The following is a 288,358-nucleotide window of genomic DNA, read 5'->3' on the forward strand; positions in this document are numbered from 1 at the left end:
AGAAAAGCTGTGAGTGTGGGAAAGGAGAAGAAAGATTCAGAGACTGACGAATGAATGATGGAGAGGGTGAAACTATAAATCTACAGGGCTGAACAGATAAAGGCGGGCACAGTGCAGGAATCACTTTCATCAGTAAGCGCAATCTCAGTTGTGTATTTCAGTGCATGCCTCATGCACGCTAGGAATCGCATGTCACTGCCTCGCCTTTTGCCAGCTTTGCCTCGGGACGCACGCCTCCAGCGAGGCGTCCATGGTCAGAGAGAGCTGCGAGGGAGGAAGAGAGGGGGCCACAGTGAGCGTGAGAAATTGAAAGGGAGAAGAGAGGAGTCAAAGGGGAGCGGGATAGGCGGCGGCGGCGGCGGCGGCTTCCTTTGATCTACAGCCCTCCTCTTCCTCCTCGCCCCCTCCTCCCAGCAGATGCTGGGAAGGAGAGCCCAGCGGGGGTGCGTGGGGGGAGAGCTGATGCAGAGTACTCAGCCCAATAAGAGAGCAGCAGTGGCACGTGCTGTAGCCATGCATCTCTTCCACTGTTGCGGGTGCATCGGGGCTGCATGGCAGCTCAGGGCGGCCACAATGAGAGGGGCTGGAGATGCCCGCTTAATTGAAGCGAGACACCAAAATGAAAGAGCCTACAGACATGGAGCAGGGGCAGCGCCGAGTCCAGGCGCACGCAGACCTCAGACCCGAGGGTCGCTTGGGGGCTACCACCTAAACCCACAGTAAATAACAGCGTGGGCGTAATAAGCCTTAAAAAAGAGTGGGTGGGGGTGGGCGAAACTCTGGGTAAAACAGGTGGACTTCCTGCAGCTCTCGTCTGTAAACACGACTGAGCAAACTCAGCAGGTAAGCATTTATTACACGCATTTCCGTTCCTGTAGCACTAACAAGGCAGCTTCTGAGCGATTGAACTCGAAGAAAAAGTCGCTGATGAAAGTAGCAAGGGGGTAGAACAAGCGCTCGCCAGACAGAGACTTTTCTCTTTTAGAGCCATCCCACTTGGACGGACTCAGCCTGAGTTCCTGCTGGTGTAAAAGGTTTATAATCTTCTTTATGGGGCTATCTGTTTCGCCTCATAAAGAAGATAAGAAACCTTTTACGCCAGCAGTAAGTAGGGGCAGATAGTCCGAATGGGATGGCTTTAAAAGAGAAAAGAGTACGTCACTGTAACCTCTTTTCCAATGGCTGGCCACCGTTTAGCATGAACGGTGATGCCAGCCAATGGAAAAGAGGGACGGGGCTTAATCCCCGGCTGTTGATACGTACTCTAAAATATAAAATCTCGCCAGCGAGACTGTGCATGTGCGCAGCCGACGTTAGCCGAGACCTAAAAACTAAATGTTTTCAGTCAGGCTGTTGGGGCGACAGGCCAGTTTTTTGACAAATGTCTCAAAGTTGTGGTGGGGCAGGAAAAACGACTATTCGGGGTGTTTTTTTCTGGGTGGCTGAATGAGCACTTACCAGTTGTTAAATTCGGTGCCGTCAACCCATATCCATGGCTGGTTAATATCCCTCCTCCTCAAACCAATCCAGAGATCGGGATCCCGCTTGTGACGCAGGAGGACATCCTTTGAGCAAGCCAAGAACAGAAATTTATTGGAAAGGTTTCATTACAGCTGAGTAAAATAGTTCAATGGTTCATTATAGAAAGCTCCAGATTTGTGCACTATTACCCTTAAGGACAATGGAGAAGTAGGATGGGGGAGGGGAAGTGGGGGTGGGGGGGGGGGGGGAGAAAGAAATAAAATATCAGGCATAGAACGTGAATTTTTACATTACTTCTTTTGAAGTATTAATTTGGGCACTTAGATTCACAGAATATTAGTAAGTTACTGTAAATAACACAAGTAGCCAGTTTTATCGTAGTCAATTTATATCTACTCTGCAGTCCTTAACAGTTATCCAAAAAATGGAGAGCAACACATTCACTATGCACTTGCCATAAGAGATCCGTGGCGAAGGGGCGGTGACCTTATTTGTGGTTCAGCTATGCAAAACCACAAATAAGGTGACCGTATTGCTAGACACATGCTGAATAGAGGTCATAAATGTGGTCTTAAAAAGAGATCTTGGAGTGTCAAATAAAACTCCAGATTAACTACTTTACATTGTTGTTTTGAACCGATTTGTTTGAGGGGAATACAAAGCAAGACGGATAATTGCCTACAGTATACGTCTAAAAGAGGGCAAAATCAAGTATGACATTTATGTAAGGTGAATGTGAACTTTAAGTTAGCAAATAGGCTAGTTGGAACAAAGTAAAGGAGACGGCCTTACTTATTACCCATAAAAGCAGGCTCTCTGTTGCACATTTTTAGGTCTCACCTAAGCAGCGCACATGCAGGCGTTTAGCCATCGGTCTGCTCCTTTTCAAGCACACTCATGCTTGTTTTGGCATCCACCTTGCGGGAGCGAGCAGCAGCGCACTTTCTAATTGAAAACAAATGGCTTCGGCGCTGCCGCTGCTCGCTCCTGCAAGTCGGAGGCCAGCTAAAGCATGAGTGTGCTTTAAAACAGCTGCTGCTTGTTTGCGTTCCAGCATTAGTCATTCACAGTGATTAAACACAGCGTGGGGCGCGCTTTTTTTTTATTTTCCCTTACACTCTCTCTCCATTTCACCAGCACTCATTCATTCTCTCTCTTTATTGTCACAGGTCATATGTTGCACAGAGACAGCAATTTGTCTTACAATGTTCTTTGTAGCGACAATTAACAATAGCCTCAATGTAAGGCAGTCACTACTGAGCCATAAAATATCATATGATAAGTTTTCCCTCGTGGACGGCTCTCTCTGCAAAGTGTCCCATCACATTCCACTTTACTGCATTGCATTATGTTTGCAAGTCACTTTCCTACTACTGGCTGCGGGTCCTAAAATGCTTGAGTAACTCGAGTAGTGGCAGTACTTTATCTACTACGATTTCAAAATAACAATCAACATTGCTTCCATTTATGGAGGAAAGATACCATGCAGCCAACCTCAGAGAAATTAACAGGGCTCGTCCACATCCACCACCACCACGTCCACCACCACCATGTTCACCACCAACACTACTGCCACAATGTCCACCACCAAGTTTACCACCACCACGTCCACCGCCATGTTCGCCACCACAATGTCCACCACCACGTCCACCATCACCATGTCCACCACCACCATGTCCACCACCACCAGGTCCACCACTACCACCACCACCACCTCCACCACTACCACCACCACATCCACTACCGCCACGTCCACAACTACCAGCACAAAATTACAAGGGCTCGTACACGTCCACCACCACCATGTCCACCACCACGTCCACAACCACACCCCATCCACAACCACCACCACATCCATCGCCAACACGTCCACCGACAACCCAACCACCACCACCATATCTACTACCACCACATCCACCACCATGTCCACTACCACAATAAAACCTACCAGCAGATAATACTGAGATTAACTGAGTATTTTCGATATATTAATATATAATACATTTCTTTTGCAACTTTGAGCTAATTGCTTTTAAATAAATATCGGCTTAGGTCTACACTGACATTGATGTTGTATCAAAATATTTTCCCAAGTCTTTTTAATGGATGTCATAAAGTTTGCTAGCTCTGGTTTTGTTCTGTATATAGATAAAATGTTTTTATATGTATATAATTGTAAATAGCACTTTGTGATTGTGTGTATCCTTTTTTTTGTATTCTGTATAGCCCTGAAGAAGTCCGGTAACGGACGAAACGCGTTGGCTATTGGGCTATCTCCCTTTTTCTATTTAATAAAAAGAAGATTGAATAAAGAATTGAATTGAAGTTAAGAATCTTCGTTTGCTGCTTCTTGGGAAAACTATTACCTATCTTGTATTCAACATGATCACTATTGGATTTAAATAATGTTCTGAACTTTTGAAGGGTGCAGACCAGATTTTGTGTGTATTTTACCACATCAACCAGCACCACGTCCACTACCACCATCATCACGCCCACCACCACGATCCTCACGTCCACCACCACTACATTCACCACCATGTCCACCACCTTCACCACCATGTCCACCACAACCACCATGTCCACTGCCACCACCACATCCACCACCAGCACCACATCCACCACCACCACGTCCACGTCCACCACCACCACCACCAATTCCACCACCACCAATTCCACCACCACCACGTCTACCACCACCACGCCCACCACCACCACCACGTCCACCACCAACACATCCACCACCAACACATCGTCCACCACCACATCCACCAACACCACGTCCACAACATCACCACCATGTCCACCATCACCAACACATCGACCACCACCACAACACATCCACCACCAACACATCCACCAGCACGTCCACCACCATTACATCCTCCACCACCACCACGTCCACCACTACCCACATTCAGTACCATGTTCACCACCAACACCACGTCCACCGCCATCACCACATCCACCACCAGCACCACATCCACCACCACCACGTCCACTGCCAACACCACCACCACCAATATCACCACCACCAATTCCACCACCACCACGTCCACCACCACGTCCACCCCCACCAAGTCCACCACCACCACCACGTCCACCACCACATCCACCACCACCACGTCCATCACCACCATGTCAACCACCACTACCACGTCCACCACCACCATGTTCACCACCATCACCACGTCCACCAACAGCACAACCACCACATCAACCAGCACCACGTCCACCACATCCACCATCATCACGTCCACCACCAGGTCAACCACCACCATGTCCACCACCACATCTACCACGTCCACCACCTCCACCACCACCACCACCACATCCACCACCACCACATTCACCATCACCACGTCCACCACCACCAACACATCCACCACTACCTACACATCCACCAACACCACCAACACATCCACCACCAACACATCCACCACAACATCCACCACCGCTACATCCTCCACCTCCATGCCCACCACCACCATCATCACGTCCACCACCAGGTCAACCACCACCATGTCCACCACATCTACCACGTCCACCACCACCACATCCACCACCACCACGTCCACCACCACATCCACCACCACCACATCCACCAACACCACGTCCACATCACCACCATGTCCACCACCACCAACACATCGACCACCACCACCAACACATCCACCACCACCACTACATTCTCAACCACCATGCCCACCACCACAACCATGTCCACCGTCCACCACCATGTCCACCATGTCCACCACCATCACGTCCACCACCACCACCACATCCACCACCACCACGTCTACCAATCCATTCACCACATCCACCACCACATCCATCACCACCATGTCCACACCCACCACCATGTTCACCACCAACACGTCCACACCCACCACCGCTGACACGTTCATGACCAACACATCCACCACCAACACGTCCACCACCACATCCAACACCACACCCACCATGTCGACACCCACCACATCCAACGGCACCATGTCCACCACCACATCCACCACCACCACGTCCACCACCCCCACAACCACGTCCATCACCACCACTACATCCACCACCACCCGTGACAGGTTAAGTGTCAGTGGAGGGCAGGGGAATCAGAGTGTCAACCCCGGCTGTATATGGGACATTTAACGATGCATTGGGTGCGTGAAGACGCGAATAGGGGCTAGAAGTATTACAACATGAGCGTAAAATCCGTTCCGCTCGCGGATTTTGCGGATTTTCGGCAAATTCGCAATCCGCGAACTCTCGCGAATTTGCCGAAAATTCGCAAATTCGCACGTGGCGGATTTTTTTGCTTGGTGATACAATATTGCGGCGCGCGGCGTTCACTTACCGTCATTCAGCATTTGCCGAGTTGTTTTTCTCTATATTTTGCTAGTGCTGCGCCATTTTGGATCTTGCTGCGGGATCCCGCTGGAGTTTGGTGACCGCGATTACGTCATCGCGCCTTGCCACCTTGCACAGCGGCACGCATCGCGAGAGTTCGCAATTGCGAACACGTAGGTGCGGCGGGCAGCAAAAATCTCGCACTCGCAAAATACAGATTTTGCAATTTCGCACAAAAAATCCACCAGCAAACAGCATAAACCTTCAGAAAATGATGATTTTTATCAGAATCACTCCTCAGGTTGACATTTGCCTGCACTTTCTTTAGCAAGGAGTCCATTTTGGAAGGAAGTGCCCCACAGTCTCCAACTTCCTGTTCCTGTACAGCAGGCTCCTCCCAGTGCTTTCTTCATGTGCTGGTCACTTTCATTTGGACCTTGACCTGGAAGGATTACTCTTTGTGGATGCTGCTGGATATTTGGATTTAAGGCCTTTTTGACTTTCTTTGGATCACTTTTGGATTAGAAATCAACTTTCACAAGTAAGTTTGTTTTGGGCATTACAGTTGCTGCAACTACAATTTGGGAACTTTTTCAGAACATTAAATAAAATAGATTGTGGGTAGCCACAGTATCCAGTAGGACCAGGGTTAGTTATGGGTGTATGATACAACTGTTTTGTTGAATTTAAACATCATTGAGGCCATGGATGGGCTGGGATTGTGCTGAATTTTGTGTTTTTTGTCGATTTTTTTGGGGCTGCTGTTGTGACCTTTTGCCCAGGGGTAGTGAGTGGTGCATGGACTGAGTCTGCCTGTGGGGTCTCTTTAATGTAAACATCCTGGATGGCATTGGATTGTGGTGATTTTTGTGTGTTTTCAGGTTTTTTTTGGGTGTTCTGTTGATGTGGACTGGCCATGTGGGTGGTGGTGGCCATTTTGAGTGCTTGTACAGGCAGGCCCTCCACATGTGCTTGGGGTGCAAGGGGCCATTTTGAAGACAGGCAGTGTCTGAGGCCTGCACTCATTTTGCCTAGCTTTCATCCATTATGCCCAGGGGTAGTGAGTGGTGCATGGGCCTAGTCTTTCTGTGGGGTGTCTTCTTGAATTTAAACATCAATGAGGGCATGGGTGGGCTGGGATTGTGCTGAATTTTGTGGTTTTTGTCGATTTTTTGGGTTGTATAACTGATGTTCCTCTGTCTTCCATTGCTTTTAGGTGCACAATAGAACCACCAGTGCCAGGAAGAAGTCCTGCTGCGGTGTGTGCAGCACAACGTCACGTGTGGCCACAGACAACTCTGCAACTTGTGCAACTGCGGCCTGCTGTTCTGAGTGACATCTGAAGAAGATGGCCCCGAAAAAAGTTCCCCATAGCTCCTCTAGCAAGAAAGATGCCAGAAAGGAGCAGAAGAAGCAAGTTACCAAGCAAACTGGTGTGCCGCCCGCCACATTTTTTGGGAATAAAAAAAAAAATATGCCTGCAGCAGCAGCGGGATCTGCTGGGGACCAAGCTGGGAGCAGCACCCCCGCTCCATTGGGCTCAGTGCCACCACCCCCACGCCAACTTAAGTCCAAGCCCTTGAGTGCTTTAGAGGTAGCCAGTCTACTTGTTCAATCACCATCGACCAGTGATGTTGGCTCATCGCAAGAAAGTAGCAGCAATGTCCCTCAATCAACACAGGTTGTTGTAACTCATCTGACGAGTGTTGAACAACCACAGCCGCAACAACAACCACATGTGCAAGTACAAACCCAAGTACATGTGGAAGGAGAGGCGGCGCAAGGAGAGGAGCAAGCAGAGGTGCATGGAGCTGCACAAGTGCCCACAATAGTTGTTCCTCCCGAAGTAGGGGCACATCTGGAAATCGACAATCAAGCCGAGGTATCATTCGAGGAGGCCACTCCTCCTGATGATTCATTGTCTTCCAGATCCCTAGCAAGGAAAAGGTCAAGGATGGTGTCTACATCTTCTTCAAGCCCACCTCCTTCTGATGATATGGATCCAACTTGGGAACCAGCACCACTGCCGTCTGAGAGTGAGGCTGAGGCACACCATGATCTGACAAAGGTAGCTAAGCGTAAAAGGAAGGTCGTCGAAACTCTCATAGTTATGGAGTGTGATGACGCTCAACAAGAAGTGGCGTATACTCCTGCTGCTGAAGACTCTCACGACGACGACGATGCAGTCATCACTAACGTCACTGAAGCTCCAGCGGGCATGCAGCAAACAGACATTTTGACCCTAGCCCGACAAGCTGCTGAGCGTGATGATGAAGTCGACGAGGAGGCAATGGGCACACCACAATCATTGAAGTTAACTAGTACACCACCACCTACCGCTTCCATATTTCTTCCTCGCCAGAAGGGACCTCCATCCACCTCGACCTCAATTAGTGGTGGGCAAAGTGCACAACGTAGTAAAGTTCGTCAATCCACATCCTCCACTTCATCTGGCATTAGTAGCATGACCACCACCAGTATTGGCTCCTCTGGCCCCCCCAGACATTTCAAGTCCGCAGTTTGGGACTTCTTTAGTATTTGCACAAAAAAGGAAAACCGAGCCATTTGTAGCATTTGTAAGCTTGAGTTAGTCGTGGTAAGCTTGGTACCAACTATGGGACTGGAGGCCAGAGAGGTCATCTTGAGAGACAGCACACTGTCCAATGGTTTGCGCACCTAGAGGAGATCAAGAAAGCCCGAATTGCAAGTCGAGAAAACGTTGATGTTCCATCTGATGATGACGAGGAGGAAGAAGCGTCACACGCTTCACTTACACCCAGTACCCCTGTCAGCACACCCCCTGTGAGCCACACTAAGAGTGTGGGACAGAGTGAGACACCAATGCGAAAAAGTTCATCAGCGAGCGTAACTGGGTCGAAGAAGTCATCATCATCATCACGTAAAATGGTCCAAGCCAACATTAAAACCATGTTGTTTTCAGACGTGCCATATGAATGCAACCACCCAATGGTGCGTCTGTATAACAGTAAGCTGACTAAAATGCTAGCGCTGGATCTTCTCCCTTTTTCTTTTGTAGAAGGGGTTGGTTTTTTAGAATTAGTGGCAGCGCTCTGCCCTAAATGGAAGGTTCCTAGCCTGTTCTATTTTGCCCGAATTGCGGTTCCAGCACTACATGAAGATGTGCTGAAGGTGATTGGGGCAGCTTTGCAGAAGAGTGCTGTTCACACTATACATCTGACAACAGACATGTGGACCAGGGGCGCAGGCACTGATTACATGTGCATCACTGCACACTGGGTCTCTTTTTCAGGGGTTAAAGCAAAGCTAAACGCAGGTGCTGACCTGGACCAAGTTTATAAAGCTGCTCGGAAACATGCAACACTATCCATGTTTGGCTTGGAGGAACGTCATACAGCACAAAACATTTTGAATGAGTTTAACACAAAGGTCTTTGACTGGCTGTCCCCAAAAAAACGCGAGATTGGTTATGTTTCCACGGATAATGGCGCCAATGTAGTTAAGGCCATGGAGCTGGGTGACTATTTCAGAGTGCCGTGTTTGGCGCACTGTATCAACCTGGTTGTTAGAAAATTCTTGGATAAAGACAGTCCAGCATGCGAGTTAGTGGTCACCTGCCGAAAAATGTGCAACCATTTCAGCCATTCTTTTAAGGCCCGGAAGCATCTGAGGCGCCTGCTGCATGAACGTCGAATGCCAGTGAAAGCACTCATCCAGGAGGTGCCAACACGTTGGAACTCAACCTTCTACATGCTTGAGCGTCTGTATGAGCAGTTTACGGTACTAGATCAGTATTTCTTAAAACAGGGTACTGCTCAGAAGGACCTGAGGCTAGATGCGGAGCAATGGGAGCTAGTTAAAAGCCTGACAGACATGCTTCGTCCTTTTGAGGTCTTCACACGTGCAGTCAGCAGGGAGGACTGTAATTTGGGAAAAGCTATCCCATTGTTGCGCATGCTGGAGCACAAGCTGAAGGCGGTGTCTTCTAAGTTTCAAAAAGATGAAGAAAAGCAAGAAGCTTTTGTTTTGGCGGAGAAATTATTAGAGCGCCTACTTGGCGATGAACGTCTTCAAAATATCCACTCAGAACAGCATTACATTTGTGCTACTATTCTGCATCCGCGCTACAAAAAGGCGCTGGCAGGCAGTGCATTATTTCCTTTTGGTGATGAAGATGTTACAAAGTACAAACATTGGCTAGCCTTGTCAGCCATGAGGTTTGAAAGAGAACGGCAGAAAATTCAAGGAAGAGGCAGTACATCAGCATCAGCAGGCCATCCCCAGTCAAAAGACTCCACTTCTGCACCTGTGGCTGGTGCAGAAGTGACCTCTCAGCCGTTAAAGACACCGGCAACCGGATCATCTGCACCAGACACAACAGAAATATCGAGTGATGAAGAGGATTGGCTAGCTGAGCTTGGGTTTGGTTCTCAAAAGGTCCCAGCAAAAAGTAATCAAAGTGGAGGAAACGTGGAGAACCTTGAGTCGATGGTGCAGGACTATCTGAATGACTCAACAGAAGTCTATGTTAATGCTGACCCATTGGCGTATTGGCATGGGAAAAAAGAATTGTGGCCAGAGATCACCAACCTGGCTATACATTACTTGTCTTGCCCACTTGCAAGTGTGTCTTCTGAACATGTTTTCAGTGCTGCTGGTGGCATTGTAACTTGCAAACGGACCTGCCTCTCGCCCAAAAATGTGGAGAGGTTAACAATGATCAAGATGAATGAGCACCTCATACCACCAGATTACAGAGTACCAGATTGCAAGACGGAAGAAGACGAGGAAGACAGCAACTTAGATGAGGGAATTTCTTCTGTGTTAGGTGACACTGACCTACTCCTGTCTGAATTTGCAGAGTATGAGGACGAACTCTTATTCCCTGACACTGAGCCCTGAAAATGAGCCAATGATTCAGAAATTTTCTTTTTCGTACTTATTCACTTTTATTCCTGTGTTTCTGTCTTTCTTTGTTTTGCACAGTTAATATAATTAAAACTTTAATCACCTGTACTTTTGCTTTTTGGCTGTTTGGGGGTCTTCTACTTGTTTTCGCCTGGGTTGACGGCTCTGGGGCCATTGGTGGGAAGGTCTAATACCGGATAAAACTGGTTCGGACAACATCCATGAGGAAAAAGTTTTTGCATTTTCTGACTTTTCGCTCAATGTAGCGTTTTCGGGGGCCTGTTTGGGGGGCTTCCTGGTGTTTGTGGGTGGGTTTCGGGGTCTGGGAGCACTGCTGGGTATGAATACTGTTGATAGCAAGAGGTTTGAAGGAAATCCATGGAGGCAGAGGGGAGTTAGGGCCTAGCTGCAGAGCGCGCACTGAGTGATTTTGGAAATTTTCAGAAAAGTGACCAATTCCACATTTTTGTACTTTTGCTTTTTGACTGTTTGGGGGTCTTCTACTTGTTTTCGCCTGGGTTGACGGCTCTGGGGCCATTGCTGGGAAGGTCTAATACCGGATAAAACTATTTTGGACAACATCCATGCGGGAAAGCCTTTTGGCACTTTTTGTAACTTAGGGTTCGTTAGGGTTAGCCCTAGCAGCAGGATTGCATGTGTTTCGGGGTGTTCTTGATTTTTGCAACTGAGTTCTGGGGTCTTAGAGCACTCGTGGGAATGTGTAATTTTGGTTGCAAGTGATTTGAAGAAAATGCATTTACTCTGTGAGAGGCACTTACTCTGTGAGAGGCACTTAGTGTTGAAAACATTTAGCCATTTACACTTAAAGGAAGAAAATGACACAGACTTAACTTTCAGGAAAACAAACTTACTGTTAAACCAGACTCAAAAGCAGTAAAAAACATGTATGTTCAGATAGAGTTTCAAAAAGTATATTTGTATAGCCCTAACAAAATAATCTCCCGCAAGACCCTCCCTAACCCCAATGATTGTCCTTCAAAAGTCCCAAAAAGAACCCAACTCCCAAATCCCACCCCCCAAAAGTCTCTAAAAAAGGGGCAAGGGACACTACGGCAGGATGCTGTTCACTGTAGCGGCCAGGGCATCATACTCCTTGCGGAGGGTGGCATGGTCGAAGCTGAGGCCCTCCACCAAGTTCTTATAGGTATGCACCTCCTGCTCCAGGTAGGAGACTCTGAGGCATAAGCGGCGCTGGCGTGCCTTGCAACTCCTGTGGGGGGCAGCTGATGTCTTTGCTGCTCGGCGGTGGCGGTTGGCTTTGGTAGCCCGGCTCCGTACCGCTGGAGCACTGCGCTGGCTGGCTGCCCGTGTGGGCCCGGAGGAGGATGCAGCTGTCGCAGTAGATGTACTAGTAGACTGCGTGTCCTCCTCCTCCTCCAGGGCCAGCAGCCGCCGATATTCTGCAACAGTGGCATCCAGCCTCCATTGCCGGGCCATTCGAGCCTGCTCCTTCCATGATGGTTTGTTGGATTTGGAAGGAGCAACTATATAAAGAAAGAAAGACATAGTCTGTAACCAATGCTCTTAAGATTAACACAAAATGATTGAGCAGAAAGTTGTGTCACAGTACAAGTAGCAAATTGAAAGCACAGTACATAACTATTGAGGCCAGTATCTATCTAACCTCCCACTTCTTCATCCTTGCTCTAACATTAGTGGGAGTTTAAGGAACAAATTCTACGAGCACTATAGACTTCCATTACAGTCGACTATGACAGTACACCCGTCTTATTCTTCTTCTTCTCTCTTGTTTAGGAAAATTGGTACGTTATCTTCTGCAAGCCGGCATAATGCCAGCGCAGTGAACTTGCACCCAAGAAAAACAGACGCACACCATGATGAGTGACACAGACTTGCGTTACTGTACCGGTACAGTACATGCAGGTGGTGAAGCTCATATTTTTCTATTACAGGTTGCACTGAGAATACTCTGTTAAAAGGGCTACTGCTTAATTAATTTAACTTTCACCCTACAGTGCAAATGAGTACTAGAGAAGGAAAAAGAAATAATCTGATTATCTATCACTTCACATGGGATGTGTTTGATTACATATGGGATGACTTTAGGTGCTTTGCTTTTTATTGAGTGAACAGTGATACACCCACACATGAATGACGTACTACTACCAAATTAAATTTATTAAGAGAGGTAGGGAGTGTCCACCATAATAACCGGATATATGCTGTGCTTGGAGTTGCAATACAAACTACTGCTACTATTCATGGTAGTATTTGGACAAAATTCTAACTTCTTTTCCTTGCCTTTCCTACACTGGAACGGACGTGCGGGTGCGGTGTTACATGATCTTCAAAGTAACACTTTGTTCATCCAGTGACCATCTACTCTCTCTAGATACACATATGCTATCTAAGAGTCAGATAGTATCATGATCCAGGCATCCATCCATTCAAAGTATATGCACACATACAGTTTCTGTTTCACCCACCAAGGCTGTTCTCCTTCCACCCATCCTTGCTTCATCATTCACCCAGCCATGCACCATACCATATTCTTTCCTTCCCAGCCACCTCGGGGACCAAGCAAACACATATCATTCTTCTTTGCCAGTCATCATTAAATTTCTCGTCCTTCCACACTTACTTACACCCTTCTTCCGCTTTTCGTTCATCCCATCCATCAAGTTCATCTCAGATCTGATTGGGATTCTTCTCGCCAAAAACTTCACAGCTAAGTCGAAGTACATTTAGAGGAGGCTACTACCTGGTTGATTTATAATGCACCCATGCAGAAAGCACACTCTGCAGTCTTCAATCTCAATAAGTAAGGAATATATAGCTTACCTCTGCCCGCCACCACCGTGTGAACCCTCACAGGCACATTGGTGTTGTCCGGCACTTGCACCGCCTCCTCCCCAGAAGTGTCCTCCTCATCCACTACCACCACCTCCGCGCTGGCCCCGCCACCAGATGTTCCACCTACAAAGTACATTTAAGATTGTTAAAATACACCACTCACTACTATATAATATTTGGTCTAGGAATAAAGAAATGTGAAAAAAACAGAAAACAATGTAATAATTTGTGACTGTCTAATCTAAAGTAAAAATATTCCTTTTTCCAGGGAAGGCTCAGTGCATAGAGCTATTGCTGACTAGAATGGGAGTCCAATGGAATTGCCAAATGTGCAATCTTAGTTAGCTACATAGACAGACTAATAAGAATAATCTAGTAATACCACAGGGAGTCATAGTCGAGGCAGGATAAGAATTTAGATACAGTCTACAAGAAGAACAAAGACGATTTAGAAAAAATCGAATGAGGAACGCTAGGAAAAAATAGGTACTCTATATTAAAATGAAAACTTACTGGGGCCAGCAAAGGAGCCCTCGCCTGGCCGATCCTGCCCTTCTACAGCAGCAGCAGCAACCACCTCCTCCTCTGTCCTCTTGCCCCTGGGGGGAGCTGATGTACAACATGAAAGAAAGAAAGACACGAAAACATGGATGATTGTTGTCAACCAGATCAAACATTTCAAAAGAACTATAACAAAATATTTTGGCGAAATAGCAAATAGACAACTATTCCACGGGATATATTGACCGATCCCATGTGGTCTACTACGTTATTAGTATTGCTTGATTTGTGGATCGTCGACTTTGAAAGTTCTTATGTAACTCACTAAACAAACTACTAAAAAGGTTCGCCTAGGACTGGCAGGCAGCAGTCCGCAGCACGCAAAGTGACAGACAAAGTCCATTGTGATTGCAGATCAGCGACAACACTAAATAGTTTCCTACTACATTAACCAGTCATTAAAATACTCAAACTCTCAATCCTCCACCACTATTTCTTCTTATCGCCATGTGTACAAAAGAAGGACTAAACATGAGTCTGTAGGGGCTGATTTAGAAGCCCCTTGCGGCTCTTTTGCTCCATTGTTGCGTGACTTTTGTGACGCAGCGGCAGGACAAAAGAGGCGCCATGGTGCGGCGTATATTAACAGCGTGACGCATATGGGAGATGCATCACGTTGTAAAGCCCTGCGCCATCAGGGGGCGTTCCGGCGCAAGGGAGGGCGTTCCTGTGCAGGAACGCATCCTAAAAGTGGCTGAGTGACATCTACAAGATTTTAATCGGTCACTTTGAGGACAATGATGTGTGACTCAAACCCTGCCCCTGCTTGAAGCAGACGTACGGCTTGACGCAGCATTGGGGAGATAGAGCACCCCAGAGCATTGCTGGAGCTGCACCATCGTTGCGACGCAACTCCAGCAATGCGCCGCCTTTACGGCACAGAAGCGTAACGCTTCGTGACGTTTTGGGCACATGGTGCGCCGCATTGTAAATACGGTGCACCATGGGTGGTGGTGGCGTGGCGCACAATTACTGGCGCATCCCTGCTACTTTGCAGGGATGCGCTGGTAATTAAATATCTGACCCTTAGTGTCTAGCATTACACAGTTCTTTAAACTACACTCATGCATAATTTCACAGGCCAATGAAATGAACACAAAATCGAAAACAAATAAGCATAGTAGCAGCGCAACTGAGAAGGAGAGCAGTGCACCTGAAATGCACAGAAGATTTTGAAATATAATCTACCTACAATGTAATCAGCAGCATTATTGCTCTTGGTAAAAAACAAAAATTTGCAAGATAATAACACACAGAGCAGGGGAAAACAGAGTAGTAAAAAAATAGCTACTACTACTCGCCAAGCCCGGGGATCTCAAGGCCGAGCAGGTCCAGCAGATCGCGTTCCCGGTCCAGGAGATCCGTCCTACGGTGGGTGACTTGGTTGTAGGTGCGCCTGACCTGAGATTGTTGGTACATGGACCGGCACACCTTCTCCCACTGCTTCCGGCGCTCCCGGAGCCCGTAGCCGCTAGCGATCTTGCCGCCTGCCATGATGGTCCTGGGGAGGCGGCGCTGAACATAAAAAACTAGTGCGGCCACCTCCTCCGCGCTGAAGATGTCCAGGGGCGCGACATTCTCCCCCCTCAAACGCCCGCACGGGAGCCGGGCACGGGGTGCGGGACCCTTCCCCTTCGCGGGGTGCTTCCCGACTCCCTTTACCATGGTCTGGGCAGAAAGGAAGCTAAATAATAAAGAAGAAATAGAATAGGGAAGAAGAAAAGAAAAGAGTTTAAAAAAGTAGTTTAAAATTAACAAAAAGTAGCAGAAAGCACAAAAATATAGAGCTAGAAAAATAGAGGGATAGATAATAAGTAAAATAGATTAAAAAAAACTTCAAACAAGCAAAGGATGGCAGAGATTCAGAGAGGATACAGATTCAGAAAGCATGCCCAGAACCATATGAATGAATGAGAAACAAGATGGCCACGCCCGTTCACGACCGCGTGGGTAAGTTCGCGCGAGATTTTCCTCGCGAGCACACGCGAAATTGTACTAGCAAGCCGCACACTTTGCGAGATTACACATTGCGCCCGGAAACGGAATTACGTCACGCAAACAAGATGGCCGCGCCCATGTACGACCGCTAGGGTAACTTTGCAAACCTGTGATGATGAACCAGACGTAGAAACAACATAGTCGCGGCCGTTGCGAGCCGACAAGTAAGTTCGCAATTGCGAACTGGTACACAAATCTCGCAAACTGGCAGAAACCCTTGCGAACAAAAAAAACAAATCCGCAAATTCGCGGGAGTTCGCGGATTTTGCGGATTGCCAATCCGTAAATACGCAAGTTCGCGGATTGCCAATCCGCAAAATCCGCCCATGCTTACCCAAGATACATTTTGAAGAGACGCAGCTCCTGTAAAAGCACTTGCAGCATCTCTACCCCACAGTGGCATACCTGCACGAGCCACTCACTCAAAACAAGCATTGGCATAGCCAACATGTCTCGCCTTTGGGGCCTTATAAGTGTTTAGCCATGCAACACCTGATGTTGTTGCACCAAGGATATTGTGCTGGATATCTAAACACTTATAAGGCTTCAAACGCGAGACCTATTGGCTATGCCAATGCTGGTTTTCCATGTAAGAAGAAAGCATACAAACGTAGGTCTTTGCATTCTCCAGATAGTCTGTCTCCTTGCCTGTTACATTGGGTTTCACAAGCTTTGTTTTGAACTGGTTTCAATCCTACATCCCAAAAGATATCCACAAGTAAAAATTGGTAGCCTTTTCAAAACATACCTTCTCACCCACAAGAAGCAAATATAAAGATATTAAAACCAGAACAGGCATCACTAAACTGGCTGCATCTAGTGGTGTGTTGTACTTACAAGAGTTACATATGAATGCCCCAAATTAAAAGCCAGAGGTGGGATGGCTTCCTTGTAGTTGTTTACCAGGTGTGCAGATAAAAGACAGATGTGGTGAAGAAATGAGAAGAAATTGAGATGGAGTCAAATGTAGCCAAGACCTCCCTGAGGAACCAAGAGATGTTAGTGTGCAGTTAACTAAAAGTTAATTCTGTGCCATTACCAGAGATATGTAGAAGTTAAAAAAAACACACATGTTTATCCAAGCTGCTCTTGCCCACCAAATGAATCATTTAATATTTAACATCAATTAATGATTCCAAGTGACTGGTTGATAAACCGGTGTGGTGTCTGACCGTCTCTTAATCCATGGAAGCTAAACACATACGTAGTGCAGTTCTTTCAAGCTTTAATGAGAGTCCAGCATGGGAATATGTTAGAAATTGGGTCTCTAGTTGACAGAGGTATGCACCCTGTCCGAGTAGGGACCAAAATCCAAGTCAGGGTAAGTCAGTTACACACCATAAATTAACCAGTGTTCACCCTCTCGTAGCTTGGCACAGTTCAAGCAGGCTTAACTTAAGAGGCAATGTGTAAAATATTTGTGCAACACTTAAAACAGTACAATTGTGAAAACACCACACAGAAATATAGTTTCATTTATTGAACAACACAAGACCAAAATGACAAAAATCCAATAAGTAGTACCGGAGTTAAGAATTTTTAAAGAATATTTAGACATATACTGCTTAGCAACATAAGCACAAACCCGAGTTATCTTGTCGCGATTTACTGGGTCAAATCTGAAAATTCAGGCTGACCATGATGGAGCGTGGGTCGGATACAGGGACCAACTTTTTCCCGCTGAAAAATAACCTTGGATGGAGGATGCGTCAATGTCGAAGACCTGTTGTGGGGAGCAGAGGACGTGATCCGATGGGGTCCATGCAGACGGGTGTAGGCGATGCGTCAGATTCGATTTGCGCAACCAGACATGCGTTGTTGGTGATCCCTTTACGATTAAGGTGATGAGTTGTCATCGAGCAGCGCAGCTGGAGATGTGATGTCCTTGTCAGCAGTGGGCCAGCGTCGAGGGGAGATGTGCCGGTTCTGACCAGCTCAACAGTGATGATGATGGATTTTGCAGCAGACAGCTACAAAACCCACTCCCAAGGGCTCAGTACTGGACTGATACCACTTGGCAGGGCATACTCACATTTGGCAGAGCCCAGAGGCTGTAGCAGTGTTGTTGGAAGTCTTTGATGTCCCTGAGACTTCAGAACAAGAGTCAAGCCAGCAAGCACTTGGAGTCACTTTGGTTCTGGGGCTGTAGAGATGCAGGTCCAGTCCTTCTCACTCCCAGGCAAGCAGGACAGGCACAGTAAAGCAGGAGTCCATGGTCTACCTTAGGGGTGACAGATATATTAAAAAGGAAGGTTTGGGCCTGGCAAGAGGGTTAACTTGCCAGGTCGACATGGAGGTTTAAAACTGCACACACAGGCTCTGCAAAGGCAGGCCTGAGGCATACATAAAGGGCTCATTAAGTCGGTAGCACAATCAGTTAATGCTACCGCATTTTAAGCAGAGAAAAAGTGCACTTTACCACTGGTTAACAGACGTAAAGTGCCCAGAACTCTACACCCCCCCCAAAAAAAATTCTGGAAAAAGGGGAGGAGGAAAGCCAAATGTTTGGGGTGACCCTGCAGAAAGGGCCATATCTAACAGCATCTAGCCCTTTCAGGACATAGCAGCAATCATTGCAAAGTCTTTGCTTGACCTAAAGGTGGAATCAGTTATGTTTGACATCAGGCCAGAATGACGGTGTTGTTATGTACCTGAGCGCACAAATACGTTTTTGTTTTGTTTTTTTACATCTTGTGTCACACCTAATAGCATCGGCGGCTGGTGCCATTTGAAAATAGAGAGCATTAAAGTTGTGGATGAGAATGTCACAAGCGTGGTTTTGAGAGGCTTCTCTTCCCCAAGAAAAGTTTGAAAAAGGGAGTAGCAAATGGTGCAGTTTAAAGAAAATTTGAGAAAGAAGGTGGTTTATAAAGCAATTGTGAACGTATAGCCTAGAAAAACTGTCCCATATCTTAGTGCATTAAATATGTACAACAATTAGTGTAGTGGGAAATACAACCAGGATTGAATTTTCACTGCTCTTCCTCTCTATTCTGCCTGTATGCAGACAAAATAGCGTGCACTACTATGCAAAAATATGTTTCCACCAGTGGCATCCATTTAGCCTGTCTGTGCCTGGATTGGAAGAAACCTCCTGTGGTCCTTTCTCAACTAATATATCTTGTTAGGACCTCGCTCAGACTCTCACTGATTCTGGCGGTCGCAGAGAAGTACACTGCAATTTTAACATGCTGACAAATGACTTAAAAAGCATCAGCAGCTAGCCACTGAGTAATACCCTTCCATTTACTGCTTTAAAGGAGGTGCAGAGATGCCCATATAATCTGAAGGTAAGGAACTGGTCCACTCTTCTGCATTGTGAGGAATGGTCTGCAGAGTACTTACATTTATCGACTTAGTAATGTGACTGGTGTGGAGAAGTGTGGCTCACTGGTTAGAGGAGGCAGACCCAGAAGCAGAGGTCAGACCCGGGACCAGGGTTCAATTCCCGACGCGGCAGGGTCTTGAGCCCAAATGTCCACGGACTCGATAGTTCTCGCTTCGGTGCCCACTCGAATCATGGGTTCACACTCTGCTACTCTGGGCATTAGCTTGCTTAATCTCCACAACGGCCCCCCCGCGGCGGGATGCCTGGCTTTCACCTTGGGGATGCCCAGTACGGGTTATCTCACAGGGAAAAGCCAGGACGGGTTCCCAAGGCAAGCGCCGAGATGCCCTAGGGTAAGTCGAGCGCTATATGAGACCGTACAAAAAAAAAAAAACTGGTGGTTTGCACAGCGCTCTCCTTCACTGCCTTAGCTCCCAGTCTCAGGACCTTACAGTGCAAATTCATCCATTCCTATGAGTTTGCATTCTTAGGCCTCGTTAGAAATTATGTTACTGGTTGACTGGAGAAGGAGCCATGGTCAAGCAACAACCGCAATCCTAGTCAGGTTAACGCACAAACAAGCTCCAAATTAACCTGTGCTCAAGACCCTTAACTTAGAGGCAATGTGTAAAAGTATTTGTGCAACACTCCAAACTAAAAACCGTGAAAACATCACACAAAAAGATCCAATACCAGATTAGAACAATAGAACTTAATTCTATGAATAAAACAAGACCAAACCAACAAAACTCTGATCAGGAGAACTGAAGTCATGAATTTTTAAAGAATAAACTGCAATATAGTCCCTAAAAGCATAAAGCACGAATCACAGCCATCATGCCACACTTGACCAGGACCAAAGCAAAAGTTCAGGCTGACAGTGATGCTGTGCAGGTCAGAAACAGTCGTAGATAAGACCCCTTGAAAATTTACCTTCTCAGGTTTTGTGCCAAGAGTACCATTCGCATTGGAGGGGGTCATGAGGAGCATTGCGAGCATCGATGGTTGGCGGGGCATTAGGAGCAGACCAGGCATCACATCAGGCTGGTATTTTGTGTTGGTGGTCCTCTGCTGCAATCAAGGACTGCAGTGTGAGGAGACGGACTGGCGGTGGCTTGTGCTGATTTTCGTGTGCAACGGTTGTGATTTTGGTATGAACCGTCCTGCTTGCGGTTGCAAAGAGCTCAAAAGCTTGAAGGTAAAAGCTCAAGAGCTACACTAAGGGTCCAGGACCTGAGAGACAATGCTTAAGGGTCCTGAACTCACTGAAGATTGGTTCAGGAGCTGTTGGGGAGCCATTAGATCCCTGAGGCTAAGATCAGGAGGCCAGCAGATTAGCCTAGAGTCATTCTGGGGTCCTGGGTTTCAGATGGGATGCAGGTCCAGTTCTACCTCCCCAGGCAAAAGGGCAGCAGGTCAACAGAGCAAGGCAGCAGCTCCTTCGGAGTAGCAGTCCTGCAGAGTAGCACTCCTTTCAGTACAAGAGCAGTCCTTCACGGCATAGTACCCACCGGTCCAGATGTATACTGAAGAGGTGCGAGGTCCTTCATTTATACACTGGTGCCCAGGTTCTCAAAGGTGGAAGAAGATTCTAGACAGTGGCTTTGAAGTGCATGGAACTTTCTGCCTCCCCTGCCCTGGCTCCAAGCTTACTGAAGTGACAATGCAGGGTTTTTCGGCCATTTGGAGGCAGGGCATAGCCTACTGAACTGTAATTGGGGCTGTGCCCATTTCCTCCCTCCCATCCTGCAGTGATGGCTCATCCGGTCACACCCAAGCTCCCCATTGTGTGTGGCTGTCTAGGAGGAATGCACAAAGCCAAACTGCCAACTAAACCCAGTCATGTGACCAGGGACAGAATGCTGTGCAACCACAGAAGAGGGGGACACCTTTAAACATAAAAATACATCCTGGAAAATCGAGGCTTTTACGAATTGCAAATCCAGGTATGTTGTGTACGGAATTAAATGTCCATGTGATTTGCTGTATATTGGAAAAACCAACCAGGAGGTAATGACGAGAATAACCAAGCATAGGTCGAGAGTTAAGAAAAATGTCATCACGGCTCCCTTGGTCAATCACTGGCTAAGGATGAAACTGTAGCGCTACTGTCCTCGGGGGGTCGAAGCAGATACGCAATACGCAGGAACCACCATGGCACTACAACTCCCAGAAAGGCCTGGGTGCTAGCAAACAGGAAGTTGGTTGCGGGACCAGCGTTATAAGCAATCCTCCTGCGTCGCCCTGTGCTTATCAATCCTTCCATCGTTTCCGGAGAGAGAGAGCCTGTGACTCTTGTGTGAACAGAAGTGCGCGGACGCTTGCCTTCCCGCTAGGAGGACGCCGAACCCAGCGGAGCGCGGACGCTTGCCTTCCCGCTAGGAGGACGCCGAACCCAGCGGAGCGCGGACACTTGCCTTCCCGCTAGGAGGACGCCGAGCCCAGAAGTAAGCGGACGCTTGCCTTCCCGCTCGGAGGACTCCACATTTGCCTTCCCGAACATTTAGAGGTAGGAAACCATCTACGCACGGCCGTGCTAGAGAAACTGTTTATCTAACTCCATTCGTTCTTTGGAGGAGTCCCTACCCGCTGTTTTGAACTTCGTTTATTACCTCCAGTGACATTTAACTAGTGGGTTCTATCGAAGTAACTGATATAACTTTTGTGTTTCGAATGGTAGTAAAGGAACTATTGAGGGTCTAGCCTATCGACCCGCTACTACATCACCCAGAATCCTTTTGGGCACTTCCCCCGTAACTAATTCCTGTAAGTAAGGTTCTTTCCTTATGTACTTACAATATCAGACCTGTCCTCAGTGTGCTAATGGTCTGTCCGTTTGTGTTTTCCCAGTTGAGTTGTGACTTGAAGACCGCCTTACCTTGTGACCAGACCAAGAGGGGTATCTTCTTAACAACGTCCTCCTTCGTTGTTCTCTCCCTTTTTCCTGGAGTGCCGTCTGTCCCTTGCATGTGGTTCATGCGGGGAGAGTGGGCATTATTGGGAACTGGGATACTATTCCTCGAGCTGTGGTCCCCGCTGGCCAGTACCTGAAGGTTAGTGGCTTAACGTTTCTCTTCTTGGGATATCTGGGGGTTACTAACCACTACAGATTGATAAGCCCAAGTAGACAAGCCAAGCCTGGGCCATGGATCCGAGCGAGGTGTTAGCTTCGCTGGTCGAGAGTCTTAACGCACTTCAACATGAAGTGCACACATCTCGTGTAGAAAATCAAGAGATGAAGAAAGAAATGAATACCATGAGGAGAGAGGTAGCTGGCATGGTGCGTAAAGGTCCGGGAGCAGGATCTTATATTAGGGAAGCAACACTCCCTCCACCCGGACACACAGTATCGCAATCCCCTCCCCTTGGAGCATCAGGGGGTGGGTTATTTGTCCCCAATGCCATACCTCAGTCCTCCACCGACCACACCCCCACGGTGCACGTTATACAGAACACGGGCATCCCTCTTGCCCCACCTGAACGCTTTCATGGGGATCCCAAGAAATTTGAGACCTTTTTAAATCAATGCAGGCTCCACTTTTTGTGCAAGCCTGCAGTATTTCAGGACGACGCCTCCAAAACGTCATTTATGATGTCCTATATGAGTGGGAATGCGGCTAGCTGGACAATACCTTTAATGGAGAAGAATGATCCGGTATTACATCACTTCCTTGACTTTTGTTCTGCCCTCCGGAGGTTGTTTGACCGCAAGACTCATATGTTGTCCTTGGACAAAGAACTCATCACGCTACGTCAGGGGTCACAGGACCTATTGACCTATATCACCGCATTCAACAGACTAGTGGTTGAAACTGACTGGCCACAGGAAAAGCGTACCTCCTTGTTCTATCAAGGACTTCGAAGTGAGCTAAAGGACGTTTTGTCTCAAGTAGTACAAATGCCAGCCAACTGTGAAGAACTGATAGATTTAACCGTGCAACTCGACCATCGCTTACTGGAAAGACGGGGAGACCGGAATCGGAGCGAGGTGAAAGGATGGTATCCCAAACCAAAAGTATCGTCAGATGAAGGCACAAAGAATCCAGAGGGGGTTGAACCGATGCAGATCGGTGGGATACGAGGCCCTCTGACAACGGAAGAACGTGATCGCAGACGAAGGATGAAACTTTGTCTTCATTGTGGTAAAGGGGGGCACTTCATACGTGAATGTCGAGCGAGGGCCCAACAACCCGAGAGAAACTTCGGGCCAAGAAAACCCGCTATCTTGGGAACCAAAGAGACGTCGGAAAACTAAAATGTCCGGCCCAGACGGAGATCACTGGGTTGGACGTGAGACAGACATCGATCTCCTCTCTCCTTGCCAACACGATGATGCCTGCAGTGGCCCATATAAACATGCCGGTGACCTTGTTTATAGCAGGGAACAATGTCACTCACGTGGAAGCCCTGTTGGATTCAGGAGCCACAGGGAACTACATGGACCTCGAGTATGCTGCCTCCCTAGGAATTGCATGGGAGAGGAAGGAGGAGCCCGAAAATGTAAAAGCTGTCGATGGCTCTTCATTGACCTCAGGGCCAGTAACTAAACATACGGTGCCTCTTCGCATGCAGCACGAAGAACACCAAGAGTTCATCCAATTTGATTTGATTGCGGCGCCACAATTCCGCCTCATCCTAGGCATGCCCTGGCTGACACTCCATGATCCTGATGTGAGCTGGTCAGCTCGAACGGTGAAGCTGAACTCGGCCTACTGTAAGGAACATTGTTGCAGCAGTTTCCTGGTGGCATCAGAAGATGACGAGATCCCTTGTGCGCATCACTTGGCTATATCCTGCGCTGAAGCCCCGAAGAAGGCCAGCGCTTTACCCAAAGAATATGAAGAATATCGCGCGCTCTTTGACAAAAAACAGGCAACAAGGTTACCCCCGCATCGTGTATACGACTGCTGTATCAATCTTCTGCCTGGGGCGGCGATACCCTGCAGTAGAGTCTATGCTCTAGCAGAGAAGGAAAACCAATATTTGCGGAAATACATTGATGAAAACATGGCCTCTGGATTTATCCGCCATTCCACTTCCCCTGCATCATCCCCTTTGTTTTTTATTCCTAAAAAAGATTGTGACGAGTTGAGACCCTGCATCGATTACAGAGCGCTGAATAGTATCACAGTCAAAAATCGGTACCCCCTTCCGTTAATATCCGTTTTGATGGATCAAATCAAAGGGGCCCGCTATTTCACCAAGCTGGACCTTCGTGGGGCCTACCATCTAGTGCGCGTAAAACAAGGCGACGAGTGGAAGACCGCATTCCGCACCAAGTTTGGGCTCTTCGAGTATAGGGTAATGCCTTTCGGTCTATGCAACACCCATGCCGCCTTCCAATATTTCATGGATGAGGTGCTAAGGGGATTGTTAGATACCATATGCATGGTTTACATAGACGATATACTCATCTATTCAAGGACCCTACAAGATCACGTAAAACACGTCAAAGAGGTGCTAGAACGCCTACAACAAAATGAACTGTACGCTAAACTTGAAAAGTGCCTATTTCATGTCCCTGAGCTGTCCTTTCTAGGCTATGTGATCAACGCTAACGGCTTTCAAATGGAAAATGGAAAGGTGGAGGCCATCAAGAACTGGGCTAGGCCACGCAGCGTTAAATCGGTGCAGAGCTTTTTAGGATTTGCAAATTATTACAGGAGGTTCATAAAGGATTTTTCCAGGATTATCCATCCCATCTCCTGCCTGCTGCGGAAAAACGTGCCATTCCAGTGGGGGGAGGAAGCAGACCTGGCCTTTCGCACCCTCAAGGAGAGATTCACTTAAGCCCCCATTTTGCGTCATCCTGATGCCCAACTTCCGTTTATACTGGAAACAGATGCATCACAATACGCCCTTGGAGGGGTTCTATCACAAAGACATCCGACAACAGGACAAATACATCCCGTCGCCTATTACTCCAAGAAACTGAGTCCGAGCGAGATCAATTATTCCATCACGGATAAAGAATTACTCGCCATCAAAAGAGGGTGCGAGGAATGGAGACACTACTTGTGGGGAGCCAGGCATACCATTGAAATATTCACGGATCACAGGAACCTTTTGTTCTTGAAAACGGCGAAAGCCCTCACGCCAAGACAACTCTGATGGACCCTCTTTTTCTCGGACTACGATTTTGTGATCAAGTATCGTCCCGGCCCTCAAAATGGAAAGGCCGATGCCCTTTCCAGGAACCAGGATATCGCTGACCCAGAATCCACTGACCACAGTGAACCACCTTCTATCTTGTCTGAGGGTGCCTTTCCCGAAAGCACCATTGCCTTGATCACATCTACAGATTTCCTCGAGGACATTAGGGTGTCGTTGACTGACGTCGATATCCCAGCCTGGCTCCAGGAAGAACCCCTAGGGCGAACCCAAAACAACGACCTTTTGTATTATCACCATGCCTTGTATGTCCCGGACCCTGGCCTACAGATGCAAGTACTCACGTGGGCTCACGATTCTGTGCTTGGAGGACATTGGGGTGTGTATAAAACTATTGCCACCATAGAACGGTCTTATTGGTGGCCCAGCCTCAGGAATGACGTAAAGAAATACGTCCGGAATTGTTCAGTGTGTGCACAAAGTAAGGCGATACATAATCGGCCTGCTGGACTGCTCCGCCCGATACCCATTCCTCCCAATCCTTGGCACACCGTATCCATGGACTTCATAGTAGAAATGCCTTTGTGTCAAGGAAAGACTACGATCCTGGTCCTCGTTGACCATTTGACCAAAATGGGCCATTTCGTACCGTTGGAGAGACTACCAACTTCCGCAGAACTGGCACTCGTAATCCTGCAACATCTTGTGAGAGTTCATGGCATCCCAACCGTCTTCATCACCGATAGGGGTTCGCAGTTTACATCCCGTTTCTGGAAAGCCCTTTGTAAAATGCTAGCCATCGATGCCCGGCTCTCGACGAGTTACCACCCTCAAACAGACGGGAAAACGGAACGCCTCAACCAAACCATTGAGCAGTATCTACGTTGTTTTTCCCTGAAGAACTCTACAGACTGGGTCACCCTCCTTTGGATGGCAGAATTCACCTACAACAACACAGATCACTCCACCCTGGGCTGCTCTCCATTCTTTTGTCTTTTTGGATATCACCCGAACATTCTACCTTTCGAATGGCCTGTAACATCGCAACTGCCCAGCATCCAAGAACACCATGCTCATCTGCATGCGGTTAGAATCGACGCAATCCATCATCTGTCGGCTGCTCAAGCATCACAGAAAAGAGTTGCGGACAAGAAACGTAGTCCGGAGCCGGTGTACAAGGTGGGGGACAAGGTATGGCTTTCCACGAGATATATCCATCTCCGGGGTGTCAACAAGCTAAAGCCCAAATACATTGGTCCTTACAGCATCGAAGAGGTTATTAATCCGGTAGCCATGAGAGTGTCCATTCCCCGTACCTGGCATATCCACCCTGTTTTTCACGTATCCCTTCTCCAACCATGTCCCTTAGAGACAAGACTACCCGTTCAGCCCCTTCCAGTGCTAGTGGACGGGTTGGAGGAGTAGGAGGTGCAGGAACTGTTGGACTCTAGGCTCTACAGGGGTAGGGTTCAGTATCTAGTTCAGTGGAAAGGGTTTGGTGTTGAGGAAAGGACCTGGGAGCCTGAGCAGAATCTCCATTGTCCCGAGTTGGTGGATCGCTTCCACCGGGAGCATCCGGGTAAGCCGGGTCGACCGCCGAGTCGGCAGTCCTTAAGAGGGGGCTCTGTAGCGCTACTGTCCTCGGGGGGTCGAAGCAGATACGCAATACGCAGGAACCGCCATGGCACTACAACTCCCAGAAAGACCTGGGTGCTAGCAAACAGGAAGTTGGTTGCGGGACCAGCGTTATAAGCAATCCTCCTGCGTCGCCCTGTGCTTATCAATCCTTCCATCGTTTCCGGAGAGAGAGCCTGTGACTCTTGTGTGAACAGAAGTGCGCGGACGCTTGCCTTCCCGCTAGGAGGACGCCGAATCCAGCGGAGTGCGGACGCTTGCCTTCCCGCTAGGAGGACGCCGAACCCAGAGGAGCGCGGACGCTTGCCTTCCCGCTAGGAGGACGCCGAGCCCAGAAGTAAGCGGACGCTTGCCTTCCCGCTCGGAGGACTCCACATTTGCCTTCCCGAACATTTAGAGGTAGGAAACCATCTACGCACTGCCGTGCTAGAGAAACTGTTTATCTAACTCCATTCGTTCTTTGGAGGAGTCCCTACCCGCTGTTTTGAACTTCGTTTATTACCTCCAGTGACATTTAACTAGTGGGTTATATCGAAGTAACTGATATAACTTTTGTGTTTCGAATGGTAGTAAAGGAACTATTGAGGCTCTAGCCTATCGACCCGCTACTACATCACCCAGAATCCTTTTGGGCACTTCCCCCGTAACTAATTCCTGTAAGTAAGGTTCTTTCCTTATGTACTTACAATATCAGACCTGTCCTCAGTGTGCTAATGGTCTGTCCGTTTGTGTTTTCCCAGTTGAGTTGTGACTTGAAGACCGCCTTACCTTGTGACCAGACCAAGAGGGGTATCTTCTTAACAACGTCCTCCTTCGTTGTTCTCTCCCTTTTTCCTGGAGTGCCGTCTGTCCCTTGCATGTGGTTCATGCGGGGAGAGTGGGCATTATTGGGAACTGGGATACTATTCCTCGAGCTGTGGTCCCCGCTGGCCAGTACCTGAAGGTTAGTGGCTTAACGTTTCTCTTCTTGGGATATCTGGGGGTTACTAACCACTACAGAAACATACTGAAGCTGACCTTAAGTGGACGGTTATCTCAAAAGTGGAAAGTGATTTCAGAGGAGGCGACCTAGACACTGAATTAATCAGAAGGGAGGCAATGCTGATTGTCAAGTTCAATACAGCTATGGAAGGATTGAATGAAATGACAGAACTCTACAAGCTGAGATAACTAGTCAGTCGCTCATAAGGGACGCACTCTGGACACACATGCGTGAGACACACAGGCCACAACAAACCCACACTGGGGACCAACACCAGATTCACACTGTATTTATCAACAACGGCAAGGGACTGGACAGTGGGATGACTAGCCCTCGATGCATTTTCCATCCATGTTCAAATAATATTTCTGTTGTTTGGATTTGTTGACTTACATCCTTCAGCCCTAAAGGGGTATAGTACAGCAAGTGCTTTCCATTCCATTGCTGCTATTTGTTACTAGAGAACAATCTGACACACTCGTCTGCCAACCTGAAAACGCTAAGAATACTACAATTCCCAGCACCACTTGGGATGTTGTAGGTGAAATTTGTCGACTAATAATAGCCAGGATTTGGAGTCAAACTCCACAAGGAGCAACCTTCCGCGCCCTTCGAGGGGCCACACAATCATATTTCAAATTTGAAAAACAACCATTGAGCACATAATCGCTATGTGGTGCACACGCATCAGGGGCCGCCTAACTACAATTCCCATCTACACCGGGGTTTTTTAGGCACAACTCCCGTTTAATTCACGTGGCGCGCAGACGCGGTCCCAGCAGCTGTTTATGTCAGTGGCTTCCGCGTCGGAATGTAGAACGCCGGTAACTGCGCCTTAAAGGTAGGAATTTTATTTGGAACGTTTTAGGCGGAGATGGCGTTTCATAACGCGGTGTATGTTTTCCTGACACACTCCATGTTTGTGTATTGCAGGAAACAACACAAGCGTGATTTACTCAGACCCCCTTTTACATACGGTGCCTTGTGAAAAACCCAAGAGACTGCGATCAAGGTAAATCCAACACCTTGGTTTTGAATAATTGCTCGCTGGCAGACAGATAGACTGGTCCAACAGAGGGGCTCATAAGTAGCATTTATTTTGCTTTCACACAGGATCCTGTGATTTTTCACTCATTCAATCAAAGAACTGCTTTCGTTTCACCCGACCAGGGGCAATTGTGAGTATTCTCGCCCTGTGTGCAGCATGTGGCTTGTGAGAGAGGTGCTTGGGTGAACATTACGGTTAAATAATGGCGGCTTGTTTATTTTGCCACAGTGTCCCTCGTCGGATTGAGTTTTGAGACTCTTCTTCAAAAAGGAGGTAAGAGGTAGTAGCATTCTGTAGGGGGTGTCTAATGATTCATCATTAAGAGATGGTTGTAAACAGACTTTTCTGTTTTTTCCACAGTCATGAGGTCCTGATGAGAACTCCCAACCCATTTGGAGTTCGAAACGCGTAGACCGCTAGTTTATACGCCATATGATCTCAAAATATTCGCAATTTTTGTTCAAAATTACAAACATATAAAAAATATTGTTTATGGTGCTATGAATGTTTTATGTAAATGGTTAACAACTTTTCCACGAGTATGAAAGTGACTGGGTGAATGTGAAATGCTTGGATTGATTGGGAAATAATGTATGCTTTGTAATGTTTTTGAGTTGTATTTATTATTCATTGTATATAATGTTTCTGATCGCAGGGATGTAAAGATATGTAAAAATTGTATAAAATAATTGACATATGCATTTAAAGTGAATAAAACAAAATGATGATTTAATCAGACTGAACAATTAGTCTTAGAACCCACTTTGGCTTGATTCCATTGTGCTGTGACAAATAACAGGCAACAAGGAGAACAGTATTGGCAATTGTTTTGTTTATTAACTTTCTAAAAGTGGCAATTCAGAATTGCAATTTAAAATCAAACTTCACTGTAAGTTAAGATTTTAAATTAGGATTCCAGAGACACCAAACATGAACAAATTATCTCTTCACATTTGGAAAGTTCACTTATGAAATGTAATAAGGCAACTCCAAAGTTAATCTATGGGAGAGCTAGACCTTGCAGTAGTGAAAAACAAATTTAAGAGTATTTGACTACCAGGGGCCATAGTACCCCCGGGGCACTTTGGTATTATAGAAGGGGGTGCAGAAGCTTGTGTGTCCCCTTCACTAATACCGATAGCACTTGCACACTTAAAGAGCCAGCGCTACCTTCAGGGGGTGTTCCCTCATTTGCATAGCGGCGTGCCCCATGCAAATGAGGGTATTCCTTTGACTATGGGCCTGTGCCATATTACAGACGCAGATGCCGAGGCATAGAAGCCCTGAGGAGGCGTACTGACAGTGTGCCATTTACAAGGTGGCGCACTGTCAGTGCACCTCTTGAAAGCATCCCTCTGCAGGGGGTAAAAGGGGTCTCATGGACCCCCCCAGACACCCCACTTTCAGGCGGGTGCAGTTACTGAGTGCACCCTCCTGCAAGGGAATCTCTATTCCCCTGTAAAAGTGCAGGCAGGTGCCGCCTGCACTATAAAACACGGAGCGGATGCTCCATGTTTTCACCTGAATGCACTGCCCTGGGCCAGCACGCGTTTGCGGCTGCCCCCAGGGCAGCGACTACATCTTAATAGGGTGCATTGTCATTGTTTGCGCCCGGCACACCTTTTAAAAGGTGCCCTGGCTGCAAATAATGATAATGTGTAATACGGCCCTTGGATGAGTAACACTTGCAAGTATATGTTCTCATTTTTAAATACATTGCACCCCTCCCTCTAGACTGTACTTTAGCAGCTGGAGGTAAAGCTTGGTCCAGAAATAGACCTTTTTTTAAATTGTGTAAATCTGTTCAGTAGTTTTTGAGAAAATCAAAAAATAAGAGTAAAAAAATCAATTTCCCATAGGAAACTTTGTGCAAGGCTACAGTCGAAACTACTGAACGGAATTACACCAAATTTGGCAAAAAGGTAGTGCTTGGGTCAGAAAGCGACCTTTATTTAAATGATGTAAATCCGTTCAGTAGTTGCTGAGAAATCAGAAAATTAAAAGTTTTGATATCTGGGCGGAGCCTAAGTCTCGAGCAAGAGCTTCACTCTGATTGGCTGCCAACACTCCAAACCAGGAAGTGTTGGCAGCCATCTTGTGACTCAGTAGAAGCGAGTCACCAGAAAACAGAGAAACAAAGATATTGAACAAGAGAAGAGGGCAGAGTAGAAACACCCTGACCACCTAGGCCTGCTCAGGGGGTCCCAGAAGGCCCCCAGGGCCAAAAAAAGCATTTATTTTTTTTTTTAAAAAAAGGGCAATTCAGGCTGGGGTCGCGGGTTCTCACGTTTTATTTTAATGAGGCCCCTGGTTGGGCTAGGTTCCGGGGGCATTTCTTAATTATTAAAAAATAATAGCGGGGCTCGCCGGGGTCCGCTGGGCCCCCTGAAGCCCCGGGGCTTCACTTATGTTGGGAGGGAGATTGTGCAGCCCGGTTCCGGAGCCCTCCATGTGCTTATAACTTTGGCATCATTTGACGAATCTTTACGAAATGTACCAAAATGTTTCTTTTTTTGATCAGCTCTAATCTTGAAAGTTTGTGGGTGATTGGTCAAGGGGGGCCTGTGAAAAAAGGGGGTCCCAAAATGTGTTTTCTCAATGCGTTTTCCATAGGAAACTTTAGACAAGACTACAAATCAAACTGCTGAATGGAATTATGCCACATTTGGCAGGGTGAAAGGTCTATGTGTGTGTGTGTGTGTGTGTGTGTCTTGTAAATGTCCAGAAAGTACGCTTTTCTTTAAATGGTGTGAATCTGTTCAGTAGTTTTTGAGAAAAATCAAATTTGACAGATAGCCATATTTGGGAATTCTGACATGTGATTGGCTGAGGGGTTACGAGCACGAGCTTGTGGTTGAATGGCTGTGAACGGTTGAAACTAAAAAGTGGTGCTAGCCATTTTGTGATTCAGTCTGTCAGCTGGCATCTCTCCCTCTACAAGCCATCGGGCCGTAGTTCTACCTCTGTGAGGCAACAATGAAAATATACTCTGTCTGTGCGAGATACCCCTTTCACAGTGCCTCTCCCCACATCACCGGCTCGCGGCTCGTTCCACACGTCACAGGAAACCAGGAGCTCGGTATGTTGTGGTGTACCAAAAACACGCACAGAAACCCTTATTCGGCTAGCTATAGTATGTCATTTGTTCTCCGTACTACAGCGGAGCTACCAATGATTAGATATCCTAGAACAATGCGACTCAGGTCCTCTCAGAATTCGTGGACACAAGACACTCTTTCGCTTAGACACTCATACCTGTTCACAATGTGGGTAACCAGAGACTTTGTGTAGTTTAAAATGTTTATTTCAACTAACAAGCTCTGTAATGTAGTACACGTGCTAATGTGAGCAAAGAAATGCATGTAAGCAATACAATCAGCATAGTTACAACTGCATAAAGTACGAATGGGAAAGCATATTATAATGCCTGTGGATTAAGCCAAATAGTGCTGATCACCCACCCCATGCTATTAGCTAGGTTTATTATATCAGTGGAAGACCTCTAGCTCATTCGTTCTCCATACTACAGCGGAGATACCAATGATTAGATATCCTAGAATAATGCGACTCAGGTCCTCTCAGAATTTGTGGGAACAAGACACTCTTTTGCTTAGACACAAGGCGTTTTGTTCCATATTCAATCAATCAATCAATCAATCATAACACTTGTATAGCGCGCTACTCACCGGGAAGGGTCTCAAGGCGCTTGGGGGAAGGGGGCCGCTACTGCTCGAACAGCCAGGTCTTGAGTTGTCTCCTGAAGGCGAGGTTGTCCTGGGTCAGCTGAAGGTGGATGGGGAGGGAGTTCCAAGTCTTGGCCGCCAGGTAGGAGAAGGATCTGCCTCCGGCGGTGGCTCTTCGGATGCGTGGTACGGCGGCGAGGGCGAGGCTAGCGGACCGTAGTTGGCGGGTGGGCATGTGGAAGGTCAGGCGGTCGTTGAGGTACTTGGGGCCCAGGTTGTGGAGAGACTTGTGTGCGTGGGTGAGGAGCCTGAACGTGATCCTCTTGTTGACGGGGAGCCAGTGCAGGTTCCTCAGGTGGCCGGAGATGTGGCTGCTTCGAGGGATGTCCAGGATGAGTCGGGCAAAGGCGTTCTGGATGCGTTGTAGTCTTTTCTGTAGCTTGGCTGTGGTTCCGGTGTAGAGGGTGTTTCCATAGTCCAGCCGGCTGGTGACGAGGGCCTGGGTGACCGTCTTCCTGGTTTCGATCGGGATCCATCGGAAGATCTTGCAGAGCATGCGGAGGGTGTGAAAGCATGAAGAGGAGACGGCGTTGACTTGTCTGGTCATCGAGAGGGAGGAGTCCAGGATGAAGCCCAGGTTGCGTGTGTGGTCTGTCGGCTTGGGGGCGGTGCCCAGGGCTGGGGGCCACCAGGAGTCGTCCCAGACAGAAGGTGATGGTCCAAGGATGAGGACTTCCATCTTGTCTGAGTTCAGTTTCAAGCGGCTGTTCTTCATCCACTCGGCGACGTCTTTCATCCCTTCGTGGAGGCTGGTTCTGGCGATGTCGGGGTCTCTGGTGAGGGAGAGGATCAGCTGGGTGTCGTCGGTGTAGGAGATGATGTTGAGGTTGTGTTGGCGTGCGATGGCTGCAAGAGGTCTCATGTAGACGTTGAAGAGGGTGGGGCTGAGTGATGATCCTTGCGGGACGCCGCAGATTACTTCGGTGGCCTAGGAACGAAATGGGGGGAGGCGGACTCTCTGTGTTCTTTCAGCGAGGAACGAGATGATCCACTTCAATGCCTTCTCTTGGATGCCGGTGTTGCTGAGGCGTTGGACTAGGGTGCGGTGGCAGACAGTGTCGAACGCGGCGGAGTGGTCCAGGAGGATGAGTGCCGCTGTTTCCCCGTTGTCGAGAAGGGCTCGGAGGTCGTCGGTGGCTGCGATGAGGGCGGTCTCGGTGCTGTGGTTGGCTCTGAAACCGGACTGCGAGGGGTCGAGGGATCCGTTTGTCTCGAGGAAGGCGGCAAGCTGTCTGTTGGTGATCTTCTCGATGACTTTGGCAGGAAAAGGAAGGAGCGAGATGGGGTGGAAGTTTTTAAGGTCGATGGGGTCCGCTGTTGGTTTCTTCAGTAGGGCGCTGAGCTCGGCATGCTTCCAGCTCTCCGGGAAGGTGGCGGTGTCGAAGGAGGTGTTGATGACGTCTCGGAGTTGGGGTGCAATGGTGGAGTCGGCCTTGTTGAAGACGTGGTGGGGGCAGGGGTCAGTCGGAGATCCGGAGTGGATGGTGTTCATCGTGCGGGCTGTGTCTTCGGTGGTCACTGCGGTCCAGGTGCGGAGGGTCGTGGTGGGGTGCGTTGGTTCGACGGTTGGGTGCGAGGATGTTGTGCCGAAGCTGTTGTGGATGTCGGCAATCTTGCGGTGGAAGAACGAGGCGAGGGAGTTGCAGAGATCTTGTGAAGGGGTGATGTCGTTGTTGCCGGTGCTGGGGTTGGAGAACTCCTTGACGATGCTGAAGAGTTGCTTGCTGTCGTGGGCGTTGTTGTCCAGTCGATCCTTTAGTGATTTCTTCTTGGTGGCGCGGATGAGCTGGTGGTGCTTGCGGGTCGCTTGTTTGAGGGCGCTCATGTTGTCAGTGGTCCGGTCGAGGAGCCAGGCTTTCTCGAGGGTGCAGCAGGTCTTCTTGGAGTCCTTGAGTTCGTCGGTGAACCAGGGGGCCTTCTTGCTTCTGGGTTTGCTGGGAGGGTTCTTCAGTGGTGCGAGGTCGTCGGCGCAGGTTGTCAGCCACTGCGTGAAGTTGCGGGCTGCTTCGTTGGGGTCCAGAGTGCTGGCAGGTGGGTTCTGGCTGAGGGAGGTGGTGAGCTGGTCGGTGGTGATCTTGCTCCAGCTTCTGTGAGGAACCTGTTGCGGGTGGTGGTGGGTAGTGGTTTTTCTGAAGATGAAGTGGACGCAGCTGTGGTCGGTCCAGTGAAGTCCGGTGGAGTGGCTGAAGGCGATGTGCTTGCTGGATGAGAAGACGGGGTCAAGCGTGTGGCCGGCGTAGTGGGTGGGGGTGTTGACCAGTTGCTTGAGTCTGAGGTTGGTGAGGTTGTCCAGCAGGGTGATGGTGTTGCGGTCCTTGTTGTTCTCCAGGTGGAAGTTGAGGTCCCCTGGGAGGATGTAGTCGGCGGAGGGGAGGGCGTGTGGGCTGATGAAGTCCGTGATGTCTTCGCTGAATTGTGTGCGTGGTCCTGGGGGTCTGTAGGTGAGGGTGCCTCTGAGGGTCGTCTTTGGGTCGGTGTGAATCTGGAAGTGGAGGTGTTCGGCGGCGGTGAAGGTGTCGTCGGCGTCGGTCGTGATGCGGATGGTGTTCTTGTGGACGATGGCGATGCCTCCTCCGGTCTGGTTGACGCGGTCCCTCCTGATGATCTTGTATCCATCCGGGATGGCGATGGTGATGTCGGGGGCTGAGGAGGCGTTCATCCATGTTTCAGTGAGGAACGCGACGTCCGGTGATGTTGTGTCGAGCAGGTTCCAGAGTTCGACGGCGTGTCTGTGGACGGAGCGGGTGTTGAGCAGGATGCACTTGAGGTGGCAGCTGGGGTTTGGTTTTGCGGGCGCGGTGCATGTTCGAAGGCAGGTGAACTTGCAGGTTGTGCAGGTGAAGGGTCCGTGGAAGCGTTTCGAGGCGGCTTGGCAGCAGGCGGGGTTCCGGCCGGCATTGAGTGCGTTGAGGGCGGCGGCGTCGTAGGTCTGTCGGGTCGTCTTGCATCGTCGGTGGGGACCAGGGGTCCTGGTGCTGGGCGCGGTCCAGGCGCAGACGGGCTTACCGGCGCGCCCGCTGCGCGTCCGCGCGGTTGCCACTTATGGCGAAGTGGGAGGGAGGGAGGAGCAGCTGGGAGGCAGGAGAGGGGAGGGCACAGAAGGAAAAGGGGGCGTGGCTGCTAGCACGGCGGCGGGAAGCGGGGAGCGGGGCAGGCAATGACAATACAAACACAGCACTGGGAGAACAAAAATGCCAATGCAAATAACTAAGATGGAGAAGAAAGATTAAACAGCACAAATGGGGAATCAGGAAGAGTAAACAGCACGAATGGCAAACAAACTGATAATATACGGCACAAATGGGGAAAAGAAGACAGCACACGCAGTTACGGCGAGGGTCAGGATCAGCGAGGCAGAGGGTCGGGGTCAGTGAGGCAGGCTCTGCGAGCAGCAGTGAGGCGAGGAGCACACGCAGCAGCTGGTGGCCGTGCGGCGCGGGGGTGTCCTGAGACAGGTCACACTCACCTGCGCCGTACGGATGCCATTTATGGCCAAGTGGGAGGGAGGGAGGAGCAGCTGGGAGGCGGGAGCGGGGAGGGCACTGAAGGAAAAGGGGGCGTGGCCGCTAGCACGGCGGCGGGAAGCGGGGAGCGGGGCGGGCAATGACAATACAAACACAGCACTGGGAGAACAAAAATGCCAATGCAAATAACTAAGATGGAGAAGAAAGATTAAACAGCACAAATGGGGAATCAGGAAGAGTAAACAGCACGAATGGCAAACAAACTGATATTATACGGCACAAATGGGGAAAAGAAGACAGCACACGCAGTTACGGCGAGGGTCAGGATCAGCGAGGCAGAGGGTCGGGGTCAGTGAGGCAGGCTCTGCGAGCAGCAGTGAGGCGAGGAGCACACGCAGCAGCTGGTGGCCGTGCGGCGCAGGGGTGTCCTGAGACAGGTCACACTCACCTGCGCCGTACGGATGCCATTTATGGCCAAGTGGGAGGGAGGGAGGAGCAGCTGGGAGGCGGGAGCGGGGAGGGCACTGAAGGAAAAGGGGGCGTGGCCGCTAGCACGGCGGCGGGAAGCGGGGAGCGGGGCGGGCAATGACAATACAAACACAGCACTGGGAGAACAAAAATGCCAATGCAAATAACTAAGATGGAGAAGAAAGATTATACAGCACAAATGTGGAATCAGGAAGAGTAAACAGCACGAATGGCAAACAAACTGATATTATACGGCACAAATGAGGAAAAGAAGACAGCACACGCAGTTACGGCGAGGGTCGGGATCAGCGAGGCAGAGGGTCAGGGTCAATGAGGCAGGCTCTGCGAGCAGCAGTGAGGCGAGGAGCACACGCAGCAGCTGGTGGCCATGCGGCGCGGGGGTGTCCTGCCAAAGGGACTTCTTCAGAGCTGAAACAGTTATATATAACAAGCATTTGCAATGCAATAGGTCTCGCATTAGGAAAGTTTGAGCTAATGGTATTGTAAATGACAATTTTTTTATTTATGTTTTGCTTTTTGAAAATAGCAAAATTAATAGCTTTGTCATTTACAATGCCAATAGTTATAACTTTCGCAAATGTGACACCTACAGCATTTGTAATGCAATATGTGTGCAGAGATGACACCAGTGCAGCGACAAGGGTTGGGGGGGGGGGGGGGTCGGAGTGAGTGTGTGTGTGTGTGTGTGTGTGTGTACATGTCCTGCTGCTTGAGGGAACTACTTGGTATGTGGATGGGTTCCTTGTGAAAAGGAAGTATGCCATCACTCATAGTGGAGGTGCCAATGGCTGCACAAGTCTGACCTACTGTAGAAGTAAAATGTCAATGTCAGAATAATAAACCAGTGCCTCAAGAGGGCTGGCTGAAAGCTCATATATGTATATAACACATCATTCTTGAAAATTCTAATGTGCTTGGCTAACACCAGACCTAATAAAAGGCGTCAGTTAGCGAAGGAGCTTGTCAGTATAGCAAAACACATCATTTTCTGAACGCAAAAGAAGACTATTTTTCTTACTTGACTTGTTACTAGTGGAATAATATTTTCAAGCGGACACCATACAAGCCGTTGCTGGTAAATTAAAAAAAGAATGTACTATTTTCTACGATGCCAATATGGTGAACTGTGTATGTTGCTAGATTAATACAAAATATATTTGCAGAAGTTCTTATATGGCCAGATCTAATCATCGTTATTGGCAGTTTCTGAAATTTTTATGTGGAAGGACAACAAAAAAAACTAGTCACTGCAGAGCAAATAAATGATAAGGATGAGTAAAAGCCCCATAGCATTAATTTGGAAATTGTATTTGAAGGAGAACCCGTACATATTTTCCACTGTACACCAAGATCATTTGAATGAAAAACATGTGAAGGCAGTCAGTACAACAATGGCTCTTTAGTAGTTCTCAAAGTAAAAGAAAATGTATTTCAACCTGATTACTGGTCCATCACTCTGAATGAACTGAGAAATAAATGACAAATCATTCTATATTCCATCATGCAACATGGCTGGCATTAATTAGATGCCCCAAGGCTGGTAATAACATTGAAACCATACCGCCCAGAGCCAACTTCAGATTCGCCGGCCGCTCTGCGATCCTCCCCCATCTGGACAGTGGCACCACCAGACTTGCTGGAGTCCTCAATACCAAAGTTTTGTTCAGAAGCCTTGGGACGGCACTTTTAAATGTCGAGGTGTCGCATACAAAGGTTGTGCAGTTTTGATTCCAATACGTGCTTTAATCCTCCAACAGCCACTAACTGCCTCTTTATGTCAACTTGAGGATATTTCTTTAATCCCTGGTTTTTTTCTGTCAATATTTTTCCAACTTTCTCTTCCAACTTCTTTCAACCTGTTGTGTTTCTGTTTTTCTTGATCAGGATCAATGCCTGGTGAGGAAAAATAAGGGCTGGGGCCCATAAACGAGCGCCCGTGGGCCCCACCTGCAGCCATTGTCTCAAGTTAAGCGCTGCACCTAGGGCATTCTTCCAACAAAATCTTAAAAGGCATTTCTACAAATCTTTCCAAAACGAACCTTCTCTGTCGCCTAGCAGGCAATAACAGCCAGCACTCCACTTTCCTGGCTGAAAAATTCACGGCCTTAGAAAACTAATGGAGCACATAAAGCTGAGACAATGCCAGAATAGAAATCATGAAACGCGAAAACACCAGGAAACAAGGACATATTCATCTAATTTTATATTGAGCAAGGGAAAATTAATAAGAGATTGCCCAAAAGCACAGGCTGTTGAGCTGATGCCGAAACTAGGGTTCGCAGCGCCAAAGTCGGAATCTCTGGTCGTTACGCCACATTTTCTAGAAACAGCGCTACTCTCCGAGGCCTGGGTATGTAAAATCTGCATGATCTAATAGTTTTTTATGTAGTTTTGGAACATGTAAATATAATAAAAAGTACTACCATCTGTTCTAATAACTGCCCCCGAATGCGCTTTAAATTTGAGCGCAGCCCCGGTGGAGCGGGGCTGCCTGTCTGCTGAGGGGTCATTTGAGCTCGCTGCCTACCTTGCCTGTTGTGCCACTGGTCTCCCATTGCTCTCCCTCATTTCCTGCCATCGCTGCCTGACACTGCGCGGCCTCAGGGGGACTACACTTCCCAGCCTTCCTTGCGGCGGAAGAGGTGTGGCGCCGCGGCTAGGGCGACTGACTCCGGAATCTGGGGATCATGGTTCGATCCCCGGCACCGGCGGCAGATTAGCTCAGCACCATGTGACTCTGGGCAATAGCTTGCTTAATCTTTCAGACGGCCCCCAGCGCCTAGAGACCCTTACGGGTGATTGTGCGCTTTACAAATGTGGATTATATGACACTTCTGCGCCCGGAGGCGCTTTAAATTTGAGCGCAGCCCTCACGGCGCGGGTTGCGCCGGGCTAAGCCCGGGCAAAGGGCGGGCCGTCTGTGGCCGTCAGGGGCCAAAGGAGGCCAGGCCGGGCCACCCCCCTAACTCGTCTCTATGGACACTTGAGTAAGACTTCAAAATTGCCTGTTAAACTGTTGTTGGACAATTAATTCAGTCTAGTGATCATTTAATTGACATAGGCGTCTCGTGTTTCAAAGAGGGTATTTGGCTTAGGATTACAGTGAATTTGAGATGAATTCAAAATTGGGTAAAGGAAGGAAGTCCCTGGTGGGAGGCACAATCACAGGGACACTTGACCAATTTATAACGAGGGCTGCTTCAGTGTTGGAACATGAGATCGCAATTACGGAGCGACGCCTATTCTTAGAACCTCTATTTAATAAACTGTCCTCCTTGGGCCAAATTCAGCTAGCCACTACTCCGCCAAGTTTTCCTTCTGTCTTTGGTATGGATAAGGATTTAAACATCGCAGACAGAGATTCGTATCATCCTTCTCCCCAGGTTGTCTCTAGTGCATTGAGAAGGGAATCTTCCCAAGAAGACTTAAGTATAGAGCCTAGGCTAGAAATTATATCGGAGGAGAGTGTTTTATGCCCCACCCTAAATACAATAACTAAAGATAGCTTGAAACCTATCCCGCAAGGCCAAAGGCCTACTCCTAAACGGAAGGGGGGGGGACGGGGTTAATCATGAGGGAAGATTGGCAAAAACCCCAAAAATATATATAAGTCCACCTAAGGAAAGTAGCCCAGTTCCTAGGAATACAGTGGTAAATTTGTCTGCCTTATTGTTTTCCCACTCCCAAGACTTATTCGACAAAACAGAACAACTTTTGAAATCACTGATAATACCATTGGTTGAAAGAATCAAGAGAATAGGGGAGAAGTTGGGCTCCATAGAGGAAGTGGTAAAGTCTAATATCGTACTTATAAATAAATTGGTTGAGCCCCCACATAACCAGATTTCGAATCAGGCTAAGCCAATCATAACATCTGGGCTGGAGAAAAGAAATGACCCGAGTGGGGTGGCCCGGACATTACCACCCCTACCTAACACTGCGACACCATTGAACAACGTTAATGGTGTTTTAGTGCAGAGAGAGGAAGGTACTGTGGGACTGGCTAAGGAAGCCTCTAATAGAGAAAAGAAAAGTAGCAATGATGGAAAAAGAAAACGATCCTTACCCCGCATCGACCTGCCACCTGAGGCAGCTCCATACGTAGTTGTCCTTGCGGGGGTCCCTGAATTAGCCTCTGGGAAAACAGAGGGATACTACGAGCTGAAAAACAAAGTAGTCTATGGGCTAAGCAAGAATAGACCACTACCACCAAGTATAGATGGGGAAATTCTCCATGTGAGGAGAGTTGAGTGGTTGGGACATAGGCCAAAACTCAGTAGGGGACCTGGTCATAGTTAACTTTAAGGATAGGCGTGTTACATCTTACATCCAAGGCAGGTGCACCCAGGGAGGGGAGGGTGGTATAGTCTCGCAGGACTTTGGCTACTTTTACCCTAGATTACAAGATACGCCAGTGCCAAGATTTCACCCAGGAAACTACCATACAGCCAGACCAGTTGATCCCTACTTTAATGGTTTTAATATCCCAACCTCGAATCAATTTGCCCTGTTATCAGGCCTAGAGGCGGTTGATTGACTTACGAAAGAGATATCTAGATATCTAGCCACGGTGAAAATCTAATTATACAAGAAAGACCAGGGACTTGTGTCCTGACGACAGATAGGGGGCGCAGGGAGGGGTCTGCGGAGACGCAGCGTGATCTGCACGATCTCCCAGAGAATTGCGCAATGGTTAGAAGCAGACATAGGGATATTACACATAATATAACATGTGTGAAACCTATGGTTTTTTCAGTGAAAAAAAACCAAATATATATATATATATATATATATATATATCTATATTCACTGAAAAAACCATAGGTTATAGACCATATATAGTTAGGAATTAGCATTTACAAAACCTTATTTTACTCACACAAAACCATTGAAATTCGCATATATAGTTAGTTGCACTAACTATATATCGCGCACCCGCAATCCACTGCTGATCATGTCACATATTACATCATTCATGACATGGTCAGTGACATCACTGATGACATCACTGATGACATCTCAAATGACATCACTGATGACATCACTGATGACAACATCCAGTGACTGTATGCTTCTGTAAAGTTAAAATATGTCTTACATATTGAAGAATGAGTGGATGTATACGTGTCTGGGTGAAGGATTTAGTAGGTGCATGACTGACTGTATGAGTGAGTGATTAAATGTGTCTCACTGAGTGCATGGGTTAGTGACTAAACTGTCTTAATTTGTGCATCATTATGTCTGTTGTTCTGTAAACTGCTGCATGTGTTGATCAGTAGCTATATGAGTAACTATATGGGTTATTGATTGGTTGCCCAAGTATTTGTATGGGAGACTGAGTGTGTGTGTGTGGGTGGCTGGGAGGTGTATGACTCTGTGCATAGATGTGTGAGCAGTTGATTCACTAGATGTATGGGTTCAAAAGTGCATGTGGAAACAGCTGTATGGGCGGTTGACTGTGTGCATGAGTGTATTGGTGAGTGAATGGATATCTCCGTGCTACATGTCAAAGTAAGGACATATGTAAAACACTGTACATGTGAGAGTTGACATATATAAATAACTGTGCATAAGAGCCAGTGAATGTGTGAGTGGCTGTATGGATCATTGTGAACTTGTATCAGGGATTGTATAAGAGAGTAAATATGTGCTAGTATATGTTTGAATAAGTAAGGTGTGTATAACTGTATAGTTGAGGAAATGGAGGTGTGATTGATTCTTTGCATGACTGACTAGGTGTGTGAGTAACTCCATGGATGAGTGACAGTCTGTGAGTGTCTGTTTACACTGAGTGTATCTAAGGTTATATTAGAGTCTGAAGAGGTTCATTGTATTATCACATGAATGATGTCATCAGTGATATGATCAGTAATGTCAAATGAGATGTCATCAGTGATGTCATCAGTGATGTAATTTGAGATGTCATCAGTGATGTCATCAGTGGTGTCATTTGAGATGTCATCAGTGATGTCATCAGTGATGTCATTTGAGATGTCATCAGTGATGTCATTTGAGATGTCATCAGTGATGTCATCAGTGATGTCACTGACCATGTCATGAATGATGTAATATGTGACATGATGAGCAGTGGATTGCGGGTGCGCGATATATAGTTAGTGCAACTAACTATATATGCGAATTTCAATGGTTTTGTGTGAGTAAAATAAGGTTTTGTAAATGCTAATTCCTAACTATATATGGTCTATAACCTATGGTTTTTTCAGTGAATTTTCAAGGTTTTGTAAATGCTAATTCCTAACTATATATGGTCTATAACCTATGTTTTTTTCAGTGAATATATATATATATATATATATATATATATATATATATATATATATAACATTTCCATGGCAAAATGAAACCCCTCATTTTGTTCCTTTGCAAATTAAATGTTTCAAGTGTTAACACTTTATTCCAATCAAGATGACTTCAGGTGTGCCATACTTTTGTCATAAGTAAGACTGTTAGCGCTCTAGTTGTTCTTTAGAACACTCTGGGACATTCTGTCACTGGGCTATAGTTGGGCTACATCTGGCTGATATTTGGGCTACATTTGTTTTTTTTTGTATCTGGTGGCCACCTTTGAGCTACATTGGGCTACATTGGGCTACATTGGGCTACATTTGGGCTCTAACATATATATAGCCCAATGTAGCCCAATATATATTTTTCAAAGTTAATTTTCGTAAAAACCACTGCAGCATATATCTTGAACATAGCAAAGGCACATCGGGCTACCAGTCCCTACAATTTTGTCAAGTTTTGTGGAAATCCATTCAGCCGTTCGAGCTAAAAGTGAGTCCAACCGCCCTATGGAAAACTCAATGTTAAAAACACGTTTTTGGACCCCCCTTTTTTCTCGGCCCCTGCTTGACGAAACCCCCCAAACTTTCAGGGGACGCTCAGAAACAAAATGTGCCATTTTCCTTAAAATTTCAGCCAATTCCATCCATCAACGCCAAAGTCATTCAACATAGAATTTTCAGAAATCCCTTTTCAAAAAAATCCTAACTATATATACCTACTGGCGACCGCCAGTAGGTAATATATAACATTTCTATGGCAAAATGAAACCTCTCATTTTGTTCCTTTGCAAATTAAATGTTTTAAGTGTTAACACTTTATTCCAATCAAGATGACTTCAGGTGTGCCATACTTTTGTCATAAGTAAGACTGTTAGCGCTCTAGTTGTTCTTTAGAACACTCTGGGACATTCTGTCACTGGGCTATAGTTGGGCTACATCTGGCTGTTATTTGGGCTACATTTGTTTTTTTTTGTCTCTGGTGGCCATCTTTGGGCTACATTGGGCTACATTGGGCTACATTGGGCTACATTTGGGCTCCAACATAGATATAGCCCAATGTAGCCCAATATATATTTTTCAAAGTTAATTTTCGTAAAAACCACTGGAGCATATATCTTGAGACATAGCAAAGGCACATCGGGCTGCCAGTCCCTACAATTTTGCCAAGTTTTGTGGAAATCCATTCAGCCGTTCGAGCTAAAAGTGAGTCCAACCGCCCTATGGAAAACTCAATGTTAAAAACACGTTTTGGTACCCCCCTTTTTTCTCGGCCCCTGCTTGGCGAAACACCCCCAAATTTTCAGGGGCTGCTCAGAAACAAAATGTGCCATTTTCCTGAAAGTTTCAGCCAATTCCGTCCACAAACGCCAAAGTTATTCGACATAGAATTTTCAGAAATCCCATAGGAAAAAAATCCTAACTATATATACCTACTGGCTATCGCCAGTAGGTAATATATATATATATATATATATATATATATATATATATATATATATATATATATATATATATATATATATATATATATATATATATATATATATATATATATATATATATATATATATATATACACATGCACTGGAAAACTAAACACCCACTTCCCTTACTAAGAAGTGGTGGAAAGTTTGCATGTCTGCAGCCTTTCTTATTTTTCACCTTATTCGCCTTCCGCTCAATCAGCACATCATCCACACATACACACACCTACTTGCTGCCTTTCTTGGCTGGGGTTATGAATTATTGTTCTTTAATTCAAATTCAAAGTGCAGGCCTTTATCGAGCCTTTTTATTGTAACAACTACCCCAGCCGAAGTCACAGTCAAATTTGCACACTTGCTCCCTTTCTTGGCTGGGGTTATCAATTATTCTTCAATTTGATATTCTGATTCAAACTCAAAGCCCTTTGAATCGAGCCTTTTTGTAGTAACTACTGTTACAGGGATTCTGCTCCTACACAGAACTGAACATAAAAACTTAGGACCTCAGTGAATTACAGTATTCCAAAACCCACCTTAGTATCCAAACCCCCTAACAGACTAGCAATCAGTGACTCATTGGTTCTTTGTCCTATAGCAAAAACAACAATAACTAGTCAACCCAGAACATGCAACTTAGATTACCACAAGTGAGGTGGATAACAAGAGCACTCTTTCGTTATAGTCTTACACCAGTCCAAAACAAGCAGTAAATAAAGACACGTGCAAGTTTGAAATGTTTATTTCTAATGCCGTAATCTCATGCGCAGTACCTTAGATAATACAAGCAAACATATTATCAGAAACAAGGTTGTCAGCATTGTTACTATTCCATAAAATACAAAGGGAGAAAGCATCTTATAATGCTAAAGGGAAACAGATTTAAAATATACCTAGATTTCACACTCCCTACCTAACAGGTTAGTTTATAACTACAGAAGGTCTCATAGGATTAGATGGGCGGACCCATACCTCTGGTACTCAGCAGTAGTGGATCACATTGAGTTCTGCACAAACTGTAAGGAAACAAATGTTCTCCAACTGTGTGTAATCATGCCTGCACAGTGCATTATTAAATGCGCCAGTATAAGAGGTGGCCACAGCTGCATATGTGTTATGGCTCGAATGTGCGAGGATCATTCCAAATAACAGACAGAGTCTCCAAGATAACCTTGATGTTCCATGCTCTCACTATACACACTAAACTAGCGAGGCAGTCTACAAATGTAGCATGTTTCAGAAAAGGGGGTGGTGATGGACAGAGCATCTGAGTTAATCAGAACACTCATACCCAGTCAAGAGATCAGGGCTTGATCCATCACCGTTTTTTAGCTCACTGCATCACCCCAGTTCAAAACCTGGCTATATGCAAACTAGTCCGACCCCGTGCCTCATGGGAACAGGGCAGACCAAACTACCAAGCCAATTCTTCACTGGAAAGGAGACAAGCTTCCGGGGACCGGTTTCTGGCATTTCAGCCGTCGTCGGCCCGGCTTGCTTGAATCCTAGTGGTGCAGTAAGCAAGGGACTCATGTCTGAGCATACCCTGCCACACCTGTAGTGGCCAAAAACGATTCAGAAAAGGGGGTGGTGATGGACAGAGCATCTGAGTTAATCAGAACACTCATACCCAGTCAAGAGATCAGGGCTTGATCCATCACTGTTTTTTAGCTCACTGCATCACCCCAGTTCAGAACCTGGCTTTATGCAAACTAGTCCGACCCCGTGCCTCATGGGAACAGGGCAGACCAAACTACCAAGCCAATTCTTCACTGGAAAGGAGACAAGCTTCCGGGGACCGGTTTCTGGCATTTCAGCCGTCATCGGCCCGGCTTGCTTGAATCCTAGTGGTGCAGTGAGCAAGGGACTCATGTCTGAGCATACCCTGCCACACCTGTAGTGGCCAAAAACGATTCAGAAAAGGGGGTGGTGATGGACAGAGCATCTGAGTTAATCAGAATACTCATACCCAGTCAAGAGATCAGGGCTTGATCCATCACCGTTTTTTAGCTCACTGCATCACCCCAGCTCAGAACCTGGCTATATGCAAACTAGTCCGACCCCGAGCCTCATGGGAACAGGGCAGACCAAACTATCAAACCAATTCTTCACTGGAAAGGAGACAAGCTTCCGGGGATCGGTTTCTGGCATTTCAGCCGTCGTCGGCCCGGCTTGCTTGAATCCTAGTGGTGCAGTGAGCAAGGGACTCATGTCTGAGCATACCCTGCCACACCTGTAGTGGCCAAAAACGATTCAGAAAAGGGGGTGGTGATGGACAGAGCATCTGAGTTAATCAGAACACTCATACCCAGTCAAGAGATCAGGGCTTGATCCATCACCGTTTTTTAGCTCACTGCATCACCCCAGTTCAGAACCTGGCTATATGCAAACTAGTCCGACCCCGTGCCTCATGGGAACAGGGCAGACCAAACTACCAAGCCAATTCTTCACTGGAAAGGAGACAAGCTGAAGATGGCGGCCGTGTGAGACGGTCGGAAAGCAGCTCGCGTGAGGAGGAGTGCAATGTCGAACTATGATCCCGTATCCCCCTCACAAAGTTTGAATTTGGGTGCTTGAAGTAAACTGCGAGTGATCCAAAACTCGAGACGGAAGAGAACGGGTAAAAAAGAACTCGTACCAAAGTAGACGCGGCTTGATGAAATTGACGTGCAGTCAGCCGCTGAAGCGGCTGCTACTGGAGGTGGTTCAGCTGACGCGGCGGTTCAGAGGCGGAGCTGTCATCAGACTGCAAGCGGAGGCGGTGGAGCTCGCGGAGGTAGCATTCAGGGACGAATCCTCGCGGAGCCTGGTTCAAAGACGGCGATTTCAGCGGAGAAGGAAGTCCCGCACTGAAAAACAATTGAAGCTGGATATTAACCTCCCGAGTGACGGGGAGGAGCAGAGAGTCTACACTCTGGAGGGTGTTGGAGTTTTGCAGACGGAGACGGAGATTGCCGAAAACGGAGACTCCTTAAGCGGTAAGGAGGCATTTGGGCCAGAGGAAAGGCGGAGGGCAATTATGGCTCCCAAGATGAGCACCAGCGCTAAAGCAGCGGCTAGGAGAAAAGCAGCAGCGGAGCTAGCGGAATCATTGGCGGACAATGATGGTGGTAAAAGGAAGAAACAAGGCTCCCCTCTAGTTAAAAAAACAGCACAGCAGGGTGCTAGTAAAGGGAACTCGGACAATTTGGGTACCATTCCAATATCAGATATCTTCCAAAAGCTGACTAAGAATAAGGATACGAAAGATCAAAAGGAAGATAACATACAGGTTCCCCCGGATAATGGTAATGATGAGGCATCTCCTGGCATTACAGTGGATGATCTTGCTGAACAATTAAATACAGTAGTAACGGTGGAAGGGGAAGAACAGCAACCGGAGATTCCAGCAGCAGATCAGTTGGGCGATAGTAAAACATTACACTATGGCTTAGAAGAGATCTTGGAGGACGACACAGGGGGGAGTAGATGCAGTAAAAAAGAAGCCCCAAGTGAGGCATTCTTCTCGGTATCTGAGGGCGGTGAATGGTCTGAGGAAGGAGAGGATAGCCTGGGTCAAGAAACCAGCGATATAGAGACCGGCAGCGATTTAGAACCCGAGGAAAACAGCCCCCCAAGTACAGCGGTAAAAATGGTGGTGAGAACGAAAGTATTTAATCAAAAAAAAGAGCTACCACAATCGAATGCTTCTGTAGACAGCCCAGAGGGAGACTCAGCACAAATGTCGCTCCTGGAGATCATTCACCAGGAGATATTGGCTCATAGAGAGGAAGCAAGACAAGAGAGTCGGAAATCCCAGGCGGCTGTTAGAAAAATGCAAGGGGTGGTGAGAAAGCTGACTGAGGCCTGTGTGAACCTGGGTGAACGAGTGACTAATTTGGAAGACAGAGCGGTTTCCACTGAAGCCGATTCAGCAGCAGCAGTCAATAAAGTTGATACTCAAGCAAAACAGCTTAACGATATCCAGTGGAAACTGGAGTCGTTAGAAAACAGATCGCGTCAAAACATCCTTCGTATCCTTGGAATCCCGGAAGGGGCTGAGGGGACAGATATGAAAGCATTCATCGTCAAACTTTTTGTGTCTGCCTTCAAAGAGCTGAAAGATTGGGATTTTGATAGGGAGATTCAGAGAGCACATCGTACCCCGGCCAACATTTATAAAAAGGCAAAAGAGGGAGATAAGCCTAGGGCAATCTTAATTTTTCTGGGCAACTTTAATTTGAGACAAGCAATCTCTGAGAGGGCAAGACCTGATAAAAAAAAGACAGTTGATGAATATACCTTTTTTGTTCGCCCTGACTTCTGCCACATTACAGTCGAGAGGCGCTGGAGGCTACGGCAAATGATCAAACCTTTTCAGGACAAGGGTATGCAGGCCTATTTGATCAACCCCGCCCAGCTGAAAGTAATACAGGACGGAAAAACATTTTATTTCTCTTCAGAGATTAAAGCTAAAGAGTTTTTGTTGTCGTAGAGGGAATAATCGGAGTGTTAAAATGTTGATTTAAGTTGGAAATGGGGCTACTGAAATATAGTATTTCTTTGGGGAGTGAACAGAGGAGGGGATACTCTTGTGTTTTGTGTTTTCACTGAGGGAGTACAAATAAAATGGTAGATCCTAACCCAGTAGTTAGGATGTGAGGTGGAGGGGGTTTAAAAAAGGTGAGGGATTACAATGGGATCATAATATAAATTTGGTGGGAGGCAAACTTAAGGGGGAAAAAAAAAAGGGAAAAAAAAAAGGGTAGAGTAGTGGTCACTTCTCCTCACACTAAGCTGTAACCATCACGTGCACAGACCAGCGGTCTGAGCGCCTCTAGACAAGGGGGGGGGTGAGGGGGGGCTCCATTCCGGAGCTCAGCAGGGGGAGGGCGAGAGTGCAGAGGGAGGAGTGGGTGGGGGTGGGGAGGGAAGGGGGGGCGAAAATTTTGAAAAAGTACGAGATGGAAAGGAATAGTTTTCAGGTTGATATCAGTTATCTGGATAAGAGTCAATGTAAGAAAGGTAAACATGTAAAATATGTCAGACATTAGAATTTGTAGTATTAATACAGGGGGTTTAAATGATTGGAAGAAGCGGCAGAGATTGAGCCATTTGGTCAGATCAAATAATATCGATATAGTTTGTGTTCAGGAAACCCATATTCCCTGGAATAAAAGGAAGATCTTGGAAATGTATGGGTTTACCTTGATTGGATGCTCCACCCAATCATCAATGATAAGAGGAGTGGCCATATTAGCTAAGAATCATCTGGGCGGAGCAAAACGCATTAAAACGGATGGCTCAGGTAGATGGTTATTAGCGGAAATGAGCATGGGGTTCACACTATGTGTAATATATGGTCCGAATGACAATGATCCTATGATGTACGATAAACTGGAAGAGGAAATGGCCAATTGGACTGCCCCAATGATAGTATGTGGGGACATGAATATCTCTGCAGACTGGCACCAGGGGAGTAAATTTACAGGCCGCAAACGAAAGGTTAACACAGCTATAAGTTCCATGATGCAATCTCATGGCCTATTAGATGTATGGGGAGATAAGATGCCAGGCGATCGTGGTTATACATATTTTTCCCATCCAGCACAAAAGTATTCCAAGTTAGACTATTTTTTTATTACAATAGGGGAGATAGGTAAGGTTAACATTCAGAAATTACCAAGAATAATTTCTGATCATAATCCTTTGATACTCTCTTATAAAGCTCCCAGTGTATTAAGGGAAACTTCCAGATGGACTTTTGATAGAAAATTATTAAATGATGAAAGGTTTTTAAAGCATATGAAAAGATGGTCAAAGGAATTCTTTGATTGTATTAGATATAGCGCCTCCAGAAATGGAGTCTGGGAGTCGTTCAAATCTGCATTAAGGGGGGAGACGATCAGCTGTGCAACAAGAATTAGGAAAGAGGATAAAAGCAAGATAGATAAACTTATAGCAGATCTGGCAGAAATAGAGAGATACCATATTGACGAAATAACAACCGGCAAAGACAGTAGAGAGACCACTAGAAATATGGCCAGGATCAAGGGTGACCTTTTAAAAATAATCACCCAAAAAGAGATTTGCGAATATCAGACTCAAAGAGCAAGGCGCTATGAGACAGGGGAGCAGGCTGGCAGAGCATTAGCACTGCGTATAAGACAGGATTTGAATAGAAATAAAATTAGTAAGATAAAATAGAATGGGAGAGAATATAATGACCCAAAATCTATAATACAGGTGTTTCAAGAATTTTATCAAAAACTTTATGTTCAGGAGCCAGGAGTGGTATATCCTATGCAAGACCAATTTCTTATAACACCTAGGGTGGAGGAGGAAGATAGAGATCGATTGGAATCAGGTATAACAAGTGAGGAGATAAAAAATGCTCTGAGTGAACTGGCATTGGGTAAAGCAGCAGGCCCAGATGGGATTCCAATCGAGGTTTATAGGGCTCTGAGTGAAGAAATCCTCCCAATACTGGAGGATCTTTTTAACGGAGTCATATGTTCAGGTGTTATTCCAGATACTTGGAAGCAGACCAATATTGTGGTATTTCACAAAAAGGGAAAGCCAGAGGAGAATCCCGGCTCATATAGGCCGATCTCTTTAATAAATACAGATGCGAAACTATACTCTAAAGTTTGGGCTAAAAGACTAGGAGGGATTATAGGTCAACTCGTATCACCCTGGCAGCATGGGTTTGTCCCAGGGCGAGGCACCACCGAACATACAGCCAGGGCTATTTCATTATTTGATTCTGTTACTGTTACAGGGAGTGACATGGCTATGATCTTATTGGATGCCGAGAAGGCGTTTGACCGTGTTGTCTGGAATTTTATGTGGGAGGTGTTGGAGAAAAGGGGTTTCGGAGAAAACTGTAGGAAAGGTATTAAGGCTATGTATGCGGACCCGGTCGCCAGAATTACCACTATGGGGCTTCAATCAGAGGAGGTAACGATTAAAAGAGGTACACGTCAGGGGTGCCCGTGCTCACCCATATTGTTTGCACTATACATAGACCCTCTGATAAGGAAAATTTTGGCTTCAGATAAAATATCCCCTGTCATATCTCATGGTCATACTACTAAGATATTAGCGTATGCGGACGATTTGGCAATTGTTACAAATAAGCCGGATATAGCAATACAGGAATTAAATAACTTGGCGCAGCAGTTTGGGACATATTCAGGGTATAAACTTAATACTGATAAAACTATAATAATTTGTACAAAGAATATTCAGAAAAGAGATCAAAGATATGTCGACGCTGCAATTTATTTAGGAGTTAAAATTAATGCTGACGTGGGTAAAATAATTCAGGAAAATTATTCACCAGTATTAGTGGCGATGGAGAAAGATTTGAGGAGGATCGATGTTTTACATCTTTCTCTGATTGGACGAGTTAATGTTCTTAAAATGACAATGTTTCCGAAACTGTTGTATTTATTCCGTGCTATTCCCTTATTAATTGATGAAGCCCTGATGAAAAAAATGGAATCGGTTTTCTCACAGTTTCTCTGGCAATATGGTAAAGTAAGAAGATCACTAGCTAAATTGTCATTACCTTTAGAGAGAGGAGGGCTAGCAGCTCCTATTCTCAGACTGTATCACTGGGTATGTTTATTGCTACATATGAAACATCTATTATGCTCCAATATTCCCGCTTGGTTGCCTGACTCTCCCAGAATCCCCACAATCTATGAATTAGTAATAGGTGAAAAAGCCAAGGGGATTTTAACTCGGGAAGTGAATGTGCAATTTTACAAGAGGAGTAAAAGTAAAGTGATGCTAGGTGTATGGGGTGTATGGAATGTAATGTTGAAATTTCTTAAGATCCCTAAGATTAATGGAATTTTAGACCTGTGGGACTCAAGCCCATTCATACATCTTGGACAGAATAGGAATAGCGCTCTTTGGAAAAGGTTGGGTATCCGGTATTTGGGTGATGTTATGAGCAAGGAAGAGTTGTTAGGGTTTGAGACCCTGCAACAAAGATACGGCATCTCAACGAACCACTGGATGCTGTATAACCAGTTAGAACAATCAGTGAAATCCATAAGACCTAAGATTTCTATCCAGGGGATTAATCCGATTGTTCAGTATATAAGGAATGGGGGTAGGAAGATTAAAATAGGATATGGTCTTCTGTTACAGGCCCTGGAAGAGGATGTTGTACAAGTGGAAAATGCTTGGGCTCTTAGAATTGGGGATCCAAATGTAGATGTGGACTATGCACTGGCATTGAACAAGAAAACCTTAAGAGCAACCAACTTAAAAGCACAACATTATAAGATGATCTTTAATTTATATTACACCCCCGCGAAGCTGTTTCAATGGGGTAAAAGGGATACGGACAGATGTCCAAGATGTGACCAAGGCCCAGCAGACTTAATCCATATGTTCTATTCCTGTCCAAATCTGAAACCTGTTTTAACTGAAATGGAGAAATTTTTATCGGGGCTGCTAGAGGGCCAAATCTCTCTATCCCCAACGACTGTGTTAATTGGCAGGGACGAAAATCTTAAAATTACACATGAAGCGGAAGCCTTTGTATTTCTGTGTGTTGCAGTGTTAAGAATCTTAATAGCGGCGGCCTGGAAAGATCCAGTAGCACCTTCATTTCAGATCTGGTTAACTAGATTGCTTGGGATCCACAATATCGAAGAATGTCTATATAATTTTAAGGGACAAAAGAAGAAAGAAAATGGAAAGACAATCTGGGCACCCCTTAGTAAGTGGAGGGAAACAAGAGGATGAAATTGTTGAATCCATGCCTGTTTGTAAAGCTCTTTTAGATAAGTGTCTTGTATCTCTTTTTGTAATACTTAAGGTATTCTATTTTTTATCTGAACGTTTTATAGCTTATAAGAAAGAGGCAATTATGTATATAGGAAGTGTTTTTTTTTAAACCCCCGTGTATTTTGTATTTCTCTCTTTTATCCACTGATATTCTAACTGTATGTATGTATGTATTCCTGTTTTTTTTGTATTCTAATCCATCTCAAATAAAAAAATAATTAAAAAAAAAAAAAAAAAAGGAAAGGAGACAAGCTTCCGGGGACCGGTTTCTGGCAATTCAGCCGTCGTCGGCCCGGCTTGCTTGAATCCTAGTGGTGCAGTGAGCAAGGGACTCATGTCTGAGCATACCCTGCCACACCTGTAGTGGCCAAAAATGATTCAGAAAAGGGAGTGGTGATGGACAGAGCATCTGAGTTAATCAGAACACTCATACCCAGTCAAGAGATCAGGGCTTGATCCATCACCGTTTTTTAGCTCACTGCATCACCCCAGTTCAGAACCTGGCTATATGCAAACTAGTCCGACCCCGTGCCTCATGGGAACAGGGCAGACCAAACTACCAAGCCAATTCTTCACTGGAAAGGAGACAAGCTTCCGGGGACCGGTTTCTGGCATTTCAGCCGTCGTCGGCCCGGCTTGCTTGAATCCTAGTGGTGCAGTGAGCAAGGGACTCATGTCTGAGCATACCCTGCCACACCTGTAGTGGACAAAAACGATTCAGAAAAGGGGGTGGTGATGGACAGCATCTGAGTTAATCAGAACACTCATACCCAGTCAAGAGATCAGGGCTTGATCCATCACCGTTTTTTAGCTCACTGCATCACCCCAGTTCAGAACCTGGCTATATGCAAACTAGTCCGACCACGTGCCTCATGGGAACAGGGCAGACCAAACTACCAAGCCAATTCTTCACTGGAAAGGAGACAAGCTTCCGGGGAACGGTTTCTGGCATTTCAGCCGTTGTCGGCCCGGCTTGCTTGAATCCTAGTGGTGCAGTGAGCAAGGGACTCATGTCTGAGCATACCCTGCCACACCTGTAGTGGCCAAAAACGATTCAGAAAAGGGGGTGGTGATGGACAGAGCATCTGAGTTAATCAGAACACTCATACCCAGTCAAGAGATCAGTGCTTGATCCATCACCGTTTTTTAGCTCACTGCATCACCCCAGTTCAGAACCTGGCTATATGCAAACTAGTCCGACCCCGTGCCTCAGGGGAACAGGGCAGACCAAACTACCAAGCCAATTCTTCACTGGAAAGGAGACAAGCTTCCGGGGACCGGTTTCTGGCATTTCAGTCGTCGTCGGCCCGGCTTGCTTGAATCCTAGTGGTGCAGTGAGCAAGGGACTCATGTCTGAGCATACCCTGCCACACCTGTAGTGGCCAAAAACGATTCAGAAAAGGGGGTGGTGATGGACAGAGCATCTGAGTTAATCAGAACACTCATACCCAGTCAAGAGATCAGGGCTTGATCCATCACCGTTTTTTAGCTCACTACATCACCCCAGTTCAGAACCAGGCTATATGCAAACTAGTCTGTCCCTGGCCCAGTGCATCATGGGAACAGGGCAGACCAAACTACCAAGTCAATTCTTTACCAGAAAGGAAACAAGCTTCCGGGGACCGGTTTCTGGCATTACAGCCATCTTCGGCCCGGCTTGCTTGAATCCTGATGGTGCAGTGAGCAAGGGACTCACATCTGAGCATACCCTTCCACGCTTATGGTGGACAAAACGATTCAGAAAAGGGGGTGGTGATGGACAGAGCATCTGAATTAAGCAGAGCACTCCTACCCAGTCAACAGATCAGGGCCTGATCCATCACCGTTTTTTAGCTCACTGCACCATCCCAGTTCAGAACCTGGCTACATGCAAATTAGTCTGTCCCTGGCCCAGTGCATCATGGGAACAGGGCAGTGAAGCAAAATACTCAGCCTTCTCTAAGCAATATCTCAAGTGCGTGCCATGTGCAAAGCAAAGCAGGAAAGCAAAAATGGTGTTTAAGCTTCTAATAAACCCATGCTAACTTAACACGGTGTGAGTGCAAGCCTCAGCCACACGGCACCCTTCCTTGATCGAAGCACACAATATAAACGGGGACTAATTAGGAACGCAGAGTCCAAGCCTGAAAAGCACAGTCAAGTTCATATTTGCAAAAAAAATGATTCACTGTTTCATAGAAAGCAGTAACTAAATAATAAAGAATAGGTAGAAAAATCAAAGAGTCTTATTCCAACAGAGTATAAGCACAGTATGTAGCAACAGCCTCCAAGAGGAAGTCATTGTTCTCATCTGAAAACATTTCAGCCATCCAATTCAATAGTTGGAATGAACATACATGTTCCTCAACGACCGGAGCCTCTATCGCCATCGGAGGAAAACTCGGGTCATCCTCAATGTAACTGTGTGCCAAGAAGTCATGTGCCGCTGCAAAAACATTCCAACGTCCCATTATTCCATGTATCGCTGCTAAGGCCATAATCCCGCACCCAGAACAGAGCAAGTCATGAACCACTAAGGGGCTTGTCAGCTGGTCATAATCCATGTTGGGAGACACCGTACTGCAGAGACACAAATCCAGGGCCCAGTCGAAATCGCAGCTCAGGCAATGAAAGAGAGGTTGAACGCATTTGAAAAAGGTAAATCGAAACAATAATTCATAAGCTGCACTCAATGTAGGCAGAGGCGGCGCTCCGTAATAACTAAGCATTCGGTTGCGCACCAGCAACAACCGAGAAATATTGCCGTGTGCTGCAGGATGTGCATCCATATTTAAGTAAACAAATTAATAGAAGCACACCGGCAACTAATGCGAGTATTAAGGGGAATCAACCTACGATGCTGGAAAAAAATCGAATGGAAAAATGCCGACAAGACACCATATATAGTTTGAAAAGAAGTCAAAAGGCCACTGCTTATAACTTTAAAAAAGTTAGGTAACTCCGTAGTCAAGGACGCATTAAAGATAGTCTGAATTAACTCCCCAAAATGCAGGTGCACGTCTGTATTAAATAAAGCATGCACTTCTGTGCGGGTGTTTGCTACATGAAGGACAAATGTTTCTCTAGCAGATGTAAGAGCGACCTCTTTTTGAGACAATAGCGCTCTTATACGGCTCATTTGGTTGACTCTTCTTTCAAGGTCGGAATCGACGGCCAGATGGAAACATCCAGCTTCCCATGCAGAGGAGTAAACACAACTTTTTTATAGAAAACCACACGCTCAGTTACCGTAATCTTGTAACCGATGCCTGCTAACATTGCACAACAATCTGCATTATTTCAAATTAAATGACTCACATTTCCAGTAAACTGAACGTCGGTATGATAGCAGGTGTCGGAGTGCCTTTCAAAACTCAGGCCAAATTAGGCGCATCTTGTTTACAAGAGCCATGCAATTGTATGTGTCTACAAATTAAGGAGTGATCTGGTGCTATTGTGCAATTCTCGCCATTCAGATAGACTTCTTTTCCCTCCCTCAGGCACCTATATGTAAATGATATTAACCAAGCTTCATGGAGATAAACGCTGCCTAAAGATCTTTCGCATAGTATTTCATGTAAACCTCAAACATAAACAGGCTAAAAAGTAACTTTATGATACCGTGGATAAGCCACACAGCTGAATCGGATCTCCAATGAGTGACCACTTCTAACCATTCACATAGCGCGCCCTGTGCTCTGATTTGACCGCGAGAGGCTGATCGCACCATAGCTTGTACTGCTAATCATTCTCAGCATACGCTACGAATACGCTTTCATGTTACACATCGCATCAAAGCTTCCGTGTGATGTCATGTACGGCGCCCCGTACACTAAGACGCAAATGTTCTTAATTGTTTAAAAACATATATTTATGTATTTAATGAACATAGTAACAGAAGACATTATCTAGGATAATTATGAAGAAAAAAAATGTTCAAGATCCAATTATCCTATATTACTTTTAAAAGCAATTACACAAATCACGGTGGAACGTCATGCGATCTCGCATCGTAAGAGTACCGTAATCAAAGCGTAAGCAAAGCCATGTGACTTTAAAAGAAGAGATTTGATTTGTTCATAACACTTCTCTTACAACTGTTGAAACTTCCGTCCCATTTTAATAATTCTACTTTGACTTTCTAAGAAGAAGCATCTCTTCTGAGAATCTTGTCAAATAGAACGAAGTTTACCATAATGACAGCAATGGACTCATCTTCCAGCCATTCTTCAGAGGAATATTTCATTCCTGAAGAACCTCCAAAGAAGAGGAAAGAAGCTCTAATTTGGAGTTTTTTACTTTTCCAGAAGGGCAGAAAAAGATTAATGCTCCAAAAGTAACCTGTAAAATTTTCCAAACTCTTTCAAGGGGTGATCCATCTCAGAAATACTCCTTTGGCATAGCAATTATGGAGCGACATGTGAAGAACTTACACCCCAACAACTTTGCTCGAGCTGCAACACAGAGGTTGAAGGACAACCCACCTGCTGCCAAGCACCAAGCACATCAACTGTTGCAGCAGAATTTACAGCAAGCAGTCCACACCCACAAATTGATCCTGATTTTGCTAAAGTTAAAATTCTATGCATTTATTGCAATAAACTTTTGTGTTATGGGAAACAGTCTATTGACCTGATAAAACGCAGGAAGCAGGAGCATCGCTGTCCTCGACATTATTATTATTTTGTCATTCTTTTGTTCCTGTTGGACACTTCCAAGCCCCCCATTATAGAAAAAAATTGCCCCCGGGAGCCAATTAAGAATAAAACGGACTTCTAGTTTTTTTTTCCTTTTCCACCGCATACGAGTACAATACGCGTACCCCGCGTTTTATTAATAAAAAAAAAAAAATGTTGCACCTAAAGATCAATGTGGGACCCTCTGAGCAGGCTTAGAGGGTCAACATGTTTCTACCCTGCCCCCTTTCCTTATTTTTCAACTTTCTTTTACTGTTTTCTTGTGACTCGGCGCAACCGAGGCTCAAGATGACTGCCAACACTTCCTAGTTTGGAGTGTTGACAGATAGTTGACATCCAATCAGCATGCAGCCATGCTCGTAATTGTACGGATTTTGGTACGCGTGCAGTACTTAGTCTCTAGATATCGCTATTATTATTATTATTAAAAAATGTTATAGAGCGCGTAGTCACCCTGAGGTATCCCAGCGCTAAAGATCCCTACATCTGTGGGTTCGACAGCTGAAAGGGGGGGGACGACAGGTTTCAGATGGAGGAAAGTTAAAATTAAGGGAACAGGTGAGCTTTGAGCCGTTTCCTGAAATGTAAGTAGTTGGGGTCTTTTCTCAAGTCTCGGGGGAGAGCGTTCCAGAAGCGTGCGGTGTGGACCGAGAAGCGTCTTCCACCCGAGCGGGCTTTCTTGACTCTGGGCAGGATGATAAGGGACTCCTTGTCCGATCGAAGGGATCTTGGGGCTTTGTAAGGTTTTATGAATTTCCTAAGAATAGGGGGGCCTTGATTCTGCAGTAGCTTATGCGCCAGGCATAAGGCTTTGAAAATAACTCGTTCCCTCACTGGGAGCCAGTGAAGGAGCTTCAGAGCAGGTTTGGCTGAAGCTCTGGCGGGGGTGTTAGTGAGGATCCGGGCCGCCGCATTTTGGATTTTCTGAAGTTTGTTTAAGGTTGCTTCAGGTGCGCCCAGGTAGATTGCGTTACTATAGTCGAGCCTGGAAAGTATGAGGCCTTGGATGAGAAGTCTTTGCGATGTGGATGGAAGTAGGGGCAAGATCTTTCTCATAGATTTCAGTAGTCCGAAGCAAGTACCGGCTACTTTTTTGGCCTGCGTGATGAATGAGAGATCGGTTTCGATCCATACTCCCAGGCTTTTTACTTCCTGTTTTGGGTCAGGGGGGGGACCCAGACAGGGTGGCCAGATGTTCAGAGGAAAGGTGAGTCCTTTCTGACCCAAAAGGAGAATGTCCGTCTTTGATCCATTCAGCTTTAAGGCTGAGTTGTTCATCCACCCTTGTATCTGCGTCAAGCAGTTGAATAAGTCCGCAGGTTGTTGACTAGGGTGGGATAGGGAGACGACTAGTTGTGTGTCGTCCGCATAACTGACGATGCTCACTCCGAACGGGGTGACGACCTCCTCCAATGGGGACATGTATATGTTAAACAATGTGGGGCTCAGGGAGGAGCCCTGAGGCACCCCACATTGGAGGGGTATTTCGGAGGAGCAGGTGTTATTCTCCCAGATCTGGAAGGAACGTTGGGCCAGAAAGGAGGAAAGCCAGGATAGAGCAGTGCCTTCTACTCCTACCTTCTTGAGCCGTTTGATCAGGAGTTGGTGGTTGACGGTGTCGAAGGCTGCGCTCAGGTCGAGGAGCATCACTGCCACTGATCCTCCTTCGTCTAAGAGTGCTCTGGCCTCCTCCACCGCCGCCAGGAGGGCGATGTCAGTGCCCTGTCCTGGGCGAAAACCTGTCTGCGAGTTTTTTAGCAGATTATTGGATTCAAGAAACTGGGAAAGTTTCTTGTTCACCAGTTTCTCGGCGATCTTGCTGGTCCCAGGGAGGAGGGATATTGGTCTATAATTGGCCATTTCCGCTGGATCCAAGGAGGGTTTCTTTAGAAGCGCTTTAACAACTGCCGCTTTCCAACTAGGGGGGACGATTCCCTGTTGAAGAGACGCGTTAATCAGATGGGTGAGGGGGGGGGATGATGATGGGAGCTACTTCCTTGAGGGTCCATAGCAGTGCTGGGTCCCTAGGCGATCCGCTTTTGATGGTTTTTAGCGTGTTCTCGACTTCTTCGATGGTTATTTGCCCCCAGGAAGTTAGGTTAGGGGAGATCGGAGTGTCGAGGGGATCGCCAATGTCGCTCGGATTGGAGGAAGGGATGGAATCAAGGATTTTTTTAATTTTTTCTTGGAAAAAGCTGGCTAGCTGATGGCATTTTTCCTGGTCTGCTTTGGGGTCTGGGGGGTTTCTCGGGGCGAGGTCGGGAACTTTAAGAAGTTCTTTCAGGATGGTATAGGTTTCTTTACTAGAGCAGGCGGCTTTTTCAATTCTTTCCTGAAAGAATAGACTTTTTGTCTTACCGATAGAAGATTTGTATACTGATAGGGAGGTGAGATAGGCATCCTTATTAATATTGGATTTCTCCTTCCTCCAGGAACGTTCAGCTCTTTTACAGTCCTGCCGTAGCGACTTGAGCTCTGGAGTATACCACGGGGCCGGAGGTAATCGTTTGGTGTGTCTGAGGGTGGTGGTTTTGGGGAGGAGTGTGTCCAAAGAGGATATGATCCAGGAGCTAAACTGTTTATCAGCCGTAATAGCGTCAGCGGAAAGCGATGGAATGGAGTTAGAGAGAATGGCGGACCATTCAGATGGTAGGAGTTTGTGCCAACGTCTATCGGTGACTTTGATTTTCGCGGACTGGGTGGTAACAGTAGGAGACTCCCAGGAAATGGGGATTAAAAAATGATCGGTCAATGGCAGTGGCAGAGGAGGACTCGTGGTGATATTGGCGACATTAGTAAGGACGGGATCTAAGAGGTGTCCCTTGTCGTGGGTGGGCTCGTTATTCACCAATCGAATGTTAAGTGACAGAAGGTCCACTAGTAGGTCAGAGGCAGACCGGTCAGCGGGATCTGTGAAGTGGAGGTTAAGATCGCCTACGATAAGAAAGTTGGAAACGGAGGCGGCTAATTGAGAAGTCGTTTCGGTGACTGCGTTGAGGAATTTCCCAAGGGTACCCGGGGGACGGTAGATAAGCAGTCCCGAGCTATGATTTTACTTTTGATTTTCTCAGGAACTACTGAACGGATTTACAACATTTAACAAAAAGCACAATCTGTGAACCGAACTCTACCTTTCTGCCAAATTTGGTGTAATTCTGTTCAGCCGTTCGGGCTGTAGCCCTGGCTAAATGTCCCTATGGAAAATTGCATGGGGAAAACATGTTTTGGGACCCGCCTTTTTTCTCAGCCCCCACTTGACGAATCACCCCCAATCTGTCAGGGAAGGAGCGGAGCGGAACAGGCCATTCTCTTGCAGAAATTTGCGAAGATTCGTCCACCAGCGCCAAAGTTATTCCAAATAGAATGTTGTGGATTTCCTATGGAAAGTAGGTCCTAACTATAACTACCTACTGGCGACAGCCAGTAGGTAATTATATATATATATATATATATATATATATATTCCAAACACCAGTTTGCCCCATTGGAATGCCACATACGAAGGGGTATCACGCACAAATGCCGCCGGTAGCAGCACACCAGCTTATCGCACTCCACTCCAGTTCAGACCATACGCGTTTCGGGCGACCTTCCGCCCTTGTTCACTGGCTACACATCGGGAACGGAGGCTCAGTATTTGCACGTGTTTTATTCAACAATAGGAAGACCTGCCCCAATGGGCGGTGGCAAAAGAGCATGCTGGTATATGCAGTTCATTGGCCCACTTGTATCGTGCCAAAACCCCAGTGGGTGCCTTGATCTGTGTGAAGTGTCAAAAATGTCTTTACCCAAGTGGGCAGATTGAAGTAACAACAGTGCCACTTTGCTGCCAATATATGCAGACGGCTAAGGCCCCCCTCGTTCTTCTCACCGCTCTCAAGACCGAGCAGTGTGGATCCGCTGAAATATGCGGCGGGGCATTCCACGACCAGACTAGCCGCATTCAATTCCAAACACCAGGTTGCCACATTGGAATGCCACACATGAAGGGGTATCACGCACAAATGCCGCCGGCAGCAGCACACCAGCTTGTCGCAATCCACTCCAGTTCAGGCCATACGCGTTTCGGGCGACCTTACGCACTTGTTCACTGGCTACACATCGAAAACAGAGGCTCAGTATTTGCACGTGTTTTATTCAACAATAGGAAGACCCCCCCAATGGGCGGTGGCAAGAGAGCATGCTGGTATATGCAGTTCATTGCCCCACTTGTATCGTGTATATATATATTCACTGAAAAAAACCATAGGTTTCACACCAGTTATAGTTAGGTGGAAATTTTACTCGCATAAAACCATTGAAATTCCCACGTTATAGTTAGTTGGACTCACTATAACTTGCGCGTGCAATGCACTGCTGATGACGTCACATATTACATCACTCATGACATGGTCAGTGACATCACTCATGACATCCCTGATGAATTTAATTTAATAGGTTTTTTAAATGCTAATTCCTAACTATAACTGGTGTGAAACCTATGGTTTTTTCAGTGAATATATATATATATATATATATATATATATATTCACTGAAAAAACCATAGGTTTGACACATGTTATAGTTAGCTGGAAATTTTACTGATACAAAACCAATGAAATTCCACGTTATAGTTAGTTGGACTCACTATAACTTGCGCGTGCAATGCACTGCTGATGACGTCACATATTACATCACTCATGACATGGTCAGTGACATCACTCATGACATCACTGATGACACCATCCAGTGAATATGTGTCTTTCTGAAAAATAAATATTAGTGAGTAATGTTTAAATATTTAAATATATATATTAGTGTTTCACTTTGTGTATAAGTGGCTACATGTGTTGGTAAGTAGCTACATGCGTATGTATATGGGTTATTAGATGTTTCTCTTAGTATCAGTATGAGTGTCTATATGGTTTGGTGGGGGTATTACTTAGCACATAGATGCATGAGTGACTGACTCTCTGTTTGTATGTGTTTTGAAGACAGCATATGTGCAGGACTGTATGGGTGGATGAGTGTGTATATGTGTTTGTTAGTGAGTGAATGACTGTCTCACTAGTGTCTTTATCAGTAACTACATATGTTTTAATCTAGTATATGTGAATATTGATGTATATAAGTGAGTATATGTGAGAGTAAGAGATTGTAAGAGTTCCTGTTTAAATAAGTATGTGTTTCTATAAGTGATTGTTTAAGAGAATAAATATGTGTAATTTTCAATAGAAGTAAGGTGGAAGTGTGTGTATAACTCTATATTCAAATAAATGGATGTTCAATAGTTTATTTGCACGTGTGAGTATGTGTGTGAGTAACTTTTGGATGACTGTCAGTGTGTAACAGGATGTATAGGTGTATCACTTCATATGATGACTGAGTATATGTATGAGTGACTATATAGAACTGTTGGTGAATGAGTGGATGTGTATATAGATGGTGGAATTACTGAATTGCTTGTTGTAACTGATATGGGTATCTCCATTTTTTTTTAAATTTCAGTTTCTATTTTTGAATATGTGTTTCAAGGGTTACATTACAGTGAAAGGAGGTCTGTCACTATGTCACAAGGATGGTGTCATCAGTGATGTCATGAGTGATGTCACTGACCATGTCATGAGTGATGTAATATGTGACGTCATCAGCAGTGCATTGCACGCGCAAGTTATAGTGAGTCCAACTAACTATAACGTGGAATTTCATTGGTTTTATATCAGTAAAATTTCCAGCTAACTATAACATGTGTCAAACCTATGGTTTTTTCAGTGAATTTCATAGGTTTTTTAAATGCTACTTCCTAACTATAACGTGTGTAAAACCTATGTTTTTTTCTGTGAATTTCATTGGTTTTTAAAATGCTAATTCAGAAATATGTCGTGTATGCAACCTATACTTTTGTCAATAAAGTTCTGGCAATATATTTTTCGAAAACAAGCCGTTTTCTTCACTGTTCAAGTTGCATAGAGACTCCTTGTAAAGCGATACAGAATTCGAAAGTCTGTACCTTGCCTTTTTCTAAACACATTAAAATTTGTCTGTAAATAAAAATAGCCTTACTAAACTTTCGTGCGCGACCCGGTGTGCGCACTCTCGGCAACAGTTGTCAATAAAATGGATATCACATTTCCAGGCTTTCGTGCGCGACCGAATGCGTGCACCTGCCTATATATTTCGTGAAAACTTTGCAATTTGAACTTATTGAATTTCTTCATACACCCCTCAAAGAACTTATAGTACGTCAAAGAGACTGTACCTAGACTTCTTTTTTTATTCTTATGAAACTTTTCAGTAAATGGAGCCGAATGTCTTTTTAAACTTTCGTGCGTTACCGGATGTACACACCTTGGTATTTTTTTTAGAAATATAAAACGTTTCATACTTTAACAATTGTGTGCTTAAATCCAGCTCAGAAGATATACAAAATCAGGATGGTAGTTGGTTCAACCTGGACCGTTTATTAGAGGTAGATCGTCTGACTCCACCGGAGGACACCCCTAATAAAAAGGACATATATATAAAATGCGGACTAGCCGCTGTATCGTGCTAGCAAACTATAACATATAAATCGTTAGAAAAAACAAAAGGAATCGAGCAAAATCAGTAGGCCACTGATGGGATCTCTTTTTGACCTCGCTAAAATAGAAAAATTAGGAACAACCCCTCATGAGAAATATGAAACTAGTGAGAGGAACCGAGCTCGACGCCATGATGGCTGCAAGACAGCTCGGCTCCGCCGCCCACCCCACCCAAAATAACGACAAATATTATAAAGATATACAACACACCAGCAAAGTAACAGGGTAACACGTTTTATTAAATAACTATTTACATGGCAGCCTGCTGTAACATGAAAACAACACTTTCAATTGGTTCTTAATAGTTTCAATTCTGGAATTTACACGCAGCACTCCACCCACTTCCCTCACTATCTTTTCTACTCTCAAGAGAGAACAACGTCCTACATCTTTCGGAAGACTTTGGTGAAATGGCTACCGTATCTCATTCATCTTCCGAATCTGACCAAAATGATCGATTACCTTTAATAAGAAAAAATAAATCTTTCATCTGGCAATTTTTCACTTATCCTGAAGATCAAAAGAAAGTGAATGCACCAAAAGTAACCTGCACGATATGTGACTTGGTTCTCTCAAGAAGAAATCCAGCAAAAAAATATTCCTTTTCCATACATACCATGGTGCGGCATGTCAAACAAGTGCACCCTGTGCAATTTGCAGAGGCAACGACAAGAGCCCTGGCCACGCTATTACCATTAGAGGTGGCCAGCACATCTTCTGATCGACGACCTGTATCTCCATCGAGTGCAGAGATGGACTTCAGATATTTAACTATATATGGTCTATAACCTATGGTTTTTTCAGTGATTTTCTTTGGTTTTTTAATAGCAAATATCAAAAGCTTTTTTCTGGAAAATGACTAAAATTAGGTATACATAAGCGGCGTTCATTTATGTTCACCACAGCCACTGTTAAAAGTAAAGTGAAAGTCGCGAAACAGTGGCCACGCCATCTAGTCCCTTTTAGGCCCCATCATGCACGTAAGTAACAGCCATTTTCTGTGTCATGGCCTCTCTGCCCACTGCCAATAGCCTATGATTGTTCGAAATTGGTTCTCTTTGGGTCATTCTCTGTTCACAAATAAGCACAGAGTCGCAATACTCTGTTTAGTTTTTGCAGATAGTGAAGGATAGGTAGTGCACACTTTTGTCCCCTTTGTAACCCGTCATGCCTATCTCTGCCCCGTTTGTTGGTAGTTGGTTCAACCCGGACCGTTTATTAGAGGTCAAGTCAAGTCAAGTCAAAAAATTTGTATAGCGCACTACATACCCAGAGGGTTTCAAGGCGCTTAGGAAGGGGAGGAGGATTATTTATCAAATATCCACGTTTTAAGCTGCTTTCTGAACGCTAGGTGGTTCTGGGTGAGGCGAAGGTAAGCGGGGAGTGAGTTCCAAGTTTTAGCAGCCAGGTATGAAAAGGATCTGCCTCCCATGGTGGTCTTGTTGATGCGAGGTACAGTGGCGAGGGCTTGGCTGGAAGAACGTAGTTCGCGGGAGGGGGTGTAGAAGGACAGTCGAGAGTTGAGGCAATCTGGGCCGATGTCGTAGAGTGATTTGTGTGCGTGGGTAAGCAGTCGGAAAGTGATCCTCTTATTGACGGGTAGCCAGTGGAGGTCTTTAAGGTGACCAGAGATGTGTTCGTTGCGTGGGATGTCTAGTATGAGCCTGGCTGAGGCGTTTTGGATTCGTTGGAGTTTCTTCTGGAGTTTAGCGGTGGTACCTGCGTAGAGGGTGTTTCCGTAGTCCAGTCGGCTCGTGACCAGAGCGTGGGTGACTGTTTTCCTTGTTTCGGAGGGGATCCAGCGAAATGTTTTTCTGAGAATGCGAAGAATGTTGAAGCAGGAAGAGGATACGGCGTTGACTTGTCTGTTCATTGAGAGTGAAGAATCCAGGATGACGCCAAGGTTCCGTGCGTGGTCTGTCGGGATGGGTGCTTTTCCGAGGGCTTCCGGCCACCAGGAGTCGTCCCAAGCAGAGGGGGATGTACCTAAGATGAGGACTTCTGTTTTGTCTGAGTTCAGTTTCAGACGGCTTTGTTTCATCCATTCGGCAACTTCTTTCATTCCTTCGTGTAGGTTAGTTTTGGCGGTGTTGGGGTCTTTGGTGAGTGATAGGATCAGTTGGGTGTCATCCGCGTAGGAGATGATGTTGAGGTTGTGTTGGCGTGCGATGGCCGCGAGGGGGCTCATGTATACGTTGAAGAGGGTGGGACTGAGTGAGGATCCTTGTGGTACGCCACAGATGACTTCAGTGGCCTCGGACTTGAATGGTGGGAGGCGGACTCTCTGTGTTCTTCCGGAGAGGAAGGAGGTGATCCATTCAAGTGCTTTTCCTTGTATTCCGATGTTTCTGAGGCGCTGTAGAAGGGTGCTGTGGCAGACTGTATCGAATGCTGCAGAGAGGTCGAGGAGGATGAGGGCGACTGTGTCTCCATTGTCCAGTAGAGTTCGAATGTCGTCTGTTGCTGCGATGAGGGCGGTCTCAGTGCTGTGTTTTGCTCGGAAGCCAGATTGTGAGGGGTCGAGGGATTTGTTGGCTTCGAGGAAAGCGGCGAGCTGGTTGTTGACGGCTTTCTCGATGACTTTGGCCGGGAATGGAAGAAGCGAGATGGGGCGGTAATTTTTGAGTTCGGTGGGGTCCGCTGTTGGTTTTTTCAGAAGGGCGGTGAGTTCAGCGTGTTTCCAGTCTTCTGGGAAGGTAGCGGAGTTGAAGGAGCAGTTGATGACGTCTCGGAGGTGCGGTGCTATGACGGAGTCTGCTTTGTTGAAGATGTGGTGAGGGCATGGGTCTGTGGGGGATCCTGAGTGGATGGAATTCATCAGGCGGATGGTGTCCTCAGTGGAGATTGGGTTCCAGGCGTTAAGGGTGTTCACGGGGGGAGGATGGTCAGTAGATGGTAGGGTGGGTTGGTTTCCGGGTTGGTTGTCAAAGCTGTTGTGGATGTCTGCAATCTTGTTGTGGAAAAAAGAGGCTAGGGAGTCGCAGAGGGTTTGAGAGGGGGTGATGTCGTTGGAGTTGGCCGAGGGATTGGAAAATTCCTTGACGATGTTGAAAAGTTCCTTGCTGTTGTGGGCGTTGTTGTCAAGACGATCCTTGAATGCTGTTTTCTTGGCTTTTCGGATCAGTTGGTGGTGAGTGCGGGTGGCGCTTTTGAAGGCGTCCTTGGTGCTGGTGGTTGGGTCTTTTTTCCAGGCCTTTTCAAGGGAGCGGCAGAGTTTCTTGGACTTCTTGAGATCATCGTTGAACCATGAGGCTTTCTTGCTGCCAGGTTTGCTTTGACGTTTTTTCAGTGGGGCTAAGGTGTCGGCGGTGTTGGATAACCATAGGGTGAGGTTGGCGGCGGCTTCGTTGGCGTTAGAAGAGAGGGCTGGGGAGTTTCGAAGGAGCGATGCGGAGATTTGGTCCGTGGTGATTTTGTTCCAGTTTCTTTGCAGGGTAGGTTGGGAGTGGTTGATGGGTTTCGGCTTGTTGTAGGTGAAGTGAACGCAGCTGTGGTCGGTCCATAGGAGATCCGTAGTGTGGCTGAAGGAGACATGTTTGCTGGAGGTGAAGATAGGGTCGAGTGTGTGACCTGCGATGTGGGTGGGGGAAGTGACTAGTTGTTTAAGTCCGAGGTTGGCGAGGTTGTCCACGAGGGTGGCGGTGTTGTGGTCGTTTATCTTTTCAAGGTGAAAGTTGAGGTCTCCCAGAAGAATATAGTCTTTGGAGGGGAGCGCGTGTGGAGAGATGAAGTCCGTGATGTCTTCACTGAATTTTGCGCGGGGTCCTGGTGGTCTGTAAAGGAGAGTGCCTCTGAGTGTTGTTTTGGGGTCGATGTGGATCTGGAAGTGAAGGTGTTCGGAGTTGGCGAGGTTGGCGTCAGAGCTGGTTGAGATGCGGATAGATTTCTTATGGACGATAGCGATTCCTCCTCCTGTGTGGCTGGTACGGTCTTTGCGGGTGATCTTATAGTCTTCAGGGATGGCAATGGTGATGTCTGGTGCGGAGGAAGCATTCATCCAAGTTTCCGTAAGGAAGGCGACGTCTGGAGAGAAGGTGTCTAGTAGGTTCCATAGGTCAATGGCGTGCCTGTGCACCGATCGGGTGTTGAGAAGGATGCATTGTAGGTGGTTGGGTTCGGGAGTCTGTGGTGTGGTCGTAGCGGAGATGTTGTCGGAGCCGCTGAATTTGCAGGAGTAGCAGGAGAAAGGTCCATGGGTGTGTCCAGGAGCGGCTTGGACGCAGTTGGGGGCGCGGCCGGGGTTAAGGGCTAGGAGGGTGGCGGCATCGTAGGTAATGCGGGAGGGCTGGGGAGCGCGAGGGGCAGGGGGTCTGGCGCTGGGCGCGGTCCAGGCGCGGACGGGCGTAGACGGGCTTACCTTTGGCGCACCTTCGGCGCGGATTGGGCGCGGTCGCTGCGCGTGAACGCTGCGCGCGGGAACTACTGTCATATATGGATAGTGGGAGGGGGAGGGGCGAGGGCTGTTCAGCTGGGAGGCGGGGCGGGCTCAGCAAGCACAACAACAACAACAGGGACAAAATGGAGGGGGGAGCAGAGCAGGGCGCCGGGGGTATATCGCGCTAGAATCTATTTGCGGAGCGGAGATGGTACAGGCAGGCAAGCGCTAATTAAATAACAGGCAAACAAAAATAAACAATGGCACACTTATAATCAGAGCAGCACACCAGAGCAGGGCGCCGGGGGTATCGGACTATCCGCTGTATCGTGCTAGCAAACTATAACATATAAATCGTTAGAAAAAACATGAAACTAGTGAGAGGAACCGAGCTCGACGCCATGATGGCTGCAAGACAGCTCGGCTCCGCCGCCCACCCCGCCCAAAATAACGACAAACACTATGCAAATATTATAAATATATACAACACACCAGCAAAGTAACAGGGTAAAACGTTTTATTAAATAACTATTTACATGGCAGCCTGCTGCAACATGAAAACAACACTTCTAATTGCTTCTTAGTAGTTTCAATTCTGAAATTGAACACCCAGTACATCCAGAGGTGATGTCCGACAAGTTGTGTGGGGGGATGCCTTGCTAATGCCGCCACCCCCACCACCTTCTGTAGGAAGGACTCTGGATATGCTTGGTCCCTGAGAGGCTTCGATCTCCCTGCCTTGCACAAATGTCATAAGTTCTGGATGTTGAGTGCCATACTTCAGGGTCCGACAAGTTGTGTGGGGGGATGCCTTGCTAATGCCGCCACCCCCACCACCTTCTGTAGGAAGGACTCTGGATATGCTTGGTCCCTGAGAGGCTTCGATGTCCCTGCCTTGCACAAATGTCATAAGTTCTGGATGTTGAGTGCCATACTTCAGGGTCCAAGAAACGCGGACTCGGAGGGGGTGCTTGGCTCCTGCCCCCTCCCCAAGTCTTGTTCCCCTGGTATGGCCTGAGATCGCCCACGACATAGGCGGCCGGCTCCCGGGGTCAGGCGGAACTTGTTGCCTTTTGATGCCTCTTCCATTCTGGACCTTGTCCCACAATCCGTTTGACCTGAAGACACGTCCTGCGGTGCCCTGGTCCGACCATCACATATACCTGCGCCAGGAGACGGCGTGGGGTGCACTGGAAGGGAGAGGCGGCGCGAACGAGCCTCTCCCACCTCACCAGGTGGAGGTTTCTTAGCTACACCCCAGCGCTTCACTCGGCCAGCTGAGTTGCGCCTGCTCCTGCGGCACAGTGCCTCGCTCGGCCAGCTGAATTACGCCTGCTCTTGCTATTACAGCGTCTCACCCGCCATCCGGCTGAATTGCACCCACTCTTCCGATACAGCGACAGGCGGCTGCCACGGAGCTCAGGAAATGGCGGTCGGCTCCACAGACTTGGGCCTGGCCTGCAAGGATGGCTCTGGGCAACCCTGGAACTCGGACGCTTGACTGCTAGGGCATGAGCCCCATTCCCAAAAGCGTCCCCTCAGCCTTGAAGATTCTACAAGAGTCACCGAGGCCCCCGACTCCTACAGACTTCCGGTGGGGAGCGACTGCCATGATTGCTCGCGGAATGGCCACGACGTAGCCACGAGGTGCTCTCATGCTGACGCCAGCTTCAGTCTGAAACATCCAGAAACACTGTAGACTACCAATTCGATCAGTTCCGGTGGAGCCCCAACGACGTATCGCGTTGTTGCGTAATCCGTCATATGACGCGCCGCGTTAGCGCACCCGGAAGTGCTCCGGTGCGCGAGGCGCGAAGCGCAGCTTCCCGGAAGCAATCCGGGGCGCGGCGCGGAGCGCGTAACATAAGCATTTACATTTCAGTTGGTTCTCCCTCACAATATTTTCAATGTCACATAAAAGTCACCCATCACCCACTGCCATCTCTGGCTGTTTCCATGGCAACACCTCATTCTGCACCTGGCTGAAGGCACAGGTCAAAAGTTCATATCTCAACGTTCTACAGCAAAGTAACAACACTGTTTTCCCTCCAGAAACACCTGCCTATCCACAGCTCTGTTACATGTCATTTTTTTCACACCCAATAGTACTTTTAGTTTTACATAACATTAACATGCAACGTAGTCTTCAATCTTCACGTATTAGAATCAACCAATCATTTTTTGTTTTTCAACCACACCAAGCCTCATCCATTTTTTTATCCTAACTTTCAGCTTCTAACTACCATTCCACTTCCAGAACCCATCGGAGTACGAGTGCATCTGCCTTGAAAATGAAGGTTTGGCTTTTAGGACACAGCTATATTCACTGGACTGGAAAATATGCAGCAAGCAGACGAATTTCCAACCTTCATTTACCAAATGTGCAAATAACGTGGATTGGCCAAAGAGCATTGAGATGTCACCAATTAATCCCATTGGTGAAAACTTTTATGCATCTCCCAGAACCACACCTTATAATTGTGCACTGTGGTGGGAACGATCTAGGCACATTGACTGAGGTAGGTCTGGAAATGCTTCTAAAAGACACCTTTCAACAATTGATGACACTTTTTCCTCGAACTGCCTTGGTATATTCCAATATATGCTAAAGACAGAAATGGAATTTGTCCAATCAACATTGTGCACAAATTGAGAAAGCAAGGAGACATGTAAATAAATCTGTTTCTGCATTCCTCAGAGATTATAGCATGGGTTCTATTTACCACAACGACTTGCGTTACCACATGCAAGACATCTATAGGAGAGATGGTGTTCATTTCACGGATGAGGGAAACAGAATCTTCCTCTGCAACATCAGGCTCTGCATCGGTACTTACTTATAAATGCAGAAAAAACTCAATTAACACAAGGGCTCTTTTCAGAGCCACCTTATATCAAAGCACTCAAACTTCTGATTTATCTCCATTTTCACACTCTTGTAAATAGGTGTGCGCGACCGAGTGCGCGCACCACGCAACTTTAAAAAAAATATATATATATATATTTTCGCCTTTAAGGGCCTTACTGCACACCCTGAGAAAACCTACGCAGCAAAACAATCTCTACCTTCTCCCCTTTCCATGTTCCAACGCTTTGAAATCAACAATATATTTACTCGCAATGACAAAATGGCGGTCAACACTTCCTGATTTCCTTCAAATCGAACGTTAACAGACGTCACGCAGCAAAATTCCGCTCGCGCGCGCAGCCGCTTGAGTGTGCGCACCCGTCCGCGCGTATAGATATATAATTGACTTTAACTTTAATTTCCTCAGCAACTACTGAACGGATTTACACCATTCCAAAAAAAGCGTAATCTGCGAGCCGGACTGTACAGTTTTGCCAAATTTCTTATAAATCCATTCAGCCGTTCGACCTGTAGCCGAGTCTAAAGGTCCTATGGAAAATAACATGGAGAAAACACGTTTTGGGACCCCCCTTTTATCTCAGCCCCCACTTGACCAATCCCCCCCAAACTTTTAGGGAAGGAGCGCAGCGGACCGAGCCATCTTCTTTGAGAAATTCGCTAAGATTCTTCAAAGAGGGCCAAAGTTATTCCAAATAGAATGTTGAGGATTTCCTAAGGAAACTAGGTCCTAACTATAACTACCTACTGGCGACCGCCAGTAGGTAATATATATATATATATATATATATATATATATATATATATATATATATATGTATATATATATATATATATATATATATATATATGTATATATCGCTGTACAAAGTGATCCTAAAGCCATACGAGAGCGCTCCGCAGCGTGTGCTCTGCCCAGGGGTCGGATCCAGACCCAAGAGAAATTTTGATATACAAAGGAGGCGGCACAGCCAGGGTACTTATTCAAGACTTATTTAATTACTCCTTCACCTCACCAGGTGGGGTGAAGGAGTAATTAAATAAGGCTTGAATAAGTACCCTGGCTGTGCCGCCTCCTTTGTATATCAATATATATATATATATATATATATATATATATATATATATATATATATATATATATATATTACCTACTGGCGGTCGCCAGTAGGTATATATAGTTAGGATTTTTTCTCTATGGGACTTTTGAAAATTCTATGTCTAATAACTTTGGCGTTTGTGGACGGAATCGGCTGAAATTTTCAGGAAAATGGCACATTTTGTTTCTGAGCAGTCCCTTAAAATTTGGGGGGGTTTCGTCAAGGGGGGGCCGAGAAAAAAGGGGGGTCCCAAAATGCGTTTTTCCCATGTTAATTTCCATAGGGCGTTTGGCCTCACTTTTAGCTCGAACGGCTGAATGGATTTCCACGAAACTTGGCAAAATTGTAGGGACTGTTAGCCCGATGTGCCTTTGCTGGGTCTCAATATATGTGCTTCAGTGGATTTTGAGAAATTAATGTTTTAAAAAACAGATATATCTGTGACAGCGTACCAGTTAGCGCACCAGTTCGCGTACTTTTCGCGTTACGGAGCTTTGCGAAGCGAAGCTGATTGGCTCTCTGGTGTCTGTAAACATTCTAAACAGTCCGGAGCGGCCGCCATCTTGTCTCTCGGTAGGATCGAGAGACAAGAGGAGGAGAAAAACAAACGGGGAATTTAATGAAAGGGGGCAAGGTAGACCCTTCTTGACCCCCTAGGAATGATGTTGGGGTTATTAAAGGGTCCCGTGGGGCAAATAAAAAAATACAGATTTTTTTGCGGTAGAAGCGCTTCCCGGTTCGCGAACCGAGTCGTGAAAAGGTAGCGAAACGGGAATTCGCCATTTTGTGTTTCGTTTTAATTAAATTACAAGATGGAGGAAAAACTATGTGAGAAATGGGTATAAGGGGGTACGGGAGATGTATCCTGACCCCCTATGTTTTCTGAGGGTGGTTGAGGAGGCTCATATATGTTGATACTTGTCTTCCAGCGGCTGCGCGTGAGCGTTTTTTTTTTTTTTGCTGCGTGACGTCATTCTTGGTTGTATTATTCGGGGTGCCAAGCGAAGTCATATTTTGTCATCCTGTAAGAACCCGTCAAGTTTCTGCTTCAGGCTGCCCTCCCAAGCGCTGGGTTCAGAGAGAGACATAGTCAGTGTTTGCTCGTCGTGTATAGGCACCATATTCAAACCCTTTTTCCCATCCCATCGGCCGTTAAGTCACCATTTTTCCGTACTTTAATCGACGTTCCGAAGTGACCTGCAGAAAAGAGGGAAAAAGAAGGGGCGGGGGCAGCATTTAAAACACATCATCGCGCATAAACCCGAAAAAGGCTTTTACTTACTACATACTCGGCCTATCTCCACGGGATGCAGTCCCTACCATCTCGGCGTTTAAGCCCAGGGGGGACCGGTAATGTGGGAGAGATAATTATCGGAGGCCTGTGGATAGCATAGGTCGCCCAAGTGTGGCATTACGGATCGTGTGCAGGGGAGGGTCAAAACAAAGGGCAGTCAGTGTAAAGTGGGGGCGAGCTCGTGCTCTCCTTTGAGGAAGAGGGATAACCTACAGTGGTACGGGGTCGTTTTCGTTCGTACTAGGGGGGCCAGGTGACATTCCTTCGGGGTGGCTTAGGGGCATTTAAAACAACTTCCCTGATACAGGTAGCATATAAAGTAGAGACTAAATACCAGGATCTTTATCGATTGCTTTATGCTGTACAAAAATGAAAAACACATACAACAAACCTGGACCATTCATATTTGCAATGTTTCTGCGTACTATACTTTTTAACCCTTAACTTATCGAGCTGCTTCATTTCACCTTCTTTTTTTTTTTTATATCGGAAACAGTGGCCATTTATTCGAAACTTACAAATCTACGCGTTACAACTATGTTTGCTTTTTCAAAAACCTTTAATAAAAATGTTGGTGAACAAATACGGGCCTACAACCCCGTGGGCCGGCCACGGAGCAGGCTGGAACTGTAAATTGGGGGGGGGGTATTTATTTGTGGAAAACATAACAGAGTCAGTGGTCGTTGATTTCATAGTAAAAAGTGCGACAAGTGCAACAAAATCATATCGATAATTCATTGTGAGCAAGTACCAAAAGTGTCGACAATTCGAACCTTCAATAAATACAGTAATCAATGATGCATTAGAACTTAATATCAATTCATTGTCCGAACGTGTAATCAGTACCCGTCCCATGTCAATTCATTGTTCGAACGTTTAATAAATACCCATCCCGGATCAATTCATTGTCCGAACATATAATCAGTCTTATCCCATATCAATTCATGTGCTAAAAACTGCATATATATCTCATGATATCAAGGCTGAGCAATCGGGGCACAACAAGGAGTTGAGAGTTTCATTTGTACCGGCGCCATTTTGGGTGAGGTCAGGAAGGTCCAAGTATATTCAAAATGTCTGCACCAACTAGTGGTTGGACCGGGACCTCTTTCGGCAGTCCAAAAGTTTTCGTTGAAGGGTAGCAGAGGGGACTGCCGACATGAACCATCAGTCAAAGTGGGGTGGGAGGCAACAATCTCTCCTACCGGGTCATACTGGTGTCCCACCGGAACTGATCAAGTTGGTAGTCTTGCAGGATTTTGGTCATTTCAAGACTGAGGCCGGCGCCGGCATGAGCGCGCCGACGTCCCGCGGCTACGTCGTGGTCGTTCCGTGGGTGATCATGGCAGTCATTCCCCATCGGGGGTGTCTGCGGGGGTCGGGGGCCCCCGTGGCTCTTATAGAATCTTCAAAGTTGAGGAAAACGTTTCTGGACGCAGGACTCATTTTGTAGTTGAACTCACAAGCGCCTGCAGGGCGCCGCTTCAGGACCGAACGGGGAGCTCATACCAAGCCGGGGCCAGACCAGGAGATACGAGGGGGGGGGGGGGTCGGTGGCATGTGCAAGACATCCCCCCCAGTGTTGTCGCAGCCATTATTAATGAAAGAAGAAGATCCCGTCGGCCTCAGCTCCTCTCCTGGTGCACCTTACGCGACGACCCTTTTGTTGGGTGAGTGGAGCGTTGGGGGTGCAGCCGACACCTGGCGTTGATATCCGTGATGTCCGGACCAGGCGATAAGAGGGGGGGGGGGGTCGGAGGCAGAGGCAAGACATCCCCCCGTGGCCTGCAGGGCGCCGCTTCAGGACCGAACGGGGAGCTCATACCAAGCCGGGGCCAGACCAGGAGATACGAGGGGAGGGGGGAGGTCGGTGGCATGTGCAAGACATCCCCCCCCCCAGTGTTGTCGCAGCCATTATTGAAGAGAGAAGAAGGATCCCGTCGGCCCCACGCCGACACCTGGCGTTGATATCCGTGATGTCCGGACCAGGCGATAAGAGGGGGGGGGGTCGGAGGCAGAGGCAAGACATCCCCCCCCGTGGCCTGCAAGGCGGCAGAAGAAGGGAATCGGAAGACCATTACATTTCGGGCCATCCGCCCCACGGCTGATGGCGGTTAGCCGGGCCCCGCCCTGCACGTGTCGAGGCCTCATCTTCCGGATGGGCGTAACCGTGGCCCTGTTGCACTTCGGGAGTTTCCAGAATGGGGGTAGGTATCTGCTGATTTGTATCTATTTCATGTTACCGTTAATGGGCGTGGCGGGCGGTGGGACAGACATGCTTGGAGCAGTGGGGGGGTGGCGGAGCCTAGCTACCTCGTGGCTGCCGTAACGTCAAGCTTGGCTTCTTTCACCACTTTCATGTTTCTTATTTCTAGTGAAGTCAAAAACTCATCAGTGGCCTACTGATTTTGTTCGATTTCTTTCCCTTCCTTTTCAAGTGTGTTTCATGCTAAAGTTTCTGTTTAACAGGATACAGTGATTACTTCGTATTTTACATATGTCTTCTTTATTAGGGGTACTCTCCGGTTGAGCCAGATGATGTACCTCTAATAAATGGTCCGGGTGGAACTAGTTTCTCAATCAGTGGGGAGTAGATGGGCATGACAGATTACAACGGGGGACAAAGGTCCGCATTACCCACCCTTCACTACTTGCAAAGACTAGACAGAATATTTCTATTCCACGTTATTTGCAAACAGAGAATACCTCGAAAGAACTATTCCTTGAACAATAAATGTCCAGCCAATCAATCAATCAGTGGGGAGAAAAACAGGCATGACGGATTACAACGGGGGACAAAAGTCCGCATTACCTATCCTTCACTATCTGCAAAGGGAGACAGAATATTCCTATTCTTCTCTGTTTGTAGACAGGGAATATCTCAAAGAGCAATAATCGATAAAAAATTAGTAGGATTATAACACTTTAATAACTTATAAATATATACATCGGAACAAAAACAGTAAACACCTTAACATTGTTTTTATTAAAACAGAAGCAACAATGACAACTAACAGTAGTGATATCCTGGGCGGGTGATGGAACTGGGATTGTTAAAGGAAAAAGATCTACAGAGAAAGCTATTGGTGAATTATACTTCTCCGGAAATTTAAAACTCAAAAATGTTTTATTTGTGTAATCGTTTCAGGTCAAACGGATTGTGGAAAAATGTACAGAATGGAAGAGTCAACAAAAGGCAAAAAGTACACTCTTGTAAAAAAATCTTACTATTAATGCTTGACTGAGGCCAAGGAGATCAGAGTGCATGAGTCTCATGCTCGATCGATTGAGCTAGCCGGATCGGGCAACAAAAAATATAAAATAGTTATGTAAATAGTTATTTGATAAAATGTTTTACCCTGTTACTTTGCTGGTGTGTTGTATATATTTATAATATTTGCATAGGGTTTGTCGTTATTTTGGGTGGGGTGGGTGGCGGAGCCGAGCTGTCTTGCAGCCATCATGGAGTGGAGCTCAGTTCATCTCACTAGTTTCGTATTTCTCATGAGGGGTTGTTCTTAATGTTTCTATTTTAGCGAGGTCAAAAAGAGATCCCATTAGTGGCCTACTGATTTTGCTCGATTCCTTTTGTTTTTTTAAACGATTTTTCACTATCTGCAAAGACTAAACAGAGTATTGCGACTCTGTGCTTGTTTGTAAATAGAGAATGAACCAAAGAGAACCAATTCTAAAGCAATAAATGCTTGGCTAACAATCAATCAAATAGAGAGAGAAGCAGGCACGACGGATTACAACGGGGGCAAAGGTCTGCGTTAACTATCCTTCACTATCTGCAAAGAGAGAGTACTCGTAAGAGAAAAGAGGGGGGGGGCAGCGTTCAAAGCACATCAGCGTGCATAAACACGAAAATGTTTTTACCTATCACGTACTTGACATTTGACAGCTTTTGATATTTGCTATTAAAAAACCATTGAAATTCACTGAAAAAACCATAGGTTATAGACCATATATAGTTAGGAATTAGCATTTACAAAACCTTGAAAATTCACTGAAAAAACCATAGGTTATAGACCATATATAGTTAGGAATTAGCATTTACAAAACCTTAATTTATTCGCACAAAACCATAGAAATTCGCATATATAGTTAGTTGCAATAACTATATATCGCGCACCCGCAATCCACTGCTGATGATGTCACATATTACATCATTCATGACATGGTCAGTGACATCACTGATGACATCACTGTTGACAACTCAAATGACATGACTGACAACATCACTGATGACATCAATCATGTGATAATACGATTAACCTCTTCAGACTCTAATATAACCTTAGATACACTCAGAGTAAACAGACACTCACAGACTGTCACTCATCCATGGAGTTACTCACACACCTAGTCAGTCATGCACTGAATCAATCACACCTCCATTTCCTCAACTATACAGTTATACACACCTTACTTATTCAAACATATTCTAACACATATTTACTCTCTTATACAATCACTGATACAAGTTTTCAATGATCCATGCAGCCACTCACACATTCACTGGCTCGTATCCACAGTAATTTATATATGTGAACTCTCACATGTACTGTGTTTTACATATGTACTTACTTGCACATGTAGCACTGAGATATCCATTCACTCACCAACACACCCATGCAGTCAACCGCCCATATAGCTGTTTCCACATGCACTCTTGAACTCATACACCTAGTGAATCAACTGCTTACACATCTATGCACAGAGTCACACACCTCCCAGCCACCCACACACACACTCAGCCTCCCATTCAAATACTTGGGCAACCAATCAATAACCCATATAGCCACTCATATAGCTACTGATCAACACATGCATCAGCTTACACAACAACAGACATACTGATGCACACATTCAAACAGTTTAGTCACTAACCCATGAATTTAGTAAGACACATTTAATCACTCACTCATACAGTCAGTCACGCACCTACTAAATCCTTCATCCAGACACTTATACATGCACTCATTCTTCAATATGAAAGACATATTTTAACTTTACAGAAACATACAGTCACTGGATGTTGTCATCAGTGATGTCATCAGTGATGTCACTTACCATGTCATGAATGATGTAATATGTGACATCATCAGCAGTGGATTGCGGGTGCGCGATATATAGTTATTGCAACTAACTATATATGCGAATTTCTATGGTTTTGTGCGAATAAATTAAGGTTTTGTAAATGCTAATTCCTAACTATATATGGTCTATAACCTATGGTTTTTTCAGTGAATATATATATATATATATATATATATATATATATTACCTACTGGCGGTTGCCAGTAGGTATATATAGTTAGGATTTTTTCTCTATGGGACTTTTGAAAATTCTATGTCTAATAACTTTGGCGTTTGTGGACGGAATTGGCTGAAATTTTCAGGAAAATGGCACATTTTGTTTCTGAGCAGCCCCTGAAAATTGGGGGGGGTTTCGTCAAGGGGGGGCCGAGAAAAAGGGGGGTCCCAAAACGCGTTTTTAACATTGAGTTTTCCATAGGGCGGTTGACCTCACTTTTAGCTCGAACGGCTGAATGGATTTGCACGAAACTTGGCAAAATTGTAGGGACTGTTAGCCCGATGTGCCTTTGCTAGGTCTCAATATATGTGCTCCAGTGGATTTTGAGAAATTAACGTTTTAAAAAACAGATATATCTGTGACAGCGTCCCGGGTAGCGCTCCGGTTCGCGTACTTTTCGCGTAACGGAACTTCGCGAAGCGAAGCTGATTGGCTCTCCGGTGTCTGTCAACATTCTAAACAGTCCGGAGCGGCCGCCATCTTGTCTCTCGGTAGGATTGAGAGACAAGAGGAGGAGAAAAACAAAGGGGGAATTTAATGAAAGGGGGCAAGGTAGACCCCTCTTGACCCCCTAGGAATGATGTTGGGGTTATTAAAGGGTCCCGTGGGGAAAATAAAAAAAAATTGATTTTTCACGGTAGAAGCGCTTCCCGGTTCGCGAACCGAGTCGCGAACCGGTAGCGAAACGGGAATTTGCCATTTTGTGTTTCGTTTTAATTAAATTACAAGATGGAGGAAAAACAATGTGTGAAATGGGTATAAGGGGGAACGGGAGACGTATCCTGACCCCCTATGTTTTCTGAGGGTGTTTGAGGAGGCTCATATATGTTGATACATGTCTTCCAGCGGCTGCGCATGAGCGTTTTTTTTTTTTTTGCTGCGTGACGTCTGTTAACGTTCGATTCGAAGGAAATCAGGAAGTGTTGACCGCCATTTTGTCACTGCGAGTAAATATATTGTTAAAAATAATTGTTATAAATTAATCCGTATTGATAAACATTGTCTGCGCCATCTTGCCTTTTTTCAAATGCCACACTTTTGTCGTGCACGGCAGCCATTTTAGATGCCTTGGCCAGACCCACTCTCTGCACGCCACCGATCCTCAGCATGGCTCCCCACCCTCGCAAGCATCTCCCCCACGCACTGGTCACCCACGCTCTCTCTCTCATGCATGGGCCATAAACCTCCTCCCATCTGCGCTGCTCTTCCCTGAGAATCACACCCCGTGCCCGCCCAACACCTCCCTTTCACCCTATTCACTACCGCACCCTTTGACACTCCTCTTCCTCTGTGTCCGATTGTCCAGGCCGGTCCCAGATTATCACCTAGCCCTGCGGATGTAGTTTATGGCCCCAACTGTAGAGAATCACCCCTCTTCAAAGGAGTTACAGTAGATCAAGGCCCCCACCCCATGAGACCTGTCACACCACACGCGTTCCTACTATCTGATAACGATCCTGTATTGTGATTGGGGAGGGGATTCTCACTGTAAGGGTGTGTGGGACCGAGCCTGAAGCGGAAGATTCCAGGGATGCCTTTTTGTACATCAAAGTCTTCACAATTATGTGTCACATTACAAATATATAGCACTCCAACAAAGTAGTAGGATTATAACACTTTAATAACTTATAAATATATACAACGCTCCAACAAAGTAAACACGTTAAAAAAAACATTTTAAACAACTATTTACATGGCAGCCTGCTGCAACATCCATCTCAAAGCAACAATGGGCTGCTTTGGTCTGTCTTTTAGTCGGCAAAATCCGTCGGCCTGTGAGGTGGCGTCAGTAGCGGACCGTTGTGCGAATAGGCCGAAAAAAGCACAACGCGCCAAGATCAGGATGGCACCGATGTGGTGTCTAGCAAGTGTCTGGCCATCCTACAATGCTGCACCGAAAAACGGCGGGGGGCGCCCCGGGGGGGGAGGCGGCGCGAACGGGCCTTCCCCGCCTCCCCAGGTGGAGGCTCCTCATCTGCAGTGGGGCGCCCCTTGGCGTTTCGCCATCCAGCTGAGTTGCGCCCGCTCTTCCGGAACAGTGCCTCCCTCGGCAAGCTGAATTGCGCCTGCTCCACACCTTGTCCCACAATCCGTTTGACCTGAAGACACGTCCTGCGGTGCCCTGGTCCGACCATCACATATACCTGTGCCAGGAGACGGCGTGGGGTGCACTAGAACCTCCCCAGGTGGAGGTTTCTCAGCTACACCCCACCGCTTCACTCGACCAGCTGACTTGCGCCCGCTCTTGCGACACAGTGCCTCGCTCGGCCAGCTGAATTGCGCTTGCTCTTGCTATTACAGCGCCTCACCCGCCATCCAGCTGAGTTGCGCCCACTCTTGTGGTGCAGCGATAGGCGGTTGACACAGGACTCTCAAAATGGCGGCCGGCTCTTCGGATTTGGGCCTGGTCCACTAAAATGGCCCTGGGACCCATTTGAACTCGGACGTTTGCCTGCTAGGGCATGGGCCCCATTCCCGAAAGCGTCCCCTCAGCCTTGAATATTCTACAAAAGTCATCGGGGCCCCCGACTCCCGCAGGCTTCCGGTGGGGAGCGGCTGCCATGATTGCTTGCAGAATGGCCACGACGGAGCCACGAGATGGCGGTGCTCTCATGCTGACGCCAGCTTCAGTCTGAAACATCCAGAAACACTGTAGACTACCAATTCGATGACTTCCGGTGGAGCCCCAACGTGACCCGGTAGGGAAGAACTTGCCCTCCCCTCTTTTGACTGATGGTTCTTGTTGCCTGTCCCCTCTGTTGTCATCTAATGGAACCTTTTTGGATTGACGAGTGAGAAAAAAAAAGGTGGGGCTTTCATCATTTGGGGAAAAAAAATGTTCTAAACCAATGAAAAGTTTTATTTTTAGGTCATATGACCAAGCCTTCCATCATTAGGAAACCAAAAGTAAAATGAACCAATGAAAAGTTTTATAAACAAGTCACATGACCTGTTATGCGGCTTTGGGCTATAAAAAGCCTAAAAAATCCGTTGGCTTGTGAGGTGACGTCAGTAGCGGACCGATGTGTGAATAGGCCGGAGGCAGCACAACGCGCCGAGATCCGGATGGCACCGAGGTGGTGTCCAGCAAGTTGCCGCACTGGTGTGGCCATCCTACAATGCTGCGCCGAAAGACGGCGTGGGGTGCCCCGGGGGGGGGAGAGGCGGCGTCAACGGGCCTCTCCCGCCTCCCCAGGTGGAGGCTCCTCGGCTGCAGTGGGGCGCCCCTTGGTGTTTCACTCGCTATCCAGCTGAGTTGCGTCTGCACTTGCGACTACAGTGCCTCACTCGCCATCCAGCAGAGTTCCGCCCGCTCTTGCGGCACAGTGCCTCACTCACCATCCAGCTGAGTTTCGCCCGCTCTTGCGGCACAGTGCCTCACTCGCCATCCAGCTGAGTTTCGCCCGCTCTTGCGGCACAGTGTCTCACCCGCCATCCAGCTGAGTTCCTCCCGCTCTTGCGGCACAGTGCCTCACCCGCCATCCAGCTGAGTTTCGCCCGCTCTTGCGGCACAGTGCCTCACCCACCATCCAGCTGAAATGCGCCCGCTCTTGCGGCACAGTGCCTCACCCGTCATCCAGCTGAGTTGGGCCGGCTCTTGCGGCTACAGCGTCTCGCCCACCATCTAGCTGAATTGCACCCACTCTTGCGGTGCAGCGATAGGCGGCTGCAAAAGGACTCTCAAAATGGCGGCTGGCTCTTTGGATTTGGGCCTGGTCCACTAAAATGGCCCTGGGACACCTCGGAACTCGGACGCTTGCCTGCTAGGGCATGGGCCCCATTTCCGAAAGCGTCCCCTCTTTTGACTGATGGTTCTTGTTGCCTATGAAAAGTTTTATTTTTAGGTCATATGACCAAGCCTTCCATCATTAGGAAACCAAAAGTAAAATGAACCAATGAAAAGTTTTATAAACAAGTCACATGACCTGTTATGCGGCTTTGGGCTATAAAAAGCCTAAAAAATCCGTTGGCTTGTGAGGTGACGTCAGTAGCGGACCGATGTGTGAATAGGCCGGAGGCAGCACAACGCGCCGAGATCCGGATGGCACCGAGGTGGTGTCCAGCAAGTTGCCGCACTGGTGTGGCCATCCTACAATGCTGCGCCGAAAGACGGCGTGGGGTGCCCCGGGGGGGGGAGAGGCGGCGTCAACGGGCCTCTCCCGCCTCCCCAGGTGGAGGCTCCTCGGCTGCAGTGGGGCGCCCCTTGGTGTTTCACTCGCTATCCAGCTGAGTTGCGTCTGCACTTGCGACTACAGTGCCTCACTCGCCATCCAGCAGAGTTCCGCCCGCTCTTGCGGCACAGTGCCTCACTCACCATCCAGCTGAGTTTCGCCCGCTCTTGCGGCACAGTGCCTCACTCGCCATCCAGCTGAGTTTCGCCCGCTCTTGCGGCACAGTGTCTCACCCGCCATCCAGCTGAGTTCCTCCCGCTCTTGCGGCACAGTGCCTCACCCGCCATCCAGCTGAGTTTCGCCCGCTCTTGCGGCACAGTGCCTCACCCACCATCCAGCTGAATTGCGCCCGCTCTTGCGGCACAGTGCCTCACCCGTCATCCAGCTGAGTTGGGCCGGCTCTTGCGGCTACAGCGTCTCGCCCACCATCTAGCTGAATTGCACCCACTCTTGCGGTGCAGCGATAGGCGGCTGCAAAAGGACTCTCAAAATGGCGGCTGGCTCTTTGGATTTGGGCCTGGTCCACTAAAATGGCCCTGGGACACCTCGGAACTCGGACGCTTGCCTGCTAGGGCATGGGCCCCATTTCCGAAAGCGTCCCCTCTTTTGACTGATGGTTCTTGTTGCCTATCTCTTCTGTTGTCATTTAACGGAACCTTTTTTGACTGCAGAAAGGGGTTCTGATCCGACCGCTGGTTGGTGGAGACATTTTGACTATATCCTGGTCCTGCCCGGCCTCGCCAAAAATGGCGCCGGTATAAATGGGACTCGTAACTACTTGTTGTGTACTGGTTGCCCAGCCTTGATATCACGAGATACGTATGCAGTTTTGAAGCACATGGCGGGCGGGGACGAGTACTGATTGAACATTTGGACATTCCTATTGATATTAAGTTCTGATGTGTTATTGATTACTGTACTATTGAAATTTTGAATTAACGTCATCCATGGTACTTGCCCGCAAATGTATATCAAGATAATTTTATTGTAACTGGCCCTGTCGTACTTTAATTATAAAATGTACGTCCACCGATTCCGCAACTGTTAGACACCTTAGTTCTTGCAACCTAATGGCCCGCCCGTTACGTTCTTCTACAGTGTAAATGTCCCCTCATCATATATGATTACAGTTTGCTCCGTGGCCGGCCCACGTGGTTATAGGCCCGTATTTGTATACTGACATTTTCACAATGAAGGTTTTTAAAACAAAACATGGTAGTAGTACCTAGATTGGTAAAGTTTTGAATAATAGCCACTGTTTTCGAATCAGTGAAAGGCAAGTGAAATAAAGCAGCCCGATTACATGACAGTTAAAAGGTATAATACGCAGGAAAGTAGTAAAGATAAATGGTCATGGGCTATTGTGTTTTCCACTCCTGCAACATAAAGTGATCGATAAGAATCCGATATTCATGCCTATCAGCGACTAAGACAGCAGGTGGAGCCTCTTTTGCTGAACTGCTGCCTCATGGAACGAAGAAACGCCCTTTTTCTCTAAATAGGAATATTTTACTTGCAGGACAGTTGTAAATTTCCCGGGAAAATACGTTAGCCTGGAACATTGTTAGTGATAAATTGTAAATGCATCTGGGTCCTTTGCTTTACAAGTCAGAGTGAGAAAAAAAAAAGGTGGGGCTTTCATCATTTTGGAGAAAAAAAATGTTCTAAACCAATGAAAAGTGTTATTTTTAGGTGATATGACCAAGCCTTCCATCATTAGAAAAACAAAAGTAAAATGAACCAAAGAAAAGTTTTATTAACAAGTCACATGACCTGTTATGCTTACGTTGCTTATGCGCCGCACCCCGGATCGCTTCCGGGAAGCTGCGCCTCGCGCACCGGAGCACTTCCGGGTGCGCTAACGCGGCGCGTCATATGACGCATTACGCGACAACGCAGGTCCAGAATATAGTCAAAATGTCTCCACCAACCAGCGGTCGGAACAGAAGCCCTTTCAGCAGTCAAAAAAGTTCTGTTAAATGACAACAGAAGGGACAGGCAACAAGAACCTTCAGTCAAAGAGGGGAGGGCAAGTTCTTCTCTACGGGTCACGTTGGGGCTCCAACGGAACTGATCGAATTGGTAGTCTACAGTGTTTCTGAATGTTTCAGATTGAAGCTGGCGTCAGCATGAGAGCACCCCGTGGCTACGTCGTGGCCATTCCGCGAGCAATCATGGCAGTCGCTCTCCACCAGAAGTCTGCGGGAGTCGGGGGCCCCGGTGACTCTTGTAGAATCTTCAAGGCTGAGGGGACGCTTTTGGGAATGGGGCCCATGCCCTAGCAGTCAAGCGTCCGAGTTCCACGGTTGCCCAGAGCCATCCTTGCAGGCCAGGCCCAAGTCTGTGGAGCCGACCGCCATTTCGTGTGTTCCGTGGTAGCCGCCTGTCGCTGTACCTAAAGATTGGGTGCAATTCCGTTGGATGGCGGGTGAGGCGCTGTAATAGCAAGAGCAGGCGCAATTCAGCTGGCCGAGCGAGGCACTGTGTCGCAAGAGCGGGCGCAAGTCAGCTGGTCGAGTGAAGCGGTGGGGTGTAGCTGAGAAACCTCCACCTGGGGAGGTTCTAGTGCACCCCACGCCGTCTCCTGGCGCAGGTATATGTGATGGTGGGACCAGGGCACCGCAGAACGTGTCTTCAGGTCAAATGGATTGTGGGACAAGGTCCAGAATGGAAGAGTCACTAAAAGGCAAAAAGTTCCGTCTGACCCCGGGAGCCGGCCGCCTATGTCGGGGGCGATCTTAGGCCACATCAGGGCAACAAGATTTGAGGAGGGGGCAGGAGAAATCCCGGGAATGGATTTGATTTTGAGCCCCAAATACAAGGCTTGTTTGGATCGATGTTGCAGCAGGCTGCCATGTAAATAGTTATTTAATAAAACGTTTTACCCTGTTAATTGTTGATTTTGAGCCCCAAATACAAAGGCTTGTTTGGATCGATGTTGCAGCAGGCTGCCTTGTAAATAGTTATTTAATAAAACGTTTTACCCTGTTACTTTGCTGGTGTGTTGTATATATTTATAATATTTGCATAGTGTTTGTCGTTATTTTGGGCGGGGTGGGTGGCGGAGCCGAGCTGTCTTGCAGCTATCATGGTGTCGAGCTCAGTTCCTCTCACTAGTTTCGTATTTCTCATGAGGGGTTGTTCCTAATGTTTCTATTTTAGCGAGGTCAAAAAGAGATCCCATTAGTGGCCTACTGATTTTGTTTGATTCCTTTTGTTTTTTTAACGATTTTTCACTATCCGCAAAGACTAAATAGAGTATTGCGACTCTGTGCTTGTTTGTAAATAGAGAATGAACCAAAGAGAACCAATTCCAAAACAGTAAATGCTTGGATAACAATCAATCAAATGGAGAGGGAAGCAGGCACGACGGATTACAACGGGGGCAAAGGCCTGTGTTACCTACCCTTCACTATCTGCAAAGAGAGAATACTCCTAAAAGAAAAGAGGAGGGGGGGGGGCAGCGTTCAAAGCACATCAGCGTGCATAAACCCGAAAATGTTTTTACCTATCAGGTACTTGACATTTTAAAGCTTTTGATATTTGCGATTGAAAAACCATTGAAATTCACTGAAAAAAACATAGGTTATAGACCATATAGTTAGGAATTTGCATTTACAAAACCTTGAAAATTCACTGAAAAAACCATAGGTTATAGACCATATATAGTTAGCTGGACATTTTATTGACATAAAACCAATGAAATTCCATATATAGTTAGTTGCACTAACTTTATATTTCGTGCACCCGCAATCCACTGCTGATGATGTCACATATTACATCATTCATGACATGGTCAGTGACATCACTGATGACATCACTGATGACATCTCAAATGACATCACTGATGACATCACTGATGACATCTCAAATGACATCACTGATGACATCATTCATGTGCTAATACGATGAACCTCTTCAAACTCTAATATAACCTTAGATACACACAGAGTAAACAGACACTCACACACTGTCACTCATCCATGGAGTTACTCACACACCTAGTCAGTCATGGAAAGAATCAATCTCACCTCCATTTCCTCAACTATACAGTTATACACACCTTACTTATTCAAACATATACTAACACATATTTACTCTCTTATACAATCACTGATACAAGTTCACAATGATCCATACAGCCACTCACACATTCACTCGCTCTCATGTTCAGTTATTTATATATGCCAACTCTCACATGTATTGTGTTTTACATAGGTACTTACTAAGACATGTAGCATTGAGATATCCATTCACTCATCAATACACTCATGCACACAGTCAACCGCCCATGTAGCTGTTTCCACATGCACTCTTGAACTCATACACGTAGTGAATCAACTGCTCACACATTTATGCACAGAGACACACACCTCCCAGCCACCCCCACACAAACTCAATCTCCCATACGAATACTTGGGCAACTAATCAATAACACATATAGCCTCTCGTATAGCTAATGAACAACACATGCAGCAGTTTACATCACAACAGACATACTGATGCACACATTCAGACAGTTTAGTCACTAACCCATGCATTTAGTACAACACATTTATTCACTCACTCATATAGTCAGTCACGCACCTATTAAATCCTTCATCCAGACACTTATACATCCACTCATTCTTCAATGTGTAAAAAATATTTTAACTTTACAGGAACACACAGTCACTGGATGATGTCATCAGTGATGTCATCAGTGATGTCATTTGAGATGTCATCAGTGATGTCATCAGTGATGTCACTGACCATGTCATGAATGATGTAATATGTGACATCATCAGCAGTGGATTGCAGGTGCGCGAAATATATAGTTAGTGCAACTAACTATATATGGAATTTCATTGGTTTTATGTCAATAAAATGTCCAGCTAACTATATATGGTATATAACCTATGGTTTTTTCAGTGAATTTTCAAGGTTTTGTAAATGCAAATTCCTAACTATATATGGTCTATAACCTATGGTTTTTTCAGTGAATATATATATATATATATATAAAATTTTTATGGCAAAATGAAACCCCTCATTTTGTTCCTTTTCAAATTAAATGTATTAAGTGTTACCACTTTATTCCAATCAAGATGACTTCAGGTGTGCCATACTTTTGTCATAAGTAAGACTGTTAGCGTTCTAGTTGTTCTTTAGAACACTCTGGGACATTCTGTCATTGGGCTATAGTTGGGCTACATCTGGCTGATATTTGGGCTCTTTTGTCTCTGGTGGCCATCTTGGGAGACTGCATATCAGAATTGTTTTAATGAAATATAAGAGGATTTGAGAAGTCATTCAAAATGTGCCCTCATTTTTCTTTCTTCAGCACTAATCATAATTTCTATGGCAAAATGAACCCCCTCATTTTGTTCCTTTGCAAATTAAATGTTTTAAGTGTTAACACTTTATTCCAATCAAGATGACTTCAGGTGTGCCATACTTTTGTCATAAGTAAGACTGTTAGCGCTCTAGTTGTTCTTTAGAACACTCTGGGACATTCTGTTATTGGGCTATAGTTGGGCTACATCTGGCTGATGTTTGGGCTACATTTGTTTTTTTTTGTCTCTGGTGGCCATCTTTGGGCTACATTGGGCTACATTTGGGCTCTAACATATATATAGCCCAATGTAGCCCAATATATATTTTTTCAAAGTTAATTTTCGTAAAAACCACTGGAGCATATATCTTGAGACATAGCAAAGGCACATCGGGGTACCAGTCCCTACAATTTTGCCAAGTTTGGTGGAAATCCATTCAGCCGTTCGGGCTAAAAGTGAGTCCAACCGCCCTATGGAAATTAACATGGGGAAAACACGTTTTGGGACCCCCCTTTTATCTTGGCCCCCGCTTGACGAATCCCCCCCAAACTTTCAGGGAAGGAGCGGAGCGGGCCATCTTCTTTGAGAAATTCACGAAGATTCATCCACCGGCGCCAGTTGTTCCCAATAGAATGTTGCGGATTTCCTATGGAAAACAATTCTAACTATAACTACCTACTGGCGACCGACAGTAGGTAATATATATATATATATATATATATATATATATATATATATTACCTACTGGCGGTCGCCAGTAGGTATATATAGTTAGGATTTTTTCTCTATGGGATTTTTGAAAATTCTATGTCTAATAACTTTGGCGTTTGTGGACGGAATTGGCTGAAATTTTCAGGAAAATGGAACATTTTGTTTCTGAGCAGCCCCTGACAATTTGGGGGGGGTTTCATCAAGGAGGGGCCGAGAAAAAAGGGGGGTCCCAAAACGCGTTTTCCCATGTTAATTTCCATAGGGCGGTTGGCCTCACTTTTAGCTCGAACGGCTGAATGGATTTGCACGAAACTTGGCAAAATTGTAGGGACTGTTAGCCCGATGTGCCTTTGCTAGGTCTCAATATATGTGCTCCAGTGGATTTTGAGTAATTTAGGTTCAAAAAAAGATATATATCTGGGCGGAGCCTAACCACACATCTGATCTGATTGGCTGTCAGCACTTCATCCAAGAAGTGTTGGCAGCCATCTTGGGACCAATATACATGATAGCACCTCATTAAAAAGCATTGTAGTTAATAGAGGGTTTTAGGACTTTAGTTACATTATAAATCATTTGTTGATGGTACCATACTCGTTTTAGGAATTGTGGTGGGTTCTAAGGTGATTTTACCATGTGAAAAAACCTTCTGCTGTGATATCATGAATATTGTTTGAAAGAAAACTAATATCTCATGATTTTCCCACAGTGGTTTGGAAGGGGATCTATAAGCTAAACTGAAAGCATATTTTCTGTAAATTCACATTATCTTTCTCAGTCATGTGAAAATGAAGTCTGAGATTCTCAGTAAAACATGTACATCCAACAAGGACAGAGACTGTCAGTTGATTCCTTTGTGTTCTACTGCAGCCTCCTAGAGTGTTCTAAAGAACAACTAGAGCGCTAACAGTCCTACTTATTACAAAGGTATGGCACACCTGAAGCCATCTTGATTGGAATAAAGTGGTAACTCTTAAAACATTTAATTTAAAAAGAAACAACATGAGGGGGTATATTTTGCCATAGAAAGTATGATTAGTGCTGCAGAATGAAAAATTAGGGCACATTTTGAGTGACTTCTCAAATCCTTTTCTATTTCATTAAAACATTCTGACATGCAGTCTCCCAAAATGGCCACCAGAGACAAAAGAGCCCAAATGTAGCCCAAATATCACCCAGATGTAGCCCAAGTATAGCCCAATGACAGAATGTCCCAGAGTGTTCTAAAGAACAACTAGAGCGCTAACAGTCCTACTTATTACAAAGGTATGGCACACCTGAAGCCATCTTGATTGGAATAAAGTGGTAACTCTTAAAACATTTAATTTAAAAAGAAACAACATGAGGGGGTATATTTTGCCATAGAAAGTATGATTAGTGCTGCAGAATGAAAAATTAGGGCACATTTTGAGTGACTTCTCAAATCCTTTTCTATTTCATTAAAACATTCTGACATGCAGTCTCCCAAAATGGCCACCAGAGACAAAAGAGCCCAAATGTAGCCCAAATATCACCCAGATGTAGCCCAAGTATAGCCCAATGACAGAATGTCCCAGAGTGTTCTAAAGAACAACTAGAGCGCTAACAGTCCTACTTATTACAAAGGTATAGCACACCTGGAGCCATCGTGATGGGAATAAAGTGGTAACTCTTAAAACATTTAATTTAAAAAGGAACAAAATGAGGGGGTATATTATGCAATAGAAGGTATTATTAGTGCTGCAGAAAGAAAAATTAGGGCACATTTTGAGTGACTTTTCAAATCCTCTTCTATTTCATTAAAAAATTCTGACATGCAGTCTCCCAAAATGGCCACCAGAGACAAAAGAGCCCAAATGTAGCCCAAATATCACCCAGATGTAGCCCAAGTATAGCCCAATGACAGAATGTCCCAGAGTGTTCTAAAGAACAACTAGAGCGCTAACAGTCCTACTTATTACAAAGGTATGGCACACCTGAAGCCATCTTGATTGGAATAAAGTGGTAACTCTTAAAACATTTAATTTAAAAAGGAACAAAATGAGGGGGTATATTTTGCCATATGAATTATGATTAGTGCTGCAGAAAGAAAAATTAGGGCACATTTTGAGTGACTTCTCAAACCCTCTTCAATTTCTTTAAAAAATTCTGACATACAGTCTCCCAAGATGGCCACCAGAGACAAAAGAGCCTAAATGTAGCCCAAATATCACCCAGATGTACCCCAAGTATAGCCCAATGACAGAATGTCCCAGAGTGTTCTAAAGAACAACTAGAGCGCTAACAGTCTTACTTATGACAAAAGTATGGCACACCAGAAGCCATCTTGATTGGAATGAAGTGGTAAGTCTGAAAACACTCAATTTAAAAAGGAACAACATGAGGGGGTTAATTTTGCCATAGAAAGTATGATTAGTGCTTCAGAAAGAAAAATTAGGGATCATTTTGAGTGACTTCTCAAATCCTCTTCTATTTCATTAAAAAAATTCTGACATGCAGACTGAAACATGCACTTTGAATACCAGCAGCAGACGTCCCTGGTGAGCAGTAGCTTTACTACAGTGATCTAATGTGCAACTAGAGTGCTAACATTCAGAATTTATGGCAAATGTGTGACACATCTGAATTCCTTCTTGATGGAACCAAAGTAAACAAGCATTGAAAATGCAATAGATCTCGCCCTCGTTTAAGTTAAAGCCATTCTGTTTGTAATGAGGTGGCTTTTTAGCTTTGCTTTTATTAGTGTTTTTTCAACTTTCATGTAAATAACATGCATCTGTATGCATATAAGTATATGTATGCATGCATTTATGTTTGTATTTATATAGATATACAGATGATATATGTTTATATATGTATGTATATATATATATATTCACTGAAAAAAAACATAGGCTATAGACCATATATAGTTAGGAATTAGCATTTACAAAACCTTGAAAATTCACTGAAAAACCATAGGTTATAGACCATATATAGTTAGGAATTAGCATTTACAAAACCTTGAAAATTCACTGAAAAAACCATAGGTTATAGACCATATATAGTTAGGAATTCGCATTTACAAAACCTTATTTTACTCACACAAAACCATTGAAATTCCATATATAGTTAGTTGCACTAACTATATATCGCGCACCCGCAATCCACTGCTGATGATGTCACATATTACATCATTCATGACATGGTCAGTGACATCACTGATGACATCACTGATGACATCTCAAATGACAACACTGATGACATCACTGATGACAACATCCAGTGACTGTATGTTTCTGTAAAGTTAAAATATGTCTTACATATTGAAGAATGAGTGGATGTATAAGTGTCTGGATGAAGGATTTAGTAGGTGCATGACTGACTGTATGAGTGAGTGATTAAATGTGTCTCACTGAGTGCATGGGTTAGTGACTAAACTGTCTTAATTTGTGCATCATTATGTCTGTTGTTCTGTAAACTGTTGCATGTGTTGATAAGTAGCTATATGAGTAACTATATGGGTTATTGATTGGTTGCCCAAGTATTTGTATGGGAGACTGAGTGTGTGTGTGGGTGGCTGGGAGGTGTATGACTCTGTGCATAGATGTGTGAGCAGTTGATTCACTAGATGTTTGGTTTCAAAAGTGCATGTGGAAACAGCTGTATGGGCGGTTGACTGTGTGCATGAGTGTATTGGTGAGTGAATGGATATCTCAGTGCTACATGTCAAAGTAAGAACATATGTAAAACACAGTACATGTGAGAGTTGACATATATAAATAACTGTGCATAAGAGCCAGTGAATGTGTGAGTGGCTGTATGGATCATTGTGAACTTGTATCAGGGATTGTATAAGAGAGTAAATATGTGTTAGTATATGTTTGAATAAGTAAAGTTTGTATAACTGTATAGTTGAGGAAATGGAGGTGTGATTGATTCTTTGCATGACTGACTAGGTGTGTGAGTAACTCCATGGATGAGTGACAGTGTGTGAGTGTCTGTTTACACTGATTGTATCTAAGGTTATATTATAGTCTGAAGAGGTTCATCGTATTATCACATGAATGATATCATCAGTGATGTGATCAGTAATGTCAAATGAGATGTCATCAGTGATGTCATCAGTGATGTCATTTGAGATGTCATCAGTGATGTCATTTGAGATGTCATCAGTGATGTCATCAGTGATGTCACTGACCATGTCATGAATGATGTAATATGTGACATCATCAGCAGTGGATTGCGGGTGCGCGATATATAGTTAGTGCAACTAATATATATATATATATATATATATATATATATATATATACACACTAGCAGCCCGTCCCGACGTTGTCAGGGTATGAATTGCTGCCGGCCAGTAGTATATTGTTTTGAAGGATTTCGTTTTGATAGCATTTCTTATCTGTGACAGGCCTGTGAAACGCTCCGATTCACAGTGCGCAGCTGATGCACTTAAGAGTGCGCGTTCAGTAGTGTGTGAACTCGAGTTTCCCTACTTTATTTTTCTTTGCAATATTATATAGCGCGAACTCGATAACATGGCATGAGCACAATTTACATTACCGAAGAACACATTCATTTGTGGTAGGCAAGGGGAGATAAAGCGATTTGCCTGGAATCACAGGATGTTGAGCTGATGCAGAGATTCGAACGTAGCTCCCCAGCTCTAAAGTTCGCAATTCTAGAACTTGTGGCGGGAGGTGTGTCTAAAAGTGTATGTCGGTGCTGGCCATCAATGAGAGAGACCTGTGCATTTTTCAAATGGGTGGTGAGAAAATAGGAGTAAGTTGCTGGAGATGTGGACCGCCGTGCCACCAATGTACTTACCGGGGGAGGGTAAACACCCATTATTCCGCAACTTTCTTTCCGCATACCATCACTCCGCATACTTTAATTAGGAAAGTACCATGACTCCGCAATGCCATTATAACGCATGGCATTACATTTTATATGTTTTTACCACGCATACATTTACAACGAAATTCGTTGTAAATGCATGAATGGTAAAAGCATCTTTTTTTTAAAAGTTTGGATAAGGTAAGTATGGGTATAGGGGTATATGTTTTGGGTACTGAGGTATATGGTTTGGGTATTTTAAGGTTTCAGATATAGTTTTGGGTTATGGGGTACAGGGGGAGCTTTAGGGTTTAGGGATAGGTATGGGTTTTGGGGTACAGGGGTATTTTTAGGATTCAGGGCTAGGTTTGGGTTTTGGGGGTATTTTTAGGGTTCAGGGGTAGGTTTGGGTTTTGGGGTACAGGGGTATTTTAAGGGTTCAGGGCTAGGTTTGGGTTTTGGGGTACAGGGGTATTTTTAGGGTTCAGGGCTAGGTTTGGGTTTTGGGGTACAGGGGTATTTTAGGGTTCAGGGGTAGGTTTGGGTTTTGGGGTATAGGGTTATTTTTAGGGTTCAGGGCTAGGTTTTGGTTTACAGGGGTATTTTTAGGGTTCAGGGGTAGGTTTGGGTTTTGGGGTACAGGGGTATTTTAAGGGTTCAGGGCTAGGTTTGGGTTTTGGGGTACAGGGGTATTTTGGGGTTCAAGGGTAGGTTTGGGTTTTGGGGTACAGGGGTATTTTTAGGGTTCAGGGCTAGGTTTGGGTTTTGGGGTACATGGGTATTTTTTGGGTGATGGGGTAGGTTTGGGTTTAGAGGTAAAGGGGTATTTATAGGGTTCAGGGCTAGGTTTGGGTATTTGCGGTACAGGGGTATTTTTAGGCTTTAGGGATAGGTTTGGGTTTTGGGGTGCAGGGTATATTTATATGGTTAAGATGGGTTAGTGTTTAAGGGTTTTGGGGTATTTTAAGGAGTAAGGGTGGGTTATGATTATGGGGTACAGGGGTATTTAAAGGGAGCAGGGTCTGATTCGTTTTTAGGGTGTAAAGGGTAATAAAATAAAATAATAAATAAAAATAATAAAAATAATGCAATTTAAAAAAATAAATGTTTTAATTAAATAAAAAAAATGTGTATATAAATACACATATATACAAACATATATTTGATGTTTTAATAATGTACTTTTACAATGTATATGAATTTACCACACATGCATTTGCGTTATAATGGCATGCGTGATAAAGTCATATGCGTTGTAAAAGTTTTAGAAATGATGTCTTTGCGGAGTAATAGTCCCCCGTTATAAAAATTGCGGAGTGATGGTATGCGGGATGTTGGTTTGCAGAATATCATCACATATTCCCGGGGAATAAAAAACAAGGTCGCTTCATAAAGCTTACCGCATCTGGGTGTGGCGTAATCAAAGCCCAGATTTGAATCATTTGTTGCACCGCGAGAATCTCTTACTTAACGCCCTGCAACAGAGAGGGGAAGCCAGAATGTTTTACAAAGTTGATAAAAACGGCACACAGCATGCACTTCATTCCAAAATAGGAGAGCCAGGTTACCTATCCCTCTATCGGTCGCTCCTCTCAAAGTGTCGGGGGAGTGTACTGCCGGCATGATCCTACATCTCCTTAACGTATTGGCTTACGTGACGGTCACGTGACCGGAGCAGAAAAAAAACTGTGAAATTCTTAAAAAGGTAGTCCTCTGTTGCGTTTTTTTTAAAAAAACAGAGATAAACGAGTGCAACTTTATGCAATCCAATACTAGGTACAAGGCAAACGATATGCTTATAGAGTGAACTAAAGATAAAAATAAATAAATCTCGGATGGAAAACGCTTTCCGTTAGTGTATGCCTTCAATTAGAACATCCATCTACGGCTAGTACTGCAAGCGTAATATACATGGCTCATTGTCAATGCTGGTAATATAACAAAGTGAAGACAGATATAATCCGTACTGCGGCGGAGAGCCCTAATGTAACTGGCTGGTTTATATAAATCCTTCCAAAACGGGCTTATTCCTGAGCACATCATAACTCGCCAGTCGTTCACTGCAACGGAAAGCATGTTGGGCACCACATTGTTCCAGAAAGCAACGGACCGGAACAAGGCACTTCATTATACAAGTCATTACCCCAGGAGCCTAAACCAAATTTTGCCTTTTGGGCAATTCCTTCGAATAAGAAGAAACTGCTCTAATAAGGAGGAATACTTTTTTCATGCAAATGAATTATTGCAGCGATTAATAGTGAGGGGGTTCCCGAAGAAACTATTAAAACACACATTGAAACGTGTCTGGTGGGTACCGAGAGAGACTCTACTTGAAAAGAAAACACGACCAGAACTGAAGAGAATTGTGTGTGTTACAACATTTGGCCTCAAAGCAAATCAGTTACGTAAGATGGTAACGCACAATTGCCATTTAGTAAAGGACCTACACAGCGATTTCAAAGAACCGCCACTTTTCGCGTTTAAAAAAGAAAAAAGTATTGCGCAACATATTGTTAGGGCTGCATTGCCCCCTGTCCCTAAAACAACTTTAAGGGGCTTGATGGGACTACCACCGGTAGTAGGTCATCACAGGTGTGGCAATTGTTCGTGCTGTGCCCAGACAAATGAAGGGGAGGTTTCACTTTCAATGAGCTGTAAACGGACTCCCATCTGCAAAGGAGCCAATTTCAATCGGTCTTGTGAAAGGCAGCACTTGTAAATACCACCACGAACCTGCTATGAGAAGCAGTGGGCACCTTCCACGACCTGGGTCAGGCCGTTAATCATATCCAAACCTTGCAGAGCCCAACTTCGGAAGGAACCACACGGAAGAAAATTCCTGCTCTGAACATAATTTATTGACAGCATGCCAGCAGAGAGTATTTCACGAAGGCTCCTTTGCAGATGGGAGTTCGTTTACAGCTCCATTGGCAGCAAACAAAGCGGGGCAGAGACTTTCATGAATGTTTGCAAAATTTAATTAAGGACATTTTGACTGGGGGACATGCACCCACTGGGGTTTCAAATGGTGCACACTACATCACCCAGAATGCCGTGAGGCCACGCCCAGTGGGGCGGGAGTGATTATTTATGAACAGTCTGCTCCAAAAAACGCTTTCCCCTCGTCAATTCCGAAGCCACTGAATAAAGGAGGAATCTCCTGAAATGCTTCTGGCATGATGGAAAGAAGGACTGCCTTCGTGAAATACTCTCTGCTGGCATGCTGTCAATAAATTATGTTCAGAGCAGGAATTTTCTTCCGTGTGGTTCCTTCCGAAGTTGGGCTCTGCAAGGTTTGGAGATATATATATATATATACACATTCTTGGACACAGAAGTCTATGTTGAAAGTAATTGACTAGAAATCAAACTCCATCGCAAATTAACTGCTGCTAATTCAACACTCCATGCTAGTAGCTTCCACGTAAAACACCTGGTCAACCGTATCCTCAAGGTAAGATGTTGAGGCTCAGACGGATACACAGCAAAGAGTGTGATCTGCTAACAGCCCAACAAGAGAGTAGACAGAGATTCAAGGAAAGGGTATACTCTGATAACATCATTGACAATGCCATTGTAAAATCCATGGTTGGAGCTAATGGGTGAAGCAGGTAATATGACTGACACTGGTATAACTGCAACTGAGACAAAGAGGGAGGAAACCAAAAAGGAATTCTGAATTATTGTCCAGTATAGTCAACAACGTAAGAAGGTCGAATCCATTATAATGGGGAATTAGCCTTTTATTTTGAGTGATCTATAATAGGCCCCAGACTACCCAAAAGGCCCTCCATAACCTACAGCAGGGGATGTTCTATGCGAGATGAACTCGTTAGAACTAGTCTTGAAGTCATTGAATCTGCAAATCGGTTACAAACTCATACTGGCTTCTTCAATTGTAAATCATGCAAAGCATGCCAGCAGGGTGAAAATGAAATGACATAATTCACCCCGTTTGACCAAAAAAGAACATAAGATTGGTAAATTACTCGCATGCAAAACAGAGTATGCCGTTTATGTATTGTCATGCCCATGCAATCTTCTTTATGTAGGGAGCACAAAGCTCCAAGTACATAAAAGAATACTGCAAAGTCTTAGGCCAATAAGTAACCAGGACAATACTTACCCACTGACAAGGCATTTTAAGTCCAGGCATGATTCTAAAAGCTGAGATTTGAGATATTTTGTTATCGATTCTATTCCTGCTAGTAGAAGAGGTGGTAACAGAGAAGGAAAACTGAGTCAAATGGAGACCAGATATATTTTAGAATTGAATACTGAACAACCCTCCTATCTTAATGTTACTGAGGATCTATTTACATGTCTATAAGAATGTTTCCCAAATTGTTGACAGATTTTATCGTATGATTTTAATCAGAATTGTTTTACATCTCCTAGAGAGTTATTTATAGGATATTTTCAAATCTGTGGATTTTATTGATATATTTAATTATTATTTAGGAGTGTTTTAGTAACCTTTTATACACATTTTATACACATTTTTTTACATATATGAATATTTAAGTATACTGTATATATTATGGATTGTACTATATTTGCTTATTTAATATTTATTGTGTACTAGCAGGCCGTCCCGACGTTGTCCGGGTATGAATTGCTGCCGGCCAGTAGTATATTGTTTTGTAGGATTTCGTTTTGATAGCATTTCTTATCTGTGACAGGCCTGTGAAACGCTCTGATTCACAGTGCACTGCTGATGCACTTAAGATTGCTCGTTCAGTAGTGTGTGAACTCGAGTTTCCCTACTTTATTTTTCCTTGCAATATTATATAGGCCGAACTCGACAACATGGCATGAGCACAATTTACATTACAGAAGAACACATTCATTTGTGGTAGGCACGGGGAGATAAAGCGATTTGCCTGGAATCACAGGATGTTGAGCTGATGCCGAGATTCGAACGTAGCTCCCGAGCTCTAAAGTTCGCAATTCTAGAAATTGTGGCGGGAGGTGTGTCTAAAAGTGTATGTCGGTGCTGGCCATCAATGAGAGAGACCTGTGCATTTTTCAAATGGATGGTGAAAAAATATGAGTATGTTGCTAGAGATGTGGGCCGCCGTGCCACCAATGTACTTACCGGGGGAGGGTAAACACCCATTATTCCGCAACTTTCTTTCCGCATACCAGCAATCCGCATACTTTCATTAGGAAAGTACCATGACTCCGCAATACCATTATAACGCATGGCATTACATTTTATATGCTTTTACCACGCATACATTTACAACGAAATTCGTTGTAAATGCATGAATGGTAAAAGCATGTTTTTTTAAATGTTTGGATAAGGTAAGTATGGGTATAGGGGTATATGTTTTGGGTACTGAGGTATATGTTTTGGGGTTTTTGGGTATTTTAAGGTTTCAGATATAGTTTTGGGTTATGGGGTACATGGGTAGTTTTAGGGTTTAGGGATAGGTATGGGGTTTGGGGTACAGGGGTATTTTTAGGGGTCAGGGCTAGGTTTGGGTTTTGGGGGTATTTTTAGGGTTCAGGGGTAGGTTTGGGTTTTGGGGTACAGGGGTATTTTAAGGGTTCAGGGCTAGGTTTGGGTTTTGGGGTATAGGAGCATTTTTAGGGTTCAGGGCTAGGTTTGGGTTTTGGGGTTCAGGGGTATTTTAGGGTTATGGGGTAGGTTTGGGTTATGGGGTACAGGGTTATTTTTAGGGTTCAGGGTTAGGTTTTGGGGTACAGGGGTATTTTTAGGGTTCAGGGGTAGGTTTGGATTTTGGGGTACAGGGGTATTTTAAGGTCTAGGTTTGGGTTTTGGGGTACAGGGGTACTTCAGGGTTCAGGGGTAGGTTTGGGTTTTGGGGTACAGGGGTATTTTTAGGGTTCAGGGCTAGGTTTGGATTTTGGGGTACATGGGTATTTTAAGGGTTCAGGGGTAGGTTTGGGTTTAGAGGTACAGGGGTATTTATAGGGTTCAGGGCTAGGTTTGGGTATTTGGTGTATAGGGGTAATTTTAGGGTTTAGGGATAGGTTTGGGTTTTGGGGTACAGGGTATATTTATAGGGTTAAGATGGGTTAGTGTTTAAGGGTGTTGGGGTATTTTAAGGAGTAAGGGTGGGTTATGGTTATGGGGTACAGGGGTATTTAAAGGGAGCAGGGTGAGATTAGTTTTTAGGGTGTAAAGGATAATAAAATAAAATAATGAATAAAAATAATGCAATTTAATAGAATAACTGTTTTAATTAAATTAAAAAAGTGTATATATATATATATATATATATATATATATATATATACACACACATATATACAAACATATATTTGATGTTTTAATAATGTACTTTTACAATGTATATGACTTTACCACACATGCATTTGCGTTATAATGGCATGACTGATAAAGTTATATGCGTTGTAAAAGTTTTAGAAATTATGTCTTTGCGGAGTAATAGTCCTGCGTTATAAAAATTGCGGAGTGATGGTATGCGGGATGATGGTTTGCAGAATATCATCACATATTCCCGGGGGAGGGATAATCCCTTTCTTGCTATTTCCGTGGAGGCGGGCCTTGTGTCCGGATGTCCGTGGCGCGAGGCCTGTGCGCAACAGAAGTGGAAAATCTCCAGTGTGCGCTTCAGGCGTCACTGGAAGTTAAGGCGAGATTACATTTCCTGCACTCCTGTTTGCGCTCCTTTCCGGCCCTTGGGAATAGCGCCATGCCTGACCTCCATACAGTAAAGTAGGTGCACGTCACTGGGAGCGCGGGCAAGCACACCCGGAGCTGGAATGTACAGAACCTGTGAAGAAAAAACAATTAAATATTGGGGACAACGCTCGCTTTTTTTTCCGTAATCCTGCGCCCCACACACGCTCACGCCCCCAGCACATGCCCCAGCACACGATATGAGACATGGCATGAAGGGCGGAATGTACTACACGCCCCCAGTAGACGCCCACAGCACAACGCAGACACGCCCACAAGGGACTACTTTGCTGGCACGGTTCTTTTACCTTTTAAATGTATATGGTGGGCGTCTGCATAGCCTATGTCCTTCTGCTGCAACTGCCCTTTCCAACGCTGTATTGGGTGTTGTGATTGTTCCTGTGGTTCCTGAGATTACCCGCCTCAAAGGTTTGGGCTCTCTCTTTATTATATTAGTATAGATTTATCCAGTTGTGTATAAGCGTAGGTCTCTCTGTCTACTCATGGCCGATAGAGGGATACTTTATCCCCAGCCCGATATGTGGTGATCAATATTTATGGCATACCATGTGTCTTATATTTAACTCCCTGGTATTTATACCGTTATCCGATTAAGTTCCATCTTCATTTGCGATGGATAACCACCTTTTACTAGATCTTCATCTAGTTGTTGCACTTGCACTTTAATATATTTTGTGAGTCAATACGATTATTGAGCAAGAATCACTGGGGCGCCAGTGTTTAACTAATCTTTTAATCTTACTAACGTTTTGTCAGCCAGTAAGGATCAGATGTATTTATACAGGCATTTTCGGTTAAATTTGACCCAAATGAATCTCCTTGGTGGTGTATCTGCTGCTTAAGTATATTATCTTAATTCATTTAAAATTTTGTTTTGCACTATTTTGCAAAACTTTAATCACTCGTTTTTACATTGGTTTAATTGTGGTGACATTCTTTGGAAAAGAACATTATTTATGGTTTTAGATCAGACCAAAGCATTGATTGTCATTGTTTATCAAATTGTACACAAAGTTGGTTTTACACGGAGGTTTTATTACTATATTTCGCACATTCGATCTTCTAATGCAAAGAAGAGAAAATGGGAACACAGACTCGTAGTTCGAATGAGCATCTATCTTCTATGACTATTGTCTTTGTATGCCTCTGTGTCCAATACCAACGTCCGCATTTTCATGTTATTTAAACCAATGTATGGGATTACACTGTGTCATGTGATCAAGGCCCATGGGAAGGGCTGAAACGAATCATGGCGACCTCTTGCACGAAATAAAATCAAGCACCAAATGGTGGTCCGTATCCGTCTGTTTGCTTGCGAAACAAAGCCCAATTGAAGTGGAAGACCTGGATATATATATATATATGAACACAGGTTTCCACAAACAGCAAACTGACTCAATCCAACCGCAGTACCACCAAGAAACAGGAGACCCAGATTTCTGTGAGTGAATTTTTATCCCGCAACAGGCAGCATAACGTTTCGGCCTACCAGAGGCCTTGGTCATATATATATATGCAACTGAGCCTAACACTGCATATGTTGTACCTATCGCTGAGCAACCTCTCACTGTGGCTGATAACCCTACACTTTGCACCCTGGGGGAATTAGCAGTGCCCTGCACTCCTAGACCTACACAGCAAGTCCTGGAGGATGAAGGCATCGTGAGTCCAAGACGTATTCCCAGCCCTTTCAAACCGCACTCCACCTTTACCCCAATGATGCCGAGAGACACAATAGACATCTACAGTGATGTCATCACCGATTAACTGAGGGCATTGCACCTGAAAACTAAGAGGCAATCCAGAACAATTGGCAAACGCTATCTGAGGTACAAGGAGCTGAAGAAAAAGTTACAAAATGATAACGAAGTCATCATTAACAAAGCGGATAAGGGGGGGAACATTGTGCTTTGGCCACGTCATCTCTATCTAGAGGAGGCCAACAGGCACCTCAACGATATCACAAAATCTCCAGTCAAAAAGAAATAGCCAGCAGTAATAAGGACCTCAAGCGCCATCTTAATGACTTCAGAACACAAGGCCAATTAATTAAGGTAGAGTGTGCTTTCCTCAACATCGATTCACCGGTTATACCAATTTTGTATTTTTTGCCAATGGTGCACAAAAATGTGACCCCTATCCCAGGTTGGCCTATCATCTTGGCCAGAAAGAGTATCTGTGAGAATATCTCCAAGTATGTGGACTTCTTTCTGCAGGATTTGGTGACGAGCCAGAAATCTAAGGGACCCCAGCGATTTCCTGCTCAAGGTCAAAGAAGTCCCCTGGCATGGGAACTATCTATTAATTTCAATGGACATCACATCACTGTACACCAGCATTCAGCACTCTGATGGACTGGCGGTCTGAAATTATTTCCTCAGCAAAAGACCTATTTACTGCCATAGACACAATGAACTCATTCTGTTCCTCATTGACTGGTGCCTGACACATAATTTCTTTATGTTTAATAAAAAGACTTACCAGCAACTAACAGGTGTGGCCATGGGAGCCTGCTTGGCACCCAGCTACGCATGTTTACATGTTGGCTGGTGGGAGGAGCGGGTTCTCATGGTCAAACACCGGGCAGTCTACAGTACCAACATAGTGTCGTGGCTGAGGTACATAGACAACGTCTTTGTGATTTGGCGAGGGGATGTGAGCAGTGCAGAGATTTTCATTGAAGAGATCAATAATAACGATCTCAATCTGGAATTTAATGCCAGTATCAGTGCTACATCTACTAAATTCCTAGATGTCAGTTGGTTTATTACCAATTGCACTCTCCAGACCAAACTCCACCGCAAGACCACTGTAGGAAATTCCACTCTACACGCCTCTAGCTTCCACCATAGACACCTAATCACGAGTATTCCATATGGGGAGATGTTGCGCTTGGTCAGAATCTGCAGCACACGTGAGGCACGCGGTTATTCCACAGCAGTCGTACGTGAAGCCATAGACAGAGCTAATGCCATACCTAGAGACGAGCTGGTAGTGGGTCCAACAGCAATTGAGGTTCCCAGTGCTACCACTATTCTCTTAGAGCCCAGTGGAGTGGTCACCCCCAGATTTATCATCACACATAACACCGAGGAGAGAACCATTAGATCAATGATCAATAAACATTGGGGAATTATAAAATCTGGCCCCACAATGGGGAGTTTGTTAGCACAAAAACCAGACATCACATACAGGAGAGCGTTCTCCATTTGAGATGCTCTGGTCAGAAACAGTCCGGAGGTCATCACACGCAAAACTGGCTAGCTGACGTAAAGAGTTTTGTCAAGTGTCTGAGTTGCAGAGCGTGTAAGTTTGGCAAGAATTTGACCAGGGTTGAGTCAACCTTCAGGCACACTCCACTTACTATTAAACACAGATTGACATGCAGGACAGAATTTGCTGTCTATATGCTTGAGTGCATATGTGGACTTCGCTACATATGGAGCACTAAGCTCCAGGTCCACCTCGCATACTCCAACACCTCAGGGCTATAGTGAATAATGACCAAGCTTACCCTGTAGCGAGGCACTTTAAGGAGGTGCACAACAATAACCTAGAGCACCTGCAATATTCTGTCATTGATTGTGTTCCGCCACTTAAGCGGGGTGGCAACAGGGAAAGGCTCGAGACAGTTGGAGAGTAGATATATTTTACAATTCAACACCAAGGCACCTGCAGGTCTCAACACTACAGAGGATTTACATCACTTCCTATAACCCAGCGCAGGTGGCTGACACAAACATCGCGCACCACACAGCTGAGATAACACGTACACATGACACTACCATTCATTGTTGCTTTCTCCTGCTGGTTCCTATTTGCATCAGTATTGTACATATTGTATATATATATTTTCTACTGTAACTGTCGATATCTATGTTTGTACTTAGTTTCCTCACTGTATTGTATCCACATGGATATGCATTATGGTTTGCGTCATTTGAATTAGGCCAGAGCTAGGAGTCACCACTTAGTATTTATACCATTATTTTTTTGCCACTTGTGAACTGCTAGCCTACTTACTACTAGCACATTTGTGAATATTGTGATAGGACATACGTATCTTCGTATTCCTGTCAGGCACTGCGCATCTTATGCTTTATGTGGTCCACACACAGCCTCAATGCACTTGTTTAGTGTGGCATCAGAGTGGCTCACCAGCAATACTTTTGTTAGTATGGGTAGACAGCTCATAATTAGGTTGCTATTTCTTTTGTTTTGGGTCACCCACTAGGCATTCTGCTCTAATGCCTGTGAGGTAGGCAGCACATCTATTTCACGCACTGTATATTCGCGCATTGAGCACCTTCACGCCTACCTCACCTTGTATATACACGCTCATAAGGCTCACGTAACCACTGTTACCCCTTCTCTCACAATCACTACTTTCAAATTCAGTAGCAAACAGCATTCATGCAGTTAGTTTCTTTGGCTTGCAATGTCGGCAAAGTGCTATTTTCTACTTTACGTCATGCAATGAACTACACACAATAGGCGCCATCTGATACACCCAGATCAGTTTCTTTATAACTGGAAGTCGTACCTCTACGTGAATTGCATACTTCTATTATATACCACGCCATTTCACAGAGATGGCCTCAGCCGCCGACAGACTCACACTTGTGAACATATGCTGCATTTAACATTTTCATTGGCATAACATGCCGCCCTTTATTCAGTTACCTCACTTCTTTAATACGTTTAGCGAAGTCTCGGTGGAGACAGGCATTCACTCGTGGTCTCATGCTCTAACACAGGAAACTGGCAACATTCTTACTTATCTTCACACATGGGGGATAGTAGATTTGTAGGAGCCTCGCCGACCAGCACATCTTGCTTGTGGCCATCACTAGCTCTGAGACATGTGCCAAGTACTTAATAGTCTCTTTCCGATGTTTAGGGGCACTGTAGTAAAATGTTTGCAGTAAACCTGTGATGTCAGACATGTTGCATTACCACATTTTGCAAACCTGTTAAAACACTTCAATGAACATAGAAAAAATACTGCCACTTGTAACACTGTATATATTGCACCCTTCCATCATTGCAAGCGCTTTGTGATCAAGGCCGCATGTCTGGCAGGCGAAACGCGTCATTTGGACATTTGATGCACTAAATAAACATCATTAAGCAACAAGTCTTGCCTGCGGAGTCTGTTTCCCGGTACTGCGCCGCTCCCTGGAAAGGTTGCTGAAGTAAGCCCACACAACCACAAATGATGGGTCAGATCTTATTTATTAACCATTAGTCACAAGAGCTCCCAGGAACTGACAACCAGGAAACCTAGGAACAGTATTCAAAGCCCAACATTCTGTATCCATAGAAATGATCATGACATAGTAATATTCTGATATGCAATAGACATAAAAGATGGAAACCAGATTACTACAATATCTCCCTTCTTTCACAAAACTCAAACTTTATAAAAAGAATAAAACATTAAAAAGAAAAGAAGAATCATACATTCTCAAAAGAGCAACAAGAATTAAAAATTGCTAAAAGAATACATAAAAAAGCAAAAGAGACATCAGAGAAATGTATGATTAAAAACAACATTAAATTTTTAAGAGGACTGAAATACTTGAATTACAAGTCCATGCGTTTAGGAGTAACCCTAATCCTACTGCTCCTCCTTGGAGGAACATAAACCATCTTAGAATCATTTTTGCTAGCGGTTTCAATTTCAGAGTTTCTCCCTCTATTAGCACATCCCAATTGAAAAACAACCTTCTGAGGCAGTTTATAGACACGAGCAAGATTCCACCAGTTTTTACCATTAACTCTCACTGCAAATTTAGTAACAGCATCAACTTGAACTGGCGTACCAAATTTCGACAAACCCTTAGATACATTATGTGGTGACTTAATCTTAACCCAGTCACCTATTTTTATGTTAGATACAAAATCTCTCTGCGTGTTTTCCTTTTGATGACATTTGGTAACCTCACCTCCTTGATAACTTTTTACATTCACATTAGTTTGAGATTGATTATGTGTCAAGACACCCTCCTGCATGGACTCATTCCGCACGAGTGAACCCCATTTTTTCATCCATGCTGGACACAGTTGGAAAGAAGCTTCTCTTCCTCTTAAAAGTTTGAACGGACTTGAACCTGTAGTTGCATTAGGAGTTGTTCTATGTGCCCATAACATACTCTGGACAGCCTCCTTAATATTTAAATCAGAAGACACTGCCCATTGTATACACTCCACCAAAATTCGGTTATTCCTCTCAATAAAACAATTTGCTTGAGGATGATAAAGAGCCACCCTCTTGTGAACAATACCCGATTTAGATAAGAAAAGAGACATTTCTTTTGAAGTAAACTGTACTCCATTGTCCGAAACGATTTCTTTCGGAAACCCCTCCCTTGCAAACAGATGTTCTTAATTTCTCTGGTGGTACGAATTTCTCCCCCCTCATAATCATACCACCTCCTTCTACAGTTAACTCATCACAAACTTTCGCAAAAGGGATGAAATTCTTTCTCCAACAAATTCTCTTTAGGCCAACCAGTAACAATATAGTGCTTGACTATTTTCAAAACATTATCTTGCTCAACAGCAGCAAACCATTCATTCTCAGAGAAACAGCCAATTAAACATGCATCCACAGCAGCAATCAAACAGTCTTCCTCTATGTCTTCTTTAAAATCATTTTTAGACATGGGTAGCGGGAATCTTGATAGAAAATCCGCACGGGTATTTTTCCCACCCGGTATGTGTGCAACTTGAAAATTATACTGTAAGAGTTTGCTACTAAGCCTTGCTATACGTGGTGTATGATCTTTTACAACCTTCCCTTGCAAAATGGGAATAAGAGGTTTATGATCCGTGAGAAGGTTAAAACTTCTACCCCACAAAAAACACTTAAACCTCTCAAATTACCCAACAACATGCTAAAAGTTCTCGCTCAATTACAGAATAATTCTTCTCACTAGGTCTCAAAGCCCGTGACGCGAAACTAACAGTAAATTCCTTCCCATCTTTCACTTGTGAAATCATACCACCTAGGCCATACAAACTTGCATCAACAGACACAGTACATTTAATATCAGGATTAAATGGTGTTAAAATGTTACATGATCCCAAATCTTTTTTCAAGTTTTTGAACTCTCTTTCACAAATGTCATCCCAAATAAAGATTGCCCTTTTTTTTAGCAAATCTCTCATATGTGCAGTCTTCATAGCGAAGGTAGGAACAAATTTTGAATAAAATTCACACATCCCCAGAAAAGAGGAAACCATATCTTTTGTTGTAGGACTAGGGGCATCTACTATTGCTTTTATGAGACCTTCCCTTGGTACTATACCAGCTCCCGAAATCTGATGACCTAAATACTCAATTGATTGTACACCAAAGATGCATTTCAACTTATTAGCCACAATGCCATTCTGCTCAAGTCTTTCTAATACTTTAGACACATTACTATCATGTTGAACTTTAGTTTTGCCAGCTACCAATATGTCATCTTGGTAAACAACAGTCTGTACAACACCTTGCAAAACTTTTTTCATCACTCGTTGAAAGACTGAAGCCGCACTGGCTAAGCCAAATGGCATTCTCCGAAATTGAAATGTCCCTATTGGAGATACAAAAGCTGTGATGTGTTTACAAGTGGGATCTAATTGCACCTGGTGATAAGCCGAAGCTAGATCAATTTTTGTAAAGTATCTGGCACCCGCAAACTTAGAAAGAATGTCATCTATGCGAGGCAAAGGATGAGAATCTATCCAGATTTCACTATTTACACTGCGAAGATCAATACAGACTCTCACACTACCATTAGGTTTGCGTCTGACAACCAAGGGAGACAACCAAAGAGATGACTCAATCGGTTCAATAGCTCCAGATTCAACCATTTTCCTGGGCTCATTGGCTAAATCATCCCTGACACTATGAGGTACTGTTCGTAATTTATGTTTAATAGGGATAGCATCTTCTTTTAGCCTTATCAAATGTTTGAAACCCGAAATGCATCCTAAACCATCCCCAAACACTTTTGGAAACCTTTCAAACCATGAACAAGAAGTATCCTCTAACTCAAAATCCTCAACTACAGAAACCTGATCTTTCGTGCCAGGTCTAAGCTCCATTTTGAATAATCCTTGATGGTACCAACCTAGGATATTGAGTCCTTTTTTAGCCACATAGACCTTACCTTCAATAGATCTATGTCTAAACACTAGAGTAGCCTCAAAGAATCCTGCTAATTCTATTCGCCTTCCCTCATAAGAAAGCGGTCTCCTGTCAGGTGGAAAAAGTGACCTTTCTTTCCATGTCTTCTCAAATAACTCATCAGTAATCAACGTTATGCGTGCACCTGAATCAACCAATAGATCTAAAGGTTTATCATCCACCAAAACCTCTACAATAGGGTCTTCACAATCTTCACTTTCATCCTTCACAACCACTACCAAATCAGATAATGAACTCACCACTTCCCCATCACTTTCATCATCTTGTGTTTTTTCCCTATAAACTGTATTCACAGTGTTCTTTGAAATACAAACTTTTGCAAAATGCCCTTGTTTACCACACTTATGGCAAACCGCATTCTTCGCTGGGCACATTTTTGCATTCGGAAAATGTTCAGCAAACCCACATTTTGTACAGACATTTCTTTGTTTGATTTTACTCTGAACATATTTAGTACCTTTTGACTCATTATTCCCTTTATGTTCTACCGTATAAGGCACCTTTGCTTGACTTTTTGAAGTTTTCAGATTACCTGAGTCTTTTACAACACTGACAGAATCTCTTTCTGGTCTCAACTCTTTTTTAGATTTTTGTGAAAGTTCAATACTTTTTACAATTGAAATAGTCTCATCTAATGATGGATTCTTAAGTGTTGAATAACTTCTCCTGAACTTTCCCACAATTAGTATGGACAACAATTTGATCTCTTATTAATTGTTCAGTAAATTGTTCAAATTCACACTCTGACGCTAGAATTCTTAAAGCAGCGACATAAGCAATTATGCTTTCACTTTCCTCTTGTTTCCTAGTATAAAACTTATGTCTTGCGACAACTAAACTACTTTCGACATCAAATTGTTTTTGTAAAGACCTAACAGTTTTCTCAAACTCATCTAGTTCCTCCCCATTTTCACCTAACTGCGTTGTAGGCAAATGTTCTAACACTGCTTGTCCTTCGAAACCAAGATTATGTTCCAGAATGAAACATTTTCTTTGTGCACTAAACCTTCTGCCACCAATTGCCCCTAAATACTTTTCAAAAGCCCTAAACCATGCCTTCCATTTCACAGGAGGGTCACCTGGGAGCTGCAAAAATGGAGGAGGGGCTTGTACATTCTGCATGTTTCCCCAAAAAACAAATATGAAAATTGTCAAAATGAACTTATTTGTAGCCTATTGTTGTAAACCTGTACTACAAATAACATGAATTACTTTACCACAGCTTAAATTGTACAGAATGTATAACATAGAAATTCAGATAAGGCAAATGAAGTCATACAAAAAGTGACAAGAAATGTCAATGTGCCACAAAACCACTAGATGGCACCGTTACACAAGAATTATCTGATTTGGGCTTCATTGTTGACCTTGAAGTTCTTATAGTTGCCAACACAGATCGTTATTTTCCAAAAAATATGCCACACAGCAATCGCGTTGCAAAGCAGCTTATGCTCCTCATGTGAATAGGATTGTCAATGTTTTACCTCAAATGCTTGAAATTCTTCACACGCTGGTTAATTATGCTGCTGACGAAGATAGGATAACACACAAAGACATGACAATGCACGAAGGCAGAACAGGCTTACGATATAGCAGATGTCTTGTGTATTAACTTACACGCAGATGAAAGCTTATCAGATTTCAGCAGCTAGGCAACAGAAAAACAAAAGAGAACGTGTGACGTTGTTGATTTACGTCCTCTCTCCACTGTTCTTCCGGCGTCGTTTCACTCACCCAGAGACAATCACCAATACTTGTTGAGCATTCCACGACGTCATCAGTTGCTGTGGGCCACAGGAATGAGCAGATCTCCGGTTGACGAAAAAACCGTTGAGGAACCAAGGATCATCCAACTGCTTATATCCCCAAACTACCGTAAAAATGCTCTTTTAAGCTCGCGCTGCCGATGTAATACAGCAATAATTTTTTTTTAATACCATAGATTGTTATTCCATGTTGAACAGAGTATATACTGTATTTACCGACAACTTTCACAGATGTGCCTTAACTGCCAAATCCTCCCTCTTCCAAACAGTACTTTTGAGAACGAATTTTCCTTAAAATCCAATTTTACTCACAGTTCTCTTGTAAGATGACAGTTGGTCCATTTATTTGCTGATAGCATGCATATTATAAATCTTTTACGCACCAGCAATGCTCTAATCAAACTTTTCCACACCAGCAATGCTCCAATGAGGCCAGCGACTTCATAGTTTATGAGGCATTTACATCTGTATTAAGCTTGTTGTAGACTGCTCCTGATACACGCTGAGATCACTGATCCCATCAGCGTAAGAGTTGAAATTAAAAAATATGATAATATTTTTCTTCCAATTTCACTCTGAAAACAGTTCAGCAGCTTGAACACACGTGGGTTAGGTGACTAATGGTCTGTCCTCGTCGCCAATTTGAAGTAAGCCCACACAACCACAAATGATGGGTCAGATCTTATTTATTAACCATTAGTCACAAGAGCTCCCAGGAACTGACAACCAGGAAACCTAGGAACAGTATTCAAAGCCCAACATTCTGTATCCATAGAAATGATCATGACATAGTAATATTCTGATATGCAATAGACATAAAAGATGGAAACCAGATTACTACAGTTGCATCACTGGGATCCTGAAGTGACATATATATATATCACGCTCTTGGGGTGTCCAAAGATCGAGCCGCACTCAAACGTGCGTGTGCCTTCCCCAAAGCATTTTATCTGGTACTAGCAGCCCGTCCCGACGTTGTCAGGGTTTGAATTGCTGCCGGCCAGTAGTATATTGTTTTGAAGGATTTCGTTTTGATAGCATTTCTTATCTGTGACAGGCCTGTGAAACGCTCCGATTAACAGTGCACTGCTGATGCACTTAAGAGTGCGCGTTCAGTAGTGTGTGAACTCGAGTTTCCCTACTTTATTTTTCTTTGCAATATTATATAGAGCGAACTCGATAACATGGCATGAGCACAATTTACATTACAGAAGAACACATTCATTTGTGGTAGGCACGGGGAGATAAAGCGATTTGCCTGGAATCACAGGATGTTGAGCTGATGCAGAGATTCGAACGTAGCTCCCCAGCTCTAAAGTTCGCAATTCTAGAACTTGTGGCGGGAGGTGTGTCTAAAAGTGTATGTCGGTGCTGGCCATCAATGAAAGAGACCTGTGCATTTTTCAAATGGGTGGTGAAAATATATGAGTATGTTGCTGGAGATGTGGGCCGCCGTGCCACCAATGTACTTACCGGGGGAGGGTAAACACCATTAATCTGCAACTTTCTTTCCGCATACCATCACTCCGCATACTTTCATTAGGAAAGTACAATGACTCCGCAATGCCATTATAACGCATGGCATTACATTTTATATGTTTTTACCACGCATACACTTACAACGAAATTCGTTGTAAATGCATGAATGGTAAAAGCATCTTTTTTTTTTTAAATGTTTGGATAAGGTAAGTATGGGTATAGGGGTATATGTTTTGGGTACCGAGGTATATGGTTTGGTTATTTTAAGGTTTCAGATATAGTTTTGGGTTATGGGGTACAGGGGGAGTTTTAGGGTTTAGGGATAGGTATGGGTTTTGGGGTACAGGGGTATTTTTAGGATTCAGGGCTAGGTTTGGGTTTTGGGGGTATTTTTAGGGTTCAGTGGTAGGTATGGGTTTTGGGGTACAGGGGTATTTTAAGGGTTCAAGGCTAGGTTTGGGTTTTGGGGTACAGGGGTATTTTTAGGGTTCAGGGCTAGGTTTGGGTTTTGGGGTACAGGGGTATTTTAGGGTTCAGGGGTAGGTTTGGGTTTTGGGGTATAGGGTTATGTTTAGGGTTCAGGGCTAGGTTTTTGTTTACAGGGGTATTTTTAGGGTTCAGGGATAGGTTTGGGTTTTGGGGTACAGGGGTATTTTAAGGGTTCAGGGCTAGGTTTGGGTTTTGGGGTACAGGGGTATTTTAGGGTTCAGAGGAAGGTTTGGGTTTTGGGGTACAGGGGTATTTTTAGGGTTCAGGGCTAGGTTTGGGTTTTGGGGTACATGGGTATTTTTTGGGTGCAGGGGTATGTTTGGGTTTAGAGGTAAAGGGGTATTTATACGGTTCAGGGCTAGGTTTGGGTATTTGCGGTACAGGGGTATTTTTAGGGTTAAGGGATATGTTTGGGTTTTGGGGTACAGGGTATATTTATAAGGTTAAGATGGGTTAGTGTTTAAGGGTTTTGGGGTATTTTAAGGAGTAAGGGTGGGTTATGATTATGGGGTACAGGGGTATTTAAAGGGAGCAGGGTGGAATTAGTTTTTAGGGTGTAAAGGGTAATAAAATATAATAATAAATAAAAATAATATAAATAATGCAATTTAAAAGAATAAATGTTTTAATGAAATTAAAAAAATGTGTATATAAATACACATATATACAAACATATATTTGATGTTTTAATAATGTACTTTTACAATGTATATGAATTTACCACACATGCATTTGCGTTATAATGGCATGTGTGATAAAGTCATATGCGTTGTAAAAGTTTTAGAAATTATGTCTTTTGCGGAGTAATAGTCCCGCGTTATAAAAATTGCAGAGTGATGGTATGCGGAATGTTGGTTTGCAGAATATCATCACATATTCCCGGGGGAGGGATAGTCCCTTTCTTGCTATTTCCGTGGAGGCGGGCCTTGTGTCCGGATGTGCGTGGCGCGAGGCCTGTGCGCAACAGAAGTGGAAAATCTCCAGTGTGCGCTTCAGGCGTCACCGGAAGTTAAGGCGAGATTACATTTCCTGCACAATGGCCCCTGTTTGCGCTCCTTCCGGCTCTTGGGAATAGCGCCATGCCTGACCTCCATACAGTAAAGCAGGTGCACGTCACTGGGAGCGCGGGCAAGCACACCCGGAGCTGGAATGTACAGAACCTGGGAAGACAAAACAATGAAATATTGGGCACAATGCTCGCTTTTTTTTTTTTCGTATTCCCGCGCCCTGCACACACCCAAGCCCCCAGCACACACCCCCAGCACACGATATGAGACATGGCATGAAGGGCAGACCGTACTACACGCCCCCAGCGTTTGTCACGCCCCCAGCACACGCCCACAAGGGACTACTTTGCTGGCACGGTTCTTTTACCTTTTAAATGTATATGGTGGGCGTCTGCATAGCCTATGTCCTTCTGCTGCAACTGCCCTTTCCAACGCTGTATTGGGTGTTGTTGTGATTGGTGCTGTGGTTCCGGAGATTACTCGCCTCAAAGGTTTGGGCTCTCTCTTTATTATATTAGTATAGATAGATTGGGAGCTCCGTGAATTTGTGTCCTTAAAAGCATCTGATTGGCCTGACGCGTTTCGCAATTAGCTTCCTCAGCGGCCGTCAGAAAGAGTGCATGATGGTAACTCGTTAACCCCATTGCAGCAATATAGTGCGTCCTGGATGGGCGGGTCATATGACTCAACTCGTTGCATGTTGGGAAACTGAGTCCTGTCTTTACTCCTGTATGGATGCACCTAAGGTTTTTGCTCAGTAAAAGGCTATCACATGAGCACCGAATGCGGCAACTCCCCTCGATCCATCACGCATGTTCCACGTCAAGGACTCTACTTCTCTCAGAGTCCCGTGGCCCCCCATTTTCTTTTCCGTGATGTAATAAGCGGCAGGACGGCCGCTTATTACATCACGCTCTTGGGGTGTCCAAAGATCGAGCCACACTCAAGCGTGCGTGTGCCTTCCCCAAAGCATTTTATCTGGTATGGGGAGCTCCGTGAATTTGTGTCCTTAAAAGCATCGTGTTTTCCAACTATTTTTGGTGTGATCCCTGCTTTTATTAATTCTATTTTCTCAAGTGTTTTCGGCAGATTGCCCTCCGACGAGCTTTGGCTGCCGGACTTTTGCTCTTGATCTGCAGGCTCAGAAATGGCTGCTCCACTTGTGCTTGTTTACAACCCAGCCTTACAACAGCTACTTTGCAACCAAATGCTTGACTATTATGGTATTGTCCACTCTCAGTGTGGCTTACAATTTGTATTTCAGCTATCCCTGGTATACTTGCATCCAGCCAGTGTTCTCATGCATGTCCTGTCCCTTCCAATGGGAGTTGGATCTATGCCTCACAAACACGGCGTCACCTGAACCGGATTTTCCTTTACTGATGAACCCTTTGGTGAATCATGAGCGTGAACGTTCCGGTATTGGTTTCATGGCATATGCTATTGCACTTGGTATACTAGCTCAGTGGGATGTATATACGGCTGCACATGATTTCCTGCAATGGAATTACATCGATTTTCACGCAAGTTGCCCTGCTGTGGTGTGGTGCTGAAAGCACCGATAATCAATGTGCATGTTTGCTCCATCCAATTGCTCAATTGGATGGTGTTTACTTTTTCAGACTAAAATCATGATTTCCTAATGGAAGCTGTTGCAAGTTACTGCTCTTACACACTGATGGATTAATTTGGCTGTGCCACATGATTTTTTTTTTCTCTCTAACCATGGTATTATCAAATGTTTCTGTTTGTACACATTCTTTGCCTACTTCATTTTCCTATATTAGATATCTTCTCTTCTTGGCTCAGACTTTTTGGACTCTGTGTACTACTTTGCTCACTGTGCAAAGGGGAGGGTGCTGTGGGGGTTATGAGATGCCAACAAACGTTTCTAAGTTAGCATGAGTTCCTACCTTGCATCACAGCCATTTTAGCCTCTTTTTCCACACGACTCTAAATGCACTATGTTAGACCTGACATCATTGGCCTGAGTCTCTCCTCCATTTTTTCTGGTTGCCTCCTCTGTTTACAATGTTTTGCTGGTGTAATGCTTTGGGCACTGTGCCACTGCTGATCAGTCCCACAGTGCAAGTGCTCCCTATGTAAAATTACTGTATTGATTGAATTCCATGTTTGGCTTCTTTGGTTTACTGTCAGTCCCTAGTCTAGTGCACCAGGAGTGCCAGGGCTTGTAAATACAAATGCTGCTCGTGGGCCTGCAGCACATGTTATGCCACCCACAAGAGCAGCCTGTTAAAAGTATGTCTAAAGGTCTGCCATTGCTAGACCTACGTGCAGTCTGGTACTGTCACGCAGACTGCGCAAGTACACCTACTTGCCAGTCCCTAAACCTTCCCTTAACTTCATGTTAGTCACCCCTATGGTAGGCCCACGGGCAGGGTGCATTGTAAGCATAAGGTAGGACAAGCCTGACCAGGTTGGCATGTCCTAATAGTGAATTACAGCCATATTCGTTTTTCACTGTTGCAAGGTAACCTGCCCTCCGTTAGTTAGAATGGGCTGCCAGGATTATTAATGCTATAATCCTAGCTGGCTCGGGGAGCATGGTGCAATGTCGAGTTTGGTATCCCTGAACTCGGGGTTTAATAACGCATCCGTTTGTGTGGATGGTTTTTGGACTCTGGGTTTGAAAATAGCACTTTTGGAAAGTGACTATTTTCTTGTCTAACTATTTCTGGTTTCTGCTGGTTTGGTGTGTGTGTGACAGGAGCTTGGTGGCTCCAGAGGTCTGAGTGAGTCAGTGTGGGATGAGTGGGACATTTGCATTGAGAGTAGGGGGAGAGTAGTTCTTGATAGCCTGCCCTGCCTGATACAATGCTGGCTCCACCTCCTGCCAGGCGACTGATGGCTCTGTGCCTGCCGGGGATGATCCTGGCCCCACCTCCTGCCGGGAGGCCGATAGCTCTGCTCCTGCCAGTGACAATGCTGGCTCCACCTCCTACTGGGCGGCTGAGGACTCTGCCCTGCACAGTGAATAGGCCAGGTGCCTCTGCCTGGCTACACCCACAACAGACCCAGGATGGTGGGAATTTCCGCTGCATGGACAAAGGGATCAAAGCCAAAAAGGGGTATAAGAGAAGGACCCCTGAACCAAGAATTGAGATCACTTCTGACAAGGAACCCTGAAACCAAGGACAAGAAGCCTGCTGATCCAAGGACTTGCCTACCCCTTCTGCCAGTGTGCTGTTTGCTGGGGGGAATCCTGCATTGCTTCTTTATTTTTGCCAAGGAACCAGGAGAGAGGAACTGTGTGTGTACTCTCAGACTTTCCTAAGAAAATCTCCAAGGGCTGGAAGAGTGCCAGCCTCCTGTTGAAGTCACAGGGCTAAAGGACTTCATCTGCTTAAAGTGCTGTTTGCTGGAACTTGTGAATCCAGCACCTCTGAAATAATCCAGCCAGCTCGACGCCGACGGACGCCGCCGAATCCAGCTCGACATCGTGAGTAACGGCTCCAGTGTCCCGCTTCCTCGACACCGGCCGCCGGGCCCGATCGACGCCAGTAGCGACGCCAGTGAGTAGCGAGTTCGGCTCCAGCTCCAAGTGACCCTGTGTCGACGCCGCCGCTGATCGCATCGAAGCCGAGCCCTCTCGATGCCGTGAGCGCTGCTCACTCTTGCAACATCGCCATCGACATCGACGACGACGCCGTATCCTGCTTCGCCTTGTGAGCGCTGCTCCTGCCTGACATCTGTCGACGCCGCTGCAGGTCGCCCCGACTCCGAGGCCGGATCGACGCTGAAGACGCGACGCCGAACATCTAGACGCCGCTGATCATCGTGTGCTTCGCTTTTCCAAGGTACTGTGTTGTGGGGTTCTGTTCGACTCCGGGCTCGACGTAGCGCTCCTCGCTGTCGACGCCGAACCTTTGGATTAACTTTGCCTCGACGTCGTGTGACTCCCGTGTGGGTTACATTGTTGCCAAGAACTGTGTTTTAAAGAAGAAGAGTTGCTTTTGATACTAAAGACTTTGTGCTAAGAAGAAACTACCTTGAACTATTATTTTCCCTTCCAAGAGTATTTATTAAGACTGTGGTATATTTTTGTCGTTATTTGGTCTTGTGCTAAGCCTTATATAAAAATCCTTATGTTTATAATACTACTGTGTTGTGTCCATTTGTAGTGTATTCACTTTATTACTGTATGTGGTCATAAATGCTTAATGCACTGCCTCTGAGATAAGCCTATCTGCTTTGCCAAGCTACCAAGGGGGTGAGCAGGGGTTATCTAAGTGTGTGATCCCCTTGCCCTGACAAGAGGAGGTGAGTCCCTATTTGCCAGAAGTACATACCTCTGCCAACTGGAGACAGCCAAGTCTAACATTGGTGGGTCAGCGGTGAGGATTTGAACTTTGCATTTATGACCCATGTGCAGTGATTAGTGTGCGCTACATAGTGAAAGCAGACCATAGCGCAGCCACAATCTAATTTGGAAGGATTCTATTTTTGTTCTCCGCTTTTCTGAAGCTTGATTTTTGAACACTGCCAGTTTTGACCATGAGTGATGCCGGAGTCACTCCCCCTGTTGTTGTGGAAGGATTTGATAGAGCTAAGATTGACGACTACAAGGTAGAGGAGCTGAAATTCTTTTGCAAGCAATTTAAAGTTCCTACCAAAGGCTTCAAGGTCAAGGAAACCTATCTCAAAGCTTTGAAGGCCTGGTTAGAGTCCAGAGATCCCTCTGATGCGGTGGTGGTACCCACAGAGGACTGGCAGCAGGATGGTGGTCCCTCCAGGGAGGAATTTTGTGCAGAACAAAAAGTGTGCCCTTCTCTTGTGGGTATGAGGCAGCAGGCCTCAGCCCAAACCTCAGGTGATCAGTCAGGGTCACATTTTGTTTACTGGGAGAACGACCTCCTGTATAGCGAGCCTAAGGCTGCTGAGCCTGGGTCAGCCCGTGTGCTGGTGGTACCCCAGCGCTTCAGGGCCTTCCTACTGGGTTTGGCTCATGACGTTCCTTTAGCTGGACATCTGGGGCAGGACAAGACCTATGACAGGCTTGTCACCCATTTTTATTAGCCTCAGATGCGAAGGGTCACAGATATCCATTGTAAAACCTGTCACACTTGCCAGGCAAGTGGGAAAAGCGGAAGGAAGCAGAAGGCTCCCCTCCAACCTTTTCCAGTCGTCAGTACCCCCTTTGACCGGGTGGGGATTGACATTGTTGGGCCCCTGGACCCCAAGACAGCCCTGGGCAACAGGTTCATCCTGGTCTTGGTGGACCATGCCACACGGTACCCGGAAGCCATCCCTCTCCGAACAGTGACGGTCCCCGTGGTGGGACGGGCACTGATGGGTGTTTTCTCCCGCATGGGGTTCCCCAGAGAGGTGGTGTCAGACCGGGGCACCAACTTCATTTCCAACTATATGAAGTCTCTGTGGAAGGAGTGTGGGGTAACCTACAAGTTCACCACTCCTTACCACCCTCAAGGAAATGGGCTGGTTGAGAGATTCAACCGGACCCTTAATGGCATGATCATGGGTCTTGAAGAACCAATGAGGCGGAAATGGGACGTCCTCTTGCCATGCCTACTGTTTGCTTACCGTGCCACGGAAGTCTCTAGGGTTCAGCCCCTTTGAGCTTTTGTATGGTCACCCGGTAAGAGGACCTTTGAGTCTGGTCAAAGAAGGCTGGGAGCAATCTCCCAGGAAACCTCCCCAGGATGTACACAGTTACATACTGGCCTTTCGGAACCAGACTAGGCGCTTCAGAGATCTTGCTCAGGCAAATCTGGAGGCCAGCCAGGAGGAGATGAAGCGGTGGTACGACCGGAATGCCACTCTGGTAGAGCTTCAGCCTGGACAAGAAGTTTGGGTCATGTCCCCTGTGGAACCTTGTGCGCTCAAGGACTGGTGGACTGGACCGTTTAAGGTTGTGGAGAAGAAGAGCGATGTCACCTACTTGGTGGACTTGAAATCTCCCAGGAACCCCTTGAGGGTCCTGCATGTCAACCGGTTAAAGCCCCACTTAGAAAGGTCCGAAGTGGGCATGCTCCTAGCTACAGATGCTGGAATGGAGGAGGAGAGTGAGCCTCTTCCTGACCTCCTGTATGCAAAAGAGCAAGATGGGTCAGTGGATGGTGTTGTCCTCTCTGACACACTGACCCTTGAGCAGCAGCAAGATTGTCGCCAACTGTTGGGACAATTCCCTGATCTGTTTTCCTTGATTCCTGGTGTCACTCAGTGGTGTGTCCATGATGTGGACACCGGGGACAGCACTCCTGTGAAGCACAAGGCTTACAGGGTGACTGACAAGGTCAGAGCATACATCAAGGAGGAGGTCTCCAAGATGTTTGCCTTAGGGGTGATTGAGTCCTCTAGCAGTCCTTGGGCCAGCCCAGTGGTCTTGGTCCCAAAGGCTGCAGCGCCTGGTGCTTCGCCAGAACTTCGGTTCTGTGTGGATTACCGAGGACTCAATTCAGTCACCAAGACTGACGCGCACCCCATCCCCAGAGCTGATGAGCTCATAGATCGGTTGGGGTCTGCCCGGTACCTTAGTACGTTTGATCTAACGTCTGGGTACTGGCAGATCGCCTTAACTGATGGGGCAAAAGAGAGGTCAGCATTCTCCACACCAGATGGGCTCTACCAGTTCCGGGTTATGCACTATGGGATGAAGAATGCCCCTGCCACCTTCCAGAGGTTGGTCAACCAGGTTTTGGCTGGACTGGAAGATTTCAGTGCCGCCTACCTGGATGACATCGCAGTCTTCAGCGCCAGCTGGGAGGAACGCTTGCGCCACCTCCAGGAAGTGTTGTTGGCCCTGCGCAGAGCAGGCCTCACAATCAAAGCCAGTAAGTGCCAGATTGGGCAGGGTTCTGTGGTGTACTTGGGGCACCAAGTAGGGAGCGGCAAGGTGGCCCCCCTGCAACCCAAGATAGATACCATCCTGGCTTGGGCACCGCCCAAAATCCAAACTCAGGTGAGAGCCTTCTTAGGACTCACGGGTTACTACCGGAGGTTTGTCAAGGATTATGGTAACATTGTGCACTCCTTGACTTCGCTGACTTCCAGGAAGCAGCCACGAAATGTGAACTGGACTGACGCCTGTCAGACGGCCTTTGACACCCTAAAAACTGCAATGTATACAGCACCCATTCTCCAGGCACCCGACTTTTCTAAAGAATTTGTTGTCCAGACGGACGCTTCAGAGCATGGCGTGGAGGCTGCTCTAGCTCAGGTGAATGAAGAGGGCCGAGACTTACCTGTAGCCTTCATCAGTAGGAGGTTACTTCCCAGGGAACGCAGGTGTAGTGCGATAGAGCGAGAAGCATTTGCTGTGGTCTGGGCGCTGAAGAAGCTAAGACCCTACCTGTTTGGGACTCACTTCCGGGTTCAGACAGACCACAGGCCCCTCAGATGGTTGATGCAGATGAGGGGTGAGAATCCAAATCTGTTGAGGTGGTCCATTTCCCTACAGGGGATGGACTTTACGGTGGAACACCGCCCTGGCACAGATCACGCCAACGCTGATGGTCTGTCCAGATTTTTCCGCCTTAGTGATGAGGACTCCCTAGGTCAAGGGTAGTTCTCCCCACATTTCAGCTGGAGGGGACACGTGTTAGACCTGACATCATTGGCCTGAGTCTCTCCTCCATTTTTTCTGGTTGCCTCCTCTGTTTACGATGTTTTGCTGGTGTAATGCTTTGGGCACTGTGCCACTGCTGATCAGTCCCACAGTGCAAGTGCTCCCTATGTAAAATTACTGTATTGATTGAATTCCATGTTTGGCTTCTTTGGTTTACTGTCAGTCCCTAATCTAGTGCACCAGGAGTGCCAGGGCTTGTAAATACAAATGCTGCTCGTGGGCCTGCAGCACATGTTGTGCCACCCACAAGAGCGGCCTGTTAAAAGTATGTCTAAAGGTCTGCCATTGCTAGACCTACGTGCAGTCTGGTACTGTCACGCAGACTGCGCAAGTACACCTACTTGCCAGTCCCTAAACCTTCCCTTAACTTCATGTTAGTCACCCCTATGGTAGGCCCACGGGCAGGGTGCATTGTAAGCATAAGGTAGGACAAGCCTGACCAGGTTGGCATGTCCTAATAGTGAATTACAGCCATATTCGTTTTTCACTGTTGCAAGGTAACCTGCTCTCCGTTAGTTAGAATGGGCTGCCAGGATTATTAATGCTATAATCCTAGCTGGCTCGGGGAGCATGGTGCAATGTCGAGTTTGGTATCACTGAACTCGGGGTTTAATAACGCATCCGTTTGTGTGGATGGTTTTTGGACTCTGGGTTTGAAAATAGCACTTTTAGAAAGTGACTATTTTCTTGTCTAACTATTTCTGGTTTCTGCTGGTTTGGTGTGTGTGTGACAGAAGCTGGGTGGCTCCAGAGGTCTGAGTGAGTCAGTGTGGGATGAGTGGGACATTTGCATTGAGAGTAGGGGGAGAGTAGTTCTTGATAGCCTGCCCTGCCTGATACAATGCTGGCTCCACCTCCTGCCAGGCGACTGATGGCTCTGTGCCTGCCGGGTATGATCCTGGCCCCACCTCCTGCCGGGATGCCGATAGCTCTGCTCCTGCCAGTGACAATGCTGGCTCCACCTCCTACTGGGCGGCTGAGGACTCTGCCCTGCACAGTGAATAGGCCAGGTGCCTCTGCCTGGCTACACCCACAACAGACCCAGGATGGGGGGAATTTCCCCTGCATGGACAAAGGGATCAAAGCCAAAAAGGGGTATAAGAGAAGGACCCCTGAACCAAGAATTGAGATCACTTCTGACAAGGAACCCTGAAACCAAGGACAAGAAGCCTGCTGATCCAAGGACTTGCCTACCCCTTCTGCCAGTGTGCTGTTTGCTGGGGGGAATCCTGCATTGCTTCTTTATTTTTGCCAAGGAACCAGGAGAGAGGAACTGTGTGTGTACTCTCAGACTTTGCTAAGAAAATCGCCAAGGGCTGGAAGAGTGCCAGCCTCCTGTTGAAGTCACAGGGCTAAAGGACTTCATCTGCTTAAAGTGCTGTTTGCTGGAACTTGTGAATCCAGCACCTCTGAAATAATCCAGCCAGCTCGACGCCGACGGACGCCGCCGAATCCAGCTCGAGTAACGGCTCCAGTGTCCCGCTTCCTCGACGCCGGCCGCCGGGCCCGATCGACGCCAGTAGCGATGCCAGTGAGTAGCGAGTTCGGCTCCAGCTCCAAGTGACCCTGTGTCGACGCCGCCGCTGATCGCATCGAAGCCGAGCCCTCTCGACGCCGTGAGCGCTGCTCACTCTTGCAACATCGCCATCGACATCGACGACGACGCCGTATCCTGCTTCGCCTTGTGAGCGCTGCTCCTGCCTGACATCTGTCGACGCCGCTGCTGGTCGCCCCGACTCCGAGGCCGGATCGACGCCGAAGACGCGACGCCGAACATCTCGACGCCGCTGATCATCGTGTGCTTCGCTTTTCCAAGGTACTGTGTTGTGGGGTTCTGTTCGACTCCGGGCTCGACGTAGCGCTCCTCGCGGTCGACGCCGAACCTTTGGATTAACTTTGCCTCGACGTCGTGTGACTCCCATGTGGGTTACATTGTTGCCAAGAACTGTGTTTTAAAGAAGAAGAGTTGCTTTTGATACTAAAGACTTTGTGCTAAGAAGAAACTACCTTGAACTATTATTTTCCCTTCCAAGAGTATTTATTAAGACTGTGGTATATTTTTGTCGTTATTTGGTCTTGTGCTAAGCCTTATATAAAAATCCTTATTTTTATAATACTACTGTGTCGTGTCTATTTGTAGTGTATTCACTTTATTACTGTATGTGGTCATAAAAACTTAACGCACTGCCTCTGAGATAAGCCTGTCTGCTTTGCCAAGCTACCAAGGGGGTGAGCAGGGGTTATCCAAGTGTGTGATCCCCTTGCCCTGACAAGAGGAGGCGAGTCCCTATTTGCCAGAAGTACATACCTCTGCCAACTAGAGACAGCCAAGTCTAACATACTAGTTCTCGTAAACACTTCTGTTTTCACTGCTTTGCATAGGAACTGTCGCCCTTTCACTATTTCTGCTGTGCACTGAGTACTCGTCTGTATGCTGTGTTCAAGAGCAGAAAACAACGTTGCTGGTTATTCAGCCTTGGCCCGTCCCATGCACAGATAGACATTACATGGAATAGAACTCTGCTTCTGAAATTTCCAGTGCTTTTAATATTGCACAAGATGCAAATTACACACACTTGGAGAACAATCTTTACCGACAAATGCCTGGGCTTGTCCGGAGATGTAAATCCTATCATATAAGACTTGAGGTAGGGAGTTCCACTGTCCAAGCCAAGAGGTCTTCCACTAATATAATAAGCATAGCTCGCAGCATCGAGAGGGGGGTAACCTCTATATGGCTTAATCCACTAACATTATATTATACTTTCCCCATTCGTATTTTCTGCAATTGTAACTTTCCTAATTGTATTTTTTACAGGCATTTCTTTCCTCACCTAAGCACGTATACTACATTATAGATCTTGTTAGTTGAATTAAACATTTTAAACTATACAAAGTCTCTGATTACTCGTTTGTGAACAGGTATCAGTGTTAAGCAAAAGTGTGTCTTGTTCCCACAAATTATGAGAGGAACTGAGTTGCATTGTTCTAGGATATCTAATCATTGCTAGGTCCGCTGCAGTACTAAGAACGAATCAGCCTGAGGTCTTCCACTGATATAATAAACATAGCTCGTAGCATACGCAGGGTGTTAAGCGCTATTTGCCTTAATCCACTGACATTATACTATCCTTTCCCATTTGTATTTTCTGCAATTGTAACTATGCTAATTGTATTTTTTACAGGTATTTCTTTCCTCACCTAAGCACGTATACTACATTATAGATCTTGTTAGTTGAATTAAACATTTTAAACTATACAAAGTCTCTGATTACTCGTTTGTGAACAGGTATCAGTGTTAAGCAAAAGTGTGTCTTGTTCCCACAAATTCTGAGAGGACCTGAATCACATTTTTCTAGGATATCTAATCATTGGTAGCTCCACTGTAGTACGGAGAACGAATGAGCCAGAGGTCTTTCACCGATATAATGAATATAGCTAGTACCATGGGGAGGCTGATAAGCACTATTTGGCTTAATCCACAGACATTATAATATGCTTTTCCCATTCTTGCTTTGTGCAATTGTAACTATGCTGATTGTATTGTTTACATGCATTTCTTTGCTCACCTTAGCACGTGTAGTACATTACAGAGCTCCTAGTTGAAATAAACATTTTAAACTATACAAAGTCTCTGGTTACCCACATTGTGAACAGGTATGAGTGTCTAAGCGAAATAGTGTCTTGTTTCACGTATTCTGAGAGGACCTGAGTCAAATTGTTCTCGGATATCTAATCATTGGTAACTTTTTGGCTTGTTTTTGGTACACCACAACATACCGAGCTCCTGGTTCTCTGTGACATGTGGAGCGAGCCGCGAGCCGATGATGTGGGGTGAGGCACTGTGAAAGGGGTATCTCACACAGACAGAGCTGCAGAATATTTTCAGTGTTGCCTCACAGAGGTAGAACTACGGCCCGATGGCTTGTTTGACAGACTGATTCACAAAATGGCTAGCACCACTTCCTAGTTTCAACTGTTCACAGCCATTCAACCGCAAGCTTGTGCTCGAAACAGAGGTGCATAAAGAGGCAAGAGGGGTACAGAAAGAAGCAAGAGGGGTACAGAAAGAGAAAAGAACTGTAGAAATAGAAAAGAGAGTTGCAGAAACAGGCAAGCAATGTGCAAAAAGAGGGAACAGGGGTACAGAAAGAGACAAGACAAGTGCAGAAAGATATATCACCAGCACGCAACGGGGGTCCCGCACGGAAGGACTTCACCAGCCTGCATTTCTGCCGCGGCGCTCGTTGCTACCGAGCGCTGCAACACAGACCGGACCAGGGGGAGAGGACTACAACCCCCAGTGCTCTTAGCGGCCGGAAGCCGCGTACTGCGAGTTGGCGCCAGGCGGCGCATATAGTGCAGCACCACCCCCCACGACGCGGGAGCGCGCGGGCAGCGCCGGGCTAAGCCCAGGCAAAGGGCGGGCCCTCGTTGGCCCTCAGTGGCCGTAAGTGGACGGGACGGGCCACAGACCCTGGCATCAAGGCCCCAGAACAATCAAGTAAGACACTGCATCGTTCATATCCGACCATTATTTACTCGTGTGTTGTGGGTAACGGTTGTGTGATATCGGAATAACTTACCCTGTTTGACATTAGGCAACATGCCCACAATTACCACGGACCCAGCAGCATCGGGCCTACGAACCATGGATAACTTTGTAGTAAAAAAAGTTACGCTAATCAATAACGAGCGCAAGGCATCATTAGGCAGCAAAAGTGTTCCCCCTGTTATGGATATTGTGCCTAATGAGATTACTGAATATGTGGAAGGCACTCTAGGCACTCTAGAACCTGCCACATGCTGTACTAAGGGCCCCAGCGTACTAGTACAGGCACAGGTTCACTCCGAGAAGCCTGTGGACCTGGCTGTCACTTCAGAGGAAGACTCAACAGTAGAAGAGCTAGTGGAGGTCCCCTCTACACAAAGACCAGTGGGGAAATGCAGAAAGACCCAGGGGAGGCGTGGGGGAAAGTCTGCAAACACTAGATCGCACACCAATCCACCCAATAACTCCAAAGGTACTATCACTAATAGTGCAAGAAACCAGGACTTGGAAAAATCTAACAAAGATGGAAGTAACAACGGGGGAAGTGTGACCTTGTCTGATACCAATCTAGAAGCACTTATAAATACAATTGTGGGACAACTGGAGGCAAAAATTGTAGACCTACTTACTCCACTAATGACTAAACTTGACACAGTAGCTACTGAGGTAGAAAGACTGGGTAGCCTGGTGGCTGGATATATGACCCCTGCCCCTAGTGTGACAACTCCTATAACCGTCCATGTTGGGGGAGGGAAGGAGGATGTTTCCAGGGGACAGAGTGGGCAGCAGAAGCGGCAGCCAAATTCCCACCCCTTGGTTAGTGCTGTGGCTGTGTTATCCGCTGCTCCAGTAAACCAGCCTATCTCACAAGCCCCGGTATCCCTAGATAATCGTGCAGTGGCCCCACAGAGGCCCAGACTTAGGAACGTAAATCTCCCCCCTGATTGTGTCCCATACGTGGTAGTGCTAACTAATGTTCCACGTTATGAGGAAGTACCAGCCCAACCACATGGAGAATCTCAAGATTCTCTAAAAAATAAAACGGTGGCATGGCTAAACAAAAACTGTGGTTACCCATCTCACTATTATGATGAAATCATATCTACCGAAAGAGTTAATTGGGTGGGACCGTCAAGGAAATCAACCACGGGGGATTGTGTGATTGTAAACTTTCAGCACCCCCAACATGTTGCCACGGTTTTATTACGTGCAACCTCACTGGTTTATAATACAAACAGTGTCTGTGTGCGACCTCTGGGTTACTTTTATGCGCCTGACCAGAACTCCCCTAAAAATCCCCCTAATAACTTTCGTGGGTACAGACCCATATCACAAGCCCAGATCCCAAGCCCGGGAGTACCTTATATGTACAATAATAATACTAGCGGGCTGACTGGCTGGCAAACACCGGTAGTAAACGCCAATGGTTGGCGGACACCTGCAGTAAACTTTAATGTTGGCAACCAGAACAATAGAGGGTACAATGTCCCCATACAGAGTCGCTTTGAAAGGCTCTCAGGGTTGGATGCCTGCGACTGACTGAGGGTCCCGGAGGGTCAGAGTACCGTACAGTCTCCCGCACTTCAACAGATAGAGGTGATTTCTGCAACTACACCAAAAAATAATGTTATATGTTGGAATGTGGCAGGCCTTGAAAATAAAATGCAGGATGAAAGCTGGTTAGCTTACATTAGGAACTTTCAAATTATATGTTTACAAGAGACTTGGTCTGTAAAATGTAATATGTACATTGAAGGATATAAGGCATATTTTGTACCTGCTATATCAGCAATTCGGGAAAGACCAAAGGGGGGTATGGTTATGTTTATATCGGTAGCACTGAAATGCACAATTGTTAGCAGGCCATCAAGTAACCTTGGTATACAAGGGCTAGTTTTATCTGCAGGCAATTGTAAGGTTGGTCTAATCAATTTTTATTATTCTACTAACGATGTTTCAAGTTATGGCAATTTAGAAACCTTGAGTGATTACATAGGTACCTCTATGAGGGATTGCTCTCATAACCTGTTAATTATGGGCGATTTTAATATTCACCCTTGTGGTGACCCCCTAGGAAAAAACCTTGAGGAAATGCTCTGTTCCAGATTAAACGGGTTACATATGGAACATACCATGGAGGGGGACTGTCTTAATAATTTACTTAATGAACATGGTCTTACCATTGGAATGGCATTAAGTGATCCCTCAAAGCGTTTTTTTACCCCAACATTTAAAGGGCATGGGAAGGGGATGTTTATTGATTATATGCTGCTAACCATGCCCATGCAGGTGTTTGTGCGCTCATTCTCTATAGATAATATTCTATATAGTGACCATAACCCTCTGACTATACATCTAAGGGGGCCCTGGGTGGCTAGAGAAAGTCGTAATCAGGGTAAGGGTAGGGTAACAGCAACTGATGGGAGACGCCGCCTAAAATGGTCTATGTGCACCCCGGCCCTCGTATATCAGAACATCCAAGTTAATTGTAGCGATATCATCGATAGATGTACGCAGGTTGGTTCTGATCCAACCCAGGTCTTGTCGGATTTTCAGATTTTAACTGATAACATAGCGACTACAATGACAGAACCTTCAACGTGTAGAGGGAGGGAGGGCCCGAGGTGGTTCAACAAGGAATGCTCCAAGGCAGCTCGTGATCTTAGAGCGGCCTTGTCGCTAAAACCTCGAAATAAGGAATTAGTTCAGAAATCACGCAAAGAGTATGAATCAGTCATTGTTAAAAGAAAGGAGGTACTGAAGAATGATGCCTGGGCTGAGATTTTAGAACCACATACTCTGAAAAACAGTGCTAGATTTTGGGCGGTGCTTAAGAAACCCTTCCTGGTGAAAGACTCAGGGGAGGGGTTAGAATGTGTCATTACAAAAGAGGAATGGGTTGCACATTTTAAATAATTGTATGGGGGATCTGAAATAAATGCGGTACCTTTTGAATGCACTATAGGGGATCCCAGTATGAATGTTAGTATAGAAGAGGTTGTGGTGGGAATAGAGTGGCTCACAGCGGGCAAATCACCTGGACCGGACGGGATACCCCCGGATCTCTTTAAATCTGATCCTAATTTCTGGGCCCCGATTATCGTGGCAGTTATCAACGCAGCCGCAAAGGTGGGATGCCCGCTATCCTGGGGGCTCTCCGCCATTGTACCGATATTTAAAAAGGGGGATAGGGATAGTCCCCTCTGTTACCGGCCCATCTCCCTGATTAACTCTATGGCAAAACTTGTGGGGAGAATAGTATTGAGGCGACTTTTAGATTGGACACGGGACAATAATATTATGTCTATCGCCCAATATGGCTTTTGTAATGGTCGTTCGACCACAACTCAGTGTTTGAACCTCCTCTTATTACTAAGTAAATATACCATTACTCAAAAAGGCACAGTCCACCTGGCCTTCATGGACCTTTCCTCAGCTTTCGACTGTGTTAACAGGGGTAGGCTGTGGGGGTCCATGAGGGACAAGGGAGTGGACAAGGACATTATAAATTTTCTGGTTGATCTCCATAACAACACGAGTGCAAATATAAGGTACTCTCAAGATCTGTCTGTCACTGATGATTTTAGAACCGGGAAGGGGGTAAGGCAAGGCTGTATATTAGCCCCTTTCCTTTTTAACTTTTATATAAATGAGTTGGACGGTGTTCTGCGGGAGGTGAAATCAGATAGTCCTAGAGTGGGGAATAGAAGCATCCCCGTTCTATTATACGCAGATGATGCGGTGTTGTTAGCAAGAACAGAAAAAGGCCTCCAATTGTTGCTTAATGCATTCAAAAAGTTTATGGAAGATAGAGATTTGCTAGTGAACAACTCCAAATCTTTCATAATGCAGGTGGGGAAACAGCCAAAGAGACAATATACTCTTTGACTCGAAATTATCTTGGGCCCCGCAACTTGTCAAAAAAAAATGTGACGTGTCTAAGGTTAATGCCTCCATCTTTAACTTCGCGTCAAAGCTTGGTAAAAAACCCACGGCTGCTATGATTAAACTATATGATGCAAAATCTGTAGCAACCGCAGCATACGGGAGTGAGCTCTGGGGCTATATGGTCGGGGATCAACTTCAGACCACAGAAAATAGGTTCTATAAACGACTTCTGTGTGTCTCAGCTTCTACTTCCAACTTTATGGTACATGAGGAACTAGGAGTGGGGTATTTGAGCGATATCCTGTCCCTACGACCTCTATTATGTTGGTTGAAAATGTGGTTATGTGAAGAAATCCCCCTTACACATCTAATTGTTAATGATTTCTTGGCCCTTGAGAATGCACTGGGCTCCCCCTGGCTGAAGTATTTAAAAACATGTTTTTCTGAGTTGGGTCGCCCTGATTTATTTGAAAACCCATCAGGAATTGTGAAGGCGGACATTGATCTAGTGAAGCAGGTGTTCACTCAGCGTAAAACGGCTGGGAGGGAGGGTGCTGAGTTACAAAAAGTCAGCGTGAGGAAATTTATCTTGGTTAAAACATGCTTGACAACTGAGCCTTACTTACTTGGCACTTTTAGCACCCATGATAAGTTCCTGCTTACAAGATTTAGATTCAACCAGTTTCAACATCTGATTATAAGACCTAAAAAGGAGAGCTTCTGGAAAAAACCTTCGTCCTGTGGCTGCGACGGAAAGTCTCCACAGGACATGATGCATTTTATGTTTTTATGTAAATATTATTAATTCCCCCGCTAACGCTTTTTAATTGCCCTTTTAAAAAAAAAGAATTTTAAACAGATATGACCAGCCTTTTTATATTTACAATTGCTATATAGTGAAAGTGTCCTTCAAGTCCTCGAATTTTTAAAATTGGTTCTTAAACTGCGTCTTTGTCTGGATCAATGAATGAAATATTGTATGTAATTCTTTTTTTTCATCTGGACTTACAATGAAATTTGATGTATGTACTGTATGTTTTAATGTACTTTTATGGTTGAAATATACCGAATAAAGTTTCTTTGAACTTTGAAGTGCAGAAAGAAAGAAGATAGATGTAGAAAGAGGGAAGAAGGATACAGAAAGAGGCAAGAGGCGTACAAAAAGAAGCAAAAGGAGTGCAGAAAGAAGCAAGAGAAGTGCAGAAATAAGCAAAAGAGGTTCAGAAAGAGGCAACAGGGGTGCAGAAAGATATGTGCCAAAAAGAAGCAACAGAGGTACAGAAGGAGGGAAGAGGGGTGCAGAAAGAGGCAAGAGAGATACAGAAAGAGGAAAGAGAGGTACAGAAAGTGGGAAGAAGGGTGTAGACAGAGGCAAGATGGGTGCAGAAAGAAGCAACAGAAGTGCAGAAAGAAGCAACAGAGGTGCAGAAAGAGGGAAGAGGGGTACAGAAAAGAAACAACAGCAGTGCAGAAAGAGGCAGGAGAGGTGTAGAAAGAGGCAAGATAACTGCAAAAGGCAAAAGAGGTACGGATGGAGGCAAGAGAGGTGCAGAAACAAGCAAGAGAAGTGTAGAAAGAAGCAACAGAGGTGCTGAAAGAGGCAAGAGGGGTGCAGAAAGTGGCAAAAGAAATGCAGAAATTTGGCAAAAGAAGTGCTGAAAGAATCAACAGAAGTGCAAAAGGAGGCAAGAGGGGTGCAGAAAGAGGTAGGAGAGGTGCACAAAGAGGCAAGAGGGGTGCAGAAAGATGAGAGGGATACAGAAATTTGCGAGAGGTGCAGAAAGAAGCAAGAGCAGTGTAGAAAGAAGCAAGAACAGTGCAGAAAGTAGCAAGAGAAGCACAGACATAAGCAAGAGAGGTAGAGAAATAGGGAAGAGGGGTGCACAAAGAGGCCAGGGGGATGCGGAAATTGGCAAAAGAGGTGCAGAAAGAAGCAAGAGCAGTGTATAAAGAACCAACAGGGGTGCAGAAAGAGGCAAGAGGGGTGCAGAAAGAGGCAAGAGAGGTCAAGAAAGAGGCAGGAGGGGTGCAGAAAGACGCAACAGAGGTGCTGAAAGAGGTGTGAAGGTTGCAGAAAGAGGCAAGAGAAGTGCAGAAAGAAGAAACAGAGGTGCAGAAAGAGGCAAGAGAACTGCAGAAAAAGGCAAAAGGGGTACAGAAAGAGGCAAGAGGGGTGCAGAAAGAGGCAAGAGGGGTGCAGAAAGAGGCAAGAGGGGTGCAGAAACAAGTAAGTGAGGTGCAGAAAGAGGCAAGAGAGGTGAAGAAAGTGGAGAGCTGAGCAGAAAGAGGCAAAAGTGCAGAAAAAAAGAAAGGTGCAGAAAGAAGCAACAGAAATGCAGAAAGTGGCAAGAGGGGCGCAGAAAGATGAGTGGTTCGCACACCATTAGTACCAACTTAACACCCACATTTAGCAATAATTAACAGGTGACCATTCTAGGTTTACAAAGGGCCTTCCACCATGCTGTAACACTTGTTGCGATTCAGAAAAGGGGGTGGTGATGGACAGAGCATCTGAGTTAATCAGAACACTCATACCCAGTCAAGAGATCAGGGCTTGATCCATCACCGTTTTTTAGCTCACTGCATCACCCCAGTTCAGAACCTGGCTATATGCAAATTAGTCTGACCCCGTGTCTCATGGGAACAGGGCAGACCAAACTACCAAGCCAATTCTTCACTGGAAAGGGGACAAGCTTCCGGGGACCGGTTTCTGGCATTTCAGCCGTCGTCGGCCCGGCTTGCTTGAATCCTAGTGGTGCAGTGAGCAAGGGACTCATGTCTGAGCATACCCTGTAACACTTGTTGCAGCATCTTTGGTAGCATTTGAGCAGTTTGAACTAGAAACAATTTTTTTTTTGTTCAAATCTTCATATTATGCAGCAGATGATGGATCATGTGGCAATTGCGTAAAATGTATAATTGTGCAAAAGGCGGTGCAGCCCAACTGTTGCATAATTTGAGTGCCCTGCTCAAACTTCTGACTAGGTCCAGAAGTGCTCCTCAGTGGTTCCTTCTTTTTTTGTCTCATTGAGTTTATAGTTTAGCTTCTATGGAAACAAGGAAGACTCAACCTGAGGTTACCACTCCACAACACAAACTACCATAACACATAATTACTCCCTATAACACATAATCCCACTCTACATAATTCCTATACACTAAATACCACATACCTTATATTCACATCTAAGTCAAAGTCTATCCACATAATTCCACTGCGCATCATACCACATAATTCCACTACACACAACCTACATCCACTCCACTCCAAGAAACATTAGTAAAACACTTTTACATTTACAACGCCTACAGCTCTGTCACAAATGTGAATCCTATTACATTGCAAATGCTTCTTTAACTAGTATTCGTGTTTGCAGAGAGGTGGAAAAAGGGGCCAGGCCTTTGACCAGTGCTCAGGAATTTCTCTGCCTAGGACTTACAGGAGGTACCAGGAGGGCTTCTTGGTCCCCAAAGTCCCTTTGGAACAAAGTGTACTTCATCCCCCAACCCGTAGTGTGCAAGTAGGCGCATTTGTAGAGTGGTGGAGAAAGGGGGGCGCGGCCTCCAAAGACATCCTACCAAGATCACTGTGTGGGACTTACTGGAGGTAATAGGAGGGGTAGTAGGCCCCCAAGGACAAACTTGTGGGCCTACTACCCCTCCCATTACCTCCAGTAAGTCCCACACATCAGCATTGCTAAGTTCTCACTCACTTTCCCCACCACTCTGCAAACGTGCTTCCTGGCATGCTCTAGGATGGGAATTAAAGTCCACTTCTCTGCTGGGGGTCCTTAGGGGCCAACTAGCCTACCTGATATCTCAAGTATGCCCCAGGTAGTAGGATAGCTGACATGTGGACACAGGCTACGCCCCCTTTTTCCATCACTCTGCAAACACGTCTCCTGGCGAGTTCTGGGTTGGGGGATTAAGTCCCCTTTTCTCCTGAGGGTCTGGGGGGCAACTAGCCCACCAGATACTACCAGTAAGCCCCACACAGCTAGATTGCTGAGCGTGGTCCGAGGCAGGCCCCTTTTTACACTATTCTGCAAACGCACCTCCTGGCGCACTGCTGTGAGAAGTTGACCTGGTATATGTTGTCCACTAGTTACAGTGGGCACCTTGTACCAGACCAAACAACCCTTATTAATGAATAGGTTAAAAACAACCTTTATTGAAAGCTATCCTAGGAGTAGCTATGGAAAGCAGCCTTCAGGCTAAGTCTTGAAGGAATGTAAAGCAGCTTGGCTTACCAGATTATAACCTCCTGAATGACCAAATGAAAGGAGAACCACACAAGGTATATATAAAATATGTTTTTATTACTAAACACTCTCTACTAACCTCGTTATGAGATTAGAGAACAAGGTACACAATATTAAAGCAATAGAACAACAGTAAATAGCACAATACACAGTGGACCCTAGGGGGATACCAAACCATATATTAAGAAAGTGGAATAACAATCACAACTGGATTAGAGCATGTAGAATCGCTGGGATCCCAAGGAACCACCCATGGTAGTGACACAGGGGACCTACAGGGGACGTGTGCAGTGTGAGAATACAGCCTCGAGCTCCATACAATCCTATGGGAAAGTCGCGGTTGGAATTTAAAAGAATAAGGATATTAAGGAGTGGACTTTGAGCAAACCCTTTTAAACTTAGAAGGTTCTAAGGCCAGCACCCATGTGAGCACCGGAGTACTCATGTTACCTAACCCAAGGAAGCTGGGTGCATAGGTGTCAAATGGTGTTGGGAATCTTTGTTGTTTTCAATGGCGTGGTGCTGCAAAGTGCGGCTGCAGTGAAGAGTGAAAATGTCCGGTGTGATCCAAGCCTGGATCGGAGCTGAAAAGAACCTGAAAGCAGAGGGGACAGAGTTTGGGTCACTTGCCAGTGATCAGGGGCTCGGTAGACGAATGCCCACCGATGTCGGATGTTACAGGTGCAAATAGGTGAAGCTTGACTCTGGAGCCACGGGGACCAGGAGATGTCAATGATGACCAAATTCCGCAGGCAAGCTATCCCATGAAAGATGTCGATTGCTGGGGGGTCAGTGTCCGGATGGAAACTAAGAAGCCTTGGCAACTGCAACCCACGTGGTTAGAGAAAAGATGCTTCGGTGAGTACCAGCAAGGTCCTGGTTACTACCCAAGCAATGGATAGTCAGGGCACATCTGGAGCAACCAGGAAAGCCCACAGAAAGTCAAAGTTACCTTCACAGGGACCCACAGGTCGACGGACCAGGGATCGCGAAGGGACCTCGAGAGGAATCACAAAATACCATCCCACGGAAAACTCGTGGAGTGTAGGCCGGTAATCTTCGTGGGAAACACTGCTCGGGGTATGGACTACAATTAGTCCAAAGCACAGCCTTAGGAATTGCCAAAAAGCATATGCTGCTGCAAATGTTCATGGTGTCCAGGGGTACGGGTTGCATGATCCCCACCATGGCTGCGGGTCTCAGGTTTGCTGAAAGCATTAGTCAGCCTCAGGGAAGCTTAGGAACCTACCTCCTGTGTTGCAAAATCTTCAGAGTCCTTCAGTAACTGCGTAGATGCCAACTGGCCAGATGCGTTGATGTGCCTGCCTTGCAGGGGAGTAACTCCTTTACTCCAAGGGAGATTCTTCAGTTGCGGCCATGGAGGGAGTTCCGTGGGGCGGAAAGGCGGGGCAGGGCAGGATGTGGGGTAGTAAACACCAGAATATGGATGATTGCAGGTAGGTAAACAATTAATTGAATAAAATGAAGTTCGTAGTGCTCGCTGCATCACATTTTGCAATGCAGGGTGCGCAACGTAATTCGGCTTTGCTTTTGGGAAAGGGGAGCTGCTAACATGCAGCTCCCTTGCCCAAAAGCAATTCTGCTTTGCTTCTTGGAAGCGAGAGCAGGTTTCTTGCTCTTGTTTCCAAGAAGCAACGCAGTGTTTGCTATGGCAAGATGGGAGCCGTGCTCCCGCCCTGCTATAGCAAACGGCAATATCCCGGGGGTGGGCACCCCAGCACATTGCAAGAGCTGGTCCTGGGGTGGTGGTCCCCAGGGCCATCTAGGTCTCCAGGAGGGGGCCGCGCGGCCCCTCTCCCAAGGTGGAGGTAGCTCAGGGGAGATGGTGGTTCCCAGGGGTCCGCAAATGACCCCCATATTTAAATAAACAGTGCCTCAGGGAGGTGGTGGTCTGGCCGGGCAGTGTGGGGGAGGCAGAAGCCCCCCACACTTACTTTAATTGAAGCCCCAGTGAGGTGGCGGTCGCCGGGCTTCAGGGGGCCGTGTGGCCCCCCTGCACTTCATGATCCATGCCCCGGGGAGGTGGTGGTCCCTCAGGCAGTGTGAGGAGGGGCAGGAGCCCCCTCACACTTTATTATTTTAACTAAAGCCTCGGGAGGTGGTGGTCCCTGGGGCTTGAGAAGCCCACAAGGCCCACCCGCCCACAATGATCAATTCCCTGGGGAGGTTGCGGTCCCCGGGGCAGTGTGAGGGGTCAGGAGCCCACCATGCATTTTTCTCAAGGCTCGGTGAGGTGGCGGTCCCCGGGGCTGCTGAATGCCCCCAGCACATAATAGATGTAGCCATAGGGAGGTGGCGGTCCCCAGGGTTGCAGGGGCCACCGCTAATTATTTCAGCATTGCCCCTGGGACCTGGCCCACCCAAGGGCTTATAGAAAATGAAGAACAGGAGCCTGTGCATTGTTTTTATTTTCTCTGCCGGATTTGCGCACCCAGCGCGAATTCAGCCAATTTGTTTTTAAAAAATGTTTTGGGGGTCCTGGGTGTCCTTGTGGGACCCTTGGGCAGGCCTTGGGGGTAAGGGTGTTTCTACCCTGCTTCCTTTTCTTGTTTTTTTATCTTTTTTTTACTGTCTTGGGACTCGGTTTTACTGTGTCACAAGATGGCTGCCAACACTTCCTGGTTTGGAGTGTTGGCAGCCAATCAGAAGTCAGTTTGTGCTAGGGGGGGTTCGCGGATCCACTGCAGTCACCAGATATTGATATTTCTTATTTTTAAATTTCTCAGTAACTACCGCACTCTGGACCAAGAGCTACCTTTCCACCAAATTTTGGTAATTCTGTTCAGCAGTTCGGGCTGTATCAGAAACAAAAGTTCTTATGGAAATTAACATGGGTATCCCCCTTTTTTCTCGGCCCCCGCTTGACGAATCACCCCGAAATTTTCAAGACAGGAATTGACCGGAGCGCCCCATTAGTTTTGAAAATTTCGCGAAGATATTGGCAAGTCAAAAAATGCTTTTCCTATGGAAACTGGGTCCTAACTATACCTACTGGCGACCACAAGTAGGTAAATATATATATATATATATATATATGGAAACCAAGTCCTTCTGTGAGCAAACGAAAACCTCCACGCTGCTACACCATCAGGAACGGACCACAACAAAGGAATTATTTGTAAAGTGCAAATTTTTATTCCATTCGGTCACAACAGGACGCGTTTCGGCCAGGTTACCCCGGCCTTGATCACATGACATGTCAGGAAGAACCACGCCCTTAAATCTCATGAGGCATGCTCAAGTCACTCCCATTCTAATCATAGACAGTGAAAAAAGACACAACATGAAAGTGCAAGTGCATATAGCATATTCAAATCGTAATGAAAAACATTATAGTTTCACAATTAATTATTTCATAATTGAAAACTCCTATTTTAAATAAAAAATCCAGGGCAAGTGCCCAAATTCTGCTTATAAAGAGAGAATATACAATTCATACTAAGAAATATAATGGGAAAGAGCAGCCCTCATAATAAGTACACCCAGTGTAGTGATAATGAAGCATTGCTAAATAAATAGCCTAACTTCTATTAAAACAATTTTAAAAAATCGGATGCGAGTGTATTATAGCAATTAGAACAAAGATAAAGAAACATTATATCACCTGCTTATAAATATTGCATATAATGAAGATACTAAATGAAGAGTCAAGTATATCAAAAATACAAAATAAATATATATGTATATATAAAAAATAGACTAATCACAGTTGAGTTATTATCAGGTATCTATTAATTCAAAAGGTCAATAAAACGGATTACACCTCCTGCCAGAAAATTCAATAGTAAAACCAGAAAACTAGTAAAACCGATAAAAAGTTCCACAGTATAAACGGTTTCTCTAAAATCCATTACCTTAAAATAAATAAATAGAAAAGACCTAAAATCTAAATTAATATATATACACATAATTACAATTGATATTTAAACCCTGCACTTATAATCAATTCACATATCATATTAAATATTCATAGCAGCATAAGAGAACAAAGTAGACACAGAATATTAAAATCATTTTCATCTAAATATGTATAGCAGATCCAAAAAACCAACTATTTATAAAAATTATTTATAAAAAGTGAACCAAGTCTTCCCCTGTATTAAGTCCATTCGGTATTTTAGTATTGAGACGTACTATGTATTGACTCTCCAATTGGCGTAATCTTTTCTCCCTATTGCCACCACGGATGGATTTAGGGACAGAATAAATAACATAGTATTTAAGATCCTCTAGTTTATTCTGATGTACTAGTTTAAAATGGCGGGCAACCGGGTAAGTTTGATCCGAGTTAACGATTGCCCGCAAGTGCTGGAGGATCCTATTAAAAACAGGGAGTTTTGTACTACCGACATAGGCAAGTTGACAGGTGCACTCTAATATATAGACCGCATATTCGGTTTTGCATGTGTAATAACCATTTATTTTGTTAGGCATGTTAGAAAAGGGATCCACAAAAAATTGTTTAGTGACCCCAAACTTACATGCCCTACATGAAGTACACTTTACAAAACCTTTCTTATCTGTCAACCAATTTTTCTGATTGGTCACTTCTGGACTAGTTTTTACCAGAGCATCCCGCATTGAGGGTGCTCTTCTGAATGTAATAGTTGGTTGGTTTAAAAGCTCGGGAGATAGTGTGATGTCAGTATGTAGGATGGGCCAATGCCTACTAACAATTTTCCTAATTGCCAGATCCTGATTACTAAAAGTAGTAATTAGTCTCACTGTGGGCTTTACAATTGTCTGTTCGAGAGCCTCATCCGGCGTGACACTATCATTTGAAAGATCACCCTTCTTTAATTTATCAAGGGCTGCTTGTAAATCCTTCTGATTATATCCTCGGGCCATGAATCTCTCCTTGGATTCTTCTAGACAAATGTCTAGATCCTCTTTCCTGCTACAAATCCTTTGAATACGCAGAAATTCCCCATAGGGGATGCTCCTAATAAGGTGTTTGGGGTGAGCACTGCTGGCATGGAGAATAGAATTCCCCGCTGTACATTTGCGATGTAATTTAGTACAAATGATCTTATTCTCCACAAAGATTTCAACGTCCAAAAATTCCACCCTACTGTCGCTAACCTGCACTGTAAACTCCAAAATAAGAGAGTTGATGTTAAGTTTGTTGACAAACTCAAATGCCGACTCCTTTGAGCCCTTCCATATGACGAACACGTCATCGATGAACCTCCACCATCTGATGACATGTTCAGAAACGTCATCCGCGTGCGTTTGCAAGAGGACGTGCTTCTCCTACCAGCCAACGTGCAAGCACGCATAGCTGGGAGAGAAGCACGCCCCCATTGCGACACCCCGGAGTTGATGATAGAGTTCTTTATTAAAAATAAAGAAATTGTTAGTTTGACATAATTCTGTCATGCGGAGCAACATTTTATTGTGTTTGTTATAGCAAATGTTTCTGTCAGACAAAAAATACTTAATAGCATTCAAACCATCCTGGTGATTTATGCTAGTGTATAGGGAACAGATGTCCATCACTAACAAATGATAGCCATCCTCCCATACCACTTCTTTAAGCTTCTCCAAAAAATGGCCTGTGTCTCTGATAAATGAAGGCAGGTTAGAGACATAATCATGGAGGAAGAAATCAATGTATTTGGACATTGACTCTAGCAGGCTACCTTGGGCGGAAATAATAGGATGTCCTGGTACTGGGGTGACTTGCTTGTGCACCTTAGGGAGTAAATATAAGGTTGGAGTGATAGGGTAATCCGTTCTTAGAAAATTGTACTCGTCCTTGTCTATTAGACATTCTCTTTTCCACTGTGACAATTCTTTAAATATTTGTTCCTTAACCTTTAATAAAATTGGGAAAGCTACCTGCTTATAACACATAACATCACTAAGCTGTTTTCTAGCTTCCTCAAGGTATGCATCACGGGCCAAAGAACAATGTTCCCGCCTTTATCGGCCTTGTTAATTACAATATTCTTTTCTTTATCCAGTTTGTCCATCAGGCGGGAATATTGTTGCTCCCTATATTGGCCCTTCCTATTTGTAGCAATACATTTTCTATGGAGGGTTTTGAGGTCACTAATAACACAATCCCCAAAAATGTCTATGGCATCCCTTGCCATAATCGGCATAAATGTGGATGGTGGGCGAAAAGGAGTAAGAGCAGCGCTAGAAGTTGAAATACCCATACTCAACAAATCCTCCTGTGTATTAAGAACAACATCCTCATTCAAATCAGCTAGAACATTTGCTGTGCGCAGCGTGCTAACATCAACTACCTGAAACAAAGAACTTGGTTGATTGACTGCAGTAATAGATGTGGCTTTAGAATTTGTTTTCTTTAGTTTATGGAACTTAACTAATTTCAACTTTCTGATAAATTTAAAAATGTCAATACGAGATTGAACATACTTAAAATTACTTTTTGGACAGAAAGAAAGTCCCAAAGACAAAAGCTGAAGTTCTGCAGTATTTAATTCAAGTTCAGTCATATTAATAACAGTATTCGCAGTTGTTGTAATCACCGCTTCTGACTGACTTTTCTGAGTTGTTAAGTCCTTTTGTTGAAGCCTCCGTGCCTTCCTCCTCTCTTTGATATATATATCATGGTAATAAACATATTTGGTTATGATTATAAAAGAATATGCCATCTACCTATTCAATATAGTTTGATTAATGAATTAAAAATTCAGAATACCGTAATGAGATTAGTGCGGTTACTTTGCCTTGAGATAACGTGCTTTTAAGTTATCTTTGGTGACAACCCTGCACTGAGGTGACCACTGCTGGTAATTGTGCATAAGGTAGAACTACTGTAATCTTGTCTAATGTGGTCACTATTACAACACTAATAATATGAGCAGCTCAGGAGGATTTTTACAGAAAATGTTGGAGACGCGATCTATCTATCTATATGTACACACACTATCACAATACTATATTTTTGATAAATATGTGAAAGTTTTTTTAAATTGTGAACTCTTATTTTAGAATTATTATACCATCATGAAGAAGTGATTATTGCCACAAAACACGTGGTCTCTGGGTTGTGCATTAAGCTGAAAAGACTAATAAAATATTAGTTTTAATACAAACAAACCTAAGCTTCTTTTGTGTAATGTACACTACATGAACCAACCAGAATGTTTAACTAAACTCCCAGTCCACTCCAAAGAATGGTTCCAATATTGTTAAAACATGTCCCGTGGAGCATTTTATAACTTTTTTCAGGAGTATATAAATAGAAGGCGGTCATTTATGAGAGCACATTTGAGCACTCGAAGAAAGAAGGCACAGGAAGAAAAAGAGGGAGGCGGGTGTCACTGTGTGATGTGTGTGGGATGGGGTGTGAAGAAACAGAAACATACACAAAAGACTTAAGAAACCCACTGAACGCCGCAGTATCTCAGCTCGTACCAGTTCCTGCCGTGTGTCAATCATCGCCAGGGAGGAGTCGAGTGCAGCGCACGAGTCTCTGGCCTTTGTCCACTCTCCAGCATCTTCAGAGAAATAGAAACACTTGTACTGGTGCCAGTTCCAGTCATTGCCACAGGAGGGCAGTACTTCCCCGTCCTTTCCATCCTTTGCAGCAGTGCTTTGTGCACACTCTTTCAGCATCTGCAGGTCATTGGCCAGTCTAATGTGTACAACTGTTAAGGACGAAATTGAACTATGAATAAAAACATAACTAGAACTATAAATAAGAATCACCACACAATGACAAATGTAAAGAGCCTGTGAGGTGTACAAAAACAGGTGCTTGAACTGTCTGGAAGGAGACGAGTCTTACACCTCAAAGGGGGAAGGCTGCTACTGTGTGACACCCCAGAAGCAAGGTCTCTCTGAGGACCCAGAGCAAGGTCTCTCTCAGGACCCAGGGACAGGCTGCTACTGTGTGACACCCCAGAAACAAGGTCTCTCTCAGGACCCAGGGACAGGCTGCTACTGTGCTACTGTGTGACACCCAAGAAACAAGGTCTCTCCCAGGACCCAGGGACAGGCCGCTACTGTGTGACACCCCAGAAGCAAGGTCTATCTTTTTGGCGGGGGCTGAGTGCTCCCTTGTACATATGGCATTCCAGTCGGGCACCAGATATCTCACTGACAGAACCAGTTCCTTGGTATTGTTTTATATGAATATTATTTAAATTCCATGATCAATAGGACTGTAAACAAACTGGCCGCTGGGTGTCGTACGTACGCCAACGACGGGAGCTCACTACTGAAGAAATGCATGATAATGACGGCAACTCACCCACGATCCACGATACGAGACACGTTATAACAAGGAACGAAGCAGCTGCCAGCACCCATATTAGGGGGATTCCGCGCACCGTGTCCTGCACGTTTCTCATACATTTTGTCCACTCATCTAAAAAAAACAAACAACAGATGTCATTGTAGCTGATGGAGTGCAAAATTCCAACTTCTTCTGTCATTTTGAACTGTCGCCTGTAGACCGCTCTTAGCTGTCTGTTGTTTAAAACTCGTAATCAAAGAAGAGTGGACCAATCTGATACTATGCCACTCTGAGCATTTGCCAGATATCCTAGCATACCAATGGTGAAGATGGATTTCCTTGCCCTCACCCACTCGCTACCATGAGCAGTTGCGGCCTGCATGATGCGCCAGGGGGGTGGGGGTGGGGGTCATTTAAAATATGTTTCTTTAAAGGTGAACTTACCTTCGCTGCCCGTTGCCACGTTATCTCTGCTCCTCTCCAGGAACAGGAAGCGGCAGGCACACTTCCTACCCTCCCCAAAGCCAATCACAACGCTTCAATGGCAGCGTTGTCATTGGTCAGGATGCCGAACATCCAGGCACCTACGGGAAGGCCATTTTCTCCATGAAGGCTGCAATCTAGGGAACTGGGTTTGAGTCCCGTCAATGACAATGAACAACATGTGATTCAGGGTAAATCACTTAATCTCCCAGTGCCTAACAAAAATGAATGTGTCCTCATGTAATGCAACTGGTGCTATGTACAGCACTCTGATACCCGAGTCGGGTCAAGTTTGCGGTATATAAAAACTGTAAAGAAAATAAATAAATTATGAGTGAATTTCCCACATTTGACAAGCTCAGCCATCTAAGCTTATAATACAGAGTTCTCCAGTGTATATTACAAGCACAAGGGTGTATACATGGGCATCATGAACCCCCCACTTAAACTTTAGCAGCTTGAGCCAGTGGTTGGCGTAACTGGGAAGTACTGATTCTACGAAGAACATCCACTCCGGAGCCCCCTCAGACCCATGCCCGCACCACATCTTCCATGGAGCAACCACCAACATAGCCTCCAAACTCCACTGCACCATCAACTGCTCCATCAAGACCGCCACCTTCCTCAATGACTGGAAACACGCCAAGATCAACTTTCTGATAAAGAAACCATCCGCCAACCTGACGGACATCAAGATCCTCAGACCCATCTCCCTGCTCTCCTTCCCAACCAAAGTCATTGAGAAGGCCATCAATGCCCAAGTGATCAGAGTTCATTGAAACGAACCACATCCTAGACATCTCACAATCTGGTTTCAGAAGCAACCATAGCACTGAGACCCAGTGGCGGCTGTTGGATTTTGAAAGTGGTGAGGCGATAAAGTGTATTGCAGTTGAGCCCGAACTGAAAAAAGAGGGAGCGGGGGGTTTTCCCTCCGCAAGAAATTTTTCCAAACAATGGATTAAAATGGTGGCTTTTACACCACATATTTACTGCAAATTGTTGCAAAATCGGGATCCCATTATAGCATGTTAAAGCACAAGTGTGAAGAAAACATTAGAAACATAAAAAATGTGTCCAAACCTCTATCGGGTCTGCTTGCAAAATTACATCCAAGCCAAGCACACACAACCAATGGAAACAGGCCCTCTAAGTGTTTTCTACCTGTAACACTGCAAATACTTTAGAAATTAGATGGCAAAAGAGATCCATCCCAGGATTACAGTTTACCCTTGATATTTTTAGCAGACTGACTGAAACAGACCCCAGACTAAGAGTCCTAATGAGAATTAGGACAGTCCTCATCGCCCGCCTGTAACACAGCATAGTTCCTGTTAGACCTGGCACCTTGGCGTGGTTCTCCCTTCCACTTTTTGTTACTGTGCCTCATGTGTTTTGCTGGTGTTAGCTGCTCAGAGCACTGTGCCACGGCCAATCAGTGCCACAGTGCAAGTGCTCCCTGTATAAAAAGATGTATTGATTAGTGGTTCCATGATTGGCTTATTTGGTTTACTGTCAGACCCAAGAAAAGTGCACCAGGAGTGCCCAGGGCTTGTAAATCCAAATGCTGCTAGTGGGCTTGCAGCCCTGGTTGTGCCACCCACAAAAGCAGCCCTGTAAAATGTGTCTAAGGTCTGCCATTCAAGAACTTGAGTGCAGTCTGGTACTGTCATGCTGACTGGGCAAGTGCACCCACTTGCCAGTCCCTAAACCTTCCATTTACTTCATGTGAGTCACCCCTATGGTAGGCCCAAGGGCAGGGTGCAGTGTAAGCAGAAGGTAGGACAAGCCCTGATGTGTGTGGCAAGTTCTAATAGTGAATTACAGCCATTTTCGTTTTTCACTATTGCAAGGCTACCTGTTCTCATAGGCCAGATGGGCTTAGAATTGATACATTCTATGATCCTAACAGACTCCGGGAACACAGTAGAAATTCGAGTTTAGTTTGCCTGAACTCAGAATAATAAAATACATCTTTTAGCAAAGTTTATTTTAATGTTCTGTGTTTGCAAATGCCACTTTTAGAAAGTTGGTATTTGCTTGCTTAACCATTTCAGCCTGCCTCTGCTATGATGTGTATCTGCTGTCTGGTTTCTGTGATTGACAGGGCTGGGGACAGGCTGGGGCTGCCAGGTGGTGAATAGGAAGATTACATCCAGATGGGTGGGAGGAGTGCCCCTGGACTCTGAATAGGGCTGTGCTCCGCCACCACAATGCTGGCTCCACCTCCTGTGGAGCGTCTGATGTCTCTGCCCTGCACACTGAAAAAAAAAGTCGGAGTCAGAACACCAGAACCGGGCTGAGCTAGGCAAGGGCCCCCCAGGCCTGAAAGAACAAAAGAATTGTGATATAAGTATTGGGGCCCTGAGCCCAAGAAATCAGATCCTGCTGAAACAAGATGAACCTCTGCCCGACGAGAAGGAACTGGGAAAGCAGTAAGGAGGAGTACTGTCCCTGACCTGGGGGATTGGCCTGAAGTGGTTGCCTTGCTACTGAAGGAGAGGGAAAAGACTGGAAAAGACTTTTGCTCAACTTGTGCTTTAAAGATCTCCAAGGGCTTGTGGGTGAGCTTGCCCCCTGAACGAAGTCCCAGGACTAGTGGACTTCCACCGCCTTCAAAAGAGCTGCTGGAAAAAGCTGATTTCCCCGTAACGCTGGAACCGCGATCTGTGTGCGCCTCGAAGACTTGATCGCTGTGAAGCCCCGCGCCAGGTGTCCGCCCCGAACCGAGTGACTCCGCTCCCCCACGAGCCGTAGCTCGCACCGTAAGAAAAGGGCCCCCACCGCACACCGCTTCACCCTCTCCCTTCCAGCTGCACTGCTCGCTGTGCCCCTGCCGCTGGCATTGAAGTTACGAGTGCACCGCAGGGCTGAGTACGGCTCGGACGCTCGCAGCGTACTGTCTGCCCCGCACTGAACTGTCCGGGATTGAAAAGCGCCCAGCTCTTGAAGGTACCGTCCGCCTCACTCTACGTGGCCCACGCCCAACGCCTCGCATCCGCGACTGCACACGAGCCGGGCTTCACACCGTAAGGATCGACAACGCTGCTGCATCATCTCATGTTACCAAGCCTCGTCCGTGCTGGACTCACTGAAGCAAAGGTACTGTGTCCGCCTCAAACCCCCCATCCTAATACGCCCCGGACGGAAGCGTCCGCAGCCCGCATTAGACTCTTGTGTTCATTTCTCCGAACCAAGGGGCCGAGTTGCACAGAACTGAAAAGCTATGCATTTAAACAAGAACTCGGTATGCCAATAAGTATTGTGGATTATTGCTGAAGTTATTTGGTCTTGTGCTAAGCCTTTACATAAAAGATAATTATTTTTGATACAACTCTAGTGTGGTGTCCATTTGTGGTGTTGTCCCTGAGTTACTGTATGTGTTCATAAATGCTTAGCCTGTAATGCCTCTGAGATAAGCCTGGTCTGCTCGCGCCAAGCTAACTAGAGGGTGAGCAGGGGTTATTTTAAGAGGGTATTCCCCTTATCCTGACTAGAGGAGAGGGTCCCTGCTTATCACAAGTACCTACCTGTGCCAACCAGAGACCCCCAAATCTAACAGTTCCCAGCCACACAGTCATTCAAGATTCATGCACAAAGAGCACTGAATCTAGAGCAAATTTCACTCATCGCAACATATACTTACAATGCTCTTCTCCATGAATCAAACCACACACACAAGCTGTCTGCAACCTTGTGCACGTGCCTCTGTCAGTGTTGCTGTGCAGAGACCGAGCCGAGGAGCTACCTCGAACTCCACAACCCCACACACACATAAGTTCTCTTACAGTAGTCATACAGTGAAATGTGTATACACATGTGCTCACTCACATAGTGTTACACACACATACCCCACGACAACCATATTTTGTCCAGAAGGGAGGCTAATGGAACACTTAATTTTCTTAAAACAATTCCCAACTAAAACATTAACTACAATAAACAGAAGACAACATTCTCCTCTGCTATTTACCACTGTTTCATGCACGCAACAATCATTTTCAAATCTTGCCTTTTTATATATGCACAATGCACACTCAATCAGGTGGTACCTTAACCACTTCGATACTGATGACGAGCTCAGCTCGTCATAAGCTACGGCGCTCCTATGCTGATGACGAGCTGAGCTCGTCATGTAACGCGGTAATTTTAAAAATGCCGCACACAGCAGGAAAAGCCGCTGCAGCGATGCGGTTATGAAGCTGCCTGTAATTTGATGAACAGTGGGGTGATGGAAATATGTTTTTGAGCAGATTGCTTTCTGGCAGCTGGTGCAGGCATTTGAGTGATATTATCTTAGCATTGTATAATACCACACTAATTCTCATCTTCGTGAGGGAAAACAAAAATGATGCTACAGAGGTGTGCAGTAGTAGAAAAGTTACAATGGTCACAATAACCTCATGGGGCCCAGTCTTTCTTGTCAGAGCCCCTGACGATCATACTCAGTGGAAAGCTTAGCTCGAATTCCTAAAGCCAGAAAAGTAAACTCCTTAACATGAATAACAACAGACTTCCTTCCTAAATACACAGTGCCCCTATTATTGGGAGGTTGTTGTGGGGTCGCATCTACATAACCTAACCTTTGTCATCTTTATTTATAAGCTGTTCTAATAAAAGGTCTGCAGGTTTGGGCAATGTCAGTCAAGTGCCAGTGTGTCCTGAAGCCTGGCAGGCACGAGTGTCAAAGTAAGCCACACATCAGAACGAAAGCAAGAACTTAGAAGGGGTGTTAGAGAGAGCTACAAATCTAAATTAGTCACACTTTACTGGCAAGGCCACTCTGTGGTGAATATTCGTGGACCCCTTACATTCCATCCATACAGCGGGAGGATCAGGCAGGAGGAATGCAACCCTCATTCCAGTTGAAAAGTACACTTCTTCCAGAATCTGGACAGCCAGGAAGCTGAGGTTGGCAAACCGAGTGAAACGCAGCTTCCATGGCGAATTAGGGCACACCCTTTCATCATTCAAGCATTGTCATTTTGAAAACACTGTACAGTCAGGTGTTACACCAGGGCCATAATGTCTTTTGTTAAGGCCTGATCAGAAAAGCCAGTGAACAAGCTCACTATTCAAGATGCTCGCTGAATTCTTTGTGGATCGGGAGCCATACAGGGTAGGGAAAAGTTAGGGGATAATTTCAAGTTTGTCACCTCAATGGCCACTAATTTTAACCCTGGAAATTTCCAATACCGCACTCTGGTTTGAAACACCTCCTTTTTCGAGGTTTGCATCCCAGAATGAGGGATAGCATGCAGAGCTGCTTACATCGCAAGGGTAGAACCGCTGGATTTCCTTCATTTCGATTGGAATCGAAACAAACCTGTATGTTGCATTTCTATCGGTATATTGAGGGCTAACCTATTGGTAGGCTGACCAGGCTCCTCAGATTTACCAGGGCATTCCTGTTTTTTCACCAGCTGTCCCAGCAGATTTCAGCAATTTTGGCTGATGTCCTGGTTTTTAGAGGGCACTTTTTGAGTGTTCTAAAGCAGTGCTATTCAGCAGCTGTCATAAGTAAACAACTTATTTAACAGGTAGGATACAGGTTTTAGAAATTAAATTTTATTTATTTTCTTAGTGCCTATTCTGGGTTTCTATTTGGATAACATTACACAATAGGGTTGACCCAATGGTACTGGGACCTGGATATTCAATGTTGCATTTGTGGGGGTCCCAGTCAGCGTGATTTTCAAAAACAAACAAATTATTGGAACGCCATGTACATATGACTAATAACACAGTGATGTTATTTATTCACATCATCATTTGTATACATTTTATATATATACTTTATACAAGTTAACGTTGTGCTCAAAGTGAGGCAAAAAGAAAGGGGGGAGGGAAGTGGTAAGTGATTTGTGAGGATTGAGGTTGTGTAAAGTAGAATTAAAAGGTCAGATGTGGTCACAAAAAACATTTTTTGGTTGACATCACATGGGCATTTTATTATAGCCCCATACATCTCTAACAATTACGAAATCCTATTCCATACAATAAAACACAGTAGCAATGATCTGTTGTTTGTGGGTAGGTGTTGTAAAGATGGAAATTCGACGTTTCGACCCCTGGTCACTGTGGGGTCTTCATCAGGACTAGTGCGTGATGTGAGGGGTGGGGCACCTATAGTTAAAAAATATATATGAACTAACTAAAAAACACCTTTTTAATAAAAAGTAAAAACATAAATGGAATATTTACCAAAATGCCACCTTGAGTGAGTGGCAGCCTTCGCGGCTAGTGGTTAGGCCCGTGGGCTCCTTATACACAGAGAGCATGTAAAATCCTACAAATAGGCAAATACATAAGTGGGTCATAATTGGCACCTACCCACGAAGAAAACAGCTGAAATGACTTGCAAGTGTGCATGTTTACTTATAAACAAAACCCAGCCGGGTTAAAAACAGAATACAGAGGATTTTCTCAAATCTCCAGTCCCTGGAAGTGCAGGCATCCCTCCCCATGCCCTGGACAGACAACTCTCTTTCTATGCGGCTATGGCTAGCCGGCCCCGAATTACAGCTACACCGCAACCCCTCACTCAAGCGCCCCTGGCATAAACTGTATCATGACGGTGAAGAAGTGTGGCTCAATGGTTAGAGTAGAGCGGCAGACCCTGATGCAGAGGTCTGGCTCTTGGGCTCAATTTCCTCTGACCTGATAATTCTCGCCTTGGTGCCTATTCTAATCATGGGTCCCACTCTGCAACTCTGGGCAATAGCTTGCTTAATCTCCACAACGGCCACAACAGCGCTGGGATGCCTGGCTTCACCTTGGGGGTGCCCAGGAGTGGGCATTTCACAGAGAAAATCCAGGAAGGGTTCCACAGCGGTATGCGTACAGCGCCAAGATGCCTCAGGGCATAAGTGCGCTATACAAGTACGAATTCATTTCATTTCATTTCCTGCAGCCCTAAGCACTCAGCTCCCAGAAAGGTCAGCTAATATTGAAGAGGCCAATGTGCAAGTTCAGGGGTGGGTTACCCAAGCTCTGGACACCTGTATCCCGCTTAAATTCACTCATTCTAAAAGCGCATGGGCTAACATCAGGTTTAATGAGTCTCTGACCCTAGCCAAGAAGAACTGCAAGGTCTTAGAGCTAGTCTGGAGGCGATCCTATGACCCTTTGGCTAAAGCACAGTACAGAAGTGTGATTAAGGCTTACCACAAATTGGTCCACAAGACTAGGGAAGCACATTACACCAACCTGATCACCACAAGCAATAACCCCACTAAAACCATCTTCTCTCTTTTGAAGGATGTGGTAAAGCTCCCCTCTGCCGCAGACAGTACCATATCTTGTAGTCTGCAATGCAAAGTACTGGCCAATTTCTTTCTGGAGAAGGTGGAACGCATTTACAGTAGCTTCCATCCAGGTGATACCTCCCGTGGCACAGGGACGAACGTGTCTGCGGGCTCTGAGACCTACTCGCTCACCTCGCTCCCCTCTAGCTCCCATCAAGCTATGGAAGCACTGTTTATCACAGTAAAATCAGGATCACCAGATGACCCCATGAAACCCAACGCTTTCAGAAAATTCCAACAGTGTCTCCTGCCTGAATGCTTGGAGCTAATTAATCTATCCCTATCCTCAACAGTGGTCCCTAAGACCTGGAAGCACACCATGGTAGTTCCCCTACTCAAAAAATCATCACTAGACGTGTCCAAGCCAGAAAACTTCCGACCAATCACAGAATCACATGTTAATTCGATCTTAACTCATTACATGGAAGCAAACTCAATACTAGACATATCTCAAAATGGGTTCCTTCCTCGGCATAGTACCGAGTCCGCTTCACTGGCAGTCACAGAACAGCTACGTACCTCCTTGGATGCAGGTAGAACTACAGCATTAATTCTGCTGGATCTGAGTGTGGCCTTTGACACTGTCTCCCATAAGATCCTGCTCCAAAATATTGAGGATATTGGTGTCAAGGGCACCTGGTTCTCTTCCTTCCTAAACGGTCGGACCTTCCAAGTCACCGCCCCCCCTTTCCTCTCCTGCACTCACCCATTACGTTGTGGGTTGCCCCAAGGGTCAGCACTGAGCCCCACCATATTCAACGTCTATGTGAGACTGTTGGATCTGCTGGCCAAAGCCCGGGGCATCTCCCTGGTGTCATACGCAGATGACACTCAGCTGGTGATCACCTTCTTCAACAATCCCAGTCATGACATGGCAAAATTTAAACAGGATCTAACAGCCATCTTGGAATGGATGGCTGCTAACTATTTGCAGCTAACTTAAGCTAAATATGAGATAATTCTGGTAGGCAGGGATTCCCATCTCTGGGGCAATGAGTGGTGGCCTCCTGCTCTTGGAGTCCCCCCCATATCCAAACCTGTGGTGAAGAACCTAGGCATAATTATGGACATCGATTTCACCTTTGAAACCCACGCCAAATCAGTGGCAGAGAAATTTTTTGGACTGTTGCGTGGCCTAAAGCCAATACTAGGTAGCTCTCTGACTCTCAAACCAGACAGCTGATCATCCAATCATCAAACCTGGCCAGAATGGACTATTGTAACGTGCTACTTCTGGGAGCTAACAAATCTGTGATCAAAATGTTGCAGGGTGTTTAGAATGCTACTGCTCGCTCCATCGTCTCCCCTCCTAAACACTGTCATGTCGCCAAAGTTCTCTGCCCCTACCTTGGCTACCTCTAGAACAGAGTGTGCTTCAAAATGCTGTGTATCACCCATAAGATCCTTCTGGTCATTGGCCCAAGAACCTTGAGTGATCTATGTTCCTACTATGCACCCACACGCTGCGCTCGTCAGATTTGCTTCTGGCCATCATCCCCCAGATACAGAGGGCCAGAGCGGGTGGCCGATCCTTCAAGCTGTTGGCCCCCACATTTTGGAACTCCCTCCCTCTTCCACCCGCAGCTGATCACCTGACCTTCCGAAGGCAGATGAAGACCTAGCTTTTCTCCCACTATTAACCCCCTCTCTCTTGTCTCCTCACTCTGTGTTCAACCTTAGCGCTGGGACGCCCCGATGCTGGGGCAGCCATGCGTTTTACAAATACTTTAACATAACATATCATCCTGCCTCTCCACCTCAGACAATTTGCATCACTGACCCAAGTCAGGAAAAATGTAAAGACCTGGCTCTTTGACTGAACCCCAGTGCTCAGACGGATCAGCTGCCTCCTATCTCCCAGACCCCCAGCTTCTTGAGACCCCCCAGGTGAGTAGCTGCACCTTACAAACTCTGAGTAACATAACAGATTAGGTATTGTGTTTATAGCTCCTTTGATGGGACATCGTAGCACTAGTCTCCTGATAAAGTTGCATAAATACCAGTGTTTGAGCATAGTGCGTTGGAGCTAGAGGGAGGGTGGGGGGGGGCAAACAATGAGACAAAAATGCATGAAACAGGAAGGTGTAAGAGAACGATTGATTGGTGGGGGAATTGATGGATATGAGATAGAATGCAAGGTGGATGGATGGATGAATGATGGAGGTTATGAACTGCAAAGAGTGGATGGATGCAGAGAAGGATGAATGGATGAGGCGAAGGTTAGATAGAGGATGGATTTAAAAAAGAAGGAAGGTAAGGTGGATGGAAATATGGAAGAATTTAAGGATGGAGGGAGAAAGGAAAGAGAAACGATAAAAAAGAAAGGATGACAGGTTGGAAAAAGGAAAGAAAGAAATCTGAGCGAAAAAGGGAATAAAGACAAAGAAGGGTGAAGAGAACGAAGGCGATTTCAGAATTCCCCCAGGGAAGCCATTCCCTCAACGACTGACAGCTGGACTCGCTAGCCGCACTCACTCGTTCATTGCCGTGTGTGATATGCTTCAAAGGGGGGCTATTCTTGCACAACGAGAACACGTAACATTTGAGAGCGTTAATCCGTTAGTGTCGTATTCCATTCTCACCAAAAGCCACTCCCACTTGTAAGAAGCACTTTGCTGCGACCGACGGTACACCCGGGGCTTGGGCAGTAAGAATGGGGAGGAGGGGGCGGTGGTTGGAATAAGCTTCACCTTTCCTAAGACTCTCGCTGGCATATCTTGATAAATACATTGAGAAGGCGGACCCGAGGGATTCTGGCTCACCTGGCAGCGCACACAGGGTGCTTGCGGGGTGTCCCTCGGAGGTGGAGTCCTCGTTACCCACGCACTCCAGCTCCTCGACTTCAATGAGGGCGCCCTGCACGGGGAGCCCCGTGGCGGCGGAGGGACAGCCACTCATCCTTGCGGCCGATGTCAGACGGACCGCTGTCCTTGTCCGGTTACAGAATCTGCATTTGAGACGAGAATATGCGCTCCTTTGACCGGCTGAAACGCGGACTCGTTCTGCCAGAGCCCTGTGGCTGGGATCCTATTCCGGGGACAAGTGGCCATCGGTGAAAATGTCCCCGGTGAAGGTGAGCGACGGGACTCCCCCTGATCCCGAAATCCGGAGATCTCTGGGGTGAGGATAACAATTGTTGAATTCCCCACCAAGGCGCCGTCCGCCCTAAACCAGAAATCTGTGCCACCGCCATCCTCGGTTTTTAAGGAACAGGGCAGTGGTCGAAGTGGAGAAAAATAGGGGAACTGTGGGCGGAGAATCAGAGGGCGGGAATAAACGAAGTTTGGATCAGTGGGCGGAGTCAAAGGTGTGGCTAGAAATAGCAAAACATATCAATTTTTAGTATGTTTGGCATTTCACTGACCAGTTGTAGCTTAGAACGTTATTTAATTCAAACAATGGATAAACCTGTTTATTTGAGGTTTATTATATAAGTTGTTTACATTTAATACATTTACAATCTGGGACATGTTTCCAATCACAGAATGTTTCAAATACGCTTATAAGTGGAATCATAAGCCATTTGTGTCCGAGCCTTGTAGTTTCTTTCTTCGGCACTTCTCCTCCCTTTTTCTAACCATTTCTGAACATAAAATTCAGGTTTAAATTCTATGACAGGAGGCCACACAATTTTTCTGAACATTACAGAAGACAGACTTTATTGATTCTCTGTTGCGCAGCGGTGTGAGCACCTCATTCATTATACTAAAGCCCCATTCACATTTAGCAGTGGGATACAAAAGGTGTCTATAATGTGCATTAATGGTTTCAGGTTCCAGGGATGCAATTTTTATTTTGTCTGTACTCTCTGAAACTAAGGATGTACTGCCTAGTATCAAATACATGCAACCTGGTACAAAGGTTTTGTAATTCTCCCTCACCATATAAGATGTCTACTGGATCTCGCCAATAAACTGGTTGTAGGAGTTTAATTCTATGTACCAACTCTTTGTATTCCATTTCGTCATTGTTTGTGGTTGTGCATCTAGAAACATTTGCTGCATTAGTCATTGTCATCCTTTTTTGCTGGTTATGTGCTAAGCTCCTAAAGAACTGTGCCCTAGTGATGCTAACACAGCCTTTGTTCTGTTGCAGTTCTACACCAGCAAACTGCATCCGTTCAGCAGCATTTAATGCAATTGTAGCAAAGGGCCCAGGTGAATAAGCGATTGATTCAAGCACTAAAATCTGCATCTCTATTGAACGATCCGCCTCATATATGGTCATATCATGCCACAGCAGCCTTCTTGATAGGTCACCCAGCTGGAACTTTGCGTTGTACATGTACCACGTTGCAAGGTGCAAGCATGGGGGCATGGCTTCCGCGCTGACCGGGATGGCGGCGTAGCTCCGAGCCTCCGGCGTCGACCTCCGCTCTCTTTGCCAATTCAGAGGTTTTCTTCAGCTCTCGGACTGCCTGCGGACCAGTTTTCACCGCCGGAATGTGAGGCGAGCCTAGCGCCGTCACTGTTTCAACCCCAGCAGCCATCCAGCAAGATTTATTTGCCGCGGCGCGATTCTCCTGACTGCGGCCGCCATTTTGTGCGCTTAATGCGCGATCTCGCCTCAGCATGCCGCCGATGTTCGTAAGTGTCCGAGTGCCTGCACATAGTTTGTCCCTTATGTTTTTCTTTTCTTGCTGAGCCAGCGCTCCTCCTCAACTCTTATTTGCATTGCCTCCTGCTTACTCCTCGATGTCTAACTTGTTCTGGAATTTTTTCAGCCGCCATTTTGTGCACTCTGTGATGTTATGCATTTTCCTTCAACGACTCGCCTGCACTTCTTCCATTGTCTGCTTATGCGTTGCACCTCCTAACCACGCTGTTTTTGTCGTGACTCATATGGAGCTATGCTGCCAGCGCTTAAACCACATTAAATGATTTTTGAAGGGTCTTATCGTCACTGTGGCAAGTTTCACCTCACCTACCATTGCACATAGCTCTCCAGCGCTCTGTGGCACGATCAGAGAACTGCAGTTTTTCTTTTTGTATGCCTCACTGCCCTGATTTGTATGCTGTGGTGTTGCCCATGCGTTTGCTCCTCCAACTCAACTACGTTTCCATACAGTGTAGCGGTGCTTTCCTCTTCATTGCTTCTTCGCAGGAAGGTTTCCTTTTGAATTTGAGTGTCATTTTTCAGGATTTTTCACTCTTGGCAATCTTCACAGTTTCTATTGAGACTCTTACATGGGAAAGCTTCGCAACTTAAAGCTTTCCTCCGCCTCCAAGGTCCCTGTCTGTTCTGACTCAGATTCGCCCACCCAAGATATGGAGGAACGTGCTTCTTTAAAGCCTGCTACAATGCCTGGGGCTATTCCTAAATCTCATAACGGTGGTAAAGCTCCTTCAACGCAGGTCTCCTCAAAAGTCTCAAAAATGATCCCCCTTCTCCAGAGGCTACTTCATCCTCCTCTTCCTCTTCCATCGATCTTATTCTAGAGGAACTACGAGCTCTTAAGCCATTTATGGACACCACTACTAAGACTCTTCAAGCCATGCAGCATAAATGGTCCTCTCTAGACTCACGTGTCCTCATCCTAGAACAATCTGCGGACTCTCTCCACTCTTCTTGTTCTCAACTTTCATCCATGGCAGCCGAGATATCTCTGCTAAAGAAACAGACAGAGGACTTGGAAAATAGAAATCGCAGGAACAACCTTCGCTTGTACGGACTTCCTGAACTTACAGAGGGATCTAACCCTACCCTTTTCTTTCAGTATTTTCTTGCAAAGATCCTGGATGCACCTGCCTTGACGTCGGTCAACATACAAAGAGCTCATCGCCTTGGTCCCAAAGTTTCTAATAAACCTAGAGGAGTCATTATGTTGTTTCTTCAATACACTGATCTTCTGCAGGTTCTTCCAGCCGCCAAACTCAAAAAGCAAATTACTTGGGAAGGCCATTGTCTTTTTCTCTCACAAGATGTGTCCAAGGCCACGGCGGATCGACGAAAGAAATTTCTGGACATGCGTCTTCAATTAAGAGCCCTAAATGCTAGATATGGCCTCCTTCACCCTTGTCTTTAAAAGGTTACTTACAAAGACAGAACCACCACCTATGATGATCCAGCAGTCCTGCAATCCTTTCTTCGACAACATGGAGCTGACGCTATGGAACTATCTGGACATACCAGATTTGAATTGAGCTACAGGCACCATAGTTTGTTGATATTGTTCTCTCTTTTTGGTTATGTTTCATTGTTGTTACTCATCCATTTAAAAAAAAATCCTCCCTATGTTTAGGTTCGGTATCTTCCTCTTGTTGTTCGCCTCCTGATAACCCTCCTTTTTCTCTTGTCTCCATACAGATGTATCCTCCCTCCCTGCCACCTTGATTATCCTCTTGTTTCCATCTCATTGCCATGTGGAGTTCTTGTGCTGGAGGTCGCTGCCCGCTCTTGCTGTTTGCGTCGTCGTCTTGCGGCGCCATCACCCCCGTTTCGTTTGTTTCTTCGTAAGTACGTCTTTCAGTCGCCTGCTTGTAGACATGTACTGTCTTCTTGTTCTTTATCTGTTTCCTATCCTTTCTTCTCTTTTGTCTTCCTTTTCACATTTCTCATTCATTCTGCATTATTCCTTTTCTTCCCTTTCATTACTTATGTATTTTCCTCATTCTTATTTTCATATTTATTTGCATTTGATGAGCATGTTGTTGCTAGTTGTTTTCTTTGACTGTTCCATTCCTTGTTACGTCATGGAACATTAAGGGATTAAATAATCCCATCAAAAGGCAAAGGGTGTTGTCACACCTAGCCCATCAGGAAGGGACAAGGGGAACCCATTAAATCGCTCGGGACCATTGGTAGCAAGTATTTTTTCAAAACAACAAGTGGTCCTGAGCATACGAGAAATAGGAAGAACGATGGATATATATAGATCACAGTGGAGCTCTATATAGTTCAAGATTCCTTGACCAGCCGGACAAGGAATATTTATTGGTTCAATAGATTTGTAATCTCAAAAATACAAACAAATAACCCAAGAAATAAGGGTTAAATTGGGGCACAGTCCTGTGCCTTACAAGGAGGAAAAGGTGGGAAAGTAAAGGTAAGTGAAGAAAATTTATCAGGCAAACAGTGTGAGCTTGCAGGTCACTGGTTTAAGTTATACATTTAGCAGTGTATCCTGGAGTCATTCATACAACCAATAGTATCCGGGAAGTACATGTATGAACTACTCTAAGGTCGACGTTTCGATCCCCAGCTCAGGTATCATGGGATCATCATCAGGACAAGTAAAATAATGTTGCCTGAACACAGTTATATAACACACCTGTTTTTGAGAAAAAATAGAGAAAATAGAAAAGGAGAAAGCAAAAGATATATGCACAGTCGTTATTTATGCAGTCAGGGCTCACATTGCAACTACAGACTTTGCATTCGGAAACGCAGTGGTAGGTGTTGCCGTGAGGCGTGACTATTCCGTGCCAAGACTTTGAAGCTCATGCAGTATAAATATGGTTTGTGAAAGGTCAACCTTTTTGGTGTCGGGGTACTGACTGGACTTGTGAGTGAAGGTGATTTTTGGATCTGTAGGTAAGCCGTGTAAGTGAGGCTTGTGTTGGTAAAAACTGGTGTGTTTGGTGGGGTGGCAGGGGGGGAAAGGAATCATGCTTATCGGCAGGGACCTACCGAGCGGTTGGCTTGAGATGGAGTTGGCTTCAGATGAGAGAGTTCTAATGGGGTCAACCACGTTTATTCTGTTGGAAATAAATGGTATTAGGAAAAGGCAGCAGCCAGAGAGGATTGGCAGAATATCATTTGGGCCATTATTTACCTTAATGGGTAAAACGTTCGATAGGATGTGGTTATGAAGTCTGTATGGGAGCTTGAATTGATGAAGCCCAATCTGGAATAGACATTGAAATTACTGATTGCGCTCTGTTTACGTGCTATTAGTGTTGTCAGGGTGGGGAGCTGCAAGAATTACCTTTAGGGGTTTCACGGTGAGGTAACACCGGTATAACTGGTCTTGTGATTGATAACTCTGGAACATCTGGTCCTATGGCAATATTTTTACTATAGAGTAAACAAAATCTAAATTCATTATAGTGTTCTACTGCGTTCAGGGAATATAGGATATTGTGCTCAAAAGGTTACCATAGTCTTTTGGTGGCTGCAGAGGATTTGCAGAAGTCTGTTTCAGAAAAAATGAGAATGCAGCGTGGTATGATAGTTTCTTTAGGGAACCTCGGTTGGGAAAAGAAAGAATACGAGAATTAATAAATGAATGGACTCAGGGTAGGGTGAGGTGAGGTGGCCGGGGGCTCGCCGCCCTATTGTGCTATATTACCGATTGCCTCCTGGGCTGGATCGCCGTCCTCCAGCGTCTTCAGTTAGCGCTGAGTCAGGAAGTGCGGCCAGACGATTGGCTGGTCCGCTGTGGGCAAAGTAAAAAAGAAAGCGCCTGTGATTTCGGCGTTTTCGGGGAGTATTTGCATTCGCGATTATATGCGTGGCTTCAAGGAGCTTACCGGTGGTGGAGAGCGATTCTCCGAGGCGTCGGTTACTCGAGCTGCTCACAGTGGAACGCTACTGTGAACTGTGAGCAGTCACTGGTTATTGGATGTGACGGGAGTCACGTGGTTGGGGAGGGAAAGTGCTCGCGCGCTATGATTGGTGCCGCGAGTCATGTGACGGGGGAGCCTGGAACCCAGGCCCGCTTCCCGGTGGAAAACGGGCAGACATTTTAGGCTGGGATGAGGCTCATAGGGAGCTGGATTGGTCAATGAATTTCGGGGCAATTACGTGGACCTGGTGGCGGTGAGGGATGTGCAATTAATTTAATATAAGTGCCATAAAAAAGTGCTCAATTTGTGAACATCAATATTCGATCAACATTTTTTCAGGAAAAAGTAATTAATAAAAACATCGAGTTTCAGCATTGCACGAAAAAAGTTATACTTTGCCTAATATATACAACAAATTGTCTTTTCAGAATGACCGAAGTTCAGGGCCAAAGTCACGTGCTTTTCGGAATGACAGTGGTTCAGAGACAAAGTTAGTGCTTGAGGGCAGTTTACAGCAAAGTTGTCCAGTCCTCACTTCTATTTAACCCTGTGTGGATGGTATCAAATTGAATAATTGTCTTGAGCTCCTCGCGGTTGAGGAGTTGGGCCAGGTTGCCCCCTCTTTGAGGGAGTTTCACTGTCTTCAATACTGTCCACTTGATGTCATCCACTGTGTGTTGCAATTCGGAGTAGTGTTCAACTAGCGGTGCGTTTGGGGTCCCACAGCGTATCCGGCTCCTGTGCTGGCCAATGCGAGTTTTTATTTTCTGAGTTGTCTGGCCATTTTTGGGCAAGGACACAGGATGGCATAAATTACATTATGACTGTTGCAATTGGTAAAGCTTTTCATTGTCAATGTCACATTGTTGTGGCTGAAATTTCTTGCCTCAATAGTGAATTCACACATCGTGCAGCAGCCACACTTAACGTGCCCAAGGATAGGAGGAAGACCCCAGTTAGCTTCAATTGTGGTAGGTGGGGTAGAGGCTGGAAGTGCTGCTCTTATCAGATGGTCTCTCAGATTTTTGCTTTTCTTAAAAGCAAATAGAGGCCTCTCTAAATGAATTGGGCCTGCATTTAAAGTGGGCCAATGCTTAAGAATAGATTGCCGGATTTTGTTGGAAACAGGAGAGAAGGTGGTTACGCACGCTATCCGTTCAGTTTTGTCCCTTATTTTTGGTGTCAAGAGGGCTTCTCGGGGGCAATACCAGGCCCTTTTGGTGGCTATTTTGATCAATCTCTTGGGATAGCCACGTGCCTTCAATTTGCTTGACAGCACGTTGGCTTCCCTGAAATAATCTTCTTTAGCTGAGCAATTTCTTCTGATTCGCAGGAACTGGGAGTACGGTAGGGAGTCTTTTAATGCCCTGGGATGGTTGCTGTGGTAACTCAGAAGTGTGTTTCGTTCCGTGGGTTTACGGAAGAGACGTGTCAATAATTCATTGTCGTGATGGAAGATAGTGAGATCTAAAAAGGCTATCTGGTTTTTATCATGAGTCAGAGTGAAATTCAAACCGGCACAGTTGTTGTTTAGCCAGTGGTTAAAGGAATGCAATGAGGGTATGTCATGGTTCCATATGAGGAAAATGTCGTCTATATAACGGCGCCATAGACAAATCCCTGTATAAAATGGATTGCTCTCTGTCAGGATGTTACCAGTCTCCAAGGCGTTCATGAATAGAATTGCCAGATTGGGGGCAAAAATAGCCCCCATGGAAGTCCCCTTTACCTGTTGATAGTAAGTGTTGTCAAACATAAAATAATTTCTGGTAAGACAAAGTTCGAGAAGCTGTAAAATGAAGATCGAAGGTACCCTGTGGGGACGTGGACGTGAGTCTAAGGTTTTTTGGATGACCAGTAGAGCCGCTGTTTGTGGTATGTTTGTGTAAAGCGACTCCACGTCCATTGTGCAAAGGGTATGGATGGTTGGATCAAAAGGATGATGTTCCACTAAGTTGATCATCTGCATACTGTCCCTTGATCTATATATATCCATCGTTCTTCCTATTTCTCGTATGCTCAGGACCACTTGTTGTTTTGAAAAAATACTTGCTACCCATGGTCCCGAGCGATTTAATGGGTTCCCCTTGTCCCTTCCTGATGAATTAAGCGCAATCGCATGATTGCAGGGGTTTCTTGAAACCTTAACCCTCGTTACTACGAGGGTGGGCACCCTGGTGTCATTTCACTACTATTTTAACCCTCTATTTCCTCTAATCTATATCCTCCTACTCTGAAAAAGTTATGTCAGCACATGCTCCTTTGTATACTGCAGAATATCTCAAACAACTTTGTTCGGGCCCTTCCTTACTTTCGGATACCCCTGATGTACCAACGACCACCAACTCTTCTTTACCTGAGCAATTAGAAAAACTAAAAAAGAAGCAAGTACGATTACAACTTATGGTTCTTATGTTGACAGACTATCTCAAAGCAGATGTAATCCCATTAGGTTTACAAGTCCGTAATATCCAGGGGACCTTCACAGACAACCCCAAATACATCTCTAACTTTAGCTACATAGGAACCACATGTTCCAGACACTGGTTAGCGTTAGGAATTGATATAGCCTCAGAAACTCTCAAAACACTAGAAACCGAAATTAGTGATTTATTGAAACAAATTAATGACTCTGACCCCACCGCAGACTGCAAAAAACTGCTAGAGCAGGTAGAAAAAACGGTGGCAGAATTTCACCGTATTGAGCAGAATAAAAAGTCAAATAAAATAAAGAAGGATATCAAAAACTATAACGTGGAAAATACTTATCCCTACCTTCAGAAAGATTTCTATTTAAACAGACCCCAATTTAATCCTAACAGCAGGCCTTGGGGTAGGTATAATAGGCGCCAAAACATCGTTGGCTTTTCTGAAACCTCGGAGGAATCCTCCGACAATTCAGATCCGGGAGAAGGGGGCAGCAATTCAAGACGTGGCGGTGGAGCACAAAATAATTTTTTATCGAGAGGCCAACCAAACACTCCCCAAAGAGGCAGAGTCAAGAAACCGCAAGGATGGGTCAACCCACCCGGGGAGCGCAAGACTAGGAACAATTTTTATCAGTGGTAAGCCACACTTGTTCCTCTAGTTCTCCATCCTCCACTACAAGCACATCTGAATTAATACCAATCTTCAATCTATCAAACCATCTATTACTGGACACCGAGATGGCCTTACTAAAGAAAGGTCTCTCCTTTGTTCCTACCATCCGCCCTGACTTCATGGAGTTGCAAACGGAACTTCTGAGGTTCTTCAGACTAGTCCGTCTGAAAGCCTTTTTCCAATTACATCCCCCACCCGCCACTAATGCCAACACCCCATTCCGTCCACCCTCCAGATTTCTCCCATCTGCCAGCATGATCCCTGCAGAGGTCAGGACTTTTGAAAAACTGGTACACAAAGACCTGAGTGCCATTGAAAGCAAAAAATTATATGTACCCTACAATATATCAAGGGCAGAGAAAGACGCAATTAAATCTCTAAAAGACAATTCTCTTCTTGTAATCAAAAGCGCCGACAAGGGCGGAGGAATTGTCCTCCAAGATGTCGATGCTTATAAACTGGAGATCTTACGGCAGCTAGGTAACACAGATCATTATCAGAGGCTACCCGGTAACCCTACCAAAAATATACAGGAAGCAATACTAAAAATCACAACGGACGCTGTGTCCCAGGGTTTCTTGAGCAAGAAAGAACACCTATTTCTTAATGTCAAAAGCCCTCGCCAGCCAGTTATCTACACTCTTCCAAAAATCCATAAGAGCATCAACAGTCCCCCAGGCAGACCCATAGTATCTGCTTGCGGATCAATTCTAGAGCCCTTAGGCTCATACGTTGACTTTTTTATAAAGGAATTTGTACCATCCACTATCTGCTACGTAAGGGACAGTATGCAGATGATCAACTTAGTGGAACATCATCCTTTTGATCCAACCATCCATACCCTTTGCACAATGGACGTGGAGTCGCTTTACACAAACATACCACAAACAGCGGCTCTACTGGTCATCCAAAAAACCTTAGACTCACGTCCACGTCCCCACAGGGTACCTTCGATCTTCATTTTACAGCTTCTCGAACTTTGTCTTACCAGAAATTATTTTATGTTTGACAACACTTACTATCAACAGGAAAAGGGGACTTCCATGGGGGCTATTTTTGCCCCCAATCTGGCAATTCTATTCATGAACGCCTTGGAGACTGGTAACATCCTGACAGAGAGCAATCCATTTTATACAGGGATTTGTCTATGGCGCCGTTATATAGACGACATTTTCCTCATATGGAACCATGACATACCCTCATTGCATTCCTTTAACCACTGGCTAAACAACAACTGTGCCGGTTTGAATTTCACTCTGACTCATGATAAAAACCAGATAGCCTTTTTAGATCTCACCATCTTCCATCACGACAATGAATTATTGACACGTCTCTTCCGTAAACCCACGGAACGAAACACACTTCTGAGTTACCACAGCAACCATCCCAGGGCATTAAAAGACTCCCTACCGTACTCCCAGTTCCTGCGAATCAGAAGAAATTGCTCAGCTAAAGAAGATTATTTCAGGGAAGCCAACGTGCTGTCAAGCAAATTGAAGGCACGTGGCTATCCCAAGAGATTGATCAAAATAGCCACCAAAAGGGCCTGGTATTGCCCCCGAGAAGCCCTCTTGACACCAAAAATAAGGGACAAAACTGAACGGATAGCGTGCGTAACCACCTTCTCTCCTGTTTCCAACAAAATCCGGCAATCTATTCTTAAGCATTGGCCCACTTTAAATGCAGGCCCAATTCATTTAGAGAGGCCTCTATTTGCTTTTAAGAAAAGCAAAAATCTGAGAGACCATCTGATAAGAGCAGCACTTCCAGCCTCTACCCCACCTACCACAATTGAAGCTAACTGGGGTCTTCCTCCTATCCTTGGGCACGTTAAGTGTGGCTGCTGCACGATGTGTGAATTCACTATTGAGGCAAGAAATTTCAGCCACAACAATGTGACATTGACAATGAAAAGCTTTACCAATTGCAACAGTCATAATGTAATTTATGCCATCCTGTGTCCTTGCCCAAAAATGTACGTCGGCCAGACAACTCAGAAAATAAAAACTCGCATTGGCCAGCACAGGAGCCGGATACGCTGTGGGACCCCAAACGCACCGCTAGTTGAACACTACTCCGAATTGCAACACACAGTGGATGACATCAAGTGGACAGTATTGAAGACAGTGAAACTCCCTCAAAGAGGGGGCAACCTGGCCCAACTCCTCAACCGCGAGGAGCTCAAGACAATTATTCAATTTGATACCATCCACACAGGGTTAAATAGAAGTGAGGACTGGACAACTTTGCTGTAAACTGCCCTCAAGCACTAACTTTGTCTCTGAACCACTGTCATTCCGAAAAGCACGTGACTTTGGCCCTGAACTTCGGTCATTCTGAAAAGACAATTTGTTGTATATATTAGGCAAAGTATAACTTTTTTCGTGCAATGCTGAAACTCGATGTTTTTATTAATTACTTTTTCCTGAAAAAATGTTGATCGAATATTGATGTTCACAAATTGAGCACTTTTTTATGGCACTTATATTAAATTAATTGCACATCCCTCACCGCCACCAGGTCCACGTAATTGCCCCGAAATTCATTGACCAATCCAGCTCCCTATGAGCCTCATCCCAGCCTAAAATGTCTGCCCGTTTTCCACCGGGAAGCGGGCCTGGGTTCCAGGCTCCCCCGTCACATGACTCGCGGCACCAATCATAGCGCGCGAGCACTTTCCCTCCCCAACCACGTGACTCCCGTCACATCCAATAACCAGTGACTGCTCACAGTTCACAGTAGCGTTCCACTGTGAGCAGCTCGAGTAACCGACGCCTCGGAGAATCGCTCTCCACCACCGGTAAGCTCCTTGAAGCCACGCATATAATCGCGAATGCAAATACTCCCCGAAAACGCCGAAATCACAGGCGCTTTCTTTTTTACTTTGCCCACAGCGGACCAGCCAATCGTCTGGCCGCACTTCCTGACTCAGCGCTAACTGAAGACGCTGGAGGACGGCGATCCAGCCCAGGAGGCAATCGGTAATATAGCACAATAGGGCGGCGAGCCCCCGGCCACCTCACCTCACCCTACCCTGAGTCCATTCATTTATTAATTCTCGTATTCTTTCTTTTCCCAACCGAGGTTCCCTAAAGAAACTATCATACCACGCTGCATTCTCATTTTTTCTGAAACAGACTTCTGCAAATCCTCTGCAGCCACCAAAAGACTATGGTAACCTTTTGAGCACAATATCCTATATTCCCTGAACGCAGTAGAACACTATAATGAATTTAGATTTTGTTTACTCTATAGTAAAAATATTGCCATAGGACCAGATGTTCCAGAGTTATCAATCACAAGACCAGTTATACCGGTGTTACCTCACCGTGAAACCCCTAAAGGTAATTCTTGCAGCTCCCCACCCTGACAACACTAATAGCACGTAAACAGAGCGCAATCAGTAATTTCAATGTCTATTCCAGATTGGGCTTCATCAATTCAAGCTCCCATACAGACTTCATAACCACATCCTATCGAACGTTTTACCCATTAAGGTAAATAATGGCCCAAATGATATTCTGCCAATCCTCTCTGGCTGCTGCCTTTTCCTAATACCATTTATTTCCAACAGAATAAACGTGGTTGACCCCATTAGAACTCTCTCATCTGAAGCCAACTCCATCTCAAGCCAACCGCTCGGTAGGTCCCTGCCGATAAGCATGATTCCTTTCCCCCCCTGCCACCCCACCAAACACACCAGTTTTTACCAACACAAGCCTCACTTACACGGCTTACTTACAGATCCAAAAATCACCTTCACTCACAAGTCCAGTCAGTACCCACAACACCAAAAAGGTTGACCTTTCACAAACCATATTTATACTGCATGAGCTTCAAAGTCTTGGCACGGAATAGTCACGCCTCACGGCAACACCTACCACTGCGTTTCCGAATGCAAAGTCTGTAGTTGCAATGTGAGCCCTGACTGCATAAATAACGACTGTGCATATATCTTTTGCTTTCTCCTTTTCTATTTTCTCTATTTTTTCTCAAAAACAGGTGTGTTATATAACTGTGTTCAGGCAACATTATTTTACTTGTCCTGATGATGATCCCATGATACCTGAGCTGGGGATCGAAACGTCGACCTTAGAGTAGTTCATACATGTACTTCCCGGATACTATTGGTTGTATGAATGACTCAAGGATACACTGCTAAATGTATAACTTAAACCAGTGACCTGCAAGCTCACACTGTTTGCCTGATAAATTTTCTTCACTTACCTTTACTTTCCCACCTTTTCCTCCTTGTAAGGCACAGGACTGTGCCCCAATTTAACCCTTATTTCTTGGGTTATTTGTTTGTATTTTTGAGATTACAAATCTATTGAACCAATAAATATTCCTTGTCTGGCTGGTCAAGGAATCTTGAACTATATAGAGCTCCACTGTGATCTATATATATCCATCGTTCTTCCTATTTCTCGTATGCTCAGGACCACTTGTTGTTTTGAAAAAGTCACACCTAGCCCGACTCAAAACTTATGTTGCTCTCCTTCAGGAGTCTCATCTCTTGGAGGCAGAAGCTTTAAAGCTTTAACGTTGTTGGGTGGGTCATGTATTTTGCTCCCCCGCTGTTGATAAGAAAAATGGTGTGATTTTGTTGCACAAAAAAGTTGAATGTTTCTTCTATTTCTCATGAATGTGATGTTAATGGTCGTTGGGTCATTGTTAACCTGCTTATAGACAATATTCCTCTTACTCTCTGTAATGTGTATGCCCCTACTGGAATTGATAGATCTTTCTGGCCCTCAATTTCAGACAAATTAACCTCCCTCCCTGGGGACTACATTCTTTTTGTTGGGGATTGTAATCAAATTATGGACCCCTTCCTTGATCGTCAATCAAAAGTTAAGTTTGTATCGACCAAGATGCATACCCAATTTGTCAATTCAACTCAGAACAGCGCTTTGGTTGACATATGGAGATTATGTAATCCCGACCTTAGAGAGTACCGCTTTTTCTCCCCTCCTCACCAATCCCAATCCCGAATAGATCATATTTTCCTCAATAAACCCTTGTCCCAGCATGCTATCCGTTCTGAAATAGGTTCCATTGTCCTCTCCGACCATGCCCCTGTTTTTGTGGATTTGGACCTTCTCCCATTTTCCCCTCATTCTAGCAGATGGAGATTCAATAATGCTTTACTTTTAGATCCCACTTTTTGTTCTGAATTTACTACTTTTGCTACTGAATTTTTTCTTCTTAATCAAACCCCTGATTCCTCTTTTGTTACGGTTTGGGACTCCTTCAAAGCATCCTCTAGAGGTTTTATTATCAATTTTCTATCACGACGAAAGAAACTCAGAGAGGCCAAATCGGCTCAAATTCTGGCTGACATCAAACGCTTAGAAATTGATTACCACTCTTCCAATTCAGAATCTTCCCTTAAAAAACTCCTTGAAGCGAAAGTTTCCTTCAACAAATTTACAACTGATGATGCTTCTAACCTCTTATTAAAATGCAATTCCCGATACTGAGGTGGTAAGAATAAGATGGGGAAACTTCTTGCCAATTATTTAAAAATCAGAAAGAAACGTACTAAGATTGAATCTATTAGAACTTCTTCCGGTGACTCCAGATTTAAGGATCAGGACATTCTTGCTGAGTTTGTCAAATTCTATGATAATCTTTACACTCCAGAACAGGTTCCTACCTCTTTAGATCTTCTTTCTTATTTCCAGTCTCTTCCATCTCCACCGGCGTCTCATGTTAATTTCAACTCTCTGAAACTGGACATTTCGCTTTCTGAAATCTCTCATGCTGTTTCTAAATTGCGTCACGGAAAAGCTCCCAGCCCTGACGGTTTTACTATCGAATTTTATAATCACTTTGCTTCCCTCCTTCTTCCAAAACTTCTTCTCTTATTTCAATCCTTCCTTGCAGCGGGTTCTTCAAGCGGTTCCTTTCAACAGGCTTTAATATGCTTAATCCCTAAGGAAGATAAAGACCATTCCCTTTGCAAGAACTATCGCCCGATTTCTTTGGTAAATACAGATTATAAAATCTTAGCCAAGATTCTAGCCTTACGATTGGATCCCCTCTTACCTGATTTATTCGGTCCTGAACAGTCGAGTTTTATCAAGGGTCATCTTTCTTCCAATAATTCAAGAGTCTTCCTTAATATTCTCAGCAAAACTTTGACATTAGATCTGCCCTTCGCAGCTATCTCCTTAGATGCGGAGAAAGCTTTTGACAGGATTGGATGGGATTTTATGTTCCAGGCTCTCCGTTGGATTGGCATCCCACCCACTTTCATTTCTATTATCTCCTTGCTTTACTCTAATCCCCAAGCTTCCATTTTCGTCAATGGTAATACCTCAGATTATTTCTCTTTACATAGAGGTGGCTGGGTTGCCCTTTATCCCCTTGATTATTTGTTTTAGCCCTAGAACCCTTCCTTACTAAAATCCGTCAAAATGGCAACATTTCCGGTTTTCATTTTGGTTCTCGTCAGTTTAAGCTGTCGGTTTATGCGGACGACATCCTTTTTTATTGCTCTGATCCTCTCTCTTCTTTACCTTCTTTTCTTCAACAAGTTTCTTCCTTTTCTGCGGTATCTGGATATTGCCTAAACGCTGATAAATGTGAAATCCTCCCCTTAAACTCTCTCTGCCAGAAACATCTTTTTTCTCATTCTGGCTTCTCATGGCAACCTTCTAAAATTAAATACTTGGGTATTTGGTTCGCTCCTCTCCTGCCTGACACTCTTAAATTGAATTTTGATTATATCTCTAAGAAAATTGAAGCAGCTATTACACGTTGGCCTCCGCTCTTCTTGTCCTGGTGGGGTCGGCTTAATTCTATTGAGATGATGATCTCTCTTCTTCTTCTTTATACTCTTTCTATGCTCCCTTTGCGTATTCTGATTTCCTTCTTCAAAAAGATTGACTCATTACTATTGAAATTCTTATGGAATGGCAAACGCCCTCGGATAGCAATTGCCTCCTTACGGAAGGACAAGGCTCAGGCCGGTGTTCGTTTTCCAGATTTTAGAGAGTATCATCGAGCTTTCTCTCTGAAACAGTCTACTCGCTGGTTCTCTTCTGATCTTCCCTTTTACCCTCCAGTTTGGTTGACCATTGAATCCTCTTTTCTCTCACCCTTCAAATTCCGTGAATTTTTGTCCTTTACGTCCTATCCGGTCCGCCTTCATACTCCTATTATTTCTCATTCTCGTACTCTTCTTCTACCTTTCTTATCTTCTTCTTATCCTTCCCTTCTTTCCTTTCACGAACAACCTATCTGGTATAACTCTCACCTTAAAATACGTAATCGCACAATTTATTGGAAAATCTGGCACTCTCGGGGATTATGTTGGATTTCTCAATTGATTTCACATGGCGTCCCTCTTTCCTTTTCGGAACTTCAGTCCTCTTTCTCATTACCTTCCAGTGCTCGTTCACAATATGCTTTGCTTTATCCTGCTCTTACCCTCTACCTCCAATCATTACCACCATCCACTGATGTTCCTCCAGACCGTAAATCAACTTCCTCAGTATTAGATTCATCTCCCTCTGCTTCTTCCCTTTATAATTCTTTCCGCTTTACGATTGATAGAGTAAAATCCAAGGTTGAACTCGCATGGGAATCTGATCTCTCTCAAGATTGGTCAACTATTCTCTGGGATAGGCTCTGGACAAAACTTCATAAAACCTCTAGAGCTGCACACAATACCCAAACGTTATATTTTATTTATAACAGGATTTTATTCACTCCACTTGCTCTATCGCATTTTTCACTAGATACCCTTTCTACTTGTTGGTCCTGCCCCTGTACTTCTGCTGACTTGAAACACATGTTGTTTGATTGTCCACCCATTTCCCAGTTTTTGAACTCAGTTTGGACCCAAATACAAAAGATTTTCCAATTTCAAATTCCCTTCTTCCCCTCCCATGTCTTTTCAGGATCTCTCTCACCTGCCCTCCCTCAATCTCTACGTCACTACCTGCTGCTTGACCTTCTAGTAGCTGTTGCTTTTCACATTATCACTTCTAATTAGAAGCAAGCTGCTAATGTCTCCTATCGTTCCTGGTGGAATGCTGTCTGTTTTCATCATCGCCTAGATACCAATTATATATCCCCCATCTCCCTGGCGATAAAACGAGATCTGGTCTGGCTCCCTTTGGTAACATATCTTTCCTCCTCTGCTCCTGTAAGCTCCTCATTAGATCCTGGTGCAGCTGAGGTACGCAAACCACCATGACTCTCTTATTACCTTTTCCCTCCAATCTTAACTTCCAATGTTATTTTTTGTGCATTTGCTTTATACATATTCACCTTTTTTCATGTAAATTTCATGCCCGTTATACATGCCTTTTATTAGAAGTCTTCATTTACTGCTTATTTTCTTTTGTGTATTTTATACCATTTTATAATAGCTAATGTTCTTCTTTAAGATGTATTTTATTGTTATATCCATTTTCCTGGTTTTTCTTCCCCCCCCCCTTTTCCCCTTCCATAAAATCAAACTAAAAAAAAAAAAAAGAAAAGTGCAAGCATGATACAAAGCCCTTGTAAACATCCCCATTAGTCTGGTGTGCATGCAAATCCTGCATTGCCAATCCCTGGTGAGTTGCATTAGTACTGCTGGAACAAGGTAAATGGAGGTACCAATGGGTGAGGCGTACTGGCCTCAAGGGTCCTGTGACCTCAGTGGCAATGTCACTGCTGCTCTAGGGTGTGTTGCTGTGTAGGCCTTCCTGCAAGACTGGAGGTGACCTTCAGTATGGATTGTGATGGGCAGAGCTTTAAGGTTAACCAACACTGGCCATGGGTAAGGTCCACCTGCTGGTGCAAAGAGACCAGAGCTTCTAAGGTGTAATAGGGTCTTATAAGGTCTAGTAGGAGAATGTGCTCCCTCAGGAGAGTGGTCTGATGGACTAGTCATGAAGGCTGAATCAGGTTGCCCAGTTCCAAATTCTGTAGCTCTGGCCATAGTGCCACATCCTATCCCCCCGAACACCCTTTTGCCCCACTGAGTGAAACTTGTACTGTCTTCAGCTAAAACCCAATTCTGCCCCATTATAAACACCTGGATTTATTGTAGTTATTTATTTATTTACTACATTTGTATGGCGCAACAGCTACCCCTAGGGTTTCCCGGCGCCTTGGAGTTATGTTAGCTGAACCGAAGACAAACCGTGAATACTATTGGTTAAACAACCATGTTTTGACTCCCTTACGGAATTGGGGATAGCTCGTTTCAAGACGGAGATTGAGTGGAAGTGAATTCCAAAGGACCGGCGCCATATGAGTGAAAGAGCGGCCACCCAGGCGTGCCCGTTTGTATCGTGGGACGACAAATTTAGCCTGAGACAGGGATCGAAGGTTTCGTGAAGGGATGTATCTCTGTGCCAACTTACAAAGATAAGTGGGAGCTTCCTTCTTGTCAATCCGAAACATGTAACAGAGTGCTTTAAATTTTACTCTGTTCACTATTTTTAACCAGTGCAAAAATTTTCAGGTGCTCCGTCATGTTTGTGCGCCCAGGCAGACGGAGGAGCAACCTGGCTGCAGCGTTTTGTGTGACCTGAAGTCGATTTAAAATGCCTTTGTTTGCTCCTAAATAAAGAATGTTTCCGTAGTCCAATCTAGAACCTATCAGGGCCTGTACTACTGTTCTTTGTGCCCCTTCTGGGAGTTGCCACAAAATTTTCCTCAACCATTTGAGGATTACAAAACATGTTGAGGCCATTTTGGCCGTTTGTGGTTGCATTGATAGCTTGTCATCAATTATTACCCCAAGGTTACGAGCGGATGGTACTGCAACCGGGGTCGGACCCATTTCTTCTGGCCAATGGGAAGGGCCCCACAGCTCCTTATGATTGCCTAAGAGGAGCAGTTCTGTTTTATCCCCATTCAATTTTAATTTCTTAGAATCCAACCAGTCTGCCATTCTCAAGAGGCCAGAGCGAAGGGGAGAGGTGATAGATTTGTTGGTGGCAGTTAGGGAGAACACAAGTTGAGTATCATCCACATAGGAATAAATAGTGAGGCCCATTTCCTCTGCGATTGAGGCTAAAGGAGTAACATAAATGTTAAACAGCAGTGGGCTCAAAATGGAACCCTGTGGTACTCCGTGAGGGGAATCCAGGATGTCCGAAGAGTTATTGTTGGAAAACACCTGGAATGTCCGGTGTAGAAGGAATTGTTCCATCCATCTTAGCGCTTTCCCTCTTATTCCGATATCCTCTAGCGCCTGTACCAGGGTATTATGGGAGATCGTATCGAAGGCGGCACTCAAATCTAAAAGAATGAGTGCCGCCGTACCGCCGTTATCAAATTCCTTACGGATAGCTTCCGTGACACAATGTGACTCAATTCAAATTATGCACTGCCTATAAAAGGTAACAACATTCTGGAAAAGGCAAACACTCATAGGGAATGCAGGATTATGTAAAGCATGCAAAATATAGGCAGGAACGACATGTTACCTTAACACTTTTACTCTCATTGTTCAGAAATCAATGAGTATTTTTTTGACTCAAACATTGAGGACATGAATACAGGGCACCTCCTGTACACATGTGTTAAGCAGGGCTCGGAAGAGAAAGGGTCTTTTCAAGAAAAACTCATCTGACTCATGGAAACCCACAAGGGCTCCTTCAAATTCATGTCAGCCAGCTAGCTGCTTAAACATAGTAAAGTACATATGCATTCAAGTGTCCTGCAAAGGACACCTTTTGAATTGTCTTGCTTGGCCAACTATTTTTCTCACAAAAAACGAGAGCGATATTAACAGTAAAAGGCAAAATTATATTTTCATTCAGGAAGTGAACAAAAAGCAGTAACCCACTGAGCTATGAACATAAAATATTGCTCTTGTATGTGCACGGTACACGTTTTTCTCAGCAGGCGTATTAACCCTGTGGGCTACATTAGATAAGTCAAAACTAAAAACTGCCAACAAACAAAACTCCAATCTCTCTCCAGCAGGAAGATAAACAATCTTAAGACTTTTATTGTTGCAGAAATTGACTGGGTTTATAAGGAACTCTGCAGTGATTTGTGTGTTTTTAAAAATGAGTCATTATGCTGCACGACTAATGGCCAGTAGATCTCGGCGGTGAGTGTTTAACTCATGGAACCAACCTTCTGAATATCCGCACCTGCAACCACCTGCTTAAATTAAGCACTGGCTGCAGGCTTCATCATGAACTGAGGGGGCACAGCGCAGTCACTTTACTGGCTGTCTTGAGCGCAGAGGCTCAGGTGCGAAACACTATGGACCAGGCCTCGTGATCTGCACAAGTGGCATGTAGTTTTGCTGGGATGCTGGGAATTGTTGTACCAATAGTTAGACCCTCTCTCTGGTAGAAAAATAAAATGTTATGTTTAGCTGATTTATCAGTGCAAATTTCGATTTGTAACTGGTCGTCAGTGCAACTATCACTGTAAAATGTTGTCAAAACCTATACTAAATTGTCCAGCAGGTTAATTACCCATGTTTTGGCACTTGACCTGTTTCTCACTAAAGCTCCACCCCCGTGCCTCTCTCTACCTGAGTAAATGCTCTCTTCTGTATTTGTGCAACCCTTGTGGTAGGGTGTGCCATGCATTGCTTCCACCTTGTAACCAACACAATGCAGACTGAACTAGGTGGCAGGCACTATGGACAGTGTAGTAAAGGAAGATGCACAGTTCAACTGTGTAAGTAGGTCATCCTTTATTGTAGATTCCTTCTAGGATAGGTAAGTAGGAGAAGATAGTAAGTATAGATAAAACCCCACCAGGTGCAAGCTCCAAGCAGCTCAGCCTGAGTTGACCAACTGACACAGTGAGCCAGAGAGACACCCAGGCATTCTAAGATGTCTGGTACATTCTATTCAGTGGATAACAGTAGAGAAGTAATTTACTACACATCCTCCTTCCGTTGGGAATGACAGCAGAATTAGAGCGAAAGATAAGTAAGGTACCTCAAATATAACATTTACATGAAAGTACAATAATGTGATACACAAATCTAATAAGGTACTACATGAGGTATCAGAAATACCATTAGCATGAGGAGAAATACAATAAGATGCTAACATTACTACTACACACCCCATCCCTCTCCCTTAGGTAAAATATCGCTTAGATGAATAAAACCAATGCAACAAAGAAAGGTGGTCACCCCCACAACCTCCCCAAACATGGTACACCACAGGGTAGGCACCCTGGTAAACAAAGGTGGGTGTAGACACAGACCCTTGGAAGAAATACAACATCCCAAATAAAAGGTACAACAGGGGTAAGATTCACTCTAGATAACCAGAAGAGTGTTAACCCCCACAACAGAAATACACCAGAGAAAAACGCTCTGGGAGGAAACCACAAGTTCCATTGATCAAGATAGAAGGCACGCTGACACTGAAAACTAGAATAAACCTTCTTACTCAAAGTCCTACCAACATAAAACCCTTGCCACGAGTTCCAAGCAGGTAGACTTCGACCAGAGAAAAGTGTCAAAATGAAAAGGTACTCTATAGATAGTAACCCATAGAACTGACGAATCACCTTCCTCCAAACCAGAGAACAACACAGGGTATTCATCCTGAAAATTACACCACCTCCCCTAAGTAGGGTACACCACGGGATACACACCATGGAAAACTACTGAACCTCCCCTTAGTAGAGTACATCACAGGGTATACACCCTGGGAACAAGTATGGGGCATTGACTACCCACAAACAACACCACCTCCTCAAAGTAGGGTACACCACAGGGTACTTTCCCTGGAAACAGGTATAGGGCATTGACTACCCATAAACAACACAACCTCCGTAAAGTAAGGTACACCACATGATACTCACACTGGAATACTACTGAACCTCCCCTTAGTAGGGTACACCACAGGGTACACACCCTAGGAACAAGTATGGGGCATTGACTACCCACAACCAACACCACCTCCCCAAAGTAGGGTACACTACAGGGTACTTACCCTGAAAAGCAAAACTAAAACATCCCCTACATAGGGTACACCGTAAGGTACAAGATCACCCTAGAAAACAGAATTGGGTATTGACTGGCCCCACAACCTCCCCAAAGAAGGGCACACCGTAGGGTTAAAAGATGTCGCCCTAGGAAACCAAACTCCCCATAATAGGGTACAAAACAAAGTACTAGGTACCCTAGAGAGAGTTCCATGTAACTCTAGCTGTAGGTCAATGCAGCCACAACAGCTCCCAGACACTTTCCATAAGGACACCACTAATTTCCCAAATGAAAAACACACAATTTCTTCAAACTGAATTGAAACTCAACCTCTCCGCAAAACACACGAAAGGGCGAACTCTCCAGAAACTTCCCCAAAGATAGAGAAACCAGAACAGGAGACTATGTCCAAACAGGCGTGCACCCAAAACATGCACTGAGATGTTAAGCACTTCAAAAATAAATAAATAAATGACTTGAGCTCCGGTGAGCGATCTCTCACCCGGGGTCTCCGCACACAAGTCTCCGCAATCGGCACTGAATTTCGCACAAAATTGAAGTGTCAGGCAGTCTATGGGATGCAACGTTCGAAGGAGAGTGGAGAGTTCCGGCGCTCCGCTCCCTCTCCAACCAATAAATCTCGTGTTTCACCTGTCGCCCAAACTGTACACATCCGGAAGAAAATGTGGCACTGACCATGCAAGCCAAACTCATGCGGCTCGGGAGGCAGACAGCACCACGTTTGCCGAAATTTCTTTGCTGTGATCGCCAAGCTGAAAGAAGTACAACCAACATGAGCGGCAATCTAAGGCTTTGTTCAAGAAATAGCGTGAATCAGGGCCAAACACAAAATGTCGGCACCCCTCCAGATGCCGCGTTGGATGTCCCATGGCGCTCTGCTGCATGCAGGCGTCCCTGGACAGCTGAGAGGCTTGAAGGGAAAAAACTTCATCCAGGAACGAAGAGAAGACATCCATTGCAGATGGGCAATTTAATTTGGATGCAGGCAAAGCCTGCAGTAAGGTCACAACACTTCCAAGCAGATGGGGGCTTAAAAGAAGCAGGAGAACACCACAAAGTGTACACACCGGTTGCGCCTATGAGAGGCTTGTTGCTGGAGAGATTGTTCAGTTATTCTAGGTGACCGCAAACTCCTCAGTAATGGAAGGCAAATGCCTAGGGTGCAGGCTGTTCAGGTGCTACAGGACACTGGTGAGGCTAGCTGAGGCGTTGAAGAGTTGCGCTGGGGCTTGAAGATTTAAATGTTACTTCTTTGGAGTAATTCCAATCAATCGCGTTAATTTGTGCAAAGCGTATTTATTGACACATCAAGTGAACAGCCAACATGTGTTTCACCCCTGATTGGCCAGCAGGCCTGGGGCTTCTTCAGGGCTGTATTTTTTAGTGACAGAGTAAAAAAAAAAGGGTCGCAACAGTGTAATAAGACGGGAGAATTGAAAAAGTTAAGAAAGAAAAGAAGAGAGAGGGAAAAGGGGAGAGAGAGAAGAAAAAGAAGAAGGAGAAAAGAGAAGAGGAATAAGAAGAAGCAAAAAAGAAAAAGGAGGGGAAAAGAAAAAAGGAAAAGCAGAAAGATTGGGGGTGGGTTGAGGAGATTAGTTAGGAAGGGTGGGAAAGAGTGGTCAGGGTGAAGGGAGAAAGTCAGAATAGAGATAGCATTAGGTGTTGTAGACACAGAGATTGTTCGTATATATAGGTTAAGTAGTTTATAAAATCATGGTGTTTAGTCATGTGATAGAATATCAAAATATACATATGTACAAAAAAGTGATTAAAATAGTTCGGGAGGCATAATTGACACAATTGTCACATTAATGATGGAAAACAATGAGGTACATTGGGGCAAAAAAAGGGGGACATAATTATATATACAATGCGGCATTGGGTGGCACATTAATACTAGAAAACAATGAGGTACATTGGAGAGGAAAGAGTCATAATAATATACACCGTGCGGCATTGATTTTAGCCGAAAGTCAAAAACCAGGAGGTTAAGGCAGACAGGTGAGCGACAGATAATAAAGAAAGTAATATAAAACAATAGTCAGATGATAAATATATGGTGGATACAAAATAATGATATGTCAGAGGTGCATATTCAATTAATATCAATAGGATAGAATACAAATTTAGGCATTCATGAAAGAGCAGTTGGAGATAAGGATTGACCCATTTGTGTGCAAATTCCAGCAGAGTAGTGCCCAATAGAATATCAGGAATAAATATACAATGTAAACATATTGAAAAAGAAAAATTTAGGTAATAGTTACAACAGGCGGGTGTCCGGTCATTGCGAGGTTCAGGTGGGGCAATGGTTATCAACGGAACAGACCAAGTGATGTCAGGGAATAGGTTGGTTGAGATGAGTAACAGAACAAAGGAATAATAGTGAGAAGCTTGAAGAAAAGGGTTAGCTGATTTAAACTGTATATGGTAGTGTGAATAATTAATGAACTCTAATGGTGAGAAGAAAGTGCCATGTGAGGGGTCACTAGTCTCGTTGGTTCAAACTGTGTATAGTTGTATAAACAGTTAATAGACTCTAATAGTGAGAAGAAAATACCTTATGTGGGGTCACTAGTATGATAAAATAATAATTTAAGTTTGTGAAAACGGGATCTGTGCGGAAAAAATTAATCCAGTGTGAAAAAGTAGAGAGAAACGTAATCCTTGTGAAACAACCCGTGAAGTATCTAATCTTAGAAGAAAAGGAAAGAGGCAAGTGATTCGTGTCTTGGAAGGATTCCTGCTTAGTTAATAGTCCTAGTGAGTAATGAAAACAAATTAAAAACACGAGGTGAGGGAAAACGGACTTGAAAATAGAAGTGCCGCCAGTGAAGAAGAGAGGGCATGCTCTATGCGAGACGTGCTTTTACAGTGAGCTAATAGGAGACGGGAAATGGGAGTTATGGGGCGAGAAAAGGCTAAACTTGTGGGTAGTCTTACCAATTGTAATACGATTTTTTAGTTCCGGCTCTTAGCGTAGTCAGGATGGGTAATGGTTCGATCTATGCAATGTGAAAAAAGGGGGAAATGAGCAAAGGAAAAAGGTCGGGAGTATCTAGGGACGATCGGCAGGCGTCTAGGTAGTAGGTAGCTTACCTATTAATCACGACATAATGCCTGGTCTGTCCAGCTCCGGTTTGGGTTTTGCCGGTCTAGCGAGGTCTTAGCCGGCTGGAAAAAAGGTCACGTTGAAGAGAGGACATCCGGTTTAGAGGACCGGAAGTAAGGGATGTGCAAAGAATGTCGCCATCTTAAAGTGGTGAAAGGAAATCAGGGGCACTATGGTGAATGAACAATATAAGGGGAAATGAGGTTACGGAATAGTTATAAATCAAATTAATAGAGGGTAATAAAAATAATAAGATTGGTATAAAATGTATATTTAATGGAAAAACGAAGTGGGAGAGGGGGGGTTTGGGGGTTAACTAAACAGAAAAAATGTCTAGGGGAAACCTAAGGAGTCTTCACGAGTAGATCAATATAGTCCAATTTGCGGACAGAGCAAATGGGAAGGTGCTAGTCTGACAAAGGCAAGTCGTCTGGGGAGGGATCTAATGCAGGTCAGGTCTGTGGTTAATTTATAAAGAAAAAAGGGAAAAAGATGGGGTTGGAGAGTCTATACATACAGATAAGAATAACCGAGTTGAGTGTCCAAACCGACAGTACATTACAGGTTAGGTAAACATGAGATATCATTCGATTCAGCTTTATGTATGGTCATATGGGAATTATATATATACAAAATATATGATATTAAAATATACGATATTAAACAGGTGTCAGTTCATAGATGGTATGGAGGTTGTCTGTTGGTATTTTTATCAGGGAGTATGCAGGACACTGGTCATTGTTCAAGCATTCTAGTAGTCCTGGCGATTACACTGGATCTGATGTTTAGAAATTCACAGTATCTTAAAAGAATTAGGGCAGAAGAGGCATACTTCATTGCTTTGGAAGTGTATAGATGGCTAGAGATATAGTACAAAGGTTCATGGGCATTAATCGTTCCCCAGCCATACATGCATTTCCGCATCTTTGTTCAAGCCGTGTTCTATGGTTTTGTATTTCATTATTAAGAAGCTTTCTCTTCTGCGTAGTCTTTGTTCCCTATTGCCCCCTCTTTTTGTTTGAGGTACCAGTTCCAGTCCAAAGAAAGTGAAATCTTTTTTGTGTGGATGTTTATCATGGAAATGTTCCGTGAGCGGATGTCCAGACTTATGCTTGTGTATGTTGTGGTAATGTTCTTGTATCCGGATCCTAAGAGGCCTGATGGTGCTGCCAATGTATGGAATATTTACAAAAAGGGGTGGTGAGGGACAGAGTCTCTGAATTAAGCAGAAAGCTCTCACCCAGTCAAAAGATCAGGGCTAGATCCAACACCGTTTTTTAGCTCACTGCACCATCCCAGTTTCAGAACCTGGCTGTATGCAAATTAGTCTGTTCCTGTCCCAGTGCATGATGGGAACAGGACAAACCAAACTACAGAAGCCAATTCTTACACTGGGAAGGAAACAAGCTCCCGGGGACCGGTTTCTGGCATTACAGCCGTCTTCGGCCCGGTTTGCTTGAATCCTGATGGTGCAATGAGCAAGGGTCTCACATCTGAGAATACCCTTCCACGCTTAGGGTGGACAAAAATATTTACAAAAAGGGGTGGTGAGGGACAGAGTCTCTGAATTAAGCAGAAAGCTCTCACCCAGTCAAAAGATCAGGGCTAGATCCAACACCGTTTTTTAGCTCACTGCACCATCCCAGTTTCAGAACCTGGCTGTATGCAAATTAGTCTGTTCCTGTCCCAGTGCATGATGGGAACAGGACAAACCAAACTACAGAAGCCAATTCTTACACTGGGAAGGAAACAAGCTCCCGGGGACCGGTTTCTGGCATTACAGCCGTCTTCGGCCCGGTTTGCTTGAATCCTGATGGTGCAATGAGCAAGGGTCTCACATCTGAGAATACCCTTCCACGCTTAGGGTGGACAAAAATATTAGCAAAAAGGGGTGGTGAGGGACAGAGTCTCTGAATTAAGCAGAAAGCTCTCACCCAGTCAAAAGATCAAGGCTAGATCCAACACCGTTTTTTAGCTCACTGCACCATCCCAGTTTCAGAACCTGGCTGTATGCAAATTAGTCTGTTCCTGTCCCAGTGCATGATGTGAACAGGACAAACCAAACTACAGAAGCCAATTCTTACACTGGGAAGGAAACAAGCTCCCGGGGACCGGTTTCTGGCATTACAGCCGTCTTCGGCCCGGTTTGCTTGAATCCTGATGGTGCAATGAGCAAGGGTCTCACATCTGAGAATACCCTTCCACGCTTAGGGTGGACAAAAATATTTACAAAAAGGGGTGGTGAGGGACAGAGTCTCTGAATTAAGCAGAAAGCTCTCACCCAGTCAAAACATCAGGGCTAGATCCAACACCGTTTTTTAGCTCACTGCACCATCCCAGTTTCAGAACCTGGCTGTATGCAAACTCAGACACTCTGTTCATCACCACCCCCTTTTTGTAAATCGCCAATATATGGAAGGTTGCATGGGCAAATTATAATATAAATGCAAAATTTGCTATTGCAATCGATCCATTCTTGGATCTCGAAATCCTTTCCTTGTGCCATGGGCACTTGGGTTGTTTTGCTTATGCTCAATTTGCAAATGTTGCAGTTTTTGCAAGTGTGAAATCCAGGCGGTCTGTCTAAGAAAGTAGAGGATTGGTGTCTTTTGTCTACAAACTCAGATTTGCAAAGAATGCTTTTGAGATTAGGTGCTCGCCTAAAGGTCATTTCTGGGTATGTTTTGATGTAATCAGTTATAGTCGGTGTTTGCTGTAGAAGATGCCAATGTTTCTTGAGAATTTGTCTTATTTGTTGATGTCCTGTATTGTAATATGTAATTAATCTTATGGATGTTTGATTCCTCTGTTTTTCTTTTTGTATGAACATTTGTTTCCGTTCTATTTTTGCAACTGTGGTCAGTGATTGTTGAAGAAAGGACTGTTTTATAACCCATTTTGGTTCAGTCGATTTATCGTTTCTTCCCCTTTTTCTTTAAAGACCTCATCTTCGCTGCAGTTCTTGCGTATCCTCATGAATTCCCCTTTCGGGATGTTCCTGATGTTATGCTTAGGATGGTAGCTGTCAGCACGTAGGATAGAATTAGCAGTTGTTTCCTTGCGATATATTTTGCTTTGCAATGTATTGTCTTTAACATATAGGAAGTTTATCTCTTCCTTGGAGGATGTATATGTTGTTTTGATCCCCCAGGGATTGGTGTCAAGTTTCTCCAAGAATCTTTGTTGCAGTATGTTGTCTCCTTTCCAGAAACATAGGATGTCGTCTATGTACTGTCGCCATAGCACTATGTGTGGAGTAAATTCGGCATAATCTTGATCCCATCGCCAGAATTTTTCCACCTGGCTCGCAAAGATGCATGCGTACGGTGGCGCAAATTTGGCTCCCATAGCGGTTCCGCGCTTTTTTCTATATATTTTGCCGTTAAAGCAAAAAACATTGTTGTTCAAGCAGAACTCCAGCATTTCCAGGGTCATTTTATTTACCTCTAGTGAATTTGCTGATTGGGTCCAAAATGCAAGTTGTGCTGCTGTCAGTCCATCCAGATGTTCAATGGATGTATAGAGGCTAACTATGTCAATAGTTACAAGTATGAAGTCTGGTTCCCACATGATGTTATGTAATTTTTGTAGGATATCTTTGGTATCTTGGATGTATGATGGAATTTCCATCATCAAACTCTGTAATTTTTTATCAATGTATTCTCCCATTTTAGCGCATGGTGAATTTATGCCTGCTATGATGGGTCTTCCTGGTGGGGGGTATCTGCCCTTGTGTATTTTCGGGAGCAGATACATGGTTGGCATGGTCGGCTTAGCATTGAATAAAAAAGATCTTTCTGTGGGTGATAATAAACCCAGGCTATACCATTTTTCAATTTTGGTTTTGATGGTCTTAAGAATGTCTTGGGTGGGATCGTTGGTCAGGAGTTCATAACATGTTTCATCCCCCAATTGTCGATTAGCTTCCTGTATGTAGTCATCTATATGTAGGGCTACTGGGTTGCCCCCTTTGTCCGCCTCTTTGATGATCAAGTCTTTTCTATTCTTGAGTTGTGTCATGGCATGTCTTTCTTCCGGTGTAGTGTTCCGAGGGAGATATTTGGCTTTCTTCTGATATCGATTGTATTGATATGCCAAGTCTCTAGTGACTGCATGATGGAATGCATCGATGTTATTACCTGATCTATGAGTTATCTAGGAGTTATACTTGACACCACACTTTCCCTCGATAGACAAGTGAATAGAACCGTCTCCACCTGCTGCGGGGTTCTAAGGATCCTTCGTAAACTTTCCAACTATCTTTCCTTGGATTCCAGAAAACAACTTGCGGTGGCCCTTATCTCTTCACGCCTAGATTATTGCAATGCACTTTATCTGGGCATAAACAAGAGTCTGGTTCAACGCCTGCAAGTTGTGCAGAACGCTGCAGCCAGGTTTGTTGTCAACGCCCCTAGACGGTCCTCTGGCTCGGTCATAAGAAAACATCTCCACTGGCTTCCGATGTTGTCCAGGATAGATTTTAAGGTTTTATGTCTAACCCACGGTGCCCTTCATGAATCCGGCGGAGAAGACATCAGGTCTCTGGTATCTTTTATACCCCTGGCAGGGTCTTGCGCTCTGCCAACAAGAACCTTCTGTCCACTCCCCGGACGAAGAAGACCAGATGGGGAGGGAAGGCTTTCTCTGCTCTTGTCCCGAAGCTCTGGAACCTTCTCCCTGATAAGCTCAAGGGCCTTGCACCACCTGAGCAATTTCGCAAAGCCTTAAAGACCTGGCTCTTTACCAAAGCTTACCAGTAGTTTTCCCCTTCTATTCTGTGCACTGCTCCCAGCTCCTCCATCTTATGCGCCTTGATGCCTCTGGGCAAAGTTCTGCGCTATACAAAACTGATTTCATTCATTCATTCATATGGAGCTGTGGTACAAAAGTAGATTTGTTGGAGAGTTCACTGTCAATGGCGATGTTGGTTTCTATCCCCAGTTCAAATGCTGTTGTGGTTAGGGTGTCTCTATCATTGTCAGTCTCACTGAGGTATGTTAATAGATCAACATGTTCCAGGTCCTGAATTGAGAGTTCAGATGTTATCGGTTGTGCAGCTTGACCTTGTATCCTTGAGTGATTGGCAAAGAAAGTTTTCAATTTAAGTTTCCTAGTAAACTTAAATAGGTCAATTTGAGTTTTGGTGAGATCCCATGAAGCTGTCGGGTAGAAGGAGAGTCCTTTATTCAGTATATTAGTTTCTTCGCTTGATAATGGGATATGCGATAGATTCTTAACCAGATTAGTTGGTATTAGGTTCTTCTTTCCTGTGCCTTCAGTCGTGATCTCGTGGTAACTCCTATTGTGGGTGTCTGGGTTCTTCCCGCTTGTGGTGAGCTTGCCATGGTTGCAATATTTGTGCTGCTTGACATTTTTATACCTAATCGCTAACGTCGAACCTCTTCTAAAAAATTTACCTTGCATCTTGAGTTGTCCCTTTCAGGTACTGTTGCTGGTGAGTCGATTTCTGAGCTAGTCGATGCCCCTGATTCTTGGGCCTCTCCCTCAGTGTTGGTGGTTTACTGTGGTTTGGTATCATACCTTTTAGCAAAGGTATATACTCGTGCAAATTGGTAATCTAATTGATCTCTCCTGAATTTGCGATTTTTTTCTTTTTATGATGTCTTCCTCAAATATATCAATGATATTGTTGAGGATATCGTAATTTTTCTTCGGGAGTTCTCCCCAATTCGAGTCTTCAATGTGTTTACTTAAAGAGTCTACTTCCAATTTTGCTTTGTTATATTCCTCCTCGGAATGGTCGATTAGTTGTCTTATCATATTATTTGAGCATTCCTTAAGATTCTCCTCCCATCTCCCAATGTAGGTTGGATTGGTGGTATCTGTTGGGGGGAATATTAGGATTCTTAATCCCCTTGGTATCCTGTCTGCCTCAAGATATTTTTTTTTTAAAGATTCTGCTTCCCACCATTTGGTGGTTTCTCTTTTGACTGCCTTTTCCAGGCTCAAAAATGTGCTGATATCGGGTTTGGTTTAGATGGTACGCTTCTATTGGTAATAGGTTCAGTGAGGCGTTACCTTTGGGTTTCAATTGACGTTTTGAAAGTCCTTAATGTCTTTAGTTCCTTGTCCTTTAGTTCTTTGGTTCCTTAGTTGTCCTTACTCCTTTCACCACGCGTAGATTCAAGATTGTCGCCAAGTTGTAGTAAAGAAGATGCACAGTCCAACTGTGTAAGTAGATAATCCTTTATTGTAGATTCCTTCTAGGATAGGTAAGTAGGAGAAGATAGGAAGTGTTGGACTTGGCCCTTTTTGCAGGGTCATCCCTGCACTTTTTGACTCCCTCCTATATTTTGTCTGACCTGTTGTTGGCTATTTTATGACTTTGGGCACTTTACCACTGCTGATCATTGCTAAAGTGCATATGCTCTCCCTACTGTAAATTAATGTATTGATTGGTGGTTCCCTGATTGGATGTTTGGTTTACTTGTCAAACCCTAGTACAGTGCACTGAGTGTGCCCGGGGCCTGTAAATCAAATGCTGCTAGTGGGCTTGTAGCACTCGTTGTGCCACCCACAGAAGCGGCCTTGTAAAATGGGTCCAAGGTCTGCTACTCCAAAACCTGCGTGCAGTCTGGTACTGTAATGCTGACTGGGCAAGTGCACCCACTTGCCAGTCCCTATACCTTCCCTTTTCTTCATATCAGTCACCCCTTTGGTAGGCCCAAGGGCAGGGTGCATTGTAAGTATAAGGTAGGACAAGCCCTGATGTGTGTGGGATGTCCTAATAGTGAATTACAGCCATTTTTGTTTTTCACTGTTGCAAGGCTACCTGTTCTCCATAGGTCAGAATGGGCTGTTATAATTGTTACATTCTATAATCCTAACAGACTCAGAGAACATAGTACAAATTTGAGTTTAGTATGCCTGGACTCAGAATAATAAAATATATCTTTTAGTAAAGTTTATTTTAATATTCTGTGTTTGCAAATACCACTTTTAGAACGTAGGTATTTACTTGCCTAACCATTTCAGCCCGCCTCTGCTAGGTTGTGTATTCCTTGTCTGGGTTTGTGTGTGTGACAGGGCTGGGGGATTCCAGGAGACAGGCTGGGGCCGCCCAGTGGTGAATAGAGAGATCAGCATCAAGATGGGAGGGAGGAGTTGCACCTGGGACCTGAATAGGGCTGGGCCTTCCCTCTATGTTATGTTATGTTATGTTAATTGGACTTTTATTGAGCGCTCAGCTACTCATGCAGAGTGTCCCGACGCTATCAGACTCACCACAACACAGCCCCCACGGTAAAGGAAGATTATTTGCTGAACAGCCACGTTTTAAGATCTTTCCTGAAAGACAGTAAATTCTCACTCTTTCTTAGTGACAGCGGCAGTGCATTCCAGGCCCGGGGTGCGAGATATTTGAAAGAGCGACCCCCTATCTGTGCACGCCTAATTGCCTGGACAGTGGCCAGGGACAGAGACGCCGAATGTAAGGCTCTGGACGGATAGTGAAATCCCATCCTCTTCCTCAAATAACAAGCGCCTGTGCCATGGAGTGCCTTGAAAGCAGTGGTCAAGGCCTTAAACTCTATACGTTTCTGAATCGGTAACCAATGGAGGGATTTCAGCAGTCCCGCAGCATGGGCCCTTCGGCCAAGGCCAAAGATTGCTCGGGCAGCCGAATTCTGCACCACCTGCAAGCACGATAGGAGATACTCAGGAAGACCGAGGTAGAGCACGTTAGCATAGTCAAGCCTAGATCCCACCAGGGCTTGCACCATGCTCTTCCTGTGGGCAATGGATAAGAAGGGGAGAAATTTCCTGAGCATTTTTAGTATCCCGAAGCATTGTCCAACCAGGCCTAGAATCTGAGGTTTAAGAGTGAAGCCGTTGTCGATCTTAACTCCAAGATTCTTAGCCAACCTGGTGTCGGCAGAGGGAGGGTACATAGCCGCCGGCCACCAGGACTTCCAACAGGGTTCTGGTGGACAACCAAAAAAGAGAACCTCCGATTTGTCAGAGTTGCATTTCAGCTGGTTTTGTTGAAACCAGCTAAAAACAGCACCCAGACAGCTCTTAATGAGATCACCGTCGAAGTCCTTGTTCTTGCCACAGGTGAAGAGAAGCTGGGTGTCATCGGCGTAGGAGACAATCTGGGCACCATATGACTCAGCCAGTGCCGCCAAAGGGGACATATAGATATTAAAGAGAATGGGGCTGAGAATTGACCCCTGAGGGACTCCCACCTCCAGAGGCGGCACCACAGCTGAGTACGGAGGGGCCCAGACTGTCTGTTGTTGGTTAGAGAGAAAAGACTCGAACCATCTGAACACCGTTCCCCTCACGCCGATCTCCAAGAGTCTAGCCAGGAGACGGTCATGGGGAACGGTGGTAAACGCCGCAAACAGATCTAACAACACCAGCAGTGCTTTTCCTCCATTGTCCTGCGCCTCCTTGATTGCTTCCGACACCTCCAATAGAGCTGTTTCAGTGCTCATGTTTGGCCGAAAACCGGACTGGGTGTAATGGAGGACACCATGTGACTCCACAAAGTCCGCTAGGACGGTCTGCACATGCTTTTCCGTCACCTTAGCCAGGACCGGGAGCAATGATATAGGCCGATAGTTGGCATGAATGCTCGGGTCTAGTGACGGCTTCTTTAATAGAGGGAGAACCAAAGCTTGTTTCCAAGCTGGTGGCACTACCCCTGTCTACAATGCTGGCTCCACCCCCTGTGGTGTGTCTGATGTCTCTGCCCTGCACACTGAAATAAGAGAAGGAAGACTGTAAACAGAATGCTCAGGAGCTGGTTTGTACTGGGCACAGGCACCTCTCCCCTCAGAGAACAAAGGATTTTGGGGTATAAGTATTGGGACCCTGCTCCTATGAAATTAGATCCCTCCTGGAACTGACAAGACGAAACCTCTGCTGAGGAGAAGGAACCTGAAGAAACTAAGGCCAATCCCCCAAGCTGAAGTGCTGCTTGGGGGATTGGCCTGCAGTGGTTGCCTGACTGCCAAAGAGAGGAGAAAGGACTTTGTGGATTTTACCCTTATTTTCAACTTGTGCAAATATCTCCAAGGGCATGGAAGAGAGCTTGCCACCTGTCCGAAGTCCCAGGACCAGTGGACTTCACCAGCCTTTGTGAATTGCTGCTGTTCCAGTGGCTACAGAGGCAGGGAGCTGTGACCAACTCTCATGACCGGCCTGGTGTCCTGTTGGCACCGCACTGAGCAGCGTCCACCTCCAACAACGCAAGCTCTGCGCTCACCGACTCCGTCTCGATGCCGTCAACGAGCCATAGCCTGCACCGCGACTGGAAGGACACCTCAACGTGCAACGCCTAGCTACACCGACTCGAAGTGGTCTGACCGACGCGGTCACTGCTGCTGACTTTGAGTCCTGTGACTGCTCCGGAGTTGGGCACCGCCTCGCACGCTTTGCGACGCACTGCCCGACTCGCACCACTGTCCGGACTGACCGACGCCAGCTCCCAAACTCCGGCTCTGTCGCTGCACCGTAAAGCTGGAAGCCCCGCAACAAGCAACGTCCGCCTCGGACAACGCAAGCTCTGAGCTCACCGACTCCATCTCGATGCCGTCAACGAGCCGTAGCCTGTACCGCATCTGGAAGGACACGTGACCTGCAACGCTTTCTTTTTCTACACCGCGAAGAACACCGGAACCGGCTCGCACATCCGTGCCGGCCGCCTCAAGGAAAAGGTACTGTGACTGAGTCTGTTAACATTTGAGTGGGCCCAGACCGCCGCGGTCCGCTGGATTTGTTAGACTCTGTGTTCTTTTCAGCATGCTGTAGCCGGACGGGGGTACTGACTCGCACAGAACCTTGAATTAAGCCTTTTTTAACCTGAACTCTTGAACCTTAATAGTACTGTGGATTCTTTTTGTTGTTTATTGGTCTTGTGATAACTCTATATGAAGTATACTTATTTTTTGCATAAAACCTGTGTGGTGTCCATTTGTAGTGTTGTCTCTGGGTTACTGTATGTGGTCACAACTGCTTAACTTACATCGCCTCTGAAATAAGCCTTGACTGCTCGCACCACGCCACCTAGAGGGTGAGCTGGGGTTATTTTGGGAGAGTAATTCCCTTGCCCTGACTGGAGGAGAGAATCCCTGCTTGTCACAAGTACCTACCTGTACCAACCGGAGACCCCCAATTCTAACAGGAAGTATAAATAAAACCCCACCAGGAGCAAGCTCCAAGCAGCTCAGCCTGAGTTGACCAACTGACACTGTGAGCACAGAGAGACACCCAGGCATTCTATGATGTCATGGTACATTCTATTCAGTGGAGAACAGTAGAGAAGTAATTTACTACAGACAGTATTTCTAAGGTGCCAACATACCTCAGTGAATCAATACTCGCTATTGACGTCTCATGTGTATGGATCACGCTGACAAAACCAATTAATCCTTCCCAGGTCGGTAAATCTGAGTATCACTAAATTGGATACATAATGCTTAGAAATGGCAGAAGTGGTACAAAGCGCTTTGCAACTAATATTGATGTGTACAAAAGTCAAGTTGAACTGATGTTGCAATTTACCAACGAACCACAGGCTGGTGCTGCAACGCTGGCTTTGCTATAGCACAGCTCACATGCATAGAAACAGATTATTTTTCATCTTTATAGTATTTTGTCAGGCCTTGTCTGTCTGACACCTTGCTTCAGAGTGAACAAGGCTGCTACTGAGGGGCAACTCTAGAAGTAGCCATAATCAACATATGTTGGTGCCCTACAAGACTTAAGCTGGGGAACCAGGTTCGGGTCTGGCAGGAGGCTCAAGCATCCTTTGATTCTGGGCAAATCACTTAGTCTCCTCGTGCCTAAAAAAGCAAGTATTTATAATACAATAGGCCTCATATTACTGAAAGTTTGAGCTTTTGGGGTGCATTATTATTTGCAACGCCAATAGGTCAAACTTTCAGTAATGTGAGACCTATTGCATTACAAATGCTTGTTTTAAAAGACCACATCCCTAAACACAGACAAAGGAGTAGTACACATTTAAAAATAATAACATAAAAAATAGCAGATAAGACATTCGACATTTTCAAGTTATTTAAAAAAAATGCACCAGGCATTTCATTTTCCCAACTTACTTGATGTTTGTGGAGTTCAGAGGCAGTCAGGCTCCTCTTGCAGGCCCCAGTGCAGAGAAACGAGCAGAGCTGTTAAGGAGGGGCTGGGGACCTCTGGACAGTCATGGAGAACAACTTCCAGGTGAGGCTGTGGGGCTGGGGCAACTGAGGGCCTCTTGTATTGCAGCCTCCTCCTATTTTTCAGTTCTGGCTGGGTGGAGAGCTGATTTACAGCAAGCCACGCAGTCCTCAGTGATGCACTTTTCTTTAGGTCTCGCGTGGCATTGCAGTGTGAAGCGCTGTCGCTGGGTGTGAGATTTTGTAGAAGAGTAGATTTGAGAAGGGGACTTGAAGCCCCGCCCCTCATTTTCATTGGCTGGCGACACCGTTTATGCTAAACAGTGGCCTGCCATTGGAAATTAGGGTTTATTGTTGATGCCCTTTGGCCTCCTATCCGGACTAGGTCGCCTGCTTTGCTGCTGTCGCAAAGCACTTTCTTATCTTTCTGGGGCCATGTCTTTCTAAATAGAAACACATGGCCCCATAAAGACAAGAGATCGATGCATGTTTTCTTAACCATGGTGGTTTGGAGTAATCAGTCAGAAGGTGATGATAGGTTGTTACTTGGGAAGATGAGAGGCTGTGTGTTGTAACTAACTTGTAACACTGAACAAAACTGTTGAATATTAGAGAAACCACTAAGCAGGTCGTCGTTTTACAGCGCATGCATTCCCACAGTGATGCATGACACCTACGTTGCTTTAGATGACTCATATGTTGTAGTTTAGGTGTCCCCTCACGTTTAGCAACACCCTCTTTATGACCTACGCAGACTAACACGAAACCCTAATGTATTTCTGCACAGAAACCTACATGCACACTGCGTGTAGAACGCCAGAATTTGTCACCCATGTACACAGCTGACCGGAGGCGCAGTCGCATACAGTCCAACCCGGAGTGTCTCATATGAAGAGAATTCAAGTATATGTACACTATTTCTATTTATTTCTATTTTGGGGGTTTTGTAAAGCGCATGGTGACGCAACAACGGCGTGTCCCCGCGCTGAGGAGCTACTTTATTCCTGAACCCTACAAAAACGGCACACTTACTAGGCGAATAGAGCAGTTTTGAGCTTAGCTCTGAAAATTGACTCAGATGGCTCTAGTCGTAGCGCCATGGGCAGCTTATTCCATCTGGCGGCTGCAAGGTATCTGAAAGATCTACCCCCCAATCCGAGCTCTGGATACCTTAGGGACAGCCAGGAGTCCCGAGCCGGAAGATCTTAGAGAACGGGGAGGCTCATAAGGTGTCAAGAGTCCTTGTAGAGGGAGAGGGGATTTCCCATGAATGATCCGATGGCACGTGCAGAGTGCTTTGAATTCTACCCTGCTTCTGACCGGGAGCCAGTGCAAGGACCGGAGAGCCGCTGCAGAAGCAGCTCTTCTGGGTAATCTAAGCACCAGTCGTGCAGCAGCGTTCTGTAGGACCTGTAAGCGGCTGAGATTCTTCTCCAAGGTACCTAAATAAAGAAGATTGCCATAGTCCATCTTCGAAGTGACTAGTGCATGTACCAAGGTCTGTCGGGCTCTCACAGGCAAGAACTTCAGCGTCTTTCTGAGGCTTTTGAGGGTCCCAAAGCATTGTCCTACCACCTGATTGATCTGAGGGCCAAAGGTGAGGGCGGCATCAAACCAAATGCCCAGATTCCTTGCTTTTTGGCAAGGAGTGGGTGTTGGGCCCAGGGAAGATGGCCACCATGCCGACGTCCACGCAGACTGGCAGCCCCCCACGACCAGCACCTCGGTCTTGCCTCCATTGAGCTTGAGGCAATTGGCGGACATCCAGGCAGCCAGGTCTTGCATGCATGCTCTGAAGATGTCCGCCGAAAGATCGGGTGCGCGCGATAGGGAGATAACCAGCTGCGTGTCATCGGCATACGACACCAAGCTGAGGCCATGACTCTCTACTAAGGTGGCAATTGGAGCGACATAAAGATTAAAGAGTGTTGGACTCAGGGACGAGCCCTGCGGCACCCCCTGGTCCAAAGGAATTCGCTCCGAGTAGTGGTCACCCTGCCTCACTTGGAAACCCCGGCCAGTGAGAAATGAGTAAATCCATTTCAGCGCTGCCCCTTTCACCCCGACCTTGTCCAGACACTGTAGCAGGATGGAATGTGCCACAGTGTCGAACGCGGCGCTAAGATCTAGTAGAATTAGCGCCATTGTTTGTCCCTCGTCAGCACCCTGCCGGAGGGCTTCAGTAGCCCTCAGAAGGGCGGACTCCGTCGAATGACGGGCCGGAATCCGAATTGGGTAGGATGAAGATGGTTGCCTTCCTCTACATATGTCATTAGCTGTTTGTTTGCCACCTTCTCCGCTACCTTGGAGAGATAAGGCAGCAAGGAGATGGGGCGCAAATTGTCCAAATTCTCGAAGCTAATGTTAGGCTTCTTGCGGAGGGGAAGCACCACAGCCTGTTTCCAGTCCTCAGGTATAGAACTGGATCGGAAGGAGACATCTAGCACATGCCTGATGTAAGGTTCCAAGGTCTCTAAGCTGTTACTCAATCTTTTAGGGGGTGCGGGATCTCGAGGGGAACCAGATTTAACAGACCTACAGATTTTGATTAGCTCTTCCGGTGAAGGGGTGATAAAGTTAAGTAACTGATTACCATCATCTTCCTCTGCTGCTAGGTCTATTGGTTCTTCCGCTGCATGAGGCATTTCAGGGAAAGCAGCATAGATTTTAGATACTTTATCTCCAAAATAAGTAGCGATGCGATTGCATGCTGCTACTGAGAGATCTTTATCTAGACTCGCAGTTTTAGGGGTGGCTAGAGACTTATATATACTAAACAGTTCCTTGGCAGAACTCTCTGCTTTCTGGATTCTGTCTGCATAGTATGTAGCTTTCTCAATACGGATTCTATTATGATAGATACGTCTCTTGATATGATAGACCTCTTTCATCGAGTCATCATATGCCACTCTCCATTGTCTCTCTGCCCGCTTACAGTCCCTTTTGGCGAGACGCAGTGCCTCCCCAAACCAGGGAGCGGTTGTCTGTCTGTGGGCACCTATTTTTGGCCGACCCAATGGGGCTGTACAGTCCAGGGCGGCTGTGATGCGGTCATTAAGCAATTTATTTGCTGTTGTCACATCCTGGCCTCCTGGGGGCCCTTCCGCCATGAGAGCCCTATTAAATTCTGGCAAGGAGAATGTTGCCCACCTTCGACGAGGGTAGTTGAGAGGGGCGGCGGCATGAGCTTTATATTTAGGCAGGTGAATATCAAACGGGACAAGGAAATGATCTGTCCAGGGCAGGGGCTCTGGGGGTGCAGCCCGGACATCCTCCCAGTTAGCGAATATGGGATCTAACAGATGCCCACGGTTGTGTGTGGGAAGCTGGCCCTTGAGTTCTAGCTGTAGGGTATTCAATTCCTCCAGAGCTCCACTACCAGCTAAAGCTCAAGGGGTATTCGAGATATGATTTTAAGATGGACAGAAGGCTGTATGGATGAATAGATCTAGGTTTCATGTACACTTTATGCACAGGAAATAGAATTTGAAGTAGAGAACAGAGCAAAATGCTGACACCCATACAGTCACTGGCCTCTCCTTGGTACATCCTTTGACATCTAGTAGTCAAAGGCCATAAAGAGGAGGAAACTTTTTTTAGAACTGGGGGAAAAATAGTCACCATCCAAAGATTGGGACAACGGTTACTTGGACTAATGCAGACTTTCATTCCTGCATTGGGGGGCTTGTTCATTTAATACTCAACTGAGTCCATTTGCTGAGAAACTCGCATTCAAAGCGGAGAATGAGTAGAATATCAATACCAATTCCGTCCTTGGCCTCTTATAGTAGAAATCCCTTGCACAGCGTGATAGAAGGCTTTGCCGCAGGCTGAAATTTCAGGGACCTCCTGGGTGAAGGGGAGATGGGTTTCATCGAAACCGGTTATAGTTTTGATGATTCCCAGCACAACAGAGACACGTGCAAACACTTCATAGAGACAATGGATTACAGTAGCTAAATTAAAAGGTAAGATACATGTGTTGCTGCCTCTTTGAACACAGAAAGGGAAGGTGTGTAACAAACTGCTGAATATTAGAGAAACCACGAAGCAGTTTGTCCTTTTACAGCAAGTGCATTCCCACAGTGATGCATGACGCCAACGTTACTTTAGATGACTCGTATGTTGCAGTTTAGGTGTCCCCTCACGTTTAGCAACACCCCCCTTATGACCTACGCAGACTAACACAAACCCTTATGTATTTCTGCACAGAAACCTACATACACCCTACGTGCAGAACACCAGCATTTGTCACCCATGTACAGAGCTGAACGCAGGTTCGTACAGTCCAACCCGGAGTGTCTCATATGAAGAGAATTCACTTATACATACAGTACCAGATAAAGCTTAAGGGGTGTTCGAGAGATGATTTTAAGATGTATAGAAGGCTGTATGGAGGAATAGATGTGGGCTTCATGTACACTCTATGCACAGGAAATAGAATTCGAAGTAGAGAACAGATCAGAATGCTGCCCACCCAAACAGTCATTGGCCTCTTCTTGGTAAATCCTTTCACATCTAGTTGTCAAAGGCCATAAAGTGGAGGAAACTTTTTTTAGAACTTGGGGAAAAAATAGTCCCCATCCAAAGATTGGGACAAGGTTTACTTGTAAATAGGAGATCACGTCAAAGTAACCCAATGATGTGAGTCAGACAGGGGATATTCTTCGAGCATCAGCCGGACTCCCACCCACCCCTTTGCCACTTTTTTTTTTGTTGCATATTTTATAAAGCTCAAACTCGACCCGAAGGTATTGGAGCGCTTTACATGAGCACTGTATTTACATTACACATTCAGGCACGGGGAGATTCAGTGCGTTGCCCAGATTCACAGAATGTGTACGCGACCTCGAGGCTCGAACCCTGGTTTCCAGCACCAGAGTCGGCAGTTTAAGCTCAACCAGGTTCATGGCCTCTTCACCAAATGAAGCACTAAAAGCCAGGGTCCTCCTACCAGAGAAATTGATGAATGTTCGGTAGGTGCACGCTGTCATGTTTCCATCAAGTTTGCTGGAAGAGGTACAGTGCCCTGCTTCAGAGTGTCGGCGGCCATGAGACAGTCATGTTATGTTATGTTATGTTATGTTAAACAGTATTTTGTATAGCGTACGGCTACTCAGAGAGTGTCCCGACGCTTTAATTTGCACACCAATCATATAACATAACAAGAAAAAAACACAGCAAAAGACAGAAAAGAAACCAACAGATCATGGGAAACTAGGAAGTAAAAAGGTTTTAAGCCCTTTCCTAAAAGCCAACAGGTTTGAAGTGCTGCGCAGGGCCACTGGTAGCTTATTCCACAGCTGGGGCGCCAGCAGTCTAAAGGAGCGGCCTCCAATGCGCGCCCTCTTGACACGGGGCACAACGGCAAGAAACAAGGCTTCTGACCTCAGCGACCTGGCTGGGTGGTAAAAGGTCAGTCTTTTTTGGAGATATTTCGCTCCGGAGGCGTGCAGGGCTTTATGTGCCAGAGTCAAGGTCTTAAACATTATCCGCTTCCGGACAGGAAGCCAGTGCAATGCCTCCAAGAGGCACGAGGCTCTAGCACGGCGAGATAGTCCAAAGATGGCCCGTGCTGCCGAATTCTGGACCACCTGTAACCGTTGAAGCAGATACTCTGGCAGGCCGAGATACAAAACGTTGGAATAGTCAATTCTCGAGCCAATTATTGCCTGCACTGTGATCTTCCTGTGTTCCTCCGATAACAAAGGGAGAAACTTGCGCAGCATCCGGAGCAGACCAAAACAGGTGCCCGTGAGGCCGACTATCTGTGAGCGCAGTGAGAGGCCGTTGTCGATCTTAATCCCAAGGTTTTTTGCCACCTGGGACGAACTTGCTGGTGGAAACATGTTCTCAGGCCACCACACTTTCCAGTCCGGATCCGAACTGCACCCAAAAAAGAGGACCTCGGATTTGTCAGAGTTACTGTGGAAATTGAAGAAATTGATGTACATAAACAGCATTCATTTCCCTTTTTCTCCCGCTCCTCTCCCTGCGAGTACCATAAATACCGTAAATTATTGACTGTATCACTCCGCCAGTAGGAGCCCATACCCATATGCATATGTACAGCCATTCTAGGCTCCATGGCCTTTTACCCATTGGACTCCCCGGCTTCCCTCCTGCGCGTATCTAAAACACCCTCCCATATGCATAAACCATGAAACCCTCTCCCTTTGCGCGAAAGGCAACCCTCCTGCTTGACCCAGGCATCCCCCATTTCCCTCCCGAAGAAGCCTCCTTCGCCCCAGCTGACATAACCCACCCCAGCTGCACCTGACTGCCCCTGTTCTCTCATGTACAGGTCATAAGATCTCTCTCTCTCTCTCTGCGACTCTGACCCTGCGCGCACCCTGGCCCCCTCCCTCTCCCTCACATGGACAAGTCATAAACCTTCCTCCTCTGCAAGACCCTGTCCTTGGGAGTCACGGCCGCGCCTGACCAACACCTCCTTTCCCTCCATGAACGCCCCTCTGTTGACAAGCCTCCCCTCCGCGCTCGATTGTCCACGCGGCATGAACACCACCCCTTTGATGACCCCTTCCCCCGAGTCCGGCTGACCACACATGTCCAGGGCCATCGCCTAAGCCAGGAGATACCATTTAATGCCCTTATTGTATGAAGTCACTCCTCTTCAAAAGACCCACTATTGATCCTGGCTTCCCCACCCCCTGGGCTACGATCAGGCGCACACATCCTGATAATCAGCGGAACATTCTGCTGCGTCATGGCCCCTTCCCTTATCGACAGTTCAAGGGTTTCTATTGATAACATATGTGGGGTAGGATTGACACGAGGATTATAAGGATTATAAGGATGTCTTTTCTTTGTATCACAAAGCCCTGATTGTAAGGTCAAATGTTTTGTAAGGTATAAAAGTCTGAGTCTCAAGCTCATTAGTTAGAGCACCTCCCGATGGCACCTTGTTTCGTGTCTGAAATGACAGGCTCTCCTCATGAGAATTAAACTCTGTTCTTGATTCCTGCTTCCAGCGCCCGTCTCTTTATTTGGTAACTATCCAGAATGGGAACTAAGAGGCGTCTTGCGCCAGCAGCCTGGGCATCGATAGTAGTACGGGCTGACTTTTCCACAATTGGCGTCCCAACGCGGGGTCCATCAGTGACATAAGGTCCAGTAAGAGAGATCCAGACGATGAGGTGAACATCTAAATGATCGGAGTATACCTGCCTTGAGAGGGCCCTCGTCCGGCTGCCGATTAAATGAACTTCACCGATTCTGAACGGACCTCTCTTGAGTGACCTACTGTCCTGACTGGAATCCCACAGGACTGCTGCGGTAAAATCATGGAGTAAGAGAACGATCGGGCGCTGGAAGGAGGAAGGCGAAGAACTGCCCACACGGTCCGGTCCGGGTAAGGTCGCACAAATGCGACAAATTGTGAAATGATTGTTTGTTGGATAATACTAGTATTACGCTTTTGTTGAAACCTCTGGAGATTCACCGTCTGCAAACGGAGAAAAACAACAGGCTCTCCCTTTGCAAGCAGTGAAGGATAGGTAACGCAGACTTTTGTCCCCATTGTAATCCGTCGTGCCTATCTTCCTCCCCCACTGTTTCCCGAACTGTCGTTCGTGGATTATTGTCTGGAGATTCTTTGTCTGCAAACAGGGAAAGAACAAGGTCTCTCTTTGCAGGTAGAGAAAGAGTGGGTAGCGATAACTTTTCGTGCCCACTTATTCTCCCCACTGAATTGTTTGATTGGCCGATTATTCGGTATTGGTTCGTTTGAGGTATTCACCGCCGCCAAACAACGGAGAATAGAAATATTCTGCCTAGTCTTTGCCCGCTGTGGTAAGATAGGTAATGCAGACTTTTGTCCCCGTTGTAATCCGTCATGCCTATCTTCTCCCCACTGGTTGGTAGCCTGTTTAGCCCGGACCGCTTATTAGAGATAAACCATCCAGCTCCACTGGAGGGCACATCTAATAAGGACCTGTTCATTAAGTGTGGACTAGTCGCTATAGCTTATAATAGGTTATGGCATAAAAATATAAGAAAAAGAGTCGAGCGAAATCAGTAGGCCACTGATGAATTATCAACTTCGTTAAAAATAAAATAAGAAACGTTAGAAACAGATCGCAATAAGAAAGATAAAAATGGCGAAAAAGTTTGACAGCAAGACAGCCACGAGGTAGCTAGGCTCCACCGTCTATTCCTGCTCCCAACATGTCTGCCTCATTGCCCACCACGCCCAAATAACGGTTACATGAAATAGATACAAATAAATAGGTACCTACCCCCATTCCGGAAGTTCCCGAAGTGCAATAGGTCCGCGGTTACGCCCATCCGGAAGGCGAGGCCTCGAGGCATGCGGGACTCGCCTGGCCGCGGTCAGAAGGAGATGCTGTTGGGCAGAGGGCCCAAAGAACCATGGAGGTCTCCCCTTTCCCTCTTCTGCTGCCCTGCAGGCCACGGGTGGGGGGCTGTCTTGCCTTGGCCACCGACCACCCCCCCCAATCTCTCCCTCTCTTGCCTGATCTGGCCATCGACGAAGACCGGAGCCAAGGCGAGGTCGGACAACCCTGAGAGTTGCAGGTAGTCCCGCCACATGACACACGCCTGGCGAGTTGCAGGTAGTCTCGCCTGGTCTGGAGAAGTTGCAGGTAGCCCCCGTCGGCGATAACACTGGGGAGTCGCAGGTAGTCCCTCCTGCGACAACGCCGGAGGGTTGCACACGACGGCACTTCTTCTTTCTGTAATAATGGCTGAGACAACGGAGGGGAGGGGATGTCTTGCCACAGCCACCGACCCCCCCTCCCCCTCGCACCGCCTGGTCCGCTGGTCTGGCCGCTACGAAAGGTCCAGGAAAAACAGTGCCTTGCAGGCCACCAAGGGACGGGGATGCCTTGCCACAACCATCGACAACCCCATCTTCATCGCCTGGCCCGGCCTTACCGAAACACTGGAGCCGGAGAACGGCGCGGGGTCGCTGGAAGGGGGAGGCGGCGCGAACGAGCCTCCCCCACCTCCCTCCAGGTGGATGCTTCCAGCGACACCCCAACGCTCCTGCTTGATGAGGGTCCATATCACAGAGCGGGTTTTCCTGCCCGGGACGGGCTCACGCCCTGTGCCTCTCCTCAACCTTGAAGATTCTAGAAGAGCCGGGGGGGCCGACCTCTCCACGAGGTGCCCCCCGCCCTGCCCTGCCCTCCGACGGAGCCACGAGACGTCGGCGCACTCCTGCCGGCGCCAGCCTCGGTTTGAAAATGACTAAAATCCAGCAAGGATACAGATCTGTTCAGTTCCGGTGGAACATCAGAATGACCCGGTAGGAAAGAACATTGCCGCCCTCCCCACCTTTTGACTGTTGGTTTATGCTGCTAGTCTGTTACCCCATTACGATAAACTTTTTGAACTGATAAAAGAGGTTCTGGTCCAACCACAAGTCATTAGAGATATTCTGACTATAATGGGACCTGCCTGACCTCGCCCAAAATGGCGCCGACACAAAATAAGACTTTTTAAATAAACCTTGTTGCACCCTGATTGCTCAGCCTTGATGCTCCAAGATATGTATGTAGTTTTTGGACAATGAAAGTAGATAAGAAGGATCTTGAGTATGTGCATGGAACAAAAAGCGATATAAGATGGATAGTGATTATGTGCTTAGAGAAAAAAGCAATGTAAGACAGATATTGATAATGTGTGGGGACAATGAACTGATTTAGAGTGGGTACTAATTATGATTGGGAGCAATGAATTGGTGTAATGAAGGAAATGAGTGAGCATGTGGATAATGAATTAATGAATTAATTGGGAAACTGAATTATTGACATGCATCATGCTTGCCCTGTAGGAAAGTTCGATACGATTTTATTGCACTGCCGCACTTTATGCAATGAACTGCCACCAACTTTGTTCTTCTTATGTACAGTTCCAATCTGCTCCGTGGCCGGTCCACTGGGTCGTAGGCCTGTATTTATACACCAGCTCTTTTTGTTAAAAGTATTTTGAAAAAGAAAGCATGGTTGTAGCGGTTGCATTAATGAGTTTTGAATTACTACTGTGAGCTACAGGAAAGTATGATTAAGGTTGAAGGTTAAAAGGGCCCGGTATTTAGCAGCTACATTATGTGTCGCAGGCAGCCGGAAAGGTGTTTTAGACGCCCTTAAACGACACCACAGAAATGCCACCTGACCGCCACCCTTGCCCGCAACCTAAAGGGGTCGCGACCAAGTGACTCATGTAGATACGCAGATCATCAATGATTATCTATCTGATACTACTGGTCCCACTGGGCTTAAACGCCGAGATGGTAGAGAAATGCACTACATTGAGATAGGTCGAGTATGTGGTAAGTAAAAACATTTTCGGACTACTGCATGCTGATGTGGTTTGAATGCTGCCCCCACCCCCTTCTTTCTCCTCCCTTCTGCAGGTCACGTCGGAACGTCTGCTGGAGAATGGAAGAGCGATGACCGAACGACCGACGATAAGGGAAGGGGGAGCTTTGAGCATAGTACTGACGCTAGACTTAGATATGACTGTTCCTCCATTAGAGCATAATGACTGGGAGGATGGACTGACATAGAAACTTGACGGGTACTGTATGACGGAAATTGACTCGAAATCAGCACGCTAGATAACGCGATTATGACGTTTAATTAGATAAGGAAAGGACTAGGGAAAGTCCTGAGGTAAGGGTACCCAGGCACCACCCGTCTGGGAAGGTAAAAATATTGTTGATGTTCGAAATGTACCACCTCCTTCTCACCCTCTTATAGATATAACGAAACTGCCCGACTGTTCTCCTGGTCGATACTCTCTGTTGCCTCAGCCCGGAGAACATCCAGCCAAAGGAAGAAAATAAAAAATGGTTTAAGATCCGCCTATGAGCAATAGCCTGACCAGGTTAATTCCAGACCAACTGACTGCGGTGTGAGTATTAGCAACTGAGAACACTCGCGAAGGTAGTAAACAAGAGGAAAAGGAGGAAAAAGGTAAAAAGAGCTCAACACGTAAATAAATAGGATACTAAAGATGCGCAGCATGCAGGAAACTTTTTGTTTGGCCAATAGCTGTTTTATGTTTTGTCGTGAACTCTTTTGTATGTAACACATGTACTGTCTTCCCTTGTCTGAGTTTGTGTGTATGTAATGTACGGGTTTATGTCTTCCCTCTGTCTGCGTTTGCGTGTTACCTGACCTCTGTCGTTCTGTGTTGTGAGCGCACTAAATGACCTATTACTGTACACGTCTCTCTCTCTCTCTGTCTCTCTCTCTATATCTCTATCTATATATGTCATACGTGTACCGAATGGCTCGTTTAGGTTGCGGACGACTCTCACTCCCTACGGGAGTCCCCCTGTCCCATCTTTTTTGTATGGGAATATTGTGCCCCGTCGGCACCAGTCTGATTGGATACTTATTGAACGCGAAGGTGTTCAGCGAAATTGACAGAAACTAAAATGATTGTATCTCGCCATATTACTACCTCTCCTTTCCGCAAAATGAATGAACTCGAATTGGCTAAGAAAGAAAGGACAGGTAAGACGACTACGGTCCCCTAATCTGGCCTTTTTATAAAGGGGACTATATGTCAATGGCATCCTAATTTTTTAATTGTTAGAAACAAGCGCCAATGTCCAGATTGACCCCCAATGCCCAGATTGCCCCACCCCCTTTTGCACCCAAGCGCAAATGCCCGAAGCGTCCCCGCCCCATTTGATAGACCCCAGCTGCTGTCCCGGATATAAACATGATGACCATGAGTAGCTGTTGACCCTCGAGAAAAACCTTGTTTTACCCTGACTCTCGATGATAGCGTCCCCGCCCTGTTTTGGAAGGGTTAGCCAGCCTTGAAGGGAAATGTTCCGAAATGTTGAATATGATGAAATGCACAGTTGATGGGAATCTTATTTGTCCCTGCTTGAGTTATAAATAGGACGATGAATAGACAAGGCATGAACTCAGTAGGAATGCCGACATATGCACTGCTTGGTAATAGACCTCTGACTGTGACCGATGAGCGTATCTCCCAAGTGCGTAGATTCGAGGGAGGAATTCACCTGCATAGATGACTTCTTCTGTCAGTTCTCTAAAAACTTGTTTTGTACTTATTCAAAGATTTGCGATCACCGGAGGAGAAGGGTCGGACGTGCCTGGCTGCAGATCTTGAGACACATGCGACCTCGACCAAAGGTGGAGCTGCAGAGCAACAAGATACGGGACGAGACAGCAATTTCAAACGTGGAAAATGAAAAATGACGGGCTGCCCTGAAGCCCTCCGTCTGCTAAACCCACGTGTGCCTGGAGTCTCTGCCCCCCTTCTTTGAGCCTGATTGATGGGCCTGCCTGCTTGTTATCCTTTGCTCCCTTGGTCCCTTTTGTGTGTCCCAGGAACTCTGACCCAACTCCGCTCTCTCTCCTATCGACTATTTGAACCACCCACACCCTCTTTTCCACATGACTTATTGCCGAAAGGAAGAACGGCAGTCAGATGGGAAAAGGGTGCTGCCACGGAAATATAGGTGCCGAGCATAAGGCACCACTAAAAGGACTGGTTAGGGAACAGGACTGTGGTCTAACAGCAGAGGACTGACTGCACCCTGCAACGCGTAAGGATAAGACCCGAGCTGGACCTATAGCTCCCCCGCCGGTGCTCAACAGCGCCAACGAAAGGACACAGACTAGAGCCTACCAGTGATGGCTCACTACTAAAAGACACTGGAACGAAGAGATCTTGTATATTGAACTGAATTCCGCCCTCAACTACTTGGTCAAAATGTTCATTGGTCACATTTTTAAGTCAGAGAAATTTATGCTATGTAGTGCGTTCAAATGTCAGGAACTCTACAAATGCAATTTTCAATATGCCGCATCCTGCCAATCACGGCAACTGTCCATGATTATATGCCAAAATGTTAGTATCGACAAATGCAAATTCTTCGACTGCACCTGTTTATATGTACCCCCACCGATTGCAAAAATGAACGCTGTAATGTAAAAAGGGGCGACTGTGGAAATTGAAGAAATTGATGTACATAAACAGCATTCATTTCCCTTTTTCTCCCGCTCCTCTCCCTGCGAGTACCATAAATACCGTAAATTATTGACTGTATCACTCCGCCAGTAGGAGCCCATACCCATATGCATATGTACAGCCATTCTAGGCTCCATGGCCTTTTACCCATTGGACTCCCCGGCTTCCCTCCTGCGCGTATCTAAAACACCCTCCCATATGCATAAACCATGAAACCCTCTCCCTTTGCGCGAAAGGCAACCCTCCTGCTTGACCCAGGCATCCCCCATTTCCCTCCCGAAGAAGCCTCCTTCGCCCCAGCTGACATAACCCACCCCAGCTGCACCTGACTGCCCCTGTTCTCTCATGTACAGGTCATAAGATCTCTCTCTCTCTCTCTGCGACTCTGACCCTGCGCGCACCCTGGCCCCCTCCCTCTCCCTCACATGGACAAGTCATAAACCTTCCTCCTCTGCAAGACCCTGTCCTTGGGAGTCACGGCCGCGCCTGACCAACACCTCCTTTCCCTCCATGAACGCCCCTCTGTTGACAAGCCTCCCCTCCGCGCTCGATTGTCCACGCGGCATGAACACCACCCCTTTGATGACCCCTTCCCCCGAGTCCGGCTGACCACACATGTCCAGGGCCATCGCCTAAGCCAGGAGATACCATTTACTGCCCTTATTGTATGAAGTCACTCCTCTTCAAAAGACCCACTATTGATCCTGGCTTCCCCACCCCCTGGGCTACGATCAGGCGCACACATCCTGATAATCAGCGGAACATTCTGCTGCGTCATGGCCCCTTCCCTTATCGACAGTTCAAGGGTTTCTATTGATAACATATGTGGGGTAGGATTGACACGAGGATTATAAGGATGTCTTTTCTTTGTATCACAAAGCCCTGATTGTAAGGTCAAATGTTTTGTAAGGTATAAAAGTCTGAGTCTCAAGCTCATTAGTTAGAGCACCTCCCGATGGCACCTTGTTTCGTGTCTGAAATGACAGGCTCTCCTCATGAGAATTAAACTCTGTTCTTGATTCCTGCTTCCAGCGCCCGTCTCTTTATTTGGTAACTATCCAGAATGGGAACTAAGAGGCGTCTTGCGCCAGCAGCCTGGGCATCGATAGTAGTACAAGCTGACTTTTCCACATTACACTTGAGGCTGTTATGTTGGAACCACTGAAATACAGCCTCAAGGCAACCCCGAATCCTACCTCCATCGAAATCCGCACCCTTCTCACAGGTGAAGAGGAGCTGGGTGTCATCAGCGTAGGAAACGATCTGGGCCCCGAAAGACTCCGCCAGAGCCGCCAGAGGGGACATGAAGATGTTAAATAGAGTAGGGCTCAATACTGAGCCCTGAGGAACTCCGACCCCCAATGGCGACATCTCGGCGGAGCAAGCAGAAGCCCAGACCGTTTGTCGACGGCCTGCCAGGAAAGAACGAAACCACTGGAGCACCGTCCCCCTGAGGCCAATCTCTGAGAGTCTTACAAGAAGACCCTCATGGGGGACGGTGTCGAAGGCCGCCGACAGATCTAACATCACCAGCATCGCCCTGCCTCCCGAATCCAGCACCTCCTTAATCGCCTCCGTGACTTCTAGGAGAGCTGTTTCGGTACTAAGATTGGTGCGAAAGCCCGATTGAGTAGGGTGCAGTAGGTCATGGGACTCCAGGTAGTCGGCAAGCACCCTGTGCACATGCTTTTCAATGATCTTGGCGAAAGCAGGCAGGAGCGAGATAGGCCTATAATTCGCCAACACCTCCGCATCCAAACCAGGCTTTTTGAGCAGGGGGATAATCATCGCCTGCTTCCAAGACTGGGGAACCACACCCTGTACTAAAGAACAATTCAGCAGGGGGTTCACGTAAGGGTTAATGATAGCTGCCATTTTTGCCAGAAACTTGGCAGGGCAGGCATCCCGAGGAGAACCTGATTTGAGACAAGCCATCAGATCGAATGAGGCGGTCATAGAGAGAGGCGGGAAAACAGCCAAGGCCGCACCAGCACTAGGCGGGGTCACAGCGGCATTCTCCACCCGACAGGGCGCGTCAGGCTGCTGCACAGGGAAAGAGTCCTGGATCAGTTGGATCTTGGAAGTAAAGAAGTCCGCGATCGCCCTGACCCAAGGTTCAGAAGGGGGAGTCTGAATCGACGCAGCACGTGAGGTGGTAAACTCCCGCACAATAGCAAAGAGCTCCTTGCAGGAATTAGAGGCAGCTTCGATTTTTCTCGCGAAATAAGCCTTCTTAGCGGAAAGGATATCACGATGGTAAACTTTCGCCAAGGATCTATAAGCAAGTTTCGCTGTTGGGTCATATTTCACGCGCCATGCTCTTTCTGCTATCTTGCATTGTCGGCTTGAAGCCGCCAACGGTTCCGTAAACCAAGGGGCAGATGCACCTTTGTCAGGATTGCGCGGAGGCCTCACAGGAGCAAGGTCATTTAACCTCTCTAGGAGCCAGGCCTGCAGCCGCTCAACATCCTTATCCAGGTCCCCAGTCAGAACGCACGGATGATCCGCACAAGACTGTGCCAATAGTTCCGGAGTAACCCAGTCGAGTCGCGTGCTGCACTAGAGAAGTCCCGCTTCTGCCTTGTTCCTCTTTCTCCGGACGTGCCGGCACTTTACCACACATCCGGATTAATCCCGGCCCCCATGGTGTGTCACAGTGTTTGACAGCAGTATCGACTGCTGAGAGAGCAGCCCCCCCCCCTAATCGGAACAGTGTGAGTGTGTGTGATGAATTGGACTCTGTTAAGCCGCCCCGCGCCGCAGACATTTGCCGCTTTCATTGTCTCTAGGCAACACAGCAGGCAGCTGCCAGGCAGAGTGCAGAGATACATTGTAGCGCTCTCAGCCACTCCACAGAGCTGAGAGCAGATCGGTTCAACTCTTTAGGTACTCAGCCCAGGCAGCAGCACGTCTGTCGGAGCAGCAGAGAGCCCGTGCACAGGCGCCGCTGGTGGCGCAGGCTGAGGGTGGAAAAATGCGTGACAATGCATTTCAGTGCGGTGATGCGGAACACCGCACTGAAATGTGTGAGCTTCACGGCTGATGCGTGATACTTGGCAGGACTGGGTAAACCAGGTGGGAGGGGGGAGAGGAGCCTGCATAACCTGTTATAGGCCCGTCCACATTCCTGTTTTGCATTTGATAGCATGTTGAATCCAGACCCAGTGGCTTTTCCAATGCTTATTCTTTTTGCTCTAAATACTGTTTGCAAGAGCTCTCAATGCAATGTTCCCACAGCACACGTGGGCCTGCCATGACCTAGGGCCTCCTGCCCCCTGCCCACATCCTTGCAGGCCCCACACACTCTTACCACCTGCTCATGGAAGGTGGTAAATCTGCCCTTGTTTGGCCATGGAGGTTTTTCTAACCATGCAGCAAGGGTCTGGCCATATGCAGGGAAATGCAGACAGTTTTGCATGTTTGGAGCTGTTAATAGTGATGGACAGGTCAGTGGAAGCGCATTAGAAAGAGAACACCATCACATCGCTAATTGCATGAACTCACATACTCGCTTCCTGGAGTTAGGGGTCACATCCGTTGGAAAGAGCGTAGACTCAAATAAAGACCACTCAGGTCTCAGCGTCTTCACTTGTCGCTGCTTCCATTTTCTCTCTCCGTGTATGTATCACTTCATTCGTATTTGTCCTCATGTTTGTTGTGTTTTTCCCTTCTGTACCTTTGGTCTTTCTCCTTGATTATCCCTTGGTTCCCATTGCCCTGTTCCATTTGTTGGTGAGTTTATTTCTTGTAATTTCCTGTTCTTCACGGTGTGTTTGCGGAAGTGTCTTGGGCCACGTCTGAATTCTTTGGACGGCGCAAAGTTAAATCCGACATCATCCCCTGACAAAATTGCCAGAGTGAAGTAACCTATTTCCACATGGAGGTTGTATGATGCCTCCCTTGACTGAGACAATTACATCTGGAGTGAGATTCAGTCCGGTGTCTCTCTCGCCCTTTTCTTGTCTCGCCTCAGATCCCTGCCACCGGCAGCACGCCCATCCCTCCTCACCGGGGCAGGTTTTCAGGGGCAGCAGGAGTTTACAGCAGTTCTAAGTCCTTGGAAAGTCCAAGGCTCATATTTATGGTCAAGTCACACAGTGCAGTGCAGAAAGTCATCTTGCTGTTTTGTACTGCATGACTGGAAAAGGGCAGGATTGTGCTGTATTTAAGTCAATACCTGCAATTTCCCCTGCACTGGTGCTCTTTTGGCTGTCTAAAGCCAACACTGGTACCCTTGCACCATGGTGGAAGGGTACCTATATTGTAAGGAGGATTCTTTTGGTGCAAAAAAGGGGCACCTTTCTATACAAAAACAATCCCCTGAGGCTTTCTATGCGTGCTGCATTTACACTTAAGAGGAAAAAATTAGAAGTAAAGATATTTCTCCTTGTTATGCCTCATCTGGGGAGGCATAGGTTTTTTGTGTTTACCACTTCTAGTAAATTAGGAAATGTGTCAAAAACCATGGATGTTGAGTGGGAACACCCACGCAACAACCACAGAAACAATACCCTGCTGGTGCAGAGTAATGCAAAATACCTATTTCTGTTGCGTGGCATTACTCGAGGGTTATAAAGCCACTCAGGACCATGCAAGGTGGCCTTGTGTGGCTTCATAAATCTCATTTTTAAGTTGTGTCGCTCTTGCACCACATTGTGTGGTGCTAGAGTGACACAAAGGGGCTCATATATATGACCAGAGTATTCCAAAGTCTGCATGGGTATTCCCCATTATGGGGACAAAAACTTGTGATGGCCGGCACTAGTATCCCTTTGACCTAATTCCAACCATGTCATAATAGGGCCTTAAGAGAAGACAGTCTTATTAGCTACTGCTCCCCTTGGGGTGATAACATGAGGAAGCAGCAGTGCAGCACAGTCATTGTTCACATACCGATTAAAACACCGGTGCATGACACTGCAAGTGTGGTACAAAAATAGACATATTAATAGTGCTGATGCTTAGTCCGAGGACACAGTGACAAAACACAAGTTTAAGGTTGCAGCCTACCAGACAGAGCAGCTGTCTGGTTTGATAGAGACATCCTGGGGTCTTTAAATCACAAAAATAGTGACAGAGTGCACACCAATTCTTTCATGTTAGGTAAACGGTCATTTTTTTCTTTGTTTAGCGTGCTGGCCCGGAACCGTGGACTGCCCAACCACGTAAATTGAAGAATCACAGGAGGAAGTGGGGCGAGGATGCACCCCACACCGGACGCACAGCTTTAGGTGTAACATACTGATGCCAAAAGTAGTTCAAGTTCATCAATTTTTATTTTCTTTGAAGTTATTCCATCCATTACGTTGTTCATGGTTTATCAGTCACATGTTGGACAAACTATGTTCACATTTAAACACCTTAATGCTAAAGACATGCCATAACGAGCCTTGTTCTGTAGCCTGGAATGTTACATAGATATTCTTCGATTAGATCATTTCCGTCACCCAATGCATTTCGTGCCTTTCTTTGCACTTCGTCAGGGGTTCACTACAATTATTAAAAAACATGACTGTTGAGTTATATCTCAAAATGACTATGTTTTATCAAATTATACAACAAATAGACCTCGTGTCAGATGAACAGGTTTGTAACTTAAAGCTCATAATCAACGTTTTGCCCGCTGAAATTCATGTTAATAAATAACATTTTCTAAATGCTCCATCGTTCACTTTGCACTCCTTTCCAGTCAGTCCCCAAAATACTTTCAAACTTTACCGATCCTTAAAACATTTTCAACCCGGTAACTACCCTTTTTCTCCTCAGTTGCTTGTTTCAAATTTAATCCCATAAACCCGTACCTCGAGTGTTCTGGTGACTGCTTCCTCTCATTTCCAAAGTCGTACTAAATGTTAACCTTCCACTTAATTATAACCACCTGTGTTATATGCCTGCCTCCTCGTGCCTTTCCAGATCATCCTCCCTTATTCGTTGAACTACCAAGCCCATAATTCACTATTATTGTTCTTTGCAAAAGCTGGTGTGGAACATATAATCGTTTTCGATTTTCCATCTTAAATTGACACATTTAGTTTGCACTTTTCAATTTTATACCACCGATACACATTTCATCCATGTTATGTTTCCCTACTACAGAAAGGTAAAAAAGCGCCCATTATTGTGAACAAATCAACAAAAAGTTCCCCGCCCTCCCATAGGTGTAATTTCAAACGTTGATCATCCCAAAATCCAATCGTACTTGGTTGAGCTGTGTTGCATTTAAAAAGATAAACATGTCCTAGTTAAACATAACCATAAGTCCAGCCGATTTTCATCTGCTATTATGCTCCATAAAAAAGGTAGTCCGTACTTATCATTTTCGAAGAGAGATGTAAAAATAGTCCTGCATGTGACAAACGGCCTTTAGTAGATTGTTGTTCCATAATCAATGGGTGCTACTCGTCGGGTGGACAGAAGAGTATTTAAATCACAAAAATAGTGACAGAGTGCACACCAATTCTTTCATGTTAGGTAAACGGTCATTTTTTTCTTTGTTTAGCGTGCTGGCCCGGAACCGTGGACTGCCCAACCACGTAAATTGAAGAATCACAGGAGGAAGTGGGGCGAGGATGCACCCCACACCGGACGCACAGCTTTAGGTGTAACATACTGATGCCAAAAGTAGTTCAAGTTCATCAATTTTTATTTTTTTTTAAGTTATTCCATCCATTACGTTGTTCATGGTTTATCAGTCACATGTTGGACAAACTATGTTCACATTTAAACACCTTAATGCTAAAGACATGCCATAACGAGCCTTGTTCTGTAGCCTGGAATGTTACATAGATATTCTTCGATTAGATCATTTCCGTCACCCAATGCATTTCGTGCCTTTCTTTGCACTTCGTCAGGGGTTCACTACAATTATTAAAAAACATGACTGTTGAGTTATATCTCAAAATGACTATGTTTTATCAAATTATACAACAAATAGACCTCGTGTCAGATGAACAGGTTTGTAACTTAAAGCTCATAATCAACGTTTTGCCCGCTGAAATTCATGTTAATAAATAACATTTTCTAAATGCTCCATCGTTCACTTTGCACTCCTTTCCAGTCAGTCCCCAAAATACTTTCAAACTTTACCGATCCTTAAAACATTTTCAACCCGGTAACTACCCTTTTTCTCCTCAGTTGCTTGTTTCAAATTTAATCCCATAAACCCGTACCTCGAGTGTTCTGGTGACTGCTTCCTCTCATTTCCAAGGTTATGTTTAACTAGGACATGTTTATCTTTTTAAATGCAACACAGCTCAACCAAGTACGATTGGATTTTGGGATGATCAACGTTTGAAATTACACCTATGGGAGGGCGGGGAACTTTTTGTTGATTTGTTCACAATAATGGGCGCTTTTTTACCTTTCTGTAGTAGGGAAACATAACATGGATGAAATGTGTATCGGTGGTATAAAATTGAAAAGTGCAAACTAAATGTGTCAATTTAAGATGGAAAATCGAAAACGATTATATGTTCCACACCAGCTTTTGCAAAGAACAATAATAGTGAATTATGGGCTTGGTAGTTCAACGAATAAGGGAGGATGATCTGGAAAGGCACGAGGAGGCAGGCATATAACACAGGTGGTTATAATTAAGTGGAAGGTTAACATTTAGTACGACTTTGGAAATGAGAGGAAGCAGTCACCAGAACACTCGAGGTACGGGTTTATGGGATTAGATTTGAAACAAGCAACTGAGGAGAAAAAGGGTAGTTACCGGGTTGAAAATGTTTTAAGGATCGGTAAAGTTTGAAAGTATTTTGGGGACTGACTGGAAAGGAGTGCAAAGTGAACGATGGAGCATTTAGAAAATGTTATTTATTAACATGAATTTCAGCGGGCAAAACGTTGATTATGAGCTTTAAGTTACAAACCTGTTCATCTGACACGAGGTCTATTTGTTGTATAATTTGATAAAACATAGTCATTTTGAGATATAACTCAACAGTCATGTTTTTTAATAATTGTAGTGAACCCCTGACGAAGTGCAAAGAAAGGCACGAAATGCATTGGGTGACGGAAATGATCTAATCGAAGAATATCTATGTAACATTCCAGGCTACAGAACAAGGCTCGTTATGGCATGTCTTTAGCATTAAGGTGTTTAAATGTGAACATAGTTTGTCCAACATGTGACTGATAAACCATGAACAACGTAATGGATGGAATAACTTCAAAGAAAATAAAAATTGATGAACTTGAACTACTTTTGGCATCAGTATGTTACACCTAAAGCTGTGCGTCCGGTGTGGGGTGCATCCTCGCCCCACTTCCTCCTGTGACATCCTGGGGTCTATCAGAATGTTGACCTAGGTATTTATTCCTCCCCTTGATTATCATTGGCTTTGTGGTTTGTAACTTACCTTTTCTGTTTTTCAATTTCCTGGTTTTATTTACCTTTGGCTCTCCAGGTTCAGTTCATCCCTTCCGTTGCCTAAACTGTGTTTAATGTATTCTTCCACAAACTCGATTTCTGGAACATTTGCTGTGCATTCAAAGACAGAGGTCAAATGTCAAGCGGTTTCTTTAGGGAGCCTGATAGTTTATTTTACTTTTGGCTAACTTAAACGTCCCTGAGCCCCTGTTTCAATTCACAGGGTCAGTTTCTGGCACAGAGAGATTACATGATTTGCCCCGAATCCCAGGATTGCAATGGGTTTCACATTAGGAACGTTTGAGCTATTGGTATTGTAAATAACACATCTTTTATTTATGTTTTGTTTTTGAAAATAGCGATATTAATAGCTTTGTTATTTACAATGCCAATAGTTATGATTTTCGCACATATGACACCTATAGCATTTGTAATGCAATATGTGTTGTATTTACGTGACTTACATGTATTGATATTACAAATAACAATGGCTTTTAATTTTTTTAAATAATTAATACTTAAATAAAAGTTATTTTAATTTATAATGGCAATAGCTTAAACTTTTGTAAATAACTTTTGTGAAGATTATGTTCAGTGTATTTTATTGTGACAAAAATCCAAGAACAGAAGCGAAATATTAACATCTTTTTGTTACATTTGTAATAAAGCTTGAAACATTGAGAGAACATATTTGAACTAGTTGTTGTTGAATGGTTGCACAGATTGATGCTGTGGTGGCGCTGAGTGATGTTGTGATGGCGAACGAGTGATGCTGTGGCGTTCAGTGATGTTGTGGTAGCGCATAGTGATGTTGTGGTGCCCCTGAGTGATGCTGTGGTGGTGCTTGGTGATGCTGTATGCTATGCTATGTTTTGTTTTGCTATCCTATGTTTTGTTTTGTTATGCTATCCTATGTTTTGATTTGTTAGGCTATGCTGTGTTTTGTTATGCTATGCTATGTTTTGTTATGCTATGTTTTGCTATGCTATGCTTTGTTATGATATGCTATGTTTTGTTGTGTTTTATTATGCTATGCTTTGTTGTGCTATGCTATGTTTTGTTATGCTATGCTATGTTTTGTTGTGTTTGGTATGCTATGCTATGTTTTGCTATGCTATGTGTTGTTGCGTTTTGTTATGCTATGTTTTGTTATGTTATGCTATGCTTTGTTATGCTATGTTTTGCTATCCTATGCTTTGTTTTGTTATGCTATGCTACGTTTAGTTTTGCAATCCTATGCTTTGTTTTGTAATGCTATGCTATGTTTTTTTGTGTTTTGTTATGCTATGCTATGCTTTGTTGTGTTTTACTATGCTATGTTTTGTTTTGTTGTGCTATGTTTTGTTTAGCTATCCTATGCTTTGTTTTGTTATGCTATGTTTTTCTATTTGTAGCGGGGAGGTGGTAACGGATGTATCACCTATCGACTGATGGGTCGCTGACTCTAAATCACCTCCTTCCCCTCAGACGAACTGGAGCAGCTGTCCGCTGCTATCCGACACAGAAGAAGAAAAGGAGGAGGGCGCCTTTAACTGGGCATACATCGAAGACGAGACCACGCCCCCACGTGACGACAGAGTGCCCGGACTGGTCAAGTACCCGGAAGCCCTCTATTCTGTGTGCGGCAACACCTAGGAGGAAGCGGAGTGGAGTAAGGAAGTCGGGAGTGAGAGCAGAGAAGTCGGAGAGCTGAAGGGAGGAAGTGAGGAGTGCGGAGAAGATGGGAGAGCAGCCCGTGGTGGAGTGCCAGGAGGCCAACGACCCGGTGAACCTCCGTGCCACACTTCTGAGGGAGGAGTTTGGCTGTCACAGGTACTGCGGCGTTGGGCAGCCTGGGTCGGGAGGAAGGGAGGAATGTAAATCTGTAAATATCCCTGCCTTGCCTTTCCCGCATCCTTATAACCCCTCCTTCCCCACACACTTGTTCCTCACTCTCCCAGAGCACTGTATATGCCTATATAGCACTGGTGACCCCCCCCCCACAACCACCGGGACACTTGTGGGTAACGTTTAAACTGACAACGTGACTGACGGCCTCCCTCTGTTGGTTTTCTTTTCGGGGCCGAGCTAAAGCTGGGAATCAGAAGACCCCTACCGGTGAACGGGCAGACGACGAAGGCGATACCATCCCGGTTGAGGAACAGAGCCGCAACCATGGACCGGGCGGAATTTGCGAGGGAGAGACTGACCTCTCGTAGCAGAAAAGCTCTATTGAGAATAAAACCTTCTTTAACTAGAAAAAGCTTCCAGCCTATCCTTAACCCCATGCTACACTATTGTATGCTTTTTTTGTTATGCTATGCTATGTTTTGTTATGCTATGCTGGTGAGTGTGAGGGTGTGAGGGGGTGTGAGGGTGAGGGTGTGTGAGGGTGAGGGTTGTGAGGGTATGAGGGTGAGTGAGGGTGTGTGAGGGGGTGTGAGGGTGAGGGGGTGAGGGGGTGTGAGGGTGAGGGGGTGTGAGGGTGAGGGGGTGTGAGGGTGAGGGGTGTGAGGGTGTGTGAGGGTGAGGGGGTGTGAGGGTGAGGGGGTGTGAGGGTGAGGGTGAGTGAGGGTGAGGGGGAGTGAGGGTGAGGGTGTGATGGTGAGGGGGGGTGAGGGTGTGAAGGTAAGGGGGTGTGAGGGTGAGGGTGACGATGGAACGTTATCTATGAGCAAGGAAAACAGGAAACAAAGGTCAGATTGGGTGCACATTGAAAGACAGCGTCAATAACTTTTATATAGCACTCTGAACTACACACTGATCCCCTTGAAGCAATATAAATAACTGGTGTTACTATTACCCAATCGAATATTTCATTTGGACGGATGGGCTAACTGACCAAATTAAGATGCAAACTTAAGACGTGTAGGCTGCAGCAGATGTCAGCAGCGAGCGTTTAACCCACCAAGGTATCTTGCACTTTCTACCTAAGGCAACACCTGGGTTTGTGGTGTGTGCTATACACTCAATATTTTGAGTTGAAATAACAGCAAAAATGTAATAAACGGGTTAGCCGAACACTGCAGAAATACATTACGCTGGTTTCAATAAAAAACTTACCCAAATAGTGTTGTGAACATAAAATGCAATAGATAACCAACACAAAAATTCACACGAGAACGACGCGTCTCAATGAGGCTCCAGGGCCCAAAAGGCCAAGATTAGATTTAATGTTTTAACTAGTCAGACCTAGAGCAGGAGAAAATAAATTCACTATTGAGTGTACGTGCAAGAATTCAGGTAATTTAATAATAAATGAAGTCATGGAACATAAGGCATAGAACAACATAAACACCCAGCCATTGTTATAAGAAAGCTTTTCCGCAGGATAATAAAACATAATCTAAACTAGGCGTCTATGGTAAGCTGCTAGGAAGGGGTTAAACTGTCTTGCCTGCATTTCCAGGAGCAGTCACGCAACGTAGGGGGTGCTGATGAACAGTGGAAGTGACAAAGGAACTTTACCCGTGGCACATCCCATTAGCACTTTGAAGGCTGACAAAGGGAAAGACAATCACCCTAAAAGCGACCCCATAAATGAGTTTCGGTGAGCAGTGCAATTAAACGCATTACTAATTGTACAGCTCTTTAGCAGGAGGGGGCTCCACTTCGCAGCTTTATGGATGGGCGTACACAAACAGGGGGGGGTTGATTTACTTTTCGGCTCAGGCGTTGGGCTCGGGTTGCCACAGCAATCACACTTGGGGGAGAACTTTTCAGGAAATAAAATGCCCCAGTGAGTAGATTTATGGCCCTGAAGGTTCACAGGGGGCCCTGCGTCGAGACCCCTGCCACAATCGATACTGCGTACACCTCCTTCCTCACTGCAAACAAAGCGGGCTGCAAGTGTTTGGAGATGCCAGGATGACCGTGAGAACCTCGGGGGGTGGGTCCCTACCCGCACGCATGAGTTACTTTGCACACCCACTTCATAGTATTTTATGGGGGGGTCGCAGTCCTTTCAGAGCCTAAAGGAGAGGCGAAAACTGCTTCATCGACACCCCTCAAATGAGATTTCAGACCTGCCCTCAAACACCTCAGCCTAGCGCCTGGGAATTCCAAATGTTCACGTTTTAATCAGACTGAAAATAGAGCTTGCATCTTTAACTGGCCTCTCTCCGATGTCCTTGGTGCTCTGCTAGGAAGGTGGACCCTGGGCCTTCACTTAAACTGAACCGGACGGCCATCCGACTAGATGGACTTGTAAGTTAACATTCACCGCAATTGACAAATAGCAACCAATGGAATCTCGGTGGATCGCTTTAGGTGGTCATGGGGGCTCTGTGTTAGGTAGTAAAATAAACAAGAGCCGGTCTGAAAAGCGGAAGTTCGGCAGCATCACGCCTGTTGTGGGGCGGGACTTCCGCCTTCTGCGGGAAGCCTGAGCCCATGGCCGAGAGGAGCAGTGGTGACGCGAGCTCCCATGCCTGAAAGAGAGCCCCGCGGTGGCTGCAAACGTAAGGAGGGCTGCCGATGCACGTGCGGGGCTCCCATGAGTGAAGGAAGCCCTGCGTGTGCCAGGTGATGCAGAGATGACACCAGCGCAGCGATAAGAGCCCGGTGAGGTAAGAGGGTGTGTGTGTGTGTGTCTGTGTGTGTGTGTGTACATGTGCATGTGCACGCGAGTGTGTGTGCGCCCGCGCGAGAGAGAGTTTGCAGGAGGCTGAGAGATTGCAGGAGGCTGACTTGCCTTAGAAACGGGACAGGATATGTGCACGGCGTGTGGCTGTACAAGCGCGCACACATGCTGAAATCGCCGACGGCCCTCCGCGTGCCCATCCCCTGTCCCACTTCCAGAGCAAGTCGCTAACAATAGAGGCTTCGCTGGACAGCAGTTTGACCTAAAAGTGTTTCTATATGTGTGCGATTTGGGGGGTGGAGAGGATGTGTGCAATGGTGGTTGGCATTGGAAAACCGCAACCTGCGAGAGGGAGACGTCCCATATATAATAAATGTGTACAGCCATCGGGAGATTAGGTGAAGTGCTGAGGAGAGGAATTTTGTTATATGCAGAGACATATTTAACAAGCCACGGAAGGAGTGCGCAAGCAGTAAGGGGCACACCATCAACCTGTAAGAAGGCTGGGAGGGGGTCTCACGGCAACAAGTTAAGTGGCCACCACTGATGCAGGACTGCAACAAACGTCAAACGGCCTTTTAACAAACGGAAAGGGAGAGCCGTACATCAAAATACCATTTTGCCTTGAGAGCCAAAAGTTCTCGTGCTACAGCCAGTGTCTGACTAGGAGTAGACTTGAGAAAGTGACAGACAATGAGACGGAGAATATAAGAGGGAACGACCAGAGAGGACAAACCCAAAAAGTTGGCAGAGAACGTGAGCAGCTGCAAGCCTACAAGTGCTAGCGTGCATGCAGTGTGTAGTCCTGCAGCTGTGGCCCAATCACAAGTACGTTATTCTGTTCCCAAACATATAATGCCAACATACATTTGTCGCATGATAATGTTCCTCATGAAAGAACCAGCTGCGTCAGGCAAGGGTCGTGGATGACACATCATAGTACATGACAATAAAAATCCTTCTCTTGTTAGCTTTTACCGTGCATTGGAAACATTGACTTACAGCTAGATGTGAGCAAAAAGTTACAATTCACAAATGGGGGCCAGTTTTTGTTGTTATTTCCCGGCCTGTGTCTGTTCCCATTCTAACCCTGTGTCATCATCTTTAAGGGACTTGTTCAACATAAAATATTTGAAGAGCGTACGATCTATTACCACAAAACATTGTAAAAAGTTTTGAGTCAAATATTGCATGACTGGCCAGAGGTGGAATTTTGCAGTAATTCCCCGATGGATTGAGGAAACTGGAGAAGGCAGGAGGAAATTGATATGTGCTACAGAAGGTGGCCAGAGGGGTAGGAAGAAGAAGGTTTACAACTCCTTTGCAGAATATCACGTACGGGAAAAGAGTAAGCAATTTCAAAGATTCCGAAAAATAAGTTTGCCTCTGGAGCACTCCCTGTTTTTTAAACGCTGTTATTTGGTACTTTGCTTGTAATTTGGCACTTCCTATGGATGCGCCAGCCCTTTAATTACACAAACACTTGGACCCTTCCCTTCCCACTAACAGCCACGTGCACAATATGCACAGATGAATGTATGCATTGTTGGGGGGCTTTTATTGAATGTAGCAAGGTGATACCAGCAGAAACACTGTGGGCCAGATGTAGGTAAGTTCCATTTACTGATTCTAAAATACCGAATTTTACCGATTCGGTATTTCAGAATCGGTAAATGGTATGTAGGTAAGTATTCGGTAAATTTTACCGAATCGGTAATATTCAGTATTACCGATTCGGTAATTCCCATTCATTCCTATGGGCCTGGAGGCCTATAGGAATGAATGGGAAGCCATTCAGTATTACCAATTCCTTAAATTACTGATTCGGTAAATTACCGAATTTGAAATGTAGCCACCTACATCTCAATAGCCTAATACCGGTCGGTAACGGCCAAAGGGCTAGATGTAGGTAATTCCGATTTACCTACTCTTAAATACCGAATTTTGCCGATTCGGTATTTAAGAGTACGTAAATAGGAAGGAGGCAGATGTAGGTAATTTTTATTTTACAATTACCGAATCTGTAAGATTCAGTATTTACTGATTCGGTAAATACCGAATCGGTATTTCCCATTGATTCCTATGGGCCTTGAAGCCCATAGGAATCAATGGGAAATACCGATTCGGTATTTACCGAATCGGTAAATACCGAATCCTGCAAGGGGGAACGGGGTGTCACTTTGACACCCTGTAGCACCCCAATTCCAGGCTTGTGTGCCATGTGGCACATGTACATGCCCTAAGGGCATGTCTGTGTGTCACATGGCACAGGTGTACATGCACAGATGTGCATGTACACCTGAATTCGGTATTTTACCACCCAATAGGATTGGGTGGTAAATACCGACTCCTAAAGGGCCTGTGGCACTCTTTGAAGTGCCAGCTACATCTGGATTTACCGAATCGGTAAATATACGGATTCTGTATTTTACCGATTCGGTAAATTTACTGATTCGGTAAATTTACAGAATCGGTAAAATATAGGCCCCCTACATTAGACCACCCTAATACCGGTCAGTAACGGCCGAATTCGGCCGTTACCGACCGGTATTGGGCCACCTACATCTGGCCCTTATTTAATCTTTTAGTAGGATACCACCATGTCAGCATTGCCACAAGATGATGAGGGATAACACAATATAAGGGGCTCCTGCTTTTTTTCCAAGAATAGAGGTGCAGTGTAGTGTATTCAGGCCCTCTAAATTACTACACAGTAATGGGGGTGCTAGTTCTTGACAGATAGGTGTTTGAAAGCAACGATGTGAGAAGAGCACTAGGGAGGCGAGAAAATGGCATGCAGGTGCACCTATATGTAGTGCGAGGTAACACATTTTAAAAAATCTGTTAATTCCCCCCATGCTTGTAAAAATAAATGTGTCCCTGTATAATGTAAGTTGCTCTCTTGAAAAACGCTCCAAGTCCTTCCTTTTAAATGGAACAAACTATGAGGGAGGTAAGAGGGAGGCAACTAGTGAGATAGCTGACACGTAGAAGGGTCTGCGTTTAATATGCATTGTGGCATTAAGCACATTTCCTTTAAATTAAGTTCATTTCGTTGGTTTCTTAGAAAGTTTGCCTTGCACTTTTCTCAGAGTGATATTCTCAAATCAAATTAATGATGGTACCACGCAGCACACACTTTTCACCAGCCCTGGGAGTACTTATTTCTGACCCTTCATGCTTGTGTCTCGCATTTACTTGAGGGCATCCCCACTGGTCTCTGAGGACAAACCACTACAGGCAAAACACTTAAGGCAGAGAGAAAATGTGCTTTAGCCAGCTGGAAAAAACAGAGGCAGGGGGTGTGATGAGGGAGGAGAACAATGTATGTGATTTACATGGGTGCAAGACAGCTAATTCATTGCTGTAAGCCGCCCTGTGTACTCGGGTGCACTCTCTGATTGGGGCCTATCCAAACCGCTGCAAGGACACACCCCCAGACACGCTTGAGTGGGTATGTTCAATCAACCACGAGCCGTTGTTGCACCTTTATTACCTCCGGACCGCATTCTTTGAGTGCAACCACTCTCCCCTTTTGACAGTGATCATGGTGCCTTTAACTTTCACTACTTCCCAAGGCTCCCTCATAAAGGGTGTTCTAAATTTCCACCCTGGGTGCCTGTCTTTCACTATTACCCAGTCCCCCAGCGGTATCTCTACCTTGCGAGCCCTCCGGCTAGGGCTGGCCCTGTCATTGTTCCATTTTCTCTGTGCCTGGACAGCCTCACCGTCTACAACTCTCAGTGCCCACTTATCACTCACTGGAACTGGGTCTCTCACCAGCCTCTTCAACATCAGCTCACTAGGCGAACACCCAGTGGTACTGTGTGGCATTTGTCTATAGTGCTTTATTTAGGGTTAACATGAATCTTTCAACCTCCCCATTAGTTTAAGGCCACTGGGGGGGGGGGGGGGGGTCACTCGCTGGTGTCTGGTGTTTAAATGGTGAAGGTAATCTCTAAATTCCTGGCCATTAAACAGTGGACTGTTGTCTGTTCGGATTTCATCTGGCAGCACTAGCATGGCAAAGGTCGTTGATCAAACTATTTCCACAGCTGGAAACTTGGAGTAACTGTCAATAATGACAAGCTCTGCCGTTCTCCTCCATAGACTCTGGGGTATTACAATTTGTTGGCTTCGCAACACCAGTCCTTCCACACTTTCGCTGAGCTCATCCCTGCACTTCCATTGGCTTGTCCTGGCCTCTCTTTCCTCATCAGTCAATCTCCCCACTCCGTCTAGGAAATTCTTGCAGCGATGTTCCCGCAGCGCCTCCTTAACCGCACATAGACAGTCATCTTCTTTGATGGCTTGTACTATCTCAGTTAGAGACAGTGCTCTTAGACACACTAATTCCGTGATCAGTTTCTTAAACCCTTTAGCCCCTGTATCGACCTTTTGCTGACTCCTGGGATCCACTTCCTTGGGGTGGCGAGACAGGTAGTCCACCAGGTCATTGATTCCAGGATGGTAGCCCACTTCAAAATCATAATTCTGGAGTTGTTCTGCCCACCGTTCAATTTGTGGAGGCGCATTCCTTGCTGTTCCGCTGAACAGCAGCACCAGTGGCTTGTGATCAGTGACCGCACAGAACTTGTGCCCGCAGAGGTATATGTTGAAATGTTGGTACGACCACCTGATGGGCAGTGTTTCCCTTTTGATTTGTGCACATCTGGTCTTGATTGCTGCTAGTGCCTTGCTTGCAAAAGCAATGGGTACCCATACCTTTTGAGGGCCTTGTTGAAGAAGGATCTCCCCTAGTCCTACAGGACTGGCATCCACTATTAGCTCTGTGGGGCTCCCTGTTGTGGTAAATTAATTCAATATTACCTCATCTCAGAATTTCTATACTTAATAATCATAATTTCAGTCAAAGCAAGGAGAGGAGTCCGTGGTGCTCGAGTAAAAAAAAAGGGTCCAGTAACTCGAGTTAAGGGGAGAGCTCCAGCACCAAGCGGGTACAGGAGTGGTCTGCAGCTTTATTCACACATCAGAATATTTATACAGTTTTCAGTCAATAGGCAAAAGAAGAAAAGAGAAGTGACAAGAAAAAGGGAAGTGACAAGCAGTAATTTCCAACAGATGTGTCAAGGTAGGGGCGTGTCTTGTGTCTCGTGAGAGGGCATGTGATGTGTGGAAATGTGTTCTCTTTCAGTTGAAGGCCCTTACTGATTCGGGGGTTTATCTCTGGCTTAGAGTCAAGAACAGGAACCATCTTGTGTAAAACAGGAACCATCTGCTCTCTGGCTTGCAGTCAAGGACAGGAACTATTTCTTAAGACAGGAACTGTCTGCTGGTTCTGGGAATTGGCTGAAGCACAGGAAGGGGGGGTCAATGAACTAAGATGCCAGGTGCAGGGTGTCTTACAGTTAAGAAAACAGGAACTATCTGCTGCTGGTTCCCAAAATTGGCAGAACCACAGAAATGTGTGGTCAATGAACGGGGGTGCCAGAGGCAGGGTGTCTTGCTTGTGGGTCTGAAGACAAAATGGATGTCACACAAAATGGGTGCTTGTCTGAATAAAAAAATGGCTGTCAGGCAGAAACAGGGAAATGATGGGGCACAATTGTCAATTTTATTTCCACATTCCCTCCTTGCCCCAGAGTGTACCTACATTATATCTCAATTTGCATGAGATCATCTATACATTCTTGTAGCATAATTCTTTCCCTTTCTCTCTGCTGGACAAGTGGTTTAGGAATGCAGTTTGCAGCGCATAGACCGCACAGGGCAGGACCACATTGGATGCAAAGGCAGCATCCAGTTATTATCAGGAATATTATACCTGCTGCTGACAGCAGTTGCCATCCCCAGGACGATATTATCTTCCAGAACCAATCAGACCACGTCCAAGTGCCAGGTTCTTGATGTAAGCTTACGGCTATCTTGTGTAATTTTGTTATGGCCGTGTATACAGATGGGGAATTATCAGGAATAAATATACAGCAGCTAGAGCCTATAATTTTACAGGCTCCGCCTCTGTCAGCCAGGATGATGTCAAGGACAAGGCGATTTTGGAGAGTAACCAATCGTATGGCGGACTGCTCCTGGGTTAAGCTCCCCAGGGCAGACGCCGTCTGGTTTACAACAGCCTCTAAGGTCCTTGTCAACCTGCGTATAAGCTTGCTGTTCTGTACAGGGCCAACAAAGAAGAAGAACCCTTTGTTAAAATCTGTATACTGTTCCCATGAGGTTTCTGTTTGGTCAACCAAGGAGGTATCGATCGTTCTTTTATGTCTGACATGGGGCACCAGGAGGTCTCGGTGGTAAGTGGATGGGGCCACAAAGACAGGGGGTAACAGAAATGCTGTATAGCAAGTCCCCCCCCAGTTCAAGGGCAGCTGCACATAGGCCGTTTGGCCACAGAAGAAATAAGTATGGCGAGATGCTAGAAATGAGGACTTTCCTCTGTCTTCAAAACTTATAGTGGTATGACAGTCACTGTGCCCTAATGGAACAGAGCCATTTTTCTGGATGCACAGGTGTCCTTTTACTGGTGAGACCGAGATGGAAGGGGGACCAGCATTCTTTTTAGGTTTGGTATTTAACATCTTGTAGGACATGGTCATGTTCCCTTGCTTGTATTCTTCACTTTCTAGGGCTGTACCTGTCGCCTGAGGATTTACATCCTTATTTGGGTAACAGGCAGCATTAAGTACCTTGTTTAAGTCCCCCCAAGGCCACCCATTCTTGCATGAATTATTTCCGTCAGGGCAGGAGGTGGGGGTAGTATTGTCAACTGTTATTAGGGCGAACCAGGCTTCACAAGTCCCATTATAGGAAAATGGAAAGGGGAAAAGAGGCATCCCTCCCTTTTTCTGATGAGGTGGGAGGCGGCCACATATCCAGCAATTTGTGCTATTGCTGGCCTGATGAGTGTAGTGTAACATCTGTATAAAGGTATTGTTTTGCAAGGCTAGTCTATGGGCTTGTTCATGAGGGGGTAGGTCATGATATGTGTGTTCCTGAGTGCTGTTGGGTGCATGAGAGGTGTGTGGTGTTGGAGGAAAAACAGTGTGGAGGTTCCAACCAAGACACGTCATAATGGTTATGAAGAAAAACAATATCATTAAAGATATGATAGAACCACTATGCAAGTTCTTAAAGTTCTTGTTTCTGCGTTTCATTCTATCTTTTTCCCACATAGTCAAGGTGTTTAAATCCATCCCCATGCTCCAACCGTTTCACCACTGGACCTGCGCCCAGTGGACTTAATTAGCCAGAGTCCGGATGGCAGACCTCAACTTTGATTTATATTCTTGTTGTGGGGTCAAGTCAAGTCAAGTCAGAGAATTTATACAGCGCACTACATACCCAGAGGGTCCCAAGGCGCTTAGAGAGGAGAGGAGGATTATTTGTCAAATATCCACGTTTTAAGTTGCTTTCTGAATGCTAAATGCAAAAGATTGTTCTGTTACAATGTCACTAGGGTTGGCAGCGTCGCCGGCAACAGTGTCTCTTTGCCCAAAATATTTCCGGCAGTGGCTCGCGTGTAGCCAGCCCTTCCTGCCTTCGACCTTCACCGCCGTCCGCGTGGTTAGGAGCGCGAGCTTCGGAGTCTTCCACCTGGGCTGAAGAGGACTGGTCCTGTCGAAGTTTCTTATCATCACCCAGTCGCCGGGTCGAATGGTGTGTTCTCCAGGGGCGGTTTTGTCAGGGAAGGCTGCAGCGACCTGTGAACGACAAGATTGGAGTGCAGACATCAAGGAAGCCAGGTAATCAGTCAATATTCTGCTGTCTACATCAGTAATTCTTTTAGGCATTGCCGTACCCCACATATTTGGTGGTCTGCCAAAGACCACCTCATACGGAGATAGACCAGTTCTGGAATGTGCTACCATACACATGTAGAAAAGGGCAACCGGTAAGGCTACCATCCAGTCCACGCCTTTGTCTGTACATATCTTGGCCAATTTTGTCTTCAAAGTCTGGTTGTGTCTCTCTACTAGACCTGCTGCTTGAGGATGTCTTACACAGTGACATTTCCAAGTGTACCCTAACAGAAGAGACACTTGCTTCATGAGTTCAGAGGAGAAGGGCTGGCTGTTGTCTGAGTAGATGATGCGGGGCAACCCATATCTCGGGAAATATTCTCTTACTAGTTGCTTAGCAGTTGTCGTTGCAGTGTAATCTGGGAAGAGATAGGCTTCTGTCCATCTGGTCATAGCACATACTACAACTAGCACATACTTGTGACCTCTATATCTCTCCATATGGATATAGTCCATTTGGAGAACTTCAAATGGATGGTCAGGGGGTTGGAATCCACCCTGCTCCACCTTTGTGCCTTTACCTGGGTTGAACTGATTACAAATCATGCACGTTTTAACTTTTTGTTTGGCTGCAGCTCTCAAATGTTTGTTGTGCCATATGTTCTGTATGCTGTCTAACATTGCTTTTTCTCCCAGATGCGCTGGTCCATGTATGGTGTTTATTATAACCTGTACCATAGCATCCGGCAGAAACCATACTGCTCTTTCAGGTGTCATCCTACCCTGATCTGTAAGGACCCCTCCTTTTTCCTTCCATTCTAGCAGTTCCTGTGGTATGGTGTGACTTTGGACATCCTGGATGTCAGAAAAGGGGTCTCGTATTGCGTATTGGCGGTGTAGTATATTTAATTCGGTGTTTGCTGCTAATTTGGCTGCAGTGTCTGCGGAATCATTTCCTTTTGATATTTCATCGGTTCCTTTTGTGTGTGCTTTACACTTTAATACTGCAACTTTAGCTGGTAACTGACTGGCCTCTAGGAGGGCAGTGATGAGTGTAGCATGCTGTATTTTAGACCCATGTGATGTGAGGAATCCTCTCTCTTTCCACAATGTGCCGAAGTTGTGTACAACCCCGAAAGCGTACTGTGAATCAGTGTAAATGTTAACTGATTTTCCTTTTGCTAAGTGACATGCTCGTGTTAGTGCTATGAGTTCGGCTGCTTGTGCCGACAGTATCTCTATCTTGTGTGCTTCCAAGGTGTTTGTACCATTTGTGACGGCATAGGCTGCTGCTAGTTCTCCAGTGGGGAGTTTCATGCAAGAACCATCAACAAAAAGTGTCATTTCTGCCTTAGATAGGGGAGTATCTTGTAAATCTGGTCTGGGTTTGGTCACTAAATCAATTATGTCAATACAATCGTGAAGTTGTTCAGTAGGAGAGGTCAGTGGCAACAGTGTTTCTGGGTTTAAAATGTTGCATCGTCTAATCTCAATATGTGGCTGAAAAAGCGTCATCTCATATCCGGTGAGTCTGGCTATTGTCAGATGCTGTGTTTGCGTTCTGTTTAGCAGAAGTTCTACAGCGTGTGGGACCTGGACTATCAGATGATGTCCCAATACAATAGCATCACTTTGTCTAATAGCTTGTGCAGTAGCTGCTACTGATTTTAGACATGCAGGTAATGCTTGTGCTACTAGATCTAATGTACTTGAAAAATAACCACATGGTCTATGTCTGTCTGCTTGAAGTTGGGTCAGGACTGATAGTGCTGTACCTGAGTTTTCTGTTACAAACAAGGTAAAATCTTTGGTGTAATCAGGTGTTGCTAACACTGGGGCTTGACACATAGCCTTTTTAAGAGACTGAAAAGCTTGCTCACACCTGACTGTATTAGGTCCTGAATAATTAACATTAATGCTTGTTCAGCTTGAGGTGGAATTTTGTATTGTCTTATACGTGGTAGTTGGGCTCCCTCTTTCAGTCTAACCTTGTGAGGTGTTATTTCCATACATCCTACTGTGGTGGAATCAGTGGCCCAAAGGGTGTGTGGCAAATCTTTCAAACGCTCGTCTAATTCTCTCCTTGTGTAGTGGCCCTTAAAATCTCGTAGAAATAATCTGACATCTTTAGGTGAGCAAACAATAACGGCTCCTAATTCTTTCAATGTTTTTATACCAAGCAAATTTTCTGGACATGATTTTGTCAATATAAGATCTGTAGTTGTCGTGAGGGGACCAACCTGCAAGGGCAGTGGTTTTGACGTGGCGTTTGTCACAGGTTGTCCGGAGAAACCCAGAGAAATACTTTTTGAACCCGAGAGAGGAGCCTCTGGGACCTCTGGATGGCTTATTGTTGTTTTACTGGCCCCAGTGTCTAGTAGAAACTTTCTATCCTCCCCAAGAAGTCAGACCTCTATAAATGGGCCTTTCTGATCTACTGGGATGGGGATTAGGGGCAGTTTGTCATCTTCTCTCCCTGGGCAACATCATGAAAAATCTGGGTAGTATTCAGTGTAGTCGCTGTCTATAATGTTCATTTGGGCCATTTGTGTTGTCGGTGGAACTGAAGGTGTTGAACTGCCTTGGGAAACATTCTGTTTTGGCTGATATGGACGAGGCTGTGTCTTACCAGTAGCCAAATTGTGCTTTAAGACAGGGCAGTCTTTAACGAAGTGTCCCATCTTTTTGCAATAATTACAAGTGCTCTTCACGTTTGTCTGGCTACCTGGTGTCTGTTGGCGCTGGGGTGCAGTTTGGGCTACTAATGCTTTCATCTTAGTGTCTTTCATGCGTTTCTTATCATTTTCTTCTTCATCCCTAATGCGATTTTGGTGATATTGTAGCATTTGTAACACCTGTGGTGGTGTATGTGCTTGCCAGGTACTTTCTACTTTTAGTACTCTTTCCTTAATAGCTGGCAAGGCGTTGTCTACTAATTTGGAAACAAACAGATGCGGGTAAGCTTCGCTTGTCGGCGTAAGGCCGCAATTTACCGCAAAACATTTTTCAAGTCTGGTGTAATAATCTCCTATGTCTTCACCATGTTTCTGTTTGCAGGAGGAAATGGTATCCCAGTCTTCCTTTTTCACTGCCAGTAACTGTGGTAGCACCTTTAAAATAGTGCCAGGAAGTGCTTTTAGTCTGTCTCCTATACCTTGACCTGCTACTCTAGTATTTTCGTCATTCTGACGTTCGGTCCATCTAATGTGTTCACCTGCTACTTCCCAATCTTTTTCTCTTAGTTTGTCATATATACCCGATGGCAACAATAATTTCAGAATTGCTGTGATATCAAAAAGAGTATATGTTCCCATCATTAATACATCTCCTAATTCTTTAAAGAATCCAGCAGGATCCTTTGAGTGGGAGGGAACCATCTCTTTTATCCTTAGTAACTCAAGTTTTGTCAAGGGTACATAAATAAAAACGCGTTGTAGCGCGCCATTCGTGTCAGCTCTGGGGTGGACCTCTCTCATGGGGAACTGCCGTGTTTGAGGAAGTCTATTAATTGGTCCACAAGTATTATTGAAAGATTTATATTCAGTCGTTTTCTGGTATTTCTCTCTAAACTCTATAAATGTGTTGAGAAAAACTGAACTATTGTGGAGGAACATGTTATCAGCGCAGTCAGACAGAAAATCTTCGAGTCTTGGATCATGTTTAAAATGAGTGTCATTGAGTGTGATGAGATGTTGTACCATGTAGAGACTTGCTAATCTTTGATGTGAGCGTGGTAATGCTAGAAAAAGTTGGGCTATGAGATCATTGTCATATATCTTATATTGAGAGACCCATAGGGTCACAGTTCTGGCTCTTTCTTCCTCCTCCGGTGTAAGTGGAGGTTCCTGGTCTAACCAGTAGTCTAATGCATTGGATGTTTTTTCAAATAACTCATCTGGAGATGACAGTTCAGAGTGACCTTGGAGGAATGTAGGCGGGGGTGTTCGTGAATTAGGGGCGGAAGAACGAACGGGTAGGACTTTTTCAGTAGGTTCAGTAATTTCCTCCTCAAGTTTCTTATTCTCTTCATTTGTTTGCAAGTTTTGCAGAATACGGGTCACCTTACGGGTGAACCTGTCTAGTGCATCATTTATAAGTTCTAGACTAGTGTGGTCGGATGCAGAATCTAATAAGTCAAAAAGTGAACTGGTACATTTCTTTCCTCTGCTTGTATGTGTTTTATGAAACAGCAAAGGAGGAACCTATACATGTGTATTTTTACAGGGTGTGATCTTCTTGTAGTCATAGCGTTAATGGCTCGTGAGTTCTCTCCAGTACAAAGAAACTCAGAGGCCGCTTGAAGAAACGTGTCAATTGCTGGTAGATGTCTTATTTCTTCCCAGGAGTCATGAAGTATTTTACTTATTCGGCCCGCCTCCCCTGTGTTGCTCGGAGTCGGGTCATAGGGGCAGTCGGGAATTATTTTACCTGGGTCTGGACCTGCGGCACCCCCTTCTGGAGTGAGAGGTGGTGTGTTATGTTGTAAAAGGGGTGGCGGAGGCAGAGGGTGTTGAATTACTGGAACCTCATATGGAGGTGGAGTATCTAAGAAGAAATTGGTGAAAGTATCCTCTGGTGATGGGGTGGTAGGTTGTGTCTTAGGTGGTGCAATGTTAAAGTTTTCAGGTGCAGATGGCAATACAGGATAAAAACCAGTAGAAATGGCTGATTGTTCCCTTTTATTCATTTCACTAACTACTTCTTTCCCTATTTCTTGTAACTGTTCTTTCTTGGCCTGCTCTGACATTCTCTTACCCTTTTCAACTTTATGCAATTCCTTCTGTTGCCTCCTATGGGCTTCTTTTGTCCATAATCCCACGAGTCACTTTGTGACTGGCGGACTCCCTTTTTCTTCCACAACTGTTCCTCTAATTTTATAATACATTCCATGTCAAAAGTACCATTTTCAGGCCATCTATATCTGTGTTCTAGGTCTTTAGTATAATCCACCCATAAATCACAATAAATAATTGCACCGACACCATGTTTTGCATACATGAAGTGTCCTGGAGTATCCCGAGGAGGAAGGGGAATTTCCTTTTCAAGAATACTCCTTTTGGTTGCTATCTTACGTATTTTTGAGAAAATAGGCATGATGGCAAGACTTTTCAAAGATTTAGAATTGAGAGAAAAAGAAAAACAAACAGAACATATATCTTTACCGCACCCACGAAAGTGGTGAGTCCGTCTTTTATACTAGTTTAGTAGTCCTCACAAAATAAGTGAGAAACCAACAAAAACATGTATCTTTACCGCACCCACAAAGTGGTGAGTCCGTCTTTTATACTAGTTTAGCAGTCCTCACCAAAGATAGGTGAGAAACCAACAAAAACATGTATCTTTACCGCACCCACAAAAGCTGTGGGTTTGTCTTCATACTTTTCAGAAGTACTCACCGAAAAAATAACTGGAAGGCCTCTTGAAGATCTTGAAATGCGGGCAGCTTCTAAGGTGGGACTCGCAGAACCTCGGACTCGTCTCTTCACAGGTTGTGCTCTGGTTCAGGACGTTCCGCAATTTTCCTCACCGCCTCATGTGGATGATGGGCCGCAGTTGGTCCCCCTCTTTGCCTCGAGGGAGTTAGCGGGAATTCCCCGCGTTGTGCACTTTGAAGTCCGTCAAAGGTCAGGAGGGGACAGTACCGGGTCCAATATCGCCGGCGCGTGGGGAAAAGGGAACATCCCTATTCGGGCGCCAATTAATGTGGTAAATTAATTCAATATTACCTCATCTCAGATTTTCCATACTTAATAATCATAATTTCAGTCAAAGCAAGGAGAGGAGTCCGTGGTGCTCGAGTAAAAAAAAAGGGTCCAGTAACTCGAGTTAAGGGGAGAGCTCCAGCACCAAGCGGGTACAGGAGTGGTCTGCAGCTTTATTCACACATCAGAATATTTATACAGTTTTCAGTCAATAGGCAAAAGAAGAAAAGAGATGTGACAAGAAAAAGGGAAGTGACAAGCAGTAATTTCCAACAGATGTGTCAAGGTAGGGGCGTGTCTTGTGTCTCGTGAGAGGGCATGTGATGTGTGGAAATGTGTTCTCTTTCAGTTGAAGGCCCTTACTCATTCGGTGGTTTATCTCTGGCTTAGAGTCAAGAACAGGAACCATCTTATGTAAAACAGGAACTATCTTGCAGGTTCTGGGAATTGGCTGAACCACAAGAGACAAAAAGAGGAACTATCTTGTGTAAAACAGAGACCATCTGCTCTCTGGCTTGCAGTCAAGGACAGGAACTATTTCTTAAGACAGGAACTGTCTGCTGGTTCTGGGAATTGGCTGAAGCACAGGAAGGGGTGGTCCATGAACTAAGATGCCAGGTGCAGGGTGTCTTACAGCTAAGAAAACAGGAACTATCTGCTGCTGGTTCCCAGACTTGGCAGAACCACAGAAATGTGTGGTCAATGAACGGGGGTGCCAGAGGCAGGGTGTCTTGCTTTTGGGTCTGAAGACAAAATGGATGTCACACAAAATGGGGGCTTGTCTGAATAAAAAAATGGTTGTCAGGCAGATACAGGGAAATGATGGGGCACAATTGTCAATTTTATTTCCACACTGTGATGAAGTACACTATAGTGTGTCATGCCTGCACAAACAGCATAGACGTGGTTGGCACTTCTCGCGGCAGGAATGATTGGCAAAACATTGAGAACGCTCAACACGCATGCGCGGAGGTTAGCGCTTGCGTGAAGCAAGTACAAAGTCCATCCTCGCTGTTTGGAGAACGCTTCGCGTTCCTTCTGGTTTAGGAGTTTCTGCTTTGCTTCTGGGTCACGGTGGTGGCATTTACGGGTCTCGTCGGGTACAACTATCGGCGTCTCCAGTCCCTCGCGAATCCCATTCTTCTAGCTATTTCAGGTATTCTTGTCCTGGATTCTGGGTCAGCGTTACTTTCTTTGAAAGAGGCTATAGCAGTTTGCCTTTGGTACCGTTTTCCTGACCTTAGTATTGGAACTTGTGTTTGGCCAGTTATTGTTTATTTAGCAGTAACGCTTCTGGTTTAGAGCGTTTAGCTCCCTTTTTCTTTTATGGGCTCAGTGTATATTGAAGACCCAAGATTGTTTATACATCCCTGAATACCCCCACACAGGTAAAATAGAACTGTGTATACATACATATAGAGAGACATGGCTAGTGTGGTTTAACAACAGTAATTCATTTTGCATATTGTTTTGTAGGGTGTACACAGAACCATTACCCTCTATTTTCTCTTGTGGAGACAACAGGAGAATATTGACAACCTTCAAACATTCCCTCACTCAGGTACCCACAGGTCCCTTCAGCTATAATAATCCTTATATAGAATATTCACCAGGGTTCATATTATATACTTACCTTACAGGGTGTTCCCCACATTCTTTTCCCTATTTACCTCTGTGCTGTGGAGTGAACAGGACATTGGTGATCTCTAAGAATATACATAAATCCAGCATAAACGAACAGGTAGTCGCATGCACCATTCTCCCTCATATATTTATAACAAACCTATAAGGATTGATATTAAACTTCTTTCTTTGTCTTTTAGGAAAAGGTTAACAGAAGCCTCCCTGTCCCTTGAGCAGACTACCTTACCTACTGTGTACGAAGACTCTGTGTTTCCCCTCCTTACCTTGCTTTGTTTCCCTGCTTTCCCCACACGTGCATCACTTCTTGCTACCAGTATATATATATCTTGGTGCAGAGTGAACCGGTGAGGGGGAGTTGTGGACTGTGCTTCAATTCCATGGTGCTTCCGAGGCAACCTCAATTACCAGCTTGACATAGTGGCTCCCTGTAATAGTGCCCCTTCACCAAATGCTTGTGATGCAGCACTTGACTATTGCCACTTGGTGTTCTTTTTTTGATCCCTCAAGAGGCTCAGAAATGGTTGCCAGATGAGGAACAAATCTTCCACAATAATTCGCCATCCCCAAGAAGTTGTGCATCTCTGTCGGATTCTGGGGAATGGCCTCTGTTCTTATGGCCTCTACTTTCGGTGGATCCACTTGTAGGCTGTCCTTGGAAAACTTTTATCCAAAGAACTCCACCTCGTAGGTGTAGAACGCACACAAGTTAGCCCTTGTTCTACCAGTCTTTGCAGGATGGCCTTTAAAAGCGTTTGGGAGAAAATCAAAACATTGTCGCTGACGTTTATGACTCCTATGAATCCTTATGGGGCGTCTCTGATTGCGTCCTGGAATGCCTCTGCTACCGTGGATACTCCGAAACTAAGCCGCTTGAATCTTCTCAACCCTACATGCGTCAAAAAAGTTGTTATGCATTTCACCCCATTGCTGTCAGTTACAATTTCAACAATGGTAGGTATAATATGCCTCTCTCTCCGTATTGTCTTATTTGGTAACTGCATTTCCACAGACAGCCATTTCGCTCCTGGCTGCTTGGGTTTGGAAGCGATCACCAGCGAAGACACCCACTGTGTGGGCAATGACACCTTTTTGAACACCCCAGCTTTTTCTAGCTTCTCCAATTCTGCTTCCACACAGGGTTGCAGATGAAATGGTACTCTTCTGTGTTGTAGAGCCACAGGCTTGACCAACCGGTCAATGTGTAATTTGACCTTGACACCTTTCAAGCAACCAAGTCCTTCAAATAACTCAATAAACTCTGACATGATTTCGGCAGAATGCGATTGGTGGACTTGTCATGCAAACATTACTAATCCCAGGTCCTCAGCCGTGTGACAGCCTAGTAATGTTCCTGTGCTCTCCTGGGTGATGTAAGATGTGGGCTGCAATGTTATTTTTCCATGGGTCACTTCCACTTCGATGAGTTCTTGTAGCGGAATGGGTGTGTCACCCCATATGTGAATATTTTTGCTCTGGTGGCCATCAATTGTGGACGGGGTTGTATTTGAAGATAGTGTTCCGCATCTAGGACATTTACAGATGCCCCTGTGTCTATTAGTGCTGTTACTTGATCCCCTCCGATCTGTATTTGGTACATGGATGGGGCTGTTTCCTCTGATTTGTTTGTCCTGTAAAAGAGATGAAGAAGATCTCCTCTTCTTCCTCCTCCGCCTCCAAGAGGCGCATCTGTTGGCACAAGGTGTCTCAGTGATCCGCCGTGTCTACTCTTTCTGAAATCTGTTTGACCTGACCAAATCTTTTGGTCTTTCCTCTGGTGGTGGCTGTTTGGGCTGCACTCTAACACACTTTCGTGAAATGTCCTCATTTCCCGCACTTCAGCCAGGGTTTTCCACTGGCTGGGCACCCCTGTGGCAGGCGACTACCCATCCTACAGTTGCCACACTCTTTTCCAATGGGGCGTGTGCCTTTTATTACCTCTTCCTTTCCCAGTCCACTTCCTGACAGCCTCCGTCCTCTCCTCTTTGACAGTGACCGGACTTGTCTCTAGCAACAAAGATGTTCTCTGTGCCAATGCAGATTCAATTTCTCTGACTAGTGCATCAGCTAGCTCATGTGATCTGCCAAGTATCAGTATGTCATCCAGTGTGATGCCAGGTTGTCGTAGTATGAGTTTCCACAGTTCTGACGACCTACAACCCTGGATCAACTGTGCCCTGATTTCAAACTGTTTGTCAATGCCTGTACAGGAGATTGCCAGTTTGCATAACCTAGCAAAGAACGTGTTGACGGTCTCTCCTTCTTGCTGCCCTGCTTGTCGTAATTTGAAATGCTTGTAATCAGGATTTAATTGGGGGTCCTTACTGCTGCACCATTAACACGCACATCACTTGTGTTGGGCAAGTCCTGTAAAAGCTGATACAGTTCATCTCCTCCCGTGTGTAACATTGTTGACCTCTTAACAGGGCCATTAATCTCATGGCCGGTGAGGAAGTAGTCTTTTAGCCGTCCGATCCACTTCCGCCATCTTGGCTCTGCCATGGCCAGATCTGCCAATTGACTGAATGGGGGTAGTGCTGCCAGTGTGGAATGTGAACAGTGTTCGGTTGCCCCCTCCGCCTCCTCAGGGACGTGCACGGACATGGTGTCGCCCTCCTTCTTGAATCCACTCAGCAGCTGTGGCCTGCACCGCCTTACAGGTGATTGCTCTTCTGACTTCCCTGTACCACAGTTCTCCTACAGTGCAACCTCCCTCACACCCTCCTGCAGAGGAGTCTGTCAGTCCAGCCTTAACTTTGTTGATCCCTTAGCCAGGACTCCACATGTGGCAGAAGTGCCCCTCGAGATGTGGTCAGGGTAAGCGTTCAGTCAGTAGAGCACCTGGAAGTATGGCCCTTTAGTGACTCAACATTCCTATTCTTGCTGCTTTACATTGAGTGTTTTTTGTGTTTAATCCAATCTCCTTTCTGCCACTGATGAAAACACTGCAGTGCCGCTTGTCAACTTTAGGGAGAGCCTCACCTCACCGGCTACTACGGGTCCCCTGATGGCGGTGACTCATGCCTGCTCAAGGCCTGCCTCTCCCCCACATATAGGCCTCGCACTGCTTTTCCCGTTCCTGGCGTGCAGCCATGCCCAAGCGGCACAGACAGGAATCAGGTTTCGGCCACAGGCTCCTTCCCCGGCCACTTCACCTGCAGTCAGCTGGGCCGTCTCAGCATCGGCCTCCCGCCAGACGCAGCCCACAAGTGCAGCCGTAGCTGCGTGCAGTTCTTTGTGGAGCACCCTCTACCCACCGTCCAGTGTGCATCTCCAAGCACGTCACCTTACAGAGATCAGGGGCGGCTCTAGGCTCATGGCGGCCCTGGGCAGGAAGCGTAGGTAGGGGGCCCTGGAGGAGGGGGTCCGGGCAGGGCAGAGCCGTGGAGGCCAGTGAAGAGGGGGGGGGGAGGGTCAGGGTGTTTGGAAGTGGAACAGAGCCGGAGGCCGCCAAATCCCTGCCACGGGCCACCACGCAAATATGTATCCATCCTCAGAGGATTATTATATTAAGGATATATATTGGCGTGGTGGCCTCTGGGGTTTGGTGGCCCTGTGCAGGTGCACAGCTTGCACATGTCTAAGGCCGCCCCTGCAGAGATGCACTGTCAGCCTCTTGCTGGCCGCAGTGCCGCTCCCTGGATCGAATCCACAACCTGTGGTGGTAAGTGTGTAAATCTTCTTGGGCACAGTATTACCTAGAACACCGAGCAGCACAGGGAATAGGCTCCTTCGTTTATTTTTATTTTTTTATTTATTTTATTTAAAAGGTTTTATATAGCGCTGGCTACACCCAAGGGTATCAGTGCGCTTCAGTGTCATGCATACATCGTAATAGATAGCAGATTATTATGAACAGTGTGACAATGGGGACGGTAAACTATACAATGTGGAAGGGAGGACGTGGTATACAGGTTCTTGGGGGGGCGACGGTATGCAGCGGGGGGGATCTAGGATCAAATTATCCCAAGAATTTAGTGAGGAGGTGGATTTTAAGGTCTTTTTTGAAGATGTCAAAGGAGGGGTTGCATCAGAGGTCTTTGGGGAGGGCGTTCCAGATGGTAGGGGCCTTGCCTGAGAATTTAAGATGCCCTGTGTACTCGGGTGCACTCTCTGATTTGGGCCTACCCAAGCCGCTTCAAGCACACAACACCAGACACGCTTTAGTGGGTATGTGCAATCAACCACGAGCGGTGGTTGCATCATATATATTACCTCCAGACTGAGCCCAGCCCGAGTCTGTAAAGAGTGACAGTCCATTATAGTGGCCGGATAGCTTACTACAATTGCTGCCCTTTCGGCTCCCGATTCCTTGTCAGAAGAACATAAGGTATGCGTATGGTAATTAGGTTGTCGTAATTGGTCCACAGGACGCTAGATCCATGTAGCCACCCTGCATTGTGTAAACACGTAATATCACGCACCGACTTTTATTGTTTTAGCAGCAAATACCCACCTCAAAGGCACAAAAGGCATTCTTACCTGGCAGCATGAAATGCAACCAGCCAACTGCTGCTGCCTCACAAAAACATAAAACTTTCCTTAGCCACGAAAATGAAGAGAGCATGCATGGCGAGCATTTGTGGTGGCTGTTACAAGCGACGATGTGGGTGAAGGGGCTCTGTTACAAGTAAATATGCAGAAAGAATGTGATGGAGAAGGGGGGCCAGTCCAAAAACACCTGCACTCTTTAGGAGTGTTAAAACGTAAATAATACAAGATTTTAAACACATTTCCCCAGAGCATATAGCATGGAGGCCGCATTGTGTTGCTGGGCAACAATGGACTAAAGGTTACTTTGTAGACCAAAAAACAGCTCAGGCTATTCTTGGTTCTCGGCAAAGGCATTTTACCTGTGCGTGTCTCTTTAGTGCGGGTGCCGGGCTCAGGTCCCAGACCAACGGGAAACAGTGGAGCCCTAGGGACAGGATTGGCTGCATGGGGAGTGCCAAGGGTAAGCGGCACCCATGAAGAAGATAAGAATCTGTGGGAGGAGCGACAGAGATGTCAAACTATTGCGCCTGAAGAAGAGGTCAGGGGAGGAGGGGACAAGCAGTGGTACTGACATGCTTGCTCAGAAATAAATAAAAAAGAAGTTCAACAATAAATGCAGAGGAAAAGGGGTATTTGGGCTGTGGGACACTGATAAGACATGCACACGAACAACAAAAGAAAATGTCATGCTACAACCAATAGAAACGGAGGAAAAGAAATTGGCAAGTGCATGTACAAATGAAAAGGAAGGGCGGGATGCAAACCTCTTTTAAGATTTTTATTAAATACAATTGTGCGGGTGGGGGGTGTAAGAAGTAGGTGCTGATAGGGTCCGAGTCTCAGGCAGTTCTTGGGGCTGCGCTGGGAGCTGTGGCTCTCAGCTAAAGTATTTTACCTGTGCAGGACTCAGTGTGTCTCTTTGATGCAGGTCACGGGCTCAGGTCCCTGTCTGATGGAAAGCTGAAGGGGCCAAGGCACAGGATGGGCTGCACTTAAAGCCCCAAGGAAAATGGCACACTCGTGGAAGAACATAAGAATCTGTGGGAGGAGTGGCAGGGAGATCAAGCTGTTGCACCTGAGGAAGAGGTCAGGGGAGATGGGGACAAGCAGAGGTTTATTTATTTATTTATTTTTATTTATTTAATGCGATTTTACGTAGCGTGAACATTACCCAAAGGTGTCAGAGCGCTTTACAAAAGAACCAGTTGCGTTACATAAGGACTTTGGATTACATGAGTTACAAAAGAGATACAAGGAAAAAATTGAAACTGAACAAGTTGAAAGTCACTCAAGGAAGCGATACAATCAGATAAACTCTAAAATCACATAGGAATGGTAGTAAGTACAAAGGTCTACTACATATACGAGTGGTTAGAGATCTATATATACAAATTGTAAATTCACACAGGATTACATTTTAACAGCGATTAGGACACCCCCCTTGAGAATTTGTGAGCAAGCGGGTACTGATACGCTTGCTCACAAATTAATACCAAAGTATGACAATAAAGGTGGAGGAAAAAGAGTACTTGGGCCATGGGACACTGATAAGAAACCCACAGGAACAACAACAGGAAACATCATGCTACAACCAATACAAACGGAGGAAAAGTAAGTGGCAAGCACACAAACAAATGAAAAGGAAGCGTGATGTAAGCTCCTTATAAAATTTGTATTAAATACAATAGATTTCACAAGCACAGCTCAAGCGCTGTACAGGTGAAACTTGAAAAAAAACTAGGCTTCAGTTTTACTTTCAGCCATGCTGCAAAGCAGAAATGCTGCTGTACAACATGGCTAAAAAACATTGACACCAACAGAAATTAGCAGTGAGTCAAAAGGCTAGAACAATCATGTATCCAACACAAAATGAGGAAAGCTATCAGTGTAAGCGAGTTCCCATCATTCCACCATTGAGACCGCCCTTCATCATCTGGGATCTCTTATTCTAGATAACAAATGGTAACCCACATGGTATTGGCAAAATGATGTTACATAGCCAGGTCAAAGGGGTCGCAGTGCTGAAAGTGAAAGTGTTCAAGTGATAAAAGAAAAGAGAAATAGAAGGCTCTAAAATTAGGTAGTGATAGGGAAAAACAACTTTAATATGTACCCTTCCACTCCTAGATCAGTAAAAACAGTGCAAGGTGTAGTGTAAAATATTAACTACTACCAGGGTGTTAGGTCGACATGTTTCTGCAGTTACTGGAGCCCATAGGTCTCCTGCTGCTTCTTCAGGACCCTTAGAGTGCTACTGCTATATATTAAAAAAGGTGGAGATATCACCTGGTAAGTGCAATATATTCGTCTCCCCAACTGTAAGTCCAAATATTCAGCCGGGAAATGGTATGGATACATGAAAGAAAAAGCAGAAATAAGGCACAGTCAATGAATATAATGACGTGCTTGAATTATGATGTTATTTGTTAAATAAACAACAAATGTGGACAATCACAATTTGTCCAGACTTTATGTTTTATTCTTACTCACCCATTTGCTGGGGAGGAACAGCCCACCTCACCTGGCACCAGCTCAGGTAGTGGGTACACCGCTCTAAAATAAACAAGGAAAGGTTTTGTTAGTAATGGGTAAAACGACCTCATTCTCCATCAATCAACCGTTTATCACACACCACAACTGGCGGCCGGTTCTCTCAAGAAAGGATTTGAACAGAATGATCGTCTGATTTATTAGGTAGAAACACAGCATGAGAAGGTAACTATTGCTGGTTTCACTCTCATAACACAGGAATAATCTCTGTGGACGAAACTAAGCGTAAAAAGTACAGATTGCTGGTTTTACTGTCATGGACTGACATCGCTAAAAAGCACAGGAGTCAGACAGCAAAGGACCAAGTTCTCGATCCTTACAGTATGGAGCCTTCACGTATAGCAATCAAGGCTAAGAATGCCCACTTCAAAATGTGCACGTACGCAAACGCACGTCGATACGGAAGAGGAAATCCTTTTAGTGGCGTCGGTGCACCGGGTCGGAACCTCCCTACGAAAGAGCTTCAGAGGGACGACCGGTGCACCGACGGAGAGGTAAGGGGTCACGTTGCAAACAGGGGCATAGACATTTTGAAGTGGGCATTCTTAGCCTTCATTGCTATACGTGAAGGCTCCATACTGTAAGGATCGAGAACTTGGTCCTTTGCTGTCTGACTCCTGTGCTTTTTAGTTACCTTCTCATGCTGTGTTTCTACCTAATAAATCAGACGATCATTCTGTTCAAATCCTTTCTTGAGAGAACCGGCCGCCAGTTGTGGCGTGTGATAAACGGTTGATTGATGGAGAATGAGGTAGTTTTACCCATTACTAACAAAACCTTTCCTTGTTTATTTTAGAGCGGTGGACCCACTACCTGAGCTGGTGCCAGGTGAGGTGGGCTGTTCCTCCCCAGCAAATGGGTGAGTAAGAATAAAACATAAAGTCTGGACAAATTGTGATTGTCCACATTTGTTGTTTATTTAACGAATAACATCATAATTCAAGCACGTCATTATATTCATTGACTGTGCCTTATTTCTGCTTTTTCTTTCATGTATCCATACCATTTCCTGGCTGAATATTTGAACTTACAGTTGGGGAGACGAATATATTGCACTTACCAGGTGATATCTCCACCTTTTTTTTAATATATAGCAGTAGCACTCTAAGGGTCCTGAAGAAGCAGCAGGAGACCTATGGGCTCCAGTGACTGCAGAAACATGTCGACCTAACACCCTGGTAGTAGTTAATATTTTACATTACACCTTGCACTGTTTTTACTGATCTAGGAGTGGAAGGGTACATATTAAAGTTGTTTTCCCTATCACTACCTAATTTTAGAGCCTTCTATTTCTCTTTTCTTTTATCACTTGAACACTTTCACTTTCAGCACTGCTATTCAGTTCCAACATTTAGACACACCCTGGTCACATCTGAGTTGGTGTATTTGGGACCCCTTTGACCTGGCTATGTAACATCATTTTGCCGATACCATGTGGGTTACCATTTGTTATCTAGAATAAGAGATCCCAGATGATGAAGGGCGGTCTCGATGGTGGACTGATGGGAACTCGCTTACACTGATAGCTTTCCTCATTTTGTGTTGGATACATGATTGTTCTAGCCTTTTGACTCACTGCTAATTTCTGTTGGTGTTACTAGTAGTTAGGGGGTTTAGCAGTTGGGTCGTTAAAATATTCCCCTGGGACCTCCTTTTGTGTGTTAATAAAAAACATTGACTAAACTAACAAATATTTCATAGGCAAGTCCTTTTGGCTTTGAAAATGCTTGTTTGCTCTTGTTTTGAATACACATGTTGTTTAACACCCTTGTCACATAACTTTGTTTTGCTGATCAGAGTGTTGCCTCTAAGCAAATAAATGACCAATCTTCAGTGAAGAGTATATAGTGAATCTGTGAAGGGTTGTCTGTGACTTGATTCTGGGTGGGGTGGGGGAGATTGCCTTCGGTATAGTGCTGCGGAGGACCCTGTGTGAGATTCACAGTGGTCTTTATTTTGATTGGGTCCCCTTAGCCCAGCAGATGCAGGACAGAACCAATGTAGTTAATGTTGTGAACAAGAAGTCTGTACTACAATCCTTCAGTAGTGGAGGGGCAGGTGATGCTGCAGCTCGGTTTCTACCACAGTACTGAGTTATAAAAAAATCCTTGAAAAGTATTGATCTAGATTATCAGCTACCACATTGATATTTAGAATCAATATTTTTGCAGGATAATGTGTTGCAACTTGGTTTTATGGTTTACAATTTTTGGCGTCGCCAATGGGAGATGGGGCATGTGAGTGATCGAAATCAGGAACAGTTGGTGGGAGAGGGAAAGAGGAAGGTGAGCGGTAGAACTTCAGAAGCAGGTGAGATGAAGAAATGCAAAGAGAGGAGGAAAAGCAGAAGGTGGAGATAGAGAGGTAAAGAAAGAAGGACAGAGTGAGACGGAAGGGTGGGGAGAAATAAAATTACAGTGAAATAGAAGTGTGGAACAAAAGATTGAGTAGGAGATGTTATAGAAAGAGAGGATAAACAGATGGTGAGGGGATAGGACTAAAGTGTGGAAGAGTGGCAGGAGAAAAGGGACAAAAGAGGTAGTGTTTGCAATAGAAAGAGTGAGTATGATAGAGGACAGGTAAAGAGGTTAGCTTTAAGGATAATGGTGAAAAAGGAGGGAGCAGGAAATAGAAAAAGGAAAAGTAGGAGTGTGAAAATGTTGAAAGGAGAAGGTGGATGGAGGTGTAAAATAAGAAAAACCAAGCTAGGCAGAGAAAGCACTGTTCAATATTGTTTTTAAATTGTATGCATAATTGTCCGAATGACGGAATGCTTAATAAAGATAGCATAACAACCGGCGTTTAAAAGGTTTTTGAAATGTTCATAATGTTTGGCAGTCTGAGCTGTATTGGTAAACAAAAAAAAGTAGAGTGGGTGAGGGGAAGCGACACTGAGGAAGTGAGTGCCGGGGCCCAATGCAACATAGAGAGACATGGCAAACCAAAACACTTTGAAAGTCACACGGATGATGAAGCAACAGAGTAGGTGGTTGGAGTCCCCAACCAACATGAAGGAATAGCACACAAGGGCGACTGCTGTAAAAGACATGCACTCTAGTCAACGAGGAAGCCCCAGTACAGAGTAAGAGACCGGACACCACCCTTGAGAATGTGAATGTAGATCAAGCCTTAATAACATCAACATCAATACCAATCTGCAAGACCAGCCCAAATCAACCAGGGCAAACACATAGCTACCGTCAACCCAACCAGGATATAATGCACAGGGTAGGCGCCGGAATCCACAATAACTCGAATGCTGTTTGCAAAGAAGAAAAACCCAAAAACCAATCCACGCCGAGGAAACAGACAATCCAAATCAATACAAATGAGATCTGCAACACAGATGATCTTAGCGATTCCTGGATGGAGTCCCAATCAATACTGAATAATAAAGAGATTCTACAAGCAATAAGTACAACATCCAAATCCACAAAACAAAGAACGAGGATATCAACATCAATGCCTCAACTAGGAGAACAAAAAATAATAGAAGATACATAATGCGTCTTAGTACAGGCAAAACCATGGGGAAAAAATCAAACAAACAACCACCTCGAACAAATAAACAACAACATACCTAGTAATCAAGTAACAAAATCATAAGGTGACAAAGAAACCCAGCACATAAAATCACCTTGTAAGCCCAGTAACAGGAAAGGGATCATCAGACAACAACACAATAGAGGGTCATTATAGAAAAAAATGTGCCGCCGGAATCAACAGATAGACAACAAACAATAATAGATCTATCAAGTTCAACGGAACAGTTAGAACAAGACATCAGAGTGCTAACTTGCAAAACATGATTAAAAAGAAATTTAACGCTGAACAGAGGACCCACATGGATATGGACAACGCAACGGATAAAAATGGTACTGGTCATCTGTCAAGTAATGATACTGAGTGGAACTACCTGGTATATAATAATACCAACGAACATTTAATGAAGCTGACACAGGAATCTGAACATAACCTGGAAGCCCTTTTAAATTTACACGTCGTCCTAGTCAAAACACTACAAACCTCAATCAGCACCCTCAATATGCAGTCAGATAAACTCAATATTCAAATAAACGTAATGAATGTAATTGCAGAATACATCTCAGGAATAAACAATAAACGTGACACAATGATGGATCTATTTGCAGATAATAAGGACCCAGAAGGAAGGCGGACACAAGTTCCTAATTGCACTAGCTGTCCCAATCTGAAAAAACTAAGGGACCTACCAACCATACTAAAAAGCATGCTCCAAGAATGCAAACGTACAAACTGTCCCCCCGAAAATAATATAGCAAACTGTAAAAATGTTAGGACAGGGGACAAGAACATCTAAACCACTACTTTATGTAATACAGCAAATAATATAGCACACTGTAAAGACACAAAAATCAAAGAAAGAAGTATCCAAAACCCTGTATCACACCACAGTGAACAGATCACCTTTCTTCCAAATGAAAAGAAGCCAAAAGCAGGGAAATTACGTGAGGATTCATTCTTGGCAGATTGTCCGTCTATAGACCTTATTACCAATATACATGACTCAAGAACTGAAGCGATTCAACAAACGTATGGGAAGACGAAACCAAAAAAACATCTCCTGCCGGCTCTAACGAAAAGACAAAAAAGACGAGCCAGGAAAGCGAGAAATCATCTGCCTGTGAGTAAAACATCAAAAACACAGGTATTGATTAACTACCCCATCTTTAACTTTAACAACGGTGAACACAGACTACCAGTATCACTAGGGAAATATCATAAAAAAGAAGGATGACGAGGCAAGCTGCTCAGACCAGTTGAGGCTAACTGAATCATCATGCGCAACGAAATGGGCTCCGCCAGCATCAAATAGCCCGGCCTCAACAATCAGGAGATTTGTGACAGGAGACATATCAATTAACTAGAAATAACAAAGAAGAGACCAAACCTGGTGTGACCAGTATAAGACGTCAAGAGGCAACTGAAAACCAAAATAAAAAAAAGTCCCATGAGGCCAGCAAAACACCAACAGGAAGTGAAGTTAACCTCACAAGAAGATGGCCATCCATCTAACAGAAAAAACAAAGAAGAAGAACCCAAATTAGGTGCGAATAGACCGGGATGTCCAAGTGACACGACAAACAAAACTAATAATGCTAAAGGAATAGTAAGCCTCGAGCGGAAACTGACTGCATTGGCACAACAAGAAGAATGCCCCCAAAGGAACCCAGGCTCCAACACACAAATCCATAACAGCGATAACAAAAGTAAAAGTCTAGTCATCTCGAGGACAGATCAGCCACCAGGAAATGCCAAGAAAGATCAGCCACTGATTGATATAAAAACGCAGAGAGATGACCCGAATTGGAATGAATCACAAAAACTGGGAAGAAATCAAAGGCCCGCACAGACTACATCATCTGACTCGCAAGTCCATAACAGTAACAACAGAGGAGATAGGCAAGTTATCTCGAGGGCAGACCAGCTATTAGAAAACGGCAAGAAAGACCAGCTACTGATCAACATATTGACGCGAATTAGAATGAAACAGAAGAACTTGGAAGAAATCAAAGGGCCCTGCAGACGTCATCAACCCATCCGCAAAAAAAGGAACGTAAATTAAACATGACAAATAGGATTCTTTTTACACCATATTACGCTTCACAAGGCCCCCAAGACTATTTAAATAGAGGGAACGTCATGCTCCTAATGGGAGTGATTCCAACATTACAATACCTCAAATTCACAGATTTAATAGCAATATAATTCATTATTACTGGAGAGAGTATAGGAAAGGAAAATACTTAAGCAATATGGAGGAATGAAGACATAGTAACAGACATCTTAAAAGAAACCATAACATTTGAAGACTGGGGAATATCACTTTCTACTCCAGCAATAAAACGCTATCCAGCACCTTTTTTTTCGTTCGGCACGTCTCAAACAAATAATCCAACCACGAGCGTAATCTCTTCAGTATTGCAAGGTGCCAAAGGTGCAGAAGGTACAAATACACAAGAACAGAGTCAGCCAAAAATAGTACACCGAAGATCACCCACTACCGGCTGGAAAGGAGAATGATGCGCTAGTACAACACACCCAATAGATTATTCTTCTCCAATCAAAATTCTGTCTTGGAACATCACAGGAGCAAGAGGAATCCTACATGATAAAGGGACCACTGAGAACTGGGACAGTTATGAAATAATTGCATTACAAGAAACCTGGTTATCGACCACGGTAGAGGTCCCAGGCAGGATAGGTCACCACGTAAAACACGTAAATGCTACACGAACACGAAAATATGGAAGAGCAATAGGGGGCCTTGCTATCTACATCTCCACAGCAATAAAAAGCTTCTCAACTTATTGTCAACAACCACATCAGCTATGCAAATAATAAAAATGGAGCTGAGCACACACTCAGGGGTAAGAATGAACATTTTAATCAATATCTACCCACAACCAAAAATAAAAACAAAAAAGGACCCATTCAACAAACAAATTGCGACCATCATTGAATTCCGCTTAGAACAGCTAAGTTGGAAAATTATTCTGGAGATTTTAACTCAAACCTACTGCACATCCAAGAAGCAGAAGATAACATCAGCGCAGCAAATGCTATCTGGGCTGTAGAAACGCAATTGTTTCCTTTCCCAAAACGCACGGATAAAGTAGGACAGCGGCTCATAAGGCACCTTGAACACCTAGGCATGCGTACATTAAATGGGAGAATAAATCAGGACAGACCTGCCACTTGTACGTACATTGACCCTCGCTCGAGCTCAGTATTGGATTACACAATAGTAACCCTTCCGCTCCTAGGGCAAATAACAAGATTTCTAATCAAATGCTCCACCGATAGCGATCATTCGGCCCAGCCCATAGAATTCAAAATGACATATCACAAACACATAGAAGTCCCAGCAGTAGAGGGGCATATATCAACAATTAATCTGAAACGCCTGCGTTGGACAAGTACCACATTACCACACATAGCCCTAAAGGCTATGGAATTAATGATAACCCTCGAAACACAAAATATCATGGACAACTTTTCTGGCAAGTTTACCACAAGCAGGAGCATCCACTAAACAGGCAAGTAAAACATGGACAGATTACAATAGCTGCCTCAGTGAAACGGCACAAATTCTAAGGAAGCAACTTAGAAAGGCACTTAGGACGGCTCACCAACAAAGTCTATGTTCAAAAGTATGTGAGCACGTACGTCAATTCAAGAAAAACTACAAAAAACAAGTCTGGATCGATAAAAAAATCCTCGAAAATAACTTTTGGACAAAGGTATTATATGACGCAAAGAAACCAGATGCTAGAGCTTTTTGGGATCAGGTGAATTCCATGAACAAAACCTCAAAAGTCACAAATGCAACCTGAGTCAACGAGCCAGCATGGGTACAGCATTTAATCACCACATTTTCAATTAAAACAGTGGACTGGTCGAACCTCGCTGCAACTACTGTAAAGGAAATGCAAAAACCAGTAATGGTCATAACTAACCATAGTACCAAGAAAGATAAGCCTACTATAATGACCAAAACAGCAGGGAACGGCACACTGCAGATTGTGGGTACACCACAATCAAACTTTTCCCATACTGAATCAGAAGTTTTACAAATCATAAGAAAAAGTCGACTTGATAGCGCACTAGGTCCGAATGGAATACCTCAGGCTATTTACAAACAAGACCCCAACTATTAGGGAAGCAAGATGCATAGGGCCAGATGTAGGTAGCCCAATACCGGTCAGAAACGGCCGAAAATACCGATTTTCGGCCGTTTCCGACCGGTATTGGGCTTTAGAGATGTAGGGCCCTTGAAAACATACAGAATCGGTAATTTTACCGATTCGGTAAATATACCGATCGGTAAAATTACCGATTCTGTATGTTTCCAATGTAGGTAGCACTTTTAACACTGCTACAGGGCTTTCAGGATTCGGTATTTACCGTGCAATACAATTGCATGGTAAATAACGAATTCTTGTGTACATGCACATCTGTGCATGTGCACCTGTGCCATGTGGCTTGCAGACATGCCCTTTATTATTTTTTATTTGTGGTATTTGTAGAGCGCAGCATTCATCCCAGGGGATATCAAGGCGCTAAATGAGAAAGGGCTGCTGAGGTTTAAGCGGGAGGGGTTAGTATTTGGGGAAGAGGTGTGTTTTGAGTTTTTGCCGGAATGAAAGAAGGTTTACAGTGTGTCTCAGATCCATCGGTAGTTCATTCCATCGTTTTGCCGCCAAGTGCGAGAACGGTACAAAAGGGGGTGGTGATGGACGGAGCATCTGAATCAATCAAACACTCACACCCAGTCAAAAGATCTGGGTTTAATCCATCACCGTTCTTTAGCCCACTCTGCCACCCCAGTTCAGACATGACTATATGCAAATCAGTCTGACCCTGTGCCTTATGGGAACAGTTCAGCCCGAACTGCCAAGCCATGTCTTCCCTGGACCGGAAACAAGCTTCCGAGGACCGGTTTCTGGCATTCCAGCCGTCTTCAGCCCGGCTTGCTTGAATCCAGTGGCAAAGTGAGCAAGGGACTCACGTCTGAGCATACCCTGCCACACTTATGGCGGCCAAAAGCGGTACAAAAGGGGGTGGTGATGGACGGAGCATCTGAATCAATCAAACACTCACACCCAGTCAAAAGATCTGGGTTTAATCCATCACCGTTCTTTAGCCCACTCTGCCACCCCAGTTCAGACATGACTATATGCAAATCAGTCTGACCCTGTGCCTTATGGGAACAGTTCAGCCCGAACTGCCAAGCCATGTCTTCCCTGGACCGGAAACAAGCTTCCGAGGACCGGTTTCTGGCATTCCAGCCGTCTTCAGCCCGGCTTGCTTGAATCCAGTGGCAAAGTGAGCAAGGGACTCACGTCTGAGCATACCCTGCCACACTTATGGCGGCCAAAAGCGGTACAAAAGGGGGTGGTGATGGACGGAGCATCTGAATCAATCAAACACTCACACCCAGTCAAAAGATCTGGGTTTAATCCATCACCGTTCTTTAGCCCACTCTGCCACCCCAGTTCAGACATGACTATATGCAAATCAGTCTGACCCTGTGCCTTATGGGAACAGTTCAGCCCGAACTGCCAAGCCATGTCTTCCCTGGACCGGAAACAAGCTTCCGAGGACCGGTTTCTGGCATTCCAGCCGTCTTCAGCCCGGCTTGCTTGAATCCAGTGGCAAAGTGAGCAAGGGACTCACGTCTGAGCATACCCTGCCACACTTATGGCGGCCAAAAGCGGTACAAAAGGGGGTGGTGATGGACGGAGCATCTGAATCAATCAAACACTCACACCCAGTCAAAAGATCTGGGTTTAATCCATCACCGTTCTTTAGCCCACTCTGCCACCCCAGTTCAGACATGACTATATGCAAATCAGTCTGACCCTGTGCCTTATGGGAACAGTTCAGCCCGAACTGCCAAGCCATGTCTTCCCTGGACCGGAAACAAGCTTCCGAGGACCGGTTTCTGGCATTCCAGCCGTCTTCAGCCCGGCTTGCTTGAATCCAGTGGCAAAGTGAGCAAGGGACTCACGTCTGAGCATACCCTGCCACACTTATGGCGGCCAAAAGCGGTACAAAAGGGGGTGGTGATGGACGGAGCATCTGAATCAATCAAACACTCACACCCAGTCAAAAGATCTGGGTTTAATCCATCACCGTTCTTTAGCCCACTCTGCCACCCCAGTTCAGACATGACTATATGCAAATCAGTCTGACCCTGTGCCTGTTGGGAACAGTTCAGCCCGAACTGCCAAGCCATGTCTTCCCTGGACCGGAAACAAGCTTCCGAGTATTTGTAGAGCGCAGCATTCATCCCAGGGGATATCAAGGCGCTAAATGAGAAAGGGCTGCTGAGGTTTAAGCGGGAGGGGTTAGTATTTGGGGAAGAGGTGTGTTTTGAGTTTTTGCCGGAATGAAAGAAGGTTTACAGTGTGTCTCAGATCCATCGGTAGTTCATTCCATCGTTTTGCCGCCAAGTGCGAGAAGGCTCGTCCTCCTGTTCTTGTTTTGTAGATACGCTTGGGTTTTGCTAGGGCTGAGTTAGTGGATCTTAAGTTCCTGTTTGGAATATAAAATTCAATTTTCCCTTGCAGGATTGTAGGGCCTGTTTTGTGGAGGGCTTTGTGCGCATGACAAAGTAGTTTGAATGTGGCACGCTGGCGCATCGGCAGCCAATGGAGTTGTTTTAGACATGCCGATGCAGAGTCTCGTTTGCCTTTGTTGCATACCAGTTTGGCAGCCTGGTTTTGCAGAACCTGTAGGCGGGAGAACAGCTGCTTGTTCATTCCTTCGAATAGAGCATTGCCATAATCTAGGCGGCTGACTAGGAGGGCCTGGGTGATCGTACGACGACAGTCAAGTGGGATCCATGTGAAGATCTTGGCGAGGAGTTTCAGGATTGCAAATCCCTTACCCCAAAGTGTGCGCACGTGGTCTTTCATGGATAGTGCGTCATCCATCATAATGCCCAGATTCCTGGCATATTGTTTCGGGGTGGGGGCTGTACCCAGTGACGGTGGCCACCATGAATCGTTCCACGATAGTTTGGCTCCTCCGAACAATAGAATTTCGGATTTTCCGGCATTGAGCTTAAGGCAGTGGTTACGCATCCAATCCGCCATTTCGGAGAGGCAGCTGTGGAGTTTATTTTTAGTTGTTTCTAATTTTTCCGATCTTTCATCCATGGTCACCATCAGCTGCGTGTCGTCGGCATATGAGCAGATGCCGATGCCCCACTTTCTTCCGATGTCGGCCAGAGATGATACGTAGGCATTAAAGAGAGTGGGGCTTAGGGAAGCCCCTTGTGGGACTCCACAGCCAATGGGACGGGGTTCTGAATGGAATTGGCCCATATGCACTGCTTGGGTGCGGTTGCACAGGAAGGATTCAATCCATTGCAACGCTGTGTCTTGTATTCCTTTGCTCCGGAGAATGTTCAGTAGGCATTTGTGCGACACTGTGTCGAACGCTGCCGACAGGTCCAACAGTATCAGAGCCACCGAACCCCCTTGGTCAGTGATGCATCTGATACTGTCCGACACTGCCAGCAGCGTAGCCTCGGTGCTATTGTTGGATCTGAATCCGGTTTGGGTGGGGTCCAGAAGCGAGTTGTCTTCGAGATATTTGGATAACTGTAAGTTAACCATTTTCTCCAATGCTTTGGAGAGGTAAGGGAGTTGTGAAATTGGCCTATAGTTCTCTGGGTTGAGAATATCGGCCCCAGCTTTCTTCAGGAGGGGGGTTACAGATGCGTGTTTCCAGCAATCTGGAAAGGACGCGGAGGCGAGAGACTGATTGAAAAGTTTGGTGATGAGTGGGCATAGAGTCGGTGCAATTTCAGAGAATACAAAGTGCGGGCAGGGGTCTGCAGGGGAGCCGGATTTTATTGCTCTAAGGACTGTTAGTACTTCCTCTTCGGAGAGTGGTTGGAAGTTGGATAGGCGAGGGGAGTTGCCCAAGTCTAGGCGATCGTTGTCGTTGTCGGATGTAGATGGGCGTACGTCAGAGTTATCATAGGGGGAAACGGTATGGGAGGGGGTGAAGGTTGAATAAATTTTATTGATTTTTTCGGAGAAGAAGGAGCTAATCCGTTCGCATGCTTCTGTTGAAGGGGTGAGGTTTTGCGAAGTGCAGGATGGGTTGCTGAGCTCTTTCACAATTTTAAATAACTCTTTTGCCGAGTTGTGGTTTTCGTTGATTCGTTGCACGAAAAATGCCTTTTTTGCCTCTCGGATGGCAAGGATGTATTGTTTCCCTTTGGCAGTGTAGTTGGCTCTGGTTGTGGGGTTTTTCGTTTGTCTCCATTGGTGTTCTGTTTTTTGGCATTCCCTTTTAAGGCTCTTGAGGGAGGGGGTGTACCATTTTTCGTTAATGGTTGTTTTTTTCCTAACTTCTCGCAAGGGTGCTATTTTGTCCAATGTTTGGCGGATGCTAGTTTCTAGCCGGATGACATTGTTACCAATAGGTTCGTTATCTGGTAGGGAGACATCTGTCTCGTGAAAATGTTTTTGGAAATTGGAGTCTTTGATTAGTTTCCAGGCTCTATTGGAGGTGAGGGGGGAGGATCTGATTTTCACGGGTTTGCCGGGAAGTTCAAGTGAGAATGAGAGCATGAAATGGTCGGACCATGACAGAGGGAGAGTTTCCTTGAGGGTGGTCGACTCGATGTTCGTAAAAAGGAGATCCAGGGTGTGCCCTGCTATATGCGTAGGGCCATCGACCAATTGTTTCAGTTGGAGGATTTCCATGTCGTATTTGAGCTGAGCGACTCCAGGGGCATTGGGGTTTTCGTAATGGACATTAAAGTCTCCAATGATCATGTAGTTTTTGTGTTTTAGGCACAAAGGGAGTACTTGATTCAGGAGTTTCACACTAAGGTTAATTTGTTGTCCAGGTGGATTATAGACGACTGCGCCCGCTAGCATGACATAATTCTCAGCGTGTATGTGCGCCACATGGCACACAAGCCAGAAACAGGGGTGCAACAGGGTGTCAAAGTGACACCCTGTCCCCCTTGGCAATTCGGTATTTTTACTGATTCGGTAAATACCGAATCGGTATTTGCTATTGAATCCTATGGGCTTCAAGGCCCATAGGATTCAATAGCAAATACCGATTCGGTATTTACCGAATCGGTAAATACCGAATCTTACCGAATCTGTATTTTTTACCGATTTTTTATCTACATAGGTTTTACCGATTCTTAAATACCGAATCGGTAAAATTCGGTATTTAAGAATCGGTAAAACCTATTTACCTACATCTAGCCCATAGTCTGTTCCAGCTGATTGGCACATCCAGTCGCATCCCAGAGAGCTGGAGAGGTGCAATAATCAGTCCAATATATAAGGGAGGGGAGCGCTCAGACCCCGCAAATTATCGACTGATTGCATTAATAGATCCAGAGGCCAAATATTATGCATCGTTGATCCTAACAGATCTGATTAATTGGTCCGACGAGAACAACAAAATTCCTCTAAACAAGTCGGGCTTTCGACGGGGCACTGGTATAATTACAAATGCATTAGCAATAGGGCTACTGGCCAACAAAAAGTCTACGACAACGACAAGCATTACATCTATGCTTTGTGGATTTTAAGGCAGCATTTGACCTGATCAGCCGACGCACACTATGGGCTAAATTAACCCGTTTACCGCCATTGGCCGACAGCAGCACTGGGAAGGTAGTGCTGCCGTCGGCCAATGGCCAACGGCAGCAAGGAGAGGGTTAAAGCAGCAGGGTCTACCGGACGCAATTTGGAATCCAATGATGGATCTCTACACCGACACCTGAATGCAGGTCAAAATCGCAGACAGCCAGAGGCTAACAAGGAAAATCTACACAAATGAGGGGCTAATGCAAGGATGTGTCTTGGCCCCACACCTGTTCAATCTATTTATGACTGATTTAACACCAAGGCTCGACGGGGTCAATTCACATCCGCCACGTCTGGGCACATTGCCATTAACACACCTGTCTTATGCAGACGACGTCATCCTCCTTAGCCAGGCAAAAAGCGGTCTGCAATGATCAATAAACTAATTAGCCGAGTACACCAAAGCAAACCTGATGTAAATTATTACAAAAAATACAAAGGTCATGAATATTACTCATAGACTACCCAAACAGATGACATTTGCAATTAACAACGCAAAATTAGAGGTGGTTACCAGCTATAAATATCTTGGAATTTATTTGGATCGAAGGTTTTCATTCTCCATGCATTATGAGGCTATACAAAAAAAGGGTACCACTTTACTGTTTGCGTTTTGCAGCAGATCCAAATTATTAAAAGGTCCACTGTTTACTCCACTACTCACAGTCAGGAAAGCAAAACTACTTCATACCATTGCGGAAGCAGCTTAGCATTTCTAGACAACATCTAAACGCGAGTGTACAAAAGAGTATTCCGACTACCATGCAATGCTTCACCTGCTCAGGTACGTCTAGAGTTTGGACTACAGCAACAAGCACTGTACAGAAGGTATGAGTCAATCAAAACCTGGTACAAAATTTGGATTAATCATGATCTAGAAATCAATTCAGCACTCTGGGAAGTTTTGCAAAACGATCCAAAATCACTTACGCAAAGTATTTAAACGCCTCATTGCGAATAACCAGAATGGCAGATCTCTGGGATCGGAAACTACCTTTATCTTCTTTCCAGTCAAATGTGAAAAAGGCGGCAAAAACACACTCACTAATGGAAGACAAAGCTATGTTGAGTCGACGTGCCCACGCATGGATGGTATTACACTCCTATAATAGGCTCGAGCCAGCGACATACCTGGGCCTCACTTTTTCCCCTTACCTAAAAAGCAAATTCTTAGAACTACGCATGGGCAAACTGCCTTCCAATGCTGATCTTCTGAACTGGAAGTTCCAGGGCTCAATCAATCAATCAATCAATCAAGAATTTTTTATAGCGCGCTACTCACCCGGAGGGTCTCAAGGCGCTTTGGGGGGGGTCCGCTACTGCTCGAACAGCCAGGTCTGACGGAGGTGGATGGGGAGGGAATTCCAGGTCTTGGCTGCCAGGTAGGAGAAGGATCTTCCTCCCAATATTTAAAAATCTTATTAGAACATTGGAATGTTGGGAGCTCCATTGAAAACAATGGAGTAGCTGCTGGCTGATAATGGCTGGTATAAGCCCGGAGCTCCAACATTCCAATGTTTCTTTGTTCACAGCTCTGGCTCTGAACAAAGGCTTCAGGGAGCGGGAGGGGATTCCAATCCCCTCGCGCTCCCAAAAGGCTTTGTTTTTTTTGTTAGAACATTCTGTCCTCTAGTGACAGAATGTTCTAATAGCCTTATAGCCCTTTGTAGATGGGCTATACCGCTATTAAAGTCCCTCTCCCTTGTTAAAGGCCCTCGCCTTTGGCTCGGGGCCTTTAACGCTGGAGAGGGCCTTTAATAGCTGGTATAGCCCTCTACGGCGGGCTATAAGGCTATAATAATGGTTTTAAAAAGGAACGTCTCGGGCCAGAAAAAAGTTTGCAAAGAAACATAAATGTAAGGTGCTCTGTGCAGAAAGTGAATCACAAGGACACATTTCTAGTTTAGTATCACAGTATACATCACATGGATACGACACCAGGAGATGAGCAATGCCCATCCTGAATCTAATCAAGTAAAACATTTTGGCCTGAATAAAATATAAGGAAAGGTACGGTTCAATTTTTGGGGAGCTGACTAATAATGAGTGCTCTACAACCCTTTATTTTTACCATCTCTTAACTATCTCTTACTTGTTTCAAATAAAAGAGAAATCCTTGTTCAGATAGTTTGTTGGGATTGCAGAAATATCACCCTGTGTGCTGAAGTAGTCCTCCAAACCCAGCTTCCCTAATTATTTGTGAATATAAGATTACCAAGGAATTTTTTTTAAGAGTCCAGTTTCAAGCAATCTAAAATGATATCACGATTCAGGACTGGTTCGGTCCTTATGTTATGCCAGAGCTTCAGGGGAGCTAATTGCATATAAAAAGTAAACAGTGTTACACCTAATTCGTTATGGCACATAGTGGCAGGAGTGCTTTTAGGTAATGTCAATATGTGTTTTAACATCATATTTTCTGTTCTCTGAAGCCCCAGTGTATTAGTAAAGCCCCAGACTCCAGCACCATACAAAGCGACGACACATGTCCGTGCTTTGTAGATGTCTATTACGGATTTAATTGGGCAAGAGCCTAATTTTGTTGTGAATCTGAAGATGGCCTCTGTGTTTTTATTAAAGCTTCCCATCCTTGCATCTACTAGATGTGTCCATGATTTTTTTTCATTAAAAAGTATACCTAAATAAGAAAAAGTTGGTACCCGAGTCAGTATTTCATTATTTATATAATTGTTTTTTGTTTTTTGGGAGATTTACCTATTACCATTACATGTGATTTTGCAACATTAGTTTTTAGGCCAAGGTCGCTCATAAAATCATTAAAACCAATTAAAAGCCTTTGTAATCCCACCCCAGTTCTCGACCTTAAGACACAATCATCAGCGTATAATAAGGCAGGTAGAGACCTGTTACCTACTGTTGGTGCATCTATATTACTAGTTCTGATGTTACTTTCATAGGGGCATATTATCAAGAACGGCATTACATTTATCGCACTTTAGCAGCAGGAAAATGCCGCTAAAGAGGCAATAATGGGCTTGATAATATGCCCTTGAAAATTCCAATAGAAGCCCATGTTCACACCAGAACATGGGTGTTAGAACCGGGGTCTCTAGTTGGCCGGGGTACGCACCCTAGTCCAAGTAGGGACCACCGCTTCCGACAGGGTAGCCTGGCGCAGAGCGGGGAGGCTTGACTTCAGAGGCAATGTGTAAAGTATTTGTGCAACACACCAACAGTTCCCAGTAAAGCACGCACAAAAGTAAGAGACACTACACCAATTTTTTATATAAAAATATAAAGATCTTTATCTAAGAATTATGCAAGATCCACAAGCGACACGTTCAATAATCAGGGGACTCCAGATGCATATAAAGCAAGTCAAGCATCAAATAAATCCATCTTCCGGGCAAAGTCAATAATTAGTAGAAACAAATCCACTTCCCAGGCAAGATCAATCATTAATCAAAATGCACCCAGTTCCCAGGCAAGATCAATAATCAAGAATCATGAATCCAGTTCCCAGGCAAGGTCAATCATTAATCAAAGTGCACCCAAAAGCTCATGTGTGCCAAGGGCTCCTACTGGTACTGTCTTTCTCCCAGTGTCCTCGGTGTGGGAAATATTATGGCACTTTCTGGCAGATCTTTGGTGGGCCAACAGTCACACTCGACCCCATCTTCACCTCCAGCAACCATGTCTCTTTCAACCACACTACGGATCTCCTCTGGACTGACCACAGCTGCGTCCACTTCTCCTACAACAAGCCGAAACCCATCATCCACCTCCAACCAACTCTACAAAGAAACTGGAACAAAATCACCGCGGAGCAGATCTCCACTTCGCTCCTTCAAACCTCCCCAGCCCTCTCTTCTAACGCCAACGAAGCCGCCTCCAACCTCACCCTTTGGTTATCCAACACCGCCGACACCTTAGCACCACTGAAAAAACGCCACCACAAACTTGGCATCAAGAAGGCCTCATGGTTCAACGAAGACCTCAAGAAATCCAAGAAACTATGCCGCTCCCTTGAAAAGGCCTGGAAAAAAGACCCATCCACCAGCAACAAGGACGCCTACAAAAGCGCCATCCGTACTCACCACCAACTGATCCGAAAAGCCAAGAAAACAGCATTTAAGGATCGACTCGACATCAACGCCCACAACAGCAAGGAACTTTTCAACATCGTCAAGGAATTTTCCAACCCCTCGGCCAACTCCAACGACATCACCCCCTCTCAAACCCTCTGCGACTCCCTAGCCTCTTTCTTCCACAACAAAATTGCTGACATCCACAACAGCTTTGACAACCATCCCGGAAGCCAACCCACCCTACCATCAGCTGACTATCTTCCCCCCGTTAACACCCTTAACGCCTGGAACCCAATCTCCACTGAGGACACCATCCGCCTGATGAATTCCATCCACTCTGGATCCCCCACAGACCCATGCCCTCACCACATCTTCAACAAAGCAGACTCCGTCATAGCTCCGCACCTCCGAGACGTCATCAACTGCTCCTTCACCTCCGCTACCTTCCCAGAAGACTGGAAACACGCTGAACTCACCGCCCTTCTGAAAAAACCCACAGCTGACCCCACCGAACTCAAAAACTACCGCCCCATCTCGCTTCTTCCATTCCCGGCCAAAGTCATCGAGAAAGCTGTCAACAACCAGCTCGCCGCCTTCCTCGAAGCCAACAAATCCCTCGACTCATCACAGTCCGGCTTCCGAGCAAAACACAGCACTGAGACCGCCCTCATCGCAGCAACAGACGACATTCGAACTCTACTGGACAATGGAGACACAGTCGCCCTCATCCTCCTCGACCTCTCTGCAGCCTTCGACACAGTCTGCCACAGCACCCTTTTACAACGCCTCAGAAACATCGGCATCCAAGGAAAGGCACTGGAATGGATCACCTCATTCCTCTCCGGAAGAACCCAGAGAGTCCGCCTCCCACCATTCAAGTCCGAAGCCTCTGAAATCATCTGCGGCGTACCACAAGGATCCTCACTCAGCCCCACCCTCTTCAACGTATACATGAGCCCCCTCGCGGCCATCGCCCGCCAACACAACCTCAACATCATCTCTTACGCGGATGACACTCAACTGATCCTATCTCTCACCAAGGACCCCAGCACCGCCAAAACTAACCTACACGAAGGAATGAAAGAAGTCGCCGAATGGATGAAACAAAGCCGTCTGAAACTGAACTCAGACAAAACAGAAGTCCTCATCTTAGGTAAATCCCCCTCTGCATGGGACGACTCCTGGTGGCCGGAAGCCCTCGGAAATGCACCCATCCCGACAGACCACGCACGGAACCTTGGCGTCATCCTGGATTCTTCACTCTCAATGAACAGACAAGTCAGCGCCGTTTCCTCTTCCTGCTTTAACATCCTTCGCATGCTCAGAAAAACATTTCGCTGGATCCCCTCCGAAACAAGGAAAACAGTCACCCACGCTCTAGTCACGAGCCGACTGGACTACGGAAACACCCTCTACGCAGGTACCACCGCTAAACTCCAGAAGAAACTACAACGAATCCAAAACGCCTCAGCCAGGCTCATATTAGACATCCCACGCAACGAACACATCTCTGGTCACCTTAAAGACCTCCACTGGCTACCCGTCAATAAGAGGATTACTTTCCGACTGCTTACCCACGCACACAAATCACTCTACGACATCGGACCAGATTGCCTCAACTCTCGACTGTCCTTCTACACCCCCTCCCGCCAACTTCGCTCTTCCAGCCAAGCACTCGCCACTGTCCCTCGCATCAACAAAACCACCATGGGAGGCAGATCCTTCTCATACCTGGCTGCCAAAACATGGAACTCACTCCCCGCTTACCTTCGCCTCACCCAGAATCACCTAGCGTTCAGAAAGCAACTTAAAACGTGGATATTTGACAAATAATCCTCCTCCCCTCCCTAAGCGCCTTGAAACCCTCTGGGTATGTAGTGCGCTATATAAATTTTATGACTTGACTTGACTTGAGTCCTGATGCAGCAGCACGGGGGTAGCAGGAGGGCTCCCTTACGCCCTCCGAGTCCGGCACTGCTCTTCCTGTGCCGGCCAAACCGTGGGGAAGCCCTCGAGGCCAGACACCAATCCCAGCGCGGCCCTCCAGTGACGAAGAGGGAGTCCTGGACGCTCACGGCCAATCACAGCGCAGCCTGGCGGTGACGTTGGCAAGGCAGGCGACGGCCTCCCGAGGTTCCCGGGCCCGCGGCGGTGTCTTCAGGGGGATTCTTGAAGGAGTTTCGGGTGCGCTTTTGCTCGGGCCCGCGGCGGTGACGTGGGGAACAGTTTAACTTGCCAAATCGGCTCAGGGCTGCGGCGGTGATAAGAGCCCACAGCGCTTCTTGCTCCCAGCGCCTAGATCACGGGCACACAACGCTACTTCGCAACAGCGCTTCGAGTCACCAACACAGCACTTCTTCCCCCCAGTGCCTCGTAGCGCAGTCAGGGTCCCTGGGCGGCGACTGTGATTCCGGGGGTGACAGATGAAAAGGGCTTCCTAGGCCCAGTGCTGCAGAGGCAGTGTTTAGGGTGTTGAGGCTGTTCAGGAGCACAGAGGTGATCTAAAAGCGCAGAAACCGTGTCCTCTAAACCACACGAAGGGTGCAGTCCCAAAAAAAGGCAGTCCTTCTGAATGTTGTTCCCAGAAAAGTAGTTCCTTAGGGATGTTGTGGAGACACTCTGGTGGTGTTTCTGCAGTCTCCCTCGCAGGGCAGGATCAGCAGACAGTGGGGCAGCTCAGCAGGTTGTGGGGCAGCAGTTCCTTGGAGCAGTCAGCCTCCTTCCCAATAGCAATCCTCCTGCACAGCAGTCCTCACTCCCGCAGGGATTCTTCCAGGTCCAGCAGTGTAACAAGAATGTGAGGCCAGGACCCTCCCTTATATATTCTATAGTCCAGGGGCTAGAAAGTGGTGGAAGTCTCTGGAAGGGTCTGGGGGCAGGGGCTTCTGGAAGAGTCCAGGGAGTTCTGGTATGTTCCCTGCCTTCCCTGACCTAACTGTCACAGTGACGAGAGACAGGCCGTTAAGGCTACAGTGGGCAGCCCATCACAGCTCATCCCAGGAAAGAAGGTGTGAATCACCACTCCCACCTCCCAACCCAGGCAGGCTATCAGTATGCAGAGGGGAGGGGGGAGTCTGCAGAGCCCAATCTAAGTGTAGGCAGGAAAAGGTCCACTTTATAAAAGTGGGATCCCTAGCGTAGTGATGCCCAAACCCTATATATCATTGGAAAGGGTTCCCCACCCCGAGTCCAACAAGACCAAACATGACAGACTTATTAGGTCCCTGTCAGAAGTTATCCCATAAGGAGAGGTTCCCAATATTAGCCTATGGAGGATTAGCCTTACTGCGGTAGCAGTGGCTTGTGGCAGATATGCCAGCCTCACAAGGTTTTAGGGGAGAGCACCTGCATCTCAGCACTGTTTAGCAGTGGTGAGGCGCCCAGAGTCCTAAGTCCAACAAAAGATAAGGTAAAAATGAGAGGCAAAAAGGGCAAAAATGTAGGGGAGACCACCCTAAGGCTGACAGGTCTAACATGTGTCCCCCCCATCTGAAAGTGGGGAGAACTACCCAACCTCCAGGGAGTTCTCATCACTAAGGCGGAAAAACCTAGAGAGACCATCAGCATTGGCGTGGTCTACTCCGGGTCTGTGTTCCACCCTGAAGTCCATCCCCTGTAGGGAAATGGACCCCTCAACAATTTGGGATTCTCGCCCCTCATTTGCATGAGCCATCTGAGGGGCCGGTGGTCAGTCTGGATCAGGAAGTGGGAGCCAAACAAATATGGCCTCAGCTTCTTTACAGCCCAGACCACCGCAAAGGCTTCTCTCTCTATCGCACTCTACCGCTGTTCTCGGGGGAGCAGCCTCCTGGAGATGAAGGCTACTGGTTGGTCCCTTCCTTCCTCATTGAGTTGCGAAAGTACTACCCCTATGCCATGCTCTGAGGCGTCCGTTTGGACAATGAACTCTTTGGAGAAGTCAGGGGCCCTGAGCACAGGAGCGGTGCACATGGCCTGCTTTAGAGAGTCAAAGGCTTTTTGGCAAGCCTCTGTCCAGATCACTTTTCTAGGTTGTTTCTTAGAGGTTAGCTCAGTCAAGGGGGCCACAATAGTGCCATAACCCTTGACAAATCTGCGGTAGTATCCTGTGAGGCCCAGGAATGCCCTGACCTCAGTCTGGGTTTTGGGAGGCTCCCAAGCCAGGATGGTTTCTATCTTGGCCTGTAGGGGCTGCACCTTGCCACCGCCCACCAAGTGTCCTAGGTAAACTACCGACCCCTGCCCTATCTGGCATTTGCTAGCTTTGATAGTCAGGCCTGCCTGCTGCAGAGCCTGAAACACTTCCTGGAGGTGACCCAGATGGTCCTCCCAGCTGCTACTGAAGACAGCTATGTCATCCAGGTAGGCAGCAGAGAAGGCCTCTAAACCGGAGAGGACCCGGTTCACCAGCCGCTGGAAGGTGGCAGGAGCGTTTTTCAGTCCAAAGGGCATCACTCTAAACTGGTAGTGGCCCTCTGGGGTGGAAAAGGTGGGCCTCTCTTTAGCTCCATCTGTTAGGGCGAAATGCCAGTACCCTGATGTGAGGTCAAATGTTCTCAGATATCGGGCAGCCCCCAGTCGGTCAATGAGCTCATCCGCCCTAGGGATGGGATGAGCATCAGTCTTGGTCACAGAGTTCAGTCCTCTGTAATCCACACAGAACCTAAGTTCTGGTGTGGTGCCCGGTGGGGCAGCTTTTGGTACCAGAACCTGTGGTACCGGGTTTTTATGGACCCGGCGGTGCCAGGGGACAACACCCGAAGACCACGAGTCCTTCCCTGTTTCGGACCACAGAAACACAGAGTCTTCTAGGTGAGGTCAAAGATCGAATTTATTGGCTGCAACCAAGTAACAGGTGTCCTAGAAGTACAACAACACGGTGTGTAAGTTCTCAGGAGACTGCTCGTTTTTACAGAGCCAACCTTCTCTTTTTATATCAAATATTGAGCTTCAGGCAAGAATTCCTAGATCTACAGTGCAAACATTCTTAGATTTACAGTGGGTTGTTCACATATTTTCGCTACAAAGAAAAAGGTAGAGTCATGATGACAGTCCACATTTCAGTGTGTCCAGTTTGTAATAAATTACCCGGCAAGGCCCAACATTCTCATCAGATATCGGTGTACCCTCAATTAAACCGGGCTCCTCCTCATCATAAAGAAAAAGAAGAAAAAGGGCAAAGACAGGTGTGAGCAAGATTTGGGCGGGGGTGTGTGTGTGATGCAAACAGTGTATGGCCTGTGCTTTGATGCTATCTCGTTCGGCCACTGGGAGAGGAACTGACCGAACAGGTTTGGCTTGAGGCAATGGTTTCAGCTTGCCCAGGTCACAGAAGAGTCAGCAGAGGTGTACGTGTCCTTTGGTATCAAATTCAGCTGCGGTCATTTGACTATGTAAGGGCAACCACAAAATGGATGCCGCTCACAAAATGGAACCCAAGGGTTGAAACGAAAACTACGATTTCAGGGTGTTTGCATCACTTGATCGTGACGCAAATGCTGGTGTATAGTATCTCATTCATTACCGGTCTGCCAATACCAAAATCGTCATGATCAGATGACATTTTTGACACGAGTGTAGGGCTTCGGTACCATACAATAGCGGGGTCCAGAATTTTCAGTACCATAGACCCTCCTTTTGCCCTTGTATAGGCAATAACCTATACTCATGCTAATCTGAGTCTAGATCTGTATTCATAAAGTCGTTGAGATGTTGCTGTAACATCATCCCATTACTTAGTTCATCTCTTGATACAGGTTTCCTTACACATGATGTAGCACAGAGGCCACATATTGCAGGAGCGCACTGTACGCACAGACAGAACAGGAAAAGGATGGCTAAGATCATCCCAGCGGCTATCAGAATCTTCCATCCCCAGGCAGATATCAGTCCCCAGAACCACCCCATTAAGGACCAGTCCCCTTCGTCCACGTGAATGGACTCGGAGATCTTATGCAGGTTGGAGATGGCCTGGTATACTGTCGGAGCGTTATCTGGGATGAAGATGCAGCAACTGGATTGGATGACTCTACATACCCCACCACGGTCTGCGAGTATGACATCTAGGGCGACCCTGTTCTGAAGAGTCATAAGGCGGTCCGACTGGAGCTCTGCAGTCAAATTACTAAGGGCACCAGCTGTTTCGATCAAGGTGGATTCAACTACTCTTGTCAGCTGGCGAATGTTCCTGCTGTTCACCATAGGCCCCCAAAACGGCAGAAAACCTTTTGCGAAATCCCCAAACTCTTGTTCCGCAGTGTCGTCTTTACTCACAACACCCCTAACTGTCCTTGTCCTGTGGTAATCTGCCGCGGCCGTGTAGGTGGGTGGCAACAGGAACGAGATGAAACATGTGCCCGAAAAGTCAGGGGGCAGCCATGTGTATGCTCTATCATGGCAGATGAAATATGTACCCTTAGCTGCTGAAAATGAAGGGGAGGTCTGAGATGGGAAGACATATGCTTCGGTACAAACACTCTTCCCTAACTGAGCTCTGGGGTTTTTACCATTTCCCTGCAGACATAGGTGACCTTGATGGGGTACTATTCAGATCGGGGAGGATTTCTTTGCTCGCTGGCTCTCACTTAAGGAAATTCCATATTTTGTTATATTCCATCTACTGTAGGCCTTCAATTCGTCTTTTGGAAGCGTTCTATATGTGTCGATATCTCTGCTCATATTTCTGATTCCTGCTATCAGTGCCTTGTTGCTCTAGTTTCTTTGTGAGTAATATGGTTCGAGGGCAAATAGGAACATCGTTTGAAATGCCCACAAAGAACCATCATGGCTAAATGGCAGGACAAAATACGGGATGCCTTTATCGGTCGTGTGTGGCATAAGTCCACATACCCAACAATTTGTCGTGTTTATTACAACCTGGTGTTGGTGTAGGAGCTGGACGAATGAGTTGTTTATGAATTCCAATCTTCTGGCAGATTCGTGTTCAGGTAGAGGGTGAAAAGAGTGTGAGGAAACAGTAGGAGGAGGTACGGGCTGTGTAGTGGGTGCAAATGAGACTCGAAAGGTGAATATAGCATAGCCTATTAAAAACATCATTATACTACACAACATAAAAATGCATATTATCAAAAATCGTGTTTTTGCCATCACAGTGCATATTCTTGCCTCAAGTTCGCGGATCTGGCAGATCTCTCCATCTCGGAAAACTCCATCCACTCTAATTTGCTGCCCGCGGTGGTAGGTTGTTTCTGCTGAAGAGTGCTTCTGTCAATCCAGGGTAACTCCCTTGAACCAACAGAACTGTCGACCTAACCGTCTCCAGCTGCACTCAAAAGACTGTGGCAACCGCGACCCTAGCAGCAGAACCGGATGGCGGTTCGAAAAAACTAAAATTAGCAAGTTTCCTAGATGAGAGCTGCACAATAAAAAATGAAAAAAAAAATGTATTTGTCCGTAGTCATGGGTCTTGGCCTCAAGTTGTAACGGTTCCTGCCAGGTGCTGTGTGGTCCAGAAATAAAGGTTCAGGCTCAGTAGTGTTCAATCGAATTGACGGAGGCACAGCCTCTTGCAAAATGTCGTCGCTCTCCTTTTCAGAATTTGTCCCCTTTATACGTGCATCGCTGAAAGGTAGGAATCGAGGCACAGTCTCGGCCTCAGAGTCAGCAATTCCCTCCTGGACCCACCGGTCATACGGAAGAGGCAGTGGGACCTTTTTACAATGATTTCCGTGGACCCAATGTTTTTTCCCTTCAACTCGAACGGCAGATCTTGTCGAGAGAAGGACTAGATGAGGACCAGTCCAGCGGGGCTCATCGATCTTCGTCCGCTGGAAGTTTCTCATGAGGACATAAGTTCCAGGATCAATAGGGTGTCTTGGAGCTTCAGAGACCGGAGGCAGAGAGTCATGGACCTGTTGGTGTAAAACACGCAATTTAGCCGTCAATTCATACAGGTAGTCAAGCAGTACAGGATGCTCGATTTCGCTTAACCTAGTGGGCCTTGGCACTCCCCATATGTTGGCCGGGCGGCCGAACACAATTTCGTGTGGGCTAAGTCCCACTCTAGAGTGAGCAGTCATTCTTGTGGATAGGAGTGCCAAGGGCAGAGCGTCGGGCCATGTAAGACCTGTGCTTGCTTGGATCTTGGCAAGTTTCAACTTGAGCGTGCCATTATAGCGCTCTACTAGTCCAGCTGATTGGGGGTGATTTACAGCATGGAACTTCTGTTGTATGCCAAGCCCCTCACATACTTTCTTCATCACTCGACCCATGAATTCACTCCCATTATCACTCCAAACCATTCTGGGCATTCCAAACCTGGGGAAGAACTCTTTGACAAGGGCTTTGGCTGTGGATAAGGCAGTGTTGTCCTTCAGGGGGTATGCCTCGACCCATTTTGAAAAGGCGCAAGCAACAACGAGTACGTATTTCAAATTGTTGCACCTTTCCATGTGGATGAAATCTAGCTGCAAAACCTCGAACGGATACGTTGGAGGCGCAAAATGACCAGCTGGAGTCGGGGTTCCCCTACCAGGATTGTATTTCAGACACACCATACAATTCTTGACCACATTCTCGGCGCATTTAGGGATTCCATCCTTCTGCCATACTGGGGCCAACAACTTACAGATCCCTTTCACACTGATGTGAGCCATTCCATGAGCCATCGTAACTACTGCAAGCACGTACGCATCGGGTAACAACCACCTCTGATGCTCTGACAATTCAATCCAACAATCATTCGCATCCAGTTTACCCGTTCTCTCTCTCCACACTTTTAGTTCTTTCTCCGTCGCTTCGGATTGAATCAACTTCACACTTTCAATGGTGCCTTCAAACATCCATCTATCCGGAACCCATCTCGCCGGACCCGCAACATACATTCGACTCATCACATTCTTTGCAGTTTCTTTCGCGACTTTGTCCGCAAACGCATTTCCACGACCAACATCATCCGTGACCTTTCTGTGTGCACTGCATTTCACAATCGCAACTTGTAACGGCAAGGTCAGTGACTCGAGAAGCTCATTCACTAACTGACCATGCTGGATCTTAGTGCCATGTGACGTCAGGAACCCACGTTCACGCCACAATCGTCCAAAACTGTGAGCCACGCCAAAGGCGTATTGGCTGTCCGTGTACACATTCACTCGTTTCCCTTTCGCCAAAACACATGCTCTTGTAAGTGCGATCAACTCTGCTGCTTGCGCGGAATTGTGGGGGACACGTGCAGCTTCAACAATCGTATGCAACGTCGTCACAGCATATTCTGCAGTCGTATCGCCGTTTGGTAACTTGAAACATGAACCATCAACCCATAAGGTATCATCACATTCAGGAAGAGGAGTGTCCTGTAAATCTATTCTCCCTCTTGTCTCTTCTTCTGTTCTAAAACAGCAGTCATGTTCTTCGACCTCATCTACCTCTACTGGAATGGGCAATAACGTGGCTGGGTTCAATGTGTCGCATCGTTTTATGTGTACATGACTCGCTAATAGTGTCAGCTCATCACTCGACAATCGAGCACTAGTTAAGTGCTGTGTCCTCGTTCTGTTTAACAAAATGTCTAATGCATGTGGGACCATGACATTTAACGTTTTATTAATTACTAACACGGCAGACTGTCGAATACAGACAGCTGCTGCTTCAGTGGCTCTCAGGCAACTTGGCAACGCCTTGGGTCCGGATCTAAAGTTGCCGAAAAGTATGCGCATGGACGCTGTTTGTCCCCAAAAGTCTGTGTCAGAACTGATAATGCACAACCTTCTTTCTCATGGACATACAATGTAAAAGGCTTACTGTAGTCGGGAGTACCCAACACAGGAGCCGAACATAATGCATCACGCAATTCGGAAAAACTTTTCTGACACTCTTCAGACCACGGAATGGGTTTCGGTGTATCTTTACACGTTAATGCCACCAAGGGTTTGGCCAGTAGAGAAAAATTTGGAATCCACTGTCTACAATACGATGTAATACCCAAGAAGGCACGCACTTCTCTCTGTGTCCTTGGGACACTCAATTTTGCAATTGCCTAAATTCTTTCTGGGGTCAGCTTCCTTCCCTCCTTCGATAAGAGGTGACCTAGGTAGGTCACTTCTTGTCGACAATATTGCAACTTTGAAAGAGAGACTTTGAGGCGCAGATCACATAAATGACGCAACAATGACAGTGTGGCTTTTTTACAAATATCCTCAGTATCTGCTGCTATTATTAGATCATCGACGTATTGAATAAGGGTAGCGCCGACAGGTAAAACAATCGTGTCAAGCTGTGATTTCAGAGCCTGACTGAATATGGATGGACTTTCACAATAGCCCTGAGCAGCGCGTTTGAAGCGGAAGCTTCGTCCGCCTAAACTGAAGCCAAAAATATCTCTGCTCTCCTCGGCAATCGGGATGCTGAAGAAAGCATTCTTCAAGTCAATCGCCGAGAACCAAGTGGCTGAAGTTGGAATCATAGTCAATAGGGTAGTGATATCAGGTACAACCGGAAACTGCGGCACAACAATCTTATTGACCTCACTAAGATCAATCACAAATCTGTACACAGGTGGCTGAGAAGGATCAGTACGCTTCAGAACCGGCAGAACAGGACTGTTACAGATGTTGCCTGTTGTCTCTTCAATGACATCTTTCTCAATCAGATCATGAATGATTGCTAACAATGCCTTTTCACCTTCGCTAGAGATTTTGTACTGGGGAATGCGTGGCATTCTAACATTCATTTTCAATGTTATAACATATGGGGCTATTTCCAAGAGACCCACATCATTAGAGCCAGTGGCCCAAAGTGCATCTGGAAGAGACGATAATTTGTCTGGTATTTTATCCTTTGACAAATACATCGGAGAAATCACTTTCTTACCCAATGTAAGCTGTACTCCCGAAGGAGAACAGTACAAAGTAGCATACAATCTTTTCAACAAATCCAATCCCAGCAAGTTTTCACCACAACCTGTTGTAAGAATGAGGGGTGCTTTAAATTCACAAGGACCAACGGAAGAGACATAGGACTAGAGATCGGGTTCCTAACCGGGGCGCCAGAAAAACCTACTGAAACGTTCATTTCGCCAGACAAAGGTGCACCAGGAAGTTTTGAGTGCATAATAGAACTCTTTGTAGCACCAGTATCCAACAGAAAAGGGTCTGACACACCTGATGCAATTACCTCAACATAAGGTCCATTCTGATCTACTGGAACTGAAACAACTCCCTCTCTTTGCGTGGTGTCACATAACGTGCTGCTTTTAACCTGCACCACCGCCAGGACCTGATTGCACTTAGCGCACAGCTGATCAAAACGCTGTTGACGCTCCTCACCAGCCCCAGCGGCCGCCATCAGACGAGGCGTGCACGCTGACCACGCCCACTTAGGCCATGCCCCCCCTCTGGTTAAATATGTGCATCTACAGGAAGCGCAGCGGACGAGCGCAGCGGGAGCGCCTAAGGCAAGCCCGTCTGCGCCCGTCCGCGACCAGCCGGGACCCGGGGCCACAGACCTTGGCTCCCACCCCACCCAGAGCAGGACCTACAGCTCGGCGACCTTATACAGCATAGGTAGGACTACTATCCCCCAGTGCCCTCATATCTTCGCACCCACAGAGCTACCTGCCCGATGTTCAGGGTGCAAACACTCCTTCTGCAAACCCCCTTCGACCGCGACACAAACGTACCGCATGTACGTGCTAAACTGCCGTTCCTTACCTAAACACAGCACACAGATCTCCATGCTGCTTGAGGAGGAAAAAGCAGACGCGGCATTCCTGACAGAAACGTGGCTCACTGCCCACTCCGAGCCAGACGTGGTAAAAGCCCTACCCGTAGGCTACTATATCCTCAGAGTGGACAGACCGGTAGGGAGAGGTGGAGGTCTGGCGATCATTTTAAAGAACCAGTACCGATGCCGTATTACAGCAGAAACCATCCCTGAGTGCGAGAGTGTAGCATTCTGCATAGAGTTTAACGCCAATAGCACATTCTCCGGCACCCTAATCTATCGCCCCCCCGAGCCTGTAAAAGAGTTCCACAGGTCTCTCCCAGAAATTACAGCGCAAATAATCCTTTCCTCCGCCAACCATACAATCTTAGGTGACCTCAACCTCCACTTTAGCTCCCCCTCAGAACACATTGCTCAGGAACTACAAGAGGACCTGGAAGCTCTCCAACTTCTCCAACTGGTTGCCGCCCGACCCATGAAAAAGGCAATTTACTTGACCCTATATTCAGCAACTGCCTGAATCTAACTGTGGATCAACCCATCCCCCTCCCATGGTCGGACCATTTTTTGATCCCATTTACCTGGGTCAAGCACAAGACCCCCCAGCTATCTCCCCAAACCACCACCAGGAGGAACTGGTCAAAACTCCCATTGGATCTCTGGATGCACAACTTAGACTCCACTCGCCCGTTACCCTGCCCAGACCCTAATGTGGCAAACGCCCACTATGAGAGTTGGATCACCCACTCGCTAGACGCGATCCTCCCGCTTCGTAGGTCCTCCTCGAAGAGACTACAGAAATCTGCCCCCTGGTTCTCCGACTCTCTTTTTTTTTTTTTAATTTTTTATTGAGCAAACTTTAAATTTACAACAGTAGATAATATACAGGAACGCTTAGGAGACTGTAGATAATACATTAAATACAATTAGTAGTACTAATTATCTTTGTGTTTTATGTGACAGGTATAATGATATATAGTAAAGCTAAACATAAATACAGTAAATATTCAACATACATTGTATCCTCATTATCTTCGTCCATACTTCTATATATATTAGATTCGACAATTATTCTTGCTGGATTCAGTTGGGTTTAAAATTAGGCCCTTTGCTGATTATACCATCTAGTTATAGGAGCCCAGATCAATTCCCCTTTAGCTCTGGATTTTTTCCCTCTAGTTTTGTATATTGCTGTTTCTAGCTTATATGTAGCAAGGAGTCTATTCATCCAGCCCTGGAATGTAGGTGCCTCTGTATCCTTCCATCTGGCTGCTAGCATAATTCTGTATATAGTTGTACATAGATACGTAGTATATATTTCTGAATTATTGAGTTCTAAAGAACTATCATAACCCAATACAACCAAGGTAGCTGATATTTGGATCTCCCGACCAAAAATTTCAGCCCAAAATTTACATATATTCTCTTTTAGCTGTTCGAGTTTCGGGCAGTCATAAAACATATGTACTAGATTTGCGGGACCAAGCGCGCATCTAGGACATTTGTCATGACTAGCCTTGCCCCATGAGAACAATTTAGCCGGTGTATACTATAGATTACAAGCCGTTTTGTAAATTTGAGCTTTTAAGTTACTTGCAAGTATGATTTTAGAGGATAATTGTAGCACCATATCTATATCCACATTGGAATTATTTAATTTGTTAACCCAGCTCTCCTCTATTTTCTCTAAATCATCTGGATGGTTGTTTATAAGAATCCCGTAGATATCACTAATTCTTACAGTTATTTTTTGCATCAGATTTAATAGTGTTACCATCTGTAAACTTAAGTTTGTGATATGTTGTCTTAGTGATGTGTATATTTGAATAAATTTAAAATAATCTGTGGGATAGATCTGATATTTAAGATTTAACTCCTCAAAAGTGATTCTACCATCTGGATTTAGGAAGTCGCCAATAGTAACGATGCCTAAATTTTCCCAACGTTTAGTAATATTATCATTAAGATATTGCGGGATTATTGAGCTATGCCATAAAGGTGTGTATTTGGTGTATTTAGGTATTGATAATATTCTAGTAACTTTAGTCCATATTTTAAATGCGTCAGTAACAATTTTAAATTTTATCTTTTTATAATATGATGGCTCGATTTGTCTTAGCAGTAATCCCTGCGCTAAATCTCCTAATGCGAGTTCATAGATAGAGGGAATGTCGTGAGGAGATCTTATTCGATCTGGATTTTTAGAAGTGATTAACCAGGACATCTGCTGTAGTATGGCGGCCCACATGTAATAGGTTAAGTTTGGAGCTGCTAATCCGCCTCGGGATATAGGTGACACTAATTTAGTTATAGCCCGTCTTGTCTTCCCATAGTTCCAAATAAATGATGATATTAACTGGTCTATCTTCTTAATGTAAGTGTTATCAATAAGGAAGGGAATTGCCCGAAATAAATATAGTAATTTTGGAAAGATTGTCATCTTAATATAGTTAGTTCTACCAATTATGGATAAATGAAGGTTATTGACTCTAAAGAGATCTTTTTTTATTTTTGTGATTACAGGATCATAATTAAGTGTAATCATTTCGTTGGTATTTGGTGAAATGTTGACCCCTAAGTATTTTGCATGTCCAACTCTATGTTGACTTATATATGGCGTGTTATCGGTGCAGACAACCATCGTTTTGTCTTTATTTAATGAGTACCCTGAGTACTGGCCGAATATTTTAGTCACTACTCCGATTTCCTCTATCGCCTCAGTAGGATTAGTTGTTAAAATCGCTATGTCATCGGCATAGGCTAATATTTTTGTATTATATATTCTAGTCTTGACTGGGGTGATCCTTGGTGATGTTAATAATTTAATAATTAAGGGGTTAATATATAAGGCAAATAAAAGTGGTGAACACGGACACCCTTGTCGAGTCCCTCTCTGAATGTCTATATTTTCTGACTCACTTCCTCCCGTCAGAACTTTGGCTTTAGGTTCTATGTATAGTGCTTTCAGTGATTTTACGAACCCAGGGCCAATATTATTAAGGGCTAAAAGCTCCCACAAGTACAGCCATGAGACCCGGTCAAAAGCCTTTTCAGCGTCTAATAAAATCAAAGACATTTGACCTCGTTCTATTTTCATTATATCGAATAATGTTATAACTCGGCGTATATGGTCAGTGGTGCTTTTGCCGGGAATAAACCCGTGTTGCCAAGGAGATACTAGTTGTTCAATATATTTACCAAGTCTATTAGCAAGAATTTTTGCATAGGTTTTAGAATCTGAATTAATCAGTGAGATTGGTCTATAGGATGTGGTTAATTCAGGGGGTTTGTCCTTTTTCCCAAAGACTGCTATGTTTGTTTGTCGCCATGATTCTGGGGTTTTTCCGTGCCACTGTATGCCTAAAAATAAATCGTGGATAAATGGGGTTATAGTCTTTCCTAGTATTTTGTATAGGTCTAGAGGAATCTTGTCAGGCCCTGCTGCCTTCCCTGCAGCTAATTCTGCTATTGCTAATTCGACCTCTGTTTTAGTGATCTCTTTATCTAGTTCATTCCTTACTTCGTCACTAACAGTTTGAGACATATTGTTTTCACTAAGCCAGTTAGCTACAAACTCCTTAATCTCTTGGGCTGTATGTACATCTTCATTTTGGTATAGTTTTTGATAATATTCTTTAAAGCAATTAGCAATTTCTTTTTGAGTAGTAAATTCGTGGCCATCATGTTTAATACTTTTTATTGTATTATAGGATTGAATCTGCCGTGTTTTTAGAGCAAGATGTTTCCCAACGTTTTCCCCCACCTCATAGGCTTCCTTTCGATGAACTTGAAAAATTTCAGCGGCTTTAGTAGTTAGCATGTTATTAAGCTCTGCCTTGAGGACTAGAATCTTTCTTAGGGTATCCTCGGCATGTTCATTATGTTGTATTTGGTTAGCATGTTTGTATTCTAGGTGTGTTAATTCATTGATTAGTTGGTTATGAGTTCTCATTTGTTCTTTCTTACGGGTGGCAACAAATGTGGCAGTCTCCCCTCTTAGTGCCGCCTTATAGCTGTCCCAGACATTAAATCGTGAAGCACTATATTGATTTATATCAAAATATTCCTTTGTCCATTGGGCTATATGATCTATATATTCCTGGTTAGCTAATAGTTTTCTATCAAATGACCATTGTGTGTGGGCCCGATTGAATCCCGGTATTTCCGTTGTAATATATATGGCATTATGATCGGATATTGTTTTTGGGTCTTTAACAATGAAGGTATTTGAGGCTATATCTGGAGTTGTAAAAAAATAATCGATACGGACATACTTTCGATGTGGGTAAGAAAAAAAGGTATATCCTGGATCTTTACCCTTTTTAAGCAACCATATATCCTGGAGGTTGTGGGTTTGAATTAAGTTTGTTACTGCCCTGAACACCCTGGGTTTCCGACCCGAGTATTTATATTGGCTCTGAAGGGACAAGTTTTGGTTAAATGTCAAGTTAAAATCTCCACAAAGAATCAGGGTACTTGGCCACGATGCTAATTCCATTTCTATTTCAACAAATAGAGTGGGGTCGTCAAGATTAGGGCCATATATTGAACAGATTGTAATACCAATTCCCAGTTGGACAATGACCCATCGCCCGTGATCATCGGCTTTCTTACGTACCGGGCTGCCCAGTCTGGTTCTAGCTAATATTATGACTCCCCTAGTTCTTGTGGTTTGAGTTGTTGTGATTAGTATTTGATACCCAGGTATTTTTAATTGTTTAATCTCCCCAAATGGGATATGGGTTTCTTGCAAACAGATGATATCACAAGTACTCTGGGCAATTATTTGACAAAATTGGGCTCTCTTGCCTCTATCGTTTAGACCTGCCACATTCCAACATCCTATATTTAATCTACCCATTTGGTACTATTATTTTTGAGTCATTATTCATCAGCCTGCGTTCCCTTTCTAGTAACAGTTTGCTCTTTTTTTTGTTTTTTTGCTCCCCCCCTCCCAAACCGGGTGCGCAAAGTGCGCCCTGTTTCCCACCCCCCACCCTCGTAACTCCGCTTCTCCCTCCCCACCCCTTACCCTCCCAAAGTAGGCATTGAGACTCCATCGGAGTCTACAGTGATGGATTTAGCCTGCTCCGAAGAGGGCTAGTGAAGCATGCATTTTGAAAGTGCAGAAGTGACCATTACCGGAGACAGAAAAAAAAAAGGAAAAGGCATTATTTATCTACCAAGAACATATTTAAGCTAGAAAAGAAAGAAAAGATAGTGGGATAATAGGTAATAAGAAAGGGAAGAAAAGAAAGGGAAAAGAATAGTAAAATCATTAATTAAGAATTGCTTAGAAAATACGGTTATACTTATTTAGTTTCTTATCTTCCCATTTTCAAGTTTCGCAGCTTATATTCAGTTACATCATCATAAACTATTTTACCTTAGAAAAATTAATGAAACTCAATGTATTTATATCTCTAGTTTAAATCCACCATCTCTCCTGACTGTTCCTTTGTGGATTTAGTTGTTCCTTTATATACTCTCTAGATATTCCTTAGCCTTTATTTCCGATGTGAAAAATTTTGTTTGTCCCATGTGTATCACTTTTAGCTTTGCGGGATTGTTCAAATATACCGTTGCTTTTTTCTCTTGAAAGGGTTTAATGAGTTGTCTGAGTCGCCACCTCCTTTCTACAGTCCAGTGACAAAAATCAGGGCGCACAAAGTAAGAGATTGAGTCCTTTTTGCGGTGTTTATCAGGAGTGGCTTTCTCCGCAATAGCTTGGCGAAGTAGGAAGTTTCCGAAGTACACCAGAATTGCGCGAGGATATTTGCCTGTAGGTGCCGTGGGTTTTAGGGTTATTGGGACCCTGTGTGCTCTCTGCACCTCGTATCCCCAATCCCAGGTATTTAACTCAGGCAGGGTGTCTCGGAACAGTTGCATTATATAGGTGCGACAATCCTCGCCTTCCATTTTTTCTGGAATTCCCAGTACTCGTAGGTTGTTTCTGCGAAGTCTATTCTCATAGTCCTCAAGTTTCCATCTTATGTCATGCACCTGTGCTTCGGTGGCTTCAAGTCGCTCGTTTGTAGCTACAGCCTCTGTCTCATTAACCACAATGCGGTCCTCTATATCGTTTAACCTCTCAGTAAATGCTCCCATGGTTTTTGACAGTTTACGAACCACGCCTTGAACCTTTTGTAGTCCGGCCCGTGCTTTGCGGCTATCTTTAGAAGTTTCTTCACGATGTGATGCTATGGCCTGTAACACGGTCTCCATAACTTGCGTTAGTGTAGTTCCTGAGGCCTCCAGAGTCTCTTTATTTTCATTTTGCTCTGAAATTGGTCTTTGGGATCTTAGATTGGAAGCGTGGGTTTGATTCAATGCCAAAACTGTGGGGGTATAGTCCCATGATAGTTCATTAGCTCCGTGATGTCCAGATTTTTTCTTTTTAAGTATTGTTCTCTTTTTTTCCCGTTGGTCTTTTGGCGAATTAAGTTCCAGATCAGAGCTTAGGTTAGAGTCTGACTCATTCTCCGGGTCGTCAGCTTCGTCTAGTTCATCAGTATCTCCTGACCAACTGATATCTTCAGAGAAAGAGTAGAAGTCAGTTATGTCTTTGTCTATCTCTAATACCTCTATAGCATCAACCGGGTGCAGGTCTAACATGGAGCTGAATTGTGGGATTTCTAGGTCAGGGTTGAGTGTTTCCGTAAGCTCTTGAGTCTCCCCTTCTCGCGTCTCCAATCCCAGGGTGGCCCCCTCTTGTGATATATGAGATGCGTCAAGGGGTATTTTTGCTTGTGTAGTTGTTTCAGTCTCTGGTGTTAGATTAGTATGTATCTCTGCATTATTCACGGAGGGGGTCCCACTGGCCACTTGGCCAACAGGCTCTTTGTTTGTACTGTTCGTACTGTTCTCAGTGCTTTCAATGCAAATCGAAGGATCTGTATACTCTTCTTGATTGACTTGCTGTTGGGTATTTGTAATTACTTTTTGTATATTGCACTTAATATTCCTCTCCACCTCTTGGGTTACTAGTCTGTTTTTGACTGCCAAATTCTGGTTAGGATTATCTGTGCTCGCTTGACCATTGGTACCAGAGTTGTTTGATACAGGTGTAGCTACAGAGATAGTAGGGATAGGGTGGCTTACCTGTCCCGCATCAGGATTGAATCTTCCGGATACATCGCTGGTCACTGAGAAAGCCACTCTATTTGATTCCAACTGCATCTCCTGTGCCTCCTGTCCTTCCATCTGGCTCATTCCTTCATTATCCACTGCAAGAGATGGCGTTGGTGCTGGCGCCGCAGGGCTTGTTGTAACCGGTATATCTGTTACTGAATTCCCACTTCCTTTACCCCCAAAATCTATTGGCACACGGCCGCTTTCAATAGGGGGGGCAGCTTGTTGTTCGCCATTACTCTCCATATTTTGTTGGTTATCTTTGGCCATCGCTCTTTGATTAGCGACTCGAAACATTGTAGCCACTGTTGTGATATTTGTTGTAACATTTTTACCAGGCTGAGACATTGTTGCAGCTTTACTGGAAGATACCCCCCTCCGGGCCGGTGTTTTCTCCGTTTTTTTTCCCCCGGAGCCGCTGGTGTTGTTTGTGGGTGTGCACCTTGCCCTTGCACTCCCTCGTTGGTAATGCCCCGCTTTATTTCTTGATCCCTCAATGCCTGGCGAGCAGCCCTTGTCTTGGCTGCTGCCGAGGCTGCTGCTGCTGCATTTTTCGGGGCCATGGTGATTGACGAGGCAGACTCGCTCTGGACGTGTCTTTGATGTTCCGTTTCAATCACGGATTGCTCAGATTCTGCTACAGCATTCACTACTACAGCCGGCCAGCAGGGGGAGTGCAGTGAACGCGCGGCTCGGTGATTGCCGATCAGCAGCCTGAGCACGGCAAACCCGATCACAGAGGCAAGAAGCGTAAGCTTATGTGGTGTTCCTGCAGAGGAAAGATCCTCGGCTGGTAAGGCTTTCAGTTCTTTTTGCCACATTCTAAGCTGCTAGCGTTCTGGCATCCTTTTCACCCGGTTAGAAAATCCGTCTCCCTAGATGATTAGGTACATGCTTCACTGTTCCGTCCGGAGCTGCTATCGGCGTCTAGCCTGACTCTCTAAGACAACTAAAACGCCTTTGCAGACAACGAGAGAGAGCCTGGCGCTTAGACTTCCTCCCAGACAAGAAGGCTGCCTACAAAGAGGCGATCAGAGCCTACAAAGAAGGGATCAGATCAGCCCAGGCAACCCACTACTCTGAGAAAATACTAGAAGCAAAATCTAAGCCAAAAGAAATCTTCCAAATTATAAAACAATGCTCCAATGTCAACACTGTCCCCCCACCTAACAAAACCCAGGACCAATGCAACGAGCTCGCGGACTTCTTTCACGACAAAGTTCAAAAAATTTACTCCACATTCCCAATTGCAGCCACATCCCTGGACTCGAGCAACTCACTCCCCCCTAGGCCACCCCTCCACCCAGACCAGCCCTCCCTCGAGCACTTCCACCCTCTGGACCTTGACACCTTAAGCAAGGTGGCACGACAAGTCAAGTCCTGCCCCTCCAGAGATCCTGATGCAGGCTAGCAAAACCACCCTGCCTACAATCCTGGATCTCCTTAACACATCCATATCCGCTTGCTCAGTCCCCATGGCTTGGAAACAGGCCATGGTACGGGCACTGTTAAAGAAACCCAGCCTAGACCCAGACGACCATTCCAGCTACCGCCCCATCTCACTTCTCCCCTGGGCGAGCAAGGTGTTAGAGAAGCACATAAATGCGCAGCTGGTCCAGTTCCTGGAGGACCACTCTCTACTACATACATCCCAGACAGGCTTCAGACCGAAGCACGGCACGGAAACCGCCTTGCTAGCAGTCACCGAAGAAACTAGAAGGATACTGGACCAGGGAGGATCAGTGGCAGTGATCCTCCTTGACCTAAGTGCCGCCTTCGATACGGTCAGCTATACCACCTTGCTAGACCGTCTCTATAACATCGGAGTTTCAGGTGATGCTTTAAGGTGGTTTGACTCCTTTCTGTCTGGGAGGTCATTTCAGATCTTCGACGGAAAGACAGTGTCCTCCAGGAAACCCTTGAGCTGCGGAGTGCCACAGGGCTCCTCGCTGAGCCCTGTACTGTTCAACGTGTACATGAGGCCGCTGGCGGGTGTTGTCGAACCATATGGCATTAAAATCGTGTCATATGCCGACGACACCCAGCTTGTGGTCTCGCTGGCCACGGAGAACAACACTCACTCCCCAGCAGACCTGCTAAATTGCCTAGAGGACGTTAAGGGATGGATGACCAACTCCTCCCTTAAACTAAACGGAGAAAAGACGGAGCTCATGCTCCTAGGCCCAACCTCCCCTGTGTCTTTCACCTCCTTGTGGCCCAGTGCTCTGGGTTCCCCCCCCACTCACAAGGAAAGTGTTAAAAGCCTGGGAGTATGGCTAGACAACAAACTTTCCTTCTCCACCCAGGCCAAAAAGCTGTCCGCCACTTGTTTTGGCCTACTTAGAATCTTGAGGAAAGTGCTCCCGTTACTTCCCCTAGAGGCCAAAAAGGTGGCAGTACAAGGTCTGATCCAATCCCGCCTGGACTCAAACAATGCTCTATACTTGGGGGCCCCGGAGATGACCCTCAGGAAATTGCAAATTGTTCAAAATTGCGCAGCACGCACCCTGCTGAAAATTCCGCGCACCCAGTCGGCCAGACCTGCTCTAAAAAGTCTCCACTGGCTGCCAGTGAGGCAGAGAGTGGCCTTTAAGGCGCTATGCTTGGCGCACCGCACTTTTTGGAAAACTGGCCCTGCCATAAACACCGGCCTGGTCACCCCCTACCACCCTAAGAGGAACCTTCGGTCGACGGAGGCATTCCTCGCCGTTGTTCCCAGAGTGAAGCGAGCCAGGTCTGGAGGTAGGCTGTTCTCCTTGAACACCGCCAGGCTCTGAAATGCTCTTCCCATCTCACTCCGCTCCAACCCAGACCTCCTTGCATTCCGGAAAAATCTAAAGACACTGCTGTTTGCTCAATCCTACATACCTTAGCTCCTTTCCAGTCACTTTCCCTTCAACCCAGCGCTTGGACGCCTGCGGGCAGCAACCGCGCTCAATAAATACTTTTACAATTACAATTACAATCTTTGTCCATGGCTGTCCTAGCAATCATTACCCTCCATATTTTCGTTTTCTGCATAGTAGTCATCAGCATAGTACTGAGCTGTCCTAGCGAACGCGTTGTTCTGCTGGTCAAAACTATTCATGGAATTCTGAGGCGGAAAAGAACGAGCGTTCTGGGAAAAATTTCCATGGCCCCTGCCTCTAGGAGCTTGTTGAACGCCTCGACCTCTCGCACCAGAAGCACCATTCATGCGTCGTAACAAAACCGGACAACTACTCTTAAAATGACCTTCTTCCTTGCAATACGCACACTGATTCGGTCCGTACGGTAAACGCTGCTGAGAAAACTTGCTTGTTTACGAGTTCCTTGGATATTGCTGAGGCTGCTGATAATCGCGCTGATCATTATTATTACGGGGTGGATAAGCTTGCTGCAGAAGGATTTTAGTCTTCAATTCTTTAGTCTTTTTGTCCGCTTTCTCTAGCTCATCTTTGCGCCTATTTTCATAGTACTGGGCTGCAGCTAAAATCTGTGCTGATGTTGAAACAGCCCAAGCACTCTCAGAATCCTTCAACTTATTACATAATTCAGGGAGTAAATTATGTACAAACTTGTCAACGAACAATCTCTGGCCACCCTCCGTTGACATATCCTGACCACTATGATCGGCGAAAGTCTCCTCGAACCGCGTAAAGAAGTCAGACACGGTCTCATCCTTCTTCTGTTTGCATGCAGACAACATGTCCCAATTCACACGCAATTCGGGCATTAGAGTCTTCATATATGCAATAATCCTACCAGGAAGTTCTGCTACTAAAGGCTCAGGTTTAGCACCACCAACTTGTCTAGAATCCGCAGCAGAAATATTAACGCATGTGTCACCTAACTCTTGATCATGATCTGTATGACGAATCTTTCCCCATAAAGGCTGTGGAACAACATTTCCAAACAACATGTCTACATCAGCTAAATTCATGACACAGGAGCTCGCAGTCTGTGACAATTCCTTATAATACCCTGCAGGATTCTTGCGGGGGTGAGGCAATGTCTGTTTAAGAGCCAAAACTTCGGATCTCTTCCACGGAACATGTACCCATACACGCTGAAAATGCGGCGGAATGGCTGGATTAGCATTTGCGTCGCCTTCCCTCCAGACTGGAGGAACCTCTCTCATGGGGTACTGTCGCGCCTTTTTCCTACTAGGTGTATCATACTGGGAAGTTGCCCCTCTAATCCGATATGACAACAAAATCTCAATTGCCCTTTCAACGTCGGGACCTACGATCATGCCTTCTGAAAAATTGAACCGCACACGACACAACTCAGGTGGATGGCATTCTAGATCGTTTCCCTCCAAATCTTCCCAGAGATAAATACACATTTGCTCAAAAACATATCTTTGCTTTGGTGCTTCCCACTGTCGGAAAACTTCCATGACAGACTGTACATCATACTTTGCAGTGTCGAGAACCCATTTACGCTCTAACCGATCCAGTAATTCTCTCTCTCGACGGTCAGGCAGTTGACTTCGCAACTGTCTTCGTTCCGTACTAGGGGTCGTGTTAGGCGACCCAAAAAAGGGTGAGAAAAGACCAGCAACAGTGTCGGTCACTCTCTGTTGAACAGAAGGAGAGGCTGACGGAAGGACAGGAGGAAAGACAGGATGAGGTGATGCGGAAGTGGAGACAGACACAGAAGGTGTAGCAGAGAAAACAGTCGGAGCAGTAGGCGAAGTTGTAGAAAAGACAGAAGGAGTAGGTAGCAAAGGCAGCGGCCCTTGAGAGGGCTGCGCCGGAGGAGTAGAAACCAGCTGAAGAGGAGCTGGTGTTTGTGCTGCGAGGCGTGGTATAACAAAGCGGTGCGGGGGTGCATTAGCATTTTGTGCATAGGGGGGTGGTGAACTCAATAGATGAGACATTAAAGGGTCTTGATCAACTTTCTCTTTTCACTCTTGTCCTTTACAAGGCAAGACTGGGTAGCACTTATCTACCGCTAACTTCCTACTTCTAAGCGTTTGTTCGTTCTCCTGTTCTTCCTCATTATCCCTGAACGCAACGGCAGCTTGTACCATAGACATATATATATATAAAATCTTTATTCGGCTTGTTCACAATGGAAAAACCATAAAAGAAGCAGATGATATCATACATTACAAAAATACATATGTTGCATAATATTTCATATAAAATTCATTTCACGGTTAAAAAAGAGTTAATCAGAAATGTGCAGGGAGCCGCTCAAAGTGGGCTTGACGAGGATTTTTAAAGGTTCTTTCTGTGTTTCATGATGCATTTTAAGAAACTACTAACAAAGTAACAGACGTTTTCCGTTTCTAGCATTTGCAGTCTTAAGAGAGCGGGTCTGCATTGTCTCAACCCCCAAGTTCTTAATATCGGTAGTAGCCAGATCTTTCTGTGGGCTTGATGGAATTTACAGAACAGAATCACATGCAGGTTAGACTGTGTTGATGAACCATCACATGGACAAGGCGGGAGTGTGGCATTCCAGCAGTTTTGTGACGGAAAGGTGACCATTCTAAAGAAGGTGTTTAGCCTGAATCTTGTAATTAACATTCTTTCGTAGGTTGATGTTTGAAGTGCCAGGTACGGGTGAATGTCATAGGCTATTTGAATCGTGTTTGCATGGATAACTGCCGTTTTTGATGAGTTGGATGCAAGTCTTAAGGATTCCAGATGTCTTAATGCTTTCTGTTTGAGGTCTTTTTTCGAGATGCCTGTTATGGATACCGGATCCAGGTAATAGTTCTCAGAGCCTAGATCATTAAAAAAGTTTCTAACATATAGGAGCCACTTTATTTTTGAGAAATTGTCCAAGTTCATTGAATCTGCAATGATGGATTGTGTCAGTGCATTTTTGTCTGACTTCCAAATGCGGCGCCACAACATCAGCGGTTCTATTTTAATTAGGTCCTCTATGTAAGGTATGCCTAGTTCTAGGTGCATTGCGTAGGTTGAGGTACCTTTGGGGGTGGCTAATAGGAATCTTAAAAAGGCGTTTTCTGCCTTCTGGATAGGGCTGGTGTCGGTGTAACCCCAGACTCCCGCGCCGTATGTTGCGATTGCCTGGCATTTGGCGTTGTAGATCTTTAGGAGCTCCACTGGTGGCCTTTTGCCTAGTCTCTGGGAAAAGGTTGTTAAGGCGGCAATTGACCTCTTAAATAAATGTGCCCTTGTGTTCACTGCTGGCTTCCAGCTAAGTTGGTCGTCTATCATAACCCCCAAGTAAGGATATTGAGGGGTAGCTTCAAGCTTTTGGTTATTGAGCTGTATGGGTTTTATTCTTTTCTGACCTCTACCAGCTGTCATTACGAACGTTTTCTTCACGTTCACCATTAGGTCAAGATTGCCCATGAAGGTTGTGTACCTACTCACTGCTTTCTGGAGTTCGCGAGGTGTTTGTGCGAGGATAACAGCGTCATCCGCATAGAGCAGGGCTGGGATCAGGCGGCGGTTTGTGCGTGGGAGGTCCTGAGCCCCCCTCAACATCTCCCCCTCCAAACCATTGGTATAGAGTGAGAAGAGGAAGGGGGCCAGGACACATCCCTGCCTGACTCCACGCCCTACGCCAAACGGTGACGTCAGCTCTCCATTTACGCCAAAGCGCACTCTGGCCGTTGCCCCGGTATAGAGCTCTCTTAGGAAGTCCAAGAGGGGTAGATCTACTCCCAATTGGGCTAGGACCTTCCACAGCTTTGCGTGCGAGACGCAGTCAAAAGCTGCGGAAAGGTCGACAAAGACCATATAGATCTTAGTTGGAATGGCCTGGGTATATTTGCCCATTATTAGGGTGAGGTTAAGGACCTGCTCTAGTGTGCCAAAGCCCTCGCGGAAGCCGAATTGGATGTCAGAAATTATGCCCTGGTCCTCACTCCACTGCTGAAGACGCTCTAGAATCACTCTCCCCACTACTTTCCCAAGCGAATCCAGCAGTGAGATTGGCCGGTAGCATTTTGTATCTTGGCGGTCCCCCTTTTTGAAGATGGGGACCATTATTGATTTGGTCCAAGAGGTTAGGATTCCCTCATTTGCGGCCGCTGTGCAGACTCTAGTTAGAATGGGGGCCCAGAGATCTAGGTTACTTTTGAAGAGGTCCACTGGGACCCCATCGGGTCCTGGTGCCTTGCCTGGTTTACTGTTCTGCAATGCCTCCAAGAGATCTGGGATGTCAAAAGGAACCAGAATGGGGTACTGGGCCTTTGGAGGTAGTGGGTCTGTTGGTGAAGTGTTTTTGAAGATCTCTGCAAAGTGAGAAACCCATGTGTTTTCGTCAAAGGCGACTTCTATTTTTGGGGTACCTGTTTCAGTGAGATATGGAGTTCTAACTGTGTGCCAAAAAAGCTCGCTGTTTTTTGAGACTGCGCCTTTATGAAGGTCGTCCCATAGTTTTTGCTTAAGTTGGGCAGTTCTCAGCTTTCTTTCCCCTATATATTGACGCCTTAAAAGTTGAATCTGGGCTGCATCTCGCGGTTTGTTATGGAGTGCAGATTTTAATTTTGTTAGTGCAACTGTGCAATTATGATTAAACCATTTTGGTTTTGTGGAACGGTTTGGTTTGGGTTTTGAGGTAAGAAGGTCCTTTATGGAATCTAAAATTAGTTTAAAGTTTATCAGGACTTCCTTGTGACTTGATGCGAGGTCCAGGCATTTTACGATATTTGGGTAGGTCCGAGTTATTAATTTTTTCGTTATATCTGACGGATTAATTTTTGCCCATTTAATTGTGAATCCGTTGTGTTTACCGACCTGAATTTTGTTCTGTGTGAGGGTGGTCGCTATCTCCAGTTTATGGGAGGAGTTGGATGGCATAGATATCTTGATTGTTAAAGCTGAGTGATCACTGAGGGGATTGGCAATGACCCCAAAATCATTAACTTTGTTCATCAGACTTGGAGAAAGGAGTATAAAATCTACTGTGGTTTGATGACCTCTGCCCACGTAGGTCGGAGTGAATTTGTTTGGGTCTGCTTCAGGATGGTTAACAATATGCAGATCCAAGTCCGAAAGGACAGTGTTAATGGTATTTCCCAGTTTGTTATGTGCAAAGTGTGCTAATGGTACATCAAATTCATCCATTATCCCACAACACAGTGGGTTGGTCGCTGTGCAGGGATGGAGATTAAAATCTCCTCCCCAGATTAGGTGGGTTGCCTCTTTGCCAGATCTCCAATGGTGAACTTGTTTTAATTTATCGTATAGGGTTGTGAGGAGAGTTATAAAATTTTCTTCCGGTAAGTTATTATATAGATTAGTCAAGATGATTATTTCTTTATTCACCAGGGTTAGTGAGAGGATTTGATGGTTAGCGTCCTGGGAGAGTGTAACCACTTTGTTAAGTGGTAGGGTGTTTGCAATATAGATTATTAACCCGCCTTTCGGTCTGCCCATTAGGCTGGTTAATGCTGGAACGAAGTGGGTTTTATAACCTTGTAGATGTAATTCTTCTAGTGACCATGTCTCTTGGAGACAAATTATTTGATATGGATTTAGGAACTTCTGCGCAGATCCGTCCTCGATTTTATTTCGGAGGCCTGCGGTGTTCCAATAAAGTACTGTGATTAGAGAAAAGTCATCATTTAATTCTTCTGTTGGGGTTATGCATTCCGTGTTTCTGAGATCTAAGGGGGTAATCAGGGACTGTGGTGAGGGGAATACGTGGAGCTCATTGGGGGGGATTTCTATTAGTGGTCAGTCGACCATTTCTAGGCCACTGTACCTATTGTATAACGGGATGTTATGCCATGGGTCCCACCGGGATTGATCTCTGAATGGGGGCCATTGCGTGTGGGGTCTTCTGTCGTCCCATCGTCCACCCTGGTGGCGTTGTCTTACTGTGTGCCAGGAAAAATCTGGCTCGTATATATTAGGGGGACCATGGTATCTAGAGTTTGGTGGGTCATCCTGCCTGGGGAATGGAACGGACCAGGGAGGCTCCTGCTCCTGAATGAAGCCGTCCACTTGCCTAAAAGGATAGAAGAAGGAGAGTGACTTGATCTTAATACCTCCATTTGAGGCGATATCTTCCCATGCGCAGACATAGTCCGCTATGCGTGGGTCCTCAAAAGTGATCGTTATACAATCCCCGGGAATGGTTTTTCTGGTGCTACCCACCCATGGTACCCTGGCTACAGATCTAATTCTTCCGCGCCAGGTAGATGGAATCGGGCGGTTGGTCTGGAGCCAATGCTGGGCCTTATTTTTTAAGGACCAAACCGGTTCCGAAGTAAGATCTGTTAATTCAGGTACACCAGCCATAACCACCACGTACGGTGAGGCCTCAGGAGGGAAATCTGCTGGGAGTCTTGAGGGGCCAGGATTCTTTGCAGTATTTCTCTTGGGCCTATCCGAAGGGGTTTTTGGTGGTGGGACTAGAGGGACTAAAATTTTTGTTGTTGATTTATTTACGTTTTTGCCAGGAGTTTTATTAGCAGAGCTGCTGGGTACAACCGGAGTGGGGGCAGTTGTAGATGCCGCACCTGGGGAGGTTAGTGTGATTATCTGTTGCGAGTTATTAATGGTACTCAGAGCAGCAGCGGTTTTTGGTGTTTTAGTCGAATTTGAAGTGTTATTATTAGCGGGCACATTTGGTGTAGTTATACGGAGAGTCTTTTGTTGTGGATTGGGCAAAGATGGATTAGCGTTAGCAGTATTAGTAATGGTTGATTTTTTAGTATTGGTTCCTCCTGTTTTTTGAGGGCATGATAGGAGAGTTGACTGTTGAATTTTTAAGAGTTTTGAGATTTGTGACTCTAGAGTTACTAATCGCTGTTCTAAGGGTTGTAATGCCTGTTTAACTATGCTGGCTATGTTGGTAAGTGTTAGTTCCTGGGCCTCCATAACACTCAAGTCCACTTGGGCTTGTGTGAGAGAGTGAGGATCCAGGACTTTCGGGATAGATGTTTCCTTCTCTGACTGATGAACTGACGCTAGGATCTCTATTTGGACCAACCTGTCATCTCGATTTTGTGGGATGCTAGGTGGCAGCGCCAGGCTTCTTGGTGTGATGGAGTTTGTGGGCGCCCTTTTCTTACTAATAGCTCCCTCCCTCCTACCCCTTTCTATTCTCTTGTCTGTGGAGGAAATTTGTGGAGATGTTGTCGGAAGTAGTTCCGGTGTTTTTTCTAGATCAAAGCTGAGCTGGGAGTCCGCAAGCTGGGATACTGATAAGTCCACTGTGTTTGGCAAACTGCGTCTCTCTCGAGTTGGTACTACCTCAGCGTTTGAAGCTCCTAGTGCTGGGGATCTGGCTTCCGCCAAGATACCTAGTGAGGATCTTTTGGCGAATGCCAGATCTAAGGAGACCCTTTCTTCCATCATTGAAATACTTTGGTCTATGAAGGTATTAGCCTTCGTGAGGAAGTCGTCCATAGGGCCGAGCAATTTACCCACTGAGCTAGGGGCTTTGGTTTTAGTTTTGGATCCTCTCGTTAGAACCATTATTGTTCTTGGTTGGCTGTGAGTCGGAGGAGGTTAGTAGGGTAGAGAAATGGGATAAGCCCTGATGGAAATATCAGATGGGTGGCCCAGTCCAGTCTCTACCAGCCTCTAACGGCCTCAAACGGCCCGCTCTTTGCCCGGTCTTCGCCCCGGGCTGCGACCCGCGCGCGACCCGCGGCGCGTTGGAGGCTGGCTGCTTAATGGGGAAGTTGAAAGGGCGTGGCCGCCGGGGGAAGAGGCGCCGGCTGCAAAGAGCGGTGGTTTCTGGGCCTCGCAGTCCCCCGGTAGGCTTTTCCAGGACACAGCCTAAGCACTACAACCTGGGCGGGTCGCGCTGAGAGCGAGGTGACTTACCGCCGATTGCAGTAACGCTCCCACCAGCCGACCTCTGCCACAGGGAATGCGATGTGTTGCGTGGACAAAAGGGCGAATCCTCAGATCAAAGAATGAGCAGGTCAGTGAGCGGCACCCGCGCAGCAGGTGTCGCGAAAAGTTATGTAGAGACAGGCCAGTTCGATGGGCGTGGCCGCCGGGGGAAGAGGCGCCGGCTGCAAAGAGCGGTGGTTTCTGGGCCTCGCAGTCCCCCGGTAGGCTTTTCCAGGACACAGCCTAAGCACTACAACCTGGGCGGGTCGCGCTGAGAGCGAGGTGACTTACCGCCGATTGCAGTAACGCTCCCACCAGCCGACCTCTGCCACAGGGAATGCGATGTGTTGCATGGACAAAAGGGCGAATCCTCAGATCAAAGAATGAGCAGGTCAGTGAGCGGCACCTGCGCAGCGGGTGTCGCGAAAAGTTATGTAGAGACAGGCCAGTTCGATGGGCGTGGCCGCCGGGGGAAGAGGCGCCGGCTGCAAAGAGCGGTGGTTTCTGGGCCTCGCAGTCCCCCGGTAGGCTTTTCCAGGACACAGCCTAAGCACTACAACCTGGGCGGGTCGCGCTGAGAGCGAGGTGACTTACCGCCGATTGCAGTAACGCTCCCACCAGCCGACCTCCGCCACAGGGAATGCGATGTGTTGCGTGGACAAAAGGTCGAATCCTCAGATCAAAGAATGAGCAGGTCAGTGAGCGGCACCCGCGCAGCGGGTGTCGCGAAAAGTTATGTAGAGACAGGCCAGTACGATGGGTGTGGCCGCCGGGGGAAGAGGCGCCGGCTGCAAAGAGCGGTGGTTTCTGGGCCTCGCAGTCCCCCGGTAGGCTTTTCCAGGACACAGCCTAAGCACTACAACCTGGGCGGGTCGCGCTGAGAGCGAGGTGACTTACCGCCGATTGCAGTAACGCTCCCACCAGCCGACCTCTGCCACAGGGAATGCGATGTGTTGCGTGGACAAAAGGGCGAATCCTCAGATCAAAGAATGAGCAGGTCAGTGAGCGGCACCCGCGCAGCGGGTGTCGCGAAAAGTTATGTAGAGACAGGCCAGTTCGATGGGCGTGGCCGCCGGGGGAAGAGGCGCCGGCTGCAAAGAGCGGTGGTTTCTGGGCCTCGCAGTCCCCCGGTAGGCTTTTCCAGGACACAGCCTAAGCACTACAACCTGGGCGGGTCGCGCTGAGAGCGAGGTGACTTACCGCCGATTGCAGTAACGCTCCCACCAGCCGACCTCTGCCACAGGGAATGCGATGTGTTGCGTGGACAAAAGGGCGAATCCTCAGATCAAAGAATGAGCAGGTCAGTGAGCGGCACCCGCGCAGCGGGTGTCGCGAAAAGTTATGTAGAGACAGGCCAGTTCGATGGGCGTGGCCGCCGGGGGAAGAGGCGCCGGCTGCAAAGAGTGGTGGTTTCTGGGCCTCGCAGTCCCCCGGTAGGCTTTTCCAGGACACAGCCTAAGCACTACAACCTGGGCGGGTCGCGCTGAGAGCGAGGTGACTTACCGCCGATTGCAGTAACGCTCCCACCAGCCGACCTCTGCCACAGGGAATGCGATGTGTTGCGTGGACAAAAGGGCGAATCCTCAGATCAAAGAATGAGCAGGTCAGTGAGCGGCACCCGCGCAGCGGGTGTCGCGAAAAGTTATGTAGAGACAGGCCAGTTCGATGGGCGTGGCCGCCGGGGGAAGAGGCGCCGGCTGCAAAGAGCGGTGGTTTCTGGGCCTCGCAGTCCCCCGGTAGGCTTTTCCAGGACACAGCCTAAGCACTACAACCTGGGCGGGTCGCGCTGAGAGCGAGGTGACTTACCGCCGATTGCAGTAACGCTCCCACCAGCCGACCTCTCCCACAGGGAATGCGATGTGTTGCGTGGACAAAAGGGAGAATCCTCAGATCAAAGAATGAGCAGGTCAGTGAGCGGCACCCGCGCAGCGGGTGTCGCGAAAAGTTATGTAGAGACAGGCCAGTTCGATGGGCGTGGCCGCCGGGGGAAGAGGCGCCGGCTGCAAAGAGCGGTGGTTTCTGGGCCTCGCAGTCCCCCGGTAGGCTTTTCAAGGACACAGCCTAAGCACTACAACCTGGGCGGGTCGCGCTGAGAGCGAGGTGACTTACCGCCGATTGCAGTAACGCTCCCACCAGCCGACCTCTGCCACAGGGAATGCGATGTGTTGCGTGGACAAAAGGGCGAATCCTCAGATCAAAGAATGAGCAGGTCAGTGAGCGGCACCCGCGCAGCGGGTGTCGCGAAAAGTTATGTAGAGACAGGCCAGTTCGATGGGCGTGGCCGCCGGGGGAAGAGGCGCCGGCTGCAAAGAGCAGTGGTTTCTGGGCCTCGCAGTCCCCCGGTAGGCTTTTCCAGGACACAGCCTAAGCACTACAACCTGGGCGGGTCGCGCTGAGAGCGAGGTGACTTACCGCCGATTGCAGTAACGCTCCCACCAGCCGACCTCTGCCACAGGGAATGCGATGTGTTGCGTGGACAAAAGGGCGAATCCTCAGATCAAAGAATGAGCAAGTCAGTGAGCGGCACCCGCGCAGCGGGTGTCGCGAAAAGTTATGTAGAGACAGGCCAGTTCGATGGGCGTGGCCGCCGGGGGAAGAGGCGCCGGCTGCAAAGAGCGGTGGTTTCTGGGCCTCGCAGTCCCCCGGTAGGCTTTTCCAGGACACAGCCTAAGCACTACAACCTGGGCGGGTCGCGCTGAGAGCGAGGTGACTTACCGCCGATTGCAGTAACGCTCCCACCAGCCGACCTCTCCCACAGGGAATGCGATGTGTTGCGTGGACAAAAGGGCGAATCCTCAGATCAAAGAATGAGCAGGTCAGTGAGCGGCACCCGCGCAGCGGGTGTCGCGAAAAGTTATGTAGAGACAGGCCAGTTCGATGGGCGTGGCCGCCGGGGGAAGAGGCGCCGGCTGCAAAGAGCGGTGGTTTCTGGGCCTCGCAGTCCCCCGGTAGGCTTTTCCAGGACACAGCCTAAGCACTACAACCTGGGCGGGTCGCGCTGAGAGCGAGGTGACTTACCGCCGATTGCAGTAACGCTCCCACCAGCCGACCTCTGCCACAGGGAATGCGATGTGTTGCGTGGACAAAAGGGCGAATCCTCAGATCAAAGAATGAGCAGGTCAGTGAGCGGCACCCGCGCAGCGGGTGTTGCGAAAAGTTATGTAGAGACAGGCCAGTTCGATGGGCGTGGCCGCCGGGGGAAGAGGCGCCGGCTGCAAAGAGCAGTGGTTTCTGGGCCTCGCAGTCCCCCGGTAGGCTTTTCCAGGACACAGCCTAAGCACTACAACCTGGGCGGGTCGCGCTGAGAGCGAGGTGACTTACCGCCGATTGCAGTAACGCTCCCACCAGCCGACCTCTGCCACAGGGAATGCGATGTGTTGCGTGGACAAAAGGGCGAATCCTCAGATCAAAGAATGAGCAGGTCAGTGAGCGGCACCATAGACATACTTCGTTTAGCCTTCTTTGCTAATTTCATTTCTTTCTGTTTGGCTTCCTTGCGCCATAGGCGGAAAGAGTCAAACATCGCCGGCCGGGCTTTCTTCTTGAAAAGTTTAATTTCTAGATTATCTAAGATTTCTGTGTCGAAACTACCATATTGGGGCCATTTTAAAACACCATCTTTCCTGGTGAATCTGACCCATACTTCATTGTATGTGATAGGGCCTACGCCATGCTTCACGTAGAGCTCATACGTTGGAGTTCCAATCGGAGGAACCGGACACGAGTCCTCCAATCGGGAGTCCCTATTACAACCAAGACAAAACAAATTTCCAAGTCTGCTAAAACCAGGCATCTTCGCTCTCTAGTCTAGCTTCAAACTTCAAAGGATTATCGATTACGATATTTCTCGTAAATACACGAGTCCTTCGGCTTTGGAGCTTGCAAGTACCAAATCAAAGCTATCCCACAGGATATCAAACTAAGAACCAAACTAAGGACTGGGAGACGCTCCACTTATACTTAACTGAAGTATCGATGATCGATGACGTCACCAGAAGACTCGTCTATCGTTTCGCTCTACCAAACATCAAGGGTCCAAAACAGGGCGATAGTCAGGGCAGCAGTCCTTCGTAGCCGTCGGGACG

General features: G+C 45.7%; 3 protein-coding genes across 3 annotated transcripts; all 3 read right to left on the bottom strand.

Annotated features, from left to right (window-relative positions):
• Positions 1-1,454: 1,454 nt before the first annotated feature.
• LOC147665679 (C-type lectin domain family 2 member E-like) lies at positions 1,455-153,542 on the bottom strand. Its single transcript, XM_086949601.1, has 3 exons — positions 153,407-153,542; positions 142,032-142,264; positions 1,455-1,565 (listed from the first exon to the last, which is right to left on the bottom strand). Exons 1-3 carry the CDS (start codon positions 153,540-153,542, stop codon positions 1,455-1,457), a joined length of 480 nt encoding a protein of 159 aa, XP_086805727.1.
• Positions 1,591-15,774, bottom strand: LOC147665680 (uncharacterized). The gene is made up of 4 exons (XM_086949598.1): positions 15,411-15,774; positions 14,062-14,157; positions 13,537-13,671; positions 1,591-1,613 (listed from the first exon to the last, which is right to left on the bottom strand). Exons 1-4 carry the CDS (start codon positions 15,772-15,774, stop codon positions 1,591-1,593), a joined length of 618 nt encoding a protein of 205 aa, XP_086805724.1.
• Positions 153,543-219,430: 65,888 nt separating the features above from the next.
• LOC147665681 (uncharacterized) lies at positions 219,431-222,435 on the bottom strand. Its single transcript, XM_086949599.1, has 2 exons — positions 221,178-222,435; positions 219,431-220,194 (listed from the first exon to the last, which is right to left on the bottom strand). The coding sequence occupies exons 1-2, from the start codon at positions 222,433-222,435 to the stop codon at positions 219,431-219,433; spliced, it is 2,022 nt and encodes a 673-aa protein (XP_086805725.1).
• Between the last annotated feature and the right edge of the window lie 65,923 nt (positions 222,436-288,358).

Source organism: Lissotriton vulgaris, unplaced genomic scaffold (genome assembly GCF_964263255.1).
Source record: "Lissotriton vulgaris unplaced genomic scaffold, aLisVul1.2 SCAFFOLD_1119, whole genome shotgun sequence".
NCBI classification, from domain to species: Eukaryota; Metazoa; Chordata; class Amphibia; order Caudata; family Salamandridae; genus Lissotriton; species Lissotriton vulgaris.

Coding starts and splice junctions, on each gene's coding strand:
- LOC147665681 (XM_086949599.1), bottom strand. CDS start 222,435: ATGACGTGTCTTGGTTGGAACCTCCACACTGTTTTTCCTCCAACACCA. Junction 220,195..221,177: donor GCAACTGCTGTCAGCAGCAG/GTATAATATTCC, acceptor TTACCACAACAG/GGAGCCCCACAGAGCTAATA.
- LOC147665679 (XM_086949601.1), bottom strand. CDS start 153,542: ATGAGTGGCTGTCCCTCCGCCGCCACGGGGCTCCCCGTGCAGGGCGCC. Junction 142,265..153,406: donor CACCCTGTGTGCGCTGCCAG/GTGAGCCAGAAT, acceptor CGTCCTTAACAG/TTGTACACATTAGACTGGCC. Junction 1,566..142,031: donor TTGACACACGGCAGGAACTG/GTACGAGCTGAG, acceptor GCTTGCTCAAAG/GATGTCCTCCTGCGTCACAA.
- LOC147665680 (XM_086949598.1), bottom strand. CDS start 15,774: ATGGTAAAGGGAGTCGGGAAGCACCCCGCGAAGGGGAAGGGTCCCGCA. Junction 14,158..15,410: donor CCTTGAGATCCCCGGGCTTG/GCGAGTAGTAGT, acceptor GTTGTACATCAG/CTCCCCCCAGGGGCAAGAGG. Junction 1,614..13,536: donor CACGGTGGTGGCGGGCAGAG/GTAAGCTATATA, acceptor TATTTTACTCAG/CTGTAATGAAACCTTTCCAA.